Source organism: Rhineura floridana, chromosome 3 (assembly GCF_030035675.1).
Source record: "Rhineura floridana isolate rRhiFlo1 chromosome 3, rRhiFlo1.hap2, whole genome shotgun sequence".
NCBI classification, from domain to species: Eukaryota; Metazoa; Chordata; class Lepidosauria; order Squamata; family Rhineuridae; genus Rhineura; species Rhineura floridana.
The window spans coordinates 214,746,328-215,033,317 of record NC_084482.1 but is presented as its reverse complement, the minus strand read 5'-3'; the positions used below and the strand labels follow the sequence as shown (position 1 = coordinate 215,033,317).

The 286,990-nt window shown below is 45.2% G+C and overlaps 6 protein-coding genes, 1 long non-coding RNA gene, 1 other non-coding gene and 1 pseudogene across 24 annotated transcripts; 7 read left to right on the top strand and 2 right to left on the bottom strand.

Moving 5' to 3' along the window:
* Positions 1-46: 46 nt before the first annotated feature.
* Positions 47-11,115, top strand: LOC133381535 (zinc finger protein with KRAB and SCAN domains 8-like). Of its 4 annotated transcripts, none has more exons than XM_061620746.1 (10): positions 48-115; positions 1,387-1,416; positions 1,787-2,453; positions 2,976-3,047; positions 3,980-4,042; positions 4,187-4,941; positions 5,547-5,673; positions 6,206-6,288; positions 6,552-6,678; positions 9,929-11,115. In XM_061620746.1, exons 3-10 carry the CDS (start codon positions 1,913-1,915, stop codon positions 10,681-10,683), a joined length of 2,523 nt encoding a protein of 840 aa, XP_061476730.1. In that variant the 5' UTR covers positions 48-115; positions 1,387-1,416; positions 1,787-1,912; the 3' UTR covers positions 10,684-11,115. The 4 variants fall into 4 exon arrangements, with proteins under 4 accessions (XP_061476732.1, XP_061476730.1, XP_061476729.1 ...); XM_061620745.1 differs by lacking the exon at positions 48-115 and adding an exon at positions 122-226; XM_061620748.1 differs by lacking the exon at positions 1,387-1,416 and having other exon boundaries at positions 47-115.
* Positions 11,116-13,177: 2,062 nt separating this feature from the next.
* On the top strand, positions 13,178-41,194 carry LOC133381555 (zinc finger protein 420-like). The gene is made up of 8 exons (XM_061620808.1): positions 13,178-13,227; positions 14,775-14,846; positions 15,958-16,570; positions 16,763-16,889; positions 17,431-17,513; positions 17,770-17,896; positions 24,959-25,784; positions 37,062-41,194. Exons 3-8 carry the CDS (start codon positions 16,166-16,168, stop codon positions 38,260-38,262), a joined length of 2,769 nt encoding a protein of 922 aa, XP_061476792.1. The 5' UTR covers positions 13,178-13,227; positions 14,775-14,846; positions 15,958-16,165; the 3' UTR covers positions 38,263-41,194.
* Positions 15,548-15,656, top strand: LOC133382549 (5S ribosomal RNA; annotated as a pseudogene).
* A 121,195-nt stretch (positions 41,195-162,389) lies between the features above and the next one.
* Positions 162,390-171,200, top strand: LOC133381556 (zinc finger protein 436-like). The gene is made up of 7 exons (XM_061620810.1): positions 162,390-162,489; positions 164,787-165,284; positions 165,489-165,615; positions 166,073-166,155; positions 166,418-166,544; positions 169,169-170,045; positions 170,107-171,200. The coding sequence occupies exons 2-7, from the start codon at positions 164,871-164,873 to the stop codon at positions 170,552-170,554; spliced, it is 2,076 nt and encodes a 691-aa protein (XP_061476794.1). The 5' UTR covers positions 162,390-162,489; positions 164,787-164,870; the 3' UTR covers positions 170,555-171,200.
* A 2,262-nt stretch (positions 171,201-173,462) lies between these two features.
* Positions 173,463-183,978, top strand: LOC133381537 (zinc finger protein 345-like). 5 transcript variants are annotated; one of them, XM_061620754.1, is made up of 8 exons: positions 173,463-173,569; positions 173,847-173,991; positions 176,800-176,897; positions 177,065-177,562; positions 177,763-177,889; positions 178,344-178,426; positions 178,685-178,811; positions 181,815-183,978. In XM_061620754.1, the coding sequence occupies exons 4-8, from the start codon at positions 177,149-177,151 to the stop codon at positions 183,533-183,535; spliced, it is 2,472 nt and encodes an 823-aa protein (XP_061476738.1). In that variant the 5' UTR covers positions 173,463-173,569; positions 173,847-173,991; positions 176,800-176,897; positions 177,065-177,148; the 3' UTR covers positions 183,536-183,978. The 5 variants fall into 5 exon arrangements, with proteins under 5 accessions (XP_061476738.1, XP_061476735.1, XP_061476736.1 ...); XM_061620751.1 differs by lacking the exon at positions 176,800-176,897; XM_061620752.1 differs by lacking the exon at positions 176,800-176,897 and having other exon boundaries at positions 173,847-174,026.
* Positions 183,979-188,889: 4,911 nt separating this feature from the next.
* Positions 188,890-207,458, top strand: LOC133381529 (zinc finger protein 420-like). Of its 3 annotated transcripts, none has more exons than XM_061620724.1 (9): positions 188,890-189,041; positions 192,074-192,571; positions 192,768-192,894; positions 194,107-194,189; positions 197,757-198,041; positions 198,225-198,351; positions 198,700-198,782; positions 199,024-199,150; positions 201,758-207,458. In XM_061620724.1, exons 2-9 carry the CDS (start codon positions 192,158-192,160, stop codon positions 203,773-203,775), a joined length of 3,264 nt encoding a protein of 1,087 aa, XP_061476708.1. In that variant the 5' UTR covers positions 188,890-189,041; positions 192,074-192,157; the 3' UTR covers positions 203,776-207,458. The 3 variants fall into 3 exon arrangements, with proteins under 3 accessions (XP_061476708.1, XP_061476709.1, XP_061476710.1); XM_061620725.1 differs by lacking the exon at positions 188,890-189,041 and adding an exon at positions 189,238-189,313; XM_061620726.1 differs by lacking the exon at positions 188,890-189,041 and adding an exon at positions 190,286-190,358.
* Positions 207,459-214,164: 6,706 nt separating this feature from the next.
* LOC133381530 (zinc finger protein 665-like) lies at positions 214,165-276,203 on the top strand. 8 transcript variants are annotated; one of them, XM_061620733.1, is made up of 7 exons: positions 240,989-241,178; positions 250,089-250,597; positions 250,793-250,919; positions 251,105-251,181; positions 271,198-271,324; positions 271,496-271,572; positions 271,829-276,203. In XM_061620733.1, exons 2-7 carry the CDS (start codon positions 250,181-250,183, stop codon positions 273,488-273,490), a joined length of 2,487 nt encoding a protein of 828 aa, XP_061476717.1. In that variant the 5' UTR covers positions 240,989-241,178; positions 250,089-250,180; the 3' UTR covers positions 273,491-276,203. The 8 variants fall into 8 exon arrangements, with proteins under 8 accessions (XP_061476713.1, XP_061476711.1, XP_061476714.1 ...); XM_061620731.1 differs by lacking the exon at positions 240,989-241,178 and adding an exon at positions 241,616-241,702 and having other exon boundaries at positions 271,496-271,584; XM_061620729.1 differs by lacking the exons at positions 240,989-241,178; positions 250,089-250,597; positions 250,793-250,919; ... (2 more) ...; positions 271,496-271,572; positions 271,829-276,203 and adding exons at positions 214,165-214,221; positions 216,172-216,303; positions 216,451-216,645; ... (1 more) ...; positions 218,334-218,416; positions 218,674-223,522.
* Positions 251,014-255,706, bottom strand: LOC133381559 (uncharacterized). The gene is made up of 3 exons (XR_009761697.1): positions 255,622-255,706; positions 255,378-255,497; positions 251,014-251,172 (listed from the first exon to the last, which is right to left on the bottom strand). It is a non-coding gene; the product is annotated as an uncharacterized LOC133381559 (long non-coding RNA).
* On the bottom strand, positions 266,451-266,557 carry LOC133382645 (U6 spliceosomal RNA). The gene has a single exon (XR_009762031.1). It is a non-coding gene; the product is annotated as a U6 spliceosomal RNA (small nuclear RNA).
* Positions 276,204-286,990: the final 10,787 nt, after the last annotated feature.

The following is a 286,990-nucleotide window of genomic DNA, read 5'->3' as shown; positions in this document are numbered from 1 at the left end:
TGGTGGTGGTGGGGAAGCCCGGGAAAAGTGAACCAATCATAGCAATGGGTTGTACTGCGCAGATGCAAAAATGCGCATTTTGTGCGGAAGCAGCTGTTACCCAGACACGTTGTAGGTAAGGTAGAAAGAAGTGATTGCCAGCCGATTGCATCTTTCTAGTGAATAGTCTCAACGGTGATAGTGGAGGCTAGATCCTGGCGGGTATTGTTGTGTGGCTCCCTATACGGTAAGATGAGTTTTGAAAGCGCCAATAGGATAGACCGTGCAGCCCTCCTCTGTGCTGTGGGCTGGAGAACTCCTTGGCCGAGCGGTGTGACTGGCACCTGGACAGGGCCACGGGCCACCGCGGAGCCAAGGAACAGCAGTTGCCCCGGCAGCCCCATGCTATGTCCAGCTTCCTCGGCTCTGGCGGCGGCGGTGGGGGAGCCTGCTTCGCAGCAGCTGCACTTGGGGAGTTTCGGGATAGGAAGCGCCAGATGTAGCCAGCTCAGCAAGGTGGGAGGTGGTGGTGTCAGCGGCTACATTTCCCCCCATTCTGGAAACACTGTTAACAAGCCAGGGCTTGGTGGAGGGCGATCTCCCCCTCCCCCGTCCCACCTCTCACCAGCCTTTCCTAGCTAAGGAATCCCGCCAGGCTGCTGGATCCTTTGATTCTTTGGGGCTGCTGCTGGTGGTCCCGAGTCCAGGGCCTCGCCTCCCCCCTTTTGCATACACACACACGTTTCCCTCTCCTCCTCCCGCCGCTGCCGTTTCTGCCGCCCTGGGGCCATCCTTCCCTCCAGAATCTATTGCTCCTGCTTGGACCTTTGCGCTTGGCCGCAAGAGCGTGAAATTTGAATTTAAGGCCAGCGGCAAGGCAAGGGCAGAGATGGGAGCGTTTGCACTGGCAGGCCAGGGTGAGTACAGAGAGAGGGATGCGAAAGGGGAGGGGAATCATTGAAGCCTCCGGCCCCCCCTTTTGCACAAACGCACGTGCACACACAGGCACACACACACAGACATTTCCCTCTCCTCCCCGCCTCCGCCTTTCTGCGGTGCCCTGGTCGGATCCTTCCCTCTAGATCTACCATTTTTCCTCCTCCGTGTTCCCTCCATTTCCATTCTTTGGCAGGCTCCTGGGGATCGGGAAAGGGCTGCGAGTGGTGCTGGGGTTTGCCTTTGGGTTGCACCGGGGAGGGCAGGGCAGCATCCTAGCCTATAGGCCCACACCCTGGGGCCAAGCGCTCCCTGCTTGGCCCATCCTTTTGCATGTGGTTTGAGGCTGGATGAGAAGCGTTGAGAGTGCTTCTGTGCGGGCAATGGTTAGGGCCGCACGGACCCCATTAAAGGAGAGTGTGTAAGACACTGAGATGAACCGTTGACATGCTTTGTTATCCTTTCCTGCAGATTGGAGCAAGACAATCCGACTGCAAGGAGGTAAGACAGTCACTGAGAAGACTCTTCTCAGTAGCTAATACATTCCCTTTTCATGTGAGATGCATTCGCATGAAGAGGAGGCTCCTTTTGGTGTCCTTGTAAGCAGCCTCTTATGCAAGCTGATATATACCAGTTTCTGTTATTCTTACCTAGTCGTGTTGTGTACATACATAAATTGTTGCCTTTTTAGCTAATGCTGGTTTTTACAAGTATATGTATTTTACAAGTCTTTGCATATTGCTGGGGAAGGGGGTGGAAGGTTTTTTTTATATATATATATATATATATATATATATATATATGAAAATGGCAAGACAATCCCTTCAAGTCGATAATTTCAACCGTTTCTTTTTCCCATGCCACTTTCTAGGTAGGGGAGACAGAACACATCCAGCAGGAAAGGCTGTCCCACCCGTTGTTAACTGCATCAAAGCAGAGTGCAGAGAAAGGAAAGGAGGGGGACAGAGAGACAGGAAGTAAATTCCAGAAAAAGGGGATGGCACAGCAAGGGCTTGTCTCTCCTGATGTTGTGGCCCAGGAACGTGTCAGTGGAGCTAGAGGTCCCAGCTGGCGTTCCTGCGAGGTCTTGGATTTGTTGGACATTTGGGGGGAATCAGAGGTACAAGGACAACTCCGAAGTAGCCACCGCAATATTGACACCTTTGAAAACATCGCTAAGCAGATGGCGAGCAGAGGGCACTTCCGGACAGCCAAGGAGTGCAGAAACAAGACCAAGGTCATGAGAGGGGAGTATCGCAGGGTCGTCGCCCACAATTCAAAATCGGGAAACAGTAGAACCACTTGCCCCTATTATGAGCAACTGCACCGAATTCTGAGAGGGGATGCTAGCGTAACGCCACTACGAGTGTCCAGGAGTCTTCATGTTCGTAAGCACAATGACGCTCTGCAGCCTGCATCGTCACCCAAGAATGTAACAACAGCAACAGCTTCGCCTGCACCAGTCTGTCCAGAGTCATCGCGGCTAAATGAAATGACAACAGTCAATTTAAGTGACCTCGAGGAATGTGGTCTCTCGCGTAAGTGCTTCTCCATTGACCCCTATTTTGCAGTTAAGGGCAAAATGGTTGCTTAACATGCAGTGGAGTGCAAAGTGGTAGGGGGAGGGGCAGCCCCGGCAACAGTCAATAAGGGGGTGATCCAGCGCGTTGTCCCCCTGTTCCCTCATGGTAGCGCAGTTCAGGGGTGTTTCTTCAGCGCAAGTCTAGGGCAAGCACTGCGAATTCAGACCTGCGAGTGATGGGGGGGGTAGAAGTGTATCGAAAGCCCTTCTTGGCTTTCCCCCTGTGAAAAAGTACAGGAAGGGGGCTTATGTGTAGCGGTGTACCCATTTTTTCAATTTATGTCTTTATTTATTGATTTTATATACTGTCCCATAGCCAAACCACTCTGGGCGGTTTACAGTAAGTGCAAAGCAGAACAGAGCATCAACATGTGCATTTGGCACTGCTTTCTTTGGAATGCCACAACCGATATTAATTTGAATTAATTTTGAAATAACATGCATGGTGACAGAAGTTGATATTACTTTTGCCTTGCAGAGACAGAAACAGCACCAAATGAAGATCCTGGACATGTACATAGAGATGAAGACGTGTGCGCTCGGCAAGCAGGTAATCTTAGTTTTATCCCATCTAGGGAAATCGTTTTGGTCTGCCATTGCCTTCCTCTGCGGATGAGTGGCCTTGACTGGCAAAACGTCACACAGTGACCTTCATGGAAAGGTGGTTGTGTAACGCTGGCCACAAAACGTTACCGCTATACCGCAATGCATCTGATTTTTACCATCAATGGACAGAAAGAAGGAAATGCAATTTCTTCCCTGGCGGTGACTTGGGTAGCGGCTCTCCTTTCTGTATCTCCACATTGTTTTTCTTTCTTCTTTGCAGTGCAATTAACGAGGAGGTCATTGGTATACACATACACAGTCTTCTCTGCTACTCCTGCCTCTTACACAAACACCACTGTGTTTCCATAGCTTTCGAAAGCAACTTTTAGAAGTACTACCCACATCAGCCCAATCCATTGGCCCTCCAGACTGGCACCTTGTTTGAGTTGTATTTGACAAACCACAATTCTCCACGCTCTCCCTGTTCCGAAATATGCGTACAAGTAATGGAGATCACCAGTTTTTTTCTCATTGCAAACATGTTTTGTCCTAACATTTTACCTGTTCAAGTGCTACTACTGCCAAGTCCTCTTACAAAAATTTTCCCACGCTATCCTGTCACCTGAATCATTCCTTGGGGAAGCAATGTCTAGTGGACTCCACCCCAATCACATCAAACTCTGGCAATTGACACGCAGTTACACCAACAGTGCTCTGCTAACAATGGCCATTAGTGTGTTCCAAGGTGCTGCACGTTTTTAGGAGACCCAATATTCCTCTCACCGAACCATAATTCCCTGAGCAGACTGCAAAGAGGGACTGATTGTTAAACTGCCAGGACCACTACTGCTGTATGTACCCAATCACTAATCGTATCACAGACTGTATTTTTCGTTTAACTGTTTTATCGTTCTTGTCTCGCCATGTCTCCGGAAGGTTTGGAAGCGGGTGCGGCTCAACCAGAACATGAGGATGCAGAAGACGCACGTGGAAATGTTGGTACGTGGTCTTGTGGGAATGGTTCTAACTGTAACTGACAGTTAGTCCTGCTATGTAAGAGAAATTATGGACCCTCTTGTTTGTGTCAATGCTTGCCATTATTTGTGAGAACACCGCTAACATGTAACGTTGCTCAATTCACAGACCCAGCCATACACAACCAAACAGCGACCCTGTCACCACAAGTTCGTCTTGCAGAACTAAGGCGAAGGAAGCCAAAAGGAACCCGAACAGACATGCTCCTCATGTCCATACTGGAAGAGGCAAAAGAGGACTCTCGTCGGAGAGAGAGAGCGGCAGCAACAGAATACGAGGACTTCATGATGCTAATGAGGGAAAAGAATGACCTTTTCCGTCATCGACTTTCCAATGTGGACGATAGAGCTGCTCAGAGCATGCTGGACAGAAACATGTACTTAGAGAGAATGGATGGAATCCTCTCGACAGTAAGTGCCGTTGCGTCTAGTCTGCAAACATTGACCCGCACTTACCGGGAACAAAACAATACTGTTGCAAGCGGTGGCAATGTAAGTGCGAATGCGGGGAGAAACATCACACAAACCACAAGTGGGCCACTGCAGCAGCTTACAAAGGAGGACACTCTCTGCTCAGATGTGCAGCGCCAGCATTTCAGGCAGTTCTGCTACCAGGAGGCTGAGGGCCCCCGAGAAGTTTGCAACCGACTCCACAATTTCTGCTGTCAGTGGCTGAAGCCAGAGCACCACACAAAGAATGAGATCTTGGACCTGGTGATCCTGGAGCAGTTCCTGGCTGTCCTTCCACCGGAGATGGAGAACTGGGTGAGGGAATGTGGGGCGGAGACCACTTCCCAGGCAGTGGCCCTGGCTGAAGGTTTCCTCCTGAGCCGGGCAGAGGAGAAGAAGCAGGCAGAGCAGCAGGTGAGAGAGAGTTTCATCCTGGTCCTTTCAAGGGGCTCATATGGAGGGGAAGGAGGAGACCTTGAAGCAGGGCTGTGGAGTCGGTATGCCAGACCGTCAGCTCCGACTCCTCTATTTTTCTACTGTCCGACTCAGACTCCTTCATAAGTGGCAAATGTATATTAACTAGTAATAACAAATTTACTGTAGTAAAATGGTAGCACAAGGCATTTCATCACCACCACGTGAATCCAGTGCTACAACTCCCATCAGCCCCAGGGATTGGGCTCGTGGGAGTTGTAGTTCAAAAAAGTAACTTTTCCAAGCTCTGGATTCACGTGGTGGTGATGAAATGCCTTGTGCTACCATTTTACTACAGTAAATGTGTTATTACTAGTTAATATACATTTGCCATTTATGAAGGAGTTGGAGTCGGTACTTTTCTACCAACTCCGACTCCACCCAAAATTGCTCACGACTCCGGCTCCACAGCCCTGCCTTGAAGCACTCTATACTTGTTGAACCCTTTCTGGAAAACATCCATAGAGGAATCTCCCAAACTCCCCAAGGCCTTTTGCTTCTATCAAGCCTTTTCTAATCCTTCTCTGTTACCCTTGACATTTCAGGTAAATGGTTTCTCAGCTGAAGTGGTCACTGATTTCCTGGAGTCACAGGAGGCTTTATCTGAGGCCAGAGAGACTCCCCTGCAAAAGAGGAGCATTTGGGAGAGTGATGGACTTGCCACTTTGCTGGGTAAGAATTCTTGATCTCCCTCTTACTGCTTATGCCAGAAATCCCAGGAATTCTTTTACGTCCTCCTGAACCTTGGGAATTGTGGGGAGAGGCTTCTCCCCGGCCTTTTTCACAGTTCAAAAATGATTTTATTTTCAATATTTGAGGATGTAAACCACTAGTTTACTAGGTCACTAGGCCAAACAAGAGATGGATTGATTCCATAAAGGAAGGCACAGACCTGAACTTACAAGATCTGAACAGGGTGGCTCACGACAGATGCTCTTGGAGGTCATTGATTCATAGGGTCGCCATAAGTCGTAGTCAACTTGAAGGCACATAACAACAACAATAACAAACCACTAGTTGGATTCCTGGCCAACAACACAAATTGTTCTTTCTCACATAACTGAACTGTGCAGTGTGTAGGAAGAACCAAAATATGTACGATGGATAAGATATTTTGCAATGTCAGGGCGTACTTAAACATTTGTCACTCATCCTCTGAGACAAGCACATGCTGCTAGCTTCTCACCACCTTCCTCTCTCGCAGAGGGTGAAATGATGCCGGCAAGACCTCCTCAGCCATCTGAACTTCGTGATGGAGGGGAAGCAGCTGTTGTGAATCCGGATCAGGTAGGGGGGAAGGATCAGTGGGGTGAGAGGCTGGAGGCAGCCTGAGTGCCTCTGTCCTCTGCTCACCTTCCTGGGCCTGAACAAATCTTTCTCTCTTTGCTTCTGTCAAAGCTGCCTGCTAAGGAGACTGTGATTGCCACTTGAGAAGGTCTCATTTCTGCAGGATAGTATCCAGCCTCCCTTCTTTGATGAGTGTTGTTGATTTTGGTAGTCGGTAATATTTCTGTTATCTCTAAAGTGTCAAATATTTCCTTTCCTCTCAGCGTCCCGTGCCCTTTGAGGAGGTGGCTGTGTATTTCACGGAGGAGGAGTGGGCTTTGCTGGATCCTGACCAGAGGGCGCTGCATAGGGAAGTCATGGAGGAGAATTTTCGGATCATCACCTCTCTCGGTAAGGCTCCCTGGCTGCATAGTTGATGATGATATCATTGAGTAACTATAATAGCGATCATTTTTGCACATTTCCTATAATCTAGCAAGTTAGAACTAATCTAGCAAGGTTTTTAAAAATATTTATTGATTAAAGCAGTCATGTCTTGCTTTTCCATTGAACAAAAATCTACAAGGGAGCAAAATGTTAAAAGCATAACATAATGTATGCATAGCCAGCAGCAATTCAATGAATGAACTTGGGATCATAATGCATGCCAATGACATGCTCTGAAAGATCGTCCCACTCCTTATATACCTAGTCAGTCACTCTGCAGGTGAGGGCCTTCTCACCATCTCATCCGGAACTCTGTCCGCACAACATATGAATCGGGCCTTCAGTGTCGTGCCGTCTACCCTTTGGATTCACCTCCCTAAAATATTAAGCGGGTTCCACCATTGTTCTGTTTTCAGCCTCTGCTGAAGACCTTCTCTTCCAACAAGCCTTTTAAGTAGATATCTTTATCCCAGGCTGCGTCTGTATTAGAATTGTTTTTTTTAGATTTTTTAAAAGATATTTCCTTTTAAATATATATTTTTAAGGTGATTTTAGAGTCTTATCATTTCTTGTTTGCCACACTGGGCTCCTTTTGGGAGGAAAAGAGGGATATAAATTTAAATATAAATGAATAACGTTATGTTCTGCCCCTGAATAACAAGGCCATTTCTCCAAACAGTTCAGAAGAGAATACATTGGGTTGTTCTGTAGTTTACCTGAACCCTGTGGGGTAGGCTAGTGCGTGTGAGAGAGGGGTTTGGAAAATATAGTAATGAGCACCTTTGTGTATTTCTCATATTTTAGTATTTCAAATTCCTTTTTTCTTTTTTTTTGCGTTCTAGCAGGGTTTCTCTGTTTTTAGTGATTAAAACATTTCCATTTAAGAAAAATCCACAAGGGGCAAAATGTTTAAACCACATCATAATGTGAGCAACTTAAGTCAACAGCAGGAAAAAATCAAGCGCATGTACTGAATGGAGCCATTGTAGAACCCCAGAAGCCTGACAGAATAGCCCTGTTGTAGCCATTGGCCCATCTAACCCAGTAACGTCTGTTCTGACTGGCAGCTTCTCTCCAAAGTGCGATGCTCAGCACATTCACATGATCTTTTATTTAATTTAATTGACTGCTCTGTTTTTGGTCATGTATTATTCTTTATTGTACGTCGCCTAGAGTGACAGGATTCTACCTGCCAGATAGGCGTCTTATAAATTGCAGATAATAATAATAATAATAATAATTCAAGGGCTCTTTCCAAGATCATTTAATTAGAGAATTCAGTTATTAGATGTAGGATTTTCCATATGGAAGTAGCATGCTCTGCCACTGAATGACAGGGCCTTTCCTTTTTATAATATTTCTGTCCTTCCATTGCTCCAAACAGTTCAGAAGAGAATGGATGGGGTTATTCTGTGGTTTAACTAGACCACAACCCTGTGAGTTAGGCTGGTCTGAGTGATTACTCAAGGCCACCCAGTGAGCATCATGTCTAATAATGTTTTTAACCCTTTTTAAAAAGTTTTTTTTAAAAAATGTTTTAATGCTGTCTTGTTTTAATGTATTTTAAGATCTGTTTTTATGATGTTTTAGGGTGTTTTAGTGCTTTGTTTGCCGCCCTGGGCTCCTGCTGGAGGAAGGGTGGGATACAAATTAAATAAATAAATAATCTGGAAGCTGAACTTGGGTCTTCATTGTCCTAATCCAACAGTCTGAAGAACACTGCTGTCACCTAAGGTGTAAACAGAGGCAAATAAATGGATGGTGTTAGAGTGTCGTGTGTGTGTGTGTGTGTATTGCAGCAGAGTGTGGAATTAATTGGTCTGTTAAGACTGGTTTGTTTATTATTTAATTTGTATCCCTCCCTTCCTCCCAGCAGGAGCCCAGGGCAGCAAACAAAGCACTAAAAACACTTTAAAACATCATAAAAACAGATCTTAAAATACATTAAAGCAAAACAGTGTTAAAAACATTTTTTAAAAAAAGAACTTTTAAAAAGGGTTAAAAAAAATATTAAGCAATTCTAATACAGATGCAGACTGGGATAGGTCTCAACCTAAAAGGCTTGTTGAAAGAGGAAAGTCTTCAAAAGGCGCCGAAAAGATAGCAGAGATGGCACCTGTCTAATATTCAAAGGGAGGGAATTCCACAGGGTAGGTGCTGCCACACTAAAGGTCCGTTTCCTATATTGTGCAGAACGAACCTCCTGATAAGAATCACCCTGTTCAGATCTTGTAAGTTCAGCTCTGTGGCTTCCTTTATGGAATCAATCCATCTCTTGTTTGGCCTTCCTCTTTTTCTACTCCCTTCTGTTTTTCCCAGCATACTTGTCTAAACAGTTAAGACTGGTAATTAAGACCAGTAGTTAACTAGTAGTTAAGACTGGTAGTTGGTATCAGTTAAGACTGGTAGTTGAAAGAATAAATAAACAAGGTTTATTACTACAAAGAGGTAAAGCCAGGACTGGATTATCCATTAGGCTTAGTAGGCTGAGGCCTAGGGCCCGGAGCTCTTGGGGGCCCGTGCATAAGCTAAAAAAAATTATAATATAGATTTTTCATTATGTACAAAAAGAAAATGTTTGCACTTTGCAATCGCATTCATAACGTTCTAAAAGGATGGCTTAAAAGACATAATGCACACCAGCCAAATAAAAATGGTCCATTAAACATTTTATTTTTCATAATGGGTGTGCGCCTGTGCGCTGCGCCGATATTTATTATTGATTGCTGTTTTTAATCTTCGCGGTTTGTGGCATGCATACTGTATATATAGGCAGGGTTCATTGTAAGGGGTTTGAGAAAAATATTACCTAAGAGGAGAAGGGCCCCCCAAACACCAATCAGCCTAGGGGCCCTCCTCGGCTTAATCCAGCCCTGGGTAAAGCCATACATGTTGAAGCAGCCATGCAGCCTGTATGTAGGGAGCCATTACTAACTAACTGAGAACAAAGACAGGAGCAGAAGGGAGGAAGGGAAGGAGCAAAGCCTGCAGAAACAACAAACACTAAATTTAGAGGAGGAATCAGCAGAGGGAAGAATAGAACGCCTTTCTGTCTATCACCCTGCACTGGTTCAGGTCACTTGTAACATGCGTTGATGCTTTACTCCCAACAAACATCTTCCTCCCAGCTAAGGCTTTTCAGTTCTTCCTTTATCAAAAGCATTGTGGTTGTTCAGTGGTTTCAGGTTCTTGTTTCCTGACTTCTTTGTAACAGGTCATAAATGGGAAATGGAGATTCAGGGAGAACTACACAAGCTGTTCCCAGAAAGAGCCACGTGTATAAAGAGGGAGCTGAAAAAAAGGAGAACTGAAGAAGACAACAGGAAAGAAAGAAATACATGCTGTGTGTGTCAGAGAAATTTCAGTTCTAAATCAACACTGAAAGCTCATTACAAAATCCACAAAGGAGAGAAACTATACAAATGCTTAGACTGTGGAACGAACTTTTGTCAAAATTCTGTCCTTATTTCCCATCGAAGGACCCATACGGAGAAGAAACCATATAAATGCTTGGAGCATGGAAAGAGCTTCTGTCAGAAGATACATCTCGCTACTTATCACAGAATTCACACAGGGAAGAAACCATTTAAATGCTTGGAATGTGGAAAGACTTTTACTAGAAGTACAAGTCTCACTATTCATCAAAGAATTCACAGAGGGGAGAAACCATATAAATGCTTGGAGCGTGGAAAGAGCTTCTGTCGGAAGGCACATCTCACTATTCATCAAAGAATTCACACAGGAGAGAAACCATTTAAATGTTTAGAGTGTGGAAATAGCTTTTGTCACAGTTCTAACGTAATTTCCCATCAAAAGAGCCATACAGGAGAGAAACCATATAAATGCACTGAATGCGGAAAGAGCTTTTGTCGGAAGAATAATCTCGCTGCTCATGAAAGAATACACACAGGGGAGAAACCATTTAAATGCTTGGAGTGTGGAAAGCACCTCAGTTCCAAAAAAGATTAATTTCTCATCAAAGGATTCACATACGGGTGAACTCATAAAATGCTTGGAGTATGGGAAGAGCTTCAGTAATAAGATACATCTCATCAAAGGATTCAGGGAACTGAGGAAACTAAAAGTGGTTAGAATATGGAGTGCTATTCTGTTACAGCTATTTCAGATTGGAGCTCAGATGGTGAGAGGGGGCTGCGGAGCTTCTGCTTTGGCTTTGTTGAAAGGCCAGCAATGTTTGATTCCTCCTTTCCTTAAACTGGGCTGGTTTTTCACCACCTCCCAATCGTTTTTCTTTTTGTGCTGTGTCTTTTTGATTGCAAGTCTGAGAACAGGAACGATCTTATTACTGATACAGTATTTGTAAGCCAGTCTACGAGATTTTTTTGTCTGAATAGCAGGTTAAAAATGCTTCAAGTAAATAAAATGTTTATTCTCATTCGATTACTGATCAGCTTTGCAGAATATGTTTTGTCTTTTAATCTCTACCCTAAACAAAGGATCCCTAATGATATTAGTCTTGTCATTATTTGTACCACAGTGGATTATCACCTACCATATAACCACATTATAAGACAGAACATGATTGACAAGAACAAGACTGCTTCGACATATTCAGTTCTTTCTTTATTTTCCAGAATTTGCCCAAATGTTTGCAAGGATTGATTCTGAGCCCACTGGACACAAGATTTGTTTGCAGAGGGGGGGGGCAGAACAGAATCCTTCCCTTTGCCCATGACATCCTTGCAATCCCATTCACTGCTATTGATTAATTACTCAATCAATCAATTAAATTTCTATCCTGCTTTTCCTCCTGCTAGGAGCCCAGGGCGGCAAACAAGCTAAAAATCACTCTTAGACATCTTACAAAACAGACTTTAAAATATATTAAAACAAAACATCTTTAAAAACTCTTTAAAAAGCTTTAAAAACATCTTTAAAAGCAATTCCAACACAGATACAGACTGGGATAAGGTCTCTACTTAAAAGGCTTGTTGAAAGAGGAAGTTCTCCATTAGGCGCTGAAAAGATAACAGACATGGTGCCTGTCTAATATTTAAGGGAATTCCAAAGGGTAGGTGCCACTGCACTAAAGGTCCACTTTCTATGTTGTGTGGAAGGGACCTTCTGATAAGATGGTATCTGCAGGAGGCCCTCAGCTGCAGAACGCAGTGATCAACTTAACTGAACTAGGCAAAATTCAGTGGAGTGAGTGAGTGAGCAAACACCACGTAAGAGTTCCAGGCAAGGTGCCACTGGAGAGTAATTTTCTGTGGGAGATACCCCAGGGAGAGGTGTAGGCATGGTGTGAGGCCTGGGCCTTAAGGGAGGAATTCTTCCTGAGTGAGTAGTGGAGGCCAGCAGCAGGCCAGCCCCAGAAGACCTGGCAGACTGAGTCCCAGGAAGCAGAAAGAAGCTCTGCCAGAGGGAGGTTGGAATTTGGAGGGGGGTACTCAGGAGAAGCACAACCCGATCCCTATCCCCATGTAAAAAATTGAAGCACATCTGTCCTTGATCCCAGGAGGAGCCACAGGCAGGAATTCTAATGTGGTCTGCACCTGCAATGCTTCTTGCGCGTGGCCCCCCCAGCTTTGTACCCACATGTATGGGTCCTTGTAGGGGGCAGTAGCAGGACCCCCAACACCACACCTGCACCAGGCCCCATAAATCCTCTCTGGGTGGCCCTGAAAAGCTGATTGGGAGGGAGGCAATGAGGACACCCCTCATCCAGGGAGGCTATTTTGCTTGGGGACCGTGTGGTGGTCCAGCCACACCTGGAGGGCCAAAGATCCTCCAGTCCTGTTTTACAAGATGATGATATATAAATACTTTTAGAAATAAATAAACAGGGGTGTAGTCATGCAGGGGCTCAGGGTTTTTTACAACCCCTTACATTTTTGGGAGCAGGGTCCCTATGTCTACAGCATCCTATGAGCCAATCAACAAGAAAGGAGAGTGGATTAGCCACTGAGAAGAGTCTTCTACCTTGTCCTTTCCTGCTGATTTGGAGCTAATCAAAGGAGGTGAGTCATCCACTGAGATGACTCTATTCAGCAGCTAACTCTCCCTTTCATGATTTTTGGCTCATAGGGATTCCTGCATTAACAAGGATCTCTTTCTCAGTAAACGAAGAAGAAGGATGAGGGTATGACTGTGGCTATCATGAAGGGACCCTGCACCTCTGACTTTGCCACTACTCTACTGGAAATAAAGGAGAGGGGTTTTGGCCTGGTGGAGAAAGCAATACAAACAACCCCCAGCGCCTTCCCTGCCCGGTTTCCTCCTGGGGAGAGGGGGAAAAGAGGCACGCCCGGGTGGAGGCAAAAGGCTGTTCCCTGCGCAGTGCGCGCTTCTTGGACAGAGGAGGATAGTGCTTGGCCGCGGAAGGGTTAAGGACACTGGACTGAATTCCTAGAGAGGAAGGGGATTTGGGGTGGAGGGAGGGGGGAGGCTGCGTCCTCCCGAGCGACTCTCAAGCCGCTTCCGGCCGCGCCTTCTAGGCTGGACTCTTGGAAAAGGGCAGCGTTGGGTGCGTTTCCTCCTTGAGTGGATCGGGTGAGGTCTGGGTTGCGCCGTGGGGTGCAAGGGGAGTCCGGGGGGCAGCCAGTAAAGCGAAGCGAGACGGAGGGGCAGAGCTTCTGATCGGGAAGGTGGCGGGTCCCGTGGATCGGGCACTCGCCGCCCCACCCCCAGTACCAACCTGGGTCCTCCGGTGCATTTCTGCAGGAGCCCAGCTCGGAGGCGGAGGCTGTTCAAACCTCCGCAAGTGGGTGCAAAAAAGGTGGAAACAGAGGGGTAGGCGAAGCTCTTGCAAGGGCTGCCTTTGGCAGTTCCTTCCAGGGGATCGGGCGAGCTCCCCGTTGCGCTGTGGGGTGGGGGTCCAGGGGAGGATGATTGGGAAAGGTGGGGACTAGCCAGTAAAATGGGGAGAGAAGGGGGACAGGTGGTGGGTTCTCCAACACTGGAGCCATTCAAGAGGCACTTCTCGGGTCTGCTTTAATGTGGATTTCCGCACTAAGCAGGGGGCTGGACTGGATGGCCCTAGAGAACCCTTCCAACTCTACAATTCTAGGAGGAGGAGGTTAGGAGACCCCGGGGGGAGATGCCCAGATTTCAACACCAGGGAGGGAAAGGGGGACTCGTTTGACGATTTGGGATGGGGGGATGTAGGTGGAGGCTCTCACTGGTCTGGCATTGGCTTCCCTCCAGCCCTTATACCACCCTGTATTGCATTTCTTCAGGAGGCCAGATTGGAGGTGCAGACCGTTCAAACATGGGTGCGAAAAGGTGGAAATAGAGCGCGGGGGGGGGAGAGGAGGAGAGAATAAAATGCCTCAGCTTATACCAGCTGTTGACCGTAATAAAGAAAGGCTTGAGATTTTTGGGATACCTCGGGACAGCTGGTGGATCCTAGTCCAGAGCTTGTGGGCTCCTCAGAAGGGAAAGCTATGGGGTCACTGCTTGGAACAGGGGGCTGCCTCTAGTGAATCTTTGATCCGCCCCAGCAAGCCAGCCTTTGGAGGCCCCGGTCACTTCTGGCTTTTGAGGCCCTTAGGCGTATTTTAAAAAAGGGTAACGCACAAAAACAAACTAAGGTACTGAAAAAAAGTGAGCCATAATTTTTTGACTTTGCGAGCCGTTATACTTTGAGACTGGAAGGATAAACATCCACCATCTGTTATGCAAAGGACTGAACATTTCACTGCCCTGGCTACATATAAACATACTTCATATAGACATCAATTTTGAGTGGAAACTTATTTGGACATCTAGAGAGTTTATATTAATTTAGCGGCATGTACTAATGGGTACTGTATCCATAATGCAAACTTGTTAGGCATATGTGTAAAGAAAAAGGTTACGGTTTAGCTGGAAATGGAGGTTTTATACATGTGAGATGAGTAGATTAGCTCTCTACAACTCAAGTTGAGTGGCAGCTTTAATTTAAACTAAACTTCAAGGCAGTATGGTTTGGGGCTTTACTTTAGGGCTGTTTGTCTTAGAAGCCAAGGAAAGGGGGACAATATAGATACGTGTGAAATTGTGCATGATGTGAAGAAAGCGGATGGAGAAAGGTTTTTTCCCCTCTCTCATAATCCTAGAAGCCAGAGCCATCAATGGAGCATACTTGAGATTCAGGACAGGCTTCCAGAAGTACTTAACGTGGCACATAGGTAAAACGGTGGAATTCACTATTTATTTATTTATTTATTTATTTATGTTATTTCATTAAACTTATAGACCGCCCCATAGCCGAAGCTCTCTGGGCGGTTCACAAGACAAGAAACATCAAAAATACAATAAACATGTAACAATATAAAACAGAGGAAAAGTTTAAAATGTTAAAAAGTTAAAACAATGTCAAATGCATACTAAACGTATTAAAAAGCCTGGGTGAAGAGAAAAGTTTTAACCTGGCGCCGAAAAGATAGTAACGTTGGCGCCAGGCGTATCTCCTCTGGGAGATCGTTCCACAGTTTTTATTTTATTTAATTTCATTTATATACCGCCCTAAGCCTGACGGCTCTCTGGGCGGTGTACATAAGGGAGCCACCACAGAAAAAGCCCCCTTCCTCATTGCCACCCTCCGAGCCTCCCTATGAGTAGGAACTCGGAGGAGGGTCTTTGATGATGATCGTAGTGTACGGGCAGGTTCATAACGGGGAGGTGTTCCAACAGGTATTGTGGTCCTGTGCCGTGTAGGGCTTTATAGGTCAAAACCAGCACTTTGAACCGGGCCCGGAAACAAATAGGCAGCCAGTGCAGGCAGGCCAGAATCGGTGTTATATGGTCGAACCGTCTGGTCCCCCTTAGTAGTCTGGCCGCTGCATTCTGCACAAGCTTTAATTTCCGAACCGTCTGTTATTATTAGATTGCCTACGGCCATACTACCCTGAACATGCCTGATCTTGGAAGCTAAGCAGGGTCAGGTCTGATTAGTACTTGGATGGGAGACCACTTGGGAACACCGGGTGCCATAGGCGTAGAGGAAGGCAATGGTAAACCACCTCTGAATACCTCCTACCATGAAAACCCTATGAATATATATAAAACAAGATTCATAGGGTCACCATAAGTCGTAATCGACTTGAAAGCATATAACAACAAAAATTATTAGATTTATATCCTGCCCTTCCTCCCAGTAGGAGCCCCGTGAGTTGTAGGGGACAGACGACTGGGAAGGATGTTACACTTTCTAACACTCAATGAGATTGAAAGCTTTATCCACAGACCTCATGTGGAAGGAACTCTCAAACACGTCTCTCATTTTTCTTTGTGTCTTAGCTTTCGGCTGCCTTTCCTTCTCGGGAATGACCTGGTTGCTATCCAGACTCATCTGCATTTCCTCAGGGAAAGTCTTCCGCTCGCTCACCCATCATTGTTTGGGCTTTGCAGGACTCGGTAGGACCTCCAGTTAGGAGAGCCTTTGGCAGAAGTGGGAGAGAGTCTCTTGGGCCCTGTTGAAGGCTTCCTTGGTACACAAAGATCAAAGATGGAAGACCGAGACTCAACTGGCTGTGAAGCAGGAAGAGGCCTGTATATAGCCCATGGGGAATTCTGGGAAACAGCTGTGCAGAGGATCCTGGGTATGGAGGACGCCCTCAGCTCAGATGTGCAGCTCCAGCGTTTCAGGCAGTTCTGTTACCAGGAAGCCAAAGGACCCCGAGAGGTTTGCAACCGACTCCACAGTCTCTGCTGTCAATGGTTGAAACCGGAGCAACATACAAAGAATGAGATCTTGGACCTGGTGATCCTGGAGCAGTTCTTGGCTGTCCTTCCACCACAGATGGAGAGCTGGGTGAGGGAATGTGGGGCGGAGACCACTTCCCAGGCGGTGGCCCTGGCCGAAGGTTTCCTCCTGAGCCGGGCAGAGGAGAAGAAGTGGGCAAAGCAGCAGGTGAGAGAGAGTTTCATCCAGGTACTTCCAAGGGCCCCAGAATCTGAGAGGGGAGGATCTTATCATTGCCAACGGTTTTCTGGAAATCACCTACAGAGGAATCTCCCAAACTCCCCAAGGCCTTTTGCCTCTGTTATGCCTTTTCTAATTTTTTCTCCCCACTCACTGTCTTTGAAATCTTCATTGTTTCAGGTAAAGGGTTTGTTTGCAGAAGTGGCCACTTATTCCCTGGAATCACAGACGTCTTCTTCGGACACCAGACAGAGTCCCCTCCAAAGGGGGACTGCTCAAGAGAGTGACAGATGTGCCAACTCATTCAGTAAGAATTGACTTGATCTCCCTCTGTCGATTATACCTGAAATTCATAGTACCGTATTATTTTATGTTCTCCTGAATCTTTAGTGGTGGGAGATGCTTCTCTGCAGCCTTTTCTGCAGTTCAATAATGAACATATTTTCAATACTTGAGGGCTTAAAGCACTACTTGGATTTCTGGCCAGGAGCCCAAATGGGGTGGTTTGTTCTTTCACACAATTGAACTATACAGTGAGTGTATTGCCTTCAAGTCAATTCCGACTTATGGCAACCCTCTGAATAGTGTTTTCATGAGGCTGAGAGGCAGTGACTGGCCCAAAGTCACCCAGTGAGCTTCATGGCTGTGTGGGGATTCGAACCCTGGTCTCCCAGGTCCTAGTCCAACACCTTAACCACTACACCACACTGGCTCTCGTATAGTGAGTAGGAAGACCAAAAATATATATGATGAATGAGATATTTTGCAGTGTCAGTGTGAACTTAGACTTTGCCTCTGAGACAAACAAGCATGCTCTACTGGCTTCCCACCACTTTTCTGTCTCGCAGGTGATGAAATGAGGCCAGCAAAACTTCCTCAACTGTCTCTTGTTTGTGATGGAGGAGAAGCAGCTGCTATGGAAGAGGATCAGGTACGGGGAAGGATCAGTGTGGGGGAGAGAGCCTAGGGAGCAGCCTGGGTGCCTCTGTCCTCTGCTCACCTCCCTGGGCCTGGATGAATTTCTCCTTGTGCTTCTGTGAAAGTTGCCCACTAGGGAATGCCACCCGAGAAGGTTTCCTTTCTGCAGGATAGCATTCAGCCTTCATTCCTTGATTAGTCTTCCAGATAGTGGTAACTAATAATCTTTACCTTATCAATAAAGAGGCAAATATTTCATTTTCTTTCAGAGTCTCATGTCCTTTGAGGAGGTGGCTGTGTATTTCACACAGGAGGAGTGGGCTCTGCTGGATCCTGACCAGAGGGCACTGCACAGGGAAGTCATGAGGGAGAATTGTCGGATCGTCACCTCTCTCGGTAAGACAATACCTTTGAGAAAATATAATAGCCAGCATTTTTGCACATTTCCTCTAATTTAGCAACTCAGGTCTCTTTCTTCCAGTGTAGCAGAATTTTTCTGTTTTTCATTCTTTTCCATTGAACAAAAATCTGCAAGGGAGCAAAATGCTAAAACCACAACGTAATGTAAGCAACTTAAGGTACGCGGCAGGAAACCCCAAGAGCTACAGTAAATGCAGATCCAGAACAGAGCCATCCTAGAATCCCAGAAGTCCGATGGAACAGCCCTACTGTACGCATTGGCCCACCTAACTCTGTATTTATTTATTTATTGCATTTATTCCCCGCCTTTCTTTTCATGAAAGGAACCCAAGGCAGCTTACATCTGGTTCCCAGGCAGTCTCCCATCCAGGCACTGACCAGACCCGACCCTGCTTAGCTTCAGCAGGGAGCTGGCCTTATGGGCCTTCAGACCATAGCCTGGGACCATTGCCCTCTCTGACTCGCAGCATCTCTCCAGTGACTGATGCCCACCAAGGGCTGCTTCCAAAACGTAAGTGATTGATCATCTCACTGCTTACATACCCTGTCAGTCACTGCAGGTGAGGTCTCCCTACAGATCTGTTCTTAACTGGGGATCCAGTCAGGACTGATGCACCTCATGCCAGATTCTGACCTTATTGGGTCCTTCAGTCCTGGCTCAGTTTGCTCACCTGCAGCCCAGCAGAACAAGGAACACAGCACGACCACAGAAAAACCACAAGCTCAGAACTGTAACTGAAATGAGCACATCGGTGTATTAAACAAAGCTTAATGGTATAGAGCCAGTGTGGTGTAGTGGCTCAGGTGCTGGACTACGACCTGGGAGACCAGGGTTCGAATCCCCACACAGCCATGAAGCTCCCTGGGTGACCTTGGGCCAGTCACTGCCTCTTAGAGGAAGGCAATGGTAACCCCCCTCTGAATACCCCTTACCATGAAAACCCTCTTCATAGGGTCGCCGTAAGTCGGAATCGACTTGAAGGCAGCACATTGACATTACAATGGTATTATGAAATAGTGAACCGATAGATAATAATGCACAGATAATTTTTGAAATTCTAGCAACTTAAAATAACTTGGAAATTATTTTAGAGCAGCGTGATAGGTATTTGCACCAACTAACCAATGATTAACGATGTCATGAGAAGAGCAACAATAAAAATATGAACAAATAGCATTGTAAAGATAAGTATAGATATCATTGACAAGCAAAGATTCTAAATACATGATTATGTATGCAGGACACGGAAGAATGGGCTCAAGTTGCAGGAAGCCAGATTTCAACTGAACATCAGGAAAAACTTCCTAACTGTTAGAGCACACCCCCCCCCCACCCCACACACACATTGTGAGTTCCCTAGTGTTCAAGAACGGTCGTAGTTACCAATCCAGGTCAGGCCATTCTGGCATTGCGGCTTTTAGCTTAGGCATAGCACATGAAGCAGGAAGCAAGACAGACAGAGGCCAGCAAGAAAGAAGGGAAAATAAGTCCCCACCCCAAGAAGAATTAACCTAAAAAAACCCTGGAATACCCCTTTTATATTGATCAGCAACTAGACCAGGATGCAGTGAACCTTTCTGTCGCGTTTTGCATTAATGTGGGTGGATCCCCACACTACATAGACTATGAATTACAATAATCTCTTTGGGAGGGGAAGAAGAAGAGTAAACTGAGACCCTTTCATCAGTGATTTTGCCAAGCGGGCATCTTTGACACACTGTTCAGCACTGCAGTGGCCTGCAAAAGTATGTTACCTGTGTCTTCATGCAGTTGTTTACTATCACTCTTCTGAGAGTTCACATTCTTGTTGGGAGCAGTGACAATGCTTTCAGAAATCGAAGCAGCTTTGGCATGTTTCATCCATCTTGTTTCATAATGGCTGCTCTGTTCTGTGCATTGGCTTACCATGACCAGATTAACACCCTTAAATATTAGACAGGTGCCATCTCTCTTGTCTTTTTAGTACCTACTGAAGATCTTCCTCTTTCAAAAAGCCTTTTAAGTAGAGACCTTTATCCCAGTCTGCATCTGTGTTGAAATGGTTTCTTAAGATGTTTTCTTTTAATGTTTTATCATAGCTGACGAAGCGTCAAGGCGAGTTAAGCAGCAGAGCAAGTTCGGCAGCAGGGCAAGGAGGCCAGGGCCCCCCACTCTGCCCTTCTGTTCCCTGACCTCAACTAAACTGCAGTCTCCAACCCATTGACGTAATAAACCTTAAACAAAACTATGCAGGTAAGAAGCCAGCAGGCGTGTGGGGGCTTTCCAGTGTTTTGCACCGCCTGCAGCATGTACGACTATCTGCCTGTTGGACAGAAGTCGTGGGTATGCTCTCGGTGCAATGAGCTCCTGGCTCTCCGGGAACGACTTCATTTCCTTGAGGCCAAGGTGGCGGACCTGGAAAAGCTGAGAGAGGCAGAGAGGTGTGTGGAGGAGGCCTTCAGGGACGTTATAGCTGTGTCCCACTCCAACGATGATAGCTCTCCTGCTATCATGGACAACGATGGTCTCGGGGAAGGAGAGCATCCAGCTGAGGAAGAGGGAAACGATCCCTTAGGGACCCATTCCTTGGGGGATGAGCAGCTATCCTCTCGTGCCGAGGATATATCTCCAGGGGGTGGAGGGATCCTTGTAGTGGGTGATTTGATCATTAGGAACATAGAAAGTGGGGTGTGTGATGGGCGTGTAGACCGCAAGGTGTTTTGCCTGCCTGGTGCGAAGGTTGCGGATATCGCCCATCGTTTAGATAGTTTGGTAGACAGTGCTGGGAAGGAGTCAGTGGTCGTGGTGCACGTTGGCACCAACGACATGGGGAAATGCAGCCGTGAGGTCCTGGAAGCAAAATTTAGGTTGCTAGGTAGGATGCTGAAAGCCAGGACCTCCAAGGTGGCTTTCTCTGAAATGCTACCGGTTCCATGCGCAGGACCAGCCAGACAGGCCCAGCTTCGCAGTCTCAGTGCGTGGATGAGACGATGGTGTCGGGTGGAAGGGTTTGGATTTGTTAGGCACTAGGGAACATTTTGGGACAAGCCGGGCCTGTACAAAAGGGACGGGCTCCACTTGAACCAGAATGGAACCAGACTGCTGGCACTTAAAATTAAAAAGGTGGCAGAGCAGCTTTTAAACTGACTGAGGGGGGAAACCCGACAGGAGCTGAGAAAGGTCCAGTTCAGAATAAACCTCCCCCCTGGGATAAAAACCAAAGAAATGATGAAATTTTAAAAGGGGTAGGCCTAGAAGTAGGCATTGTGAGAGCAGGGGCACAGGATATAAATTCAGAAGAGCAAAATTACCACAGGCCTAACCACAAGTGCCAAAGACACTTGAAGAGAGACACTGCTTACAAGTGCCTGTACGCTAATGCTAGGAGCCTGCGAACCAAGATGGGAGAACTGGAGTGCTTGGTCTTAGAGGAGAGCATTGATATAGTGAGCATAACAGAGACCTGGTGGAATGGAGAAAACCAGTGGGATACGGTTATCCCTGGATATAAACTATATCGGAAGGACAGGGAAGGACGTATTGGTGGCGGAGTCGCTCTATACGTGAAAGAAGGCATTGAATCCAGCAAGCTCGAAACCCCAAAAGAGGCAGACTCCTCCACAGAATCGTTGTGGGTGGTGATACCATGCCCCAGGAGGGACTTAATACTGGGAACGATCTATCGTCCCCCTGATCAAAATGCTCAGGGAGACCTTGAGATGAGATATGAAATTGAGGAAGCATCCAAACTAGGAAATGTGGTAGTAATGGGTGACTTCAACTACCCGGACATAGACTGGCTGCATATGTGTTCCAGTCATGACAAAGAAGCAAAGTTTCTAGATATTCTAAATGACTATTCCCTAGACCAGTTGGTCATGGAACCGACCAGAGGGACGGCAACCCTGGACTTAAACCTCAGTGGGGACCGGGACCTGGTGCAAGATGTAAGTGTTGTTGAACCGATTGGGAGCAGTGACCACAGTGCTATTAAATTAAACATACATGTAACTGGCCAATTGCCAAGAAAATCCAACACGGTCACATTTGATTTCAAAAGAGGAAACTTCACAAAAATGAGGGGATTGGTAAAAAGAAAGCTGAAAAACAAAGTCCAGAGGGTCACATCACTCGAAAATGCTTGGAAGTTGTTTAAAAACACTATATTAGAAGCTCAACTGGAGTGCATACCGCAGATCAGAAAAGGTACCGCCAGGGCCAAGAAGATGCCAGCATGGTTAATGAGCAAAGTCAAGGAAGCTCTTAGAGGCAAAAAGTCTTCCTTCAAAAAATGGAAGTCTTGTCCAAATGAAGAAAATAAAAAAGAACACAAACTCTGGCAAAAGAAATGCAAGAAGACAATAAGGGATGCTAAAAAAGAATTTGAGGAGCACATTGCTAAGAACATAAAAACCAACAACAAAAAATTCTATAAATACATTCAAAGCAGGAGACCATCTAGGGAGACAATTGGACCCTTGGATGATAAGGGAGTCAAAGGTGTACTAAAGAACGATCAGGAGATTGCAGAGAAGCTAAATGAATTCTTTGCATCTATCTTCACAGTGGAAGATATAGGGCAGATCCCTGAACCTGAACTAACATTTGCAGGAAGGGATTCTGAGGAACTGAGACAAATAGTGGTAACGAGAGAGGAAGTTCTAGGCTTAATGGACAATATAAAAACTGACAAATCACTGGGCCCGGATGGCATCCATCCGAGAGTTCTCAAAGAACTCAAATGTGAAATTGCTGATCTGCTAACTAAAATATGTAACTTGTCCCTTGGGTCCTCCTCCGTGCCTGAGGACTGGAAAGTGGCAAATGTAACACCAATCTTCAAAAAGGGATCCAGAGGGGATCCCGGAAATTACAGGCCAGTTAGCTTAACTTCTGTCCCTGGAAAACTGGTAGAAAGTATTATTAAAGCTAGATTAACTAAGCACATAGAAGAACAAGCCTTGCTGAAGCAGAGCCAGCATGGCTTCTGCAAGGGAAAGTCCTGTTTCAGTAACCTATTAGAATTCTTTGAGAGTGTCAACAAGCATATAGATAGAGGTGATCCAGTGGACATAGTGTACTTAGACTTTCAAAAAGCGTTTGACAAGGTACCTCACCAAAGGCTTCTGAGGAAGCTTAGCAGTCATGGAATAAGAGGAGAGGTCCTCTTGTGGATAAGAAATTGGTTAAGAAGCAGAAAGCAGAGAGTAGGAATAAACGGACAGTTCTCCCAATGGAGGGCTGTAGAAAGTGGAGTCCCTCAAGGATCGGTATTGGGACCTGTACTTTTCAACTTGTTCATTAATGACCTAGAATTAGGAGTGAGCAGTGAAGTGGCCAAGTTTGCTGACGACACTAAATTGTTCAGGGTTGTTAAAACAAAAAGGGATTGCGAAGAGCTCAAAAAGACCTCTCCAAACTGAGTGAATGGGCGGAAAAATGGCAAATGCAATTCAATATAAACAAGTGTAAAATTATGCATATTGGAGCAAAAAATCTGAATTTCACATATACGCTCATGGGGTCTGAACTGGCGGTGACCGACCAGGAGAGAGACCTCGGGGTTGTAGTGGACAGCACGATGAAAATGTCGACCCAGTGTGCGGCAGCTGTGAAAAAGGCAAATTCCATGCTAGCGATAATTAGGAAAGGTATTGAAAATAAAACAGCCGATATCATCATGCCGTTGTATAAATCTATGGTGCGGCCGCATTTGGAATACTGTGTACAGTTCTGGTCGCCTCATCTCAAAAAGGATATTCTAGAGTTGGAAAAGGTTCAGAAGAGGGCAACCAGAATGATCAAGGGGATGGAGCGACTCCCTTACGAGGAAAGGTTGCAGCATTTGGGGCTTTTTAGTTTAGAGAAAAGGCGGGTCAGAGGAGACATGATAGAAGTGTATAAAATGATGCATGGCATTGAGAAAGTGGATAGAGAAAAGTTCTTCTCCCTCTCTCATAATACTAGAACTCGTGGACATTCAAAGAAGCTGAATGTTGGAAGATTCAGGACAGACAAAAGGAAGTACTTCTTTACTCAGCGCATAGTTAAACTATGGAATTTGCTCCCACAAGATGCAGTAATGGCCACCAGCTTGGACGGCTTTAAAAGGAGATTAGACAAATTCATGGAGGACAGGGCTATCAATGGCTACTAGCCATGATGGCTGTGCTCTGCCACCCTAGTCAGAGGCAGCATGCTTCTGAAAACCAGTTGCCGGAAGCCTCAGGAGGGGAGAGTGTTCTTGCCCTCGGGTCCTGCTTGCGGGCTTCCCCCAGGCACCTGGTTGGCCACTGTGAGAACAGGATGCTGGACTAGATGGGCCACTGGCCTGATCCAGCAGGCTCTTCTTATGTTCTTATGTTGTTTGCTGCCCTGGGCTGCTTTAGGGAGGAAGGGCAGGATATGCATTTAAAAGCAAACACAAAATAATGCTCTGCCCCTCAATGACTGGACCTCTCTGCATTTTTATGATATTTCTGTCAAGGCACGGGCCCAAACAGTTAAGAAGATAATGCACTGGGTTGTTCTTTGCTTTACCCACACCGCAAAATTGTGAGGTAGGCTAGTGTGTGAGAGAGCGATTGCACAAGACACACACACTCCCAGCCCCCCAGTGAGCTTCATATCTGTGTAGGAATTTAATTTTTGGAGGCTTTTAATGGGTACCAGAAGCTTAATCTGGAAGCCCTTGCAAAATTTCCTTAAGACTTCTATCTAGTCCTTGGAGTTGGTCACTTATTGGACATGATGCAATTGTAAAATCAGTGTTTTGTTCAGGCAGCATCAAAATCAAGTCCCAATGTTACACAGAAAGAAATGACAAAGAATAAATGTGTGAGTCTAAATTTCTTCTTCCACCTTGGAACTGGACTCCGTGGACCCAGTCCATTAGTCTGTAGAGCACTGGCTGTCAACAGTGGCTCATAAACAGATGGTAAGATCTGCTTCCCTGCTTTCCCATTCTATTGTCTCAAGAGGTATGTGTGCCTCTTCAGTGATTGGAGGCTCCCTTTCTCTCTCAGACTCTTAACTGTTTCCTCTCTTCTTTGCAACAGGTTGTGAACAGAAAACTGAGAATCAGGGAGAACTACGTGGGGTGTTCGCTGAAAGAGACACGTGTGTAAAGGGGGAGCAACAGAGAAGGAAAACTGAAACGCAACCTGCTTCTTCTCAGGATGGTGTCTACCATCAAGACCCCATCCAAAAAGAAATTCAAAAAAGAGAAGAAGAGAATGCACACAGTGTGTGTCAGAAAAGTTTCCGTCCTAAATTGACCTTTAACTCTCATGCCAAAATCCACACGAGAGAGAAACCTTATAAATGCTTGGAGTGTGGAAAGAGCTTTTGCCAGAAGATATATCTCACTAAACATGAAAGAATTCACAAGGGGGCGAAGCCGCATACGTGCATGGAGTGTGGCAAGAGCTTTCATGAGAAATCACATCTCACTATTCATCAAAGGATTCATACAGGGGAGAAACCATTTCAGTGTCTGGAGTGTGGGAAGAGCTTTTGTCAGAAGATAAATCTCACGACCCATCAAAGAGTTCATACGGGGGAGAAACCTTTTCTATGTTTGGAATGTGGAAAGAGCTTCTCTCGAAAGACTTATCTCGCTGCTCATCAAAGTATTCACACGGGGGACAAATCTCATGAATGCTTCAAGTGTGGAAAGAGCTTCAGTAGTAAGACAAATCTTGCTACTCATCAAATAATTCATACCGGGGAAAAACCATATAAATGCTTGGAGTGCGGAAAGCGTTTCTCTCTCAAGGGACACCTCACCACTCATCAAAGAATTCATACCGGGGAGAAACCACATAAATGCTTGGAGTGTGGAAAGAGCTTTGTTTGGAAGACACACCTCACTGCTCATCAAAGAATTCATACAGAGGAGAAACCATATAAATCGGGGATTGGCAGCCTTTTTGGACCAGAGGACACATTCCAAATTTTGAGAGACTGTTGTGGGCACCAACATAAAATGGCTGCCGTGGGGGTGTGGCATAACACAAAATTAGAGAATAGTCATGGTGAAGCTTTTTCCAACATATTTCCATGCTAGAAAAGGCCTGACCCGTTGAATTCCTGTTTGTCATACAGCTGTTAAAGGCACAAGAACCCTTTTTTCCTCCAATGTCAACCCTAAACCAAGGTCTAGGCTGCCATCTTGTACTTGCTTACCTGAAAGTAAGCTCCATTAAACACAAAGACTTGCCTCTGAGTAGAGCGTTATAGCAGTGGTTCCCAACTTTTATGAGCACAAGACCCCCTTTATAAGCTGAAAATATTTTGTGACCTCCTCCCCCCAGGAAGAAAGGGGGAAACAGCCTTTCTTTGCAGGCTTGCTTCTTTTTGCTTCACAAAAAGCCCTCTCCTCTCATTCTAAGTAAGGGCGTTGCCAGTAGCGGCAGTGCAAGGAGACGGGAATCAGTGATAGTAATCCCCTCTTCTTCCTGGTAGCTCCACCCTCAGCCTCCTTTGGCATCTGCCATGTATTTTATAGGTAGATGCCTGCCCTTAGTGCGCCTGAAAGACGCTCTGGCGCTTCAGCAGAAGGCCTCCCCTCTCGTTTGGAGCAAGGGGGAGGTGTCATCTGCAGCAGCAGTGGAGACAGTGTCTAGGGAGTGAAGACTTTTTTTAAAAATCATTTCTTTACTGTTTGCGGCCCCCTCTGGATTACTTTGTGGCCCCCCTGGGGGTCCCGGCCCCCAGGTTGGGAACCACTGCTTCATCGCATTGTATTGTAAATTAACTACACAGTAAATTCTTAATGTGTCCCTGGTTTAGCTTCTGCAAAGCAGGAGAGAGGCCTAAGCCTCTTTGCAAAGTTTTTACATTTGCCTTTTTGTGGGGAGGGGAATTCTTTAACAGTTACCCACAGTAGTAGTAGTAGTGTTTGCAGAAAATAATTTTTAGGCACTACTTGATCTCAGGTGAACCCAGCATAAGAAAGGGGCATCTTGGTTGTTAGGGAAAAGGAAAGAGAAAATGATGGAGATTTCATGAACAAGGAAGAGAAGAAGAAAAAGAGAGCAGCAGGAAAATTTAACTAAAAGGGAAGGCAAACTAGCAGCTCTTTAGGACCCCAGGAATTCGTATTACCTGATATCCAAACCGCTCACTTGTCAGTCATAGTTCTGACTTCACTCATTGGCTAATAACGACAGGCAGGAGCAACCAGTCTGGCTCGTTTCACAGAAATTTCTTAAAAGAGCACCTGCACATTTTCCTCCATAATGTTCTTTCTGGAAGGGCTAGAGATTTCCTTTTTTTTTTAAGTGAAAGCTCAGATTCCTGGCTACCTGCGGGGGAAGGCCTACTTGCCACTGAAGGCCTTTGCAGGCAACATGGTGCCAGTGGGCAATGGGTTGGCAACCCCTGATGTAGATGCTTGGAATGCAGAAAGAGCCTCTGTAATAAAAGAAATCTCTTCACATAGCAGGGAAACTATGTAAGTATTTGGAATATGGGATGAGATTCTCACACTTAACTTTTTTTTTTTTAATTTAGGCTGGGGCTGAGCTGGTGATGAATGTGGCCTGAGGGATGGAGCATAGCCTGGGTGGAGTTGCAAGCAGGGCTGTCGGAGTCGGAAGCAATTTTGGGTGGAGTTGGAGTCGGTAGAAATGTACCGACTCCGGCTTCAAAATAAATTTTGATTGACAATTTTTTTAAAATATAAATTCAAAATGTCAAAGAAGCTTCCCATGAAGTCAGCTGTAGTTGAGCATTTCACCATAACTCAAGATGGAAAACATTTTGTGCGTCAGTGTATGACACAGGACCCAGATGAAGACAAATACTGCGATGCCAAGATCAGCTCATATTCAGGCAGCGATAAAAATGCTCCTATGAGAGCTTCCAATTTAAAAAGACATTTACAGCCCTTTCCAGGGCTGTGGAGTAGGAAGCAATATTGGGTGGAGTTGGAGTTGGAGTCGGACAGTAGAAAAATAGAGGAGTCGGAGTCGAAGGTTTGGCATACCGACTCCACAGCCCTGGTTGCAAGTCTCAAATTGTGAGGCATGGGGGGACATATTCAGCTCCAAGGTCCCCCACCCCTGCTATAGACACATATGGAAAGAAGAGAAGTCGCTCCCTCATACAAACTCCCAGAAAGCCCCTGCCCCGACACTCTTCGCTTTTCCATGGTGTTTGGCTAAAGGTTGAACCCAAGAGAATTAAAATTGTTCCCCTTTGCCAGATTTTTCTTCAGCGTCCTCTGAAAAGCACCATCAAATGAAAACATTCATTGATGTCGGTTGATCTTGCTTTTGGGCCATGGTGGTGTTCTCAAGCACAGGACTGGTGATTTTTACTGTGCAGACAATAGACACCAAAGCAGGTTTGTGGAACGCGCTCTCCAGTAAGGTCCGCCTGGCGCCTTCATTGACATCTTTACGATTCCAGGCATTTGATAGAGTTTGTATAAGTGTTGCCAGAGCATTCTAGGGTGGTTTGGAGGGTGGTGGTGGTTTTATTTTGTTTTATGGTATGAGATATTATTTTGGTTTTTAACAACATTGTAAATCACTTGGAGACCTTCGGGTAACAAGCAACCAATCAATCTAATAAATAATAATTATACCATCTTTGTCTAATTTCTTTTGGGTGTCTATGTATGTTGAACCCTTCTCTAGTTGTGAATGTAATTTGTTTCAAACTTTTAAATAATGTATGATAATAATGGGACTGTCTGATGAAGGGCAGGTAATAATAATAATAGTAGTAATAATAAAGTCTGCTTATGTTTGTGTTTGAAACAGAAATATGGCCTCTGTGACAGTCAAAGTTCACGGCCATGTACTGTGAGGATGTTGTTGGCCTTATTAGCAGTAGTGCTGGGTGACAAGGCTGTGAGACGAGGGAAAGAGCCAATCACTTTGAGAAGTTCTTAGGCAGGCCTTTGAACCAGTGTAGTGTAGTGGTTAGAGTCTTCAATTATGACCTGGCAGACCAGAGTTCGAATCCCCACACAGCCATGAAGCTCACTGGGTGACCTTGGGCCAGTCACTGCCTCTCCTGCCTGCCTGCACCTGCCTGCCTTGTTACTTGCAACCAGTTCAGAGGGTGGCCTTGGCTTTCAGCTTCTTCCACCTCCTTAATCTTATTATTTATTATTACTATTTGTTGTTTGATACCCGAAGGCCTCCGAGCAGCTTACAACAATATTAAAAACAAAAATGATTGTATCATACTATAAAAATAAACGACACACACACACCCCATGCAGCCACAAGATGCTTTGTAGAATACTAATAAGAAACATCTCAGTCTATCAGATGCACTGGAGAAAATATAAGTCTTTTCCTGGTGCTGAAAAGACGTCACCGAAGTTGCCAGATGGACCTCAGTGGGGAGCGTATTCCACAGGTGGGGAGCCACAACAGAAAAGGCCCTCTCCCTTGTCACCACCCTCTGAGCCTCCTTCAAAGGTGGGACCTGGAGAAAGGGCCTCAGGAGAAGGTTGAAGAGTCCAGGGAAGTTCATGTCGCCAGAGGCGTTCCAGATGCTATTGGGGTCCTGAGCCGTAAAGAGCTTTATAGGTCAAAACAAACTCTTTGAATTGAGCTCAGAAGCGTACATTACACAATAATTCTTAGGGTTCTTACAAGCCACATCTTTCAGAAAAACTTCTTAACAAAAATTTCTCTCCCTGTAGGCTGTAATGTCTGGTTTGCTGCATCTTTGTTCTTTCCCCCCCCAGAATAAGAATTCTGCTAGAGCATGGCATATGTATAAGCAGGGCAGGGATCATAAGCAGTTTTTAATTTTAATTTGCTTTTTAATTCACGTATCAAACAAGAGATGGATTGATTCCATAAAGGAAGCCACAGACCTGATCTGAACAGGGTGGTTCACAACAGATGCTCTTAGAGGTCCCTGATTCATAGGGTCGCCATAAGTCGTAATCGATTTGAAGGCACAGAACAACAACATCTACTGGTGAGTGGGCAGGCTCACAAGAATTTTGCTGGGCTAGTAATTTGTGTAAATGCATTTGCAAGGCTGTTTGTTGTTGTTATGTGCCTCCAAGTCGACTACGACTTATGGCGACCCTATGAATCAGTGACCTCCAAGAGCATCTGTCATGAACCACCCTGTTCAGATCTTGTATGTTCAGGTCTGTGGCTAAAGTGTGAACCACTTTCGTCTCAATCCAAATGTCAGGTCTTGTACACGGTAGCGAGGCTTCCACGTGCAAGCCGTTTGAATGGACACCCAGTAACCATTTCTTTAAAAATGGCCTTGTCTTGGGGAGGGTGAAACAAAACTAAACTAAAAGCAGACCCTTCACTGCCAGCACCCTTCCATTTTCATCAGGGGAGGCAAAAAGGGCAGAGTCCCCCCCCCCATCTGTGTGTGCAAAGCGCATCTCCTTGTCCGCCTACTGCTTGGCAAGACGGCTGCTTGCCCTTCAAAGGGTTAAAATGAAGTCGGCTCAATTCCTAGAGAGGAAGGGAATTTGTGGGGCGAAGAGGTGTCTCCAGAGCAACCGCGGCTCCCACCCAAGTCCTTCCCTGGCTGGAGCTTCCCCTGGAGGAAAGTGGCCCTCGTCTCCCTCAAGAGCTGCTTCGGTGGCCCCTTCTGGGATCTGGTGAGCCCCCCCTCCTTAATTTGGGTGAATTGGAATCCCAAGGCTGTAGGGGAGGAACTGCAAGGCAGGAAATTGAGGAGACCCCTGGAAGAGATGCCCAGAGAGCTTCGGCTATGGGGCGGTGTATAAATGCAATAAATAATAACGCCAGGCAGAGAAAAAAGGGGACATTACTGGGACATTCACCCCATTTCGGCCCATAAGGGGGTGGCCTGTGTTGGATATCCATGCGAGATCCATGCACAAAGCCCACATCAGGGAGCGGAGTGGCTTTCTTCGTTCCCACCTGCAAAGCCAGGCTCCCGTGGGCATGCCACATGGGGGGGGGAGAGGCTTTAAAGCAGGTCTGCAATGCTGAGTTTAATCCGTGGAAGCGAATAGTCAACTGGACGCACCCAGAGAACGAAATTCGTCAGGCGCTGGTGTCATCATCAACCTTCCCATGCGTGATCGCTTTCAGACATGCAGGTCTCCGACACGTGTTGGGGGCCTTTCCAGTATGGCTGCAAAGCTGTACTGAAAACTACTGCCCTTTTAATCAAACGCAGGAGATGCAGGTTGTAAGGAAACACACTTGTTTTCTGAAAGACAATTTAAAATTAGCTGGATGCAGGGATTAAATGGTTTCAGGCAGCTGCAGGCTGAAAATGGAGCTTTTAGTCCGTGGAGAAGATTCCCAGTTATAATTGTGGAGGGCAGCTGGATGGTGATGTTGTGTGTGTTCATCTGGCGGATGAATCTGTGTAAGAAGATATGGCTAAAGAAGGGGGTGGGGGGAAGTGGACAAAATCCTGGTCCAGTTAGGAAAATATTGGAGCAGAGAAACTGCAAATGGGTGGCGAGTGTGCAATGTCAGTAGATGTAATAAAACCTCCATATGCATAAGCAGTCTACAGGATCTCAGGTGCCAGGAAGAAATGTCTGAAAATTAATCTACTAAGATTTCATCAGCTGAGTGACAACTTTCATTTAAAAGTATTTGTCGGCTCTTATTGTAAGTGAGGCTGAAGGAGAAGATGGTGGCAGCTGCAGCAGAACGGATTGTAGGGAAAGGCCATTATGGGGGGGTTAGGTGAAGAAGGGACGAGGGCTCAGTGGAATGCCGAGGGGGAGGAGCTGCAAGGGGCAGACCAGCAGGGAGGGATGCTGCATCTTCTGGCTCTCAACCAAACTGAATGCTTTAATACACAGTACTCACATGAAGGAACCTTCCCCACAAGCTCATTTTAAGAACCTTTCTGCCATTCACAGAATCATAGAGTTGGAAGGGGCCTACAAGGCCATCGAGTCCAGCCCCCTGCTCAATGCAGGAATCCAAGTTAAAGCATCCCCGACAAGTGCCTGTCCAGCTGCCTCTTGAATGTCTCCAGTGTTGGAGAGCCCACCACCTCCCTAGGTCATTGGTTCCATTGTCGTACCACTCTAACAGTTAGGAGGTTTTTCCTGATGTTCAGCTGAAATCTGGCTTCCTGTAACTTGAGCCCATTATTCCATGGCCTGCACTCTGGGATGATTGAGAAGAGATCCTGGCCCTCCTCTGTGTGGCAACCTTTCAAGTACTTGAAGAGTGCTATCATATCTCCCCTCAGTCTTCTCAAGCTAAACGTGCCAAGGCTAAACACCTGCCTTCTCTTCTGGAACAATACCTGGTGGTTAGTGGGACTCAACCACATTTTCTTAGGGAAAATCTTCTTGATCAAGCAGAGAATTTTATATATGTTATATTGTAGAAGTTGATATACTGAGTATGATAGCCTTGTCATATTGTTCCTGCTCCACTGTAGGCTTGGGATTAAATGTCTCTCTTAGTAATGAATGTGCTCTTTGTTTAAGAAAATTATGTGACATTTTTTTCTGGCTAGAGTCAATACCTCATGACCAGAGATTTTGCCCATGTGGCTGAGGTGCTGCCAAGACTGTAGCACAAATAATTTTGTACTGTAATTTTTACAAGGGTATGAGGGACAGACTGCTCTACCCCATTTTAGAACAGTTCTCTGGTACATCTGATGCAGCTCTGTTGAAAGGATATTTAAATAATAGTCCCTCAGGCCCTAGCCAGCTGGGGAGGACTAACCTCAGAGGGAGGCAGTGGTAAACCCCCTCTGAATACCGCTTACCATGAAATCCCTATTCGTAGGGTCGCCATAAGTCGGGATCGACTTGAAGGCAGTCCATTTCCATTTGATATCTTAAATGTTGTGCATTTTTAAATATTGTTATTGATATTAGGGCTAACGTACTTAAAGATGAACCATGGTTTGTAATAACTGTTGGATCTACCATCTTTGTTTAGAAAATCTTCCTGTCCTGAAAGTGTAATAATTCACTCAACCAACAATGTCTTGGCTTTACAGGACTTGGTAACACCTCCAATTAGACAGCATTTAGCAGAATTGGGAGGGCCTTGTTGAAGCCTTCCTTGGAGACAAGATCAAAGATGGAAGACCAAGACTCAACTGGTCCTGAAGCAGAAACAGGCGTGCATATCAACTGGGCTTGGAGCTCTGGGGAATTCTGGGAAAGGACAGTGCAGAAGATCCTGAGTAAGGAGGACACCCTCGGCTCAGATGTACAGCACCAGCATTTCAGGAAGTTCTGGTACCAGGAGGCCAAAGGGCCCCGAGAAATTTGCAACCGACTCCACAACCTCTGCTGTCAGTGGCTGAAGCCAGAGCAATACATGAAGAATGAGATCTTGGACCTGGTGATCCTGGAGCAGTTCCTGGCTGTCCTTCCACTAGAGATGGAGAGCTGGGTTAGAGAATGTGGACCACAGAGCAGTTCGCAGGCAGTGGCCCTGGCAGAAGGTTTCCTCCTGAGCCAGGCAGAGGACAAGAAGCAGGCAGAGCAGCAGGTGAGAGTGAATTTCATCCTGGTACTTCCAATGGGCCCACAATCTGAGAGGGGGGGGATCTTAAGACACTTTATAGTTGACAATCCTTTTCTGAAAAGCATTCACAGAGGAATCTCACAAACTCCCTAAGGGCTTTTGGCTTATCATGCCTTCTCTAATTGTTCACCCCATTCACTGTCTCTGAAATCTTCGTTGTTTTGGGTAAAGGGTTTGTTTGCAGGAGTAGCCACTGATTTCCATGAGGAAGAGAAGGTTTCATTGGAGTCCAGAGAGTGTACCCTGCAAAGAAGAAACATTCAGGAGTGTGACAGATGTGCCACCTCGCTCGGTAAGAATTAACTTGATCTACCTCTATTGATTATGCCAGAAATCCTAGAAATTCTTTTGTTTTCCTGAATCGTATGTGGATGGAGGGGAAGACCCTTGTCCCCAGCCTTATCCACAGGTGAAAAATGTATAATGGATGTACTGATATATTATCAGTCTTTGAGACAAGCATGTGTTACTGGCTTCTCAACACTGTTATCTCTTGCAGGTGATGACATGACGCTGGCAACGCGTCCTCAGCCGTCTCTTCTTTTTGGCAGAGAGGAAGAAGCTGCCGTGGACCGAAATCAGGTAGGAAGAAGGATCATTGGAGGGAGAGAGGTTTGGGGCAGAATGGGTGCCTCTGTCCTCTGCTCACCTCCCTGTCTAGGTTGCCCTCTAGACAGGCTGTGAATGGCACTTGAGAAACGTTAATTTCTGCAGGATGGTATCCAGCCTCCCTTCCTTCACGAGTCTCCTGGATTTTGGTAGCATTAAATTAGCTACAAAAAGGCAAATATTTCATATTCTTTCAGAATCCTGTGTCGTTTGAGGAGGTGGCTGTGTATTTCACGGAGGAGGAGTGGGCTCTGCTGGATCCTGACCAGAGGGCGCTGCACAGGGAAGTCACGGAGGAGACTTTTTGGATTGTCGCCTCTCTTGGTAAGTCTCCCTAACTGCATAGTTGACAACAGTATCACTAAGAAAATATAGCAATGAGCATTTCTGTACATTTCCTATATTTTAGCACCTCACATCCCTTTCTTCTGGTCTACCAGTTTTTTCCTCTGTTTAAGAACATAAGAACATAAGAAGAGCCTGCTGGATCAGGCCAGTGGCCCATCTAGTCCAGCATCCTGTTCTCACAGTGGCCAACCAGGTGCCTGGGGGAAGCCCGCAAGCAGGACCCGAGGGCAAGAACACTCTCCCCTCCTGAGGCTTCCGGCAACTGGTTTTCAGAAGCATGCTGCCTCTGACTAGGGTGGCAGAGCACAGCCATCACGGCTAGTAGCCATTGATAGCCCTGTCCTCCATGAATTTGTCTAATCTTCTTTTAAAGCCATCCAAGCTGGTGGCCATTACTGCATCTTGTGGGAGCAAATTCCATAGTTTAACTATGCGCTGAGTAAAGAAGTACTTCCTTTTGTCTGTCCTGAATCTTCCAACATTCAGCTTCTTTGAATGTCCACGAGTTCTAGTATTATGAGAGAGGGAGAAGAACTTTTCTCTATCCACTTTCTCAATGCCATGCATCATTTTATACACTTCTATCATGTCTCCTCTGACCCGCCTTTTCTCTAAACTAAAAAGCCCCAAATGCTGCAACCTTTCCTCGTAAGGGAGTCGCTCCATCCCCTTGATCATTCTGGTTGCCCTCTTCTGAACCTTTTCCAACTCTATAATATCCTTTCTGAGATGAGGCGACCAGAACTGTACACAGTATTCCAAATGCGGCCGCACCATAGATTTATACAACGGCATTATGATATCGGCTGTTTTATTTTCAATACCTTTCCTAATTATTGCTAGCATGGAATTTGCCTTTTTCACAGCTGCCACACACTGGGTCGACATTTTCATCGTGCTGTCCACCACAACCCCGAGGTCTCTCTCCTGGTCGGTCACCGCCAGTTCAGACCCCATGAGCATATATGTGAAATTCAGATTTTTTGCTCCCGCCTTTTCATTTAACAAATATTTTACCACCTCAAATCCTCTTTCTTCTGGTCCAGTAGGATTTCTTTGTTGTTATTGATTAAAACATTCATGCCTTGCTTTTCCATTTTAAAAAAAATCTGCAAGGGAGGAAAATGTTAAAACTACAACATATGTAAGCAGCTTGAGAGCAGAAGCCACAATAAATGCAGATAAAGACTGGAGCCATCCTAGAATCCCAGACACATGACAGAACTGCCATAGCATCTCTCCAATGTCCGATGCACAGCATGCCCAAGGGCTCCTTCCAAGAATTCATTCATTGAACTGAGGATCTTATGCATGCCAGTGACATGCGCTGCCTTTAAATGACAGGGCCTCTCCTCATTTTTATCATATTTCTATCCAACCATTTCTTCAAACAGTTCAGAAGAGAATGCACCACAACCCTGTGAGGTAGGCTAGTGTGTGTGTATGTTGGGAGAGAGATTGCACAAGACCCCTCCCCCCTGCATGAGCTTCATGTCTGAGCTGATTTTAATTTCTGGAGGCTTTCAATTTTGTACCAGAAGTCTGATCAGGAAGCTCCTACAAAACCTCTTTACCACTTTTATCTCATCCTTGGAACTGGCCACTTACTGGACATGATTGAATCATAACAAATGGCTTAAAACTAGTTTTATTTTAAAGATGTGTACACACAGCTTCACACAGCATTATTATTAATAATAATTAAATTTCAATCCCACCCTTCTTCCCAGAACATAGAAGAGGCATTTCTTACATAGTTGTCATTAAATGTAGCAGTGCTGACTTGTCAGGTCCAAAAGAACCATGCATGCCGTCAGGCTCATGTTCTTACTTCTCTTAATATAGTTCTTAGATTTTGGCTTCCGTAGAAGATAGTGTTCCTCAGATGCAGTGCCCATTGGCTCTCTGACTGTCCCCCTCTTTACATCTAATGTTGACCTACATGTCAGAAGTCAGTCGCGTGTACTGCCTTTGTGTCAAATGTTCCAGCATGTGCCTAGACATTTTACGTCTTCTGTGTCTGTTTAGATCACAAGCATGCACAGAGTGTCTGTAACTCTTGTGCTGTTTGTTCTGCTTCTTTCATTGTCTGCTAGTTCCTCTTTTCCCATTCTTGCTCAAAAGAAACCACAGGTCTAACCACATCCATACTTTTTGTTTAGACAACACTTTGCTCTAAGTGTAAAACAGGAGCCAAATCAACATTTTTTCAGGCAGCATAGAAATAAAATCCCTGTGTCACACAGAAAGGAATAAATGTGTAGGTCTCCTTTCATCTGGAAGCTGAACTTCATGGACCCAATGCAGTAGTCTATAGAACACTGACTGTTGGGGCTGATAAATGGATGGTAAAATCTGCCTCTTAGCTTTTCCATTCTTCTATTATCTCAAGCGGTATCTGTGCCTGTTAAATAATTTGAGGCTCCCATTTTACCTCAGTGTCTAAACAGTGTCTTTTTTGTGCAACAGATTGTGAATGGAAAACTGAGAATCAGGAAGAACTTCATGGGGAGTTCCCAGAAAGAGACACGTGTATAAAGTGGGAGCAGCAGGAAAGGAAAACTGGAACGCAAGCCACTTCTTCTCAGGGTATTGTCTACCATCAAATCCCAGTCCAAGAAAGAATGGAAGACAGGAAAGAAAGAAGTACATTCTGTGTGTGTCAGCAAAGTTTCCTTTCTATATCAAAACTTAAAACTCATTGCAAAATCCACACAGGAGAGAAACCATATAAATGCTTGGAATGTGGAAAGAGTTTTCGTGATCAGGCACATCTCACACGTCATCAAAGAATTCATACAGGGGAGAAACCATTTATATGCTTGGAGTGTGGAAAGAGCTTCTGCCAGAAGATACACCTTGCTACCCATCAAAGAGTACACACAGGAGAGAAACCATATAAATGTTTGGAATGTGGAAAGAGCTTCTGTCGGAAGGCAGACCTTGCTACACATCAAAGAATTCATACTGGGGAGAAACCACATACATGCTTGGAATGTGAAAGGAGCTTCAGTAGTAGGGCAAATCTCATTGCTCATCAGAGAATTCACACGGGAGAGAAACCGCATCAATGCTTGGAGTGTGGAAAGAGCTTCTGCCGGAAGACAAATCTTGCTACCCATCAAAGAATTCACACAGGGGAGAAACCATACAAATGCTTGGAGTGTGGAAAGAGCTTCAGTTCTAAGAGAAAGCTCACTACTCATCAAAGAATTCATACTGGGGAGAAACCACATACATGCTTGGAATGTGGAAAGAGCTTCAGAAGTAAGACAAATCTCACTGCTCATCAGAGAATTCACACTGGGGAGAAACCACATCAGTGCTTTGAGTGTGGAAAGAATTTTCTACATAAGATAAGTCTCACTTTGCATCAAAGAATTCACACAGGGGAGAAACCATTTAAATGCTTGGAGTGTGGAAAAAAATTTCTGTATAAAATATGTTTCACTTTACATCTAAGAATTCACACAGGGGATAAACCATTTAAATGCTTGGAGTGTAGAAAGAGCTTTTGTCGGAAGGCAGACCTCACTACTCATCAAAGAAAACACACAGGGGAGAAACCATATCAATGCTTGGAATGTGGAAAGAACTTCTGTCAGAAGGCAGACCTTGTTACTCATCAAAGAATACACACAGGGGAGGAACCATATAAATGTTTGGAATGTGGAAAGAGCTTTTCCAGGAAGGCAAATCTCACAGCTCATCACAAAATACACACAGGGGAGAAACCACATAAATGCTTAGAGTGTGGAAAGAGTTTCTGTCGGAAGTCACAAGTTATTAGTCATCAAAGAATTCATATAGGGGAGAAACCATATAAATGTTTGGAACTTGGAAAGAGCTTCTCTCAGAAGACTGATCTCACTGCTCATCAAAGGATGCACATAGGAGAAACCTCATAAATGCTTGGAGTGTGAAAAAAGCTTCTCTTGGAAGACACACCTTATTACTCATCAAAGCATTCATAGAGAAGAGAAGCTATATAAATGTTTGGAATGTGGAAAGTTTATCTCAGAAGGTGGTTCTCACTGCTCAGCAAAGGATGCACATGGGAGAAACCGCATAAATGCTTGGAATATGAAAAGAGCTTCTGTCAGAACATGCATTTTATTCCTCAAAGAATTAATACAGGGGAGAAAACGGATAAATGCTTAAGAGTGTCGAAAGAGCCGCTGTAGTAAGAGAAGTCTCACTTCTCATCAAAGAATTCATACAGTAGGGAAACTAGAAGTGCTTGGGAGATGGGATGAGATTGTCACAGTTTAACTCCTTTTTCAGATTGGAGCTGAGTTGGTGACGGATATGGCCCGGAGGATGGAGCATGGTCTGGACAAAGCTCCAAGGGCCAGATGGTGAGGCCTGTAGTGGCACATTCAGCTCCGACACTTGAAGTCCCTAATTCTTACTATACACAAAGATGGAGAGGAAGAGAAACTACCTCCCCCCCAAAAAGCCCATGCCACACACACACATTGATTTTTCACGGTGTTTGGCTAAAATTGAATAGACGAAAAAACTATTGGATCTGCCACATTTTTCTTCAGCATCCCCTGAAAAGCACCATCAGATTAAGACATGCATTGGTATCTGTGGATCAATGCTTTTGTGCCACAGTGGTGCTCTCAAGCACAAGGCTAGTGCTTTTTACTGTTCAGACAATAGACACAAAGTGGGGGGGGGTTTGGGGGGGTAGAAATGCTGTTTATATGTCTGCTCATGTTTGTGTTTGGAACAAAAAGATGTTCTGTGACCGCTGAGACTGTCAAAGTTCAATTTCATGTGCTGTTATGATGTTGCAGGCCTGGTTAGCTGTACTGCTGGGTGAAACGTTCTGGGAAGAGAGAGAAGCAATTGCTTTGAGAATTGATTAGGCAGGGCCTGAATCAGGTAAATTCATTCCAACTGGTCTGGGTGTCAATAGCTTCTGATTGGCTCAAGGTTCTAGTCTGGAGTTAACTGTCAGCAAAGGAGACAGTTGAGTTTAAGAGCTGAGATTAGTCAGTCGAGGAGTTGGAGGAAAAAGGGTGTCGATGAGGAGACTGTGAGGGAAAAGACCAGAGAGAAAAGCTGAGGAGAAGAGCTAAGGTCCAAATGTTTATACCCAGTATGTTATTAATACTGACCTGGAGAAAATCAAGAGAAGGGAGCTAGTGAATGAGTTGGTCTGAGAGGCTGTCCTGTGTACAGGTCTTACCAGAGGAAGATAACACAAGCAGCCAGATGTAGAACCAGGGGAAGTTTGAGGTACAGAAGCAGATTATCCCTGGTTGCTGGACTGGGTTGTGGGAGTATTTGGCTGTGGTGGTGGTTTAGGGAATTTGCCCAGCCTGTTAGAGACCGGGGGTCAGCAATGGCATCTCTGAAGTCTTCAGCAACTGTCAACAAGCACCATTAAGACCCCATATAACATGGTTTCCCTTAAATAAACCAACAACTTTAGTTTAACGTTCATCTTGCCTCTACTGTTGGCGACCATCTCGCACCAAAGCGTGCTTACGATGCTAGGTAGTAGAGGTTTTTGAAAGCATTTGGAGTAAATTGAGGGCAGCAGAAAATTAAGAGAAGCACAGATACCTAGGCCTGTGTTTATAGAAAGTGAGGTGGAGGGAATGGGGAGTCCCTGACCAGGTGGTACTGAGCTCATACTGTGTGCATGATCACCTCAGAAGCTGTGGAGTGGAATCAAAGAAAAACTTTGGCCAGGAAGCTTTTGCTGGTGGCTGAAGTAGGTCTGTATGTCTTGAGAGCAGAAATGTATTCTATAAGAGCAGAGACTTAAGGAGACGCCAAGTATGTCTGCACTCTGCAGAGACATGGACCCGGACAGGGCTGAGTTGGCAAACACGCAACTTTGCGGTCATCCAGCAGTTGTTATCGCTCTGAAGCAGGAAGGACAACATGAATGATGCTCAAAAGTCATTAACGAGAATGCTGAGACTCCCAAAATGAAATAGAACACAAAAGGTACTTATCTCTTAGATCAAAATCAAAGGGAATGTTCTTGGAACCCAATCTATGGGACTCCCAGCGACCTGGGCTGTGATTGCAGAGATGCTAATTAGTATGATCTAAGCTGGATGCATGCAAAGTTTGCACTTTGGGAGGGTGGATCAAGCTGCCAAAGGTCTGAAAGAAAACATATCAAAATCTCTGCCCAGAAGATCTTCTTAACACTGTTATTCACCAACCCCTTTCTCCAGAATCTCTGAGAGACGACCATGTCTGCACTATTCACCCTCTCTTGGAGGAACTGCTAGAAACTTTTCCTCTTTCTTAAAAAATAAATAAATACATGAATAAATATTCCTTCCATGAAAACCATGGATCTAGTTGAAATTTGTCATGCTTAATCCACTCTGGTCAGATGCCTATCCAATAAACAGAGTGCAATGCATAATGTTTTTTTGTTCTTTTTTATAAAAACAGTTCAAACATCTTAAATGTATCATTTTCATCATGATTTCAAATTAATGAGGGAAAACCATGGTGTTCTGACGTTTCCCCTCATATTGGAGTTTTTGAGAATGGGCTTTAAGCGCAAGATGAGATGATGGTTTGTATTATTATGATGTATTTTATTGTAATTGAGATGTACGTCGCCTAGAGTGGCCATTGGCCAGATAGGCGACATATAAATTAAATTATTATTATTATTATTATTATTATTGTTACAAACTGAACTTGGACTTTCTCATGAGCACAGCATCTGCTGCTACAGCCCTTCTCCTTCCCCTCCTCTCCGCTTGTCATTTCACTGTCAGAAGACTATCCTTGGTGGGTCTGTGTGAGTGTTGTTGTCTTTGTTGCATATGTGCATGGACAAAGTTAAAAGGGTGGGAACGCTTTCATTTCATTTCAAAAAAATCTTTCCAATAAACACGGTGTCCTTACCTCACATAAGCTTCTTTATTTGTTAAGGCTGTGATTGGTGCCCAACAAGATATACTTGAAATTCTAGAAGTTAGTACAGGCTGAGAGTTTCTTGAACCCCTGGCCCCTGGAGGCTTATGACATGCCCCAGGGCATTATACTCTTTCAAATGCTATTTCACATCTACATGAAGCTGGGAGCAATCAGGAGATTTGGAGGGAGATATGAGGAATGGGCTGTAGCTCAGTGGTACAGCAGCTGTTCTGCATGCAGAAGGTGTCACGTTCAACCCCTGGCATCTCCAGGTTGAGCTGGGACAGACCCCTGCATGAATTCCTGGAGAGCTGATGGTGCTCAGTATGGATGCACCAATGGGTCTGGCCCAGTAGAAAACATGTTTCTATCCTCCTAAGTCTGGCCACTGTGAGACAATCACATAAGGCTAAAAAAAGAGAGAGGTAGCAATGGCCAAGGGGAACACCCCCAACAATTCCTACTTTTAAAAAAGGAAATTGCAACACCCTCGCTGCCCAAGGGTGGGTGGCCAGGGCTCTGAACTTCTTAGAGGAGAAGTGAGTGGGGTGGCACAGTAACTCAAACAATAGCCCAGGTATGATTCTCCCTGCTGGTCCAAAGAGGTTCTCACCTGCTCCTCCTGATGGAAGAAACTTCTGCAGACTTCCTCCTCTAATCATGGGAGGGAAATTCACCCTGGTTGAAGGGACAGGGGTGGCATTTGCTTCCTAGCTTTGGATATGACAGCCGGTTTTAAGAGGGGGCATTAGCCTACTGGGATGGCATAACTCTTTCCCAATTATTGATTTTCATTACATACAAGTAAATTTCACAGTGTGCTCTCGTTTTACTTCCAAGAGGATACTTTTGGCAAAGAGTATGTGACAGAACAATCTGTGACATTCCTAGTTTCTTTATCACAAAGGTGAAATTACACCGCATCTTAACCCCTGGACCTATTTGTCTGCACTTTGATATATTTCTTACCCAGGGGCACCTCCCGCATGGCCCCAGTTCTCAGTCTGACTGCCTAAAAACAAACTAAGGGAGGAAAAGTAATTTCTTCTTCTGGTTTCCCTTTCCAAATATTTAAGTCTATCCTTATGAGAAAAGCCCCGATATTTCTGAAATTTGGCAGACTTCACGACCTCAGTAGGGATGGCCATGCCTGCACTTTTCATCCACTCCTGAAGGAATTGATAGAAACTTTTCCTCTTTTTTTCAAAAAAATAAATACATGAATAAATATTCCTTCCAGGAAAACCCTTGATCCTAGTTGAAATTTCTCATCATTAATTCACTCTGGTAATATACTTGAAATTTTACTTATTTATTTATTTTTTATTCATTAGTAGACTTATATCCCACCCGTCCTCCAAGTAGGAGCCCAAGGTGGCAAACAAAAGCACTAAAAACACTTTAAAACATCATAAAAACAGACTTTAAAATACATGAAAACAGAACATCTTTAAAGTTGTCATGCTCACTCCACTCTGGTCATATGCCTACAAGTTTTATCCGCTTACGTGAAAAGAAACAAAAGCTGCAGCCATTCTTTATGTTTCCCATTCCAGAGCTTCAGATTTAACTGATCAGATTAGGACCTGAATAAGAAATCAGATTAGAATGAGGCAGAATGGATTTGAAAGAGAGACTAAAGAAGGAAGTGTATCTCAACAGGACAGACATACACCTACAGCAAAGAAAGACTCACGATAACATCATGATAACAAACAAATTGCAATCAGAAAATATAATGAACTGCTGCAACACTGATATGATAAGAGAATGCAGAGCATGTCCCCTTGTCATCCCTTGATGGATCTCTGAATATTCTTCGGACCTGCAAAAGTGATGATGCTTCCACTTTCCAGAGAAGGTCTTTATCTAGTGTCATTTTAATTTACCTGTCATTAAACTCTCCTGCACAAAATGGCTTGTTGCCTTTTTTGAAGCTGCTCACCTTAGAAATGCTTTCATGCATTCCTTTCCTCCCTACAATAAATGTTCTCTATCTGCATGACGATTATCTGTTGTGGTTTAATTCAGTTATAGTTTCTTTTAGTCATTATGGGCAATCAGGGTGAGGCTCACGTTAGCTGGGGGGGTATGTGTGCTCAAGGCAGATGCAATTTTCAGATGACCCAGATGGAAGAATTATCCATTTATGCTTCCTTCCTCCTTATGTGGCCCTTACATTCTACGTTCCAGATTAAAATTCCAAATCAATGTTTATAATTATTTACTCAGGCTTTCAATTTCAAGGTCCCCCTCAGGGTTTTTTGTTGAAAACTGGATTGAGGCATAACCGTTTCTAGAAAGAGATTCCTTCTAGTAAAGCATAAACTGCCCTTCAATGGATTAATATGTGTTGGCGTTCTGTTCAAGTATTTGTTGGAATTTGGTACTAATTCCTCAAAATGCAAACAGCTTTGTGTGGTATTAGACATAACTGGAGCCAGGGCCGGCTCCAGGCATGCGGGGGCCCTTGGGCATCAGCTTGCCCTGGCCCCCGGTGGGTGGGTGTGCGCACGCACGCCCCCGTGCCCCCTACCTGTCTAGTCTTTCCCATTGCCCTTAATGAAGATGGCGGCCGCGGTTTCCCTAAGGGGAATGAAGCCTCCACCGCCATCTTTGTTGATGGCACACGTGCGTGCTATGCGTGCATATCTCTGCCATTAACTAAGATGGCGGCAGCGGCTTCAGTACCTTAGGGAAGCTGCGGCCACCATCTTTATTAAGGGCAATGCTAAAAAGCCGGATGACAGGTAAGATGGGGCGTGGGGGAGCACAAATAGCAGAAGGGGAGCGGAGGTCCCCTCAAGGGCCGCTCAGGGGCTCCTGTAGCTCCGGGGCCCTCGGGCCAGTGCCCAACCTGGCCGCCCTTTAGAACTGGCCCTAGGAGAGATGACCTATCCTAGACCCAGAATGGGCAGATGAATGCAGCTGGAGTGACGTGTAGGAGCTCTGAACCAAAAACAGGAAAGAATATCTTAGTCTCAAGGTTTGCACTGAAATCAAGACTCTCTCCCTGGTTCTCTCCCTGCACTCCTGCCTTGAGAGTGTTGTTTTAGAACGTGGCTATATGTGTTGGAGCTAGGGTTGCCAGATCTCCGGTTTTCTGCCGGAGTGTCCGGCAAAAGGGGGCCGTCTCCGGCCTCTGGCCATAGGTTCTTTTAAGATGTCATTGTCTGGCTTTTGAGCATTCCCCCAGCCACTCATGCATGATTGACATATGTGGCTGGCCGCCTTCCCGCTCTTTCTCATTGAGGCGGGGACTGTGGCTGGAGAGAGAGGAGGGGATCTTGAGGCGTTGCCAGGCAGCAGCGAGTAGAGCACCTCGTTGAATCTGCTGTGGGGTAAGAAGGCCTCTCGGTCGCAGGAGCCTTGCACAGCCCTTCATAGGCCAGAGAGTCCTTGCACAGCCCTTGGTAGCCCAGAGAGGCCTTGCACAGCCCTTGGTAGGCCAGAGAGGCTTTGCACAGCCCTTGGTAGCCCAGAGAGGCCTTGCACAGCCTTGGTAGCCCAGAGAGGCCTTGCACAGCCCTTGGTAGCCCAGAGAGGCCTTGCACAGCCCTTGGTAGCCCAGAGAGGCCTTACACAGCCCTTGGTAGCCCAGAGAGGCCTTGCACAGCCCTTGGTAGCCCAGAGAGGCCTTGCACAGCCCTTCGTAGCCCCGGCCCAACCGCTTCACCCCTCCTGCCGTGGGTGCCGCTGGGCGGCGGCGGCCACGATGGGGCTCACCAGTCTCTGGCTGGGGGGGCCCATCGCGGCCACTGCCGCCCAGCGGCGCCCACAGCATGGTGGGTGAAGCGGCCAGCCATCCTTTCTGGAGCAGGGAACTGGCTCCGGGGCTAAGAAGGAGCCGGCCCTGGCCAGCCTCCACTCCTGCTGAGGCTGGCAGGCCGCTCGGATGCCGTCTCCTAGCAACTGCAACTGTAGGCAGCTGACATAGAACAGAAAAGGCACTTTGCGTATCCTCTGCACTGAAAATGTCAAGATTTGTCTCTACGTGAACTCAATGTCTGTGCCAAAGAAATACAAATTCTGTGGTGCAATATAAATGTTGCAAATTAAATAAAATGACATATGTTTGGTTATTTAGCATATATAATTCTGCATACATAATTCTCCTTCTGTGGTCCAGGTTCTTTATTAATTAAAACATGACTAGAAGAAGAAAAAGATAGGATGGGTTCATAGATTGTAGATTGGTACATATGAAAGAAGCCACAGACCTTTTGAATGAACGTGGATCTATTCTACCCAGATTATACAGGAGGGTGTCACCCACACTACTGCTGGGTGTAGGCTCAGTGGCCCAAAGCAAGGGTGGAGAACCTGTAGCCCTCCAGATGGTGCTGGACTCTAATTCCCATCAGTTCCAGCCCATATAGCCAACTCCTGGAGGGCCACAGGTTCCCCATCTCCTGGTCCAAAGCCTGCAGCCTTTAACTTTTGATATGAGTGTTGACTTCCACATGTTAAGCTGCACATCTGTCTGCTAAGGCAGTTGTCTGAATTCCAGTATTGCATACCGCTTTTTGTGCAATGATTTTTTTTAACCCTGCATGAGTAGCATGCAAAAAGCTAATTCAAACTGGGAATATGCACAGTGCTGGCATTCATAGAACAGTCTCAGCATGTGGTAGCTGCACTGCAGTAGGAAGCTGACCCTATCTCAAAACTGTGGTTGTCAAATACCAAGGAAATACCAGAAAATGCAATTGTCCTGACAAAAAATGACCAAGAACCATCCTGGCACCAGAAAAGTAGACATATACAGGATTTCACTGTTAAAATGTTAGATCATCATCACCATCATAATCTCAACAGGAGTTTCCTTAATTGAAATGTTGTTGTTGTTATGTGCCTTCAAGTCGATTATAACTTATGGCGACCCTATGAATCAGTGACCTCCAAGAGCATCTGTCATGAGCCACCCTGTTCAGATCTTTCAAGTTCAGGTGTGTGGCTTCCTTTATGGAATCGATCCATCTCTTGTTTGGCCTTCCTCTTTTTCTATTTCCTTCTGTTTTTCGCAGCATTATTGTCTTTTCTAGTGAATCATGTCTTCTCATGATGTGTCCGAAGTATGATAACCTCAGTTTCATCATGTTAGCTTCTAGTGTTAGTTCTGGTTTAATTTGTTCTGACACCCAATTATTTGTCTGTTTTGCCTAGAATGCCCTCCCTTGTCCTTACCATGGCTGCAACCTCAGGGAGATGGCTGCATAACCTCAGAGAGGGGCTGAAGAACCTCAGGGAGAGGGCTGCATAACCTCAGAGGGGGGGCAGAGAGAGCAATGGGCTGCATAACCTCAGAGAGAGGGGGGGCTGCTGTGGGCTGAACAATTCTCAGCGCTGATGTGCCTGTCCCTCCACCTTTATCTTGCTGTAGATAGCCGGGACGAGGTCCAGAACATCCAAGAAGCACGCACAGCAGGATCTTGGTAGGCATGACTTTATGGAATCATATGGCTTCCTTTATGGAATCAATCCATGTCTTGTTTGGCCTTCCTATTTTTCTACTCCCTGCTATTTTCCCAAGCATTATAAAATATTATTTTTATTTTGTATAATATTTTATGACGTTTCATCTTGATGCAATTAAAAACCATTCAATTGCTTCAGCAGGCAAAAAAGTCATTAAGTGGTCTGCCAAGACTCTCAGTAATGTTCACGTAGTGGTTGTGAGCTTACAGGATGCATTTGACTGGCCAGGATTGGATGCTGGGTTTGAAGAACATAAGGAGAGCCCTGCTGGATCAGCCAAAGGCCCATTTAGTCCAGCGTCTTGTTTGCACAGTGACCACCTAGATGCCTGTGGGAAGCCCACAAGCAGGACCAGAGTGCAGCAGCGCTGTCCCCACTTGTGATTCCCAGCAAATGTTACACAGAGCCATGTAGCTTGTGATATGAAGGGCCTTTACTCTGATCCAACAGGGCTCCTCCAGCAGCATTGTGGCATACTTGTGTGCAGGGCTGGATTACCCACTAGGCCCCTGCATTAGTGCCTATGAAACTCCTACAGGCCTACAAGAAAGTTTGGGTTCTACAAAATAAGTTAATTAATGCAAATTATTGTCTGATGTAGCAGTTTACTCAGCCTTGACCCAATGAACAACAAACATATGTCTTAAGTAAATGTAGGTTAAAAACTCACTTTGCAGCTGTTGTTGTTAGCAAAATCAAAGATCACAATAGAGGAGCACAAGCCAAGATAGCCATGAAGCATTCTCAGTGCATGATCTCTTCTCGGTTATCCCAGAGTGCAGGACACAAAATAATGGGCTCAAGTTACAGCAACGTAGGAGACCCCTGTTCTCACAGAGCTACAGTTTGCCATAGTGATTCAACAGACAGCCTCTCTTCCCAGAGATTTCTGTGATTGTAGCTCTGTTAGGGCAACAGGAGTCCTCTAACAGCTTTCAGCACCCTTTGCAAACTACACTTTCCTGGATTTGTTGTGGGAAGCCATGGCTGTTTAAAGTGGAATAATAGTGGATTAAATGTCTGGTGTGAATGTGGCCTGAGTCTTAGCAAGTGGAGGAAAGCTGAATGACGCAGAGGAAGCCAAGGTTGGTTGATTCAGTCCCTACTTCCAGATAACATCTTTCGCCGTTCTCTTAAAATTTCCTCTTCCTCTGCGGTGCCCAAGACGGCAAGAACCCTCCATGGGCCAGGAAAGACTGAGACACTTCTTTTCTGAAGGCATCAGAACTGCACCTCCCAAGAAATGTCCCTAATGTCCTAGTAAGAGTTCTACCCACAAGTTGAAGGGTTACGCTGGCCCTTTGGTCTGTGTTGCTGTGGTTGAATTCAGGTAATAAATGTTACACTGTAGTACTGCTATGGCACCCATAACATGGAAAGCACACTTTGAACTTGGCCTGTTAGCAAATCAGCAACCAATGCAGATGTCAACGCAATACCATACCAACCACAACAAGATTCCTATGAGTAAGGCAGACAACTCAGCATCCCACAACTAGTCAGGATTCATAACCGAAAACCAAAACTAAAAAAATCCTGGAAACCTGTCAGTTAATGTAGAATGCTGCAGCACGATTTCTGACATGAGTGAGATCCTATCAGCACATGATACCTCTGCTCTGAAATCTTGTTGTGGTTGGTATGGTATTGCATTTAGGAAAGCATCACTGTCTTGTTTTTTCATTTTCTGTTTGCATTTCATGTACCTTTGACCCTCCTCCCTTACATCCATAGAAGCAACAACAGTAGTTCCATGTGGTCAGCTCAACCCCCTAAAACCCATTGATGATGTGCCTTGTTGGTTGCATGATGGTTTGTTTTTTGCCCACTAATGGTAAAAGAGAATTCACATATTTGAAAGTGTGGCTGCAGTTGTTGTTCCCAAGCTGCTGCCTGTGAAGGTAGACCAAACCATGTGTGTTTTCTCTCTGTCAATTATTACTCACTGGAATTGGATTGGGTGTCAAAGTGAGTTTATAGCACCCCACAGGGTAGACAGAAAGGGTAGAGAATCTTCTTTCTCTTACTCATTTCTCAGACCTCTTTCTGAAGTGAAGGGTCAAATCTGTAAAGAAGTTGGGAGCAGCCACGTTAAAAGATAAGGGCAGGGCATTCCATGCAGGGGGTTGCCAACCCTGCATGGATATGGATGTCTTTGCAGAAGATCCCTAGTCAAGCTTTACTAACAGCACAATCCAAACTATATCTACTCAGAAGTAAGTCCTGTTGAGTTCTATGGGGCTTAGTTCTTTAATAAGCATGTTTACAGTTGCTGCCTTCAGGGGCATCCATCTGTGCTCCCATCTAACATCTCTGCAACACTAAGCTCCTTTCTTCCAATAATGGCCTGGCCTGAGGGCACGTAAACCCTTCTTGCCAGAAGCAAGTAAGCTAGATTAAATGTTCCCTAAAGGCGTTGAACTGTGACCTGGCAGACCAGGGTTCGAATCCCCACACAGCCATGAAGCTCACTGGGTGAGCTTGGGCCAGTCACTGCCTCTCAGACTCAGAGGAAGGCAATAGTAAACCACCTCTGTCTAAATACTGCTTACCATGAAGACCCTATCTGGGATCAACTTGAAGGCAGTCCATTTCCATTTTGCATCACCCTAAGCTTGTGAGAAAGAATGACCTTGTCACTTCAGATGGACCTAGGAACACCCTATTTTAGGTAAGTTTTCTATTTTAATCTCCAGAGAATTTTTTTTGAATGGTATGCTCCAAGCAACTGTGGTTGATACAATATGGCTTACGTTAATCTGTTCAATCTTGCTCTAGAAAAAGCTCTTCAACATTTAAGTATTACTAGATTTTGTAAATACGGTCCCAGTGAATTCAGATGACTAAGTGGAAAACTTTTATACTATGGGCAGAAATTTCTTATAGCAGCCAAATTGCTTTATTGTTCAATGTCATAGAGGTGTTGCCATTCAAAAGACACCACACCCTCCACGTGAAACTTTGCAGTCATCCAGCAGTTGTTATGGCTCTGAAGCAGGAAGGACAACATGAATGATGCTCAAAAGTAATTAATGAGAACGCCAAGACTCCCAAAATGAGATGCAATTTTTGGATGACCCAGATGGAAGAATTCTCCATTTATGCTTCCTTCCTTCTTATGTGGCCCTTACTTTCTACATTCAAAATAAAAATTGCAAATCAATGTTCATAATTATTTAATCAGGGTTTGGCCACCTCCAAGTGATCAGAAAAAGGGTCTTGATGTTCAAGATAGTCTTAGCGGTTGGCCGCTATTTTAGTAAAATGGAGCAAAAGTGGTTGACATCCAAAATAGCAGGAAAAAGGGGGAGAAAAACCAGGATGTCAAGAGGCAAATGTGGGTGAATCAAAGTCTGGAGATTTATTGTAAAAATATTTTAAAAAAGTTATGTCCTATGCGTTTCAGCTGCAAAAACTCCTGCCTTCATCAGGGGATACCAAGTAATGTGGAAAGTCAGATCACGTACACCGATTTGCACAAGTTGCTAATTAGAACAATGCATAAACAATAAAGTTCTCTTGTTCTAGCCGAAAACCTTAATAACTATAGGCCAGTAACAAACGTTCCATTGCTGGGCAATGTCCTTGAAAGAGTGGTGGCAGGCCAGCTCCAGACACTCTTGGATGAGACCAATTATCTGGATCCATTTCAGTCAGGTTTCAGGCCTGGTTTTGGCATGGAAACAGCCTTGGTCACCCCGTGTGATGACCTCTGTCGGGAGAGAGACGGGGGAGTGTGACCCTCTTGATTCTCCTTGATCTCTCAGCAGCTTTCGATACCATCGACCATGGTATCCTTCTGGGAAAGCTGGCTGAATTGGGAGTGGGAAGGACTGCATGGTGGTGGTTCCGCTCCTACTTGGCGGGTCGGCTCCAAAAGGTGGTGCTTGGGGAACATTGCTTGGCAACCTGGACTCTCCAGTATGGAGTTCCACAGGAGTCAGTTCTGTCCTCCATGCTGTTCAACATCTACATGAAACCACTGGGTGTGGTCATCCAGAGCTCTGGAGTGCGTTGCCATCAGTATGCTGATAAAATGCAGCTCTATTTCTCCTTTTCACCTTCTTCTCTCTACAAAAGAGATTCCCACGGTGGGAAAGTATATATATATATATATATATATATATATATATACACTTACCTAGAGTAGGAAGAGCAGATATTCCGGAGACAAGAGTTGGTGAATGACACTGTTAAGAAGACCTTCTGGGGCAGTGACTTTTATATGTTTTCTTTCAGACCTTCGACAGCTTGATCCACCCTCCCAAAGTGCAAACATTGCACGCATCCAGCTTAGAACATACAAATTAGCGTCTCTGGAACCACAGCGCAGGTCATAGATTGGGTTCCGAGAACATTCCTTTTCATTCTGAACTAAGACAAGTACGTTTTGTATTCTATTTCATTTTGGACATCTCGGCATTCTTGTTAAATACTTTTGAGCATCATTCATGTTGTCCTTGCTGCTTCAGAGCCATAACAACTGTTGGATGACTGCAAAGTTTCGCGTGGAGGGTGTGGTGTTTGCCAACTCAGCCCTCTCCTGGTCCATGTTTCTGCAGAGTGCAGATATGCTTGGCGTCTCCTTAAGGCGCTCCTCTTATGGTTTATCACCACAGCAATCTAAGGGGCTAACAAAGAAAGAGTTCTAATTAAACTATGCCTCTACGACATTGAACAACAAAGCAATCTGGCTGCTATAAGAACATAAGAACATAAGAACATAAGAACATAAGAACATAAGAAGAGCCTGCTGGATCAGGCCAGTGGCCCATCTAGTCCAGCATCCTGTTCTCACAGTGGCCAACCAGGTGCCTGGGGGAAGCCCGCAAGCAGGACCCGAGGGCAAGAACACTCTCCCCTCCTGAGGCTTCCGGCAACTGGTTTTCAGAAGCATGCTGCCTCTGACTAGGGTGGCAGAGCACAGCCATCATGGCTAGTAGCCATTGATAGCCCTGTCCTCCATGAATTTGTCTAATCTTCTTTTAAAGCCATCCAAGCTGGTGGCCATTACTGCATCTTGTGGGAGCAAATTCCATAGTTTAACTATGCGCTGAGTAAAGAAGTACTTCCTTTTGTCTGTCCTGAATCTTCCAACATTCAGCTTCTTTGAATGTCCACGAGTTCTAGTATTATGAGAGAGGGAGAAGAACTTTTCTCTATCCGCTTTCTCAATGCCATGCATAATTTTATACACTTCTATCATGTCTCCTCTGACCCGCCTTTTCTCTAAACTAAAAAGCCCCAAATGCTGCAACCTTTCCTCGTAAGGGAGTCGCTCCATCCCCTTGATCATTCTGGTTGCCCTCTTCTGAACCTTTTCCAACTCTATAATATCCTTTTTGAGATGAGGCGACCAGAACTGTACACAGTATTCCAAATGCGGCCGCACCATAGATTTATACAACGGCATGATGATATCGGCTGTTTTATTTTCAATACCTTTCCTAATGATCGCTAGCATGGAATTTGCCTTTTTCACAGCTGCCGCACACTGGGTCGACATTTTCATCGTGCTGTCCACTACAACCCCGAGGTCTCTCTCCTGGTCGGTCACCGCCAGTTCAGACCCCATGAGCGTATATGTGAAATTAAGATTTTTTGCTCCAATATGCATAATTTTACACTTGTTTATATTGAATTGCATTTGCCATTTTTCTGCCCATTCACTCAGTTTGGAGAGGTCTTTTTGGAGCTCTTCGCAATCCCTTTTTGTTTTAACAACCCTGAACAATATAGTGTCGTCAGCAAACTTGGCCACTTCACTGCTCACTCCTAATTCTAGGTCATTAATGAACAAGTTGAAAAGTACAGGTCCCAATACCGATCCTTGAGGGACTCCACTTTCTACAGCCCTCCATTGGGAGAACTGTCCGTTTATTCCTACTCTCTGCTTTCTGCTTCTTAACCAATTCCTTATCCACAAGAGGACCTCTCCTCTTATTCCATGACTGCTAAGCTTCCTCAGAAGCCTTTGGTGAGGTACCTTGTCAAACGCTTTTTGAAAGTCTAAGTACACTATGTCCACTGGATCACCTCTATCTATATGCTTGTTGACACTCTCAAAGAATTCTAATAGGTTACTGAGACAGGACTTTCCCTTGCAGAAGCCATGCTGGCTCTGCTTCAGCAAGGCTTGTTCTTCTATGTGCTTAGTTAATGTAGCTTTAATAATACTTTCTACCAGTTTTCCAGGGACAGAAGTTAAGCTAACTGGCCTGTAATTTCCGGGATCCCCTCTGGATCCCTTTTTGAAGATTGGCGTTACATTTGCCACTTTCCAGTCCTCAGGCACGGAGGAGGACCCAAGGGACAAGTTACATATTTTAGTTAGCAGATCAGCAATTTCACCTTTGAGTTCTTTGAGAACTCTCGGGTGGATGCCATCCGGGCCCGGTGATTTGTCAGTTTTTATATTGTCCATTAAGCTTAGAACTTCCTCTCTCGTTACCACTATTTGTCTCAGTTCCTCAGAATCCCTTCCTGCAAATGTTAGTTCAGGTTCAGGGATCTGCCCTATATCTTCCACTGTGAAGACAGATGCAAAGAATTCATTTAGCTTCTCTGCAATCTCCTTATCGTTCTTTAGTACACCTTTGACTCCCTTATCATCCAAGGGTCCAATTGTCTCCCTAGATGGTCTCCTGCTTTGAATGTATTGATAGAATTTTTTGTTGTTGGTTTTTATGTTCTTAGCAATGTGCTCCTCAAATTCTTTTTTAGCATCCCTTATTGTCTTCTTGCATTTCTTTTGCCAGAGTTTGTGTTCTTTTTTATTTTCTTCATTTGGACAAGACTTCCATTTTTTGAAGGAAGACTTTTTGCCTCTAAGAGCTTCCTTGACTTTGCTCGTTAACCATGCTGGCATCTTCTTGGCCCTGACGGTACCTTTTCTGATCTGCGGTATGCACTCCAGTTGAGCTTCTAATATAGTGTTTTTAAACAACTTCCAAGCATTTTCGAGTGATGTGACCCTCTGGACTTTGTTTTTCAGCTTTCTTTTTACCAATCCCCTCATGTTTGTGAAGTTTCCTCTTTTGAAGTCAAATGTGACTGTGTTGGATTTTCTTGGCAATTGGCCAGTTACATGTATGTTTAATTTAATAGCACTGTGGTCACTGCTCCCAATCGGTTCAACAACACTTACATCTCACACCAGGTCCCGGTCCCCACTGAGGATTAAGTCCAGGGTTGCCGTCCCTCTGGTCGGTTCCATGACCAACTGGTCTAGGGAATAGTCATTTAGAATATCTAAAAACTTTGCTTCTTTGTCATATGCACATATGCAGCCAGTCTATGTCCGGGTAGTTGAAGTCACCCATTACTACCACATTTCCTAGTTTGGATGCTTCCTCAATTTCATATCTCATCTCAAGGTCTCCCTGAGCATTTTGATCAGGGGGACGATAGATCGTTCCCAGTATTAAGTCCCTCCTGGGGCATGGTATCACCACCCACAACGATTCTGTGGAGGAGTCTGCCTCTTTTGGGGTTTTGAGCTTGCTGGATTCAATGCCTTCTTTCACGTATAGAGTGACTCCGCCACCAATACGTCCTTCCCTGTCCTTCCGATATAGTTTATATCCAGGGATAACCGTATCCCACTGGTTTTCTCCATTCCACCAGGTCTCCGTTATGCTCACTATATCAATGCTCTCCTCTAAGACCATAGTGTAACAGTTTTCCGCTCCGTCATCTGAATTCACTGGCACCCTATTTACAAAATCTAATAATTCTTAAATATAGAAGAGCTTTTCTTAGAGCAAGATTGAATATACTACCGTCAGCCATAGACCCTGTGTGTTGAGGAAGAAAATGGCTGCCCCCTGGTAAGATGTCTCTCTGGAGCTCCTGCTTCTCAGTTTTTTTTTTTTTTGTAGACTCTTTTCCCTGTTTTGGGAAATTAGTGCAGTCTGCTTTTGTCAGAAGGCACTAGTATTTATTTATACTTCCTTTATTTGGGTTAGCTGCCTTGAGTTTCATTTCTGAAAGTTGAGTTTGGAGCCTTTGTGTTATGTGACTGCGTGATTCTTGGAAGATATCTCCATCTCCATCAGTGCATAGTGAAGGAATTTGTGTCTCCTTCTGTCATTTATCTTTTGCTGCTGTTATTTTAGTCTCCCTTTAGACTCCTTAGAGGTCGATGGATGTCTCTTTTGAAATTTATTTAAGAAGCGTCTCTGTTGTACTGGAAGTTTAAATTCTGATGGGTGCTGACTGTAAACCTCCGTTTCAGCGTTGCCGACTCCAGTTTCAAATTTAAAGAGACAGATTGTTTGGTGAATTTAAGACAGGCACTATGGTTCTTACGAGAGTTAGATATAAAGAACTTGGCCTGGCTCCATTGACAGATGATATATCAGCAGTCATCAAAAAGCACAATCAACTTAAAATTACTGACTTCTTTGTCCCTGATAGCACTGAGCCATCACCTTCAGATTTTCGCAATATCTCGATGCCGGCGAGTGAGGAAGTCTGTTTGGACTGGTCACTTGGTCCCCAATGTTTAATGAAACTGCTGGCAGGGGAGGATATTAGGGCTGGTGAAAGTTCACTGGCCGCAGAATTGGTGGCGGAACGAAAGTCTGTCAATACTCCTGTAATAAACAGTCCAGCCCAGTTTCCTCCAGCCGGGAGTCTTATGGGTTTCACTTCAACTGATCCTGGAACGACAATGAGGTCTGTCAGCAAGCCGCCATCTCCTCACCTTCACTCGTCTCCCTTAAACCGGTCCCCTAATGTGGAAGAAGCTTCTTTGGATGTCATGGACTTGAATATGACCACCAAACTTCTAAATATGCAGCTCGAATTAATTAAGAGCTTGTTTTTTAGGTGGACCGAAGATTTGCAATATATTAAGAATCTTCTTATGGAAAGTATGGGCCAACTCACATTGCTTACAGCCTCCCTTTTGCCCTGTCAAAGGGATCTTGCTCACTCTCAGCCGTCCCTCTCTACTTTGCCTTATCAGGAATTGGATTTGCTATCCCAGGTGGCCAGAGGTCCCAATCTTACATCTGACTGTGGCCCGTCATCCGACTTAACAATGAGAGAAACCCACCGCCCTGACGTAAGACCTTCCAACGCGATAAGCCCTAATAACAGCTGCAGTAAACATGGGAGCAATGCGGTGATGCCACCCAAAAATAATATTAAACGTAAGAATGCAAAAGCTCCAACAAATCCAAATCCAAAAAAGAAAACAAAAAATATGAAAACTGTGGGCAATTCTAAGAAGGTCTCAAAAATGAACTTTAATAGACTTTTTAATTTAATGGATAGAAAGGAGAAAGGGCAAGTCGCACTGGATACCTATGTGATCAGAGGAAACAAATCTCAGCTTAATTTGGGCCACGGTCTCAAACGATCTTTGCCTGCTCGTAGTTCTAAAATGTGTGCCCCATGCTCTACTATTACCACCTCCAAGGAACTATACAGCCGTTGCCTACAGGAGTAGTTTCTTCTCCTGGAGCTGGGACTCATATGTACCCTGTGGATCCTCAGTTTCAGTCCCTTGAAACTCGAAAGTGGCGCCTTCAGCTAGATTACATGACTCTGGTTTTTACCAATTTTCCGAAATCCCATGGCTGGATGTCGCAGAATGATCATATAGCACATCTGCAGAAGTTTCTGTTACCAGTAGTTAACTATTGGCTGGACTTCAACTCCTTCAAAAAGATCAAATATTTCTATTATAACTCAAGAACGGCCCGTGCTTTGGTTACGTTTGCCTCAGCCTCTATCGTGGACATAGTCTACTCATGCAAGGAGAAGTTTCTACTTAGAGGCGTTGAGATTAAAAGATACTTTAGAGACAACTCTTCTCCATTACCTTTGCTCAAACGTAACACGAAGTTACGATTTGCCTGTCAACTAACAAAGCCAGTGAAGCCGTCTAAAGGAGAGTATGACATTGGAGCCTGCTCCCCTTCAAACTTACCAACAGAGGAACCAGTGCCTACTAAAGCGGTGTTGTTAAATCCCACTGACAAGCATAATATAGGAAGTTATTCCAGGACTGAGAGAGACTCTGTTGTGGAGCTTCTCTACCCAGAAGAACTCCTCCTTGTTAATAGTTTTGGTGCGCTTCCTATGCAAGAGCAACATCAAATCCTGCCACGACTGTCTTCTTTAACTGCTCTTCTTACCAACAAGATTAATTGTGGTAATGTCCAGAGACAAAAAGTCACCTGTCAGACTTCGTCTGACAATAATAATAATAACAACGTTGACTTAAATCCCTCCCTTCTTATGGCCTCTTCATCGCATGAGGCCATGACTATAGATAGGAAGCTCCATACTAACTTAAGCAATGAAAACTCTTCTCTCCTGGTCCATCATAATACTACTTTGTCAGAAGGTCTTGTTTTAAGTCCCGATATAATTATTCAACGCCCATTTAAGCTGTCCTTGCATAAGGACCCCATTAGCCCAGTTAAAGGAGAGTGTTTAATGATGCCATCTCATTTAATAGCATCTAAAACAAATATGGAGCCACTTCAAATTTCCTTACATTACGATTACACAAAAAATTCAGACTCGAAACCTTTTGACTGGTTGGCCGTCCAGTTTTTGGATCCCCATGAATTGGGATCTCCGAATACTAAAAGTAGACCACTGGTATCTACTCTTCAACCTTTGATTCCCTCTGCCTCTTTTAATAACTGTTGTGTCCAGATGGCCCCCTCTGCCCAATTAGATAGTACTGAAGAGAGTGATTGACTACCTTTTCCCTCTTCCTCCCTTTCCTTGAAAATTCTATCGTGGAATATTGCTGGGTGGAATCGTAAATGTAGTGACCCAAGTCTTCTGGCTTATTTAACTAATTTTGATGTTATTTTACTTCAGGAGACTTGGTGTGAAAATCAGATCTACATTGATGGATTTGTTTCTTTTTGTACTCCTGCTCTTTCAAGCAGGAGTAAGGGGAGAGCCAGACAAGGTTTGTGTACACTGGTCTTTTCTATGTTAGATGTTAAAGTAACCGAGCTCTCAGCCCTTGAATTTATGGCTAATGGTTTTATGGTATCTACTCTGTATATGGAATTTAGGTCATCCCACATGTCTCTGTTAGTGTTTAACATCTACTTTTCTCCCACTTCAAACAGGGAGGTCATCCTGTCTAACTGGATCAGGTTTGACTCTCTGTATGTTTACTGGACGTCCCTTTATCCTCAAGCCTCTCCAGTCTTAGCTGGCGATTTCAATGCAAGGACTGGGTCTTATTTGGTGGATGCCCCCCAGCTTGGTTTCCTTTCAAATGTGGATAGAAAACATCTAAAGAGCAAAGCTCGTCATTCGAAAGATTGTCATCTAAATATAGCCGGAATTGCCCTTCTCCAGTTTGTATTTAAGCATCAATTGTACATCTTAAATGGGTCTTGTGCTGGAGATGAATGGGGGGAATGTACCTTCGTCTCTTCCTGAGGGTCGAGTGTAGTAGATTACATTATCATACCCATTGCGAAGGATTATACAGGTCATCATTGTAGAGTTGCTGTTCGTACTGACAGCGACCACTTGCCTCTCGAGTATTCTTTCACTACTCGAGGCAAAGTCCATCTATATAAACCACCTTTGTTTTTTACAAATTCACCTTCACTGGATACCTATAATAAAGTTAAGTGGTCTCCCAAATTTGGCCAGAGATTCCTCCATTTTGTTCAACTTCCTCACACAGTCCAGCTTGTAACTCAGTTGACTTTGTCAGTCTTGCCGAACGTAGGTCTGACCATCTATCAGGATCTGATTCAATCTGCTAATGCTGTATATCATAAGTCTCTATTGCCTAACCATGGCTGTTCTAAAGTCCTACGTAATCGCTGGTTTGATAAAGACTGTAGAGATTTAAAGCGTACGATTTGTTCTGTTTACCGCACTTATCGCAGTAACAATGAACGTCAACTTCCACACTCTTACTATGTATTGCGTAGAGAATATAAGAAACTTATAGCTAAAAAGAAATACGAGGCTATGCAGAAATCTTGGCACTTGCTTGAGGCCGCAATTGTTACCCGCAGCTCCAAGACTTTCTGGCAGCTAGTCTCTGGTGCCTTATCCAATTATAATGACAGCCCTGATTGTTTTATAACTGCCGATATTTGGGAGCAACATTTCCGTGCTGTATTTAATAATGAGGATTCCTTAGACCCTCCGTTTTCTTTTCCCGACTTGTCAGATACTCCTGAATGGCCCCCAGTTGAATCTGATACTATTGTTGAGCTGATTACACAACTAAAAAACGGCAAGGCAGCTGGTCCAGATGGTATTCCACCCGAATTACTTAAGTGTAAAATTAGCTGGTGGGCCCCTATGTTGGCTTCCGTTTTCACGATTATTAATAAATCTGGATTGATTCCGGTTTCTTGGCTTAAGGCATTTATCATTCCAATTTATAAGAAAGGTCCAAGAAATGACCCAAATAATTATCGACCTATTAGCCTGCTTTCGGTGGTGGGTAAGATATATGCCAGCTATTTAGGCAATAAGTTAAACCTATGGGTTAGCTCTAATAATATCTTGGGCCAAGAACAGATCGGCTTCAAATCAGGTCACTCTGCCCTAGACCACTGTCTAACCCTGGCCCAAATGGCATATAAATACTCTAAGCCAAGTGGAGGTAAACTGTTTGTTGCCTTCATTGATTTAAAGTCAGCTTTTGACTCCATCTCACGGGCCCGCCTGTGGAATAAATTAGAATCCCTACAAATTGATAGGAGACTTCTCTGTTTGATAGCAGCTTTATATCATGACACCTCGGTTCAGGTTCGGTGTAACCTCCAAGGACATCTTTCTCATGAGATACAGTCTACACAAGGAGTTAGGCAAGGATGTGTACTGGCTCCTATGTTGTTCAATTTATACTTGGCTGACCTCTCCTCAGCCTTGGATGGTATACAATCTCACTCTCTTAAACTAGGTGATGACAAAGTGCATATCCTGCTTTACACGGATGACACAAGTTCTTTTATCACGAACCCGGTTGGGTCTGAAAAGACTATTGTCTGGCTTTGTAGCTTATTGCAATGATAATACCTTAACTATTAACCATGCTAAATCTAAGGTGATAGTGTTTTCAAAGAGGAAGGTTAGATTCCCCTGGCATATAGGCTGTACTAGAATTGAGCAGGTAAATTCTTACAAATACCTTGGGATTTGGTTCCAAGAGTCGGGTAGCTGGACTTCCCAGGTTAATTACATAAAAGCAAAAGCGAGCAAAAATCTGGGAGCCATGACTCGCTTTCACTTTACCAATGGAGGAAAATATGTCCCGGCAGCCACACGTATAATCCAAGCTAAAATTATTCCGATGTTGTCATATGGGGCCCCAATTTGGATTCCTTATTTCAAAGGATGCTTAGATGGTATTCTCTACTCTTGTTTAAGATCTATTTTTGGTGTCCCCAGATGTGTCTCTGGGGCTACGCTTCTGCTGGAAGCTGGTTTAAACTCCCTACACTGTTTAACCTGGTTATATACCATTTACTTTTGGCTTCTCTGTTCTTCCATACTTACCATAGAATCCTACGCTAGGTGAGTTTTAACTGTTTCTTTTAATGCTTCATGGCCTACATTGGTCATGGAAAAACTTCTATCGGTCGGTCTCTCTCCCTCAGAGCTGATAAATATGGAATTTACTGCTGCTAAGGCAGTGGTAAAACGTAGGCTAATTGATATAGACAACCAAGAGCTACTGGCCAAGGCATCCGGCCCTTGTTCTCCTCAGGCACTAGGCCTGAGTGTTTTACCTTGTGTTGATGGCCAGCGTTACTTATATTGGCTCACCGTTCCCAAATACAGGAGGGCCTTTACTTTGGCCCGTTTTGATGCCCTTCCCTCGAGACTTCTCGAGGGCAGATTTGATAAGACTCCAAGAATCCTTAGGCACTGTCCATGTAGCACTCATGAGATAGAGACCGTCTCACATGTTTTATTTCACTGTAAATTTTATGACCGTGTTACAATTGATCTTTTATCTCCAATTCTTTTAACTTTCCCAGGTCGATCTAAAAATATACTCTTAACCCTTCTTCTACAGGGTACAGATGAATCTATTACCATCAACAAATATGCCGCCTGACTAGATCAGCCACTCAAGACCTTCTCTCGGTTCCACCAGCCAAAACAGCTAGACTGGTGCGGACCAGAGAGAGGGCATTTTCAATCGTGGCCCCCACCCTCTGGAACTCTCTCCCTTATGATCTTCGCCATGCCCCCTCCCTGCCAAGTTTTCGCCAAGCCTTGAAAACCTGGCTATTCAGGCAGGCCTACAAGATCCCTGGGGTAGCCTAATTTTATTGGTTTTAGCTATGGGTGGGTTCGGTTTCATTTTATATTGTAGTTCTTGGGTTTTTATATAGGGTTTATATAGGGTTTTTTTCTAGGCCATATAGGTGGCCTAGAAATAAATTTTATTATTATTATTTATTATGTGTAGGTAAATTTATAAATCAGGCCATGCAGATAAGGAAGAATTTGCTTAGGGTGAAGCCCTGATCTTATGTCTCTGTCTTTGTCCATGCTTGTATTTGTATTTATTTTATTTGTTCAGATGCTGAGGTCTGTTGACTATGCAATAAAGAACTGTTGTTGTTACTGTCAGCCATATTAAAAGGGCATTTAAAAAGAACAAACTGCAAAATTGTGTATGCCTATGTGGAGATGGTAAAGTAAACAGTAGCCCATGCAATGCTATTCTGCGCTTCCTATAAAGATTTGAGAAGTGAGCTGATTACACCATTGTTGTCATCTTTCCCAGGACCTTCAACTAACTTGTATGTGTCTTTTTGTGTTGCAGACCAAGAGGAGAGGTGTCAGAAGTGCCTGCAAAATGTTTAGCAGATGCCATTAGAATGACATCTACAATGGTACCTTGAGTTTTAATCTGATATAGGTTTTTTGGTTTTTTAGTTGAGGGTATTTGGATATATCAGTGGCTTGTGGCTAATGCAAATAAAGGATTTGAACTTGGTGTCTCTTGTTCCGGGGTAGTGAAGGCACAGGCCCTAGCTCGCAGTAGAGCAAGGAAAGCATGGGGTTTATCCAATTCGCCACATGGCATATTGGAGGGAAGGTGGGGACGTACAGGAGATTATTGCCAAAGTCATCCTAGATACAGGATGGCATGGGGTTCCTGTAACTTTTCCATTAGCGTGAGGGGGGAAATTGGGGAAATTGGAAGCCTTCTCTTCTTTTATTTTTGAGAGTCATTTTGATCCAAAATGTTTCGAGCAGAGACAAAGGGAAAGGACCAGACTAAGGGGAACAGGACTAGGGTTCAGTTTCACAGACAAGGTATCAGTGGAATTTCAGAAGAAGGGTGTGCTTGATGAGATCAACTATGAAATACATTGGCTCAGGAGAAGCCTGCTTCAGGAGAAGCAGATGAAGGTCCTTCCTAGGGATTGACTCTTGGAAGGCAGCTTTAGGAGACAGCTGTGATACCATCTTTGTTTGGGTTTTGGAGGTGCTGCAAGTATCCAACTTGCCTCAAATGCTATTCAATGTCTCCATGAAGCCCCTTTGTTTCTCTTTTAATATGTTGTAAAACTTGCTGCATATGTAGAGAAAAGCATACTAAAGAGTAAGCAAAAAGGAACCATCTGCTCTAAGCTTGGTCATGATTCACATAAAAAAATAATAATATAGCTCTGATAGACATTAAGAAATTCTGTGGATAATGTACAGAAGGCCAGATGTTTGCAAATACCAGAGAGCCATACAGCAATAACAAGAACAATACATAAGCAAAATGAAAGGGATTTCCCAAAAGCAATCAGGTGCTGCCCATGAGTGAACTGATCCTTCATAGGAACCTGTAGGTATAATGAAGTTTTTTTTTCTTTCCAATGAATTGTCTATCTGTCTGACTTCAATGGGCAACCAGTTCCACAAGGCAGTTTTCTCAGGTTAGGGCTGAACAAATGGCACACTGAGTTCAGGTTCACAGGCACTACATCTGTGGAAACAGATGTTGGCTGTTTCTTTTAATGGATGACATTGAACAAAGTGAAGCCTGATCCACACAGGGTAGGAGTCCTAGTGAACTAGAGGTTGGTTTCAGATCCGCTTAGGACAGAGGTAGGTGACCTGGGCTGTTTAGATGATGTTGAACCCCAGTTCTCATGATTCTCAACCATCATGCATGGGCAATGGTCAGGGATGATGGGAGTTATACCCAGCAACATCAGGAGTACCAAGGATTCCCCCCGCCACCATTTTATATATGTGTGTGTATATATATATATATATTGTATTTTATGTATTTTAATTTATTTTAATGTTTTTGTGATTTTACTGCTTACAATTTTTATTTATTTTATTTTATTTATTTATTATTTCAATTTATATACCGCCCTTAGCAGAATAGCTCTCAGGGCAGTGAACAAACAAGATAAAATACAATATATCATAGTAAAAAATCACAAAAACATGTACAAACAAACAACAGAAATTTTATTATGTACATGTCTGATTTTATTTTATTTTTTAAGCCGCCCTGAGTGCCCTATTATAGGGTAAAAGGATGGGATAGAAATATATTAAATAAATAAATAAATAAATAAATAAATAAATATCCTAACCCGTTCATAATTTTAAACTAAAGAGATCAAAGATCCCTATTACTATAAAGAGTGACAGGTAGGAGACAAAACCTATCCTAGGCTCAGAATGGGTAGATGAATGCAGCTGGAGTGAGGTGTAAGAGCTCTGAATCAAAAACAGGAAAGAATCTCTTAGTCTCAAGGTTTGCACTGAGACCCAGACTCTCTCCCCGGTTCTCTCCCTGCAGTCCTGCCTTCAGAGTGTTGTTTTAGAGCGTGGCTATATGTGTTGAAGCGCAGATCACCATTGCCCCCCCTTCTCCTCTCCTTCTCAGCTTCTTTTCCTACATTCAAGCCTTGGTTTTAGAAAGACTTTTTCTCTCTCCCCCTCCTGCCAAAGAGGGTCTGAGCATCTGGTGAGTTTGTGGGGTGTGTGTGTCTGTGTGTGTGTGTTTCTTGCTGACCCTGAAAAACTTAGGCTACTTTCTTTGGACAATAGATATATTCTACTGTGCTGGAGGAAACTCTGTGAAGGAGAAGATAACCTTTATCCAGTCGCTCTTAATTAATTTTGTTTCTTAATGCTGCCCTTGTTGTTCTTTGCACAACACCTCTGGAACTCATAACCATCCATACCATTGTGTATGTGAGAGGGGTGGGTGGGAGTTATAGTTTCTGGCCTTGTACCTCCTGGGTTCCACTTGAACCAAAATGGGCTTAGGCAAGGAAATGAAACAATAACAACAGTGGAGTAATCAGCTCCCTGCTCAAATCTCTAAAGAAAGGGCAGAATACCATTGCATGGGCTACTGTTCCGACAGTACCAATTCTACATGGGCATACACCATTTTACAGTGGAATTCTTCTACAACACCCTTTTAATATGACTGACGATAATCTGTTCAATCTTGCTCTAGGAAAAGCTCTTTTACATTTAATTCATTCATTAATTTTGTAAATATGGTGCCAGTGAATTCAGATGACTAAACGGAAAACTTTTATACTATGGGCAGAAATTTCTTATAGCAGCCAAATTGCTTTGCTGTTCAATGTCATAGAGGTGCTCTTTTATGAGAACTCTTGCTTTGTTAGCCCCTAAGCTTGCTGCGGTGTTAAACCATAAGAGCAAAGCCTTAAGGAGACGCCAAGTATGTCTGCACTCTGCAGAGACATGGACCCGGACAGGGCTGAGTTGGCAAACACCACACCCTCCATGAGAAACTTTTCTGTCATCCAGCAGTTGCTATGGCTCTGAAGCAGGAAGGACAACATGAATGATGCTCAAAAGTAATTAATGAGAACGCCAAGACTCCCAAAATGAAATAGAACACAAAAAGTACTTATCTCTTAGATCAAAATCAAAGGGAATGTTCTTGGAACCCAATCTATGGGACTCCCAGAGACCTGGGCTGTGATTGCAGAGATGCTAATTACTATGATCTACGCTGGATGCATGCAAAAGTTGCACTTTTGGAGGGTGGATCAAGCTGTCGAAGGTCTGGAAGAAAACATATAAAAAATTCTGCCCCAGAAGGTCTTCTTAACACTGTTATTCACCAACTCTTCTCTCCAGAATCTCGGAGAGACGACCATGCCTGCACTTTTCACCCTCTCCTGGAGGAACTGCTAGAAACTTTTCCTCTTTTCAAATAAATAAATAAATACATGAATAAATATTCCTTCCATGAAAACCATGGATCTAGTTGAAATTTGTCGTGCTTAATCCACTCTGGTCAGATGCCTGATTATTTTTTTATTTATTCATTTATTATGATTTATTATTAGATGTATATCCCATCCTTCCTCCCAGTAGCAGTCAAAAGTGGCAAACAGAAGCTCTAAAAACAGTTTAGAATATCATAAAAAAGAAGTGAAAATATATGAAAAGAAAACATCTTTAAACTTGTCATGATTAATCCTCTCTGGTCATACGCCTGCAAATTTTATCCACTTATGTGAAGAAGAACAAACCTGTAGCCATTCTTTGTTTCCTATTATAGAGCTTGAGATTTAACTGATCAGATGAGGAGCCAAATGACGAATGGGATTGGAATGAGACAGAATGGTTTTGAAAGAGAGACTAAAAAAGGAAGAGTATCCCGAGACAGTACACATACACATACAGCGAAGAAAGATTCACACACATTTTTTTAATATATATATTGTATTTATATTGTGTACGTCGCCCAGAGTGTCCGCTTAGGCGGACAGATGAGCGACTAATTAAATAAAATTTTATTATTTATTATTATTATTATACAATGATAACAAACAAATTGAATCAGAAAAAAATAATGAATTGCTGCAACATTGATATGATACGAAAATGCAGAGAATGTCCCCTTGTCATCCCTTCATAGATCTCTGAATATTCTTCAGGTCTGCAAAAGTGATGATGCTTCCAGTTTCCAGAAAAGGACTTACTTGCTTGCATACAACTGTTTAAACTTCAACCAATTCAACCAATTAACCAAATAGAAACTTCTTTGGGCAGGTGAGGATAAACTTGATAAGTTGATTTGCTTTTTTGTAAACTTCACAAGTCGTAGTGGTTAAATCAGGGGTGTATTTTTCTCATTGTCTATGAACAGCTTTTCCCAAAAAAAGCTTTTTCCTCTTTTATAGTGACCGATGGGCCAACCCTTCTGCCCGCCCCCGTTTTTTTGTCTCTGCTCACGCAATGAAAATGGTCTTGCTACACTCCTGGAAAAGGTGCAGGTCTAAGAAAGATGGAAGGGAAACTATAAGGAGCCTTGAGCAGGTAGGTCTTGGCATGACTGTCAGAGGTGCTGAGAAATCATTGATCCAGTCAGTTCTGGCTTGTCTGGATAGAGAGGCATTTCTGATCTTTGGGTCCATACATTAATCAGCCATTAATCCATTTTATGCATTTTAAGTACAATCCCCCCCTTTCCTGTGAGGATTGTGCTGCTATTCAAAAGAGAGACCAGATCATCCTGCTCTTATTACAGGAGCAGTCGACAAAGGAGAAGAGTGCTGAACCATGCCTGATCTAGTCCACTTCTAGTTCTAATTTGAATCCATGTTGCGACTTTTTCTGTGATTGTCCGCATGGTTGCCACGCAACATTGGAAACAGGTACAAACCACTTATGGAAGAATGTTCCCAACAAATGTGCAACTTGGCTTTAATGGGAAAAAACTTACATAGCAAACATGTCTGAGGCATGATCTTAATAGAAAAAAACACACATTTCACATCAAATGCTTCATCATCACATAGGAATACTGTTGTACAGACTCGCAAAGTGTTACATTTTTCCATCCAGGAGTATCAGTGGAGGTCTCAAACTGAAATTTCACCAGATTCCACTCCTGTGATACTTTGCACCGCACCCTTGCACAGGAAGGAAAAGAGAGGCTCCAGTGCTTTACCAGTCTACCTCCTTGCTCCCCACCACACCACACCCCCATCCAGTGAATGCCAAAGAGCTCCTTCATCCTTTATAATCTTGCCTTGCCCCTTGCTGCTGTCTGTTCCGCACAACATAGGGAGCTGACTTTTAGTGTGGTGGCACCGACCCTCCCCTTAAATGTTAGACAGATGCCATGTCTGTTATCTTTTTGGTGCCTACTGAAGACCTTCCTATTTTAACAAGCCTCTTCCGTAGACACGTTATCCTAGGCTGCTTTCACACATGAGGCTGATTGCGTTAGTTTAACGGATTTAAAAGGTAGCGCTTCTGTCCCAATTTCTAAAATCCCTTTCACGCTGCACTACCCGTTGCGTTAAGGAACAGCAGCTTTTTCAGCTGATATACCGGCATTTTGCACAACTGTCTTTCACACATCTTATTTTTGTCCCTCATCTATGCACACTGTTCCGCACTGTGTAGGTGGTCTAAGATCTCGTCCCGTCACCATGAAAGCCCTCTCCCTTTAGGAACTGACTTTTTACATTGTTTCAAGACAGGGGTATGTGTGGGAAATGTTGCTGGTATCTGCACCAATGCCGGAATACCGGTACAACATTCATCAGGCAAAAAAACCAAAACCCACTCGACTAAAGGGCAGGGATGCACTGCATGTTGGGATGCCTGTTACATGAGCGGCTGCAGCTACGGATAAACTCCTGCAATCTACCAAGTTCCCAGCCTTGCTGACAGATTATTTCTGGTATCATTTATCAGGGAAATTAGCGCTAAACTCCCACTACATTCCACTAGAATTCTGGACCTAGCTTGTGCGTCGTGTGAAAGATTGTTGGAGAATTCTTTCTCCTTTGGGATCTTTTGCTGGGGGGTCCTTAAAAAAAAATTGAGGACACAGGCAAGGTGCAGTCTCTCCTGGATGTTTCTGGAGGACCTGTTCCTGTTTGCTGAGAAGCTCTGTTATTCTCTGTGTACTTATGCCTTCTCTCATTTTACTCTTCTGCACAAAATGTATTGTTCACCTTTCTGAAGCTCCTCAACATGGAAAGGCTTCCCTGCACTCCTCTGTCCCCTACAATAAACCTCATCTATCTGCATCCATATGATCTGTTGTGATCCTGCTATGCTTTTACTCATTTGGAGCAATCAGATTTAGATTCCAGTTGGGTGAAGATTGCTCAAGATAGAAGTAATCTGAGGAAAGATAGAGTGTTGAGAGTTCAACATTAAAAGGGCAGTCTTAGTGTTTGGTTACTGTTTGAGTAAGGTCCCAAAGTTCAATTCCAGCATCCTTTTCAAAAGGATTAAAAATCTGGGTGGAACTCTCCCAGTTCAGATATTAAGAGCTGAGCTGAGTCCAATTATTTCCCCTCAGTGTCAAGGTAACTGTCAGGATTGTTGGTGAAATTGGATCGAGGCATCACCATTTCTAGAGATTCCCACTGGTATTTTGTAAGATGGCCCTCAATGGATGAATGTGCTTTGGCATTCTGTTCTAGTATACAATCCAATTTCATCTGGAACATTCTGCATCTAGGGATCCCACACAAAGAATAAAAGATTCGTCAAATGGAACAATGTGTCCCAAGGCTGACTTGTGTTTGCCAAAGTGTTTGTGAGGTATACGCATTGTGCTGCCCTCTGGGGGGCAGTTTTGGGATATAGCAGACCCAAAGACAGGTGTGGGTTGAAACAGGACACAATACCACAACTGATTGATGTTGGCATGGCACTGGAGATAGGGTCGAAGTCTCCTCAAACCACCTGCCTGTTGTTTGACAACTGCCTCAGAACAACTATCGAGGAAACCCGGGGAGTTGGCAAGGGTAAAATGGATCCAGTCTGGTGCTTTCCTGGTATCTGGGGCACCACTAGCAGGGAAGCTGACCTGCCCCTCCTTCCTTTGACTTCTTCTTCCACCGTCCAAAGAGAGAGGAGACATCTCTGACTTTGTTCTCTCCCCTGTATAATGTGTTGTGTTTCACAATAAACACATCTAGTTTCTTGATCAATAAGAATTGTATACTTTAATCACCATTCCATAGGGCACAGTCTTTACATCTGCTTATGCTGTGCTTCACTCCTCTCAGCTGAACTCTAACTGCCCTTAACTGACAATTCCAAGACCTTAAAGTGATATTACAGCACATCTCTGTTCTGTAACAATAAAACAAATAAACCAAATACAGAGATATTAATACAAAGATATTACAGCACAAACAATAACAATAACATTAACACACATAATCTTCATATTTCAATGGAGGACTAATAGTCCTACCTTTAGATGTTACATATACATCAGGTTTATTTTCAGAATTAGAAACACTGACTTCTTTATTTATTATATCATCATTGACAGCAACAGTGTCATTATCACAGAACTGATCTATTTGCCCTCCAGATTCATTTTGCCCTACATCATCGATCTTATTATAAGTGTCAGGCAGTTGTAGCTGAAATCTCAAATGGCGCCTATTGCGACGATACTGCTGACCATTTGATACTACTACTTGATATGAGCGTGGCTGTGTACACTTTTCCATAACTGTAGCAGGAAGCCAGCCTTCCTTAGACTGAATAAATACTGAATCACCTTTGTGTAAATCCTTTAGTGGTTTCGCTGTACGATCATAAAAATATTTTTGCTTATTTTGTATTTCTTGCAGATCTCTGTGCACACCAGTGGGTATTTTAGGATATGCTGTAATATCACTTTAAGGTCTTGGAATTGTCAGTTAAGGGCAGTTAGAGTTCAGTTGAGAGGAGTGAAGCACAGCATAAGCAGATGTAAAGACTGTGCCCTATGGAATGGTGATTAAAGTATACAATTCTTATCGATCAAGAAACTAGATGTGTTTATTGTGAAACACAACACATTATACCCTGAGCCATGAGGGCAATGTCCATGTGTGGGTACTGCATCTCCAACTTAGTCAGGTACTTAGAACTAGGTATGTCTTTCCTCTCTGCTGTGTATTTCTATAAATAAAGTAGCTTTTCTTATTTTACTAACTCTTAAGTCTCAGTGATCTGAATGCAGGGTCAAACCTGCTTCTAAGGTAAATACAAACACTGGCATATGCAGAGATACTCAGACTCTGAGTATCTCTGCAGGTTTCCATAACACGTCAATCTCTTTCATAGCTTAAATTGGCAGAATGTTGGCCCTGAACACATTATTATTATTATTTACAATAATTTTTATTCAAATTTTCATAAAACATACAAAACAAAATCATAAAACATTCAAAGACAAAAAACAAAACAAAACAAAAATGATTAAACAAAAAAATAAAATGTTGACTTCCCATTTGTCGCAGATCAAATCAGTTGTAGGTCTACAATATATAACAATCCTGTCTCTTAAATTATATTATAAAATCACTTTCCTCCAGTAGTTATCTTAATTAATCATCAAATCTCATAAACATTACTTTATTCTTTCCACAAAAAGTCAAAGAGAGGTTTCAATTCTTTAAGAAATATATCTATCAATTTTTCTCCAAATAAACATGTCGATTAATCCATCTCGTTAATAATAATAATAATCTTATTGTCATAACCATAGTCCAAATAAACATATCGATTAATCCATCTCATCAAAATCTGTTAGGTCCAATAATTTCAATAGCCATTATTCCATTATCCCTATTAATGCCATCTTCCATCTTCAATAGTCCTGTTAAGTCCAGTAATTTCAGTGTCCAATCTTCCATTATCAGTATTCCATAATAATCTTGCTGTCATAGCCATAGTCATATAATAAGAGTCTGATGGGAATTTCCTCTATCCCAAATATTTTCTTGCCATCAATTCTGAATAAGTTGCTGAAATATTGTTGTAAAGTCATATCTGTGTTCTTCTTTTTTACAAAATGCACTGGCTCATCTCTTGAGAGTTTTTCCATTGTCACATGGCTGCAGTTAATTCCATAGATTTTCTCTATATCAAGCTCCATCACGTCATTCCAGTCCAGAAGATTATCCAAGCCATTGATAACTTTATCTCTAATATCTTCATTAATTTCTTCAGAGATAACGTTAAATTCCAAACAGTAGATTTTATTTCTAATATCCATAAACTCCAGATCTTTTTCCAATTCCACATTTGTTCCAATCTCCAGGGCTTGTATCTTCCCTTTATTTTTTCTTTTCTCATCTCTGATCTCATTCTCCTCTCTCACAGGATCCCCTATTTCTTTAAGCTCCTGCGTCATTTTGCTCAGTTCAATTTTCAGCTCCTTACTGCCCTGTCGCAGGGTTTGTTTCGTTATCTCAATCTCATCCATTATTTTCTGAAACATAATTACTTCCAGATTCTCAGCCACTTTCTTGATTGCCATTTTTAAAACCACGAAAACAAAACAAAACAAAAATAAAGAAGAACCACTTCTTATTTCAGCAACAATTGGGTTAATATTCCAGGCTTGATGACATCACAGTATAAACAGAGCAGCCTGCCTTATCTCTCTATGTTCAAGAACACAAAACAAATTTAGTTCCCAGCATCAAAACAGTTAGTGGCGTCGTGAAGAAGCAGATTCGTCAAAATGAAATAGACCAAAAAGAGAATAGTCCCAGACAATATAATGTTCCTCGGAATAGAAATCCCTCTTCTGTTTATATCTTTAGAATGCACTTCCAGGACAGCTTTTTGCAATAGAAACAGAGATAAGCTGTTAATTTCGTGAATAACAGAGAAGAGTTATAGCTCACCCAGGAGTTCTTTAAAGCTGATTCATTTGACAAATCTCTTTTTGCTGCAACAATTTAAACCAAGTAAAAAAAATAATAGAAAGAAGGGTGCTTGCCTGTTAGTCCGTTTTCTCTTTGAAGAAAAGATAAACGTATCGCATTAATCAGATAGAGCTTGTTCGGAAGTCCGTCCGGCATTGCTGGCTGGACCTTTTCTCATAAATTAATGAAATCCAGTCCTCCCAACAAAAACAGGCTTTTGAGGTTGATCTCTACATTTCTCCCTGCCCGGGAGAAATTTCATCAGTCAAAAAAAAATGTTCTGACTGATTTATATCTGAATAAGCTTCTTTTGAGGCGGGAGCCCATCTCAAAAGCAGGCACAAGCGAAGTCACCCTTCCCGGAAGTCCGGCCCTGAACACATTATTAAGGTTGCGTATGCACTAACCCATCTGCAATACAAAAATATAGTTTTTCTCAATCCAGAATTGCACATAGTCTTCCTCAACATGTGACTTTCCATCTAGATTGATTCTAGATCCTGCCGTCCACAAGGGTGAACATGATTATTTGATCCACACATTGAAAACCTTCCCCTTAATTAGGTTTTCCATGCCTTTCCCTCCATGTGCATGTCTCAGTGGAATTAAAAAACAAGTGATGATTGTGATCTTGCAATAGGCCCACACACAACATCATTGGGAAGGTATGAGTAAACCCTGCATGCCAGTTCAGGGACTGCCATGTCCACACACATCCCTATCCAAAAAGCTTCAGAAATATTGTGAAGTCCTAGGAATCTGCAGAAGATCCCTGAGAAATGTTGTCAATCTTCTTAAAGCTGACCTTATTAATACAATATTGGTTTCCCTTGTCAATCCCACAGATACAATACCCTTGGCATTTCCCAGCAGAGAAAACACAGATCTACTCCCAAGTTAAGAGCCATTTGGGTGCTCAGTTTTTTTAAAAAAGGTGTGGTGGCAGGGAGCCTGTGGGCGGGGAATATTTTGGATGACAGCTCCCATCATCCGTAACCAATGCAGGCTGGTCTAGTGGGGCAGTACCCCACCAATGTCAGTCTGGCCTCAGACAGGCCCCACTTGCCTGGCATCTCACTTAGAACCAGCCATAGCATCTCACTTTCGTCTCCTCCCCCTTAGCTCAGTGATTCAGTTGTAGAACAAAACTAGATCAAGTTGGCTCCGCCTCTCACTGGCTCTGACTCCACCCACTGTTGGGCTCCCTGCCTTCCGCCCCACCAGTTCCAAAGGGTGCCACTGCCTGTGCCCATTGGCTATTGTGGCTGGGGCTGATGAGTACAGGAGGGCAAGTGCATCCGGAGGTTCTCCACCCCAGTCTTCCAACAACAGGGATTTAGAAATCATCAGAAGACACACACACATGTGCTCTAGAATAGATTTTATTGAAAAGGAGGCAAGAGGAAATACATTTGCAGTTCCAGCGACAGGTCATGCAGAGAATGGAACAGCCTTCCTTCAAGAACTTTCAAGAAAAGAATTGAAAAAGCAGAACAAATAGTGAGCAAAAGACTATTCAAAGATATGGGAGAATGGAATGGAATTGGGGAACTAGTGTGTGTGTGTGTGTGTGTGTGTGTGTGTGTTTTAAATCTCATTTATGGAGGTCAGTCCTAAAACCTCTTCTGTCACAGCACTTCTCTTCATAGGAAGCAAAGGTTTGTGGTGGTCTTTGGGAGGACATCTTATATATATTAATATATATATATATATATATATATATATATATATATATATATATATATATATATATATATATATATATATATAAAATCATGGTTGGCCCAAGATTTTTTGCTTCCTGAAGCAAAGGGCATGATGCCCTCCTCCTTGCCATTGTATGCACAGAAGCCGGCTGGACAGGCAGTTGAATGTTGCTTCAATATTAGCAATGGGACCATGTCCTCCACTGCTCCTGACTAGAGCCCAAAATGTTTGCTTTAGGAGTGCTTGGCTGGCAGTTTGGCACATACCGCTCTCATCTCCAGGCGAGAGAATGACGAGGGAGGGATCAGGAGGATTTAAATGTCTGGAGGGGCTCCTCCCCTGCCATACACACACTCCAGCTACTGAGGTGATTGCCTCACTATACCAAATGGTAGGGCTGAACTTGAACAAGATGGCCAACCACATCCACACAAGATGTGAATGTCTGCAGTTTTGATGAGTGCATTGTACCAAATGTGATGAGTGTCAATAAGCTGTCTGAATATACCATTAGCATTGGTGTCTAGCTAATCTGAACGACATTTTTTTAAAGAAACAAAATGCACACATCTCACAAGTCCCTGATTAAGAGAATGATCATGAAAGGCAGTCAAAGAAATGGTTTGAAAATGACACACAAAGCACACACGAACAGTGGCACCAAATATCAGCAATGATGAGGGCACGTGGAACTCTGAGACTTTGTTCAGAATTGTGGACACTTCCCAGCTTTGATACTTGATGCCCATGCTCTTAGTCATTAATCTGTAGCATGGTTTTTCCATTCTTGATCGATCATGCCTTGGAGATTTAGGATGGAGAGTAAGAGGAAAGATGAAGTTCCAGGCTGTAGGGAGATGAACCCACACAGGATGGAGGAGGATGGGATGCTGCAGGGCTAGACAAGATATGGCCAGGGTACTCTGGGTCGGATGATGTCACCTGGAATTTTGATAAAAGGGATGGGCCCTGTGATATATCCTATCGGTATCATCTGCCCTGGACCGATGAAACAGGAGAGCCAGAAAGGGCTAAATGGATGGATGGGTCCAGATAGGATGTTATGCTGGCCCTGCACGTGCTGGAAACGGTGGAAGGTAGCCTGAAGGAAGATATGCAGAACAGGAATGAAGACCAGCTGCAGGCTCATGAAATAAATTCTTAAAAAATATATATCTAACAACTAAGTAACATCTTTAATACTATGTTTTCAGCACCATTGCAGACAACTTCCATCCCACAGAAGTGAAATGTTGAGTTGGACATAGGGATGGAAGAGTAATTCAGTTTGGTTCACATTGCAATCCAAACCTACCTGAAATATCTTCTCCTTTCCGACAGACCCTCTTGTGGGTTAAGATTCCTGCACTGAGCAGGGGGTTGGACTATATGGCCATGTAGGCCCCTTCCAACTCTATGATTCTATGATACTATGATTCTATGATCAGCTGATGGGGCCCTCTGGAGAGCTCCAGCATTCTCAGATGTTCAGGGTGGTAGTAGCCTGGAAGAGAGCATTCACAGAGTTGTGGAATGCCCTCCTCACAGAGGGGCACCTGCCATGTTCACATTGTAAATTCAAGGCAATGTTTAGCTTTGCACAAAATCTGTGTATCACAAAACTCCCTATTTCCTGTGAAAACGTCTACCTCCCCTACTTTTCCACAGAAACTCAAGGTGGTTAAGAAATCCAGTCGGCACAACAACATTAACATATATGCCAGCTCCCATTCCTACCCCAAACATAACATATATCCCATTCAATCTCTAATATGACCACAACAAATTTCAAGACAGACATCCCCTCACAAGATATTTAGTTGCAAAGGAGACATACCCATGGCAGAGGAATATGAAAAGCAGAAGTCCCAGGATGCCAAGAAATGGTTTTGGAAAAGATCTTTCTCCAGAGTCCTTTTATACTTTTTCCTTCGGAACCTCAGTGTCTTGAGTCAGCGTTGAAGAGCTTTGGAGGATTAGTTACAACCTGACCTTGGCAACCGTTGCAAGGGAGCGTCTGCCATTTGACAATGGCGTTCCTGCCTTTGCGGGGGCAGGGTGTGAGTTGGTGTATGTCAGTGTGGAGAAAGAGGGAGGTGGAGTTTGGATTAGTAATAAGTCAAATATCACAGTAATAGATGAAACCATAAGCTTGTAGATCATTATCAAAGTTATCTTGTTATTAATATTTTTTAATAAATACTATTTTGGTTTACCGAAGGCCTGATCCTTGGCTGGGGTTTCACAGACCAGAAGGGAGGGTAAGGTAATAACCAAGGCTGAAGGGAAACAGTAACAAATGGTGGCAGCGGTGAAGAGGAGAAGATAACATTATAAGTATCCAGAGCAACCCCGAGTTATGAGTTATCTGCATTGATACAAGGGGGTTGGGAACAGCACAGGCACGCAGTCACGAATGTAACCGGATAGAGAGACTCAGGCAAGGTCTCTGGGAACTATGGTTGTAGAACATGACTGGTGGTGCTGCCTAGCAGGGGAATCTATTGAGATCTGTGCTAGAGCGGAGAGAGAAACCATAAAAAAGGACAGTCTGGACTGGTGGAGTCCCTGGTGGTGCCTAGTGAAAGGCAGTAGCCACAAGCAGGTAGGAACCTGACAGGGAGAGCCAGGGAAGGGCACCACAGGTGTTGGCTGTAGCGGTGGGATATGAACAAAAGAGAGTCCAGATACGAATACTAGAGAATCCCTAACAGTGATGTGGCAAACAGAAATAACAAATAAAGATTACTTGTGAGAGTGACTGGCAAAGAGTGTGTGGCAAAGAGTGAGTGAACTCCAACACCATGGCTGAATATATAAAGATGAAAAGAGAGGAGCTGGTGGAGAAGTGCATAACATTCAATTTACCTCACGAGAGTAAAGGAGTAGACGAATTGAGGGTAGCACTAATAGGATTTACAACTGTCCAGCAAAAACAACCTGTCAGGGAAGAGACCCCAGAAGGATACTTAAGCAATCCCGCTTATATAGAGTATTTGAGAGAGAAGTTAAGATGGGAGGCTGATGAGAAAGAAAAGCAGAGGGAGTTGGAAATTGAGAGATTGAGGAGGGAAACGGATGAGAAAGACAAACAGAGGGAGTTGGAAATTGAGAGAATGAGAATGGGGTTTGAGGAGAGGGAGAAGCAACGAACATTGGATGCGGAGATACAGGTGGAAAAGTTAAAATTTGAAAGAGAGAAGTTTCATTCTGATGAAACAAGAAAGGACAGAAATGAAACAAAGATAAAGGTTACACCAAAAGACTTTGCAGTGTTTGAGCCTGGACAAGATCCACAGATTTACCTCAGCACTTTTGAAAAGGCAGCTCAATTGTGGGGGCTACCGGAGGATAAATACATGCAATATTTATCAAACCTGATCAAAGGGGAATTGGCTGAGGTATACCAATATTTCCCCTCAGACAGGCCCGTCACCTATGCCGAGTTTAAAGAGGCAGTGTACAAGAGATTCAGATTGGGAGCTGACTATTTTAGAAAATTATTCCGAAACTGTCAGATCCAAGCAGGGAGGTCTTTTGTTGAACTGGGAGCTAAGTTGATGGATATATTTGGAAAGTGGATGAGTAGTGCCAAAGCTCAGTCAGTGGAAGAGGTGAAAAGCCTCATGATACTGGATCAATTATTCCATCAGTTACCACCAGAAATAAGGCTCCTGGTTAAAGACCGTTCCCCTACATCGGTGCAGGAGACCACAGAGATGGCGGATCACTTTGCCTCCAACAGAACTGGCTGGGTGGGGAAAACATCAAGAGAGTTTAAACCCAGACCATATAATGGCGGCAAAAAGGATGTGGTGCCACGAGTGAGCCCTCCAATAAAATCTGAAGGGCACAGGACACCCCAGAGTGGATCTGTGTACCCTAAAATGGAGAAGTTATGCTATAAATGTGGTAGACCGGGGCACCTACATTTTCAATGTGAGGTTGCCAACCCCATTAGTAATCCTGCTCAGGCAAGGGCAGTAAAGACAAAACCAAAAGATCTAACAGCGAAAAAGGTTCAGTTCTGCCAGATAAACTGGGCAGAAGTAACAGACCTTGATTCGAGTCTGAGAGAGGAAGTGAGTGTACAAGGGGCAAATTATTGGGCATTGCTTGATACTGGTGCCGCTCAGACGTTACTGAGGCCAGATTTAATAAAATCTGAGGAAATATTACCTCAGGAAACGGTGAATATCCAAGGAGTGAGGGGTAAACCAGAAAGCTTACCCATGGCCCTAGTGAAAATGCAGTGGAGAGGCAGAGAGGGAAAATATAAAGTGGGTATTAATGCCCAACAACAAGAGCCAGTGATACTGGGAAGAGATGTAATGGGGGCACAAGGGAAAATATATGTGGTAACCAGACAACAACTTGGCAGAGAAACAGAAGCCATGTTAAAAGGGGCTGAAGGAAACAGGGTGGAACCTGTTTTCGAGCCTACGGTCACCATAGCAACCCCTGGAAGGCCTGCTGAAAGAAATAACTTTTATCAAATGGTCTCTAGTGAAGAGGCAGAGCAGTTCAGAGAAGAACTGAATAGGGATACAAGTTTGAAGCAAATAAAGGAGCAAGCCCTGACACAAAAGATTCCCTTTACTGACAAGCTGAGGAATCAAATTGTGTGTGAGAATGGGATTTTATATAGACTGTGAATGCCTGCTGAGAGAAAGGATGAATGTGAACCAGTGAAGCAATTGATAGTACCTAGCAAATACAGAACCAGATTGCTAGAGGTAGCCCACGATGTCCCATGTGCAGGACATCTGGGAATAAAAAAGACCAAGAGGAGATGGGCTGCACACTATTATTGGCCAAATATCTCCAAAGATGTAAAACAACATTGTCTATCTTGTGGTATATGCCAAAAGGTGGGAAAAAGTGGAGTAAAGACCAAGGCACCCCTAAAGGCCCTTCCTATAATTGGACAACCCTTTTATAGAGTGGGAATAGATTTGGTGGGCCCTTTTTCCAAACCCACAAGGCATGGCAAGAAATATCTATTGGTGGTGGTGGATTTTGCCACCAGGTACCCAGAAGCGGAAGCATTAAGATCCGTAGAAGCCCCTGTAGTGGCAGAGGCTTTATTAAAAATCTTTATGAGGCTGGGTTTCCCTCATGAAGTGCTGACAGATCAAGGCAGTGTATTCATGGGAGAAGTGATGCAAGTGTTGTGGTCTAAAACATCTAAAGACCACCACTTACCATCCAGCCACTAACGGATTGACTGAGAGATTTAATGGGATTCTGAAGGGCATGATGAGAAGTTATGTTCAAGATCACCCACAAGACTGGGATGAACATTTGGGGTGCTTCTTATTAGCGTATAGAGAAGTCCCTCAGGAGTCAACAGGCTTCTCACCCTTTGAACTGATGTTCGCTAGAAAAGTGAGGGGACCTTTGGAACTGTTAAAAAATTCATGGGAAGGAACCCTGGGAGAGTACAAAACATCTGTAGTTGATTTTGTATTAGACTTCCGCAGCGAATTAACATTGATGATGGAAGCTGTACAAAAGAATTTGAGTCAAGCTCAGGAGAAGCAAAGTTACTGGTATGACAGAACAGCCAGGGAACGTGTGTATGATGTGGGAGATATGGTTATGGCATTCATACCCAGGAAACATGATAAATTACAGGCTAACTGGGAGGGACCATATACCATAAGAGAAAAGCTTGACACAGCGACGTCTGTAATTACCACAGAGCAATTAAACAAAAGCAAAGTGGTTCATGTAAATATGTTGAAACCTTACCATACCAGGGATGCAAAGGTGTTGCAAGTTACCTTATTCCTTGAGGGAAGTGGGCCTGAACTTCCAGATTTGGTACAGGAAAGCAAAGACAAAGAAGGGGTAGATCAAGTGGAATGGTCGGAGGAGGTGAAAGAAGAAGTAAAGGAAGAGATTCTGAGAGTTTTGAAAAACTATGGAGATCTCTTTAGTAATAAACCTGGCTGTACCAGTATAGCCAGACATTCCATTGATACTGGAAATCATGCCCCAATCAGATCTGTTCCGTACCGTGTGAATGGGAAAGTTTTGAGTGAAATTAAAAAGGAGGTCGAAGAGATGCTGGATCTAGGAGTGATCAGGGAATCCATCAGTCCCTGGGCCTCAAGTATTGTCCTGGTTCCGAAAAAAGATGGAACTACAAGATTTTGTATTGATTGTCGTTTAATCAATAAAATTACGGTCCCAGATGCGTATCCTATGCCTAGGGTGGACGCAATGTTAGTTATTGGGGGCAGCAACCATTATCTCTACGATAGACCTCTGTAAAGGATTTTGGCAAATGGAACTAGACGAGCAATCCAGAGCCAAAACTGCCTTCAGTACACCAGATGGGTTATATGAGTTTGTGACTTTACCCATGGGACTAAGGAACTCACCAAGTTCGTTCCAGAGGCTAATTAATACTGTGTTGTGAGGCATGTCAGATTTTGCAGTGGCCTATATCGATGACGTGGCCATTTTTAGCAAGTCGGTGCCTGAGCATGTCCAACACCTGACAACAGTATTAGAGGCATTAAGAAAAGCAGGCCTCACAATAAAAGCTAAGAAATGCCAGTTTGGGCTGAAGGAAGTAATCTATTTAGGACATAAGGTGGGGAGTGGGAAAATCACCCCCTTATGGAGCAAGGTGGAGGCAATACAAGCGTGGCCTATCCCCTTAACTAAAAAACAAGTTAGGGCATTTCTAGGTGTGGCTGGCTTTTATAGAAAGTTTGTGAAAGATTTTGGGGAAATAGCAACCCCCTTGCATGAGTTGACAAAGAAAAAGTGTTCTGAGCGTGTGGTATGGACAGATGAATGTCAGAAGGCTTTTGATCTGCTGAAGCAAGCCTTGTGCCAAGGACCTATATTAATAGCACCAGACTATGAGCAACCATTCATCGTGGCTACGGATGCGTCGGACCTCGCGCTGGGAGTCGTCTTGCTGCAGGAGAGAGAAGGCACCAGACATCCAGTGGCGTATCTGAGTCGCAAGCTGACGTCGAGGGAGAAAAACTATTCGTCGGTCCAAAAGGAGTGCCTAGCGGTCGTGTGGGGACTGAACAAGTTGCACCCATATGTGTGGGGACAAAGATTTACGGTGACGACTGACCATCGGGCCTTGTTATGGTTGCAGACTTTGAAAAACCATAACACTATGCTGCAGAGGTGGTCCTGGGCCCTACAAGACTATCAAGTGGACTTCCAGTTCATAAAAGGCAAGGACAATGTATTGGCCGATGGACTGTCAAGGCAGGTGGCTGGGACTGCAGTAACGTGACGCAGACGTAGGAACAAAAAAAAAGACATTTTCCCCATAAAGACTTGGTTTTATTGTTAACGCGGCATATGAATCCTAGGGCAGGAATAATACTCTGCCGTTACCAAGGCTGAAGGGAAACAGTAACAAATGGTGGCAGTGGTGAAGAGGAGAAGATAACATTATAAGTATCCAGAGCAATGTGATGTTCCTCTATTAGTGTATATATGGTAAGTGCTGTTTGTATAGGAGATACATGGTAAGTGGAATGAAAGAGGAGGGGGGAGTGAATGGGCAGTAGAATGCTGGATGATTGGCTGAATGTTTAAAATGGCTGAGAGTATAAATGGAAGGATGTCAGGTAAATCTGGGTGGATGTGAGGTGGACGTTAGAGGGTTGTTTGGTGGGTTTATGCGAGGAGAGTGTGGAGTTCGGATTAATTCTAAGACCAGTACCTCAGGAATAGATGAAACCATATGCTTAAGTGCCTTTTAAAGTAATCTTTGTTATCTTTGTTATTTAATAAATACTTTTGGTTTACCAAAGGCCTGATCCTTGGCTGGGGTTTCACAGACCAGAAGGGAGGGTAAGGTAAATACCAAGGCTGAAGGGTAACAAATGGTGGCAGCGGGGAAGGGAAGAATAACACCACAAGTATTCAGAGCAAACCAGAAATATACGTATCTGCATTGATACAAAGGGAGTGGGACAGCTTGAGCACGCAGTCACAGAGGTAACCTGATTGAGAGAGACTCAGGCAGAGTCTCTGGGAATACTGGTTATAGAACATGACTGGTGGTGCTGCCTAGCAGGGGGATCTGGTGAGGTCTCTGCTAGAGCGGAGAGAGAAACCATAAAAAAGGACGGTCTGGACTGGTGGAGTCCCTGGTGGTGCCTAGTGACAGGCAGTAGCCACAAGCAGGTTGGAACCTGACAGGGAGAGCCAGGGAAGGACCGCCACATGTGGTAGTAGCGGTGGGATACAAACAAAGGAGAATACGTCACATGTGGTGGCAGTAGCGGTGGGATACGAACAAAGGAGAATACGTCACATGTGTTGACTGTAGCGGTGGTACGAATACTAGAGAATCCCTAACAGTGGTGTGGCAAGCAGAAATAATGAAACAAGATTACTTGTGAGAGTGACTGGCAAAGAGTGTGTGGCAAAGAGTGAGTGACCATGGCTGAATATATAAAAATGAAAAGAGAGGAGCTGGTGGAGAAGTGCATAACATTCAATTTACCTCACGAGGATAAAGGGGTAGATGAAGTGAGGGTAGCACTTATAGGATTTGCAACTGCCCAGCAAAAACAACCTGTCAGGGAAGAGACCCCAGAAGGATACTCAAGCAATCCATTGGATGCGGAGATACAGGTGGAAAAGTTAAAATTTGAAAGAGAGAAGTTTCATTCTGATGAATCAAGAAAGGACAGAAATGAAACAAAAAAAAAGTTACACCAAAAGACTTTGCAGTGTTTGAGCCTGGACAAGATCCACAGATTTACTTCAGCACTTTTGAAAAGGCAGCTCAATTGTGGGGGCTACCAGAGGATAAATACATGCAATATTTATCAAACCTGATCAAAGGGGAATTGGCTGAGGTATACCAATATTTCCCCTCAGACAAGCCCGTCACCTAAGCTGAGTTTAAAGAGGCAGTATACAAAAGGTTCAGACTGGGACCTGACTATTTTAGAAAGTTATTCCAAAACTGTCAGATCCAAGCAGGGAGGTCTTTTGTTGAACTGGGAGCTAAGTTGATGGATATATTTGGAAAGTGGATGAGTAGTGCCAAAGCTCAGTCAGTGGAAGAGGTGAAAAGCCTCATGATACTGGATCAATTATTCCATCAGTTACCACCAGAAATAAGGCTCCTGGTCAAAGACCGTTCCCCTACATCAGTGCAGGAGGCCACAGAGATGGCGGATCACTTTGTCTCCAACAGAACTGGCTGGGTGGGGAAAACATCAAGAGAGTTTAAACCCAGACCATATAATGGTGGCAGAAAGGATGTGGTGCCGCAGCGAGTGAGTCCTCCAGTAAAATCTGAAGGGCACAGGGCACCCCAGAGTGGATCTGTGTACCCTAAAACAGAGGAGAAATTATGCTATAAATGTGGTAGACCGGGGCACCTACGTTTTCAATGTGAGGTTGCCAACCCCATTAGTAATCCTGCTCAGGCAAGGGCAGTAAAAATAGAACCAAGAGATCTAACCACAAAAAAGGTTCAGTTCTGCCAGATAAACTGGACAGAAGTAACAGACCTTGATTCAAGTCTGAGAGAGGAAGTGAGTGTACAAGGGGCAAATTATTGGGCATTGCTTGACACTGGTGCCGCTCAGACGTTACTGAGGCCAGATTTAATAAAATCTGAGGAAATATTACCTCAGGAAACGGTGAATATCCAAGGAGTGAGGGGTCAACCAGAAAGCTTGCCTGTGGCCCTAGTGAAAATGGCATGGAGAGGCCGAGAGGGCAAATATAAAGTAGGCATTAATGCCCAGCAACAAGAACCAGTGATACTGGGAAGAGATGTTATGGGGGCACAAGGGAAAATATATGTGGTGACCAGACAGCAACTTGGCAGAGAAACAGAAGCCATGTTAAGGGGGGCTGAAGGAAACAGGGTGGAATCTGTTTGCGAGCCTCAGGTCCCCATAGCAACCCTTGGCAGGCCTGCTGAAGGAGACAAACTGTATCAACTGGTCTCTGGGGAAGAGACAGAGCATTTCAGAGAAGAACTGAATAAGGATACCAGTTTGAAGCAGATAAAGGAGCAAGCCCTGACCCAACAGATTCCTTTCACTGACAAACTGAGGAATCAAGTTGTGTGTGAGAATGGGATTTTATATAGACTGTGGATGCCTGCTGAGAGAAAGGATGAATGTGAACCAGTGAAGCAATTGATAGTACCTAGCAAATACAGAACCAGATTGCTAGAGGTAGCCCACGATGTCCCATGTGCAGGACATCTGGGAATAAAAACAACCAAGAGGAGATTGGCTGCACACTATTATTGGTCAAATATCTCCAAAGATGTAAAACAATATTGTCTATCTTGTGGAATATGCCAAAAGGTGGGAAAAATTGGAGTAAAGACTAAGGCACCCTTAAAGCCCCTTCCTATAATTGGACAACCCTTTTATAGAGTGGGAATAGATTTGGTGGGCCCTTTTTCCAAACCCACAAGGCATGGCAAGAAATATCTATTGGTGGTGGTGGATTTTGCCACCAGGAACCCAGACGCAGAAGCACTAAGATCTGTAGAAGCCCCTGTAGTGGCAGAGGCTTTATTAAAAATCTTTATGAGGCTGGGTTTCCCTCATGAAGTGCTGACGGATCAAGGCAGTGTATTCATGGGAGAAGTGATGCAATGTATGTGGAAATGTTGTGGTCTGAAACATCTAAAGACCACTACTTACCATCCCGCCACTAATGGGCTAACTGAGAGATTCAATGGAGTTTTGAAGGGCATGATCAGAAGCTATGTTCAAGATCACCCACAAGACTGGGATGAACGTTTGGGATGCTTCTTATTTGCATACAGAGAAGTCCCTCAGGAGTCAACAGGCTTCTCACCCTTTGAACTGATGTTCACTAGGAAAGTGAGGGGACCTTTGGAACTGTTAAAAAATTCATGGGAAGGAACCCTGGGAGAGTACAAAACATCTGTAGTAGATTTTGTATTGGAATTCTGCAATAAATTAACATCAATGATGGAAGTAGTGAAAGAGAATTTGAGTCAAGCTCAGGAGAAGCAAAGTTACTGGTATGACAGAACAGTCAGGGAACGTGTGTATGATGTGGGAGATATGGTTATGGCATTCATACCCAGGAAACATGACAAATTACAGGCTAACTGGGAAAGACCATATACCATCAGAGAAAGGCTTGACACAGTGACATATGTAATCACCACAGACCAATTAAACAAAAGCAAAGTGGTTCATGTAAATATGTTAAAGCCTTACCATACCAGGAATGCAAAGGTGTTGCAAGTTACCTTATTCCCTGAGGGAAGTGGGCCTGAACTTCCAGATTTGGTACCGGAAAGCAAAGACAAAGGAGGGGTAGATCAATTGGAATGGTCAGAGGAGGTGAAGGAGGAAGTAAAAGAAGAGATTCTAGGAGTTTTGAAAAACTATGGGGATCTCTGTAGCAATAAACCTGGCCGAACCAGTATAGCCAGACATTCCATTGATACTGGAGAGCATGCCCCAGTCAGATCTGTACCGTGCTGTGTGAATGGGAAAGTTGTGAGTGAAGTAATCTGTGTAGGACATGGGGTGGGGAGTGGGAAAATCACCCCCTTATGGAGCAAGGTGGAGGCAATACAAGTGTGGCCTATCCCCTTAACCAAAAAACAAGTTAGGGCATTTCTAGGTGTGGCTGGTTTTTGTGGAAAGTTTGTAAAGGATTTTGGGGAAGTCGCAGCCCCCTTGCATCGATTGACGAAGAGGAAGTGTTCTGAGCATGTGGTATGGATGGATGAATGTCAGAAGGCTTTTGATCTGCTGAGGCAAGCCTTGTGCCAAGGACCCATATTGATGGCACCACTGTGAGCAGCCATTCATCGTGGCTACGGATGCGTCAGACCTCGCGCTGGGAGTCGTCTTGCTGCAGGAGAGAGAAGGCACCAGACATCCAGTGGCGTATCTGAGTCGCAAGCTGACGCCGAGGGAGAAAAACTATTCGTCGGTCCAAAAGGAGTGCCTAGCGGTCGTGTGGGGACTGAACAAGTTGCGCCCATACGTGTGGGGACGAAGATTCATGGTAGCATCAGATCATTGGGCCTTGTTATGGTTGCAGACTATGAAAAACCATAACACTATGCTGCAGAGGTGGTCCTGGGCCCTACAAGACTATCAAGTGGACTTCCAGTTCATCAAAGGCAAGGACAATGTACTGGCCGATGGAGTTTCCAGGCAAGTGGCCGGGACTGCAGTGACATGACCCAGACGGAGGAACAAAAAAGACATTTTCCCCATAGAGACTTGTTATATTGTTAACGCGACGTATAAATCCTGGAACAGAAATAATACTCTGCCGTTGTTTTAAGGGGGGGGGAAATGTGATGTTCCTCTATTAGTGTATATATGGTAAGTGCTGTTTGTATAGGATATACATGGTAAGTGGAATGAAAGAGGAGGGGGGAGTGAATGGGCAGTAGAATGCTGGATGATTGGCTGAATGTTTAAAATGGCTGAGAGTATAAATGGAAGGATGTCAGGTAAATCTGGGTGGATGTGAGGTGGACGTTAGAGGGTTGTTTGGTGGGTTTATGCGAGGAGAGTGTGGAGTTCGGATTAATACTAAGACCAGTACCTCAGGAATAGATGAAACCATATGCTTAAGTGCCTTTTAAAGTAATCTTTGTTATCTTTGTTATTTAATAAATACTTTTGGTTTACCAAAGGCCTGATCCTTGGCTGGGGTTTCACAGACCAGAAGGGAGGGTAAGGTAAATACCAAGGCTGAAGGGTAACAAATGGTGGCAGCGGGGAAGGGAAGAATAACACCACAAGTATTCAGAGCAAACCAGAAATATATGTATCTGCATTGATACAAAGGGAGTGGGACAGCTTGAGCACGCAGTCACAGAGGTAACCTGATTGAGAGAGACTCAGGCAGAGTCTCTGGGGATACTGGTTATAGAACGTGACTGGTGGTGCTGCCTAGCAGGGGGATCTGGTGAGGTCTCTGCTAGAGCGGAGAGAGAAACCATAAAAAAGGACGGTCTGGACTGGTGGAGTCCCTGGTGGTGCCTAGTGACAGGCAGTAGCCACGCGCAGGTAGGAACCTGACAGGGAGAGCCAGGGAAGGACCGCCACAAGCAACCCCGAGTTATGAGTTATCTGCATTGATACAAGGGAGTTGGGAACAGCATAGGCACGCAGTCACGAATGTAACCGGATAGAGAGACTCAGGCAAGGTCTCTGGGAACATTGGTTGTAGAACGTGACTGGTGGTGCTGCCTAGCAGGGGGATCTATTGAGATCTCTGCTAGAGCGGAGAGAGAAACCATAAAAAAGGACAGTCCGGACTGGTGGAGTCCCTGGTGGTGCCTAGTGAAAGGCAGTAGCCACGAGCAGGTAGGAACCTGACAGGGAGAGCCAGGGAAGGGCGCCACAGTCCCCTCATATAGATATTTGGGAATCACCTTTCATTCCTCTGGTCTTTGGCACCATCAGGCAGAAAAGGCCAGCACGACTGCCAACAGGACTTCCAAGGCCCTCTTATCATTTTTTTTTATTCGAATGGGGGCCAATACGTGCCTTCTGCTCTTCAAGTGTTCACTGCCAAGGTGATTTCCCAATTATTATATGGCGCACAGGTCAGCACTTATGGCTTCTATGCTCCCCTAGAAACCGTGCAGTCTAAATTTCTTAGGAGCATTTTTGGTACTCCCCCATGTGTTTCTAATGTGAAGTTCCATTTAGAGGCTGGCCTCCCTTCTATTGAGGCTCATATCTGGATACTTAAATTTAGGTACTGGTTTAAATTGGTTTATGCTCCAGTAGGATTGGCCCCCCTTGTGTTACTGGATTCTCACCAATCAAAATGGAAGAAATCTCTATTTTATAAACTGGCACGCCTAGGGTTTTCCCCTCCATCTATCCTAGCCTCGGGTCCAACAAAGGCCATGACAGATATCAAGCAGAGAATCCTTGATATGGAATCCCAACAACATTTATCTCTTGCTGATAATAACTCTGTTTGCACTTTAAGTTTAAACCCTTTTTCCTTAGCGCAGTATTTAATCTCTCTCCAATATCCAAGATTGAGAAAGGCATTTACACGGGCTAAATACAACGTTCTTCCATCTTCCCTTTTGGAGGGTAGATATCATAAAATTCCACGATCTGATCGTTATTGCCCTTGTGACTTGGGTGCCATTGAGATAGCAATCCATGTATTGTTAGACTGCATATTTTACAATGAGCTCTGCAGCCGCTTTATTTACCCTTTGCTCCAGAAATTGCCAGGTAGGGATGTCACCTCCTCTATGCGTTTTTTATTTGCAGACTTAGATCTTTCTATCACATACAGAGTTGCACAATTTTTTGCCGCTGCTATGGATCTCCGTAAAATATTTGTAAATTAGGGATGGTCACATTTTATGATATTTGTTAAATCATTTTATATTTGCCCCTTTTAAATATTGTCTGTTTAGCCAACTATACATTTTAGATATGTAATTTACATGCTACTTCTATGTTTTTTCTTCTGGTCACTGACCACACTAAACCATTGTTGTTGTTGTTGTTGTTGTCATGATTAATCCACTCTGGTCATACGCCTGCAAATTTTATCCGCTTATGTGAAGAAGAACAAATCTGTAGCCATTCTTTGATTCCTATTATAGAGCTTGAGATTTAACTGATCAGATGAGGACCCAAATAACCAATGGGATTGGAATGAGACAGAATGGTTTTGAAAGAGAGAGTAAGAAAGGAAGAGTATCCCGAGACAGTACACATACACGTACAGCAAAGAAAGATTCACACACAATGATAACAAACAAATTCAATCAGAAAAAAACAATGAATTGCTGCGACACTGATATGACACGAAAATGCAGAGAATGTCCCTGTGTCATCCCTTCATAGATCTCTGAATATTCTTCAGCCCTGTAAAAGTGATGATGCTTCCAGTTTCCAGGGAAGGACTTACTTGCTTGCATATCTTTGCCTTATGTCACCTGCCATTTCACTCTCCTGCACAAAATGTCTGGTTGACTTTTTGAAGGTGGTCTTCTCAAATGCGTTCATGCATTCCTTTCCACACTACAATAAATCCTATCTATCAGCATGACTATTATCTGTTGTGGTTCTATTCGGTTTTAATTTCTTTTAGTCATTTGGGGCAATCAGGCTAAGACTCAGGTTGGCAGGGGAGTTGCTCAAGGCAGATGCAATTTTTGGATGACCCTGATGGAAGAATTCTCCATTTATGCTTCCTTCCTTCTTATGTGGCCCTTACGTTCTACATTCAAAATCAAAATTGTAAATCAATGTTTATAATTATTTAATCAGGCTTTGGCCACCTCCAAGTGATCAGAAAAAGGGTCTTGATGTTCAAGATAGTCTTAGCGGTTGGCCGCTATTTTAGTAAAATGGAGCAAAAGTGGTTGACATCCAAAATAGCAGGAAAAAGGGGGAGAAAAACCAGGATGTCAAGAGGCAAACGTGGGTGAATCAAAGTCTGGAGATTTATTGTAAAAATATTTTTTTAAAGTTATGCCCAATGCGTTTCGGCTGCAAAAACTCCTGCCTTCATCAGGGGATACCAAATAATGTGGAAAGTCAGATCACGTACACCAATTTGCACAAGTTGCTAATTAGAACAATGCATAAACAATAAAGTTCTCTTGTTCTAATTAGCAACTTGTGCAAATCGGTGTGCATGATCTGACTTTCCACATTATTTGGTATCCCCTGCTGAAGGCAGGAGTTTTTCCAGCCGAAAACCTTAATAACTATAGGCCAGTAGCAAATGTTCCATTCCTGGGCAATGTCCTTGAATGAGTGGTGGCAGGCCAGCTCCAGACACTCTTGGATGAGACCAATTATCTGGATCCATTTTAGTCGGGTTTCAGGCCTGGTTTTGGCATGGAAACAGCCTTGGTCACCCCGTGTGATGACCTCTGTCAGGAGAGAAACGGGGGAGTGTGACCCTCTTGATTCTCCTTGATCTCTCAGCAGCTTTTGATACCATCAACCATGGTATCCTTCTGGGAAGGCTGGTTGAATTGGGAGTGGAAAGGACTGCATGGCGGTGGTTCCGCTCCTACTTGCATGAATGAATGAATGAATCTTTCATTTTACCCCGCCCTCTTTCCAAAACTGGAACTCAGGGCGGCATACAAATAAAAACTTCACAAAGGTAAAAAAACATACAAAAATATACAATTACAATAGAATTAAACTATTCGTAACATTAAAACCATGAAACATACACTTAAGATACTAAGACAATTTAAAACATTAATAGGACCACAGAACAATACAACAGACGTTATGAGGCCCTATCTTAAACACCTTCTAGTTCAAAAGCCTGTCGGAATAAAAAAGTCTTTGCATGCCGAGGGAAGGATAGCAAGGAAGGGTCGCCTCCAGAAGGTGGTGCTTGGGGAACATTGCTCAGCAACCTGGACTCTCCAGTATGGAGTTCCACAGGGGTCAGTTCTGTCCCCCATGCTGTTCAACATCTACATGAATCCATTGGGTGTGGTCATCCAGAGCTCTGGAGTGCATTGCCATCAGTATGCTGATAAAATGCAGCTCTATTTCTCCTTTTCCCCTTCTTCAGGTGAGGCTGTCAATGTGCTGAACTGGTGCCTGGCTGCAACAATGGACTGGATGAGGGCTAATAAACTGAGGCTCAATCCAGACAAGACTGAGATGCTGCTAGTGGGTGGTTCTTCTGACCGGATGGTGGATGTCCAACCCGTCCTGAATGGGGTTGTACTCCCCCTGAAAGAACAGGTTCATAGCTTGTGGGTTCTCGTAAAATCAACTCTGTCACTTGAGGCTCAGGTAGCCTCGGTGGCACGGAGTGCCTTCTACCAACTTCGGTTGGTGGCCCAACTACGTCCCTATCTGGACAGGGATAACTTGGCTTCAGTTGTCCATGCTCTGGTAACCTCCAAATTAGATTACTGCAATGCACTCTACGTGGGGCTGCCTTTGAAGACGGTTCAGAAACTGCAGCTTGTGCAAAATGCAGTGGCCAGATTGGTAACAGGGGCCAGACAGTCCAAACATATAAAACCGATTCTGGCCCGCTTGCATTGGCTGCCTGTGTGTTTCCAATCTCGATTAAGGTGCTGGTTTTAACCTATAAAGCGTTACCTGGCTTAGGATCACAATACCTGATGGAACGACTCTCCCGTACACTATGCTCAACATCTAAGGCCCTCCTCTGGGTGCCTACTCCGAGGTAAGCTTGGAGGGTGACAAGGGCCTTCTCATTGGTGGCCCCCAAATTATGGAATGATCTCCCTGACAAGGTGCGCCTGGCACCAACTTTCGCATTTAAGCATGTGTTTTTAAATTGCTTTTTAAAAATGTGTTTTAAATTTGAATATTTGTTTTTAATTGTTGTAAACCGCCCAGAGGGCTTCAACTATGGGGTGGTATACAAATGAGATAGATAGATAGATAGATAGATAGATAGATAGATAGATAGATAGATAGATAGATAGATAGATAGATAGATAGATAGATAGATAGATAGATGATTGATTGATTGATTGATTGATTGATTGTTGGTTGACCCTACCACGAGTACTGTCACCAACATCAATGGCTTTTAATAATAATAATTGAGCTGTAACAAACATAAATCATAAGCACTGGCATAGCATAGACACCCTATCATTTTCTGGGGGGTCTGATTTGTCTTGCCCAAGAGAAGATTTTGTGGTGCAAACCCCCGGATATTTATTCTTTCCTTTGCTTTTTGTCTCTTTGGTTGTGCATAGATGCCCTTCTACATGCCCTCAATCCAACAGAAACTCTGGGCCAGGTGGAAGCATTGGCATCTTGTAGAAGATACCCTCCCCTTTCCTTGGGTGTATGATTTGCCCCAGCCCAGAGCAGATTTTAGAGTGGGCTGTGAGGTGCGTCCTTCCCTGGCTCTCCCTGTCAGGTTCCTACCTGCTTGTGGTTACTGCCTGTCTCTAGGCACCACTAGGGACTCCACCAGTCTGGACCGCACTCTCTTATGGTTTACCTATCCGCTCTACAGATCTCAACAGATCCCCCTGCTAGGCAACCACCAGTAACGTCCCAATACTAGTATTCCCAGAGACTCTGAATACTGGTATTGTTATTCTCTTCACCGCTGCCACCATTTGTCACAGTTCCCCTTCAGCCTTGGTCATTACCTTACCCTCCCTTCTGGTCTGTGAAACCCCAGCCAAGGATCAGGCCTTTGGTAAACCAAATTAAGTATTTATTAAAGATAACAAAGCTAACAAGATTAACAAGATTTCTTCTTAAGGCACATAAGCATATGGTTTTACTCAAAACTAATCTGAACTCCACCTCCCTCCTGGTAAACAACTCTCTAAACCCCACCAAGCAACCCACTCAGTTCTCTTCTCCCCCCCAGATTCCACTCTCACTCTTACTTTTATACATTCAGCCATTTTAAACACTCAGCCAATCATCTCGCATTCTACTGCCCATTCACTCCCCCTCTTTCACTCCACTTACCATGTATCTTCTAAACAACTAACACTTACCATATATACATTAATATAGGAACATCACATTTCCCCCCCCTAAACAACAGCAGAGTATTATTCCTGTTCCAGGATTTATACGTCGCATTAACAAATAAAAGTCTCTATGGGAAAAATGTCTTTTTTTTGTTCCTTCGTCTGGTCACGTCACTGCAGTCCCAGCCACTTGCCTGGAAAGTCCATCGGCCAGTACATTGTCCTTGCCTTTTATGAACTGGAAGTCCACTTCATAGTCCTGTAGGGCCCAGGACCACCTCTGCAGCATAGTGTTATGGTTTTTCATAGTCTGCAACCATAACAAGGCCCGATGATCCGTAGTCACTGTGAATCTTCGTCCCCACACATATGGGCGCAACTTGTTCAGTCCCCACACGACCGCTAGGCACTCCTTCTGGACCGACGAATAGTTTTTCTCCCTCGGCGTCAGCTTGCGACTCAGGTACACCACTGGATGTCTGGTGCCTTCTCTCTCCTGCAGCAAGACGACTCCCAGCGCCAGGTCCAACGCATCTGTAGCCACGATGAATGGTTTCTCATAGTCTGGTGCTATTAATATGGGTCCTTGGCACAAGGCTTGCTTCAGTAGATCAAAAGCCTTCTGACATTCATCCGTCCATACCACATGCTCAGAACACTTCTTCTTTGTTAATTCATGCAAGGGGGTTGCTATTTCCCCAAAATTTCTCACAAACTTCCTATAAAATCCAGCCACACCCAGAAATGCCCTTACTTGTTTTTTGGTTAAGGGGATCGGCCACGCTTGTATTGCCTCCACCTACGCCATAACCATATCTCCCACATCATACACACGTTCCCTGGCTGTTCTGTCATACCAGTAAGGTTGCTTCTCCTGTGCTTGACTCAAATTCTTTTTCACCATCTCCATCATTGATGTTAATTTATTGCGGAATTCCAATACAAAATCTACTACAGATGTTTTGTACTCTCCCAGGGTTCCTTCCCATGAATTTTTTAATAGTTCCAAAGGTCCCCTCACTTTTCTAGTGAACATCAGTTCAAAGGGTGAGAAGCCTGTTGACTCCTGAGGGACTTCTCTGTATGCAAACAAGAAGCATCCCAACCGTTCATCCCAGTCTTGTGGGTGATCTTGAACATAGCTTCTGATCATGCCCTTCAAAACGCCATTGAATCTCTCTGTTAACCCATTAGTGGCGGGATGGTAAGTAGTGGTCTTTAGATGTTTTAGACCACAACATTTCCACATACATTGCATCACTTCTCCCATGAATACACTGCCTTGATCCGTCAGCACTTCATGAGGGAAACCCAGCCTCATAAAGATTTTTAATAAAGCCTCTGCCACTACAGGGGCTTCCACGGATCTTAGTGCTTCTGCGTCTGGGTACCTGGTGGCAAAATCCACCACCACCAATAGATATTTCTTGCCATGCCTTGTGGGTTTGGAAAAAGGGCCCACCAAATCTATTCCCACTCTATAAAAGGCGTGTCCAATTATAGGAAGGGGCTTTAAGGGTGCCTTAGTCTTTACTCCACTTTTCCCCACCTTTTGGCATATTCCACAAGATAGACAATGTTGTTTTACATCTTTGGAGATGTTTGGCCAATAATAGTGTGCTGCCAATCTCCTCTTGGTCTTTTTTATTCCCAGATGTCCTGCACATGGGACATCGTGGGCTACCTCTAGCAATCTGGTTCTGTATTTGCTAGGTACTATCAATTGCTTCACTGGTTCACATTCATCCTTTCTCTCAGCAGGCATCCACAGTCTATATAAAATCCCATTCTCACACACAACTTGATTCCTCAGTTTGTCAGTGAAAGGAATCTGTTGGGTCAGAGCTTGTTCCTTTATTTGATTCAAACTGATATCTTTATGCAGCTCTTCCCTGAATTGCTCTGCCTCTTCTCCAGAGACCACTTGATACAGTTTGTCTCCTTCAGCAGGCCTGCTAGTGGTTGCTATGGTGACCTGAGGCTGGTTAACAGATTCCACCCTGTTTGTTTCAGCCCCCCCTTAATATGGCTTCTTTTTCTCTGCCAATTTGCTGTCTGGTCACTACATAGATCTTTTCTTGGGCGCCCATTACATCTGTTCCCAGTATTACTGGTTCTTGTTGCTGGGCATTAATGCCTACTTTATATCGGCCCTCTCGGCCTCTCCAAGTCATATCCACCAGGGCCACAGGCAAACTTTCTGGTTGACCCCTCACTCCTTGGATAGTCACAGTTTCCTGAGGTAATATTACCTCAGATTTTATTAAATCTGGCCTCAGTAATGTCTGAGCGGCACCAGTATCAAGCAATGCCCAATAATTTGCCCCTTGTACACTCACTTCCTCTCTCAGACTTGAATCAAGGTCTGTTACTTCTGTCCAGTTTATCTGGCAGAACTGAACCTTTTTCGCTGTTTCTAAAGCCTTGGGCTCTGTTTTCACTGTCCTTGTCTGAGCAGGATTACTAATGGGGTTGGCAACCTCACATTGAAAACGTAGGTGCCCCGGTCTACCACATTTGTAGCATAATTTCTCCTCACTTTTAGGGTACACAGATCCACTCTGGGGTGTCCTGTGCCCTTCAGATTTTACTGGAGGACTCACTCGCTCTGGTACCACATCCCTTCTGCCAGCATTATATGGTCTGGGTTTAAAATCTCTTGATGTTTTCCCCACCCAGCCAGTTCTGTTGGAGGCGAAGTGATCCGCCATCTCTGCGGCCTCCTGCACCGATGTAGGGGAACGGTCTTTGACCAGGAGCCTTATTTCTGGTGGTAACTGATGGTATAATTGATCTAATATCATGAGGTTTTTCACCTCCTCCACAGACTGAGCTTTGTCTTTCCCATCAGCTTCCATCCTCAATCTCTCAGCTTCCAACTCCCTCTGCTTGTCTTTTTCCTCAGCCTCCCATCTTAACTTCTCTCTCAAATACTCTATATAAGCGGGATTGCTTAAGTATCCTTCTGGGGTCTCTTCCCTGACAGGTTGTTTTTGCTGGGCAGTTGCAAATCCTATAAGTGCTACCCTCAATTCATCTACCCCTTTACCCTCGTGAGGTAAATTGAATGTTATGCACTTCTCCACCAGCTCCTCTCTTTTCATTTTTATGTATTCAGCCATGGTGTTTGAGTTCACTCACTCTTTGCCACACACTCTTTGCCAGTCACTCTCACAAGGTTCGTATCTGGATTCTCTGTTGTTCGTATCCCACCGCTACTGCCACCACGTGTGAGGTGCGTCCTTCCCTGGCTCTCCCTGTCAGGTTCCTACCTGCTCGTGGTTACTGCCTGTCTCTAGGCACCACTAGGGACTCCACCAGTCTGGACCGCACTCTCTTATGGTTTACCTATCCGCTCTAGCACAGATCTCAACAGATCCCCCTGCTAGGCAACCACCAGTAACGTCCCAATACTAGTATTCCCAGAGACTCTGAATACTGGTATTGTTGTTCTCTTCACCGCTGCCACCATTTGTCACAGTTCCCCTTCAGCCTTGGTCATTACCTTACCCTCCCTTCTGGTCTGTGAAACCCCAGCCAAGGATCAGGCCTTTGGTAAACCAAATTAAGTATTTATTACAGATAACAAAGCTAACAAGATTAACAAGATTTCTTCTTAAAGCACATAAGCATATGGTTTTACTCAATACTAATCCGAACTCCACCTCCCTCCTGGTAAACAACTCTCTAATCCCCACCAAGCAACCCACTCAGTTCTCTTCTCCCCCCCAGATTCCACTCTCACTCTTATTTATTATTTATTTATTTTATTTCATTTTTAAACCGCCCATAGCGAATAGCTCTCTGGGCGGTGTACAAAAGATTAAAAGTACAGAAATACAAAACATCACAATAAATAAACTGAAACAAAGAGATTTAAAATTGTAACATTAAACGCTTTAAAATGCCTGGGAGCATAGCCAGGTCTTAACCTGGCGCCGAAAAGATAGAAGCGTCGGCGCCAGGCGTATTTCTTCGGGGAGGCTATTCCACTCTTCCTTTTATACATTCAGCCATTTTAAACGCTCAGCCAATCATCTCGCATTCTACTGCCCATTCACTCCCCCTCTTTCACTCCACTTACCATGTATCTTCTAAACAACTAACACTTACCATATATACATTAATATAGGAACATCACATGGGCACCCTCAGGTGCTTTTTTATGATTTTATGACATCATTATGCATTTATGAGCATTTCAGAAGCCTGATCATTTTGACTGAATAAATTAGTTATTTTTGATGGGGAGAGTCCCCAGATCACAGTGATATATGCTAATCTGACTGGTGAAATATGAAGCTTGATAATGGGAAATATAAACAACGCCTATAGGTTTTCTTCCTTTTCACATAAGTGGATATAATTTGCAGGTGTATGATCATCTCCTGAGTGGATTAATCATCCCATATTTGAAGCAGACCCAGCAGTTTACATGGAAGGGATATTTATTTGTTTATTCCTTTTTGTTTTTTGTTTAAGATGAACATTACCTCGCATTTTTTACAGGAGTGGATGCAAATTGTAAGCATGTTTGTCCCTACTGAGGGGATGAAGCCTGGCAGATTTCAGAAACATAGGTGCTTTTTCTCATGACAATCTTTTAATATTTGCAGGTGGGAAAGTAGAAATTGCTTTTCCTTTCCTAATTTGCTTTTGGGCTGTCAGCCTGAGAACTGGGCCATGAGGGAGGTGCCTCTCACTTGTGGTTAGGGTTGCATCCCAGGGTCAAGGGTAGCTCAGGTGAATGGTCTTCCATCATTATAATGAGAAATTTGGGTGGGGTGGGGCTTCTACGGCTTATCATTAGAAAATGCTTCAATGGACTGATTTAAAACCTAGCAGTGTAAGAGAGGTAGGTGTGGGGATGATCTGTGCCACATTTGGGGAGGAAAAGAGAAGGAATGGCTCATTTTGAATGCATGAAAACATTTGATGTGACTCTGGTAAGTTTTTACTTTCTATTTAAGAGAATCTGTTTCCCTATGAATGATATGAAGGAGGGAAATCCGTCTAAATGTTTTACAACGAATATAAAATATACATTGAAATTCTCAATCAAAGTCAACATTTTTGAATGGATAGTGTGTTAGGGTTTGCGGCCTATTGCCGAAATAAAACACAGACACCATTGCTTGGGTAAATAATGGGCCACTTTATTTAAACAGAATCAATTGAATAATGAACCTGCAGAAGGGAGATTAAGGGCGGGGCATTCTGGTGATCCAGGCAAAGCCTGTTAGCAGCTATCGGGCGACCATGCCCTGCCTGAGCCTGGGGCTGCCCTGTGCCAGCCCTCCAGCTCCAGCCACACCCTGAAGATGTGTAGGGGGTCCAACCCGCATCACCGCCCCTCGGAGCCCTGAAACTCCGAGCGGATGAGGCACGTTGGCCCCAAAGGCGGCCCGTACCCTGTCCCCGGGCCGTGTAGCCCTGAGCTGCAGGCCTCCGGACCGCCTGTCACCCCCAAAGGTGCCTAAAGGTGTCACCTAGCTGCCCTTTCCCTTTAACCTTTCCCCGCACTTCTTCGCCACAGAAGGGGGACAAGCCTCTGCTTAGTCCCCCTTTACCCCACACCCGATAAGAATCTGGTGTAAACCCTTCTGCAGGTCCCTTAGAAAGATGTCGTTGCCCGTGTCCGTCAAATGGACGCCGTCAGGCCGAAACAGCTCAAGCTTGTTGTGGCCCACCTCAGGGTGGTGGATGACAGAACCTCCCAAGTCCCTAAGGGCCCTCTGAATTTGCCTGTTCACCTTTTTCCGTGCCCTGTCCATCCCTCGTGGGTCACCGGCACAATTCCACCTCCTGCGCGGCAGGATGTCTGACCACACTAAGTGCACCCCTGGCCAGCGACGTGCAATGGCCCGGAGGTCACCGCATGCCTGTTCAATTAGGGCCTTGCCCTTTAACAGACCCAAGTCGTTGCCCCCGAGGTGGATGACCAGCACCTGGGGCACTGCCACTTCCACAGCCGGTTGAAACAAGGCTGGCAGGAGCCCGTCCCAACGCATCCCCCGACGTCCCAGCCACCGCACTGCGGCCCATTGACTGAGCCCCAGCTGCGTGCCAAAGCGAGACTTCGCCGCCCTGCGGCCCGCCCAGAACATCATACTGTGGCCACATAGGAGGATGCGTGGCTGCTCCGATCTTGTCCAGCGATCTGTTGAAACAACAACGACATTGGGTAACAATGGGGGGGCCCTGGGGGGGCCAACATCTAGCCGCTGGCATCGTGTGTGTCAGCAAGTGGTCTAACGTAGGCCTTGTACGCGTCCGAGGACCACCCGCCCACAGCCTGAAGCCTGTCTTTAGAGAAGCCCAATAGGGCCGCCGTGGAGGCCGCGCCTATCCGGAAGGAGTGTGTCCCGAACTTACTGGGGTCCACGCCTAAATTCCCCAGTGCGGCCTTCGCCATGGACCAGAACTGGTATCTGGTAAGGGGCTGGGAGTTCCTATGTATGAATAGGTACCCTGACTGCGACCCCCTCGCTGCCACAAAACCGCGCAGGGCTGTTACTGGGCAGAGTTCTTGCTGCCGGCATGGGGCTAATACCACCAGGCGCCCCTTACCATGCTGGTCCGTTTTAGACCGCCTGAGCCGCAGGAGGGCCCGCTCTGCCCTCCAGCTGAGGTCGGAGACTAGCAGAGCTCGGAGGGAGTTATCCATCTTAGAAGCCGCCACCACCTCCCCAATTCGGAAGGCCCCAAAAAACAGAGTGAGGGCCGCAGCATGATATAGCAGGGCCTCGAAAGGGGAAGAACACAAGTGCTTCCACTGTCCCTGCAGGCCAAACAATAGCTCCGGGGAAAAGGGGAGGCGTGCATCCGGGGGGCAAGGGCGCTCGTGGGACCAACCCTCCAGCATCCGGCGCACCCTAAAGTCACCCGTGTAGTCCTGAAAGCCCCGTGCCTTCGCTAGGAAAGCGAGGCCTGAGAGCTTACCTTTGATGGTCCTGACTGAAAGGCCTCTCCGTTTCCCCTCCACGCAGAACTCCATAAGCTGCTCGACCGGGATGGGCCACTCCTGGGCGTAACCCCTGGACTCTCTGAAGTTTGATAGATCCCTACCTGCCCCCTGGTAGCTGGCCAAAGTGCTGGGCGCCACAGAAAGGCTTATGGCCCTTTCTGATTCAATCCTCCAATCTCCCATAGCGCTGGGGGGAACGCCTCCGGCAGAGCCCTTGCCCACGGTGCCAGCTGGCGAAACTTCTCCATCTGGTTCCGTGATAGAGCATCAGCAATACTATTGTCAATACCCGGAACGTGGCGCGCCAGGAACTGAATATTATAGCGAAGACATTGGAGCACGAATGCTCGCACCAGAAGCATAACGTTGGGGTTTCTAGAGGACAGGGTGTTAATAACGTGCACTGTGGGGAGGTTGTCGCACCAAAAGTGGACTGAGGAATTACACAACTTGTCGGGCCAGAGGTGTACGGCCACGACAATGGGGAAGAACTCCAAGAACGTCAGGTCTCTGGTCAGGCCAGCCAGTGTCCAGCCCTGCGGCCAGCTGCCGTGGCACCATGAGTCATGAAGAATGACCCCAAAACCGAAGGCACCCGAGGCATTGGAGTGCACCTGTAGCTCAGCCTCCAACAGGCGATCCCTTCTCCATAGGGAGACCCCATTAAATTCCCGCAAGAAGGTGGACCACGCTGTCAGGTCAGCCCTAAGAGCGGCTGTCACCCGTGTGCGGTGGTAGGATCGTGATAGGCCAGCCATGGCGTCATATACGCACTGCAGGAAGGCACGGCCGGGCGCTACAACCCTGCAGGCAAAGTTCAGATGGCCTGCCAGCCGTTGGAGAGTGGCTAATGTCACCTTATTAGAACTGACCACTTCTGAGATCTTCTCCCTGAGGGCCCCCAACTTGTCATGAGGGAGCCTGCAGCATTGGGCCACCGTATCTATCTCGATGCCCAGAAACGTGATAGCGGTGGATGGGCCCTCAGTTTTCTCGGCCGCGAGGGGGACGCCCAGCTCCCCCGCCAGCCCCGCGAAATGTGCCATGAACGCCCTACAGGTGCCTGAGTCCGCAGGGCCCGCAAACAGGTAGTCATCCAAATAGTGTACCACTGATTGCAAGCCTGCGCGCCTCTTGACCGCCCACTCCAAGAAGGAGCTGAAGCGCTCGAAAACAGAGCATGATATAGAGCAGCCCATAGGCAATGCCCTGTCCACGTAATATTCACCCTCAAAAGCCAAGCCCAACAGCTCGAAGTCCTGTGGGTGGACCGGGAGGAGGCGGAAAGCAGACTTGATGTCACACTTTCCCATAAGGGCCCCAACCCCGCAGTCCCTGACCATTCGCACAGCACAGTCGAATGATGTGTAGCGGACTGAGCACAGCTCCGCTGGGATGAAGTCATTGACTGACTCACCCTGTGGAAAGGACAGGTGGTGTATCAGGCGAAATTCGCCTGGTGCCCTCTTGGGGACGAGGCCCAACGGGGAAACTCTGAGTGAGGGCATGGGTGGTGCAGCAAAGGGGCCCAAAACCCGGCCGGCTACTACTTCCTTCCTAATTTTTTCTCTCAGAACTGATTCCATGCCTTCCACTGACTTAAGGTTGCGAGACATGAAAGGTCGCCTGGGACCCAAATAGGGGATCCGAAAACCCACTGTGAAGCCTTCGAGTAAAAACTGGGCATCTTGGACTAGGGGGTAAAGGTGGAGTAAGTGTTGGAGCTCGGCAATTTTAATTGGGCTGGGGCCCCTTTCCCTGAGCTGCGCCTGCAGCCCCTGTCTTCCTTGCGCCAGCCGAATCCCTGTTTCCACCCCTGAAGGGGCGGCCCCTGGGGCAGCTAGTGCAGGCGTGGGGGCCCCCACATATGGCACATTCATGTCTGAACCTGCACGGGCTCCGACCGCAAAGGCCACGCGAGCTGAACTCCCAGCAAAGCAGGCGGGGTTGAACCCCCTGCCCCGCAGGCCCACGGGAAGCAGTTGCTGATGCCTGGCGCGCCAAGAGATGGCCGCTGTCCGCCCTATCACCTGCCATGGGTCTAGAATGTGCCATAAATTGCAGCCACAGGTCAGCCTCCTTTTATCCTGGAGGGGAGCCTAATTGCCCTGCACGTGGCAAGGATTGATGGTTGGGGTCGTGCCCCACCTACCCCCGCGTTAATTAAAATTAATAATTAAATTTAAAAGTTGCCGGCCAAAGGCCGCCTAGCCTGTGGTCCTCGCCGCTGCTGGATCCGATCCTGCGCTGCCGCCTCGTAGTGACTGCCCCAGGATCCTCGCCGCATAGGCCTTGGTGCCAGCCGCCGCTGCCTCCCTGTCTCCCAATGAGGCTGGGGGGGGGCTTGCTGCCGCCCAGCCACCCTGGCCTCAGGAAGCCTCCGGAGGCCCACATGCGCCGGCAAAGAAGCCGCACCGCACCGAAGCTGCTGCTGACCAAAAGGAGCCGCGCCGAAGCTGCCGCCGAAAAAAAAAAAAAAAAAAAAAAGCCGCGCCGAGCCGAAGCTGCTGCTGCTGCGGCCGCCGAAATTTGAATTGGATGGCGGGAAGCAGGCGGGGCGGCCTTAAATAGCCTTCAGCCGCCCCGCCTCCCTGCCGCGTCACACGACGGCGCGCCAGCGCGCCGTGTGTGCACGCATCCCTTCCAAGATGGCGGCCGGGACATCGACAGCGGCCGCAAGCTCGTCCCTCTGCCCGGTAGGTCCCGGGCACGGAACGGGATTCACATCATTAAAACTACACAGTGCCTTAGCCCTCCCCCAGCACGCTCCTACCACCTTTTGCCCTCATGCCCCACTTTTTTTTGAGGGGAAGGGATGTTTACAACAATTTCATTTCTGACGCTCAGTCGTTTGGCATGCTGTGCACTGTTAGGGTTCCTTTGCTCAGATAAGCATTAAGGTGAATGATTGTCAATATTCTCCTGAGGCCCCAGATTCATCACCGTTGAACTGGAGAAGATTCCATCCCTATATTGCATTAAATTGTGCATCCCAATTCTTCCTAGTTGTGCGTGTTACTTAATGAAAGATTCCAGAAATGGGCTCCAAATCTCTTGGAAGTTTGATTATATTTGTGCAGCTTATAGAGCCGAATTTCCTGGTGGTCTGCTAGGTGCAGAAGGTCTTGACTACCCAGTTTTCAGTGCTTGGTGTGACTTGGGCTTTCTGATGCTGATGGACTTTTAGAGCATAAGAAGATAAGAAGAGCCTAGCTGCTGGATGAGGCCTGTAGCTCTTCCAGTCCAGTATCCTGTTCTCACAGTGCTCCAAAGGGAAGCCTGCAAGCAGGATCCGAGCACAACAGCACTCTCCTCTCCTGTGGCATTGCAGCAACTATTCCAGCAACATGGCCCAGTGGAACCATCCTTCCCGTCCTTTGGATGGTCCCCCAACTGGCAGGTATGCAGCAGATTACGACATTGGTGTCTCCTGTTAATGAGGATTGGTCAAAAACCAAGTTAATGCTAGCTTGTACTTTGTTCCAGAAGGGTTTGATTACTGATCAGTAGGATAGTAGGTAAGTGAGGTTGGTTTGTGGATGTTTGCATCTGTAGCAGGGGAATGTCCCTGCGCTTAAGGCGTCCTGGTGTCCAGTAGGCCCGGAGGATGATTTTCTGTTGGGTTAGGCTCAGCCTAATGGCACGAGTGGCTAATTTAATACCACATAGGGCTTCTTCCCCATTGTGCAGGCGTTAGGTGAGCTTCCAGCTCATTGCTCCATTCATTAATTCCATTTGATGTTTGCATGTTGAGGAATTAGTACAAAAATGCTGACTAATACTAGAACACAACATCAACAAACATTCATTCATTGAAGGGCAGTTTACACTTTACTTGAGGGAATCTCTTTCTAGAAAGAGTTATGCCTCAATCCAGTTTCAACAACAGCCATGAGAGGTATCTTGAAATGAGGGGAAATAACTGGACTCAGCTCACCTCAGGTCTTAATATCTAGGGAGGGAGAGCTCAATCCAGATTTGTAATCCTTTTGAAAAGGATGCTGATATTGAACTTCTGTGCCTTACTAATATAGCGGCCAACCGCTAAGACTATCTTGAACATCAAGACCCTTTTTCTGCTCACTTGGAGATGGCTAAAACCTGATTAAATAGTTATGAACACTGATATGCAATTTTGATTTTGAATGTAGAAAGTAAGGGCCACATAAGAAGGAAGGAAGCATAAATGGAGAATTCTTCCATCTGGGTCATCCAAAAATTGCATGTGCCTTGAGCAACTCCCCTGCCAACCTGAGTCTTAGCCTGATTGCCCCAAATGACTAAAAGAAATTAAAACTGAATAGAACCACAACAGATAATAGTCATGCTGATAGATAGGATTTATTGTAGTGTGGAAAGGAATGCATGAACGCATTTGAGAAGACCACCTTCAAAAAGTCAACCAGACATTTTGTGCAGGAGAGTGAAATGAGAAGTGAATTAAAATGACATAAGGCAAAGATATGCAAGCAAGTAAGTCCTTCCCTGGAAACTGGAAGCATCATCACTTTTGCAGACCTGAAGAATATTCAGAGATCTATGAAGGGATGACAAGGGGACATTCTCTGCATTTTCGTATCATATCAGTGTTGCAGCAATTCATTATTTTTTTCTGATTGAATTTGTTTGTTATCGTTGTGTGTGAATCTTTCTTCGCTGTACGTGTATGTGTACTGTCTTGGGATACTCTTCCTTTCTTACTCTCTCTTTCAAAACCATTCTGTCTCATTCCAATCCCATTGGTTATTTGGCTCCTCATCTGATCAGTTAAATCTCAAGCTCTATAATAGGAATCAAAGAATGGCTACAGGTTTGTTCTTCTTCACATAAGTGGATAAAATTTGCAGGCGTATGACCAGAGAGGATTAATCATGACAAGTTTAAAGATGTTTTCTTTTCACATATTTTTACTTCTTTTTTTATGATATTCTAAATTGTTTTTAGAGCTTCTGTTTGCCACTTTCGGCTGCTACTGGGAGGAAGGATGGGATATACATCTAATAATAAATCATAATAAATGAATAAATAAAAATATATCAGGCATCTGACCAGAGTGGATTAAGCACGACAAATTTCAACTAGATCCATGGTTTTCATGGAAGGAATATTTATTCATGTATTTGTTTATTTTTTAAAAAAAGAGGAAAAGTTTCTAGCAGTTCCTCCAAGAGAGGGTGAATAGTGCAGACATGGTCGTCTCTCAGAGATTCTGGAGAAAAGGGTTGGTGAATAACAGTGTTAAGAAGATCTTCTGGGGCAGAGATTTTGATATGTTTTCTTTCAGACCTTCGGCAGCTTGATCCACCCTCCCAAAGTGCAAACTTTGCATGCATCCAGCTTAGATCATACTAATTAGAGTCTCTGTAATCACAGCCCAGGTCGCTGGGAGTCCCATAGATTGGGTTCCAAGAACATTCCCTTTGATTTTGAATTAAGAGATAAGTACCTCTTGTGTTCTATTTCATTTTGGGAGTCTCGGCATTCTCGTTAATGACTTTTGAGCATCATTCATGTTGTCCTTCCTGCTTCAGAGCCATAACAACTGCTGGATGACTGCAAAGTTTCGTGTGGAGGGTGTGGTGTTTGCCAACTCAGCCCTGTCCGGGTCCATGTCTCTGCAGAGTGCAGACATACTTGGCGTCTCCTTAAGGCTTTGCTCTTATGGTTTAACACCGCAGCAACCTTAGGGGCTAACAAAGCAAGAGTTCTCATAAAAGAGTACTGTGATGTTCCTCTATATTAGTGTATATATGGTAAGTGCTGTTTGTATAGGAGATACATGGTAAGTGGAATGAAAGGAAGGGGGAGTGAATGGGCAGTAGAATGCTGTATGATTGGCTGAATGTTTAAAATGGCTGAGAGTATAAATGCAAGGATGTCAGGTAAATCTGTGTGGAAGTTGGTGGATGTGTGGAGAGTTGGTGGAAGGTGTGGGTAGTGGACGTTGTGTGGAAGTGAGAGGGTTGTTTTGGAGGGTTTTTTGGAGAGGAGATTGTGTGGGGAGTTGGGAGTTCGGATTAATACTAAGACCAGTACCTCAGGAATAGATGTAACCATATGCTTAAGTGCCTTTTAAAGAAATCTTGTTATCTTTGTTATTAATAAATACTTTTGGTCTACCAAAGGCCTGATCCTTGGCTGGGGTTTCATAGACCAGAAGGGAGGGTAAGGTAAATACGAAGGCTGAAGAGTGACATATGGTGGCAGCGGGGAAGGGAAGAATAACACCACAAGTATTCAGAGCAAACCAGAAATATATGTATCTGCATTGATACAAAGGGAGTGGGACAGCTTGAGCACGCAGTCACAGAGGTAACCTGATTGAGAGAGACTCAGGCAGAGTCTTTAGGGATACTGGTTATAGAACGTGACTGGTGGTGCTGCCTAGCAGGGGGATCTGGTGAGGTCTATGCTAGAGCGGAGAGAGAAACGATAAGAGAGGGTGGTCCGGACTGGTGGAGTCCCTGGTGGTGCCTAGTGACAGGCAGTAGCCACGAGCAGGTTGGAACCTGACAGGGAGAGCCAGGGAAGGACGCCTCAAGCACCTCTATGACATTGAACAATAAAGCAATTTGGCTGCTATAAGAAATTTCTGCCGATAGTATAAAAGTTTTCCGCTTAGTCATCTGAACTCACTGGCACCATATTTACAAAATTAATGAATGAATTAAATGTAGAAGAGCTTTTCCTAGAGCAAGATTGAACAGATTACCATCAGCAATATTAAAAGGGCGTTGTAGAAGAATTCCACTGTAAAATGGTGTATGCCCATGTAGAGTTGGTAGTGTTGGAACAGTAGCCCATGCAATGGTATTCTGCCCTTTCTTTAGAGATTTGAGAAGTGAGCTGATTACTCCACTGTTATTATTGTTACTTTTGACCTCCGGCAGCTTGATCCACCCTCCCAAAGTGCAAACTTTGCATGCATCCAGCTTAAATCATACTAATTAGCGTCTCTGCAATTACAGCCCGGGTCGCTGGGAGTCCCATAGATTGGGTTCCAAGAACATTCCCTTTGATTTTGATCTAAGAGATAAGTACCTTTTGTGTTCTATTTCATTTTGGGAGTCTCGGCATTCTCGTTAATGACTTTTGAGCATCATTCATGTTGTCCTTCCTGCTTCAGAGGCATAACAACTGCTGGATGACCGCAAAGTTTTGCGTGGAGGGTGTGGGGTTTGCCAACTCAGCCCTGTCCGGGTCCATGTCTCTGGAGAATGCAGACATACTTGGCGTCTCCTTAAGAACATAAGAACATAAGAAGAGCCTGCTGGATCAGGCCAGTGGCCCATCTAGTCCAGCATCCTGTTCTCACAGTGGCCAACCAGGTGCCTGGGGGAAGCCCGCAAGCAGGACCCGAGGGCAAGAACACTCTCCCCTCCTGAGGCTTCCGGCAACTGGTTTTCAGAAGCATGCTACCTCTGACTAGGGTGGCAGAGCACAGCCATCACGGCTAGTAGCCATTGATAGCCCTGTCCTCCATGAATTTGTCTAATCTTCTTTTAAAGTCGTCCAAGCTGGTGGCCATTACTGCATCTTGTGGGAGCAAATTCCATAGTTTAACTTCCAACATTCAGCTTCTTTGAATGTCCACGAGTTCTAGTATTATGAGAGAGGGAGAAGAACTTTTCTCTATCCACTTTCTCAATGCCATGCATAATTTTATACACTTCTATCATGTCTCCTCTGACCCGCCTTTTCTCTAAACTAAAAAGCCCCAAATGCTGCAACCTTTCCTCGTAAGGGAGTCGGTCCATCCCCTTGATCATTCTGGTTGCCCTCTTCTGAACCTTTTCCAACTCTATAATATCCTTTTTGAGATGAGGCGACCAGAACTGTACACAGTATTCCAAATGCAGCCGCACCATAGATTTATACAACGGCATTATGATATTGGCTGTTTTATTTTCAATACCTTTCCTAATGATCGCTAGCATGGAATTTGCCTTTTTCACAGCTGCCGCACACTGGGTCGACATTTTCATCGTGCTGTCCACTACAACCCCGAGGTCTCTCTCCTGGTCGGTCACCGCCAGTTCAGACCCCATGAGCGTATATGTGAAATTCAGAGTTTTTGCTCCAATATGCATAATTTTACACTTGTTTATATTGAATTGCATTTACCATTTTTCCGCCCATTCACTCAGTTTGGAGAGGTCTTTTTGGAGCTCTTCGCAATCCCTTTTTGTTTTAACAACCCTGAACAATTTAGTGTCGTCAGCAAACTTGGCCACTTCACTGCTCACTCCTAATTCTAGGTCATTAATGAACAAGTTGAAAAGTACAGGTCCCAATACCGATCCTTGAGGGACTCCACTTTCTACAGCCCTCCATTGGGAGAACTGTCCGTTTATTCCTACTCTCTGCTTTCTGCTTCTTAACCAATTCCTTATCCACAAGAGGACCTCTCCTCTTATTCCATGACTGCGAAGCTTCCTCAGAAGCCTTTGGTGAGGTACCTTGTCAAACGCTTTTTGAAAGTCTAAGTACACTATGTCCACTGGATCACCTCTATCTATATGCTTGTTGACACTCTCAAAGAATTCTAATAGGTTACTGAGACAGGACTTTCCCTTGCAGAAGCCATGCTGGCTCTGCTTCAGCAAGGCTTGTTCTTCTATGTGCTTAGTTAATGTAGCTTTAATAATATTTTCTACCAGTTTTCCAGGGACAGAAGTTAAGCTAACTGGCCTGTAATTTCCGGGATCCCCTCTGGATCCCTTTTTGAAGATTGGCGTTACATTTGCCACTTTCCAGTCCTCAGGCACGGAGAAGGACCCAAGGGACAAGTTACATATTTTAGTTAGCAGATCAGCAATTTCACCTTTGAGTTCTTTGAGAACTCTTGGGTGGATGCCATCCAGGCCCGGTGATTTGTCAGTTTTTATATTGTCCATTAAGCTTAGAACTTCCTCTCTCGTTACCACTATTTGTCTCAGTTCCTCAGAATCCCTTCCTGCAAATGTTAGTTCAGGTTCAGGGATCTGCCCTATATCTTCCACTGTGAAGACAGATGCAAAGAATTCATTTAGCTTCTCTGCAATCTCCTTTGACTCCCTTATCATCCAAGGGTCCAATCGTCTCCCTAGATGGTCTCCTGCTTTGAATGTATTTATAGAATTTTTTGTTGTTGGTTTTTATGTTCTTAGCAATGTGCTCCTCAAATTCTTTTTTAGCATCCCTTATTGTCTTCTTGCATTTCTTTTGCCAGAGTTTGTGTTCTTTTTTATTTTCTTCATTTGGACAAGACTTCCATTTTTTGAAGGAAGACTTTTTGCCTCTAAGAGCTTCCTTGACTTTGCTCGTTAACCATGCTGGCATCTTCTTGGCCCTGGTGGTACCTTTTCTGATCTGCGGTATGCACTCCAGTTGAGCTTCTAATAGAGTGTTTTTAAACAACTTCCAAGCATTTTCGAGTGATGTGACCCTCTGGACTTTGTTTTTCAGCTTTCTTTTTACCAATCCCCTCATTTTTGTGAAGTTTCCTCTTTTGAAGTCAAATGTGACCGTGTTGGATTTTCTTGGCAATTGGCCAGTTACATGTATGTTTAATTTAATAGCACTGTGGTCACTGCTCCCAATCTGTCAGGCCCAGGATGAGACTCAGGAACCAGGCCAGAGGTTGTAAGTAATTCGTGTTTTATTAGAATAATGTGCAAGCAAAAACTGGGTCTTCTCATGAAGCAATACAGGGATACAGGTCCTGCGGCATTGGGAGAAAGTTGACAGAGCAAGGGGCTGCTTCCCGCCTGTTCTTTAAGAAGGGGCCAAATGGGCGCGCAATCTTTCGCTCCTCCTTAACTGCCCCTCAGGTACTGCCCACCTTCCCCCCTTCTCTCCTGTCTTCTCAGCTGTCTGCGTGTGCGCGGTGAGGGGGAAAGCATGGGCCCCTCCTCTTCTGAAGTTTCCGATTCCAGTATGGGGGATAGGGGAGGGGCTGATGGTAAACTGCCTCGCCGCTTCTCTGCTGGGGGCAGCCCTCCCTCTTCTCTCTCTTGCTCTGAGCTTCGAAGAAGGGGGGGCGTGAGAATGTCTAGGGAGGATTCTGAAACTTCACAGCTCTCAGGCTCCCCATTGCTAGGCGACCCTATCACTGGCATTTCCTCTGTTTCGTCTTCACTCCAAAGGGGGGAAGTTCCTCCCCCTCCCCTCTGCCATCCATAGGAATCCTCTTCTGCCAACTTCCCGGGACCCCAGCTCTGCCTCCAGACACCATACCCCTCCCAAGCTGTGCCTCCCTCCCCCTGTTTGGCTTGGGGCGGTGGGGAAAACGTTGATGGATAACTTTTACCAAATCTGGAGCATGCACATCAGCTGCATCTTCCCATGATCTGTCAGCCACTCCATAGCCTTTCCAGTGAATTAAGTACTGCAGCTTGTGGCATCTGATCCTGGAATCTAAGATTTCCTCAACTTCACACTCAAGCTGCTCATTTACCAGGAGTGGAGCTCCGGGAGGCTCCTCTGGCCGCAACTGACTGGGAGGGGCGGCTTTCGTTAAGAGGGATCGATGAAACACAGGATGTATTTTAAACGTGTCGGGAAGCTTCAGTCGGTACGCCACAGGATTAATTTGAGTTTCTATTTTGAAAGGACCCACCCTCTTGTCTTGTAATTTTCTACATTTGCCCGGCATCTGGAGGAAGCGGGTGGACAGCCATACCTGGTCTCCCGGTTGAAGGGGGGGGCCCTCCTTCCTGTGCAGGTCAGCAACTTGCTTGTACTCCGTTTTGGCTTCGTTTAACTGCTGTTTCAGTGTCTGTTGTGCCGCTTGTAATTCTTTAAGGAAGTCCTCAGCTGCCGGTACCAGCATTCCTTCTGAGCTGCTTGGGAAGACTTTAGGATGGAATCCATAGTTAGCAAAGAACGGGGTTTGTTGAGTGCTGGAGTGCAGAGAATTGTTGTAGGCGAACTCTGCAAAATGCAAATATGATACCCAGTCAGTCTGTTGATAGGACACATAACTTCGTAAATGTCTTTCCAAAACGGCGTTCAAGCGTTCCGTCTGCCCATCTGTCTGGGGGTGATGGGCGGAGGAGAGTTTTAGTTCCGTCTGCAACTGTTTCCACATTGCTCTCCAAAATTTGGCTGTGAACTGAGTTCCTCGGTCTGAGACTACGCTGTTTGGCAATCCATGCAGCCAGTAGACTTCTTTTATGAATAACTTGGCCGTTTCTTTAGCCTCTAAGGCCCCTGCACAAGGAAGAAAATGCGCCATTTTGGTAAGTAGATCTACCACTACTAAGATGGCTGTCATTCCTTGGGACTTGGGTAGATCAGTTATAAAATCCATGGAGAGGTCCTTCCAGGGTTCGTGTGGGACAGGCAACGGTTGTAACAGTCCTGCTGGTTTTCCTGTTTGTGTTTTTGTCCGCAGACAGACAGAGCAGGACTTCACATAGCTCTCAATATCCCGACGCATTTTAGGCCACCAGAAGTCCTTGGGCACGTTCTGAATGGTCTTGTAAATCCCAAAGTGTCCCACTGTGATGGAATCATGGCACTGGCATAGGATTCTGAGTCTTAATTCCCCTTCTGGCACATATCTGGCTGTTTTGAACCATAACAGTCCATTTCTCCAGTGAAAGGTTACTGCTGAGTCTTGACCTTGTCCCGTCTCCTGCCGATATTTTAGCATGTCTGCATCTTCTTGTTGTGCCTTTTTGAGTTCCTCTTCCCATGACGGCTGGCATGATCCCAACATCAATTTCTCTGGCGGGATCACGTACTGAGGCTGGTCCTCAGATTCACTTTCTTTGTATTGTGGCTGTCTGGATAAGGCATCCGCTCTCTGGTTTTTGGCTTGGGCATGGTAAGTAATCTTGAAGTTAAACCTAGTGAAGAACTGGGACCATCTTATCTGTCTCTGGTTCAGCTTTCTGGCTGTTTGGAGGCTTTCAAGATTCTTGTGGTCGGAGCGCACTTCAATCTGATGAGAGGCCCCCTCTAGGTATTGTCTCCAGTTTTCAAAAGAATCCTTGATGGCCAGCAGTTCCTTCTCCCATACCGTGTAGTTCTTCTCTGCAGGCTTTAACTTCCGAGAGAAGTACGCGCAGGGGTGCAGCTCCTTCCCTTCTTGGTCTAATTGCAGAAGGACCCCCCCGATGGCAAAATCCAAAGCGTCTGCTTCCACGACGAAAGGGCGGTTCGGATCAGCAAAGCGCAGAATGGGCTCGGTAGCAAACCTTCTCTTCAGCTCCTCAAAGGCCTCGGTGGCGTTCTCTGTCCATTGAAACTTCTTCTTCCCCCTTAAACAGTCAGTCAGAGGAGCTGTTAATTTGGAAAACCCTGGAATGAACTTTCTGTAATAATTGGCAAACCCTAAAAACCGTTGTGCATCCTTTTTGGTGACAGGTTGGCCCCAGTCCAATATACAGCTTACTTTCCCTGGGTCCATCTCCACGCCTTCCACCGAGATTCGATACCCAAGGAAGTCTAGAGACTTGAGGTCAAATCCACATTTCTCTAACTTAGCATACAGGTGATTTTCTCTCAGTCTCTTCAACACCGTTTTCACATGCTGGTCATGGTCTTCCTGGTTCTTTGAGAACACCAGGATATCATCTAAGTAACAAATTACATACGCGTCCAACAAGTCTCTAAACACATCGTTCATGAACTTTTGAAACACTCCTGGGCTCCCACAAAGCCCGAACGGCATGACCAGGTATTCATACTGTCCGTAAGCGGTCAAGAATCCTGTTTTCCATTCATCTCCCTCCTTCATTCTGATCAGATTGTACGCTCCTCTCAAATCCAGCTTCGTGAAGATTTTTGCAGAGCGCAGTCGATCCAGCAACTCTGAGATCAGGGGCAGCGGGTAGCTGTTAGGGATGGTGATCTGGTTCAATGTGCGATAGTCATTACAAGGTCTGAGTTCCCCCCCTTCTTTTTCACAAACAATAGTGGCACTCCGGCAGGGGACTGTGAGGGGCGTATGAATCCTCACCTCAGGTTTTTATCCAGGAATTCCTTCAGGGCCTCCCTCTCAATCTCTGTGAGAGAGTAGATTCTCCCCGATGGGATGCTGGCTCCTGGCACGAGATCAATCGCACAGTCGTAAGGGCGGTGGGGGGGTAAAGTCTCTGCCTCTTTTTCATCAAACACATCTTTGAATTCTTCATACTTCGGCGGCAGGGTCACTTGCTCGATCTCTTGCACTGCCCCCGCTAAGGTGTTCTTGATTCCTTCAGGTTGACAGTTCTCCTGGCAATACTGTGAGGTGAACCACACCACCGCCTCCTTCCAACTTATTTTGGGTTCATGCTTTGCTAGCCAGGGCATTCCCAGAATCACCTCAAAGTTCGAGAGATCTGACACGTATAGCGAAATGAACTCTTCCTGCCCAGGGATTTGAAGTTTCACTTCCTCCGTGGCTTGTGTCACCCCTCCTGACTTCAGGGGTCTCGCATCGATGGTCTCCACAGCTAGGGGAGCGTCCAGTTTCCACCGGGAAATTCCATGACGCTTGACTAGCTTTGCATCAATAAAATTTGTGGAGGCTCCACTGTCAATTAAGGCAGTGGAATTAAACACCACTCCTCTGGAAGTTGTAATCCGAATAGGCAAGACCAACACCCCCTTTGAGGGAGGTTGGATCGTTGGGGGCCTTTATACAACGCTGCCCCCAGTCCACCGGCCTGCACATGGACTGGGTGTTCTAGTTTCCCGACGGCTCGGCTTTCCCCCCTTTCAGTCCACAGTCTCTGGCCACATGGCCCAGCTTTGAACAATAAAAGCATAAACGTTCCTGGCGTCGTCTTTCCTTTTCTTCTTCCGACAGTCTTGGTCTAGCCCCTCCCTGTCCCTCAGTTGCATTACCTGTCATCCCTGCAGTGGGAAGGGTCTTGTTGCGGGATGCCGAGGCTGAGTATCTCAGGACCTCCTGCTTCCTTTCCAGGCGCCTTCCTTCCATCCGGTGATCTATCTGTAGACATAGCCGGATGAGCCCTGGTAGGTCAGCGGGGGGGAGGTCCTGGCCAGTTCATCCAGGATTTCAGCATTTAATCCACTCCGGTACATAAACATCAGGGCGGCATCATTGTAGCCTGTTTCCTGGGACAGAATTTTAAAAGCATTAGTGTATTCGGAAACTGTCCCTTTAGCTTGCTTAAGAGCGCCTAGCTGCCGCGCTACTGTTTCAGCTCTTTGCAGGTCTTGAAACATCTCGGTCATCTCTTGTATAAATCCTCTGTACCTTCTTAAGACAGTATCCTTTCTCACGAGATACGGAGTCACCCATTTTGCAGCTTCTCCCTCCAGGAGGCTAATCACGAAAGCTACTTTAGCCCCATCGTCTGGGAATTCTGTGTGCCTGACATCCAGATATAACTCACATTGAGCCACGAAGGTTGCCAACTGATCACTTTGTCCCGCGTATTTTGGGGGCAGTCCAATGGGAACCTTTACAGCGGCAGCTGGAGGGGCTGTTCGCATCTGGTCTATCGTGGCCTTCAAGGTTTGATTATCCGTCTTCAGCGCCTTGACTGCTGCTAGCAGGGCTTGAACATCCGTCTGCAAATCAGCTACCTTAGTCCTCAAGAGTTTCACTTCTTCCGTCTCAGAAGTGGGGTTCGTCCCCCCCGCTGCTCCCTTTGACATCTTGTCCCTGTCAAGTGAAGAGAGCGTTGAGGGCGATTTAGGTTGCTCTGTCAAGCTGTCAGGCCCAGGATGAGACTCAGGAACCAGGCCAGAGGTTGTAAGTAATTCGTGTTTTATTAGAGTAATGTCCAAGCAAAAACTGCGTCTTCTCATGAAGCAATACAGGGATACAGGTCCTGCGGCATTGGGAGAAAGTTGACAGAGCAAGGGGCTGCTTCCCGCCTGTTCTTTAAGAAGGGGCCAAACGGGCGCGCAACCTTTTGCTCCTCCTTAACTGCCCCTCAGGTACTGCCCGCCTTCCCCCCCTTCTCTCCTGTCTTTTCAGCTATCTGCGTGTGCACGGTGAGGGGAGAAGCGTGGGCCCCTCCTCTTCTGAAGTTTCCGATTCCAGTATGGGGGATAGGGGAGGAGCTGATGGTAAACTGCCTCGCCGCTTCTCTGCTGGGGGCAGCCCTCCCTCTTCTCTCTCTTGCTCTGAGCTTCGAAGAAGGGGGGGTGTGAGAATGTCTAGGGAGGATTCTGAAACTTCACAGCTCTCAGGCTCCCCGTTGCTAGGCGACCCTATCACTGGCATTTCCTCTGTTTCATCTTCACTCCAAAGGGGGGAAGTTCCTCCTCCTCCCCTCTGCCATCCATAGGAATCCTCTTCTGCCAACTCCCCGGGACCCCAGCTCTGCCTCCGGACACAATCGGTTCAACAACACTTATATCTTGCACCAGGTCCCGGTCCCCACTGAGGATTAAGTCCAGGGTTGCCGTCCCTCTGGTCGGTTCCATGACCAACTGGTCTAGGGAATAGTCATTTAGAATATCTAGAAACTTTGCTTCTTTGTTATGACTGGAGCACATATGCAGCCAGTCTATGTCTGGGTAGTTGAAGTCACCCATTACTACCACATTTCCTAGTTTGGATGCTTCCTCAATTTCATATCTCATCTCAAGGTCTCCCTGAGCATTTTGATCAGGGGGACGATAGATCGTTCCCAGTATTAAGTCCCTCCTGGGGCATGGTATCACCACCCACAACGATTCTGTGGAGGAGTCTGCCTCTTTTGGGGTTTCGAGCTTGCTGGATTCAATGCCTTCTTTCACATATAGAGTGACTCCGCCACCAATACGTCCTTCCCTGTCCTTCCGATATAGTTTATATCCAGGGATAACCGTATCCCACTGGTTTTCTCCATTCCACCAGGTCTCCATTATGCTCACTATATCAATGCTGTCCTCTAAGACCAAGCACTCCAGTTCTCCCATCTTGGTTCGCAGGCTCCTAGCATTAGCGTACAGGCACTTGTAAGCAGTGTCTCTCTTCAAGTGTCTTTGGCACTTGTGGTTTGGCCTGTGGTAATTTTGGTCTTCTGAATTGATATCCTGTGCCCCTGCTCTCACAATGCCTACTTCTAGGCCTACCCCTTTTAAAATTTCATCATTTCTTTGGTTTTTATCCCAGGGGGGAGGTTTATTCCGAACCGGACCTTTCTCAGCTCCTGTCGGGTTTCCCCCCTCAGTCAGTTTAAAAGCTGCTCTGCCACCTTTTTAATTTTAAGTGCCAGCAGTCTGGTTCCATTCTGGTTCAAGTGGAGCCCGTCCCTTTTGTACAGGCCCGGCTTGTCCCAAAATGTTCCCCAGTGCCTAACAAATCTGAACCCTTCCACCCGACACCATCGTCTCATCCACACATTGAGACTGCGAAGCTGTGCCTGGCTGGCTGCTCCTGCGCGTGGAACTGGTAGCATTTCAGAGAAAGCCTCCTTGGAGGTCCTGGCTTTCAGCATCCTACCTAGCAACCTAAATTTTGCTTCCAGGACCTCACGGCTGCATTTCCCCATGTCGTTGGTGCCAACGTGCACCACGACCACTGACTCCTTCCGAGCACTGTCTACCAAACTATCTAAACGACGGGCGATATCCGCAACCTTCGCACCAGGAAGGCAAAACACCTTGCGGTCTACACGCCCATCACACACCCCACTGTCTATGTTCCTAATGATCGAATCACCCACTACAAGGATCCCTCCACCCCCTGGAGATATATCCTCGGCACGAGAGGATAGCTGCTCATCCCCCAAGGAATGGGTCCCTTCTAAGGGATCGTTTTCCTCTTCCTCAGCTGGATGTTCTCCTTCCCCGAGACCATCATTCTCCATGATAGCAGGAGAGCTATCATCGTTGGAGTGGGACACAACTATAACGTCCCTGAAGGCCTCCTCCACACACCTCTCTGCCTCTCTCAGCTTTTCCAGGTCCGCCACCTTGGCCTCAAGGAAATGAAGTCGTTAAGAACATAAGAACATAAGAAGAGCCTGCTGGATCAGGCCAGTGGCCCATCTAGTCCAGCATCCTGTTCTCACAGTGGCCAACCAGGTGCCTGGGGGAAGCCCGCAAGCAGGACCCGAGGGCAAGAACACTCTCCCCTCCTGAGGCTTCCGGCAACTGGTTTTCAGAAGCATGCTGCCTCTGACTAGGGTGGCAGAGCACAGCCATCATGGCTAGTAGCCATTGATAGCCCTGTCCTCCATGAATTTGTCTAATCTTTTTTTAAAGCCATCCAAGCTGGTGGCCATTACTGCATCTTGTGGGAGCAAATTCCATAGTTTAACTATGCGCTGAGTAAAGAAGTACTTCCTTTTGTCTGTCCTGAATCTTCCAACATTCAGCTTCTTTGAATGTCCACGAGTTCTAGTATTATGAGAGAGGGAGAAGAACTTTTCTCTATCCACTTTCTTAATGCCATGCATAATTTTATACACTTCTATCATGTCTCCTCTGACCCGCCTTTTCTCTAAACTAAAAAGCCCCAAATGCTGCAACCTTTCCTCATAAGGGAGTCGCTCCATCCCCTTGATCATTCTGGTTGCCCTCTTCTGAACCTATTCCAACTCTATAATATCCTTTTTGAGATGAGGCGACCAGAACTGTACACAGTATTCCAAATGCGGCCGCACCATAGATTTATACAACGGCATTATGATATCGGCTGTTTTATTTTCAATACCTTTCCTAATTATTGCTAGCATGGAATTTGCCTTTTTCACAGCTGCCGCACACTGGGTCGACATTTTCATCATGCTGTCCACTACAACCCCGAGGTCTCTCTCGTGGTCGGTCACCGCCAGTTCAGACCCCATGAGCGTATATGTGAAATTAAGAGTTTTTGCTCCAATATGCATAATTTTACACTTGTTTATATTGAACTGCATTTGCCATTTTTCCGCCCATTCACTCAGTTTGGAGAGGTCTTTTTGGAGCTCTTCGCAATCCCTTTTTGTTTTAACAACCCTGAACAATTTAGTGTCGTCAGCAAACTTGGCCACTTCACTGCTCACTCCTAATTCTAGGTCATTAATGAACAAGTTGAAAAGTACAGGTCCCAATACCGATCCTTGAGGGACTCCACTTTCTACAGCCCTCCATTGGGAGAACTGTCCGTTTATTCCTACTCTCTGCTTTCTGCTTCTTAACCAATTCCTTATCCACAAGAGGACCTCTCCTCTTATTCCATGACTGCGAAGCTTCCTCAGAAGCCTTTGGTGAGGTACCTTGTCAAACGCTTTTTGAAAGTCTAAGTACACTATGTCCACTGGATCACCTCTATCTATATGCTTGTTGACACTCTCAAAGAATTCTATTAGGTTACTGAGGACTTTCCCTTGCAGAAGCCATGCTGGCTCTGCTTCAGCAAGGCTTGTTCTTCTATGTGCTTAGTTAATCTAGCTTTAATCATACTTTCTACCAGTTTTCCAGGGACAGAAGTTAAGCTAACTGGCCTGTAATTTCCGGGATCCCCTCTGGATCCCTTTTTGAAGATTGGCGTTACATTTGCCACTTTCCAGTCCTCAGGCACGGAGGAGGACCCGAGGGACAAGTTACATATTTTAGTTAGCAGATCAGCAATTTCACCTTTGAGTTCTTTGAGAACTCTCGGGTGGATGCCATCCAGGCCCGGTGATTTGTCAGTTTTTATATTGTCCATTAAGCTTAGAACTTCCTCTCTCGTTACCATTATTTGTCTTAGTTCCTCAGAATCCCTTCCTGCAAATGTTAGTTCAGGTTCAGGGATCTGCCCTATATCTTCCACTGTGAAGACAGATGCAAAGAATTCATTTAGCTTCTCTGCAATCTCCTTATCGTTCTTTAGTACACCTTTGACTCCCTTATCATCCAAGGGTCCAATTGTCTCCCTAGATGGTCTCCTGCTTTGAATGTATTTATAGAATTTTTTGTTGTTGGTTTTTATGTTCTTAGCAATGTGCTCCTCAAATTCTTTTTTAGCATCCCTTATTGTCTTCTTGCATTTCTTTTGCCAGAGTTTGTGTTCTTTTTTATTTTCTTCATTCGGACAAGACTTCCATTTTCTGAAGGAAGACTTTTTGCCTCTAAGAGCTTCCTTGACTTTGCTCGTTAACCATGCTGGCATCTTCTTGGCCCTGGTGGTACCTTTTCTGATCTGCGGTATGCACTCCAGTTGAGCTTCTAATAGAGTGTTTTTAAACAACTTCCAAGCATTTTCGAGTGATGTGACCCTCTGGACTTTGTTTTTCAGCTTTCTTTTTACCAATCCCCTCATTTTTGTGAAGTTTCCTCTTTTGAAGTCAAATGTGACCGTGTTGGATTTTCTTGGCAATTGGCCAGTTACACGTATGTTTAATTTAATAGCACTGTGGTCACTGCTCCCAATCGGTTCAACAACACTTACATCTCGCACCAGGTCCCGGTCCCCAGTGAGGATTAAGTCCAGGGTTGCCGTCCCTCTGGTCGATTCCATGACCAACTGATCTAGGGAATAGTCATTTAGAATATCTAGAAACTTTGATTCTTTGTCATGACTAGAACACATATGCAGCCAGTCTATGTCCGGGTAGTTGAAGTCACCCATTACTACCACCTTTCCTAGTTTGGATGCTTCCTCAATTTCATATCTCATCTCAAGGTCTCCCTGAGCATTTTGATCAGGGGGACGATAGATCGTTCCCAGTATTAAGTCCCTCCTGGGGCATGGTATCACCACCCACAACGATTCTGTGGAGGAGTCTGCCTCTTTTGGGGTTTCGAGCTTGCTGGATTTAATGCCTTCTTTCACGTATAGAGCGACTCCGCCACCAATACGTCCTTCCCTGTCCTTCCGATATAGTTTATATCCAGGGATAACCGTATCCCACTGGTTTTCTCCATTCCACCAGGTCTCCGTTATGCTCACTATATCAATGCTCTTCTCTAAGACCAAGCACTCCAGTTCTCCCATCTTGGTTCGGAGGCTCCTAGCATTAGCGTACAGGCACTTGTAAGCAGTGTCTCTCTTCAAGTGTCTTTGGCATTTGTGGTTAGGCCTGTGGTAATTTTGCTCTTCTGAATTTATATCCTGTGCCCCTGCTCTCACAATGCCTACTTCTAGGCCTACCCCTTTTAAAATTTCATCATTTCTTTGGTTTTTATCCCAGGGGGGAGGTTTATTCCAAATCGGACCTTTCTCAGCTCCTGTCGGGTTTCCCCCCTCAGTCAGTTTAAAAGCTGCTCTGCTACCTTTTTAATTTTAAGTGCCAGCAGTCTGGTTCCATTCTGGTTCAAGTGGAGCCCGTCCCTTTTGTACAGGCCCGGCTTGTCCCAAAATGTTCCCCAGTGCCTAACAAATCCAAAACCTTCCACCTGACACCATCGTCTCATCCACGCATTGAGACTGCGAAGCTGGGCCTGTCTGCCTGGTCCTGCGTGTGGAACTGGTAGCATTTCAGAGAAAGCCACCTTGGAGGTCCTGGCTTTCAGCATCCTACCTAGCAACCTAAATTTTGCTTCCAGGACCTCACGGCTGCATTTCCCCATGTCGTTGGTGCCAACGTGCACCACGACCACTGACTCCTTCCCAGCACTGTCTACCAAACTATCTAAACGACGGGCGATATCCGCAACCTTCACACCAGGCAGGCAAAACACCTTGCGGTCTACACTCCCATCACACACCCCACTGTCTATGTTCCTAATGATCGAATCACTCACTACAAGGATCCCTCCACCCCCTGGAGATATATCCTCGGCACGAGAGGATAGCTGCTCATCCCCCAAGGAATGGGTCCCTTCTAAGGGATCGTTTCCCTCTTCCTCAGCTGGATGCTCTCCTTCCCCGAGACCATCATTCTCCATGATAGCAGGAGAGCTATCATCGTTGGAGTGGGACACAGCTATAACGTCCCTGAAGGCCTCCTCCACACATCTCTCTGCCTCTCTCAGCTTTTCCTGGTCCGCCACTTTGGCCTCAAGGAAATGAAGTCGTTCCCGGAGAGCCAGGAGCTCATTGCACCGAGAGCACACCCACGACTTCTGTCCAACAGGCAGATAGTCGTACATGCTGCAGGCGGTGCAAAACACTGGAAAGCCCCCACACCCCTGCTGGCTTCTTACCTGCATAGTTTTGTTTAAGGTTTATTACGTCAATGGGTTGGAGACTGCGGTTTAGTTGAGGTCAGGGAACAGACGGGCAGAGTGGGGGACCCTGGCCTCCTCGCCCTGCTGCCGAACTCGCTCTGCTGCTTAACTCGCCTTGGCGCTTTGTCAGCTGGGGCCTTGGCGCTTTGTCAGCTGGGGCCTTGGCGCTTTGTCAGCTGGGGCCTTGGCGCTTTGTCAGCTGGGGCCTTGGCGCTTTGTCAGCTGGGGCCTTGGCGCTTTGTCAGCTGGGGCCTTGGCGCTTTGTCAGCTGGGGCCTTGGCGCTTTGTCAGCTGGGGCCTTGGCGCTTTGTCAGCTGGGGCCTTGGCGCTTTGTCAGCTGGGGCCTTGGCGCTTTGTCAGCTGGGGCCTTGGCGCTTTGTCAGCTGGGGCCTTGGCGCTTTGTCAGCTGGGGCCTTGGCGCTTTGTCAGCTGGGGCCTTGGCGCTTTGTCAGCTGGGGCCTTGGCGCTTTGTCAGCTGGGGCCTTGGCGCTTTGTCAGCTGGGGCCTTGACGCTTTGTCAGCTGGGGCCTTGACGCTTTGTCAGCTGGGGCCTTGACGCTTTGTCAGCTGGGGCCTTGACGCTTTGTCAGCTGGGGCCTTGACGCTTTGTCAGCTGGGGCCTTGACGCTTTGTCAGCTGGGGCCTTGACGCTTTGTCAGCTGGGGCTCCCTCTAGCTCGTGGAGCAGGCTCCCTCGCTAGGGTGCTCTGACTTTATATGTGTGGCTGGTTCCTCCCAGCTACTGTTGCCAGCCAATGATGTGTTACTTGAGGCTGATGGCTATCAGCTGGGGCTTAACTCTTTAGTATTCTCTCAGGCTTCCTTCCTGAGCAACGGGCGGGGCTGTTTAAGCTTTTGGCTGCTTTTAATCTCCAGCAAGGGGCTGCGCCTTCCAGGCAAGTCTTTTGTGTTTGTTGTTTTCCCACCTAGAACAGCCTGACCTTTCTTTAACCTAGGGAAACAGAGCTTGTGGTTGTGTTTCAGGAAGGCTGAAGCTGCCCTTTTTAGCAAGGACTGAGCTGACTCTCTCCCTGTATGTATCGGTGGAGTTTCCTTTTCCCCCTTCTCTCTGACTGGAATTTAGCCTTGTTTACAGTGTCCCCTGAAGCTTTCCTGCTAGGATGGTGTTGAAAACTAGCTTTCTATAGGCTTCCTTCTCCTAGGATCTGTCTCCTAAGATATAGGTTCTTTCAGGATTTGGCTCCTAGCTCAGGGTGACCTTGGGCTGCCCTTATTAGTTATTGCTCTGAGCTGTTTTACTTCAATTAAATAATGGAATAAATGGGAGCTACTTACCCTCTTTTCGCTCTGCTGCTTAACTCGCCTTGACGCTTTGTCAGCTGGGGCCTTGACGCTTCATCAGCTGGGGCTCCCTCTAGCTCGTGGAGCTTTGCTCTTATGGTTTAACACCGCAGCAATCTTAGGGGCTAACAAAGCAAGAGTTCTCATAAAAGAGCACCTCTATGACATTGAACAATAAAGCAATTTGGGTGCTATAAGAAATTTCTGCCCATAGTATAAAAGTTTTCCACTTAGTCATCTGAATTCACTGGGACCGTATTTACAAAATCAAGTAATACTTAAATGTAGAAGAGCTTTTTCTAGAGCAAGATTGAACAGATTAACGTAAGCCATAGTAAAAGGGCAGTTTAAAAGAATTCCACTGTAAAATGGTGTATGCCCATGTAGAGTTGGTAGTGTTGGAACAGTAGAATATATCTATTGTCCAAAGAAAGTAGCCTAAGTTTTTCAGGGTCAGCAAGAGACATACACACAGACACACACCACAAACTCACCAGATGCTCAGAACCCTCCATGGCAGGAGGGGGAGAGAGAAAACGTCTTTTTAAAACCGAGGCTTGAATCTAGGAAAAGAAGCTGAGAAGGAGAGGAGAAGGGGGGCCAATGGTGATCTGCGCTCCAACACATATAGCCACTTTCTAAAACAACACTCTCAAGGCAGGACTGCAGGGAGAGAACCAGGGAGAGAGTCTTGGTTTCGGTGCAAACCTTGAGACTAAGATATTCTTTCCTGTTTTTGGTTCAGAGCTCCTACATGTCACTCCAGCTGCATTCATCTGCCCATTCCGGGTCTAGGATAGGTCACCCCTCCTAGGGCCAGTTCTAAAGGGCGGCCAGGTTGGGCACTGGCCCGAGGGCCCCGGAGCTACAGGAGCTCATTGCGTGAGCAGAGATAAAAGCAAAAGCGAGCAAAAATAAAGAAAGAATCTTGCAGATGGAAGGCAGGGAAAACCAGGCCAGGTTCCCCAGGAACAATGTCTGTTTCCTAATCCCTGTCCCTGATAAATCACAGTTTCCATTTTAAGCATCACTTGTGTTGGAATTGTGGAAATGCAACTCGATTTGGGTGTTTCCACGTCTGGAGGGAGACAGAGAGGAGACCTCCAGGTTGCTAGGCTGTGCCTTTCCTTTGGTCATATGCTCATCTTCCTTCCTGAAAACTGATACCTCTTAGGAATGCTGACCACACCTTCCAACTCTCTCCTTCCTGCTTCTTCTCTGTCTCTTGAAGAGAAGAGATGTGTTTGCTTTGTCTCTCTCACCTGCAGCATGAGGGCAAAGGCCATGTCAGGTCCATGAACCTCCAATGCAGGTAGTTTACTAGAACTAGAATCCCTTTCCTATCTATTGTGTATTTCCTTCAATGAAGCAAGCTGTTCCTTATTTTACTAAGTCTGAATCCTCAGTTATTGCTGCAGCGTAAAAGTCTGCTACTTCACAGGGAAAGTCTCTCTCTCTCTCTCTCTCTCTCTCTCTCTCTCTCTCTCTCTCTCTCTCTCTCTCACACACACACACACACACACACACACACACACACACACACACATCAGCGCTGGGTCTGCTCTTGATCCCAACCTAACTCTGCTAACAAGTTTCTAGTCTTTTTTCAGCATTGAGTTGCCTCCACTCAAGACTCTGGAAGTTAAACCTCTCAGTGTGCGTGCAAAGCCCCCCGCAGCAGAGTAGGAAGCCTCTTTTTGTCTGTCAAGAGCCATTGACCACCAGCAGCCAAATCAACCTGAGGCCCCAGCTGGCTTTGTCTGTGGGTCAGTGGCCTGAGGAGATGCCTTGGGTCAGCTGCCAGCCTGCCCAATGTGCACTTTCAAAATTCTCCTCAAGCAGAGACTGCCCAGTACTGAACACCCTCCCGCCTGAGAAGAGCCTGTGGAGCAGGTGATATTGGGGGACCTGCAAGCCAGAGCCCGTCCCCCCCTTTTAAATCAAGGGAAGATGGCCGTAACTCAGTGGTAGAGAACATGGACAGTCGCTGCCAGTCGCTGTAGACAGTGCTGATGCTGAACCAGATGGACCAATGGCCTAACTCAGTATAAAGCAGCTCCCTGTTTAAATCACCCTTCATTCAGAACCATAAGGACTAGAATCTTACTTTATTTTTAGGGAAACTGTTGCGCATGCAGAAGGGCCCAGGTTCAGTCCTCAGTGGCATCTCCAGGTAGGGCTGAGAGACACCCCTGCCTGAAGCTCTGAGAGCCGCTGCCAGTGCAGACAGCACTGGGCTAGAGAGCACCCATGGGTCTGCATCCAACATTCCTGGGTAAATGAAGCGGATCCTCGCATCTGGTCCAATCCTGCCTCAGGCCAGGGCTCGGAGTCTTAGTTTGCCTTGGCCACCCTGCTTCATCCACCCGTGCTGGGAGCTGCACAGCAGGAGTTGGGCCCATCTGTTCTCCTGGTACCTTTCAGTAGTTTTCAGGTTCCCTTAAGGACATAAGAACATCTAGTTCCTCACCCCAACCGTAATAGGAAGCCTGCAAGCAGGACCCTTCTCGGAGGAAGGGCGGGATATCAGTTTAATAGATAAATAAAATAAATAAGCGCAACTGGCCTTCGGAGGCATATTGCCTCCAAATGTTAATGCAGCTTCAAATAGCATTTGCCTTTTTTGCAGCCACATCACACTGTTGGCTCATATTCAGTTTGTGATCAACAACAATCCCAAGATCCTTCTTGCATGTAGTATTGCTGAGCCAAGTATCCCACATCTTAATAACTGCATTTGGTTTCTTTTTCCTAGGTGTAGAACTTTACACTTATCCCTGTTAAATTTCATTCTGCTGTTTTTAGCCCAATGCTCCAGCCTATTAAGATCCCTTTGAATTTTGTTTCTGTCTTCCAGGGAATTAGGTATTCCTCCCAATTTTGCATCATTTACAAGTTTGATAAGGATTCCCTGCCCCTCCTCATCCAAGTCATTAATAAAAATGTTGAAGAGCACTGGGTCCAAGACCAAGCCCTATAGTAGCCCGCTAGTTACACCCCCCAGGTTGAGAAGAAACCATTGATTAGCACTCTGAATATGATTGTGTAGCCAACTGTGGATCCACCCAATAGCTGTTCCATCCAGTTCACATTCAGCTAGCTTGCTAATCAGAATATCATGTGGCATTTTGTCAAAAGCTTTGCTAAAGTTGAAATATATTGTGTCCACAGCATTCCCACAGTCTATCAGGGAGGTTTGTTGTTGTTGTTATGTGCCTTCAAGTCGATTATAACTTATAGCGACCCTATGAATCAGTGACCTCCAAGAGCATCTGTCATGAACCACCCTGTTCAGATCTTGTAAGTTCAGGTGTGTGGCTTCCTGTATGGAATCAATCCATCTCTTGTTTGGCCTTCCTCTTTTTCTATTCCCTTCTGTTTTTCGCAGCATTATTGTCTTTTCTAGTGAATCATGTCTTCTCATGATGTGTGCAAAGTATGATAACCTCAGTTTCATCATTTTAGCTTCTAGTGATAGTTCTGGTTTAATTTGTTCTGACACCCAATTATTTGTCTGTTTTGCCTAGAGTGCTCTCCCTTGTCCTTAACATGGCTGCAACCATATCTACTCAGAAGTAAGTCCTATTGAGTTCTATGGGGCTTAGTTCCTTAATAAGCATGCTTACAGTTGCTGCCTTCAGGGGCATCTATCTGTGCTCCCATCTAACGTCTCTGCAACACTAAGCTCCTTTCTTCCAATAATGGCCTGGCCTGAGGGCACGTAAACCCTTCTTGCCAGAAGCAAGTAAGCTAGATTAAATGTTCCCTAAAGGTGTTGAACTGTGACCTGGCAGACCAGGGTTTGAATCCCCACACAGCCATGAAGCTCCCTGGGTGACCTTGGGCCAGTCACTGCCTCTCAGACTCAGAGGAAGGCAATAGTAAACCACCTCTGTCTGAGTACTGCTTACCATGAAGACCCTATCTGGGATCAACTTGAAGGCAGTCCATTTCCATTTTGCATCACCCTAAGCTTGTGAGAAAGAATGACCTTGTCACTTCAGATGGACCTAGGAACACCCTATTTTAGGTAAGATTTCTATTTTAATCTCCAGATAATTTTTTTGGAATGGTATGCTCCAAGCAACTGTGGTTGATACAATGTATCATGTTTAATGATATCACTAGGGCCCGCCCTGTGACATCACTAGGGCCCACCCAGTGATGTCACTAGGGCCCACCCCCTGACGTCACTAGGGCCCGCCCCCATTTTCTCAGGTTTTTGGATGGTTCCGACCTGGCAACCCTACCTAGGACAGAGGAACGGAGGCGCGCCGACTAAAAAGGTAAGGGCAGCCAATGTTGTAAATTCCCCCTTAGCCGTCTCTCCCTCCTTTGCTTTCTCTGGGTGGGGTGGGGAATGGTAAAAGGCCTGTTACTAAATTTAATGCAGCCCTTATTCTAGGGCCGAGTTGTTTCTTTGATTAGCATAGTGCCAGTGCTGGAGGTGGAACGTAGTGTTAGGTTGGGTTTTTGTGAGGGTATATGTGTGGACCGTGAATGTGCAAAAGGTGAGTGTTGATACCTGGAAGACGAGCCATCTGCAGGGCAAGGTCTTGTGACTGTTAACCCCCGCAGGAAATGCCACACCCAGGTTGGCTGCTTTCCAAGAAGTGGGTCCTCGGACCGGTCTTCTGAGTAACGAGTGCATGTTGTATATGCTTGAAAGGTCCAAAATAGTGTGAAAAAGTAGTAACATTTGTAAAGCCTGCAAAAGGCAGCAAAAGAGAGTACTCTATTAAAAGTGAGGGGTAAGCTGGCCAAGGTTGGCCACTCCAAGTAAGCCCACCAGAGGTTTGGTGGCACCATGGAAATTGTTTTAAGAATTTCCTGGACATAAGAGTCGGAGTAAGCCTGCAGCATGCTAAAAGCAGTTACAGTATAACACTATAGTGGGTATGTTTGAAATGTTTGTATGAAACCTTCCCTCCCTTTTTCACCCCGAGAAAATAACGGGGCCATGAGCCAGATCTGATTGTGGGTAAAAGTTTACTGTGGCTTTGTCATGACTTCAGATGTGTGACTTATGTGCTGATAGACTAAGAAACCCCATTCTGCACTGGACTTCCTCAATAAGCTTTACCTTCTGAGTGATGTGTGCTTGTAAGTCTCTCTCTGAATAGAACATATTAGTGAAAGAAAGCAGAGAGACGGAGTGTTTGATTATTTCCCCTCCCCATAGAGTGTGTGAAGCAGAGAATTTTGATATGGGACCAAAACCAACTAAAATTGACCCCAACAGTCCATTGGGCCAAATTGTAGAAAAAATTGGACAAAAAGGGAAAGAAAAGTTGTCAGCTGGGTTGAGATTGGGACAGCTCATCTGGTTGTGCCAGAAAAGATGGCCATTGTTTACTTATAATCTCCCTCCAGAACAGCAGTGGCCAGGAAACGGTTCCTTTGATTTTGGACGGCTAATACCACTTAGGCTGTACTTGGCACAAAATAAACCAGGCCAATTGGACTACTATTCTGTATGGGATGACGAAGCTTTGTGAAGGAAAGAACAACAGAGTTTGCAAATATGCGGGGAAGCTTTAAATAGTATTGGCAGTACGCTAGCTCCACGTCCGTATGCTCCTATATATCCATCATTGACATGGCTGGCTTCGGCCACTGAAAAGAAAACCGAAGGAATTGTGCCAGGACTTGCTCATTCGCAAGGGCCAACACAGTTGCAATATCAGACAGAGCAGGAGATTGCCAGACCTCATGCTTAGATATCAGGAGGGATAAGTTTACCCACATACTTTGCTAGGGAGTCATGCTCTGAAGAGACTGACATGCCCAGTAAACAGGAGGAATAAATCCCTCTCAGATAGGTATCCTCACCTGCCCAAAGTTGCTTTAATTTGGTAATTGGCAGCAATTGGATTTAATATAATTGTTATATATTAAATAAATATAACATCCCATAACTGTGTCACGAGTCTTCTTCGGTGTGGTGGCAAAAACAGATCTTCTCACCAAAGTGGAAGCACCATAAACCATGCAGATCTGAGGAATATTCAGAGATCCATCAAAGAATGATAAATGAATTTGGGATCCCTTGAATTTTGGTGAATGTGTTCAGGTTGCTTTGAAAGAAAAGAAGAAAAAAGCTCCATATCTAAGAGAATTGGAAGGAAACCTGAAAGGAGCCTTGAGCAGGCAGATGTAGGTATGAGCGTCCGGTGTGATGAGCAATCATAGATCCAGTCTGCTGTTGTTTGTCTGGATGGGGAGGCTCAACATTTCTGGCATCAAACCCATACAATCATCAGCTGTGAATCCATTTTGTGCAATTCAAGTGCCATTTTGTACCATTCCTGTGATGATCATGTTCCCATTCTATGAAGGGGCCAGCTCGTCCTGCACACGCTCCAGAGGAGATGTGAGCTTCTTCTGGGATTGAAAAGTAATGCGTTTGGTTGTATCAGTGGTGGGAAATGAATTTCAGATAAAGGACGAGGAAAGCTTGGGCCAGAGAACCCTCCATATCTCTGGGCAAGGTTGTTTCTCAGGAGGATTGGGTATGTGCCAACTTCCAAAATTGATATGGGGACTCCATCAGACAGGGGAGGATGCCGGTGTGGTGTGTAGATAGGAGAATTAGATTTAGGAATAGGAATAGGAATGGGCTGTGGCCATGGCAGTAACAGGAGCACTTCCATCTCTCCAAAGTTGATAGATGACATTCTATTCCAGAAAGAATCTGGGGGGAGAAGGAGTGGAATCATTTAGGCTGGTGAATGTTGCTGTGCACTTGAATACTAGTTTACCTATTTAAGCAGGTAAAGAGCATAGATAAATGTACTCAAGCCTAGCCATCTGGAGGACCCCAAATCTATGTTCCTTCTGGAATACAAATGAAAGAACCCGAACAGGAGGTGCTCTTGCCCCACTTCTAACAACTCCTCTTTTTTTGAAGAAGAGAAACAGTTTCTGCAGATACGCCACTCTTTTACCATCAAAGATTTTCCTTTGCTTGTTGTTTGGAAGATGTAAAAGGGACCGCCTGCACCCACATCAGAGAAACTTGCACATCACTTGCAAATTTTCCTAGACTGACAGTGATATCCTATCTAAGCCTACTCAGAAGCAAACCCCATTGAGTTCAATGGAGCCAATGTGTCCAGAGAATAAATGCAAACGTTCTCCCTTTTAGTCAATGCTGCTGCATCTGTTGGCATCTCTATCGCTGTTATAGAAAAGTCCAACAGGCTGTGACCCTCAATGTTGAAATGTTTTGCAACTGGTTGCTCCACTTTTTTCATTAAGATTGCCCATTTGTGGTTTCTGAAGCATGTGCATAGGTCAGTTGTGTTTTTTCCGACCTATTGGATATGACATCCTGGTCTTTTGCATTCAATGAGATAAATTATATTGCAGGACCTGCCGGTGATGTTCTGTTTGATGTAATAGGTCCTGCCTGTCCTAGTGCTTGTAAAAGTAGCTGTCGCCCTGAGGTACACAAAGGTGATACAGCATTTGGAGTGACATGGATGAGACCCAGGATTGGTGATAGGTGGCTTAAGCACAACTCTCACCAACAGTCTGCTCAAATTAGGAGGCTGGCAAAATGCTACAACAGGAGGCCTGCTGATGGCTCTAGCAAGATGTTCAGAGTTTGCCAGCAATGGGTAGCTCTCCCTGATTGTTCCTTCAACATCAACTTCACTGGACTGGCCATGTTGTTTGAATACCTGATCACCGTCTTCCAAAGCAGTTACTTTTACTCCCAACTTAAGGATGGAAAATGGAATATTGGTGGACAGCAAAAGAGGTTTAAAGACGTTCTTAAAGCAAATCTAAAAAAAGTAACATGAGCATTGAGAACTGGGAAGTCTTGGCCCATGAACGGCCCAAATGGAGGTCGGCTATTATCAAAGGTGCTGTGGACTTCGAAGAAGCACAAACGCAGGGCGAACGGGACAAACAAGCTAAGTGGAATGCACATCAAACAAATCCTCATTGCAACCATCTGCCATCAGGAAACCTATGGCCTCACTGTGGGAGGCTGTGTGGATCCAGAATTGGCCTCCACAGTCACTTATGGACCCACTCTCACCCTTGGGCAGTGAGGGCTTTGCTATATATATATACATATATATATATATATAAGTAGGAGTTGTTGGGCATGTTTCTCTTGGCCCTGGCTGGTTTTTTTTTTTAGCTTTATGTGATTGGCTCACAGTGGCCAGACTCAGGAAGATAGAAAATGTCTTATACTGAGCCAGACACATTGGTGCATCTACACTGAGCAGCAGCAGCTCTCCAGGGATTCATGCAGGGGTCTCTCCCAGCCCAACCTGGAGATGCCAGGGGTTGCACATGGCACTTTCTCCATGCTTTTCTACTGAGCTACGGCCCATTCCTCATATCTTCCTCCAAATCTCCTAACGATATCTCCCAGCTTCCTATAGATGTAAAATAGTGCTTGAGGCAGTATAGTGCCCTGTGGCACCCCATAAGCCTCCAAGGGAAATGGGGTCAAGAAACACGAAGCCAATGCTGCATTCTCTTGTGCATCAAGCCCAACCTAAAAAAAAAAAAACTTTTATAAGTGGAAAGGTAATTCACTTGAAATCAAATTGCAGAAGCCATCTTGAGCTTTGCTCACCACACACACACACAAGTCATCATCGTCATCTCTCATCTCCGCAGCCAGTTCTTCGTGTCTGTTTTTTCTGCTGCCTCCTTGCCCTCCAGCTCTTTTCTCCCTCCACACCTGTCCATTTTTAAACAATTGTTTTCTCCACCCATTCAGCTCTCCCTTGTCGCCTCCTAAGCATCCATAGAGCACGAGGGAAGAGCGATGCTGCACAGAAGCTCAATTTGAAGCACAAGCTTTTATCCACAAATTAGAGAAGCAGAAGACTTCCCCTGCTCTCCCCCAAGTAACGCCCAAAAGTAACTCTGGAAACGTTACAGCTGAAAAGTAATGAAGGTACTAGTCATTCTATTACCAGCAAAATGTAATGACGTTACCAACTCGTTATTCAAAAAAATAATAAATTACAAGTAACTCGTTATTTGTAACTATTTACTGCCAAGCTCTGCTAAAACATAAGAGGACCACAACAGATCATTTGGATGCAGATAGATGAGGTTTATTAAAGGGGAAAGAGGAGTGCAGGGAAGCCTTTCCATGTTGAGCAGCTTCAGAAAGGTGAACAATACATTTTGTGCAGAAGAGTGAAATGACAGATTATGAAATGAAATGACAGAAATGAAACCTAACTGAAGCTTTGAGCAGGCAGGTGTAGGTATGAGCAGAGCTTGGAAAAGTTACTTTTTTGAACTACAACTCCCATCAACCCAATCCAGTGGCCATGCTGGCTGGGGCTGATGGGAGTTGTAGTTCAAAAAAGTAACTTTTCCAAGCTCTGGGTATGAGTGTCAGAGGTGATGAGCAATCATGGATCCAGTCTGCTCTTGTTTGTTTGACCCATACAATCATCTGCTGTGAATACATTTTGTGCAATTCGAGTGCCATTTTGTTCCATTCCTGTGATGATCATGTTCCCATTCAATGAAGGGGCCATCTCATCCTGCATGCAGCACAGGGCCTGTCACCAGGGGAGATGTGAGCTTGTTCCGGGATTGTAAAGAAATGAGTTTGGTTGGATCAGCGCTGGCAAATGAATTTCAGATAAATGACGAGGAAAGCCAGAGGCTGAGAACCCTCCATATCTCTGGTCAGGGTTTCTGCTCAGGAGGAATGGGGATCTCCCAACATCCAAAATTGATATGGGGACTTCAACAGACAGGGGAGGATGTGGGAATGTTGGGTAGTGATGATGAAGAACAAACAGCTCAATTGTGTCGGCAAATGCTAATCCCTAAAGAGCACTGAGGCAAGGGTCTCAAAGCATGTTTTGCTTTTGCAGAGATTAGAGCTGCCTCTCCATGACAGGTTCCTTTCAAAATGCCTCCTGTATTTTTGGTTGACTCTGTGATGGAAATATGTATATATATGCAGAGATCCTCAGTGGTCTGAGCTGCATCTGTGCCCGTTTGTGTATTTATGAAAGTAGCAGACTTTTACCTTGCATTTAGATCACTCAGACTTAAGACTTAGCACAATAAGAAAAGCTACTTTATTTATAGAAATACAGAGTAGATAGGAAAAGCATACCTAGTTCTAACTAACTAAGTTGGAGGCCCAATGCCCAAACTTGGCTATTGCCCTTGTGGCTCAGGAGAGAGAGCAAAGTCAAAGATGTCTCCTCTGTCCTCGGACAGTTGAAGAAGAAGACAAAGGAAGGAGGGGCAGGTCAGCTTCCCTGAGTATATCAGTTTACAATGGAAGGAAGTTCGGTAGAGAAGAGCATGGGTAAAGGTAGGCAAGCCTAGCCAGCTGGAGGACCCTAACTCTATCTTCTTTCTGGAACACAAACAAAAGAACCCAAACAGGAGTTGCTCTTGCCCCACTTCCAGGAACTCCTTTTTTTTTTTTTTTGTAGAGCAGAAGCAGCCTCCTAATACACCACTCTTTTACCATCAAAGATTTTCCTTTGCTTGTTGTTTGGAAGATGCAATCTGGACTGCTTTGTGCCCGCATAAGGGAAGATTGCATATCCCTTGCAAATATTCCTAGACTACCTATGCCTACTCAGAAGCAAACCCCATTGAGTTGAATGGAGCTTGATCTAAGTAGGGATGCCTATTGCTAATAATGAGATTGATGCCACTGAATGAGGTCACCCACCCAGGCTAAAACAAACTTATCACACTGTTCCAGTGATCATCATTTTCTCGGCTAGTCACACCAAGTCTGTGAGATGAATCTGAAAATACCCTACTTTTCTCATTTGCCTCTTCCCAAATTCAGTTTCAAATACCAAAATCCCAAGCAAATATACTCCAGAGTGCCTTAACACTCTCTTCTTAGAAATGATTTTCTTAAGATAAGTTACCAACAGCAGGAAAAGGTGAGCCCCAGAAATCGAGGAAAGCCAAAAGATACTGGCGGAAATGAATGAAATGGTGAGAGCATTTATACTGTTTCCCGACTTCCAAATATTGATTCAGCACTCTTCTGGGCAAACATTCAGATCATTAAGGTATTAAAATCTTAAGAGCACATAGTAAATCCAGCCCATGATGAGATTGGGACAAGATACTGCATCAGCCTGTCTGCTGTAATTAATAACCTAAAGGTGACTATCTTAATTGGAAAATGTGACATTCTTTTCTTTGAAGATATGCCATTGTTGGTGTACCATTTCAAGATGCTGAATCACATTCCAAAGCACTTTAGCTATACAGTTTCATAAAAAGTAAATGTGCATCTAGGAAGACCTTAATATGCCAACTCTGGTTTGTGTAAAATGAGTGCTAGAAAATCCTCAAGTGGGGGAGGAATCCTTGGTACTCCTGATGTTGCTGGGTATAATTCTCATCATCCCTGACCATTGCCCATGCGTGATGGTTGAGAATCATGAGAACTGGGGTTCAACATCATCTAAACAGTCCAGGTCACGGACTTCCGGGAAGGGTGACTTAGCCTGTGCCTGCTTTTGAGACGGGCTCCTGCCTCAAAAGAAGCTTATTCAGATATATCAGTCAGTTTTTTCTTTTTTTTTGACTGATTAAACTTCTCCCGGGTAGGGAGAAACGAAGAGATTAACCTCAAAGCCTATTTTTGTTGGGACGACCAGATCTCATTAATTTATGGGACGAGGTCCAGCCGACGAAGGTGGGACGGATTTTCAACAGCAAGCTCTATCTGTTAAAGCGAACGTTCATCTTATCTTCTAAGAGAGAACGCATTAACAGGCAAGCACCCTTCTTTCTATATTTTTCTTTTACTTGACTTAAATTGTTGCTGTTTAAAAGAGATTTGCCAGATTGATCGGTTTTTGACATCTCACTGGGGAGCCGTAACTTCTCTCTGCTACGCACTAATTAATAGCTTATCTCTGTTTTTGTTGCAAAAAGCTGTCCTGGATTTGCATTCTAAAGATACACACAGAAGAGGGATTTCTATTCCAGATTTTTATTTTGAAAAATATTATACTGTTTTGAGACTACTCTCTTTTTGGTCTATTTTATTTTGACGAATCTGTTTCTTGACGATTGCCATTAATTGTTTCGATCCTGGGAACTGCATTTTGTTTACTTAACTATTGGAGAGATAAGGCTGTCTGCTCTGTTTATACTGTGATGTCACCAAGTCTGGAGTATTAACCCAATTGTTGCTGAAATAAGAAGTGGTTTTCCTATATTTTTCTTTTAAAATGGCAATTAAGAAAGTGGCTGAGAATCTGGAAATAACTATGTTTCAGAAAATAATGGATGAGATTGAGATAACGAAAATTGAATTGAGTAAAATGAAGCAGGAGATTAAAGATATAAGGGTCCCTGTGAGAGAGGTGACCCTGGAAGGGGTCCCTGTGAGAGAGGAGACCCCGGAGATTGGAACAGGGGTCCCTGTGAGAGAGGAGACCCTGGAGACTGGAATAGGGGTCCCTGTGAGAGAGGAGATCCCGGAGATTGGAACAAACGTGGAACAGGAACAAGATTTGGAGTCTATGGACTTTAGAAATAAAATCTATTGTTTGGAACTCAATGTTATCTCTGAAGAAATTAATGAAGATTCTAGAGATAAAGTTATCAATGGCATGGATTATCTTTTGGACTGGAATGATGTGATGGAGCCCAATATAGAGAAAATCTATGGAATTAACTGCAGCCATGTGACAATGGAAAAACTTTTAAGAGATGACCCAGTGTATTTTGAAAAAAAGAACAGAGATATGATTTTACAGCAGTATTTCAGCAACCCATTCAGAATGGATGGCAAGAAAATATTTGGGATAGAGGTAATTCCCATCAGACTCTTACTATATGACTATGGCTTTGACAGCAAGATTATTATGGAATACTGATAATGGAAGATTGGATATTGAAATTACTGGACTTAACAAGACTACTGAAGATGGAAGATGGAAAATGGAACTAATAGAGATAATAGAACAATGGCTACTGAAATTACTGAACCTAACAGATTCTGATGTGATGGATTAATTGAAATGTTTATTTTGACTATGGTTATGACAATAAGATTATCATAATTAGTAATGAGATGGATTAATCGATATGCTTATCTGGAAAAAAAAAATTGATAGATATATTTCTTAAAGAATTGAAATCTCTCTTTGACTTTTTGTGGAAAGAATAAAGTAATGTTTATGAGATTTGATGATTAAGTAAGATAACTACTGGAGGAAAGTGATTTTATAATATGACTTAAGAGACAGGATTGCTATATATTATAGACTTATAACTGATTTGATCTTTGACAAATGGGAAGTCAATATTTTACTCTTTATTTTTTATTTTTTTTTTCTTTTTGTTTAACTATTTTTGATTTTGTTTTTTGTCTTTGAATGTTTTATGATTTTGTCTTGTATGTTTTATGAAAATTTGAATAAAAATTATTGAAAAAAAAAAATAAACAGTCCAGGTCACCTACCTCTGTCCTAAGTGGATCTGAAAACAACCTCTAGTTCACTAGGACTCCTACCCTATGTGGATCAAGCTTCACTTTGTTCAATGTCATCCATTAAAAGAAACAGCCAACATCTGTTTCCACAGATGTAGTGCCTGTGAACCTGAACTCAGTGTGCCATTTGTTCAGCCCTAAGCTGAGAAAACTGCCTTGTGGAACTGGTTGCCCATTGAAGTCAGACAGATAGACAATTCATTGGAAAGAAAAAAAAACTTCATTATACCTACAGGTTCCTATGAAGGATCAGTTCACTCATGGGCAGCACCTGATTGCTTTTGGGAAATCCCTTTCATTTTGCTTATGTATTGTTCTTGTTATTGCTGTATGGCTCTCTGGTATTTGCAAACATCTGGCCTTCTGTACATTATCCACAGAATTTCTTAATGTCTATCAGAGCTATATTATTATTTTTTTATGTGAATCATGACCAAGCTTAGAGCAGATGGTTCCTTTTTGCTTACTCTTTAGTATGCTTTTCTCTACATATGCAGCAAGTTTTACAACATATTAAAAGAGAAACAAAGGGGCTTCATGGAGACATTGAATAGCATTTGAGGCAAGTTGGATACTTGCAGCACCTCCAAAACCCAAACAAAGATGGTATCACAGCTGTCTCCTAAAGCTGCCTTCCAAGAGTCAATCCCTAGGAAGGACCTTCATCTGCTTCTCCTGAAGCAGGCTTCTCCTGAGTCAATGTATTTCATAGTTGATCTCATCAAGCACACCCTTCTTCTGAAATTCCACTGATACCTTGTCTGTGAAACTGAACCCTAGTCCTGTTCCCCTTAGTCTGGTCCTTTCCCTTTGTCTCTGCTCGAAACATTTTGGATCAAAATGACTCTCAAAAATAAAGGAAGAGAAGGCTTCCAATTTCCCCCCTCACACTAATGGAAAAGTTACAGGAACCCCATGCCATCCTGTATCTAGGATGACTTCGGCAATAATCTCCTGTACATCCCCACCTTCCCTCCAATATGCCATGTGGCGAATTGGATAAACCCCATGCTTTCCTTGCTCTACTGCGAGCTAGGGCCTGTGCCTTCACTACCCCGGAACAAGAGACACCAAGTTCAAATCCTTTATTTGCATTAGCCACAAGCCACTGATATATCCAAATACCCTCAACTAAAAAACCAAAAAACCTATATCAGATTAAAACTCAAGGTACCATTGTAGAAGTCATTCTAATGGCATCTGCTAAACATTTTGCAGGCACTTCTGACACCTCTGCTCTTGGTCTGCAACACAAAAAGACACATACAAGTTAGTTGAAGGCCCTGGGAAAGATGACAACAGTGGAGTAATCAGCTCACTTCTCAAATCTTTATAGGAAGAGCAGAATAGCATTGCATGGGCTACTGTTTCAACACTACCATCTCCACATAGGCATACACAGTTTTGCAGTGAAATTCTTTTAAAATGCCCTTTTACTATGGCTGATGGTAGTATATTCAATCTTGCTCTAGGAAAAGCTCTTCTATATTTAAGAATTATTAGATTTTGTAAATAGGGTGCCAGTGAATTCAGATGACTGAGCGGAAAACTGTTGCACTATGGGCAGAATTTTCTTGTAGCAGCCAAATTGCTTTGTTGTTCAATGTCGTAGAGGCGCTGTTTAATTAGAACTCTTGCTTTGTTAGCTCCTTAGATTGCTGTGGTGATAAACCATAAGACCAGCGCCTTAAGTAGACGCCAAGCATATCTGCACTCTGCAGAAACATGGACCAGGAGAGGGCTGAGTTGGCAAACACCACACCCTCCACGTGAAACTTTGCTGTCATCCAGCAGTTGTTATGGCTCTGAAGCAGCAAGGACAACATGAATGATGCTCAAAAGTCATTAACGAGAATGCCGAGACTCCCAAAATGAAACAGAACACAAAAGGTACTTATCTCTTAGATCAAAATCAAAGGGAATGTTCTTGGAGCCCAATCTATGGGACTCCCAGCGGCCTGGGCTGTGGTTCCAGAGACGCTAATTAGTATGATCTAAGCTGGATGCGTGCAAAGTTTGCACTTTCGGAGGGTGGATCAAGCTGTCGAAGGTCTGAAAGAAAACATATAAAAGTCACTGCCACAGAAGGTCTTCTTAACAGTGTCATTCACCAACTCTTGTCTCCGGAATATCTGCTCTTCCTACTCTAGGTAAGTGTATGTATATATACACTTACTGTGTATGTATATATACACATTCCCACCGTGGGAATCTCTTTTGTAGAGAGATGCCTATTATTCTGCTGATTCTTAGAGGACAGGAAGGTCATCTGCAAATGAAATTGAAAATATTTGAAAGATTCACAGGTCAAGGATTCAATGGTTTTGATGTTGTAGTTGCCAGGATACATGAAGGAATAACAAACAAGGTGCTGGTGTTGGTGTGCAAAGCCCTACACAGCTTGGGACCAGGTAACTTGAGACCATTTAGATGAACTGGAATTCTCCCCATTCGCTGACAAAAATCATGGACGAATGCAAACGGATTGTCCGCATGCAAAATACAGCGTTTCTGTTAACATAGGGCGAGTATAACATGGTATGTGCAGTAGTGGTGGTGTGGTTGCTCTTTCAGAAACCTAAGGCAGGACCTTATACCATGACCTGCATGTAGGTGGTGGTGGAATTCAGAGGAGTGATGTTCTAGGGTATGGATGCTCAGCCAGCTTAATGGGGTGCTTAATGGGGTGAGATTACTCCTGAAGGACCAGGTCCGCAGCCTCGGGGTCATTCTTGACTCCAGGCTGTCCATGGAGGCTCAGGTTTTGGCGGTGAGTCGGGCAGCTTGGTATCAGTTACATCTGATACGGAGGCTGCGACCCTACCTTCCTGTTCATCTGCTCCCACGGGTGATACATGCCCTGGTCTCCTCTCGCTTAGACTACTGTAATGCGCTCTACGTGGGGTTACGATTGAACACGGTCCAGAAGTTACAGCTGGTACAGAATGCGGCAGCACGCTTGATTAAGCACAGCCATCGCCGTGACCATATCACGCCAGTGTTAATAGATCTTCACTGGTTACCAGTTGTTTACCGGGCCCAATTCAAGGTGTTGGTGCTGACCTTTAAAACCCTATACGGTTTCGGCCCAGTCTATCTGAAGGAGCGCCTACAGAATCACCAATTATGCCGCCTGACAAGATCAGCCTCACAAAACCTTCTTTTGGTCCCACCGGTTAAAACAGCTAGGCTGGTGCGGACCAGAGAGAGGGCCTTTTTGATTGTGGCCCCCACCCTCTGGAATTCCCTTCCTTTTGATCTCCGACATGGTCCCTCCCTGATGGGTTTTCACCAAGCCTTAAAAACCTGGCTATTCAGGTGGGCCTATGGGATTGGGGAGGATTAATTTTATAAGGTTTTAAATAGAAATTGGTTTTAAATTGATTATGATTGTGTTTGCTTGTATTTTATTTTGTATTATGTACTGCTCTCTATTATTGTAAGTCGCCTAGAGTGTCCACTAACCTGGACAGATAGGCGACCAACAAATAAAATTTATTATTATTATTATTATTATTATTATTATTATTATTGGAGGGAGATATGAGGAATGGTCCGTAGCTCAGCTGTTCTGCATGCAGAAGGTGTCACGTTCAACCCCTGGCATCTCCAGGTTGAGCTGGGACAGACCCCTGCATGAATTCCTGGAGAGCTGATGGTGCTCAGTATGGATGCACCAATGGGTCTGGCCCAGTAGAAAACATGTTTCTATCCTCCTAAGTCTGGCCACTGTGAGACAATCCCATAAGGCTAAAAAAGAGAGAGAGGCAGCAATGGCCAAGGGGAGCACCCCCAACAATTCCTATTTTTAAAAAAGAAAATTGCAACGCCCTCGCTGCCCAAGGGTGGGTGGCCAGGACTCTGAACTTCTTAGAGAAGAAGTGAGTGGGGTGGCACAGTAACTCAAACAATAGCCCAGTTATGATTCTCCCTGCTGGTCCAAAGAGTTTCTCACCGGCTCCTCCTGATGGAAGAAACTTCTGCAGACTTCCTCCTCTAATCATGGGAGGGAAATTCACCCTGGTTGAAGGGACAGGGGTGGCATTTGCTTCCTAGCTTTGGATATGACAGCCGGTTTTAAGAGGGGGCATTAGCCTACTGGGATGGCATAACTCTTTCCCAATTATTGATTTTCATTACATACAAGTAAATTTCACAGTGTGCTCTTGTTTTACTTCCAAGAGGATACTTTTGGCAAAGAGCATGTGACAGAACAATCTGTGACATTCCTAATTTCTTTATCACAAAGGTGAAATTGCACCGCATCTTAACCCCTGGACCTATTTGTCTGCACTTTGATATATTTCTTACCCTGGGGCACCTCCCGCATGGCCCCAGTTCTCAGTCTGACTGCCTAAAAACAAACTAAGGGAGGAAAAGTAATTTCTTCTTCTGGTTTCCCTTTCCAAATATTTAAGTCTATCCTTATGAGAAAAGCCCCGATATTTCTGAAATTTGGCAGACTTCACGACCTCAGTAGGGATGGCCATGCCTGCACTTTTCATCCACTCCTGAAGGAATTGATAGAAACTTTTCCTCTTTTTTTCAAAAAAATAAATACACGAATAAATATTCCTTCCAGGAAAACCCTTGATCCTAGTTGAAATTTCTCATCATTAATTCACTCTGGTAATATACTTTAAATTTCATTTATTTATTTATTTTTATTCATTATTAGACTTATATCCCACCCATCCTCCAAGTAGGAGCCCAAGGTGGCAAACAAAAGCACTAAAAACACTTTAAAACATCATGAAAACAGACTTTAAAATACATGAAAACAGAACATCTTTAAAGTTGTCATGCTCACTCCACTCTGGTCATATGCCTGCAAGTTTTGTCCGCTTATGTGAAAAGAAACAAAAGCTGCAGCCATTCTTTAAGAACATAAGAACATAAGAAGAGCCTGCTGGATCAGGCCAGTGGCCCATCTAGTCCAGCATCCTGTTCTCACAGTGGCCAACCAGGTGCCTGGGGGAAGCCCGCAAGCAGGACCCGAGGGCAAGAACACTGTCCCCTCCTGAGGCTTCCGGCAACTGGTTTTCAGAAGCATGCTGCCTCTGACTAGGGTGGCAGAACACAGCCATCATGGCTAGTAGCCATTGATAGCCCTGTCCTCCATGAATTTGTCTAATCTTCTTTTAAAGCCATCCAAGCTGGTGGCCATTACTGCACCTTGTGGGAGCAAATTCCATAGTTTAACTATGCGCTGAGTAAAGAAGTACTTCCTTTTGTCTGTCCTGAATCTTCCAACATTCAGCTTCTTTGAATGTCCACGAGTTCTAGTATTATGAGAGAGGGAGAAGAACTTTTCTCTATCCACTTTCTCAATGCCATGCATCATTTTATACACTTCTATCATGTCTCCTCTGACCCGCCTTTTCTCCAAACTCCAAAAGCCCCAAATGCTGCAACCTTTCCTTGTAAGGGAGTCGCTCCATCCCCTTGATCATTTAAAAAAGTGTCAGGCTGGATTTTCGTATCCTAAAGAGACTGATTCCTTGCAGTGGTTCTAACAGCAGGATGTGGCCCTGCCTTCAAGACAAGCCCCCTTCCCTGCTCTCAACATCATCTCCTCCTCTGAGGGGCCTCCAGAGAGGCACCCTCCAAGTTTGCCCTGCAACTATGGCTCTTCAATCCCTGAGGAAGCCACAGAGTCAGAGGAGCCCAGGCCGGCCCTGTCCTTGGGGGGAGTGTGGCAGTCGCCTCAGGTAGGGTTGCCATATTGCCTGGTTATCTGGGTTTTACTTGGATTCCAGCCACGCTACCCTGTGTCCACTTAACCCATTAGATGGCCCAGATTCCCAGCTTTCTTTCTTTTTTCAAAAAGCAAGTCTCTAGCCCTCATGGATCCAGAGACAGAAGGCAAAATATGGAGGCAGTTTTCTGCCCATTTTGTGAGAAATCAGACTATTCTGTCTTCCATTGTTCTTAGCCAATGAGGGGCACTAAAGCTGTCCTGCGAAAATCAAGAATTTTAGTCTGCCTGACTGCTGCATATGCAGAATCTAACAGTTTGGAAAATTGCACATGCTCATTTGATCAACACATGCAGCTCCACCCCTTCTCCATGGACTTTCTGGCTGAATCAGCAAGGAGAAGCAGCCTTCGTCTCAATTGCCTCTGTGTCTCATGGTATGTATCCTAAGTGGGGAATGCAGTGGGAGTGCCTGCCTGCCATCATGGAGGATGGTGGAATAAAGGGGTTTGAATCCACCAAACGCTCACTCCTTTGAACAAATGCAAGATATAAAAGCAAACACCTCTGTGGAAAAGGCTCAGAGTTCAGTATTTGCATTTTTCAGCCCTGCCCCACACCCTGTTATTTGGGGCTTAAGTTGCATTCGAGTGCAGCCTCATTCACCCTGCTGCCCAGCAGAGCGTTCAGCAATTCAGAAAAGGTTAACAAGTATTTATATATATCTATATCCTTCTTCAAAATGACTGGCAGATCAAAAAGGTCACCCTACTTAATTTCCTCCCCAGGGATGGATGGGTGTGTCTGCGTTCGAGTACATACACATGCACATAATATATATATAAATATCTACATATTCAACACAGTGGGAGGTGTAAACTTTTCACCTCTTAAAATCTGTTGTGCTGTGTGTAGTTGTGTTGCTTAATTTCATTTAAAAGCAGCACCACAGCAGCAGAGAGGAACAGCAGATGTTGAAATGCGAGTGTGCCAGCGTGTGCGTGCGTTTGCCTAAGAAAGCAGCCTTTTACCCTGCATCAGCATCACTGAGACTGGAGACTTAGTAAAATAAGAAAAGCTACTTTATTTATAGAAATACATAGTAGATAGAAAAGGCATCCCTAGTTCTAACTAACTAGCTAAGTTGGAGGCGCAACGCCCAGGTGCGGGGGTTAGCTTCATGCTTGGAGAGAGCAGAGACAAAGGGATGTCTCCTCTCTCACGGACAGCCAGAGAAGAGTGGAATGGAAAGGGCGGAAGGTGGAGGGTAAGCTTCCCTAAAGGCGTCACAGTCTAGCGACAGAAGGAAGTCAGTCAGAGCATCACAGGTAAAGGTAAACAAGCTATCTCCCTTCTGGAGGACCCTAACTCTATCTTCCTTCTGGAGCACAAACAAAAGAACAAAACAGGAGTTACTCTTGCCCCACTTCCAACACCCCTTCTCAACGAGTGTTTGGTTCAGCCCATGAGATTCATCTTGTCTCGCAGCTTGCAATGTCTGACTTTGCCCAACGCCTTCGTGAGAGCGTCTGCAGTCATGTCTTCTGTTGGACAATACTCCATCTTGAGTAGTCCTTTGCGGTAGGTGAGTGCTTCATGTCTATGTACTTGGTGCGTGAACTCACCCCTTCTGACTCCAAGAGTCTGTTGCATCCTTGCTTGCTTCCCAGTCCCTTTTGGTTGGCGAGCTGGTTCTTCAGCACAGGTATCCCACAGCTACCACCACATCTGGCTTGGTAACAGTACTCATATGCAGGCTTTTCTTTAGCATTTGGCTTCTTCTTGAATTTCCTCTTGTAGCCTGCAGCTTTCCTTCCTTGAGGAAGCTTGGTTGGTGTCAAAGTTTTACTTTGGTGTAGAGATTCCAGCTCTTCCTTGGCTGGCTGCCTCCACCTCTCAGCTTCACCTTTGGGTAAGGCATCAATCTCTTTCCAAGTCTCTGGTTCTGGAAGTTCATCTCTCACAAGGTAAGCGAGTCTCTCAGGTGGTGCACCTCTGTTGGTGTGCTCAGAGTGTCTGGGTGCTGGTGCTGTGGCTGCCCCTTCTGGCTCTGTTGCCTGTTGTGGCTCAGTTGCCCCTTCTGGCTCAGACTCCTCACCTTCCTCTGCAGGTATATTGTTATACCTTCTGTGGTGGAAGAATAACTCAGCTTCTTCTTCCTTTTCGCTGTCATCCGTTTGGTGTGACGCCCCTTCTGGTCGGTGTGCGCACTTTCCTTCATCAAAGTGGACAGCTCTGCATACTTCAACTTTGCCAGTTTGGGGATCTATTACTCTGTATCCCTTTTTCACTGGAGAATATCCAAAAAAATTCACTTCCCTGGCAGTGTTGTCAAGTTTGGATCTCTTTTCCTTTGGGATGTGCACAAAGGCCTTGCACCCAAATACACAAAGGTGTGACATACTTGGTATCCTGTCATGCCACAGTTCAAATGGTTTTTTGTTGGTTGCAGATGCAGGAAGTCGGTTCTGCAGGTAAATGGCAGTAAATGCAGCTTCTCCCCAGTACTCCTTTGGTAACTGTGCATCATCCAACAGGGAACGAATCATTTGTTCAAGGGTCCTGTTCATTCTCTCCGAGACCCCGTTCTGCTCTGGGACTGTAGTCTGGTGCTCTATGCCTTCCTCACAGAGAAAGTCTTGCATAGCTCTAGACACATACTCCCCTCCATTGTCAGATCTTATGATCTGTGGCTTTCTGCCAAATTTGTGGGACACAATCCTAATATAGTCCTTCAGTTTTTGAAGTACTTGACTTTTCTCCCTTATCAGATACATGGTAGTGTACCTGGAGTAGTCATCTATAAAGGTCAGCATGTATAAATTTCCACCTTGGAAGGGCACTTTCATTGGCCCACAAAGATCTGTGTGAATTAACTCTAGAGGCCTTTTGGTTTTCCTCTCACTTTTCTTTGGAAATTTTGGCTTCACACTTTTAGTTTTAATACAGGACTCGCAAGTCTGTGTACAATTGCACTGTCTCATTTTAATGCCTCTTGCCAAATTCTCTTTTTCAAGAGCAGCAACTCTTGTGAAGCTGGCATGACCCATCCTTCTATGCCAAGTATGAACCCATTGAGAATCACTGGTTTCCTTGACCACATTTGCATGCATAGGTTCCAAGCAATCAAGAACTGAAAGTCCATTTTCCACCTTTGCAGTGAAACCTATTACTTCTTTACTTAGAACATGACAAAATTCTCCACTAATATGAAATTCTACTCCAAATTGTAATATCCTGGTAACACTGATTAGATTGTCTCTAAAGTTTGGAAGATATAAACAGCTTTTAAATTCCACCAATTTCTGTCCATCTGGCACTTTACACAATAACTGGACATTTCCTCTTCCTTCAGAGAAAATTTCCTCTCCAGACGCTGTCAATATCTTTTGCTTGTGACTTTCAAAACTTATAAACAGACTTCTATCATTTATTACATGTGAGGTCGATCCTGAGTCAATTAAAAATCTGCCTTTAGGATCATCCCTTCCTTCAGGAGGCACATAGAAGCTAAATTCTTCTTTTTCCGCCTTTCTCTGCCTTTGTTTAAAAGTTTGCCTGGAGGCATCTCTCACTTCGGCTGGCCTGTGTTTAAAGTCAGCCTTTGCTCTCGTCTGCCCTCTATTGCAATCCCTTTGGAAATGATTTGGAGAGCCACACTTGAAGCACAGATCCCGTCTGTCTTGACTCTTTTGTGGATTGGGGCAGAGATGAATTATTTTGTCCCTTTCATGTCTGCTTCTAGCAAGGTTTGCTTGCTCAGAGACAGCCTGCATTTCCTTCTTTTCCCTCAAGTCCTGATCCTTTAAATACGACATGATCTGATTCAGGCTTTGTTCAGAATTCTCTAGTACACAGCAAATTAATTTATGATCCTGATTAAGAGAGCTTAAAAGCAATCCTTTCTTTAATTCTTCATCAAGTACTCTGCCACATCTTTCCAATCTTGCTAAAAGTTCTGAAAACTTTTCTATGTATTTACTCAGGCTTCCTCTTTCATTAGTTTCTTTCAGAGAAAACAACTCTTTGTACACATATAAAATATGGCTCTTTGTTTTCTTGGTACAGACTCCCTGCAGCTTCTCATAAAATTCTTTAACACTTCTGCAGCCTGTACAGGCATTCAAAGCTTGGTCTGATAGAGCAGAAATAAGAAGAGCTTTTACTTTTGCGTGCTTACGTGTCCATGCAGCCCTTGCGTTTGCATCCTCAGCCGAGGGTTTTCTCTCAGTCAGGATTCCTTCCAGCCCTTCTCCTTCCAGGAGCGCTTTGAACCTTAAATCCCATAGTTTGAAGTTATCCTTTTCAAGCCTTGGAACACGTTACTTCAGCCATCTTTTCTATCTCTGTTCCGCTTTTCTTTCTAACTCAAAGTCTCCCTTCTAAATTACACACAAGCACTTTTCGCTTCAGCTGCTACTTGCATTCAACTTAGTTTGCTGGGCCCATAACCCTTGTTGCGCTGTGTGTAGTTGTGTTGCTTAATTTCATTTAAAAGCAGCACCACAGCAGCAGAGAGGAACAGCAGATGTGTGCCAGCGTGTGCGTGCATTTGCCTAAGAAAGCAGCCTTTTACCCTGCATCAGGATCACTGAGACTGGAGACTTAGTAAAATAAGAAAAGCTACTTTATTTATAGAAATACATAGTAGATAGAAAAGGCATCCCTAGTTCTAACTAACTAGCTAAGTTGGAGGCGCAACGCCCAGGTGCGGGGGTTAGCCTCATGCTTGGAGAGAGAGAGACAAAGGGATGTCTCATCTCTCCCAGACAGCCAGAGAAGAGTGGAATGGAAAGGGCGGAAGGAGGAGGGGTAGGTAAGCTTCCCTAAAGGCGTCACAGTCTAGCAACAGAAGGAAGTCAGTCAGAGCATCACAGGTAAAGGTAAACAAGCCTATCCATCTGGAGGACCCTAGCTCTATCTTCCTTCTGGAGCACAAACAAAAGAACAAAACAGGAGTTGCTCTTGCCCCACTTCCAACAAAATCAACAGATATGGCTCCCCCCCCCCTTAAGACCAATAGGAATAGAACAGCTGCCCTGTCTAATGCTAGGATAACTTGCCAGGTCTCCAAAATTCACTGCATTTTTTATTTTATTTTTTAAAAAAGAGGTGCCAGCAGTCAAGTCTGCAACAGGTTCCAGCTTTTATCATAGAAGGCTGCATTTCCCCTCTTCCTGATCTGATATGTGAGAAACAATGTACTAAAGACACTTCTTACATGCTCACACTACTCTCTTTAGGTAAGATGATTGATTGAACTGATAATATTCAAATCTTTATTTCCATCTGTGTTACAAGTTGTAGCAGTGTATTCATTTCACATTTCCTGGTTATCGGTACGGACAATCTCTCGGTCACACTATTGTTTTTAATTGATGCTTTGCTGGCTTCTTGTTTTACGCTGGATTTTTATACTGCTGCATTGACTTGTTTTATGTTTGTTTCTGTTTTGTGCTTTATTATGTTTTTATATTGATTGTGTGTTTTTATTGTTCTTATTATGTTTGTAACCTGCCATGAGGTCTGTTTTTAACTGTGGAAGGGCAGGATAGAAATCCTCTTAATAAATATATATTCCATACTGTTGGAAACTAGAGTCTAGGCATTTAAGACTGAAAATGTAAGGTGTTTTTTTTTTTAAAAAAGATTCCTCACCTCTCAGTTTTTGGTGGTAGTTATTAGGCACAAAAACAAAACAACTGACCAATGCAACCATTAATATGCTTAATTTGCATAATTAGCAAATAATTTGCATAATATGCACATTAGCCTGCCAGGATTTGTGGAACTGGAATATGGCAACCCTAGCCTCAGGTGCTGAGGGGCTTGGCGGGAATCCATCTCTGGAAAGAGTCAGCATCTCTCCTGTGGAAAGGCCCCTCCTTGCCTGTGCCTGGGGGAGGGCAGGCATTGGCATGGAAAGAAGGACTCAGCACTGGGCTGGGGTGGTGGTCGCCCAAGGAGCTGGAGCAGGCAGAGATAATCCAGGTGGTCCCGCATCATCAACTCCCTCCTTTGCCCATGAGGTTCCCAAAGGGCATATAGCGGCCCCTGGGCAAAAAGGCCTCCCCATAGTTGTGGAGGGAGTAGCCCTTTTGGCTTCTCTTTCTCCAAGTCTCAGGGGGAAAGTGGCCGCTTCTGCCTGTCTCATGCTTGGCTTGGGTTTCAAACTCAGCTGTGGACCCTGGGCCAAAATCTCTGCAGGCAAAAAGCATCTGGACTTTGTTTCGGGGAAGTCTTCTTCAAGCAAACAGAGAGAGAGAGATGTGGAGCTGCAGGTTGGCAGCCTGTAGGCCTTGCCGACATTACAAACTGCTTCTCCTCTCCCCACAAGAAAGGAATGGGGGATTTAGGGGACCCTTCTTGCAGGGGTTGTCCTTTAGTCAGTATAAACAATGCCTCACTAGTAAGAAGCAAACTCTAGACTTCCACTCTGCACATGCTCAGGCCAATGTCAGAGCCTAGAAGGGTGGAGAGTTGGAGAGGGAAACAGGAAGCCATTTGCAGTGCAGTAGCGTGTACATGTGTGTGGGGGTCAGTCTTGAAGCTCAGCTGCTCTTCATGACAAGCCCCATGGCAACACCCCCTCTGAGACTACGCAACAAAAAGGAACGTTTGACCACCATTGCCTTAATACCAAGCCAGCTTTTCTCTCACCCCCCCTTTGCTTAATATCCAGCCTGATGAAGAGCTCTGGTGGACTCAAAAGCTTGCACACTATTTTGTGACAGTTTAGCAGGTCATCATAAAGATTTTTTTTCCAAAATAGAAGTAGTTTAACCCTAGGCCTGTGCATCTTAAGGGAACCTTCCTCTATGGTGAGTTTCTCTGGGCTCCTGCTGGGAGGAAAGGCGGGATATAAATCAAATAATAAAAATAAATAAATAAAAACCTTATTGATTTGCCCTGCAGAGGGCTGGCAAATAGCGCCCCAGGAGACGTGACCACATCCTCCCTGCCGTGAAGCAAGTGGCGCACTTTGTCCATGCTCCAAGGCACCGTTGCTGTTGCTCCTCTCATTGCGGGGTAGATTTGGCCTTGCTGAAAACACAGTACAAAGAAATGGTGTCGATTATTCTGCAACTTTTTCCTTCTGCTGACTGTGTGAGACATGGCAGATCTACCCAGAAGCAGAGTCTGGAAGTAACTCGTTAGAAATAACGAGTTACTTGTAATTCATTACTATTTTAAGTAACGAGTGGGTAATTCTATTATATTTGGCAAGTAATAGAACAACTAGTAATTTCCCTACTTTTTAGCTGCGACTTTAACGTTTCCACGTTAGGTTGGACGTTACTTGGGGGTGGGAACAAGAGGAAGTCTTCAGCTCCTGGCTGTGACTGGTGGACACAAGACATGTGCCTCACACAGGACTTCTGTGCAGACTCTCTCTTCCCTCGTGATCTGTGTTAGGAGGCACGAGGGAAGAGGTGAATAGGCACGGGATCGTGGAGCACGAGCATCTGAGAGAGAAAAAATGGACGCTGAAGGAAAAAGCCAGGGCAAGGACAACGGAGAAAGCAGCAGCAGAATGGCAAAGAGCTGTGGAGGTGAGTGACGATGATTGGTGTGTGTGTGTGCTCCCTCGCGCATCCTGCTGTCCTCCTCGTGTGCCCTGCTGCTCCCCCACCGCTTGTGCCCCCTGCCATCCCCACAGTGTGTTCTGCTGGCCCCTGCCGCCCCCAACCCCTCCTCTCATTCCACTGCCCCTTGTTCCACCACCGCTGCACCTCCTGCTGCCCCACCACCACCCCGCTTCACCTTGCCTCTCGTTCCGCCTCCACCGCCACATACCTCCTGCCGCCTCACCCCACCTTGCCTCGCCTAACCTCTTGTTTCCTGGCCACCACTGCCACTGCCACACCTTCTGCCACCCCCCACCCTGCCTCACCTCACCTCTCATTCTGCCACCACACACCTCCTGCTACCTCACCCCGCCTCACCTCACCTCTTGTTTCCCTGCCAAGCCTGCCGCCGCTGCCCCACCTGCTGCCCCCCCTGCCTCACCTCACCTCACCTTGCCTCTCGTTCCACTGCCGCCCCTCCTGCTGCCCCCACCCTGCCTCACCTTGCCTCACCTTGCCTCTCGTTCTGCCACCGCACACCTCCTGCCACCTCACCCCGCCTCACCTTGCCTTGCCTCACCTCTTGTTTTCCTGCCGCCGCCACCGCACCTCCTGCCACCCCCTCACCTTGCCTCACCTCGCCTCTCGTTCCGCCGCCACATTTCCTTAGCTTAACCTACTGTATCCTCCCCCCCTCCCAGATTTGGACTCTGAAGAACCTAGAAATCCCTCCCCTCTCTCACACACTGTCTCTCTCACACATAGTCTTTCTGCTCTCTCTCTTTTCTCTTTCTCAGCCACACACACACACACACACACACACACACACTGTCTCTCTCTTACACATACTCTCACTCAGTCTCTCACACAGTCTGTCTGTGCTCTCTCTAACACACTCACACACACACACATACACACACATTGTGTCTGTCTTACAGTCTCTCTCTCACACACACTCACACACTGTCTCTTTCACACACACCGTGGCTCTCACTCACTCAGTCTCACTCACACACACCTCATCCATCTTTAGCTTCAGCACAGGCAACAAGTTCTGAGCAGCATTATTAACAGCCGTTTGTTTTGCACTAGCCGCTGCCCCCGAAGCCTCTTCTCAGATCGGGAAGCAATTAACAATATTAAAGGCTTTATTAATGCTACTAGAAGCCCACAAGGCAGTGGCATCACTAGGGAGGTGCGGGGGGTGCAGACCGCACCAGGTGACACCACCAGAGGGGGGTGATTCTCAGCTTTAATTTTTTAAAAAATAGTTTCTAGGTGGTCCGGTTCTCGAGATATACATAAAAACATCAGCCCCCCATTAAATCTTTTTTTAAACTACTGTATAGCACTTCGTAGCTTTAACCCCGCCCGTTCAGGATTGCAGCCAATCAGTGAAGTGCTTGGTTGACCTGTGGCAGTGTCTAGAAAACCTTATTGCAAGGCCAGAAAATGGTGGTTCCCCCCCCCCCCCGTTTATCTGAAAATCTCATACATTGGGTAAGTATATACAGGACGGTGTAAAAGCCGGAATGCAACAGGCCGGAACGGGCCCTTTATAAAAGAAATTGATGCCAAAAACAATGGAATGTGTTAGAGACACTTGAGAACAACATTTAGGAACAAAAACCATTCCGATAGAATTTTATTAACCCTTTAACAACCAAAATGCCCTCCGGAATGGAATGAAACAGCCTGGAACGGTATTTTCCCAGTGAGCCAGACCTCCGAAATTCACCAGTCCCACATGACTACAATTGATTCATGCAATAAGACACAAAACATCCACAAAAACCACGTTCCGATACCCATTCCAGGTTATAATACGCTTTTAGATAAAACAGCCCGGAACGGCAACTTCCCAGCAAGCTAGACCTCCCAAATTCACCAGTCCCACATGACTACATGGGATGCATGCAATAAGACACAAAACTCCCACAAAAACCACATTCCGATACCCTTTCCGGGTTAGAATACACTTTTACGTAAAACATCCCGGAACGGCGACTTCCCAATCAGTCAGACCTCCCAAATTCACCAGTCCCACATGACTCCATGGGATTCATGCAATAAGACACAAAACATCCACGAAAACTGGAACGGGTATCGGAATGTGGTTTTTGTGGAAGCTTTGTGTCTTATTGCATGAATGGTTCTCCATTGTTTTCATCCTGAGGGGAGGATAGGCTGAGAGATGGTGAGTAGCACATTTAAGGTCTCTTCACCTCCCCCCTTTTTTATTTGTATTTATTTTATATTTCTCCAATATCTTCCCCTGGCTGTTTTTATGGATTTTAAATATTTTTAGATTAAATCAATAGGAACTCATAATTGTGAACCTCCCTAAAAGCAATTTACCTATCCTTATGTTTTGGCAAAGTGATGGTGTGAAGGCATGCTGGTAGAACAAGAGACCATGTTTGATGCATGTTATAAGGTGTTTGAGGACTTTGTCACACATTACTTTTTGAGACCTGTAGATTCATGTTGGAAAGAACACGTGCATGTATTGAATGGTGGCTTGGGTGCTGTTTTTTCAGTCTACGCTGCATGCGTAGGGAAGGTGATACATCATCTGGCAGCTAGCTTCATAACGTGAGAATGAAAAACATTTGGATCACCGTTCACTTGTTTACTTTTCTCACTATTGAGACCACTTCATATATTACTTTTTCATACACAGAAATTTAATCTTTGTATAGGAAAAAGTATTTTGTAAAATATGAAGGACAGTGGCTGCCCAGTCAGTATAACCACTGTACAAGATCTACTCAGCCACTGTAATTATCTTTTTGTTTTGAGTGCCCTTTTGTCTGGGTCTTGGTTCAGGTGTGTATCCACCTTTGATGTGCTTATGGAAGAGGTGTGCAAGTAGTGCCCCCCCAAGTGTGGAGGCTTGGACAAACATTGTGTTATGGAAAACCAAAGTCTGTGTGAAAGTACATATTTGGGAATGCCATCAGTGTAATCCTAAACACATTTAATAAATAATATCGAACTTGCACGTTACAAAATATATTACGGTCATGTCCATAAGCACCAGGAGGGTAGTCGCCCAGGGGATCTTAGTGTTGATGTGTGTGCGTTGTTGCGTGAAACACCATACGTTACGTTGGAGTTAAGTTGCTCAAGAAACTTCTCAGATGCATTAGATCAGGTTAAGAGTCTTTTATTAAGACATTATGGCTTAAGGCTTTAAGATTCCCCCCTCTAGGAGAGAAGTTCTCAGTTCAAAAACATTACACAGAAGACTCAGCTCAACACAGATAACTGCTAGAACTCTCCCAGTCTATCTTGATGCTGCCATGACAACGGCCTTGGCTATCCATTCCCAGACTGCGCAAAGACATAACTTCTCTTAGCTACAGATTTCCACACTTTCAGACTTGATGGAAAAACACTCAGTGACAGTGTGGTTCAATGGTCAACAATCCCACCTTTTCCCCATCATGTCTGTAATTCATTACAACAATTACAATAATACATTTCTACAATACATCTTGCAATACAGCTTACATTTCAGTACAGTTCAGAACATCTCTGCACATTTAGCTAAAACTTTATTCAATCAAACTTTGGCTGTACACATGTCAAATACAAAGTGTCAGGATCCATGTCCACCAGTTTATGCATTCCAGGACTGGTAATTACCCCCACAGTATATCTTTCTGGCGGTTTCCCTATGTTTACTCTTGTAGAACGTCTTAATGGCACTAGGGCTTCTGCTCTCTCTGGCCCCCCATCTGTGCTTGTGCTTGGCACAGCCTGCGCAGGAGATTCCATTTCCTCAACCTTATGTTTCTTTGATCTTCGTTTCCCACAAATGAGCTCATTTAACGCATCTCTGAGAGGAATATGTGTGCCCTCCACCTTTATGTCTGGATTTGGCTTAAATGTTTGTGATTGTGTGTCATCTGACCCTGTAAGAATGACTGTTTCCCTTTGATCCCAAGGTTTTTCTGAGACTTTAATGCTTCTGCTCAGAATTAACTGCTGTGTTTCTGGACACCAAACTCTGAAATATGCATTCTGAAATCCCAAAACAAAACCTTGCAGTGCTCTGGGCGCAAGCTTGCCCCTCCTTTTTCCCTGTGGAATGTGGATCCAGCATCTTGCCCCGAATTTTTGAATGTGTTGTATTTTTGGTTTTCTGCCAGTGATTTTCTCATAAGGAGACATTCCAAGTGCACTGTGTAATACCCTGTTGTGAATATAATTCGCATAAAGAATTGCTTCTGCCCAGAAAGAATTCCCTAAACTGCAATCCATTAACATGGCTCTCATTGCTTCCTGCAGCACCCTGTTTTTTTCTCTCTGCAGTTCCATTGGAAAATGGGCTGTATGGAGCAGTAAAATTCTGTTTTATTCCCTTACTCTCAAGGAAGTCACTCAATGCTTTACTCGTGAATTCCCCCCCCCCGGTCCGAGTGTATCGCTTTCACAGTGACGCCATGTTGAGTTTCAATTCTCTTAATGAACAGCTTCAGCTTCTGTTCAGCTTCACTTTTATGCTTGAGCAAATAAAGATTCGTGTATCTAGAGAAATCATCTACCAGTACCATAAAGAATTTCGCACCTCCACGTGAAGCATTTATTGGCCCTGATAAATCAACATGAACTAGCTGGTAGGGAGCTGTTGTGGTTCTTTCAGCCTCCCGGTTAATTGGTGCAATAGTCATTTTAGCTTTATGACAAGAATCACAATCCATTAACTGTCCACAATCTCTTAAACGCATGTCTTCACTATGCATTGGGGTTTTCTTAATCGTGTCAAGGTTTGCATGCCCCAGACTTTGATGCCATTCATGGACGCAGCCCTGATGTACCTGTGCCTCAGCATTTAACACAGCACACCCTGCTTGACTGCTCTTTATTACAAACTGTGAATCATTAAGGCTTCCCTGCAAACACACTTGATCTCCCCTCATTTGTCTTTGTGGAACAATACAGAAAAATCACAACTCACCAGTTTTCTGACTGACAAAATGTTATGAGCTAATTCTGGAACAAACAAACATTCTGAAAGTATTCCCAGTTTATCAAATCTCACCAGTCGTCGGGCTTCCACGCTCTTTTGCGATCCATCCGCAAGTAAAACAAAGTCCTGCTCATTTGTAGACGTGTAAAACAAACTCCTGTCTTTAATTAATATATGGCTTGCCCCGCTGTCAACAATCCAGTTAACAGGTGCTAAATCTTGAGACTTCTGTTTACAAACAAAGTTCACATTTCCCTGCTTCAAGCCTCCGTCCCTGGAGTTTCGCTTGACTGCACAGTCTTTCTGGAGATGCCCACGAGCCCCACAGGCATAATAAGATTTCAGCCGTTGCTGTTCTTGCTTGTTTTCCTGTCTGCTGCTGCTTTCCTCTTTCAGCTTGGCTCTTTGCTTTTCCTCAGCACTTTTTGCCTCTTGTCTCCGCTGCCATTCCTGGGTCAGCTTTTCCTTAATAAATGCAACGTTCAGACCTCCGTCAGGTATGACTTCGAAAGCCATGACCATATTATTCCAAGTCCCATTGAGTGAAGCCAGGATCAGATAGGTCTTCTGAAGTTCAGAGTGCTCGACGCCTCGGTCCGTCAGCTCAGCAAAATAACTTCTGAATTCCGTGAGATGCTCACTCATTTCGCACTCACCCGTGAAGCGCATCTGGTAAAGCTTCTGTGCCAAACACAATCTAGATCCCGCAGTCTGTTGCACATGTATGCCTTCCAACACGTCCCACATCTGTTTGGCGTTTGTAACATCTCTCACATGTAGCAGTTGAGAGTCAGATAGAGCCAGAAGTATAAAAGCTTGCGCCTTCTGATCTCTACGCGTCCAGGCCGCGGTCAGTACCGCCGGAGGGGGTCCATCTATAATGTCCCATAAATCCTCTTTTATCAGCAAAGCCCGCATCCTCGGCTTCCAGCTGGCAAAATTCTTTTCCGTCAATCTTTCCATTGGCAAGCCTCCCCCAGACAGGTTTACAGCCATGTTGCTCACCTCTGTCTGGTACAATCAATCAAGCTGCCCTCTGGAACTCCGTCTGCCGTTCAGACCAGCAACTTACTCCCGTGTAATGCGCTGTGGATCTGGGCCCATAACCCCTGTTGATGTGTGTGCGTTGTTGCGTGAAACACCATACGTTACGTTGGAGTTAAGTTGCTCAAGAAACTTCTCAGATGCATTAGATCAGGTTAAGAGTCTTTTATTAAGACATTATGGCTTAAGGCTTTAAGATTCCCCCCTCTAGGAGAGAAGTTCTCAGTTCAAAAACATTACACAGAAGACTCAGCTCAACACAGATAACTGCTAGAACTCTCCCAGTCTATCTTGATGCTGCCATGACAACGGCCTTGGCTATCCGTTCCCAGACTGGGCAAAGGCATAACTTCTCTTAGCTACAGATTTCCACACTTTCAGACTTGATGGAAAAACACTCAGTGACAGTGTGGTTCAATGGTCAACACTTAGTCCCTCTGCTTTTTTGGGAGCAGGGTCCCTATGTCTCCAAGCATCCTACAGTCAGCATGAAAAGTGTGTTAGTCACTGAGAAGAGTCTTCTAATAGGCTTCCTTGCCTTTCCTGCTGATTAGAGCCAATCAGAGTGAAAGGAGGTGAGTCAGCCACTGAGAAGACTCTTCTCAGTTGCTAACGCTCTCCACTTACATGCTGATTGGCTCCTAGAGATGTTTGTTGTTGTGAGAGAATGCATTAACAAAGATCTCATTCTTAATCCAGAAGCAAAAAAGGGTGTATGTGGCTGCAACTATCATGAAGGGACTCTGCACTTCTGAATTTTCTACTAAACAACTGATAAATACTGATGTAACTTTGTGTCTGGAGACTTATTAAGAATCACTTTCCATAATTGTAAGGAGGTATGTCCACATGCATGCATCCCAGGCACCTAAATGAGGGGTGAGAGCAGCACAGGGACATAAGCAGATGTCTTAGACCAGGGGTTCCCAAACTTTCCTTCTACATAGACCACTTGAAAATTGCTGAGGGTCTGAAAGAATCTGAAAATTTACTATGGGCATATGCAAGATAATTAACTCCCATTAGTGATAAGAGCAAGAATTTGGGCTGTGCGTATGTTATTGTAATTTAAAGGTGTAATTTTAATTTTGCTAGTTGTTTATGTCACTACTATTGCCATTACATTCAGTGATATATGGGAATTACGATTTACGAGTAACATTAGTACAAAAAACATTACTAAGGATTCTGTATGGTCTGGTACAGGAGGAGGTCCATGGGGGTGACACCATGAGTTACCGCACCAGGTGACACCAACCCTAGTGATGCCGCTGAATGCATGTATAGGCATCCAAAGTTTTTTTTAAAATCCCTACTAATACCAGTGCCCATTCCCATAGACTGATTAGATGTATGTGTGGCCGAGGGAAATAGTGGCTTACAATAGCCCTGCAATGTAGTTCACTCTGTTGACATTGCAGGTTAGAGGCTGGGCTGAGGCTGCTTTGGATTTGCAGCCCCAAATTCCCCATTTCGGGTTGCACCAAAGGTCGTTAAATTGCCCCTCAAGCCTTCCAGCCCACATCCACTTCTCGGCTGCATACAGCAGCGATGCTCCAGTGGCTTGCATGCCGAAGTGCTGAGGCTTTAAACTGATTTCAATTCTCGCCCCCAAAATGCCTGAGTTAAAACAGAAGGTGAACACACGTCGGGAGGGCATGAAACTTGAAACGTTTTCCTTGCCAATTGCGCCCCCCCATGGTCTCCAGGATTAGTGTGCAATCAGAGAAAAGAAACAGCAATACTAACCTTTCAAGAGGAATGAAGTAAAAAAAAATATTGGAAGCTGGGGAGTGTGCATCTAGCTAATCTATCGCGATAGCAAAAAGTATGTGTTTACTTTGAAGTTAAGCTCCCATGTGAACAGGCCCTTGGTTTGCAAAAAACAACCCAGAGAAGACAGAGCAGTAAGAAAGTCTCTTTTAAAACTAGTGTGGTAGTAGTAATTTTATTAACGACCCAAAGATCCATAACATACTTTAAACAAATTAATTTACAATTCCATGTATAGCACTTATAATAAAATTTCACAACTTTAAAATTTCATACATTAAAATATCTTAACTATTTCTATTTAAATGAAATTACAATGATTATAAACTCTGAATATATATACTTAAGAACATAAGAAGAGCCTGCTGGATCAGGCCAGTGGCCCATCTAGTCCAGCATCCTGTTCTCACAGTGGCCAACCAGGTGCCTGGGGGAAGCCCGCAAGCAGGACCCGAGGGCAAGAACACTCTCCCCTCCTGAGGCTTCCGGCAACTGGTTTTCAGAAGCATGCTGCCTCTGACTAGGGTGGCAGAGCACAGCCATCACGGCTAGTAGCCATTGATAGCCCTGTCCTCCATGAAGTTGTCTAATCTTCTTTTAAAGCCATCCAAGCTGGTGGCCATTACTGCATCTTGTGGGAGCAAATTCCATAGTTTAACTATGCGCTGAGTAAAGAAGTACTTCCTTTTGTCTGTCCTGAATCTTCCAACATTCAGCTTCTTTGAATGTCCACGAGTTCTAGTATTATGAGAGAGGGAGAAGAACTTTTCTCTCTCCACTTTCTCAATGCCATGCATAATTTTATACACTTCTATCATGTCTCCTCTGACCCGCCTTTTCTCTAAACTAAAAAGCCCCAAATGCTGCAACCTTTCCTCGTAAGGGAGTCGCTCCATCCCCTTGATCATTCTGGTTGCCCTCTTCTGAACCTTTTCCAACTCTATAATATCCTTTTTGAGATGAGGCGACCAGAACTGTACACAGTATTCCAAATGCGGCCGCACCATAGATTTATACAACGGCATGATGATATCGGCTGTTTTATTTTTAATACCTTTCCTAATTATTGCTAGCATGGAATTTGCCTTTTTCACAGCTGCCGCACACTGGGTCGACATTTTCATCGTGCTGTCCACTACAACCCCGAGGTCTCTCTCCTGGTCGGTCACCGCCAGTTCAGACCCCATGAGCGTATATGTGAAATTCAGATTTTTTGCTCCAATATGCATAATTTTACACTTGTTTATATTGAATTGCATCTGCCATTTTTCTGCCCATTCACTCAGTTTGGAGAGGTCTTTTTGGAGCTCTTCGCAATCCCTTTTTGTTTTAATAACCCTGAACAATTTAGTGTCGTCAGCAAACTTGGCCACTTCACTGCTCACTCCTAATTCTAGGTCATTAATGAACAAGTTGAAAAGTACAGGTCCCAATACCGATCCTTGAGGGACTCCACTTTCTACAGCCCTCCATTGGGAGAACTGTCCGTTTATTCCTACTCTCTGCTTTCTGCTTCTTAACCAATTCCTTATCCACAAGAGGACCTCTCCTCTTATTCCATGACTGCTAAGCTTCCTCAGAAGCCTTTGGTGAGGTACCTTGTCAAACGCTTTTTGAAAGTCTAAGTACACTATCTCATCTCAAGGTCTCCCTGAGCATTTTGATCAGGGGGATGATAGATCGTTCCCAGTATTAAGTCCCTCCTGGGGCACGGTATCACCACCCACAACGATTCTGTGGAGGAGTCTGCCTCTTTTGGGGTTTCGAGCTTGCTGGATTCAATGCCTTCTTTCACGTATAGAGCGACTCTGCCACCAATACGTCCTTCCCTGTCCTTCCGATATAGTTTATATCCAGGGATAACCGTATCCCACTGGTTTTCTCCATTCCACCAGGTCTCCGTTATGCTCACTATATCAATGCTCTCCTCTAAGACCAAGCACTCCAGTTCTCCCATCTTGGTTCGCAGGCTCCTAGCATTAGCGTACAGGCACTTGTAAGCAGTGTCTCTCTTCAAGTGTCTTTGGCAGTTGTGGTTAGGCCTGTGGTAATTTTGCTCTTCTGAATTTATATCCTGTGCCCCTGCTCTCACAATGCCTACTTCTAGGCCCACCCCTTTTAAAATTTCATCATTTCTTTGGTTTTTATCCCAGGGGGCAGGTTTATTCCAAACTGGACCTTTCTCAGCTCCTGTCGGGTTTCCCTCCTCAGTCAGTTTAAAAGCTGCTCTGCCACCTTTTTAATTTTAAGTGCCAGCAGTCTGGTTCCATTCTGGTTCAAGTGGAGCCCGTCCCTTTTGTACAGGCCCGGCTTGTCCCAAAATGTTCCCCAGTGCCTAACAAATCCAAACCCTTCCACCCGACACCATCGTCTCATCCACGCATTGAGACTGCGAAGCTGGGCCTGTCTGGCTGGGCCTGCGCGTGGAACCGGTAGCATTTCAGAGAAAGCCACCTTGGAGGTCCTGGCTTTCAGCATCCTACCTAGCAACCTAAATTTTGCTTCCAGGACCTCACGGCTGCATTTCCCCATGTTGTTGGTGCCAACGTGCACCACGACCACTGACTCCTTCCCAGCACTGTCTACCAAACTATCTAAACGACGGGCGATATCCGCAACCTTCGCACCAGGCAGGCAAAACACCTTGCGGTCTACACGCCCATCACACACCCCACTGTCTATGTTCCTAATGATCGAATCACCCACTACAAGGATCCCTCCACCCCCTGGAGATATATCCTCGGCACGAGAGGATAGCTGCTCATCCCCCAAGGAATGGGTCCCTTCTAAGGGATCGTTTCCCTCTTCCTCAGCTGGATGCTCTCCTTCCCCGAGACCATCGTTCTCCATGATAGCAGGAGAGCTATCATCGTTGGAGTGGGACACAGCTATAATGTCCCTGAAGGCCTCCTCCACACACCTCTCTGCCTCTCTCAGCTTTTCCAGGTCCGCCATCTTGGCCTCAAGGAAATGAAGTCATTCCCAGAGAGCCAGGAGCTCATTGCACTGAGAGCACACCCACGACTTCTGTCCAACAGGCAGATAGTCGTACATGCTGCAGGCGGTGCAAAACACTGGAAAGCCCCCACACCCCTGCTGGCTTCTTACCTGCATAGTTTTGTTTAAGGTTTATTACGTCAATGGGTTGGAAACTGCGGTTTAGTTGAGGTCAGGAAACAGATGGGCAGAGTGGGGGGCCCTGGCCTCCTTGCCCTGCTGCCGAACTCTCTCTGCTGCTTAACCCGCCTTGACGCTTCATCAGCTGGGGCTCCCTCTAGCTCAAATTCCTTTCTGCCGGTTCAGCAGGATTTCTCTATTTTATTGATTAAAACATTTATGCCTTGCTTCTCTAATTAACAAACATTCAGAAGAGCAAAATGCTTAAACCACAACACAGTGTAAACAATTGAATGGTCAGGACCAGGAAACCTCAAGAGCCACAATAAATGAAGATACAGAATGGAGCCATCTTACAATCCCAGAACCCTGACAGAACAGTCCTGTTGCAGCCATTGGCCTGTCTAACCCAGTAATGTGTGCTCTGACCAGCAGAATCTCTCCAATGTCTGATGCCCACCACCACATCCAAGGGCCCCTTCATGGATCCTTTAACTGGAGAATTAACTGAGGATCTTCTGCATGCAAATGATGTGCTCTGCCACTAAAAGACGGGGCCTCTCCTCATTTTTATCATATTTCTATTCTGCCATTGCTGCAAATAGTTCAGAAGAGAATTCATGGGTTGTTCTTCATTTTACTTGTACCACAACCCTGTAATGTACGATAGTCTGAGAGAGAGTAACTGCTCACTCAGAGAACTTCATGTCTGAGCTGGGAGCTGAACTCGGGTCTCCAGGGACTCAAGCTAATGGTCTAGAGAACAATGGCTGTTAGTTCAAATGGAAACAGGCAGATAAATGGATGGTAAGATCTGCCTCCCAGCTAAGGCTTCTCCGTTCTTCCATCATCACAAGCGTTATGTGTGGCTGTTCAGTGATTTGAGGCTCCATAACTCTCTCAAGCCGTTAACAGTTTCCTGTCTTCTTTCTAACAGGCAATGAAAGAGAAACCAAGAATCAGGGAGAACTACATGAATAGCATGGGATGTTTCCCGAAAGAGACGTATTTATAAAGGGGGAGCAGCAGAGAAGCAAAGCTGAAGGAGAAGAGAGGAGGAGGAATAGACCCCCTACTTCTCAGGGAAGTGACCTCCATCAAATTCTGGTCCAAAACAAAATACAAAGAAGAAAAGAAATAAGTACATGCTGTGTGTGTCAAAGAAGTTTCCATTCTAAATCAAAATTCAAAGCTCATTACAAAATCCACACAGGGGAGAAACCATATCAATGCTTGGAGTGTGGAAAGAGCTTCTGTCAGAAGACAAGTCACACTTGTCATCAAATAATTCACACAGGAGAGAAACCATACACATGCTTGGAGTGTGGAAAGGACTTCTGTAATAAGAATTTGCTCACTTCACATGAAATAATTCACATGGGAGAAACCATACACATGCTTGGAGTGTGGAAAGAGCTTCTCTCATAAGACGAATCTCACAAGGCATCAAACAATTCACACAGGGGAGAAACCATACAAATGCATGGAGTGGAAAGAGCTTCTCTCAAAAGACGCATCTTGCAAGTCATCAAAGAACTCACACAGGAGAGAAACCATACAAATGCTTGGAGTGTAGAAAGAGCTTTTATCAAAAGATAAATCTTGCTTGTCATCAAATAAGTCACACGGGAGAAACCATACAAATGCTTAGATTGTGGAAAGAGCTTCTCTCATAAGACGGATCTCGCTGGGCATCAAAGAAGTCACACAGGAGAGAAACCATATAAATGCTTGGAATGTGGAAAAGATTTCTGTAATAAAAATGTGCTCACTTCACATCAAATAATTCACACAGGAGAGAAACCATATAAATGCTTGGAGTGTCAAAAGAGTTTGTTTGAGAACAGAAATCTTGCTACTCATCAAACGATTCACACCGGAAAAACCCAGTTCACTTTGCATCAAAGAATTCGTACCCAATGGAGCTTACTTCTGAGTAGACATATAATGGATTGCAGCTTTGGTCTTAGGAGATTTACTTTGGATCTCCCATCAGACTGTCAACCTTTATCAGCAGAGCTGGCACTGGAGATTTTGCTGCCTGTGGTGGAGCAGGAAATGGAGCTTCCCCTTCCTGGTTGTTATTTTTACACCTCAGGGAAGGCAGAAAATCCCACAAGTGCCTCTTCCCCCTGCTGGGCAGGAAACTACAATTATAAAAAGTGGCACAACCAAACATTTGCTGCTTTTTCTTGACTCCCCAAATCACCTGCTGTCTGCCCAATGGTAGGGCTGGCTCCTCCCCTTCCCATCAGGCTCCACCCCCAACAGCTGCCTAGCAGCAGCCATTCCATCAGGCCAATCGTAGAGGGAGAGAAGGCAGTGTAGGACTTTTCCATTGGCTCAGCTTTGGGCTCCTCAACTCTTTCCTTCCCAGGTGGTGGTTAAAAGAGCTGTGTAAGTAAGATGTGAATCCTGGATTTGCCTTCTTCCCTTGCAATCCTTTTTTGTTTTGTGCCGTCATATTACTGATAAATTTGTTGGCCATTCCAAGAGCAGGGTGAAAATGCTTTAAAGGAACTAAATAAAGACACGTGTCTCATGATCACCTATATGTACTTTACTGTTGCTTAAAAATCATTCAGTGAGAGAATGTGATTCCATCTTCAGTTTTGCAAGTTTGTCCAAATTTTGAAAGGATTGATTCTGAGCCCAATAACTGCAGTGCTTGTTGGTGGAGGAACAGAATCCTTCTCTTTGCCCAGAAAGGTCTTTGACCTCCTCTCCCTGCCTGGGATATTCACTGCTATCCAAGTGGCCACGACCAGTCCTGGAGATTTCTACTGATTGCAAGGGCACCTGGCATTGTTTATGGACATGGCAACTGAGGATTAATTAAGAAAAAAAGATTTTTTTTTGCAGATCTCTTTAATAAATGCTTCATTTTTTTAATGAGAGGGATAAAAAGCAGAAAATACATATTACAATACTGAATACAAATATGCCATAGAAAAATGATAAAGCTATGCTCTGTGGTGCATGAGCCCAAGAAAGGTAGGAAAGTACAGAAAGACATAGAATGTATAAAATCTGTGTATAAAATGCACAAAACTAGGGAGGATGAAAGGCCTTTCTACTTCTCTCCTTCTGGCTGCTTTTGTGGGCCTCTCCACAAAATACACCCCAGAGAGGCTGGAGGCTTATTGAGTGGGGTCACAGGAAGGTCTTGCAACGGAGACTGTGGAGTCTCTATCTGCAAGTCAAGGAATCTCACCAGACCAATGGCACGTTTTCACAACGGCGGAGTAAATATGAGCCAACAGAGGGATGCAGCTGCAGAAAACGCAAATGCTATCTTAGGCTGCATTAACAGAAGTGTAGCCTCCAATTAGCGTGCAGGGGGTTGGGCTCGATGGCCTTAGATGCCCCTTCCAAGTACTGTTTTATGATTCTAAAGAAGTGCATTCACGATGGACCAGAGAAAGGAAAAAGGCGTGTGGCCCTCTACTTCCAGTTCCCATTTGAACGCTACCGTCTGTAGGGAAGAAGCACCCCAGGCAAGCCGGGGGTGGGGGGCTTCTCCCCCTCCAAACCTCTCCCCCCCCCCGTCGTGAGGTGAAGGGATGGGATGTCCTGCTTCTTGGGGAGAAGGAAACGAAGCAAGAGCAGAAATAGGCCCTTCGCTACCAGTTTACTTCCATTTTCATCAGGGGCGAAAACAAGGTCAGAGCCCCCAAAACTCCCATCTGTGCAATGCACGTTTCCTCCCGGATAGACGCGAAGAGAGGGCATCCTACAGCGTGGCCTGCAAGGGTTAAAGTGAAGTCACTCCGATTCCTAGCGAGGAAGGGAAATTGGGGGAGGAGGGAGGAGTGTCCTCCAGAGCAAACGCCCCTCCCACCCAACCTCCTTCCTGGCTGGCTCTTCCCTGGGAGGAAAACGGTTTCTGTCTCTCCCAAGCGCTTCATCGGGGGCGCCTTCTGGGATCTGGTGAGCCCCCTCCTCAGTTGGTGCATTTGGGTGAAGGGGGCGCAGGAGAGGCTGCAAAGGAGGAAGTGCAAGGAGGGTGTTTAGGGGACCCCGGGGGAGGAGATGCCCGGATTCCAACGCCAGGCAGGGCAAGGAGGGTCGCTAGACGATTTGGGGGGGGGCTCATTGGGCCCTGAATCCCATTTTACCCAGAGGGAGGCGGCCTGCGCAGCAGATCTATCCGATATTCCCTCCTTGCAACATTAGGGAGCGGAACATCTTTTTTCCTTCCTGTCTGCAAGACCCCGTGGTGCCTGCAGCCCGAATCATCCATTGGACTTTGATTCGAATTAGTGCCCCTCTCCAATTAATCAGGCACTGGTGTCCTCAAGTGTCCCGAGGAAGATGATGTGCTATGTGCCTTCAGCCTGTGAATCAGTGACCTCCAAGATCTGTCATGAGCCACCCTGTTAAGATCTTGTAAGGAAGATATACAAGATCCGTTTTTAATCAAAGGCAGGAGACGCTGATCCGAAGGAAACCGACTTATTTTATGAAAGAGAATCTAAAACAAACCGTTTAAGGCGTGCATTCCTAAACTGCGGCCCATGGACCACCAGTGGTCCTCCAGCTTAATTCTGGTGGTTTGCGGCATGCTGCCCTGGGCTCCTACCAGGAGGAAGGGCGGGATATAGATTGAATAAATAAACAACAAACAATAATAATGTCCATGTTAAGTATGCATGTTGATGTTTAATAGTATTTTATTGCTTTTCTTTATTCTGTGGAATTCACATGGCAATACAATAATATGAAATGGAAATAGGCATCACGGGCCTGTGAGGTCGTAGTAGGGGTGTCTGGGAGCTCCCTCTCTCCAACCCTGCGACAAATAGCAGAAAGGAGCACTACCCACCTACCATAAGGAGGGGCCCTTCAGAGGCCCTCAGCAAGGGCCCAACCTGGCTGCCCTCTGGTGCTGGCCCTGGTCTCTTCTCCTACAGCATATTCAACTGTAGACTGCCTCCGAACCTGGAAAAAGAAAAGTGTCTGTCAATGGATATTTAAACCAATATTGCCCAATGGAGCCTCCAAGTTCAGAGGCAGTCTATCTCTGAATAAGCTGAAGTTATGGAGGCTACAAAAAAAAAGGCTTTCGATGTCAAACCCTTCAAAAGTGTGTGTTAGCCATTGGTCAACACCACATGACATCATGGGTGAAGAAGCCAATTTTCTTCTGAATTTACTGCTCCCTTTTCAATTTACTGGGGGATCCTAAATTTCAGCGTTACAGAAATCTTGAAAATCTATATGAGTGCCATGTAAACATTTGCACAAAACAATGCTTGGAAAAATCCCTGAGATGCAACCGGTCAAGTCTATTAGATGTTATTGGACTACAACTCCCATCAGCCTTGACTAGCGACCATGCTGGCTGGCATAGATGGGAGGTGTAGTGTTGTAATATGGGGGGGGGGCAAAGCTTCTCTGCCCGTTTTATATCCTCGGATCAACACCTTGTAATCCTTTGCATGTTTCTTCAGAATTAATTCCTGCTGTGTTCAACGTGGGGGTTGCTCGACAGTAGAGACAATGCTGCTTCCCACAGTCCCCTGAGCCCAGTTGCTACAAGCCCGAAATAATTCCTTAGGAATCACTAAGCTGGGAGTGAGCTCAACTTCTTACACTTCTAGAACATGCAAGAGTCAGGCCAGATTAAGATGGGTGGAAGCCCTGGGACTGTGTTAATTTGTGTGGTAGGGAGACAGACGTAGCTCTTTATAGGTCATAGATGCACTTTGTGAAACTTTATGTTTAGACCACATTCTCACCATGCATTTATTCCACTATTAAACAGTCATGGCTTCCCCCAAAGTATGCCTGCAAGTGTAGTTTGCTAAGGGTGCTAAGAGATGTTGTTGTTGTTATGTGCCTTCAAGTTGATTATGACTTATAGCAACCCTATGAATCAGCAACCTCCTATAAACCACGCTGTTCAGATCTTGTAAATTCAGATCTGTGGCTCCTCCATTAGGAGACTCCTATTCCCCTCACAGAGGTCAAATTCCCAGGGTCTAGTAACAACTCCCACAAATGACACTTCCCAGGATTCTTTGGGGGAAAGCCATGACTGTTTAAAGTGGAATAAAGGTATGAATGTGGCCTTAATGTGTTCCTTTTGGGGTGATGTGGGGGTCCTATCTTGAGGATTGCGCCAGGCCCCCCAATCACCTTAATCTGGCCTTGTTCCTCAGGGGAAATCTTCCTGTCCTGACAGTGTAATCATTCAGTCACCGGGGAATGTCTTGCCTTTTCAGAGTTGGTAGCACCTCCCGTGCGGACAGAAGAGGGAGGGAGTCTCTTGGGCCCGGTTGGAGCCTTCCTTGGAAGACAGATCGAGGATGAAGGAGGAAGACTCACCTGGCCCTGAAGCAGGAGGCGGCTCTTATATCACCCAGGCAGGGAGCAGTGGGGAATTCTGGGAAAGGGACCGAAAGGTTCCAGGCGAGGAGGAGGCCCTCAGCTCAGATGTGCAGCGCCAGCGTTTCAGGCATTTCCACTACCAAGAAGCCAAAGGGCCCCGAGAGATTTGCAGCCAACTTCACCGTCTTTGCTGTCAGTGGCTGAAGCCAGAGTGCCACACGAAGAATGAGATCTTGGACCTGGTGATCCTGGAGCAATTCCTGGCCCTCCTTCCACCAGAGGTGGAGAACTGGGTGAGGGAATGTGGAGCGGAGACCAGTTCCCAGGCTGTGGCCCTGGCCGAAGGTTTCCTCCTGAGCCGGGCAGAGGACAAGATGCAGGCAGAGCAGCAGGTGAGAGAGAGTTTCATCCTGGTCCTTTCAAGGGGCTCAGAATGTGGGTGGGAGAGGGAGATCTTCAAGCAGTCTAGAACTGTTCAACCACTTCTGGAATTAATCCACGGAGGAATGTCCCAAAGTCCACAAGGCCTTTTGCCTCTATCGTGCCTTTTCTAATGTATCTCTGCATTCTTCTTTGATGTCCTCTTGTTGTTTCAGGTCATGAGTCCATTTGCAGAAGAGGCCACTGATTTCCTAGAGTCACAGAAGGCGCCATTGGACGCCAGAGAGTGTTCCCTGCAGAGGGGAACCATTCAGGAGTGTGGCAGACATGCCACCTCACTCGGTAAGAATTGACTTGACTCCCTCTTACTGATTATGCCGGAAATTCATAGGATTCTTTGACGTTCTCCTGAATCTTGCAGAGGGAAGAGATGTTTCTCTACAGCCTTTTCCACAGTTCAACAACGAATATATTTTTAGTACTTGAGGACTTAAACCACTTCTTCATGTTCTGGCTGAGATCTTGGATCTTTGAGGAGAAGACACGTTCCTAGCCTTTTCCCAGTCCCTACAATGATGCATTTTCAGTACATGGGGACTTCAGCCAGTCCTTGAATTTCTGGCCAAGGGGCCAAATGGGGAGAATTGTAATTGCACACAACTCAAGTAGGCGATGTGTAGGAACATCCCACCTATGTACGATGGATGAGACATTTAGTAACGCCAGCATGTCCTAGCCATGTGTCAGTCTGTGAGAGAAGCACGGTCTACTGGCTTCCTACAATCTTTGTCTCTCACAGGGGATGAAATGATGCCAACAAGACCTCCTCACCCATCTCCTCTTCGCGCTTCTGGGGAAGCATCTGTTGTGAATCCAGTTCAGGTATGGGGCGAAGGATCAGTGGGGGGAGAGGCTGGGGACAGCCCAGGTGCCTCTGTCCTCTGCTCACCTCCTGGCCCTGGATGAATTTCTCTCCTTTGCTTCTGTCAAAGCTGACTGCTAGGAAGGCTGTAAATGCCACTCGAGGAGGTCTCATTTCTGCAGGATATTACTCGGCCTCTCTTCCTTGATGAGTCTTTTGGACATTGGTGGCTAATAATATTTACATTATCTATAAAGAAGCAACTATTTCCTTTCCTTTCAGGGACCCACGACCTTTGAAGGGGTGGCTGTGTATTTCACCGAAGAGGAGTGGGCTTTGCTGGATCCTGACCAGAGGGTGCTGCACAGGGAAGTCATGGAGGAGAATTGTGGGATCATCATCTCTCTTGGTAAGGCTCCCTGTTTGCATAGTTGATGATAATATCATAAAGATGAGCATTTCTATTTTAGTACCTCAAATCCCTTTTTGCCGTTGAGTAAAACATTCAATTTTATGAAATGAAGATACAGAACGGAGCCATCTTAGAATCCCAGAAGCCTGACAGAACAGCCCTGCTGTAGCCATTGGTCCATCTCACTCACTAATGTGCGCTCTGACCGGCAGAATCTATCCAGTGTTCACCGCATCCAAGGGCCCCTTTAACTGGAGAATTAACTCAGGATCATCTTTATGCAAATGATGTGCTCTGCTACTAAAAGACGGGGCCTCTCCTCATTTTTATCATATTTCTATTCTGCCATTGCTGCAAATAGTTCAGAAGATAACTTATTATTTATTTATTTCATTTGTATACTGCCCCATAGCCGAAGCTCTCTGGGCGCTTTACAACAATTAAAAACGTTAAAAATAAATATACAAATTTAAAAAAACATTTTTAAAAACAATTTAAAAACACATGCTAAAATGCCTGGGAGAAGAGGAAAGTCTTAACCTGGTGCCAAAAAGATAACAGTGTTGGTGCCAGGTGCACCTCGTCAGGAAACATCATTCCATTGTTTGGGAGCCACCACTGAGAAGGCCCTCTCCCTTGTTGCCAGACTCCCAGCTTCCCTCGGAGTAGGCAACCGCAGGGGGCATTTGATTTGAGTGTAGTGTACGGGTTGGTTCGTGTCGGGAGAGGCGTTCCATCAGGTATTGCTGTCCCAAGCCATGTAAGGCTTTATAGGTTAAAACCAGCACCTAGTATCGAGCTCAGAAACATACAGGCAGCCAATACAAGTGGGCCAGAATCTGTTTTATATGTTCAAACCATCTGGTCCCTGTTACCAATCTGGCTGCTGCATTTTGCACGAGCCTCAGTTTCCGAACCATCTTCAAAGGCAGCCCCACGTAGAGTGCGTTGCAGTAATCTAACTTGGAGGTTACCAGAGCATGGACAACTGAAGCCAGGTTATCCCTGTCCAGATCGGGGCGTAGCTGGGCCACCAACCGATGTTGGTAGAAGGCACTCCATGCCACCGAGGTTACTTGAGCCTCAAGTGACAGATGATTCTAGGAGAACCCCCAAGCTACAAACCTGCTCCTTCAGTGGGAGTGCCACCCTATCCAGGACAGGTTGGATATTCACCATCCGGTCAGAAGAACCACCCACTAGCAGCATCTCAGTCTTGTCTGGATTGAGCCTCAGTTTATTAGCCCTCATCCAGTCCATTGTCGCAGCCAGGCACCGGTTCAGCACATTGACAGCCTCACCTGAAGAAGATGAAAAGGAGAAATAGAGCTGGGTGTCTTCAGCATACTGATGGCAACACACTCCAAAGTTCCAGATGACCGGACCCAACGGTTTCACGTAGATGTTGAACAGCATGGGGGACAGAACTGACCCCTGCAGAACCCCATACTGGAGAGTCCAGGGTGCCAAGCAATGTTCCCCAAGCACCACCTTCTGGAGCCAACCCGCCAAGTACGAGTGGAACCACCACCATGCAGTCCCTCCCACTCCCAACTCAGCCAGTCTTCCCAGAAGCATACCATGGTCGATGGTATCGAAAGCCTGTGAGAGATCAAGGAGAATCAACAGAGTCACACTCCCTCTGTCTCTCTCCCGATGGAGAGAAAGGCGACCAAGGCTGTTTCCGTGCCAAAACCAGGCCTGAAACCCGACTGAAATGGATCCAGATAATTGGCCTCATCCAAGAGTGCCTGGAGCTGGCCTGCAACCACTCATTCAAGGACCTTGCCCAGGAATGGAACATTTGCTACCGGCCTATAGTTATTAAGATTTTCTGGGTCCAGGGAGGGTCTCTTCAGGAGTGGTCTCACTACCGCCTCTTTCAGGCAGCCAGGGACCACCCCCTCTCGCAGAGAGGCATTAATCACCTCCCTGGCCCAGCCGGCTGTTCCATCCCTACTAGCTTTTATTAGCCAAGAAGGGCAAGGATCCAGCACAGAAGTGGTTGCACGAACCTGTCCAAGCACCAAAGTCATCAAGCTGTATCTACTGAAACTCATCCAAGAAATCAGGATAAGGCTGTGCTCTGGATACCTCGCTTGATTCATCTGCTATAACACTGGAGCCTAATTCCTGCTGGATGCTAAAGATTGTATCCTGGAAGTGCCTAGGAAATTCGTAACAGTGGGCCTCAGATGGTTCTACCATGTCCTTGGGGCCAGTGTGCAATAGACCCTGGACAATTCTGAAGAGCTCCACTGGGCAGCAGATTGATGATTTGATAGTGGCAACAAAATATTGTTCATGGGTTGTTCTTCATTTTCCTTGCACCACAACCCTGTAATGTACGATAGTCTGAGAGAGAGTAACTGCTCACTCAGGGAACTTCATGTCTGAACTGGGAGCTGAACTCGGGTCTCCAGGGACCCAGTCTAATGGTCTACAGAACAGTGGGTGTTAGTTCAAATGGAAACAGGCAGATAAATGGATGGTAAGATCTGCCGCCCAGCTAAGACTTCTCCATTCTTCCATCATCACAAGCAGTCTGTGTGGCTGTTCAGTGATTTGAGGCTCCATAACTCTCTCAAGCCGTTAACAGTTTCCTGTCTTCTTTCTAACAGGCAATGAAAGAGAAACCAAGAATCAGGGAGAACTACATGAATGGTATGGGATGTTTCCCGAAAGAGACGTATTTATAAAGGGGGAGCAGCAGAGAAGCAAAGCTGAAGGAGAAGAGAAGAAGAGGAATAAACCCCCTACTTCTCAGGGAAGTGACCTCCATCAAATTCTGGTCCAAAACAAAATACAAAGAAGAAAAGAAATAAGTACATGCTGTGTGTGTCAGAGAAGTTTCCATTCTAAATCAAAATTAAAAGCTCATTACAAAATCCACGCAGGAGAAAAACCATATCAGTGCTTGGAGTGTGGAAAGAGCTTCTGTCAGAAGACAAGTCACGCCCATCATCAAAGAATTCACACAGGAGAGAAACCATACAAATGCTTGGAGTGTGGAAAGAGCTTCTGTCAGAAGAGAACTCTTGCTAGGCATCAAAGAATTCACACAGGAGAGAAACCACATAAATGCTTGGAGTGTGGAAAGAGCTTCTCTCAGAAGACACAGCTCGCCGGGCATCAGAGAACTCACACAGGAGAGAAACCATATCAATGCTTGGAGTGTGGAAAGAGCTTTTCTCAAAAGATAAATCTCACTATTCATCAAAGAAGTCACACAGGGGAGAAACCATATAAATGCTTGGAATGTGGAAAGGACTTCGGTAGTAAAAAGTTGCTCATTCCGCATCAAAGAATTCACACAGGGGAGAAACCATACAAATGCTTGGAGTGCGGAAAGCGCTTCTGTCATAAGACAAATCTCACTAGGCATCAAAGAATTCACACAGGAGAGAAACCACATAAATGCTTGGCGTGTGGAAAGAACTTCACTCAGAAGACACAGCTCGCTAGGCATCAAAGAACTCAACACAGGAGAGAAACCATGTAAATGCTTGGAGTGTGGAAAGAGCTTCTGTGAGAAGAGAAATCTTGCTACTCATCAAAGAATTCACACAGGAGATAAACCATATCAATGCTTGGAGTGTGGAAAGAGCTTCTACCATAAGACACATCTCACTAGGCATCAAAGAACTCACACAGGAGAGAAACCATATAAATGTCTGGCATGTGGAAAGAACTTTTCTCAGAAGAGAAATCTTACTAGTCATCAAAGCACTCACACAGGAGAGAAGCCACATAAATGCTTGGAGTGTGGAAAGAGCTTCTGTGAGAAGAGAAATCTTGCTATTCATCAAAGAATTCACATAGGAGAGAAACCATTTAAATGCTCTGACTGTGGAAAGACATTTCGTCACAGTTCTTCCTTTATTATTCATCAAAGGATCCATACAGGGAAGAAACCATATATATGTTTTGAGTGTGGAAAGAGCTTCAGTGAGAAGACACATCTTACTACTCATCCAAGAATTCATACAGGGGAGGAACCATTGTAGGGACTGGAGTGTGGCAAGAGCTTTGAATTCACCCTGGGGAGAAACTTTAAAAGTGCCTGGAATAATGAATTTGATTCAGTTTAACTCTGTTTCAGATTGGAACTGAGTTGGTGAGGGATATGGCCTGGCAGATGGAGAATAGACTCAGCAGAGTTCGGAAGGCCAGATGGTGAGGCCTTGAGGTTCCCCACCCGTCTATCCACAGAGATGAACAGGAAAAGAAACTACTGTCATCCACACATGCACCTGGAAAGCCCCTGCACAGATGCACACGTTTGGCTTTTCCATGGCGTTTGGCTAAAGGTTGAATCCAATAGAATGTTGATTACTCCTCCTGAATGTGCAAGATTTTTCTTTGTCACCCCCTGAAAAGCATCATCAGATTAAAGCATACATTGTGGGCTTGGATCTGCTGATTATGAGGGCACCTGGCTTTGTTTATGGACATGGCAATTGAGGATTAATAAAGAAAAAAAGATTTTGAGATGGATGATGAAAATGTTTTTCCAGGGCTCATCATCAAACTTTATTTCACGTCAAGCCCTCCAACATTCAGTTTGGTGGAGTAGGGGGAGAGGAGGTTTGGGACCCCTCGGAGATCAGTGAAGGCGTGCCAGCAAAGAGTGGTGGGAGGAGCGTGGTGGGTTTTCTCACCTAGGTGTTTCTGGCTTGCAGATCTCTTTAATAAATGCTTCATTTATTGTTATGAGAGGGCTAAAAAGCAGAAAATACTTACTACAATACTGAATACAAATATGCCATAGGAAAACGATAAAGCTATACTCTGTGTGGTGCATGAGCCCGAGAAAGGTAGGAAAACTGTTTTTACAGAAAGAAACAGAATGTATAAAATTTGTGTATAAAATGCACAAAACTAGGGAGGATAACTGTGACGTCCTTCTCCGGCACCACCTGTGAAGCTCTCACCTGTGGCTACCAGCAGACAGGAACGTCAGGTTTTCTTTTTACCCTTTACAGCTCTAGCAGTTCTCAGAAGATCCCCCTGCTAGGCATTACTACCCAACACTCTGTATCCCTTATAGCCTATAGACTGTGCCTTAGTCTCTGCCAGGCTATCTCGATAACTTGTGTCTATGGGTATAGGTAATTCCCAACCCCCCCCCCTGCAGCCTCTTGCACTGAAGCTTACAGCCCTGGGTTTCTCTGTGGTTCTGGATACAATATCTTTTCCTCCGCATCCGCAGCTGCCACCATTTGATACAACTGTTCAACCTTGGTTACTTGCTATCCCCACCAAGAAATATTTATTGAACAGTAAAAATAACTGTTCGATTACTTAATTACTTTGTTGACAAGCTTATGGTTTCATATTATGTTCTGACATGTACTTTACTTCTCATTAATTGCTCAGAACTCCGACTCACTCTCAACAACACCACTAACCTCCAAAAACCATCAAAACCTCTCTTTCACCTCTTTAAACCTCCAACATCCACCTCCCTGATTCAACCCTCATTCTTCCATTTATACTCCCAGCCATTCAAACGCTCAGCCAATCATCCAGCATTCTACTGCTCATGTACTCCCCCTCCTCTTTCACTCCACTTACCATATGTCTTCTATATAACCAGCACTTACCATATTTACAATATAAGCAGGAACATCACAATGACCCCCTCTAGGATGCACACCTTAACATGGTGAGGGAGTTTGAGAGTGTTGAAGAAGCTGAGAGCAGTGCCGTCAGGAGTCTAGACCAAGAGGCTAGACTCCTAGCAGGGGCACCCAAGGAGGAATGGTCAAAGCTGAGACACCAGACTAAGATGCATCCAAACTCAGAGGAAGGCAATGGTAAACCACCTCTGAATACCTCTTACCACAAAAACGCTATAACAGAGTATCCAAAATGCAACACGAGATAGTGCTGGAAGATGAGATCCCCAGGTCAGAAGGCACTCACTGAGCTAATGGGGAAGAACAAAGGACAAGTACGAGTAGCGCTGTGACTGATGATGCAGCTGGGTCAAAGCCAAAAGGAAGCCCAGAGGCTGATGCGCACAGATGCGAAAGGAGAGTCCGAAGTTGTACGATGCACACAATAGGACAGGGTGGTTCATGACAGATGCTTTTGGAGGTCACATTCATAGGGTTGCCATAAGTCATAATCGACTTGAAGGCACATAACAACAAAGGGAGGATGAAAGGCCTTTCTATTTCTCTCTGGCTGCTTTTGTGGGCCTCTCCACAAAATACACCCCAGAGAGGCTGGAGGCTTATTGAGTGGGGTCACAGGAAGGTCTTGCAATGGAGACTGTGGAGTCTCTATCTGCAAGTCAAGGAACCTCACCAAACCAATGGCACTTTTTCACAAGGGCGGACTAAATATGAGCCAAGAGGGTGATGCAGCTGCAGAAAAGGCAAATGTTATTTTAGGCTGCATTAACAGAAGTGTAGTCAAATCGCGTGCAGGGGGTTGGGCTCCATGGCCTTATAGAGGCCCCTTCCAACTCTACTGTTTTATGATTCTAAAGAGGTGCATTCACGATGGACCAGAGAAAGGAAAGAGGCGTGTGGCCCTCTATTTCCAGTTCCCATTGGAACGCTACCATCTGTAGGGGAGAACCCCCCCAGGCAAGCCAGGGGTGGGGGGCTTCTCCCCCTCCAAACCTCTCCCCCCCCGTCGTGAGGTGAAGGGATGGGATGTCCTGCTTCTTGGGGAGAAAAAAACAAAGCAAGAGCAGAAATGGGCCCTTTGCTACCAGTTTACTTCCACTCTCATCGGGCGAAAACAAGGTCAGAGCCCCCAAAACTCCCATCTGTGCAATGCGCGTTTATGGACCCGAAGAGAGGGGATCCTGCAGCGTGGCCTTGCAAGGGTTAAAGTGAAGTCACTCCCGATTCCTAGAGAGGAAGGGAAAGTGAGGGAGGAGGGAGGGGTGTCCTCCAGAGCAAACGCCCCTCCCACCCAACTTCCTTCCTGGCTGGCTCTTCCCTGGGAGGAAAACGGCTTCTGTCTCTCCCAAGCGCTGCATCGGGGGCGCCTTCTGGGATCTGGTGAGCCCCCTCCCCAGTTGGTGCATTTGGGTGAAGGGGGCGCAGGAGAAGCTGCAAAGGAGGAAGTGCAAGGAGGGTGTTTAGGGGACCCCGGGGGAGGAGATGCCCGGATTCCAACGCCAGGAAGGGCGAGGAGGGTCGCTAGACGATTTGGGGGGGACTCATTGGGCCTTGAACCCCATTTTACCCAGAGGGAGGCGGCCTGCGCAGCAGATTTATCCGAAATCCCCCCCTTAACATTAGGGAGCAGAACATCTTTTTTTCCTTCTGTCTGCAGGACCCCCTTGGTGCCTGCAGCCCGAATCATCCATTGGCCTTCGATTCGAATTAGTGCCCCCCCCAATTAATCAGGCACTGGTGTTCTCAAGCGTCCCGAGGAAGATGATGATGTTATGTGCCTTCAACCTATGAATCAGTGACCTGTAAGATCTGTCATGAACCACCCTGTTCAGATCTTGTAAGGGAGATGTGCAAGATCCGTTTTTAATCAAAGGCAGGAGACGCTGATCCAAAGGAAACTGACTTATTTTATGAAAGAGATTCTAAAACAAACCGTTTAAGGCGTGCATTCCTAAACTGCGGCCCATGGACCACCAGTGGTCCTCCAGCTTAATTCTGGTGGTCTGTGGCATGCCGCCCTGGGCTCCTGCCAGGAGGAAGGGCGGGATATAAATTGAATAAATAAATAACAATAATAATGTCCATGTTAAGTATGCATGTTGATGTTTAATTGTATTTTATTGCTTTTCTTTATTCTGTGGAATTCACATGGTAATACAATAATATGAAATGGAATTGCGCTACCTTCAGGTCGATCCCAACTAATGTTGAGCCTATGAATTGGTTTTTCACAGGTGGGTTATCATTGCCTCCCTCCGAGGCTGAGAAGCAGTGACTGGCCCAAGGTCACCCAGTGAGCTTCATGGCTGTGTGGGGATTCGAACCCTGGTCTCCCAGGTCGTAGTCCAACACCTTAACTGCTACACCACACAGGCTCTCTATACAATAATATATAATATAAGAAATAAAAGAAGCAACAAAAATGCAATTAAAATTCATACAGCATCTAGCACAGTGCATTATAATTGCCAGAAGACGCAGAAAAATCATTAAGCCATCTGCCCAGACCCTCAGCACTTTTCAGATTGAAAACTAAAGGAAAGCAATGCCCTTTAAGTGAACCAAAATAAGATGGTTTGAATCCCCTCTGAGCACTCTCCCAGAGCCATTCCCTGGACGCGACCCTGCAGGTAGAAATGGAACCGCTGTTGCACAGTGGCCTGTATATCCATCCCGCAGAGCCGGTCCAGCAGGATACCGTAGCCAATGGTATTAAAAGCCACCGATATACCAAGTAAGAGAAGCAGACTCACACTTCTCTCTCTTTCCCGATAAAGGGCACCCTTAACGGCAACCAAGGCTGATTCATTCCCAAGCCCAGGCCTGAACCCAAATTGAAATGGATCTAGGTAATCTGAGAATACATGTAGTTGCTCTGCCATGAACGAGTGTTTCAACCACCTTAGCCAAAAATGGAGTGCCAGCAGTGGTCTCGCCCAGGGCCAGCGCCAGGCATGCCGGGGCCCTTGGGCACCAGCCTGCCCTGGGTCCCCAGCACCCACCTGCATGTCCCACCTACCTTTCACTTGAAGTGAATGCTTGCAGCGCGGCCAGCATTTACTTCAAGGGAAAAGTAGGTGGGGTGTGCAGGTGAGTCTGTGGGGTAGTAGGGGGGGTGTCTCGGAGCTGCCTCTCTACAACACGCAGCAGGGTCAGGAGGCGACGCCATGAATAGCAGAAGGGAGCACTACCCACCTACCATAAGGAGGGGCCCTTCAGAGGTCCTCGGCCATGGCCCAAACTGGCCGACCTCTGCCCCCAGCCCTGGTCTCTTCTCCTACAGCATGTTCAACTGTAGACTGTCTCTGAACCTGGAGAAGGAAAAGTGTCCATCAATGGATATTTAACCAAGATTGTCTTATGGAGCCTCCACGTTCAGAGGCAGTCTACCTCTGAATAAGCTGAAGTTGTGGAGGCTACCAAAAAAAGGCTTTTGATGTCAAACCCTTTAAAAGGGTGTGCAAGCCATTGGTCAACACCACATGATATCATGGGTGAGAAGCCAGTTTTCTTATGAATTTACTGCTCCCTTTGCAATTTCACTGGGGGGGGGGAGGGATCCAAAGTTCCAGCATTACAGAAGTTATGAAAGCCTATGAGTGCTATGTGAACATTTGCACAAAACGATGCTTGGAAAAATACCTAAAATGCAACCTGCCAAATCCAAGTACTCTTGGATGAAACAGATTATCTTGACCCATCCCAGTCTGGGTTCAGGCCTTGTTATGGGACTGAATCGGCCTTGGTCTCCCTGATGGATGACCTTTATCAGGAGAAGGACAGGGGGAGTGTGACCCTGTTGTTCTTACTTTTCAATTTCACTGGGGGGGATCTTAAGTTCCAGCATTACAGAAGTTATGAAAAGCTATGAGTGCCATGTGAACAGTTGCACAAAACAATGCTTGGAAAAATCCCAAAATGCAAACTGGTGAAGTCCACTAGATGTTATTGGACTACAACTCCCATCAGCCTTGACTAGCGGCCATGATGGCTGGCATTGATGGGAGGTGTAGTCTTGTAATATGGAGGGGGCAAAGCTTCTGTGCCCGTTTTCTATACTTGGATCAGTGCCACGTAATCCTTTGCATGTGTTCAACGTGGGGGTTGCTTGACAGTAGAGACAATGCTGTTTCCCACAGTCCCCTGAGCCCAGTTGCTACAAGCCCAATATAATTCCTTAGGAATCACTAAGCTGGGAGTGAGCTCAACGTCTTACACTTCTAGAACATGCAAGAGTCAGGCCAGATTAAGATGGGTGGAAGCCCTGGGGCTGTGTTAATTTGGGTGGTAGGGAGACAGACGTAGCTCTTTATAGGACAAAGATGCACTTTGTGGAACCTTATGTTTAGACCACATTCACACCATGCATTTATTCCGCTATTAAACAGTCATGGCTTCCCCCAAAGAATGCCTGCAAGTGTAGTTTGCTAAAGGCACTAAGAGATGTTGTTGTTATGTGCCTTCAAGTCGATTATGCTTTATGGCAACCCTATGAATCAGCAACCTCCAATAGCATTTGTTATGAACCACGCTGTTCAGTTCTTGTAAATTCAGGTCTGTGGCTTTCTTTATAGAACCAATCCATCTCTTGTTTGGCCTTCCTCTGTTAGGAGACTCCTGTTCCCCTTACAGAGGTCAAACTCCTCCAACAAACTACACTTCCCAGGATTCTTTGGGGGAAGCCATGACTGTTTAAAGTGGAATAAAGGTATGAATGTGGCCTTAATGTGTTCCTTTTGGGGTGATGTGGGGGTCCTGTCTTGAGGATTGCACCAGGCCCCCCAATCACCTTAATCTGGCCTTGTTCCTCAGGGGAAATTTTCCTGACCTGACAGTATAATCATTCAGTCACCTGGGAATGTCTTGCCTTTTCAGAGTTGGTAGCACCTCCCGTGCGGACAGAAGAGGGAGGGAGTCTCTTGGGCCCGGTTGGAGCCTTCCTTGGAAGACAGATCGAGGATGAAGAAGGAAGACTCACCTGGCCCTGAAGCAGGAGGCGGCTCTTATATCACCCAGGCAGGGAGCAGTGGGGAGTTCTGGGAAAGGGACCGAAAGGTTCCAGGCGAGGAGGAGGCCCTCAGCTCAGATGCGCAACGCCAGCGTTTCAGGCATTTCCACTACCAAGAAGCCAAAGGGCCCCGAGAGATTTGCAGCCAACTTCACCGTCTTTGCTGTCAGTGGCTGAAGCCAGAGTGCCACACGAAGAATGAGATCTTGGACCTGGTGATCCTGGAGCAATTCCTGGCCCTCCTTCCACCAGAGGTGGAGAACTGGGTGAGGGAATGTGGAGCGGAGACCAGTTCCCAGGCTGTGGCCCTGGCCGAAGGTTTCCTCCTGAGCCGGGCAGAGGACAAGATGCAGGCAGAGCAGCAGGTGAGAGAGGTGCATCCTGGTCCTTTCAAGGGGCTCAGAATGTGGGTGGGGGAGGGAGATCTTCAAGCAGTCTAGAACTGTTCAACCATTTCTGGAATTAATCCACGGAGGAATGTCCCAAACTCCGCAAGGCCTTTTGTCTCTAATGCCTTTTCTAATGCATCTCTGCATTCTTCTTTGATGCCCTCTTGTTGTTTCAGGTCAAGGGTCTGTTTGCAGAAGAGGCCACTGATATCCTGAAGTCACAGGAGGTGCTGCCAGACCCCAGAGAGTGTTCCCTGCAAAGGGGAAACATTCAGGAGAGTGACCGATGTGCCACCTCACTCGGTAAGAATTGACTTGATCTCCCTCTTACTGATTATGCCAGAGATTCATAGGATTCCTTTATGTTCTCCTGAATCTTGCAGAGGGATGTTTCTCTGCAGCCTTTTCCACAGTTCAACAATGAATACATTTTTAATACTTGAGGACTTAAACAACTATACTTTATTTTCTGGCCGAGCTCCTGGATCTTTGAGGAGAAGACACATCCCCAGCCTTTTCCCAGTCCTGTAATGATGCCTTTTCAGTGCATGGGGACTTCAGCCAGTCCTTGAATTTCTGGCCAAGGGGCCAAATGGGGAGAATTGTAATTGCACACAACTCAAGTAGGCGATGTGTAGGAACATCCCACCTATGTACGATGGATGAGACATTTAGTAACGCCAGCATGTCCTAGCCATGTGTCAGTCTGTGAGAGAAGCACGGTCTACTGGCTTCCTACAATCTTTGTCTCTCACAGGGGATGAAATGATGCCAGCCAGACCTCCTCAGCCATTTCCTCTTCACGGTTCTGGGGAAGCATCTGTTGTGAATCCAGTTCAGGTATGGGGGGAAGGATCAGTGGGGGGAGAGGCTGGGGGCAGCCTAGGTGCCTCTGTCCTCTGCTCACCTCCTGGGCCTGGATGAATTTCTCTCCTCTTTGCTTCTGTCAGAGCTGCCCACTCGGGAGGCTTTAAATGCCACTTGAGAAGGTCTCATTTCTGCAGGATATTACTCGGCCTCTCTTCCTTGATGAGTCTTTTGGACATTGGTGGCTAATCATGTTAGCTATAAAGAGGCAACTATTTCCTTTTTTTTTAGGGCCACGTGTCCTTTGAGGAGGTGGCTGTGTATTTCACGGAGGAGGAGTGGGCTTTGCTGGATCCTGACCAGAGGGCGCTGCACAGGAAAGTCATGGAGGAGAATTGTTGGATCATCACCTCTCTCGGTAAGGCTCCTTGTTTTTATAGTTAAGCATTTCTTCTATTTTACTACCTCAAATCCCTTTTTGCCTGTCTAGCAGGATTTTTCAGTTTTATTGAGTAAAACATTTATAGCTTCTCTGTGTAAACAATTGAATGGTCAGGACCAGGAAACCTCAAGAGCCACAATAAACGAAGATACAGAATGGAGCCATCTTACAATCCCAGAAGCCTGACAGAACAGCCCTGCCATAGCCATTGGCCTGTCTCACCCACTAATGTGTGCTCTGACCGGCAGAATCTCTCCATTGTCTGATGCCCACCACATCCAAGGGCCCCTTTAACTGGAGAATTAACTCAGGACCATCTAAGAACATAAGAAGAGCCTGTTGGATCAGGCCAGTGGCCCATCTAGTCCAGCATCCTGTTCTCACAGTGGCCAACCAGTTGCCTGGGGGAAGCCCGCAAGCAGGACCCGAGTGCAGGAACACTCTCCCCTCCTGAGGCTTCTGGCAACTGGTTTTCAGAAGCATGCTGCCTCTGACTAGGGTGGCAGAGCACAGCCATCATGGCTAGTAGCCATTGATAGCCCTGTCCTCCATGAATTTGTCTAATCTTCTTTTAAAGCCATCCAAGCTGGTGGCCATTACTGCGTCTTGTGGGAGCAAATTCCATAGTTTAACTATGCGCTGAGTAAAGAAGTACTTCCTTTTGTCTGTCCTGAATCTTCCAACATTCAGCTTCTTTGAATGTCCACGAGTTCTAGTATTATGAGAGAGGGAGAAGAACCTTTCTCTATCCACTTTCTCAACACCATGCATAATTTTATACACTTCTATCATGTCTCCTCTGACCCGCCTTTTCTCTAAACTAAAAAGCCCCAAATGCTGCAACCTTTCCTCGTAAGGGAGTCGCTCCATCCCCTTGATCATTCTGGTTGCCCTCTTCTGAACCTTTTCCAACTCTATAATATCCTTTTTGAGATGAGGCGACCAGAACCGTTCACAGTATTCCAAATGCAGCCGCACCATAGATTTATACAACGGCATTATGATATCGGCTGTTTTATTTTCAATTCCTTTCCTAATTATCCCTAGCATGGAATTTGCCTTTTTCACAGCTGCCACACACTGGGTCGACATGTTTATCATGCCGTCCACTACAACCCCGAGGTCTCTCTCCTGGTCGGTCACTGCCAGTTCAGACCCCATGAGCGTGTATGTGAAATTAAGATTTTTTGCTCCAATATGCATACTTTTACACTTGTTTATATTGAATTGCATTTGCCATTTTCCCACCCATTCACTCAGTTTGGAGAGGTCTTTTAGGAGCTCTTCGCAATCCCTTTTTGTTTAGTATCGTCAGCAAACTTGGCCACTTCACCGCTCACTCCTAACTCTAGGTCATTAATGACCAAGTTGAAAAGTACAGGACCCAATACCGATCCTTGAGGGACTCCACTTTCTACAGCCCTCCATTGGGAGAACTGTCCGTTTATTCCTACTCTCTGCTTTCTGCTTCTTATCCAATTCCTTATCCACAAGAGGATCTCTCCTCTTATTCCATGACTGCTAAGCTTCCTTAGAAGTATTTGGTGAGGTACCTTGTCAAACGCTTGTTGAAAGTCTAAGTACACTATGTCCACTGGATCACCTCTATCTACATGCTTTTTGACACTCTCAAAGAATTCTAATAGGTTACTGAGACAGGGCTTTCCCTTGCAGAAGCCATGCTGGCTCTGCTTCAGCAAGGCTTGTTCTTCTATGTGCTTAGTTAATCTAGGTTTAATAATACTTTCTACCAATTTTCCAGGACAGAAGTTAAGCTAACTGGTCTGTAATTGCCGGGATCCCCTCTGGATCCCTTTTTGAATATTGGTGTTACAATTGCCACATTCCAGTCCTCAGGCACGGAGGAGGACCTGAGGGACAAGTTACATATTTTAGTTAGCAGATCAGCAATTTCACCTTTGAGTTCTTTGAGAACTCTCGGGTGGATGCCATCCGGGCCCGGTGATTTGTCAGTTTTTATATTGTCCATTAAGCCTAGAACTTCCTCTCTCGTTACCACAATTTATCTCAGTTCCTCAGAATCCCTTCCTGCAAATGTTAGTTCAGGGTCAGGGATCTGCCCTATATCTTCCACTGTGAAGACAGATGCAAAAAATTCATTTAGCTTCTCTGCAATCTCCTTATCGTTCTTTAGTACACCTTTGACTCCCTTATCATCCAAGGGTCCAATGGCCTCCCTAGATGGTCTCCTACTTTGAATGTATTTATAGAATTTTTTGTTGTTGGTTTTTATGTTCTTAGCAATGTGCTCCTCAAATTCTTTTTTAGCATCCCTTATTGTCTTCTTGCATTTCTTTTGCCAGAGTTTGTGTTCCTTTTTATTTTCTTCATTCGGACAAGACTTCCATTTTCTGAAGGAAGACTTTTTGCCTCTAAGAGCTTCCTTGACTTTGCTCATTAACCATGCTGGCATCTTCTTGGCCCTGGTGGTACCTTTTCTGATCTGCAGTATGAACTTCAGTTGCGCTTCTAATATAGTGTTTTTAAACAACTTCCAAACATTTTCGAGTGATGTGACCCTCTGGACTTTGTTTTTCAGCTTTGCATGCAAATATTGTGCTCTCACTAAAAGACAGGACCTCTCCTCATTTTTATCATATTTCTATTCTGCCATAGCTGCAATTAGTTCAGAAGAGAATTCATGGGTTGTTCTTCATTTTCCTTGCACCACAACCCTGTAATGTACGATAGTCTGAGAGAGAGTAACTGCTCACTCAGAGAACTTCATGTCTGAGCTGGGAGCTGAACTTGGGTCTCCACGGACCTAATCTAATGATCTACAGAACAGTGGCTGTTACTTCTAATGGAAACAGGCAGATAAATGGATGGTAAGATCTGCCGCCCAGCTAAGACTTCTCCATTCTTCCATTATCACAAGCAGTCTGTGTGGCTGTTCAGTGATTTGAGGCTCCATATCTCTCTCAAGCTGTTAACAGTTTCCTGTCTTCTTTCTAACAGGCAATGAAAGAGAAACCAAGAATCAGGGAGAACTACATGAATGGTATGGGATGTTTCCCGAAAGAGACGTATTTATAAAGGGGGAGCAGCAGAGAAGCAAAGCTGAAGGAGAAGAGAGGAGGAGGAATAGACCACCTACTTCTCAGGGAAGTGACCTCCATCAAATTCTGGTCCAAAACAAAATACAAAGAAGAAAAGAAATAAGTACATGTTGTGTGTGTCAGAAAAGTTTCCATTCTAAATCAAAATTAAAAGCTCATTACAAAATCCACACAGGGGAAAAACCATATCAATGCTTGGAGTGTGGAAAGAGCTTCTGTCAGAAGACAAGTCATGCTCGTCATCAAAGAATTCACACAGGAGAGAAACCATTTAAATGCTTGGAGTGTGGAAAGAGCTTCTGTCAGAATACACATCTTGCTAGTCATCAAAGAACTCACACAGGAGAGAAACCTTACAAATGCTTGGAGTGTAGAAAGAGCTTTTCTCAAAAGATAAATCTCACTATTCATCAAAGAAGTCACACAGGGGAGAAACCATATAAATGTTTGGTATGTGGAAAGGACTTCTGTAATAAGAATTTGCTCAATTCGCATCATATAATTCACACAGGGGAGAAACCATACAAATGCTCGGAGTGTGGAAAGAGCTTCTGTCATAAGACAAATCTCGGTAGGCATCAAAGAATTCACACAGGAGAGAAACCACATAAATGCTCGGAGTGTGGAAAAAGCTTCTCTCAGAAGACACAGCTCGCCAGGCATCAAAGAACTCACACAGGAGAGAAACCATGTAAATGCTTGGAGTGTGGAAAGAGCTTCTGTGAGAAGAGAAATCTTGCTACTCATCAAAGAATTCACACAGGAGAGAAACCATATCAATGCTTGGAGTGTGGAAAGAGCTTCTACCATAAGACACATCTCACTAGGCATCAAAGAACTCACACAGGAGAGAAACCATATAAATGTCTGGCATGTGGAAAGAACTTTTCTCAGAAGAGAAATCTTACTAGTCATCAAAGCACTCACACAGGAGAGAAACCATATAAATGCTTGGAGTGTGGAAAAAGCTTCTGTGAGAAGAGAAATCTTGCTATTCATCAAACAATTCACACAGGGGAAAAACCATACAAATGCTTGGACTGTGGAAAGGGTTTCTGTAGTAAGAAACAGTTCACTTCGCATCAAAGAATTCACACAGGGGAGAAACCATACAAATGCCTGGAGTGTGGGAAGAGCTTCTGTCAGAAGACACAGCTTGTTAGTCATCAAAGAACTCACACAGGAGAGAAGCCACATAAGTGCTTGGAGTGTGGAAAGAACTTCTCTCAGAAGAGAAATCTTGCTATTCATCAAAGAATTCACACAGGAGAGAAACCATTTAAATGCTCTGACTGTGGAAAGACCTTTCGTCACAGTTCTTCCTTTATTATTCATCAAAGGATCCATACAGGGAAGAAACCATATATATGTTTTGAGTGTGGAAAGAGCTTCAGTCAGAAGACACATCTCGCTAGTCATCAAAGAATTCACACAGGAGAGAAACCATTTAAATGTTCTGACTGTGGAAAGAGCTTTAATCATAGTTCTTCCTTTATTATTCATCAAAGGATCCATACAGGGAAGAAACCATATATATGCTTCGAATGTGGAAAGTGCTTCTGTCAGAAGACACATCTCACTACTCATCAAAGAATTCATACAGGGGAGAAACCATTGTAGGGACTGGAGTGTGGCAAGAGCTTTTGTCAGAATATATGTCTTACTTCTCATCAAAGAATTCACCCTAGGGAGAAACTATAGAAGTGCTTGGAATAATGAATTTGATTCAGTTACAGTTTAACTCTGTTTCAGTTTGGAACAGAGTTGGTGAGGGATATGGCCTGGCAGATGGAGAATAGACTCAGCAGAGTTCGGAAGGCCAGATGGTGAGGCCTTGAGGTTCCCCACCCATCTGTCCACAGAGATGAACAGGAAAAGAAACCACTCACATCCACACATGCACCTGGAAGGCCCCTGCACAGATGCACACGTTTGGCTTTTCCATGGTGTTTGGGTAAAGGTTGAATCCAATAGAATGTTGATTACTCCTCCTGAATGTGCAAGATTTTTCTTTGTCACCCCCTGAAAAGCATCATCAAATTAAAGCATACATTGTGGGCTTGGATCTGTATTTTTATGACACAATGGCACTCTTAAGCACTGGATTGGCAATTATTGCTCTGCAGACAATGGACACCAAAGATGTTTTGTTTATACTTTTCTCCTTACTTAGCATAACTGAGCTCAGATCTGTTAGCAGCAGAAATGCTGACAAGGGCTTAGTCGAGCTGAGATAGAAAATGGGGTTCTTAAATTGCCCCAAGGGGTGAAAGGGTAGTAAGTAGACAAGGCTTAAGAAGCTAAGATCTTTTTGGAAAGATTTATTTTAAATAGATCAACAGGGGATCAGTGAACGCATTTCAATTTATGAAAGACATGAGCATCATAATATCAAACAAATCAACAGCACATTATACATAATTGAATATTGGGGAAGGGAAAAATAAGGAACCATGCTCATCGTGACTGTATGAAAGAAGAAAACAATATGAATGTGCAACTTAAACGTAACTCAGAAGAACAATATTCTGGTCCAACACAACTGTTGCTGAATCCCACACTGGCCCACCTAAACACCACTAGCCCTCTAGTTAAAGCTTACTACATTATGCCAGCTGTCCTAACTACATGGCCTTCAGTTTAAGTGAAGGGCATGGCTGCCAGTCCAGAGTGACAGTCCAGGAGTCAGGCTCCTGTGGTTTTAGACGTATGTTAGTCAAGATCAATCCAGGGAACAAAACAATCAGAACTGTGAAATTATTACAAGCAGCAAGAATGGAATCCAGAAACGTTCTCTGTGCATGTGTTACAGCGCAAAAAGACATCAGAAAAACCGCTTGTGGAGAAAAGGTACAAAGCTAAGATGGAGTCCGGAGAAGAAAGTGACCCTTCCCTCTCCCCCTTGCTCACAACTAAGATCGGTTCTGTATTGGTAAAAGACAGGTCATGGAACACACACCTGATGAAAGTTTTCCGTAGTTCTAGGGGTTGATGAGATTCCAAGCCTTATCAGGGTACAGGGAGTCTCAGGAAGGTCACCCAGCACAGCTGGCTGCATAGAGTAACAAATCTTGTGCCTTCGCAGAAAGACCACATTCACACCCTACATTTATTCCACTATTATTCCAATTTAAACAGTCATGGCTCCCCCCCCAAAGAATGCTGGGAAATGTAGTTTGCTAAGGGTGGTGAAAGTTGTTAGGAGACCCCCATTCCCCTCACAGAGCTACAACTGTTAGAGTTCTCTGGAAGGAGGAACTGGCTGTTAAACCACTCAATAATTGGTCCAAGTGCATTGTCTTGACTCAGCTCGGGCCTTGTCAGCAATTCCTCATGCACTCCAGACAGAAAACCGTTTCTGCCCTCCAAACAGGCATTCAAGGCCTATTTCCATCATGCGCTAGGGTCTCTTGAACAAAGCTTTCTTCCCTTCCATTCCACATCGATGACCTTCACCATATACATGGATGTGTCCCCAAAACTGAAGTCATTGATAAAGACAATGTCCCACTGTAAACGAGGGACATGATTTGTTGCTTCATGTGACTAGCAGTGCTGGGTAACCTTTGTGAATCCCCCTGTACCCCAATAAGAGTGGGGATCACATCATCCCCTAAAACAATAGAAGTCTGTTTCTGCTGGTGTTTGGCTCATAAGCTATTTACAAAAACAACTGAATTTTTAGTGCTATCTCTGAGCCAGCCTTTTTGCACCAGGATATTTGGTTCATGAACAGTTTTGAATGGATGCAGTTTTTATTTTCTTTAAAATCCTTTTTATCTTGACTTTCCTTTTTGTTGATTGCCTTCTGAGGTTCAGACTTCACTATTCCGGTTTTGAACATTTCCTCCGTTTTTACTTGAACGTATTTCCCATTTGAGCCATTCGGTATCGTGGATTCTCGGCTTTCCCCGATTCCCCAGAAGCCACTTCCTTGGTTGGATCCCTCCTTGGATTGGGAGCTGTAATTCTCTCCCACCCCATTTAATCTTTAGGGTTACACTGCTAAAAGGCCAGGGGATTTAGAAAGCTTAACTAGGTGGTGTTGGTTTTAGAAGGATAAAATTTAGGGCTTGGTAACATTCATTTTTATTGGTATCTGGTTAATTATTTTTATTTGCCAATCTAACATTTTCCCATTTATGAATTGTTCTCTAATATTTCATTCATATGTTCTTTCAATTCTTACATTTCCGTTATCGCTGCATATGTATATTTTCATCCGTTCTGTGTTTTGAAATAAATACAGAAACCTTTCCAGTTTATATTAATTTTGGTCTGGTCCATTTCTGATTACCACAAGCTTGCTGGAGCAAGCTCAAAATAGAACCTGTTTTGGGGGAGGCAGGGAGGGTTCCCACGTAATGATAATGCAAATTCATGGTGGTTCATTTTATTGCATGTCATTATAATGTTCTCCGGTTTCACGCCTTAGGCTGCAATCCAATACACACTTACCTGGGACTAAGTCCCAATAAACTCAGTGGCGCTTACTTGAGTAAACTATTGGATGGCAGCCTTAGCAGACGCTTATTTACTTTGGATCTCCCATCAGACCGACAACCTCCATCAGCAGAGCCAGCACTGGAGATTTTGCTGCCTGCGGTGGAGCAGGAAATGGAGCTTCCCCTCCCTGGTGCAGAGTATCCAAGGCTTAACAAATTATTTTGACACCTCACGGAAGGTAGAAAATCCCACAAGTGCCTCTTCTGTCTGCTGAGCAGGAAAACTATTATTATAATAAGTGGTATGGCCAAACATTTGCTTTTACTTGACACCCCAAATCAACTGCTGTCTGCCCAATGGTAGGGCTGGCTCCTCCCCTGCCTGTCAGGCTCCACCCCCAACAGCTGCCTAGCAGCAGCCATTCCATCAGGCCAATCGTAGAGGGAGAGAAGGCAGTGCAGGACTTTTCCATTGGCTCAGCTTTGGGCTCCTCAACTCCTTCCTTCCCAGGTGGTTGTTAAAAGAGCTGTGTAAGTAAGATACGAATCCTGGATTTGCTTTCTTCCCTTGCAATCCCTTTTTTCTTATTACTGATAAATTTGTTGGCCATTCCTAGAGCAGGGTGAAAATGCTTTAAAGTAACTGAGTAAATAAAGACACGTATATGTACTTCCCTGTTGCCTAAAAATCATCCAGTGAGAGAATGTGATTATTGACAATACAATACTGCATCTTCAGTTTTGCAAGATTGTCCAAATTTTGAAAGGATTGATTCTGAGCCCAATAACTGCAGCACTTGTTGGTAGAGGAACAGAATCCTTCTCTTTGCCCAGAAAGGTCTTTGACCTCCTCTCTGTGCCTGGGATATTCACTGCGATCCAAGTGGCCACGACCAGTCCTGGAGATTTCTGCTGATTGCAAGGGCCCCTGGCATTGTTTATGGACATGGCAACTGATGATTAATAAAGAAAAAAAGATTTTGAGACGGATGTTTTTCTAGGAGTCATCATCGAACTTTATTTTATGTTAAACCCTCCAATGTTCAGTTTGGTGGAATAGGGGGAGAGGAGGTTTGGGACCCCCTTGGATATCAGTGAAGATGTGCCAGCAAAGAGTGGTGGAAGAGCGAGGTGGATATTCTCACCTAAGTGTTTCTAACCTGCAGATCTCTTTAACAAATGCTTCATTTATTTATTATTATTTATTATTTTATTATTTCAATTTATATACCGCCCTTAGCAGAATAGCTCTCAGGGCGGTGAACAAACAAGATAAAATACAATATATCACAAAAACATGTACAAACAAACAACAGAAAGCACAACAAAAACGAAATACAACACAAATTAAGAAGGATACATGTTAAAAGTAGAAAGATTAAGAAAATTAAAAGATTAAAATGCCTGGGAGCATAAAAAGGTCTTTACCTGGCGCCGGAAAGATAGAAGTGTAGGTGCCAGGCGTACCTCTTTGGGGAGGCTGTTCCACAACTCAGGGGCCACCACAGAAAAGGCCCTAGATCTAGTAACCACCCTCCGGGCTTCCCGATGAGCTGGTACCCGGAGGAGGGCCTTAGATTCTGAATGAAGTGAACAGGTAGGTTCATAGCGAGAGAGGCGTTCCACAAGGTATTGAGGTCCCACGCCGTGTAAGGCTTTATAGGTCAAAACCAGCACCTTGAATCTCACCCGGAAGCAAATAGGGAGCCAGTGCAGATGCGCCAGAATAGGTGTTATATGCGAAGACCGACTGGTCCTCGTCAATAGTCTGGCAGCTGCGTTCTGCACCAGCTGAAGCTTCCAAACTGTCTTCAAGGGCAGCCCTACGTAGAGCGCATTACAGTAATCCAATCTTGAAGTTACCAGAGCATGAACAACGGAGGCGAGGTCGTCCCTGTCCAGATAGCCCTGAAAGGGCTGAAAAGCACAAAAAAGCATATTACAATACTGAATACAAATGAACGATAACAATAAAGCTTTGCTCCACATGGTGCGTGAGCCCTAGAAAGGGAGCAAAGATGTTTTTACAGGAAAAAATAAAATGTATAAAATTGTGTATAAAATGCACAAAACTAGGAAGAAAAGGCCATTCTAATACTCTGTAGCTGCTTTTGTGTGCCTCTCCACAGATGTACACCCCAGAGAGGCTGGAGGCTTACTGGGGGGGAGGGTCAGAAGAATGTCCTGCAGTGGAGACTGTGGAGTCTCCATCTGCAAGTTAAGTAACCTCACGAGACCAATGGCACTTTTTCACAAGGGTGGACTAAATATGAGCCAACAGGGTGATGCAGCTGCAGAAAAGGCAAATGCTATTTTAGGCTGCATTAACATAAGTGTAGTCACCAAATCACGTGCAGGGGGTTGGGCTCGATGGCCTTAGAGGCCTCTTCCAACTCTACTGTTTTATTATTGTAACGAGGTGCATTCACGATGGACCAGAGAAAGGAAAGAGGCGTGCGGCCGTCTACTTCCGGTTCCCATTTGAACGCTACCGTCTGTAGGGGAGAAGCCCCCCAGGCAAGCCGGGGGTGGGGGGCTTCTCCCCCTCCAAACCTCTCCCCCCCGTCGTGAGGTGAAGGGATGGGATGTCCTGCTTCTTGGGGAGAAGAAAACAAAGCAAGAGCAGAAATGGGCCCTTCGCTACCAGTTTACTTCCATTTTCATCAGGAGGAGAAAACGAGGTCAGAGCCCCCAAAAGCTCCCGTCTGCGTGTGCAATGCACGTTTCCTCCCAGATAGACGCGAAGAGAGGGGATTCTGCAGCGTGGCCTGCAAGGGTTAAAGTGAAGTCACTCCGATTCCTAGCGAGGAAGGGAAATTGGGGAAGGAGGGAGGGGTGTCCTCCAGAGCAAACGCCCCTCCCACCCAACTTCCTTCCTGGCTGGCTCTTCCTTGGGAGGAAAACGGCTTCTGTCTCTCCCAAGCGCTGCATCGGGGGCGCCTTCTGGGATCTGGTGAGCCCCCTCCCCAGTTGGTGCATTTGGGTGAAGGGGGCGCAGGAGAGGCTGCAAAGGAGGAAGTGCAAGGAGGGTGTTTAGGGGACCCCGGGGGAGGAGATGCCCGGATTCCAACGCCAGGAAGGGCGAGGAGGGTCGCTAGACGATTTGGGGGGGACTCATTGGGCCTTGAACCCCATTTTACCCAGAGGGAGGCGGCTTGCGCAGCAGATTTATCCGAAATCCCCCCCTTAACATTAGGGAGCGGAGCGGCTTTTTCCCCTCTTGTCTGCCAACCAGGAGACCCCCTTGGTGCCTGCAGCCCGAATCATCCGTTGGCCTTCGATTCGAATTAGTGCCTCCCCCAATTAATCAGGCACTGGTGTTCTCAAGCGTCCCCAGGAAGATGTACGAGATTCGGTTTTAAGCAAAGGCAGGAGACGCCGATCCAAAGGAAACAATAATGTCCACGTTAAATATGCACGTTGACGTTTAGTTGCATTTTCTTGTTGTTTTTTTATTCTGTGAAATTCACATTGTAATACAATAATATGAAATGGAAATGGGCTGCCTTCAAGTCGATTCTGACTTATGGCGACCCTATGAATTGGTTTTTCATGGTAAGCGGTATTCAGAGGGGGTTTACCATTGCCTTCCTCTGAGGCTGAGAGGCAGTGACTGGTCCAAGGTCACCCAGTGAGCTTCATGGCTGTGTGGGGATTCGGACCCTGGTCTCCCAGGTCGTAGTCTGACACCTTAATGCCCATTAAGTGAAGCAAAATAAGACAATTTGAATCCCCTCTGAGCACTCTCCCAGAGCCATTCCCTGGACGCGACCCTGCAGGTAGGAATGGAACCGCTGTTGCACAGTGGCCTGTATATCCATCCCGCAGAGCCGGTCCAGCAGGATACCGTATCCAATGGTATTAAAAGCCACCGATATACCAAGTAAGAGAAGCAGACTCACACTTCTCTCTCTTTCCCGATAAAGGGCACCCTTAACGGCAACCAAGGCTGATTCATTCCCAAGCCCAGGCCTGAACCCAAATTGAAATGGATCTAGGTAATCTGAGAATACATGTAGTTGCTCTGCCATGAACGAGTGTTTCAACCACCTTAGCCAAAAATGGAGTGCCAGCAATGGCCTCTCCCAGGCCCGGTGCCAGGCATGCCGTGCACCAGCGCACACCCGCCTGCCTCACCCGCCCTTTCCCTTGAAGTGAATGCTGGCTTTACTGTGCGTGCATGCTTGCCATCAACCAAGATGGTGGCAGGGGCACCAGCTCCTTAGGGAAGCCTTGGTTGCCATCTTGGTTGATGGCAGGCATGTGCCTGCAGCGCAGCCAGCATTTATTTCAAGGAAAACATAGGTGGGGCGCACAGGTGGGCGTTGCAGGCCTGCGCAGTAGTAGGGGCAGTGCCTGGGAGCTCCCTCTCTATGATCTGTGGCAGGGTCAGGACCTGATGCTGCTGCAGATCGCAGAAGCAACCGCTACTCATCCTCCATAAGGAGGGGCCCTTTAGGGGCCCTCAGCCAGGGCCCGACCTGGCCGCCCTCTGGCACCGACCCTGGTCTCTCCTCCAGCAAATTCAAATGTAGACTGCCTTTGAACCTGGAGAAGGAAAAGTGTCAGTCAATGGATATTTAGCCAGGATTGTCCTATGGAGCCTCCAAGTTCAGAGGCAGTCTACCTCTGAATAAGCTGAAGTTGTGGAGGCTACCAAAAAAAGGCTTTTGATGTCAAATCCTTTAAAAGGGTGTGCAAGCCACTGTTCAACACCAAATGACATCATGGGTGAGAAGCCAGTTTTCTTCTACATTTACTGCTCCCTTTTCAGTTTCACTGGGGCGGATCCTAAGTTCCAGCATTACAGAAGTTATGAAAAGCTATGAGTGCCATGTGAACAGTTGCACAAAACAATGCTTGGAAAAATCCCAAAATGCAAACTGGTGAAGTCCACTAGATGTTATTGGACTACAACTCCCATCAGCCTTAACTAGCGGCCATGCTGGCTGGCATTGATGGGAGGTGTAGTCTTGTAATATGGAGGGGGCAAAGCTTCTCTGCCCATTTTGAAAACTTGGATCAGCGCCACGTAATCCTTTGCATGTTTCTTCAGAATTAATTCCTGCTGTGTTCAACGTGGGGGTTGCTCAACAGTAGAGACAATGCTGCTTCCCACAGTCCCCCGAGCCCAGTTGCTACAAGCCCAAAATAATTCCTTAGGAATCACTAAGGTGGGAGTGAGCTCAACGTCTTACACTTCTAGAACATGCAAGAGTCAGGCCAGGTTAAGACTGGTGGAAGCCCTGGGGCTGCATTTATTTGGATGGTAGGGAAACAGACGTAGCTCTTTATAGGACGTAGATGCACTTTGTGGAACCTTATGTTTAGACCACATTCACACCATGCATTTATTCTACTGCTAAACAGTCATTACTTCCCCCAAAGAATCCCAGAAAGTGTAGTTTGTTAAAGGAGCTAGGAGATGTTAGGAGACTCCTATTTCTCTCACAGAGATCAAATTCCCAGAGTCTCCTAACAACTGTCACAAACTACACTTTCCAGGATTCTTTGGGGGAAGCCATGACTGTTTAAAGTGGAATAAAAGTATGAATGTGGCCATAATGTGTTCCTTTTGGGGTGATGTGGGGGTCCTGTCTTCAGGATTGCACCAACCCCCCCATCACCTTAATCTGGCCTTGTTCCTCAGGGGAAATCTTCCTGTCCTGACAGTGTAATCATTCAGTCACCGGGGAATGTCTTGCCTTTTCAGAGTTGGTAGCACCTCCCGTGCGGACAGAAGAGGGAGGGAGTCTCTTGGGCCCGGTTGGAGCCTTCCTTGGAAGACAGATCGAGGATGAAGGAGGAAGACTCACCTGGCCCTGAAGCAGGAGGCGGCTCTTATATCACCCAGGCAGGGAGCAGTGGGGAGTTCTGGGAAAGGGACCGAAAGGTTCCAGGCGAGGAGGAGGCCCTCAGCTCAGATGCGCAGCGCCAGCGTTTCAGGCATTTCCACTACCAAGAAGCCAAAGGGCCCCGAGAGATTTGCAGCCAACTTCACCGTCTTTGCTGTCAGTGGCTGAAGCCAGAGTGCCACACGAAGAATGAGATCTTGGACCTGGTGATCCTGGAGCAATTCCTGGCCCTCCTTCCACCAGAGGTGGAGAACTGGGTGAGGGAATGTGGAGCGGAGACCAGTTCCCAGGCTGTGGCCCTGGCCGAAGGTTTCCTCCTGAGCCGGGCAGAGGACAAGATGCAGGCAGAGCAGCAGGTGAGAGAGGTGCATCCTGGTCCTTTCAAGGGGCTCAGAATTGGAGGGAGGGGATCCTAACATTCTCTACAATTATCAAACCTTTTCTGAAAATCATCCATGGATTTCCACAGTCCCCAACGCCTTGTGCGTCTATCATGTTTCTTTCTGTCCTTGTCCTTATACACTGCCCTGAATATCCTTATTGTTGTTTCAGGTCAAGCTTCAGTTGACAGAAGCGGCCATTGATTTCTCTGTAACAGGAAAGGCTTCATTGGACGCAAGAGAGAGTCTGCTGCAAAGGGGGAGCGTTCAGGAGAGTTATGGATGTGCCACCTCATTGGGTAAAGGTTAACTCCATCTCTATCCATAGATATGCAAGAAATTCATGGGATCCTTCTGGTTTTCCTGAATCTTGGAGGAAAGATGCTTTTCCCAATTCTAAAATGATGTGTTTTAAGGACTTGAGGACTTTAAAACCAGTATTTGGATTTCTGGCCAAGAGGCCAAATGGGGAGAATTGTATCTGTATACAACTCAAGTAGGCAATGTGTAGGAACATCCAAAATATAAAAACATGATTTTGTTGTTGTTGATCAACCTTTATTAATTTTACACTATTATTAAACATAATCAAACATCATCAAAACATCATATAAAAATCATGCAACATTTGTTATTGTTATGTGCCTTCAAGTCGATTACGACTTATGGCGACCCTATGAATCAGCTACCTCAGGGAGCATCTGTCATGAACCACCCTGTTCAGATCTTGTAAGTTCAGGTCTGTGGCTTCCTTTATGGAATCAATCCATCTCTTGTTTGGCCTTCCTCTTTTTCTACTCCCTGCTGTTTTTCCCAGCATTATTGTCTTTTCTAGTGAATCATGTCTTCTCATGATGTGTCCAAAATATGATAACCTCAGTTTCATCATTTTAGCTTCTAGCGATAGTTCTTGTTAATTAGTTCTCACAAGCAATTATTTGTCTTTTTTGCGGTCTATGGTACTGGCTTTTCCGCTTTTTTAACTGTCAGACTTTCACATCCATACATAGAGATTGGGAATACCATGGTCTGAATGATCCTGACTTTAGTGTTCACTGAGACATCTTTGCAGTTGAGGACCTTTTCTAGTTCTCTCATAGCTGCCCTCCTCAGTCCTAGCCTTCTTCTGATTTCTTGACTATTGTCTCCATTTTGATTAGTGACTGTGTCGAGGTATTGATAATCCTTGACAAGTTCAATGTCCTCGTTGTCAACTTCAAAGTTACATAAATCTGCTGTTGTCTTTACTTTAGACTTCTTGACGTTCAGCTGCAATCCTGCTTTTGTGCTTTCCTCTTTAACAAAGTAAAATACTCAAATTTTTAAGATATATTAGTTGGTATTACAGCACATTTATGGCATTTAACTTTTCAAGCCAGGATTTTTCCATTTACAAATAGATAAGATGAATGAGGTATTTTGCAAATGTCAGCAGGAATTTAGATGTGCATCACTTAATTTCTGAGACAAATGAGCCCCACTGGCTTCTGACCGTCTTTTGTCTCTCACAGGTGGTGGACTGGTGCCGGCAAGGCCGCCTCAGCTGTCTCTTCTTCATGGTGGAGAGGAAGCAGCTAATGTGAATCTGAACCAGGTAGGGTGACTGATCAGTGGGGAGAGAGGTTGGGGGGCAGCCTGGGTGCCTCCATCCTCTGCTCATCTCCCTGGACCTGAACAAATTTCTCTTTGCTTCTGTCAAAGCTGCCCACAAGGGAGGTTGTGAATGCCGCTCGAGAAGTTTTCATTTCTGTACGATGACAGTCCTCTTTCCTTGATGACTCTTCTTGATTTGGGTAGCCAATAAGAACATAAAAACATAAGAAGAGCCTGCTGGATCAGGCCAGTGGCCCATCTAGTCCAGCATCCTGTTCTCACAGTGGCCAACCAGGTGCCTGGGGGAAGCCCGCAAACAGGACCCAAGTGCAAGAACACTCTCCCCTCCTGAGGCTTCCGGCAACTGGTTTTCAGAAGCATGCTGCCTCTGACTAGGGTGGCAGAGCACAGCCATCATGGCTAGTAGCCATTGATAGCCCTGTCCTCCATGAATTTGTCTAATCTTCTTTTAAAGCCATCCAAGCTGGTGGCCATTACTGCATCTTGTGGGAGCAAATTCCATAGTTTAACTATGCGCTGAGTAAAGAAGTACTTCCTTTTGTCTGCCATGAATCTTCCAACATTCAGCTTCTTTGAATGTCCACGAGTTCTAGCATTATGAGAGAGGGAGAAGAACTTTTCTCTATCCACTTTCTCAATGCCATGCATAATTTTATACATTCTATCATATCTCCTCTGACCCGCCTTTTCTCCAAACTAAAAAGCCCCAAATGCTGCAACCTTTCCTTGTAAGGGAGTCGCTCCATCCCCCTGATCATTCTGGTTGCCCTCCTCTGAACCTTTTCCAACTCTATAATATCCTTTTTGAGATGAGGCGACCAGAACTGTACACAGTATTCCAAATGTAGCCGCACCATAGATTTATACAACGGCATGATGATATCGGCTGTTTTATTTTCAATACCTTTCCTAATTATTGCTAGCATGGAATTTGCCTTTTTCACAGCTGCTGCACGCTGGGTCGACATTTTCATCGTGCTGTCCACTACAACCCCGAGGTCTCTCTCCTGGTCGGTCACCGCCAGTTCAGACCCCATGAGCGTATATGTGAAATTAAGATTTTTTGCTCCAATATGCATAATTTTACACTTGTTTATATTGAATTGCATTTGCCATTTTTCCGCCCATTCACTCAGTTTGGAGAGGTCTTTTTGGAGCTCTTCGCAATCCCTTTTTGTTTTAACAACCCTGAACAATTTAGTGTCGTCAGCAAACTTGGCCACTTCACTGCTCACTCCTAATTCTAGGTCATTAATGAACAAGTTGAAAAGTACAGGTCCCAATACCGATCCTTGAGGGACTCCACTTTCTACAGCCCTCCATTGGGAGAACTGTCCGTTTATTCCTACTCTCTGCTTTCTGCTTCTTAACCAATTCCTTATCCACAAGAGGACCTCTCCTCTTATTCCATGACTGCGAAGCTTCCTCAGAAGCCTTTGGTGAGGTACCTTGTCAAACGCTTTTTGAAAGTCTAAGTACACTATGTCCACTGGATCACCTCTATCTATATGCTTGTTGACACTCTCAAAGAATTCTAATAGGTTACTGAGACAGAACTTTCCCTTGCAGAAGCCATGCTGGCTCTGCTTCAGCAAGGCTTGTTCTTCTATGTGCTTAGTTAATCTAGCTTTAATCATACTTTCTACCAGTTTTCCAGGGACAGAAGTTAAGCTAACTGGCCTGTAATTTCCGGGATCCCCTCTGGATCCCTTTTTGAAGATTGGCGTTACATTTGCCACTTTCCAGTCCTCAGGCACGGAGGAGGACCCGAGGGACAAGTTACATATTTTAGTTAGCAGATCAGCAATTTCACCTTTGAGTTCTTTGAGAACTCTCGGGTGGATGCCATCCGGGCCCGGTGATTTGTCAGTTTTTATATTGTCCATTAAGCCTAGAACTTCCTCTCTCGTTACCACTATTTGTCTCAGTTCCTCAGAATCCCTTCCTGCAAATGTTAGTTCAGGTTCAGGGATCTGCCCTATATCTTCCACTGTGAAGACAGATGCAAAGAATTCATTTAGCTTCTCTGCAATCTCCTTATCGTTCTTTAGTACACCTTTGACTCCCTTATCATCCAAGGGTCCAATTGTCTCCCTAGATGGTCTCCTGCTTTGAATGTATTTATAGAATTTTTTATTGTTGGTTTTTATGTTCTTAGCAATGTGCTCCTCAAATTCTTTTTTAGCATCCCTTATTGTCTTCTTGCATTTCTTTTGCCAGAGTTTGTGTTCTTTTTTATTTTCTTCATTCGGACAAGACTTCCATTTTCTGAAGGAAGACTTTTTGCCTCTAAGAGCTTCCTTGACTTTGCTCGTTAACCATGCTGGCATCTTCTTGGCCTGGCGGTACCTTTTCTGATCTGCGGTATGCACTCCAGTTGAGCTTCTAATAGAGTGTTTTTAAACAACTTACAAGCATTTTCGAGTGATGTGACCCTCTGGACTTTGTTTTTCAGCTTTCTTTTTACCAATCCCCTCATTTTTGTGAAGTTTCCTCTTTTGAAGTCAAATGTGACCGTGTTGGATTTTCTTGGCAATTGGCCAGTTACATGTATGTTTAATTTAATAGCACTGTGGTCACTGCTCCCAATCGGTTCAACAACACTTACATCTCGCACCAGGTCCCGGTCCCCACTGAGGATTAAGTCCAGGGTTGCCGTCCCTCTGGTCGGTTCCATGACCAACTGATCTAGGGAATAGTCATTTAGAATATCTAGAAACTTTGCTTCTTTGTCATGACTGGAACACATATGCAGCCAGTCTATGTCCGGGTAGTTGAAGTCACACATTACTACCACCTTTCCTAGTTTGGATGCTTCCTCAATTTCATATCTCATCTCAAGGTCTCCCTGAGCATTTTGATCAGGGGGACGATAGATCGTTCCCAGTATTAAGTCCCTCCTGGGGCACGGTATCACCACCCACAACGATTCTGTGGAGGAGTCTGCCTCTTTTGGGGTTTCGAGCTTGCTGGATTCAATGCCTTCTTTCACGTATAGAGCGACTCCGCCACCAATACGTCCTTCCCTGTCCTTCCGATATAGTTTATATCCAGGGATAACCGTATCCCACTGGTTTTCTCCATTCCACCAGGTCTCCGTTATGCTCACTATATCAATGCTCTCCTCTAAGACCAAGCACTCCAGTTCTCCCATCTTGGTTCGGAGGCTCCTAGCATTAGCGTACAGGCACTTGTAAGCAGTGTCTCTCTTCAAGTGTCTTTGGCACTTGTGGTTAGGCCTGTGGTAATTTTGCTCTTCTGAATTTATATCCTGTGCCCCTGCTCTCACAATGCCTACTTCTAGGCCTACCCCTTTTAAAATTTCATCATTTCTTTGGTTTTTATCCCAGGGGGGAGGTTTATTCCGAACCGGACCTTTCTCAGCTCCTGTCGGGTTTCCCCCCTCAGTCAGTTTAAAAGCTGCTCTGCTACCTTTTTAATTTTAAGTGCCAGCAGTCTGGTTCCATTCTGGTTCAGTGGAGCCCGTCCCTTTACGTTATCATCTTTACGTTATCTATCAAGGGGCAAATATATCCTTCTCTCTCAGGGTCCAGGGTCCTTTGAGAAGGTCGCTGTGTATCTCACAGAGGAGGGCCCTCAAGAGGTTTGCAACCGATTCTACCACTTTTGCCATCAGTGGCTGAAGCCAGAGCGACACACAAAGAACCAGATCCTGGACCTGGTGATCCTGGAGCAGTTCCTGGCTGTCCTTCCACCGGAGATGGAGAACTGGGTGAGGGAATGTGGAGCAGAGACCAGTTCCCAGGCAGTGGCCCTGGCAGAAGGTTTCCTCCTGAGCCGGGAAGAGGAGAAAAAGCAAGCAGAGCAGCAGGTGAGAGAGAACCTTATCCTGGCATTTCCAAGGGGTTTAGAGTGTGAGGGACTCTCTCTACAATTGTCAAACCTTTTCTGGAAATCACTGATGGAGGAATCTCCCAAACTCACCAAGGCCTTTTCCCTCTATTACGCCTTTTCTAATCTTTCTCCCCATTCACTGTTTTCATTGTCGCTTCAGGTAAAGGATTTGTTTACAGAAGTGGCCACTGATTCCCTCGAGTCACAGAAGGCTCAGCTGGATGCGAAGGACAGCCTGCTGCGAAGGGGGAACATTCAAGGGAGTGACAGACTTGCCAACTTTTTGGGTAAATGTTAACTTGACCGCCCTCCGTTGATTACGCATGAGATTCGTGGCATCGCTTTATGTTATCTTGAAATGGCGGGGCGGGGGGAGATGTTTCTCTTCAGCCTTTTCCACAGTTCAATAACAAACATAATTTCAGTACTCAAGGCCTTAAACCACAACGTGGATTTCCGGTTAAGAGTCCAAGCGGGGAGAATTGTGTTTTCACACACCTGAAACATACATTGTGTAGGAACATCCAGATTATATTTGATGAATAAAAAAAAATTAATATCAACATAGACATGTAACACTTAACCTCTGAGACGAGCATATGCTATTACCTTCCCGCCATCTTTGTCTCTCACAGGGGACAAGATTAGGCTGAGAAAACCAATTTGGCCATTTCCTCTTCACGACGGAGGGGGAGCAGCTGCTGTGAATCCGAATCAGGTATGGGGGGAAGGAACAGTCTGAGGAGAGAGGCTGGGGACAACCTGGGTTCCTTTGTCTTCTACACACTTCCCTGGGCCTGAACAAATTTCCTGCTTTCTTTTTGCTTACGTCAAAGCTGACAGCTCGGGAAGCTATGAATGTTATTTGAGAAGGTTTAATTTCTACAGGATAGTATCTGCTTTACTGTCCCAGTAGAGTCTAGCGGAAATACCTAAGCAAATATTTCCTTTCCTCTCAGGGTCGTGTGTCATTTGAGGAGGTGGCTGTGTATTTCACAGAGGAGGAGTGGGCTCTCCTAGATCCTGGCCAGAGGGCGCTGCACAGGGAAGTCATGGAGGAGAATTGTCGGATTGTCGCCTCCCTCGGTAAGGCTCCCTGTCTGCGTAGTTGACAAGAATATCATTTAAACCTTTTTTTAAAAAAAAACAAACGTATTTTAAAACAATATGTTTTTTAACCTTTTTCTGTTAAGATGTCTTCAAAGCTTTTTTTAAAAAAAATGTTTTTAAAGTTGTTTTGTTTTAATATATTTTAAAGTTTGTTCTTATGATGTTTTACAGTGTTTTTAGTGCTTTTGTTCGCCGCCCTGAGCTCCTGCTGGGGTTCAGAGGAGGGCAACAAAGATGATCAGGGGACTAGAAACAAAGCCCTATGAGGAGAGGTTGAAAGAACTGGGCATGTTTAGCCTGGGGAAGAGAAGACTGAGGGGAGATATGATAGCACTCTTCACGTACATGAAAGGTTGCCACATAGAGGAGGGCGGGATCTCTTCTCGATCATCCCAGAGTGCAGGACACAGAATAATGGGCTCAAGTTGCAGGAAGCCACATTTCAACTGGACATCAGGAAAAACTTCCTAACTGTTAGAGCCATAAGGCAATGGAACCAATGACTTAGAGAGGTAGTGGGCTCTCCGACACTGGAGGCATTCAAGAGGCAGCTGGACAGCCATCTGTGGGGAATGCTTTGATGTGGATTCCTGCATTGAGCAGGGGGTTGGACTCGATGGCAGGCCCTTTCCAACTGTACTATTCTATGATTTTATGATATAAATCAAATAATAAATAAATAAATTTAGAAAATTCCATGCTAGGGATCATTAGGAATGCTGAGCCTGAAACTGATTTTAGTTCCTCTCCCTTTTTGAATGAGTGAATGAATTTATTCATACGGTCAGAGACCAATACAAAGACATCAAAAGTACAGTATACAGTATTAATATAACCAATACAATATAACCTCTCCCTTTTTTTTTTTAGTTTTACCTCTTTAGTCCCCTTTTAATATCACTCCCCTAGGTTGCTTAATTGTATTTTACATATTTTTATCTATATTAATGTTTTTTCTGGGGAGGGGGGGTTGTGTGTGATTTTGATTGTGAGCCGCCCTGAGTGCCCTATTTTAGGGTGGAAGGGCTGGATAGAAATGTTTTAAATAAATAGCTGATTCATAGGGTTGCCATAAGTCATAATCAACTTGAAGGCACAACAACAACAAATGTTGAAGATAAAACTGCCACTACCATAATGCCGTTATACAAATCTTTGGTGCGGCCACATTTGGAATATTTTGTACAGTTCTGGGTGTCTCACCTCAAAAAGGATATTGTAGAGTTGGAAAAGGCTCAGAAAAGGGCAACCAGAATGATCAAAGGGATGGAGTGACTCCCCTATGAGGAAAGGTTGCAGCATTTTGGGGCTTTTTAGTTTAGAGAAAAGGCAAGTCAGAGGCGACATGATAGAAGTGTATAAAATTATGCATGGCACTGAGAAAGTGGATGGAGAAAAGGTTTTCTCTCTCTATCATAACACTAGAACTCGTGGACATCCAATGAAGCTGAATGCTGGAAGGTTCAGGACAGACTAAAGAAAGTCCTTCTTCACACAGCACTCCCACTAGAGGTAGTGATGGCCACCAACTTGGCTGGCTTTAAAAGAGGATCAGACAAATTCATGGAGGAAAAGGCTCTCAGTAGCTACAAGCCATGATGGTTGTGCTCTGCCGCCGACATAGTCAGATGCAGTATGCTTCTGAAAATAGTTGCTAGTAGCTGCAGGAAGGGAAAGTGCTCTGGCACTCAGGTCCTGCTCGCGGGGTTCCATGGGCACCTGGTTGGCCGCTGTGTGAACAGGATGCTGGACGAGATCGGCCACTGGCCTGACCCAGCAGGCTCTTCTTATGTTCTCATTAGTGCACATTTCCTGTATTTTAGCATCTCAAACCTCTTCAGTCTAGCAGGATTTCTCTAATTTTATTGATTAAAACATTTATGTCTTGCTTTTCCATTTAAAAAAAAAATCCACAAGGGGGCAAAATTTAAAACCACAACGTAATGTAAACAATTGAACAGTCAGGACCAGGAAACCTCAAGAGCTTCAACAAATGCAAATGCAGAATGGAGCCATCCTAGAATCCCAGAAGCCTGACAGAATAGCCCTGTTGTCCCATTTGCCCATTTAACCCAGTATTGCCTGCTCTGACTGGCAGTGTCTGATGCCCTGCACTTGCAAGGGCTTCTTTACGGAACTTTTAACTGGAGAATTCAGGGACTGAACTGAGATCTTTTGCATGCCAGTGTCATGTTCTGCCACTGAATGATGGAGCCTCTCCTCATCTTCATCATATTCTATCCTGCCTTTGCTCCACACCGCTCATAAGAGACTGCACAGGGTTGTTCTGTTGTTTATCTGCACCACAACCCTGTGAGGTAGGCTAGTCTTAAGAGAGTCGTTACCCAAGACCACTCAATGAGCTTCATGTCTGTGCTGGGAGCTCAACTTTGGTTTCCTGGGACCCACTCTAACCGTCTATAAAACCCTGGCCATTAGTTACAGTGTAAATAGAGGCAGATAAATGGATGCTAAGATATACCTCACAGCTAAGGCTTTCCAGATCTTCCATGATCACAAGCATATTGTGTGTTTGTTCAGTGATTTGAGGCTCTTAACAGTTTCCTCTCTTCTTTGCAACAGGTCATGAATGGGAAACCAAGAATCAGAGAAAACTGCATGATGTATTTCCAGAAAGAGAAACATATATCAAGAGAGAAGTAGAAGAGAAGACCCATATTTCTCAGGGCAGTGATTACCATCAAATCCTGATACAAGAAAAAATGCAAAAAGGAAAAGAAAGAAACACATGCTGTGTATGCTGGAGAAGTTTCCAATCCAAAACAACACTTAAAAGTCATTACATAATCCACACAGGAGAGAAACCATACAAATGTCTGGAGTGCGGAAAGAGCTTCTCTCAGAAGAGAAATCTCACTAATCATCAGAGAATTCACACAGGGGAGAAACCATTTAAATGCTTGGAATGTGGAAAGACCTTTAACAGAAACGCAAACCTCACTATTCATCAAAGAATTCACACAGGAGAGAAGCCATTTAAATGCTTGGATTGTGGGAAGAGCTTCAGTCGGAAGACACATCTAAATACTCATCAAAGAATTCACGCAGGGGACCAACCCTATAAATGTTTGGGATGTGGAAAGGCCTTTAATAAAAGCAGAAGCCTCACTAGTCATGAAAAAATTCACACAGGGGAGAAATCATATAAATGTTTGGAGTGCGGAAAGAGCTTCTATTGGAAGATGCAACTCACTTATCACCAAAGAATTCACAGAAGGGAAACACCACATAAATGCTTGGAGTGTGGAAAGACCTTTTTTCGTAAGACACATCTCACTACTCATCGGAAAATTCACATAGGGGAGAAACCATATAAATGTTTGGAGTGTGGAAAGAGCTTCTATTTGAAGATCTATCTCACTTTTCATGAAAGAATTCACACAAGCAAAACACCACATATATGCTTGGAGTGTGGAAAGAGCTTTTGTCAAAATTCTGTCCTTATGACCCATAAAAGGATCCATACAGGGGAGAAACCATATAAATGCTTGGAGTGTGGAAAGAGCTTTTCTCAGAAGACAAATCTTTCTAGTCATCACAGAATTCACACAGGGGAGAAACCATTTAAATGCTTGGAATGTGGAAAGAGCTTCAGTCGGAAGACACATTTAACTACTCATCAAAGAATTCACACAGGGGAGAAACCATATAAATGCATGGAATGTGGAAAGACCTTTAATAGAAGCAGAAGCCTCACGACTCATCAAATGAAGCATACAGGGGAGAAACCATACAAATGTTTGGAGTGTGGAAAGAGCTTCTATTGGAAGGTGCATCTCACTTACCATCAAAGAATTCACACGATGGAAACACTATATAAATGCTTGGAATGTGGAAAGAGGTTTTGTCAAAATTCTGATCTTATTACCCATAAAAGGATCCATTCAGGAGAGAAACCATATAAATGCTTAGAATGTGGAAAAAGCTTCTGTCAGAAGATAAATCTCGCTAACCATCAAAGAATTCACACAGGAGAGAAACCATTTAAATGCTTTGAATGTGGAAAGACCTTCAACAGAAGCACAAACCTCACTACTCATCAAAGAATTCACACAGGGGAGAAACCATTTAAATGCTTGGAATGTGGAAAGGCCTTTAATAGAAGCAGGAGCCTCACTACTCATCAAAGGATCCATACAGGAGAGAAACCACATAAATGTTTGGAGTGTGGAAAGACCTTTCGTCAGGATTCTGCCCTTATTACTCATCAAAGGATTCATACAGGGAAGAAACCATATATATGCTTTGAGTGTGGAAAGAGCTTCTGTCAGAAGACACAGCTTTCTAGTCATCAAAGAACTCATACAGGAGAAAAACCACATAAATGCTTGGAATGTGGAAAGAGTTTCAGTCAGAAGGCACAGCTTTCTACTCATCAAAGAATTCACACAGGGGAAAAACCATTTAAATGCTTGGAGTGTGGAAAGAGCTTCACGCAAAAGATTACTCTCACTTCCCATCAAAGAATTCACACAGGGGAGAAACCGCTTAGATGCTTGGAGTGTGGAAAGAGCTTTCGACACAATTCTGATTTTATTACTCATCAAAGGTTCCATACAGGGGAGAAACCATTTAAATGATTGAAATGCGGAAAGAGCTTCTGTCAGAAGACAATACTTGGTAATCATGAAAGAATTTACACAAGGGGGGAAACCGCAAAATGTTTGGAACGTGGAAAGCCCTTTAATAAAAGCACAAGCTTCACTCTTCACCAAAGACATTGCACAGGAGAGAAACTACATAAATGCTTGGAGTGTGAAAAGAGGTTCAATAACAAGAGTTATCTCACTTCTTGTCAAAGAATTCACACAGGAGAGAAACTAGAGAAGTGGTCGGATTAACTTAACTCCTATTTCAGATTGGAGCTGAGATGATGGGGAATGGGGCATGACCTGGGCAGAATTTCAAGGGCCAGATGGAGATAAATATAAATACAGACTAAATCCATTGTAGAATCCCAGAATGGAGCAGTCTGCTGTAGCAATTTGACCATCTGTTAGTAGCAGGTGTAGTCGTCTGGTGTCCTGGGGGATCTTAGAGCCCTTACTTTTGTCGGGTGCCAGGTCCCAGCTGGTTCCCTATGTCTCCAGTGTCCTACCAGCCAACCAGCATGAAAGAGCAATGTGTTGGCCACTGTGAAGAGTCCCAATAAGTGTCAATTCCACGCAAGCTATGATGAATTCCTACTTTAAAAAGCCAAAACTAATTTTGGAGTGTGAAAATTCCATAATTGCTGAAGAGACAGTGAGTCCGGATGATAGCATCCCATCTACATCGTTATTCAGTTTGCTAGCAGTGGGAGATAAAACGTGTAGACATTGAATTCAGTGATTGCAGCAATATCTCTTGACAGTGAGAAAGGACAGTCAAGTGGTGACAGCGATGGAGAAGCAGAAAGCAATAGTCAAGCCTAGCCAGATTATTCTACAGTCTTGAAAATGAAATGAACTGCCTTCAAGTCGATGCCAACTTATGGTGACTCTACAAATAGGGTTATCATGGTAAGCGGTATTCAGAGGGGGTTTTACATTGCCTTCCTCTGAGGCTGAGAGGCAGTGACTGGCCCAAGATCACCCAGTGAGCTTCATGGTTGTGTGGTGATTCGAACCCTGGTCTCCCAGGTTGTAGCCCAACATGCTAACCACTACACCACACTGGTTCTGTATCTACAATCTTATCAGGTTGTCTTAATTTTAGAAGGTTGTATAGTCTTAGAAAGCAGCGTGGCTGTGACTATCATGAAGGGATCCTGCACTTCTGAATTTGCGACTACACTACTGGGTAGTAGTAGTTTACAAATGTGTAAACCAGAATTTGAAGCCATCAAAGCAGTGAACAAGGTCAAATAAAATAGAAAAAAAATACAAATGGTAAAAACAATTAAAGCCATTTCTGCAAAGTCTAAAAACACTGAAAGCATTCCTAAAGGTATACAGTCAATCTTTCATAAGTGACTGGGTCACACCTCAGGGAAAGCCTTCTAAAACAAAAACATCTTCAATAGCCACCTAAACATTATGATCCCAGACACCTATCTAATTTTGGCAGGTGAGTCACTCAAGAAAGCCGGAGCTGCAATGCTAAGGCTTGTGTCCGACGTAGCACTAAGCCCATTGGTCCATTAGTACAAGGATTTGCGCTTGCACAACGGAACTTCCCCCTTGTACACCCCCTAAATCTGCTCTGGGGGTTTCTCTAGCCAGAGCAGATTTGGGCAGTGTGTGCTTGTGGGAATCTTTTTGGCTCCATGGGCCAGATCAGGATCATCCTCGTGGGCCCTATTTCACGGGTGGGCAGGACCACCTATCTGACAATCACGCAAGATATCATTATGACATCAAAATGAATGACATTTGTAGTTCCCCTCTATTCAGCACTGGTTAGGCCCCATCTTGAGTACTGCGTCCAGTTCTGGTCTCCACACTTCAAGAAGGACGCGGACAAACTGGAACAGGTTTGGAGGAGGGCAACAAGGATGATCAGGGGACTGGAAACAAAGCCCTATGAGGAGAGACTGAAAGAACTGGGCATGTTTAGCCTGGAGAAGAGAAGACTGAGGGGAGATATGATAATGATCTTCAAGTACATGAAAGGTTGCCACACACAGGAGGGCCGGGATCTCTTCTCGATCATCCCAGAGTGTAGGACACTGAATAATGGGCTCAAGTTGCAGTAAGCCAGATTTCGACTGAACATCGGGAAAAACTTCCTGTTAGAGCCATACGACAATGGAACCAATTACCTAAAGAGGTAGTGGGCTCTCCGACACTGGAGGCATTCAAGAGGCAGCTGGACAGCCATCTGTCGGGAATGCTTTGATTTGGATTCCTGAATTGAGCAGGGGGTTGGACTTGATAGCCTTACAGGCCCCTTCCAACACTACTATTCTATGATTCTATGACAGGTGGATTGTTCTGCCCACCTGTCAAAATCCATTTTATGGGGTTCCCTAGTGCCTCCCCATGCCCAACTGAGGTAGTCTAGCCTGACAGAGAGAGAGATTACCCATGGCCACCCATTGAGCTTCATGTCTGAGCTGAGAGCTGAACTCGGGTCTCTAGGCATTCAATCCAATGTTTGGCTTGGTAGCTACAGTTCCTACCCCCTTTAATTTTCAGGTTAAATTGTTAAAGGGCTGGGAACGTAGAAACCTTTTCACTAGTCTGGAGGAATTTTTAGGAGCATGCAATTTAAGACTAAGGTATAAAATCGTAGAATAGTAGAGTTGGAAGGGGCCTGTAAGGCCATCAAGTCCAACCCCAGGAATATACATACTTTGTTGGTGGATGTTTGGTTAATTACTTTCATGTGCCAGTCTCACATTGTTTTCCGCTTATACACTGCTGTCTGATATTTCATTTTGGCATCCTATTTCAGCAGTTGCTGCGTTTGTACATTTTCTTCTTTGTAATTATCACCACAAGCTCACTGGAGAGAAATTTAACAACCTTCTTGGGGGTGGGGAGGGTCCCTGTGTAATGATCATGCAAATCCATGCAAATCCGTTGCTGATTCACTATTTCTATGTTTTACCTTCTCCCCCCCCCCAACCTATGATGATGGCTCCTTCCCCCTCCACCTGCATCCGGTCTTTTTTAGTGGCACTTGTGACACTTTTCTCTAAATTCCAAATGTGCTTACAGATCCCGAAGGTTTGGAGACCTCCTGTCGTAAATATTCCCAGCCTGCAAAACGGACTGGAATATTTTGATTCTCTGCCTGTTCCTTCGGAGAGATAATGTTCTACAGTTTTGTGGCCCAACAACCTCCCTCAGCAGAGCCAGGACTGGACATGTGGTCTGAGGCAGAGGAGGAAATGGAGCTTCCCCTCCCTGGTGCAGAGTATCCCCAGGCCAGACAAAATAACTTGGCGCCGCACCTAAGGCAGAAAATCCCACAAGTGCCTCTTCTCTCTCCTTGGGAGTTAAAAAAAATGCAATTATAATAAGTGACATGACCAAACATTTGCTGCCCCTCCAAATCAGCTGCCATTTGCCCAATGGTAGGGCTGGCCCTGTCCACCTGGCTTCTCCCCCAAGGGCCAGCAGCCGTTCCATCAGGCCATTGTGACTATTGGGCTTCTCCTTCGGGTCAGGTTTTTGCTCCTCTGTCATTGTTTCCATTCTAGCTGATTGTCATGTGAACCCCGTAGCTAAGATTTGATGCTTCCATTTGCATTTTTCCTCTTCCCTCCACAATCCCTTTTCTTTTTGTGCCATGTCTTTTAGATTGGCAAAAGTGGTGCGTGAGCACTAATAAGGAGAGACATTATTAAAGAAAAAAAAAACATACAGAAAAGCTGTAGAAAAGTGTCTTGTCTCCCAGCCCTGCACATCAACAGTAGGTGAGGCTCGAGGTGCTTCAAGGGACACCTGACTAATCTGTCTACTCATCTCCATCTGTTTCTGCTGCTTTTGTGGATTTCTCCCTTCAGGGCCAAAATGGATATTGGAGGCTCCTCAGGAGAGAGACCTGTCCTGTAGCATTGCTGGCACTTCTGTGTGCCAAAGCAACTCTGCTTCCTTTGCACCGGAGAGGCTGGAGGTTTATTGGAAGGGGGTTGCAGGAAGGTCCTGCAACGGAGACTGGAGTTTGGGCTCCGCTTTGCATTTGGACCTTCAGGGAGAAGATTCCGAAAGAGGGTCTGGGGTGGGTTCTCCCCTCTTCTCCCCCCCCCAATGCTTTCATTCCTCCCACCCCCAGTCCTTTCCCAGTGTTAACCCTTTGCTCTCTCCATCTGCAAGTCACCAGACCAAGGGCACTTTTTTAGAAGGGTGGACTAGGGAGGTAAAAGAGGCACAGAGGAAGGAAAGAGGTGTGCACCCGGGACTTCAGGTTCCCATTTGAAGTAGGACAGGAGCATCCTATGCAAGCTGGGAGTTGGGGGGCTGCTCCAGCTCCACGCCTCTTTGGTCCCCCCGTCCTGAGTCTTGCGAACCTGAACTGACCCTGAGTCTAAGGCCCCCTGGGGCTCTTGATCCTTGGATCTGCTTTGACCTTGACTCATTTGCCATGAGCAGAAGCATTTCCATGGCACGTTCATTACTCAGTTGAGAGGAATCCCAGCTGGGTAGGTGACGGGATGTCCTTCTTGGGAAGGGGGAAGCCAGACCAACAAACCATGCCACGCTCATCAGGGGAGGGAAACCATGTCAGAGTCCCCCCCCAAACTCCCTTCTGTGTATGCAATCTGCCTCTGATTGCAGAGAGACTCCTGCTTGGAGAGACATGGGCCGGGATGTAATCATCCAGGGTATGGGTGTGTGGGTCATAGACCTCTTCCTTTTTTGGGAGCAGGGTCCATATGTCTCCAGCATCCTGTGAGCTGATCAGCCTGTAAGGGGAGTGTGTTAGCTACTGAGAAGAGTCTTCTCACATGCTTGTCCTTTCCTGCTGATTGGAGCCAGAGTGCAAGGAGGCAAGTCAGCCACTGAGAAGATACTTCTCAGAAGCTAACACTCCCCTGTCATGCTGATTGGCTCCTTGGGACATCTGTTGTGGTGGGAGAAGGCATTAACAAGGATCTCATTCTCAACTCAGCAGCAAAAAAAGGGGGTCGAGGAAGGGGCATAGCTGTGACTATGATGAAGCGACCCTGCACTTGAATTTGCCACTGGAGGTGGAGGGAGGTGATCCTGCTTTTTGTGGCCTTCTAAGGGTTAAAGTGACCTCATCACTCCTAGAGAGGGAGGGAATTTGGGGAGTCCTCCAGGGTTAGGGCCAAGAGGAGTCTTGGGGGTGCATCAGATAAATCGCAAGGCAGGAAAGCGTGGGTGCAAGGGGAGTCCCAGGGGGGCAGCCAGTAAAGTGAAACAAGAAGGGGGGCAGAGCTTCTGATCAGGAAGGTGGTGGGTCCTGTGGATCGGGCACTTGCCGCCCCACTCCCAGTACCAACCTGGGTCTTCCGGTGCATTTCTGTGGGAGCCCAGCTTGGAGGAAGAGGCTGTTCAGACCTCCGAAAGTGGGTGCAAAACTGCTGGAAATGGAGGGGTGGGTGAAGCTCTTCTGCAAGGGCTGCCTTTGGTAGTTCCTTCCAGGGGATCGGGTGAGCTCCCCGTTGCGCTGTGGGGTGGAGGTCCAGGGGAGGATGATTGGGAAAGGTGGGGACCAGCCAGTAAAATGGGGAGAGAAGGGGGCCAGGTGGTGGGTTCTCCAACACGGCAGCCATTCAAGAGGCACCTCATGGGTCTGCTTTAATGTGGATTCCATTGAGCAGGGGGCTGGACTGGATGGCCTTAGAGGACCCTTCCAATTCTAGGAGGAGGGTTAGGAGACCCCTGGGGGGAGATGCCCAGATTTCAATGCCAGGCAGGGAAAGGGAGGTCATTAGATTTGGGATGGCGGGACGTATTGAGACCTGAACCCCATTTCATCCCATCGGGAGGCAGCCTGTGTGGCAGATAATGCCGGGCTGCCCCACGACACCCACATCAGGGATCGGAGCCTCTTTATTTCCCTCCTTCAGGCTAAACCAGGAGGCCCCTTTGATAAGGCAGGAGAGACAAGGCCTTTTTAAGGTAACAGTTGTGCGACCAAATGGACACCCAGTGCTAGCCGGTGGACACACATAAAATCTAATCGATGAACCAAGAACACAATTCAGATTGGAAGCCGCCGAAACATCGACCAGAGGTATGAAATTTTAGTGGAATTGAATAGGAACAGTAGGACATAGGGTCACATCACACAATAATTTTTAGTCTTAGGACTCTTACAAACCACGTTTTTCGGGGGGGGGGACACAACAAAATCCCTTTTTGCAGGCTAGTAAGGATTTTGCTGAGCTAGTAACTTGTGTAAATGCATTTGCAAGGCTGTTTATTCACCGCCTTTTTAAAGTCTGAACCACTTTCGCCTCAATCCAAATGTCAGGGTTTCCATGTGCAAGCCATTTCAATGACAAAATGGGCACAATTTCTTTAAGAATGCCTCTCGGGAGAGGGGGTGTAGAGGATTTAAAGTAGATCTGCAATGCTGTGGAAAGAGGTAAGTTTTTACCTGGTGCCAAAAATATCTTATTGATGGCACTAGGCAGATCTCACTGGGGGAAGGGGTGTAGTTGTGTAGGATTTTGGGGAGGTCTTAGACCCTTTTTGTGGAGCAGGGTGCCTCTGTCTCCAGCATCCTACAAGCCAATCAGCACGAATGGGGAGTGTGTTAGTCCTTGAGAAGAGTCTTCTAACATGCTTCCTTGTCCTTTCCTGTTGATGGGAGCAAATCAGAGCAAAAGGAGGTGAGTCAAACACTGAGAAGACTGCTCAGTGCTAACACTCTCCTCTTTTGTTGTTATTTATTTATTTATTAAACTTGTGTACTGCCCCATAGCCAAAGATCTCTGGGCAGTTTACAATAACTAAAAACAAATACAATTTAAAATACATCTGTTATGTTGTGTGGTGTTTAGCTCTGAAGGACTGAGGCCTTAGTCCTGGATTGTTCCAACAATTCCCCCCTTTCAGCGCTATTAGACGTCCTGCATCTAATAGATAGCTGCCTCATCCTCCACTGGCCATTGTGCCTCGTACATCAGGCTAAAAGTCATATCCTGTAAAGCCAGCTGTTACCGTGAGGGGCTTTTTGAGACAGGCCGAGGTACATTGCGCACAACAGGCAGAGAATGTGGATAACAGGTTAGGCAAACATTGGATACAACAGCAAACAGCTAGGGCACATAACCCAAACATGATGTAAGTCACTATCTTGTGCCAGCACACAATTTAAAAATTTAAAACAATATAGAACACATGCTAAAATGCCTGGGAGAAGAGGAAAGCCTTAACCTGGCGCCGAAAAGATACCAGTGTTGGCGGCAGGTGCACCTCGTCAGAGAGATCATTCCATAATTTGGGGGCCACCACTGAGAAGGCCCTCTCCCTTGTTGCCATTCTCTGAGCTTCCCTCAGAGTAGGCACCCGGAGGAGGGCCTTTGATCTTGAACGTAGTGTATGGGTGCGTTGGTATCGGGAGAGGCGTTCCATCAGGTATTGTGGTCCCAAGCAGTGTAAGGCTTTATAGGTCAATACCAGCACCTTGAATCAAGCTCGGAAACATAAAGGCAGCCAGTGCAAGCGGGCTAGAATCGGTTTTATATGTTCAGACCGTCTGGTCCCTGTTACCAATCTGGCCGCTGCATTTTGCACAAGCTGCAGTTTCCAAACCATCTTCAAAGGCAGCCCCACATAGAGTTCATTGCAGTAATCTAATTTAGAGGTTACCAGAGCATGGACAACTGAAGCCAGGTTATCCCTGTCCAGATAGGGACGTAGTTGGGCCACCAACCGAAGTTGGTAGAAGGCACTCTGTGCCACTGAGGCTACCTGAGTCTCAAGTGACAGATGATTCTAGGAGAACCCCCAAGCTATGAACCTGCTCCTTCAGGGGGAGTGCAACCCCATCCAGGACAGGTTGGACATCCACCATCCGGTCAGAAGAACCACCCACTAGCAGCATCTCAGTCTTGTCTGGATTGAGCCTCAGTTTATTAGCCCTCATCCAGCCCATTGTTGCAGCCAGGCACCGGTTCAGCACATTGACAGCCTCACCTGAAGAAGATGAAAAGGAGAAATAGAGCTGTGTGTCATCAGTGTACTGATGGCAACGCACTCCAAAGCTCCAGATGACCACACCCAACGGTTTCATGTAGATGTTGAACAGCATGGGGGACAGAACTGACCCCTGCGGAACCCCATACTGGAGAGTCCAGGGTGCCGAGCAATGTTCCCCAAGCACCACCTTCTGGAGGCGACCCACCAAGTAGGAGCAAAACCACCGCCATGCAGTCCCTCCCACTCCCAACTCAGCCAGTCTCCCCAGAAGGATACCATCGTTGATGGTATCGAAAGCCTGTGAGAGATCAAGGAGAATCAACAGAGTCACACTCCCTCTGTCTCTCTCCCGACAGAGGTCATCATACAGGGCGACCAAGGCTGTTTCCGTGCCAAAACCAGGCCTGAAACCCGACTGAAATGGATCCAGATATTCGGTCTCATCCAAGAGTGTCTGGAGCTGGCCCGCAACCACTCGTTCAAGGACCTTGCCCTTGGCTCCGAGGCATTAACAAGGATCTCATTATCAACCCCACAGCAAAAAAAAAAAAGGTGGGTGGGGGCATGGCTGTGATTAAAATGTAGGGACCCTGCTCTTCTGAAGTTGCCACTACCCTACTGCTGGGGAGCGCCTTCACAAATGGAGAGCCACAACTAAAAAGGCCCTTTTCCTTCTCATCACTCACCGCTCCTACATGCGATCCCTGGAGTGGAGGCTTGGGAATCATCAGATAGTGAACAACTGCCAGTTAATCAACGGGATGTGAAATGAGATGGTGGATTTCCTCACTTAACTGTTTCTGCATTAAGAATCTCTGTAGCTTAATAATTCATTTATTTTTGAGAAAAATGTAAAAAAATCCCACCCATACTGCAAAATTGAATACATCTGTGCCATTAAGAAGCCAAGACCAATATTCAATTATCGGGTCAGTCTGTATCTTACAAAATGGAAAGACAGTTGAAATGTTGCAATTGAGCTTTTGTTTGTCTCCAGTCTGTTGTCTTAGGTCTCTCCAAAAGCATCTTTTGTTTGCGTTCTTTGGTACCCTCCAGGTGCTTTATAGATGATAGACAAACAATAACAACAATAACAGTTTGCTCTTTGCTAGTTGTACTTAATTTTCACAAAGCATACGGGAGAATGTCTTCCCAGAGAATAGCTGATGTTCTCCTTTTCATTTGAGTGTTGGAGGATCCCCTGCTGTGGAAGCCTCCCCAGGAAGAGATTCCGCAGCCACCCTTCCTCTCGACTTAGTGACAGCGATAGAGGAACAGATAGCAGGAGCCAAACCTGGCCAGATTATTCTTATAATCTTAGAAGGTGACTACCATAAAGGCACCCAGTGGCACTTCTGAATTTGCCACTACACTGCTGGCCCCCTGCTGTGGAAGACTCTCATCAGGGATTCTGCAGGCACCCTCCCTCTTGACCCCCCCTTGTTACTGTTGTTATGTGCCTTCAACTACGACTTATGGCGACCCTATGCATCAGCTACCTCCAACAGCATCTGTTGTGAGCCACCCTGTTCAGATCTTGTAAGTTCAGGTCTGCAGCTTCCTTTATGGAATCAATCCATCTCTTGTTTGGCCTTCCTCTTTTTCTACTCCCTGCTGTTTTTTCCAGCATTATTGTCTTTTCTAGTGAATCATGCCTTCTCATTATGTATCCAAGCTATGATTTTAGCTTCTAATGATAGTTCTGGTTTAGTTTGTAGCATTAAATATCCCACTTAACAGTAATGAAATGGACTGCCTTCAAGTCGATTCTAACTTAGGTGACCCTATGAATAGGGTTCTTATGGTAAGCGGTATTCAAAGAAGGTTTGCCATTGCCTCTGAGGCTGAGAGGCAGTGACTGGCCCAGGGTCACCCAGTGAGCATCAAGGCTGTGTGGGGATTCAAACCCTGGTCTCCCAGGTCATAGTCCAACACCTTAAGCACTACGCCACACTGGCTCACTTAATAGTAAAAAGTAATAACAATTTATAATTATAATAGTTAACAATAACGGTGACGCGTCCTTACGCAGTGGTCTCGCTCATCTTCTCTGCAACTTTTCAGTCTCAGCATAGGTGCACCTGAATGGAGCACAAGTAGCCGGTCGTTTTAATGATGATTTTTGCGCTGTTTTTTAGGGAGTTTTATCCCGGATTGCATTTCTGTTGTTGTACACTGCCCTGATGCGAAATGCTGGTGTGTAAATACTTTTATAAATACATAATCTGGAGGAGAGTAGGCCTGACGGAAAAGGAGGGGGGCGGGAGAATGCAAAACACGATCGTCCTCAGGCGAAAGGCGCACCCTGCGCGTTGTAATGCGTGTGTCTTTAAGAAAGGCAGCCAGGCAGAGGGCGCTTGGCAGTGAACGGGTTTAGGAGAATGAAGTAAATTCCTAGAGTGGAAAGCAATTTGGGGAGGGGGGAGGAGGGAGGCTGGGTCCTCCAGAGCCGCTTGCCTGGTGCTTCCCTCCCGGGATCCGGTGAGCTCCCCGTTGCGCGGTGGGGTGCAAAGGCAGTCCCAGAGCCGCAGGGGAGGCTGCCTGGGGACGGGAGTCTGATTGGGAAGGCGGTGGGCCCCACTGATCGGACACCGGCTCGCCCCATCTGGCGCATCTTTGCGCGGGGCCGAGCCCTGATCGGAGGGGCAGACTCCTCGAGCAGGACGTGGACGCCTTAGAAAGTGGGCGCAAGAAGGTGGAAAGGGAGTGGGGGCTCTCTGGAGGAGGGGAGGGCGGGATATACACTTACACAATTATAATAGTAGGGAGCAAATGCCTCCGCAGAGCAGAGCTGCTGGATCCTAGGTCCTGACTCGGGTGCAGAGCCTGTGGGATCCTCGGAAGGAACGGCCAATCTCTGCTGGGGGCAGGGGGCAGCCCCTGGGGAATTTTTGACCTGTTCCCCAGCAAAGGAGCTCTCAGTTGTCAGAGGAGTGAAACCTCCACGTGTTGGCGAAGTGTACTGGATATTAGACCCTGCAAAGCAGTGTTACTTTGTTTGTATAGTAAACAGTTAAAATTTTGCCTAAAAGCAAAATAAAGGTGATGGCTTAGCCGGAAAGGTGGGTTTCCTGCATAAGTGAGTTCAGTAGGTGAATAAACTTTCTACAAAGTTGAAAATTAATTGCCTAGCATTTCTTCAGTTGAGTGGCAGGTTGAACTTAAGTTAAACTTCAAGACAGTTTAGTTTGGGGTCTTACTTTGGGGCTGTTTATTTTAGAGGGAAGCCAAGGCAAGGGGGGCATTATAGAGATGTGTAAAATTGTGCATAACGTGGAGGAAGTGGATAGAGAAGTCTCCCTCTCTCATAATCCTGAAACCTGGGGCTATCCAATGAACCTGAAGGGGGGGGGGGAGGCTCAGGACAGGCTTCAAGAAGTACTTCCTGACATGGCACATCGTTAAAACTGTGGCATTTACATGCACAACATGAAGTGATGGCAACCAAATTGGCCAATTCTAAATCGCAATTACACAGATTTGTGAATGGTAATGCCATCAAAGGTTTCTAGGGATTACATCTGTTTTATCTCCAGCACTAGTGACTAAATACCTCTGAATACCGGTTGCCGGGAATCACAAACTTGCAAGGGGGGTTGTGGACTCATTGTTCTGCTTGCAGACTTCCCATTGCGGCGTCTGGTTGGCCACTGTGAGAACACGGATACTGAACTGGATATCTCATTGGCATGATCCAGTAGGGCTTTTGCGGGCTACAACTTCCACAGAGAAGACTGGTTTAGGACATAGGAAGCTGCCTTGAAAAAATGAAATGGACTGCCTTCAAGTCAATCCTGACTTATGGCAACCCTATAATAGGGTTTTCATGGTAACCGGTATTCGGAGGTGGTTTACCATTGCCTTTCTCTGAGGCTGAGAGGCAGTGACTGGCCCAAGGTCACCCAGTGAGCTTCATGGCTGTGTGGGGATTTGAACCCTGGTCTCCCAGGTTGTAGTCCATCACCTGAACCACTACACTACACTGACTAGGCTGAATCAAACCATCTGTTTGTCTAGCTGAGGATTGCCTCTGAATACCAGCTGCTGGACATCACAAGTGGGGAGAGTTGCTGTTGTGCTCAAGTCCTGCTTTTGGACATACTGTTGGGTCATCTGGTTGGCCGCTGTGAGAACAGGATGCTGCACTAGACAGGCCTTTGGAGCCAGGCTCTTCTTACTCTGCCATGAGTTGCAGGGAGGGATGTTGCTCCTTCTGATTTTCAATCAGACTGAAGGCTTTAATCCATGGACCTCACACAAAGGAAACTCCCAAACAAATCTTCCATTTTGCTTTGTGTCTTAGCATTCAGCTGCCTTTCCTTTGAGGGATGATCTGGATGCCATCCAGACTCATCTGCATTTCCTCAGAGAAAGTCTTCCTCTCCTGAAAGTGTAATAATTCACTCATCCACCAATGCTTTGTCTTTGCAGGAGTTGATAGCACCTCCAACTTCAACAGCATTTGGCAGAAGTCTTGTTGAGGCTTCCTTGGAGAACAGATCAAAGATGGAAGACCAAGACTCAGATGGCCCCGAAGCAGGAAGAAGTCCGTATATCATCCAGGTGGGGAGTAGTGGGGAATTCTGGGAAAGGAAGCAGAAGATTCTGGTTACGAAGGACACCCTCAGCCAGTGTTTCAGGCAGTTCTGCTACCAGGAGGCCAAAGGGCCCCGAGAGGTTTGCAACCGACTCCATAATCTCTGCTTTCAGTGGCTGAAGCCAGATCAACATACCAAAAATGAGATCTTGGACCTAGTGATCCTGGAGCAGTTCCTGATCATCCTTCCACAAGAAATTGAGAGTTGGGTGAGGGAATGTGGAGCGGAGACCAGTTCCCAGGCGGTGGCCCTGGCTGAAGGCTTCCTCCTGAGTCGAGCAGAGGACAAGAAGCAGGCAGAGCAGCAGGTGAGAAAAAGTTTCATCTTGATCCTTTCAGTGGACTCAGGATGTGAGGGGGCAGATCTTGAAGCACTCTATAATTGTCAACTCTTTTATGGAAATCGTTCACAGAGGACTGCCCCATACTCCCCAAGGCCTTATGCCACTATCGTGCCTTTTGTAATCCTGCACCCCATTCATTTTTTTGGATATCCTCGTTGCTGTTTCAGGTCAAGGGTTTGTTTACAGAAGCTGCCACTGATTCCCTGGAGTTACAGAAGCCTTTGTTGGATGCCAGAGAGCGTCCCCTGCATAGGCGGGATGGAAAGGAGAGTGACGGACATGCTACCTCACTGGGTAAAGATTAGATCGATCTCCCTCTTTTTATTATGAAAGAAATCCTTGGCATGCCATTATGGCCTCCTGAATCTTGGGTTAGGGGGAAAATACTTCTCAATAGCCCTTTTATATAACACAACAAGTAAAATATGAACAATAAAATCAAAACAATAATAGTCAAGGGAAACAATGTAGAGTGCCTACGTTTTCTGCTGTTAGAAAAATTATTCTATGTAACCTGTTTAGTGTCAATTGCCATTTCATCGTAACTGGGCTTTCCATAATTCACTGTGTGTCTGTGGTGTCCTGTCATCAGGTCCTGCGCATCAGGTCTTATAAACCCACACCAATGGGCAGCAAAGTCATCTTCTTTGTTTACATTTCTCATTGGTATGACTCATTTAGTCAGCTTTTCAAGTAACTGTGGGTGCCAAGCGATGTTATGCCATTCATTTAGGTTACCCCCTTCCTCAGATTTCCAGTTTTTTTACAATTACCAAGCAAGATGCTACGAGAAGGAAGGATATTTCTTATACAGTATTCCAATGTGTTTGCCATCATATATATTTAATAAAGCTAATGTTGGTCTTTGAGCCAAAAGTCTGCCTATTATTTTCCTACTATCCATGGAAACTTTGCTCCAAAACCACAGCATGTGCCCACATTTCCACCACATGTGGACAAAGGTTCCCATTTCTTCGCAGTCTTTCCTCCAACATCTAGGACTTATTGTGCCATATATCATGTCTCATTTTGGTGGCGTATCATCTATGATACACTTTCAGTGTATTTTCCTTTATTCTGGCTGATTTGAAAGATCTACTGTGGTGCACCATATTCCAGTCTTTATCTTGAGGTTTACATTTCAGATCAGCCTCCCAGCATGCTTTTAGTCCTGTAATGTATTTGTTTTTTTCCATCAATTTAAAAATTGCTGATACTAGCCCTTTACTACAGGAGCCATGGTTCTCAATTAGTGATTTAATATCTGTGAAGGGCCTAGTGGCTCATGTTTTTATAATGGTTTCCCCCCCCCCCAAAGTGGAGCACTTGACATATGTTAAGCCAAAAGTGCTTAACCTCCATAAGTTGCTGTTTAATTTGCTGCCCAGTTTTCAACCTTGTATTGATACATGCATGTTTCGAATTATATTGCCCCTTCTTCTCCCACTCTTCAAATTGCTTTTGTTTATCCTGATGGTAGAATAAGGGATGCTATATAATTGGGGTTAAAGGAGATATGTCTGGAGGCCATGTTTTCCTGTTTCATAACCAGATACTGAAGTCCTTTTCACAACACAGAAATGAATTTACTTTCAATACTTGAGGATTTAAACCAGTACTATGGGCTTCCCACTTATCTTTGTCTCTCACAGGGAACAGCATGATGTCAGCAGGACCTCCTCAGCCATTTCTTCTTTGTGACAGAGGGGAAGCAGCTACTGTGGAACTGGGTCAGGTAGGGGGACTGATCAGTGGGGAGAGAGTTGTTGGGGACAGCTTGGATGCCTCTGTCTTCTGCTCACCTCCCTGGGCCTGAACAAATTCCTCTCCTTCACTTACTTTCTGTCAAATATGCCTACTAGGAGGCTGTTAATAGCACTTCAGAAGGTTTAATATCTGCAGGATAATAGTCATCTTTCCTTGATGAGTCTTGTGGAGTTTGGTAGTTGAGTACCTTATCTATAAAGAGACAACTATTTATCTTCCTTTCAGGGTCCAGGGTCCTTTGAGGAGTTTTCTGTGAATTTCACCGAAGAGGAATGGGCTCTGCTGAATCCTGACCAGAGAGCACTGTATAAAGAAGTCATGGAGGAGAATTGTTTTAAAATCCATTACAAAATCCATACCGGAGAGAAGCCATACAAATGCTTGGAGTGTGGAAAAAGCTTCTGTCAAAGTTCTACCCTTATTACTCATCAAAGGATTCATACAGGGGAGAAACCATATAAATGCTTGGAATGTGGAAAGAGCTTCTGTCAGAAGACAAATCTTGCCACCCATAAAAAAAATCACATGAGAGAGAGCCCGCATAAATGCTTCGAGTGTGGAAAGAGCTTCATGCAGAAGACAAGTCTTATTTCTCATCAAAGAATTCACACAGGTGAGAAACCGCATAAGTGCTTGGAGTGTGGAAAGAGTTTCTGTCAGAAGATAAGTCTAGTTACTCATCAAAGAATTCACACAAAAGAAAAACTGTATAAATGTTTCGAATGTGAAAAGAGCTTTCGTCACAGTTCTGCCCTTATTATTCATCAAAGGATCCATACAGGGGAGAAGCCGTATAAATGCTTGGAATGTGGAAAGACCTTTCGCCACAGTTCTGCCCTTGTTACTCATCAAAGGATTCATTCAGGGAAGAAACCATATAAATGTTGTGAATGTGGAAAGAGCTTCTGTCAGAAGATAAATCTCACTAGTCATCAAAGAATTCACACAGGGGGGAAACCACATAAATGCTTTGAGTGTGGAAAGAGCTTCATTCAGAGGGCTTACCTTACTTTCCATCAAAGATTCCACACAGGGGAGAAACCACATAAATGCTTTCAATGCGGAAAGGGCTTCTGTCAGAAAAGAGATCTCACCATTCATCAAAGAATTCACACAGGGGAGAAACCATATAAGTGTTTGCAGTGTGAAAAGACCTTCTGTCGCAAGACAACTCTGACTATTCATCAAAGAATTCACACAGGGGAGAAGCCACATAAATGTTTGGAATGTGGAAAGAGCTTTGGTCAGAAGACACATCTCACTACTCATCAAAGAATTCATACTGGGGAGAAACCGCATAAATGTTTGGAATGTGGAAAGAGCTTTGCAGAGAAGAGAAATCTCGCTACTCATCAAAGAATTCACACAGGGGAGAAGCCGCATCAATGCTTGCAATGTGGAAGGAGCTTCTCTCAGAAAACCGATCTCACTAGTCATCAAAGAATTCACACAGGGGAGAAACCGTATAAGTGCTTGAAGTGCGGAAAAAGCTTCTGTCGCAAGACAAATCTCACTACTCATCAAAGAATTCACACTGGGGAAAAACCACATAAATGCTCGGAGTGTGGAAAGAGCTTTACGGAGAAAAAAAGTCTCATTTCTCATCAAAGAATTCACACGGGGGAGAAACCACACAAATGCTTGGACTGTGGAAAATGTTTCTCTGAGAAGGGAAGTCTCACTACTCATCAAAGAATTCACACTGGTGAGAAACTGCATAAATGCTTGGAGTGTGGAAAGAGCTTCATAGAGAAGGGAAGTCTCACCTCTCATCAACTAGTTCACACAGGAGAGAAACCACATAAATGCTTGGAATGTGGCAAGACCTTCCGTCGCAAGACAAATCTCACCACTCATCAACGAATTCACACCGGGGAGAAACCACATAAATGCTTGGAGTGTGGAAAAAGTTTCAGGGAGAAGAGAAGTCTCATTTCTCATCAACAAATCCACACAGGGGGGAAACCACATAAATGTTTGGTGGGGGGGGAAAGCTCTTGTGACTGTTGTGGCCTTATTCCTAGGCCTGTGCGAGATAGAGGTGTGGGTAGTATTCACAGCATCACCGCCGCTGGCGAGACTGGCTCTCCCCCAGTCAGGCTAGTCTGCCGTCCAGCTAGTCATGCTGGTGGTGGTGGTGAGCAGAAGCCTCTCGTGCAGTTTCCTCCCTGTTCTGAGTCTGCTGGTAGTGGAAGCAAGCCTGCTTTGACTGCTAGGGGATTGTTTGATGATTCAGTATGCATTGTCAGCAACCTGGCAGAGGCATCCCCTTTGGTGGGAGAGGGGAGGGAACCAAGCCCGCTGATGGACATTGACCTAACTGGGGATATGTCTGTGTCAGATGTCCTCAGCTGGGTCAAGGAGAAGGATCTGTTAAGCTGCTTTCCCCTAGACAGGAGTGCGTCACTCCAGCCCAGAACAGTGGAGAACAGCAGCAGCAGCAGGCGCAGTCTGCCAGGAGCAGATACCTTCTCTGATGCCCTCACTTCTCCTGGCAGACGGTATGATTCACCCCAGAAGCGACACAGCATTGTGTGGGATCACTTTGAGATGGGAGTGGATCCCAGCACTGCTGTCTGCCGTTACTGCAGGCGGGTAATGAGCAGAGGGAGGGATGCAGCCCATTACAGTACCAGCAGCATGCTCCTGCACTTAAAGAGGCAGCACCAGTCTGTTTTACTCGGGGCAGAGGCTGCCAAGTCCCAGCAGTCAGGCAGGAAGGGCCACAAAGCAGCATGTAGTGCAGAAGCAAGGACCAAGGCGCCTGCTAACTCTCAGTTTCCTCCCAGGAGTGGAGGACATGGGGTGGGGCCCTGAGATGGAGGCATCCAATGCCAGACCAAATCACCTGATGCATCAGTGAGATAGTATTTTTGGATTCTTCAGTGGTCCTAATTTCATATGTGTATCTATATCCACAGTTTTACATGAATATCAGATGTTGGAAAACCATGTAGAAACAATCAGTCCAATTTTTTAAAAATAGAAATGGCAAAACATTCCATCTAAATGATCCTTAATTTATTACCATCCACTTCACTTCCTCATTGAATCCCAAAGGTGATTCAGGCTGCATACACACCATTTAAAACAAATTCCACCCCCCAATGAATCCTGAGAACTGTAGTTTGTTATGGATGCTGGGAATTTTAAATTCCTGTGCACTGTATTTTTTTTTTATGTTAATTTTGTATTTGTGTTTATTTTTATTTTTTTTGTGAGGCACTTTGAGGGCCTTTTGGCCAAAAGGCGGCATAGAAATAGAATTAATAAATAATAAATTGTACCTCTGTGTGTGTGTAAACTATAGTTCCCAGCACTCTTGTGGGGCGGGTCTGCTTTAAATGTATGCTGTGTACGCAGCCTCAGTCTTTAGGATATAAATACAGAATCGTTCCCTCTGTAGTAATCTCTGATGTAGTTGTGGTTCTTGGGTCTTAGTCCTTTTCACGCAGCAGTATTTGACTTTTGTCTGTGTTGAACAAAATGCTGAACCAGAGGTGCTTGCAATTGTTGGTGGAAGGCAGAGAGACCAACAATGAGTGGAGCCAGAGCGAATGAATGGTAGAGCCCCTCCTCCTTGCTAAATTCTACAGGCATGTGTTAAGTTAGAAGGCAAACAGGTGGAAGCTGCCTGAGGACGAACTGCCTCATTTGCCCTGATGGAGCAGTCTCCACTGCCTGTAGTGTTTCAACTAAAGAAACCACAATAGAAATATTTAGAATTATCCACAGGTTTGGGGGGGAAATCACTAGAACAATTACCACGTACACTGCAGTGCCCACATGGGAAATTGCCCCTGAATTCCCTGCCATCTAGATTGATCTGATAGTGTCAGCCTAAATCTGCATGCTGGCACCCAGGTATGTCTTTAATTAAATACCAGTGTTTCCAAATTATAGCTCTGATTTTACTATCAAATATCAGGGGAACAACCATCATACCTGACTGTTGTTAATAATAATCATACCTGACTTGATGTTAATAATTCTGCTCGGTTCCTGTTTAGGGCCTAATATTTGCCCTTTCTCAAACGTTTTGATGGGGGCCTTCGCTGATGAAGTTGCTCTGTAAGTATACTAGCTTGGTACATTAAATTATTCAGAAGACAGAGGGGCCAACAGGAGGTAGAAACAGAGCCAATGACAGGAACAGCCAACTAATTCTAGTTTTGTTCCCATCCTCCTCCCTGCTGAGCTCTACAAGGGCAACACTGAGATTAAGGAGGAGGAAGCTGACAGGCACGGGTGTACCCCAGGACTGGATGTAAATAAGAAGGCAGGTGGATGGGGTGCTGGCTGGGTCAGACTGAGATTGGTGGGCAATGCGGGCAGTGCCCCATTTGCCCTAATGGACCAGCCTCCACTAGTTATGTGTATATGATATTAGGTTTCATCCCAACCTGTTGTTCCATAATTGTCTGTTGGGGTATAATTCCTTTTTGCTTAGTTTGGTGTTGCACAACCAGTCATTCAGCCTCGTGGAAAACACAAGCTTCAAGAGGTTGATGGCTCTCGTCCCATATTTTACTATGCCTTGTTGTACCATGGAGAATGATTCCCTTCCCTGTACAGGCATGCGGGAAGAAAGGGCTGGAGCATTTCTGCATTCCTTGTGGGTAACCGCCCAGGGGCTGCATGCCAGTGGTGGGTGTGGCCAAAGGCAAAAGTGGGTGGGGCAATGGAAGTGACTTGTATTCCAGCCACACACATCAGAGGAACAAACTCGTGGTCCACCCAGGCATGCAGTAGGATGCATTATCACAGTTCAGAGACACCTTCCAGCCAGGCAAAAACTCTTGCTGGGCTGGCAAGGGATGTGGCCTCTGCAGAGTCTCGAGGGCCAGATGGAGAAGCCTGAAATCCACATTTGTCTGCAAAGCCTGAAATTCTCCACCCTTGCTATACACAGAAATAGAGAGGAAGAGAAGCCATTCCACCCACACACACACTTCCAGAAAGTGCACACCCAGCCACGTACTCTTAGCTTTTTCCATGGTGTTTGGTTAAAAGTTGTATTCAGCCAAATCAGAATTGTTCCCCTGGAATTCAGAAGGTTTTTTCCATTCTGTAAAAGAACCATTTAATTAAAATTGGTATCTTTAGATGGATTTTTTTTTTTTTGCTTCATGGTGCTGCTGGCAAGTACTGCATTGGTGATTTTTACTGTAAAAGGTAAAGGTGTCCCCGCACTTGTAGTGCGAGTCGTTTCCGACTCTTAGGGTGACGTCTTGCAACATTTACTAGGCAGACCGTATATATGGGGTGGGATTGCCAGTTCCTTCCCCGCCCTTTCTTTACCCCCCAGCGTATGCCGGGTACTCATTTTACCGACCAAGTATGGATGGAAGGCTGAGTGGACCTCGACCCCTTTTACCGGAGATTCGGCTTCCTCCTTCTGTTGGAATTGAACTCCGGCCGTGAGCAGAGCTTCGGCTGTGTTACCGCCGCTTACCACTCTGCGCCACGGAGGATCCTTGATTTTTACTGACCAGTCTATAAACACCTAAGCTAGCTTTAATTTTATTATTTGGGACAGGAGAGAGCATCCCTGTTTAAAAGCCATGCAAATTCATGATCTGTTTTTAAAATTTATTTTAAATCCAGCTTTTGCCTCCTTGTCATTTTGTGACTGGCCAGCATCCCTGCAGGAAGTTCATAATCGGCCACACTCTCCACAAGCAGTTTCTCTCGATTCCACAATGTGCTCACAGGACCCCCAAAGGCTGGAGATCCCTGCCATAGGTATTCTCAGCTAGCAAAAAGGGACAGGAATCTTCAGATCACCGACCGAATTTATCATATAGGTTTTAATGCACTCCAATTCACTTCTCTGTCTTAGCAGAAACTTATTTAGTTTCCACCAGATGAGCTGTTTTCTCAAGTGCCACAGCAGTAGCTATAGGACATGGGGAGAAGGGGGACTGTGAGATCTCCATCGGATCTGCTGGAAGTGCAGCAACTTTGTCTCTCCTTGAACCTGCGCATCACAAAGATTCTATAATTAAGAAATAACGCCTGGGTTGTTTTTCCCTCCTGACAGCCTCTCCTTTTGTGTTGGGTTTTTTAGACTCTAAGCCTAAGAACAGAGACTGACTTTATTAATGATACTTGTGAGCCACTCTAGGAGTTCTTGTTTGTTTGCTTGCTTGGAACAGGTGGCAACATTTGACTACCATGGTAAGGAATGGCAGATTGTTCGATCTTCCTCATAAAGTCAGAATAAATTCTCCAAAATAGAGTGGCATCCTGTCCAGCTCCCTGTTGTGGGCTCCGCTGTCCATTTGTATGCAGGGAACCAACGTTCTAAAAACTCCATGCCTCCTTCAGCAAAACACACAATGCTTCTGGGGTGGTCCAAATCAGGTCAAAAGCACACAGTCCTGAACTACACAGATGGGACCCTTCCAGCTATCATAACTCATAAGGAGAGGAGCAGGGCTGGATGAGATCCAGGAGATCCATATGGTCTAGCATCTTATCCCTACCAGGAGCCCAATCAGGTGCTTCTCAGAAACCCATAAGCGAGGCATGAAGGCAACACTCTGCTGTCCCCCCCCTCCATAATAAGCATTCAGAGGTACACTGCCTCTTATCATGGAGGTTCCATTAGACATCACAACTAGCCCCTCTTGCTGGACCCCCTCCTTGAATTGTCTAGACCAGGGGTGGGGAACCTGTGGCCCTCCAGAGGGTTTTGGGCTCCCATCACCCTCAGGCAGCATGGCCAATGGTCAGGGATGGTGGTAGTTATGTTTGTTTATTTATTTATTAAATTTATATCCCGCCCGCCCTCCTAGAAGGAGGTTGTAGTCCAACCATCCCTGGTCTAGATCCACTTGGAAGTCATTGAGGCAGCTCTCTATTGCTACGTTTTGCAGCTGTTAATTCTGTGATATAGTGGTTAGAGTGTTGGACTAGGATCTGGGAGCTCAGGGTTCAAATTCCTGCTCAACCATGAAGCTCATTGGGTGACCTTGGGCCAGTCACTGTCTCTCAGTTTAACGTACCTCGCAGGGTTGTTGTGTGGATAAAATCAGAACCGTGTTTGCACACCGCCTTGAGATCCTTGGAGGAAAGGGGGGATATAAATGTGATGATGATAGCAGTGCGTGGTGTGAAGAAGCCTTTATACGTTGATTTACTGCTTCCTTCTGTTTCAGAGACGTGGTACCTGTGGCCTTCCAGACGTTGGATGGCAACTCCCATCATCCCTGATCATTGGCCATGCTGCCCGGTGCTGATGGGAGCTGGAGTCCAAGAACATATGGAAGGCTGCAGATCCTTTACCCCTGCTCTACCTGAACTGTCTCTCCCTCCTCTTTTATTTATTTATTTATTATTTAATTTATATCCCGCTGTTCCTCCCAGAAGGAGCCCAATCATCTCCCTCCCCTCTCTGGACTCTCCCTTCAAAGGTGAGCTCCGCAAAGCCTTCCCTTGCCCACAAAAAGCTCCACCTTTCCTCCTGCAGCATTATCACAATGCACTCTGCATGGGGCTGCCCTTGAAGACGACTCGGAAACCTCAGCTGGTCCAAACTGCAGCAGCTAGATTATTGACCGTGGTTCCTTTTACAACTCATATAACCCTGTTTCAAAACAGCTCCATTGGCTGCCAGTTCATTTCTGGGCCCAGTTCAAGGCGTTCACGTTAGTGCTTAAAGCCTTAAATGACTTAGGTCCTCACTGAGAGATGGCCTCCTTCCCTACAGAGCCTCTCAGGTGCTGAGATTAGCACAGGGGGCCCTTTTGGTAGTTATGCCCCCCTCAGAAGTCTGGGGGGGGCTGGCCCAGGAGAGGACCTTCTCTGTGGCAGCCCCTAAACTGTGGAACTCCCTCCTCAGCAAGGTGTGTCTGTTAACTTCATTGAACAACTGTCAGCAAATGCTGAAGACACACCTCTTTACCCTGGCCTTTGACATGTGACATATGTATTTTTAGGACCCACACTATTTTCTGTCATTTTGTTCAGGTTGTTTTAAACTGTTTAAAGTGTTTTTAAATTGTTATAACCTGCCTGGGACCTCTCAGTGAAGGGCAGGTAAAAAATTCTAACAACAATTTTCTGCCTCAAAGGTCACTAGCTAGGATGGCTATTTTCTCCCCTCGCTGTTGGAACACTGAATCTCATGGGGAGAGAGTGCTGCTCTTCCCTTTCATGTTAGAAGACTCTTCTCAGTGGCTAACACACTACACCTTTCATGCGGATTGGTTCGTAGGATGCTGGAGGCAGGGGGACCCTGCTCTCACAAAAGAAAGGGGTCTAAGACCCACGACACCGTGTGGACAACTACACCCCTGAGGTTCGTGAGTGACTGTCCGCAGCCTGTGGAGCTCTCAGTCGGCGGGACGGGCAAAACGCAGTTACTGCGGAAAGAGGGAACAGAAGATTCTACGGGGAAAACGAAAAAGGAGGAAAGCTAAGACAGGGAGGCGCCTTTAAGGGGAAGGGAATTGAATTGAACTGGATTCTTGGACGGGGAGGATCTGGTCTCCAGAGTAAGGACACCCCTCTCGCGCCCCCCCCCAAGTTCCTCCCTGCCTTGTTTCTGCCCTGGACGAAAGTGATGCCCCAGCGCCGCTGTTCTTGGGGAGTGTGGGAATCCCCCATTGGGCTTTGGGGTGGAAAGGGAGGAGTGGGGGTGCCTGAGCCAGGCAGGACTGAAAGAGAAGATGCGTGGGAAAGTTTGTGGGGGGGAGCTAGGACCCCATCTGGAAATACCTAAAGACCCTGAATGGGAATGGGGGGAGGAAGAGGAGGAGCAGCAGCAGGTGGGGAGGGGCGAGCGACAGCTCCCCCCCCCCCACATACGCAGAGTCCACTTCAGGGAGCGCCTTTGTTCCCCCTTCTTTGGTCGCTTGGGAACCTGAAGTGTCGTGAATCACCCAGGATCTGCAGAAACATTTCCCTCTCCTCACCGCTCAGTGGAGAGGAGCTCCTGTCTGAATGGAGAGAGGTGATCCTGCAGCGTGGCCTGCGAAGAGTTAACATGAGCTCAGCTCCTAGAGAGGAAGGGAATTGGGGGAGGGGGCTGAGTCCTCCGGAGCAAAAGCTGCTCCCACCCAAGTCCCTCCCTGGAGGAAAGTGGCCCCCGCCTCCCTCAAGAGCTGCTTCGGTGGCCCCTTCTGGAATCTGGTGAGCCCCCCCCCCCAATTTGGGTGAATTGGAGTCCCAGGGCTGTAGGGGAGGAACTGCAAGTCAGGCAAGTGAGGAGGGGGTTAGGAGACTCGGGGGGGGAGATGCCCTCCTTTGATGCCAGACAAAGGAGGATCGTTAGCCGATGTGGCCCCCTATTAGGGCCTTAACCCCATTTCAACCCATAGAGTGGCGGACTGTGCTGCAGATTCGGCCAGGGTCCCCCACATAAAGCAGCGAACCATCTTTCTATCATCCTCTCTGCAAAACTAGCCTCCCCCTTTGATATGTGGGGTGGAGCGAGGGGGTTTGAAGCAGGTTTGCAGTGCTGAGTGGATCCGTGAAAAGCAATCTTTGATTGTTGGGCTTTGATTCGAATTAAAGCCCCTCCCCCCAGCCTCCTCCCAAAATCGGGCACTGGTTTTGTCAGACAATATACGAGATCCCTTTCAGACGTGCAAGACCCGACCACGTGCAAGGGGCTTTTTTGACAATGAACACAAAGCTCTACTGTGAATTGGCGCCTTCTTAATCAAAGGCAGGAGTCGCTGCGTGTAAGGAGACAAACTGCTTTTAATAAAGGTAATTTCAAGCAATGGGTTATGGCGTGAAAGGGTTGCAGGCCAAAAACGGAGGTTACAAACCATGGATGTGAACAGCCATAATTAGGAATATGTGAATACAATATTTTGGAGCGCAGCTGGATGGGGATGTGGCATGTTTTTCTCTGGCAGATATGGGCGAAGAAAGGAAGGGGAGAGGAAGAGATAGACAAGGGCCTGGTCCAGTTAGGAAAAGATTGGGGCAGAGGAGTGCTCTGAGTGCAAAGTGAGTTGCTGTAAGAGGAACAGAGCCTCCATGTGCAGAAGCAGTTTTCCAGATCTCAGCTGCAGGGAAGATATGCTGGTTTGCTTTACAGTAAATAATTTAAAAATGTTTTCCAGTAAATATTAAAATTAACTCGTTTTTTGCCTTTAAAATATTTTTAGGTAAAGTAGAATATAGCAAAGAAAACATGCTTAGGGAATAAAAACAAGCAAAAAACAATAAAACAACAGAGACCCCCCCCCAAATATTAAAATCCCAAACAAGATATGCTTCGGACTATCTGTCCAACAAATGTTCCTCAAGGGAAGGCCGAGGAAAGCACATATGGCTTCTGAGTGGGGAGGGGCCATAGCTCAGTGACACAGCACCTGCCTTGCATGTAGAAGGTCCCAGGTTCAATCCCTGGTGTCTCCACGTAGAGCTGGACAATGCTTCTTTCAGAAATTCTGGAGAGAGCCGCTGCTAGTCACAGTAGATAATAGCAAGCAAAATAGATGAGTGGTCTGACTCGGTGCAAGGCAACTTCCTGGTAAGCTCAGATTTCTTCAGCCGTTTAAAACTATTTCTCGGTAGTTTGACTGTAAGCGAGGCTGAAGGTGAACATGGTCGTTAGAAATACAAGTTCAGGGTTCTAGTTTTGGTGTGCAAAGCACTATACAGCTTGAGACCAGCATACCTGAAAGACCATCTTACCCCTTATATACCCAGTCGATCACCACACTCTGCAGGTGAGGGCCTCCTGCAGATACCATCTTATCAGAAAGTCCCTTCTGCATAACATAGGAAGCGGACGTTTAGTGTGGCGGCACCTACCCTGTGGAATTCCCTCCCCTTAAATATTAAACAGGCGCCACCTCTGTTATCTTTTCGGCACCCATTGAACACCTTCCTCTTTCAACAAGCCTTTTAAGTTGAGACCTTATCCCAGTCTGCATCTGTGTTGGAATTGCTTTTTAATATGTTCTTAAACTTTCTTTTTAAAAATGTTTTTAATCTTGAAGACATGATTCACTAGAGAAGACAATAATGCTGGGGAAAACAGAAGGGAGTAGAAAAAGAGGAAGGCCAAACAAGAGATGGATTGATTCCATAAAGGAAGCCACAGACCTGAACTTACAAGATCTGAACAGGGTGGTTCATGACAGATGCTGTTGAAGGTCACTGATTCATAGGGTCGCCACAAGTCGTAATCGACTTGAAGGCACATAACAACAAGAGCTGGAAAAGATTTTTTCTCATCTAAAAGGCCCCACATGTAACTTTTCCTCATTGGTAAGTGTCTCCTCTCTCTTGAATATTTTGTTTGCCCTTTTCTGAATCTTTTCCACCCTCATAATGTCCTTTTTGAGGCGATCACATTACTTTAGAAGTACATAAGTGCAATCCCATACATGCCTCTTCAGAAGTGAATTGCATTAAGTTCAATGGGGCTTACTCCCAGGTAAGTGAGCACAGGATTGCAGCCTACCCAAATTTAGAAGAAGCGACAAAAAGGAACAACACATATATTTCTTTTGCCTGTTGGGAAAACCTGCAGGGTGGGAGTGGGGGCGAGAGAGTTTGAAACAGAAACCATCATTGCAATAGCCAACAAAATAAAGCTTTTGTCATTTGAGCTTAGAAAATGTCTGTTATCACAGTCTGCCTTAGGCAGAAACAGATGCTAACCTAATGCTTGGAAAAACAGAAGGGAGCAGAAAAAGAGGAAGGCCAAACAAGAGATGGATCGATTCCATAAAGGAAGCCACAGACCTGAACTTACAAGATCTGAACAGGGCGGTTCATGACAGATGCTCTTGGAGGTCATTGATTCATAGGGTCGCCACAAGTCGTAATCGACTTGAAGGCACATAACAACAAATGTTTTGATAGCTTTTTTTAAGTAACGTTTTTGAAGATGTTGTAATATGTTTTAAAGTTTGTTTTTATGATGCTTCAATGTTTTTCGTGCTTTTGTTTGCCGCCCCGGGCTCCTGCTGGGAGGAAGGGCGGGATATAAATCTAATAATAATAATAAATACAGGAAGCTCCCTTACATACCGAGTCCCTTATATTGAGTCAGTCTATCTCAGTATTGTCTGCACTGATTGGCAGTGCCTCTGCAGAGTTCCAGGCAGGAGCCTCCCCCAGCCCTATCTGGAGATTGAATCTGGGGCCTTTTCCTTCTGCATGCAAAGCAGATGCTCCGTTACTGAACGACGGCCTTTCCTCATTGGGGGCTTTGGGTGAAGAAGGGACGAGGGCTCAGTGGAAGGCCAAGAGAGGGAGGGTGCCCAGAGGGGACATACCAGGGTGACGGAGGGTGACCTTCTGACCCTCAACCAAACTAAAGCCTTTAATCCACGGCCGTCCCATAAAGGAGCTTCTCCAAAGGTCATCTTGGTGTCGTGGTCCCATCACCAGTCTAGCCCCAGCATTCTGCACCAGACCAAGGGGCAGCCCTACATAGGCAGCCCTGTTGTTCCGAGGAGGGCAACAAGGATGATCAGGGGACTGGAAACAAAGCCCTATGAGGAGAGACTGAAAGAACTGGGCATGTTTGGCTTGCAGAAGAGAAGACTGAGGGGAGATATGATAATGATCTTCAAGTACGTGGAAGGTTATCACACAGAGGAGGGCCGGGATCTCTTCTTGATCATCCCAGAGTGCAGGCCACGGAATAATGGGCTCAAGTTACAGGAAGTCAGATTTCGACTGGCCATCAGAAAAACTTCCTAACTGTTAGAGCCATACGACCATGGAACCAATGACCTAGAGAGGTAGTGGGCTCACTGGAGGCCTTCAAGAGGCAGCTGGACAGCCATCTGTGGGGAATGTTTTGATTTGGATTCCTGCATTGAGCAGGGGGTTGGACTGGATGGCCTTCTAGGCCCCTTCCAACTCTACTATTCTATGATTCTATAACTCATTAACTATCAATCTCCCATGCACACTAACCCGGGAGTGAACTCAACTGAACATAGGTGGGACTTCTAAAACATGTAGCAAATGCCAAGTTAAGATTGGTTAAAGCCTTGGTGCTGTTCTAATTTGGGTGGTAGGCAGAAAAATATAGCTCTTTATAGTACAAATATGCATTTTGCAGTACTTTATTTAGTGCATTCCTTTGGGGGAATGTGGGGGTCCTGTCTTCAGGATTGCACCAACCCCCCCATCACCTTAATCTGGCCTTGTTCCTCAGGGGAAATCTTCCTGTCCTGACAGTATAATCATTCAGTCACCGGGGAATGTCTTGCCTTTTCAGCCTTGGTAGCACCTCCCGTGCGGACAGAAGAGGGAGGGAGTCTCTTGGGCCCGGTTGGAGCCTTCCTTGGAAGACAGATCGAGGATGAAGGAGGAAGACTCACCTGGCCCTGAAGCAGGAGGCGGCTCTTATATCACCCAGGCAGGGAGCAGTGGGGAGTTCTGGGAAAGGGACCGAAAGGTTCCAGGCGAGGAGGAGGCCCTCAGCTCAGATGCGCAGCGCCAGCGTTTCAGGCATTTCCACTACCAAGAAGCCAAAGGGCCCCGAGAGATTTGCAGCCAACTTCACCGACTTTGCTGTCAGTGGCTGAAGCCAGAGTGCCACACGAAGAATGAGATCTTGGACCTGGTGATCCTGGAGCAATTCCTGGCCCTCCTTCCACCAGAGGTGGAGAACTGGGTGAGGGAATGCGGGGCGGAGACCACTTCCCAGGTGGTGGCCCTGGCTGAAGGTTTCCTCCTGAGCCGGGCAGAGGACAAGAAGGAGGCGGAGCAGCAGGTGAGAGAGTTTCATCCTGGTCCTTTCAAGGGACTCAGAATGGGAGGGAGAAGATCTTGAAACACTCTGAAATTGTCAGAGCTTTTCTGGAAAACATCCATGGAGAAATCTCCCAAACTCCCCAAAGCCTTTTGCTTCTATCATATGCCTTTTCTAATCCTTTCCCCCCCATTCTATGTCTTACATATTTTCATTGTTGTTTCAGGTCAAGGGTCTGCTTTCAGAAGTGGCCACTGATTTCTTGGAGTCACAGGAGGCACCGTCAGATACCAGAGAGAGTTCCCTGCAAAGGGGGAATGTTCAAGAGAGCAACGAACGTGCCGCCTTGTTGGGTAATGATTAACTCCATCTCTCTCTACAGTTTATGCAAGAATTCATGGGATCCTTTTATGTGCTCCTGAATCTTGGAAGGGAAATCCTTTTCTCCCAGCCTTTTCCCAGTTCTAAAATGAAAGTATATTCAGTGCTTGAAGACTTTAAAACCAGTTTGGATTCCTGGCCAAGAGCCCCAATGGAGAGAATAGTATTTGCACACAACTCGAGTAGACAATGTGTAGTAACATCCAAAATATTTGAGATTATATTTTGCAGTGTCAACATGTACTTAGATATGCATCGCTTAACCTCTGAGACATGCATAGGCTACCAGCTTCTGACCATCTTTGTCTCTCACAGGTGGCAGAACTGCGCCTGCAAGACCTCCTCAGTCGTCTCTTCTTCATGCCGGAGGGGAGGCAGCCACTGTGAATCTGAATGAGGTAGGGGGACTGATCAGTGGGGACAGAGAGTCTGGGGGCAGCCTGGGTGCCTGTGCTATCTGCTCACCTCCCTGGGCCTGAACAAATCTCTCTCCTTCTCTTTGCTCCTGTCTCTCGGGAGGCTGTGAATGCCGCTCGAGAAGGTTTTGTTTCTTCAGGGTAGTACTCAGTCTCCCTTCCTTGATTAGCTCTGGAGTTTGGTAGTGGGTCGTCTTTATGTTATTTATGAAGAGGCAACTGTTTCTTTTTCCCTGCAGGGTCCCATGTCCTTTGAGGAGGTGGCTGTGTACTTCACGGAGGAGGAGTGGGCTCTGCTGGATCCTGACCAGAGGGCGCTGCACAGGGAGGTCATGGGGGAGAATTGTCAGATTCTCACCTCTCTTGGTAAGGCTCCCTCTTTGCCTAGTTGACGATCTTATCATTTAGAAAAATATAATGATGGGCACTTCTGAACATTCCTATATTTTAGCACCCCTTTCTCCTGATCTAGCGGGATTTCTGTATTCTTATTTATTAAAAAGTTTATGTCTTCCTTTTGCATTTAACAAAAAACCACGAGGTGGCAAAACTTAAAAGGACAACATAATGTTAACAGTTGAATAGACAGCAGCAGGAAACCTCAAGAGCCGCAGTAAAAGCCCGACAGAACAGCCCTGCTGTAGCCAGAGCTTGGAAAAGTTACTTTTTAAAACTACAAATCCCATCAGACCCAGCCAGCATGGCCACTGGATTGGGCTGATGGGAGCTGTAATTCAAAAAAGTAACTTTTCCAAGCCTTGGCTGTAGCCATTGGCCCACCTTACCCAGTACTGTCTGCTCTGACTAGCAGCATCTCTCCAGTGTCTGATGCCCTGCATATCCAAGGGCTCCTTCACAGATCCTTTAACTGGAGAGTTCAGGGACTGAACTAGAAATCTTCTGCGTGCTACTGACATGCTCTGCCACGGAATGACAGGGGCTGTCCTCATTTTGATTATGCTTCTGTCCTTCCATTGCTCCAAACAGTTTAGAAAAGAATGTGTGGGGGTTTTGTACACCACAACCCTGTGAGGTAGACTAATCTGAGATAGAGGGTGACTGCCCAAGACCACTCAGTGAGCTTCATGTCTGAGCTGGAAGCTGAACTCCATGGACCCAATCCAACAGTCTACAGAACACCAGCTGTTGGCTAAGGTGTAAGGTATGATTCTGGCCCCCCAGAATCATAGAATAGTAGAGCTGGAAGGGGCCTATAAGGCCATCAAGCCAACCATCTGCTCAATGCAGGAATGCAAATTAAAGCATACCCAACCGATGGCTGTCCAGCAGCCTCTTGAATGCCTCCAGTGTTGGAGAGCCCACCACCTCCCTAGGTCATTGGTTCCTTTGTTGTACCACTGTAACAGTTAGGAAGTTTTTTCTGATGTTCAGCTGAAATCTGGCTTCCTGCAACTTGAGCCCATTTTTCTGTGTCTGGCACTCTGGGACGATCGAGAAGAGATCCTGGTCCTCCTCTGTGTGACAACCTTTCAAGTACTTGAAGAGTGCTATCATATCTCCCCTCAGTCTTCTCTTCTCCAGGCTAAACATGCCCAGTTCTTTCAGTCTCTCCTCATAGGGCTTTGTTTCCAGTCCCCTGACCGTCTTTGTTGCCCTCCTCTGAACCCGTTCCAGTTTGTCTGCATCCTTCTTAAAGTGCAGAGACCAGAACTGGACGCAGTATTCAAGATGAGGTCTAACCAGTGCTGAAGAGAGGGGAACTAGTTCTTCTAACCAGTGCCCAATAGAGAGGAACAAGTACCTGCTGAACTACAACTCCCATTAGCCCTAGCAAGCAGGAACCCAATCCAACACTGGACATTAGTTTTGGTGTAAACAAAGGTTGATAAATGGATCGTAAGATCTACCTCCAGGCAAAGGCTTTTCAGATCTTCCATGATCACAAGCATGTTGCGTTTGTTCAATGATTTGAAGCTCTTAATAGTTTTCCTCTCTTTTTTGCAACAGGTCATGAATGGGAAACCAAGAATCAGGGAGAACTACATGGGGTGCTCCCAGAAAGAAACACATATATCAAGAGGGAAGGAGAAAAAGAGAGGAAGTCCCCCACTTCTCGGGGCAGTAACTATAATCAAATTCCAGCCAAAGAAAAAATGCAAAAAGGAAAAGGAATAAACACATGCTGTATATGTTGGAGAAGTTTCCAATCCAAAACAACACTTAAAAGTCATTACAAAATCCACACAGAAGAAAAGGCATATAAATGTCTGGAGTGCGGAAAGAGCTTCTCTCAGAAGAGAAATCTCACTACTCATCAGAGAATTCACACAGGGGAGAAGCCGTTTAAATGCTTGGAATGTGGAAAGACCTTTAATAGAAGCACATACCTCACTACTCATCAAAGAATTCACACGGGGGAGAAACCATATAAATGCTTGCAATGTGGAAAGAGCTTTGGTCAGAAGACACATCTAACTACTCATCAAAGAATTCATACAGGAGAGAAACCATACAAATGCTTGGATTGTGGAGAGACCTTTAATAGAAGCAGAAGCCTCGCTACTCATCAAATAATTCACACAGGGGAGAAACCATACAGATGTTTGGAGTGTGGAAAGAGTTTCTATTGGAAGATGCAACTCACTTACCATAAAAAAATTCACAGAAGGAAAACATCGCATAAATGCTTGGAGTGTGGAAAGAGTTTTTTTCGTAAGACCCATCTCACTACTCATCAAAAAATTCACACAGGGGAAAAACCATATAAATGTTTGGAGTGCGGAAAGAGCTTCTATTTGAAGATCTATCTCACTTATCATGAAAGAATTCACACAAGGGAAACACCACATAAATGCTTGGAGTGCGGAAAGAGCTTTTCTCAGAATTCTGTCCTTATGACCCATAAAAGAATCCATACAGGGGAGAAACCATATAAATGCTTGGAATGTGGAAAGAGCTTTTCTCAGAAGACAAATCTCATCAGTCATCACAGAAATCACACAGGGGAGAAACCATTTAAATGCTTGGAATGTGGGAAGAGCTTCTGCTGGAAGTCACATCTCACTACTCATCAAAGAATTCATACAGGGGAGAAACCATATAAATGTTTGGAATGTGGAAAGACCTTTAATAGAAGTACTTATCTCACTACTCATCAAAGAATTCACACAGGGGAGAAACCATATAAATGCTTGCAATGTGGAAAGAGCTTTGGTCAGAAGACACATCTAACTACTCATCAAAGAATTCACACAGAGAAGAATCCATATAAATGTTTTGAATGTGGAAAGACCTTTAATAGAAGCAGAAGCCTTGCTTGTCATCAAATAAGTCACTCAGGGGAGAAACCGTACAAATGCTTGGAGTGTGGAAAGAGCTTCTGTTGGAAGATGCATCTCACTTATCATCAAAGAAGTCACACAATGGGAACATCACATAAATGCATGGAGTGTGGGAAGAGGTTTTGTCAAAATTCTGATATTACCCATAAAAGGATCCATACAAGGGAGAAACCCTATAAATGCTTGGAATGTGGAAAGAAAAATTTAAAGCCTCTGCTCCCATTGACAGCTCACTAAAACTAATTTAAAATAAGAATGAGCCAGGGCACTTTGGGAACAAAAGAAAAGCTTCTCATAACTAACTTTAGCAGCGGCCTGGAGGAACACGAGCTCTTGCAACCAGCCAAACGCTCTGAAGCTTAAGACCTGGAGCCTATGGCTGACTTCCTGCAGCAATTATGAATGGCCTTAAAGAGAAGTGGGTGTCTGCCCTCTTCTTCATTACAGATGGAGATAAAAGGCTTAGCAGACAAGCTGGGGGACATAGCTGAAACCGCTGACAAGGCACTAGAGTTGGGCTTGAAACTTGCCTTTAAAAAACAACACACCCCACATTAGTTTTGCAGTCTTGAATGCCTGAGCAGGAGGACAGAAGGTCACAGAAACAACTTGAGGGCGAAGGGGGCTCCTGAGTTGATGGCAGGACAAAACCTTCTTGCTTTCTTATAACCTGAATAAAGGTGATCTTTAAGAACTTTCTGTTGGAAAAACGAGGCATAGAATGCAGCCATGGGACACTGGCCCCCAGACCATCTCAGGACCAGCATTCCAGAGACATTATTATGAAATGTTATCACTGTGAAAGAAGAATTAATGCACAGAGCATGCTCAGAGCCCAGTCTTGAGTATGAGGGAAATATAATCTCCTTTTTCCAGGAAAAGGCGCAGCTTCAAACAACATAGCTTAGAAATACTGACATTCGGTATCTGTGAGGATACCCATTTAAACAAATTGTAACCCATGAAGGCCACCCCTCTGAGAGCAGCAGGAGACGATGATGGGGCCACGAAATGTCTCTCAGCTGCATCAGAGAGTTGGGGTATCGGAAAACGACAGACTCGGGTGAGGAAGAGCACCCCCAGGACTCATCATGGCTGCAATAAGCAAGGAAAGAGAACGAAGGAGAACAAGCCACAGAAAGATACAGCCGCTTGGAAAAGTCTGTCTCTGGCCAAAATTGAGCAGCGTTCAGTTCACACAAAACAGCCCAGACAGATAAGTTTACTTTATTTGCACACTTAGATGCTGCAGGACTCGGATTACGCAGCATGATAGGTGAGACTCCCAGACATTAATCTTTTAGGCTTATATCTGCCATCCTGCCCTGTCCATAGATATGTCACCTAATGTGTTTATTCAACAAAACTGTTTGCATTTGAAATGAGACAAAAATGGCAAGGGTCATATTTCAATAAATGCATGGCAGTGTTGAAAAGAGCACGGGTCATCTAGTCCTCTTAGGTTCCTTTGGTGAAAGGAATGGGCAGAATCTGTCTGATGGCTGGTTCTGTGGGGAGGATTTCACTGTATATTTGGTTATTGTTGGGGTGGGGGGAAGTTTCAGAGGTTTAAGTGGCAAGGAGTTCCACAGATCTCATATAGCTTAATATTTATTATGTCTATCACATCAACCAACATATCCTAGAATCCTAGAATTGGAAGGGGCCTATAAAGCCATCGAGTCCTGCAGCTCAATGCAGGAGTCCAAATTAAAACATCCCCGACAGGTGGCTGTCCAGCTGCCTCTTGAATGCCTCCAGTGTTGGAGAGCCTACCACCTCCCTAGGTTATTGGCTCCACTGTTGTACGCTCTAACAGTTAGATTTTCTTGATGTTCAGCTGAAATCTGGCTTCCTGTGATTTGAGCCTATTATTCCATGTCCTGCAGTCTGGGATGATCAAGAAGAGATCCTGGTCCTCCTCTGTGTGACAAGCCTTCAAGTCCTTGAAGAGTGCTATTATATCTCCCCTCAGTCTTCTTTCTCAAGGCCAGTTCTTTCAGTCTTTCCCCACAGAACTTTGTTTCCAATCCCCTGATCATCCTTGTTGCCCTCCTCTGAACCTGTTCCAGTTTGTCTGCATCCTTCTTAAAGTGTGGTGTCCAGAACTGGACACAGTACTCAAGATGAGGCCTAAGCAATGCCGAATAGAGGGGAACTAGTACTTCATACGATTTGAAAATGATACTTCTGTTAATGCAGCGATACTTACCGAGACCTACGAAAGACTTAAGATTTACCCTTTTATTGAAAATTTGGACAAATGTGGAACTCCGGGGGAGGGGGGACTAAAAGGAAAGTTGCTAAGTTAATTATGCTACGTTTAACATGGCAATAGTAATTGCTATGTTAATTACTTGTCTACAATGTGGAAAAATATGTGTATGTATTGTATTGAACCCCCCCCCCCAAAATAAAATGTTTTTAAAATAACAGATGTGTTGCCATAGGAACAACTGCCTGGTGATGCTTTTTCAAGAGGGGGAAGGCCTCCCTGCTACTTCCTGGTTGGAGACCACAGTCATTCGTAGGCAGGAGAAGAATAGCCTGGGAGCTAGCTTTGGCTAGGCTGATCTGGAAAAGTAGGGGTATTAATACTGTGAGCCCTTCCATCTTATGTTCATACTGTACATATGTGTACATAAAACCATATATCCTAAAGACACCACAGTCTCCAGTGGCCTTTATTTTAAGGAAACCAAACAGCACTGGAACCCCTTAAAATCAGCGCTTGAAAATTGGGTTGCAGGCAACAAACAGTGTAAATACAGCCTGGATCCATTGTAGAATCCCAGAAGGCTGACGCAACAGGCTGCCACAGCAATTCGACTGTCTGCTAAGCAGTGGTATTTTACAAATGTATAAAACTACTTTACAGTTTGAAGCCATCAAAGCGGTGTGCAAGATAAAATGGGATAGAAAAAAAATACACATTGTAAAAAAAATAAAGCTATTTTGAACAAAGTCTAAAAACACCGAAACCATTCCTACAGGTATTCAATTAATTTTTCATAAATGACTGAAACACTTCTTAAACAAAAACATACTCAATAGGTGCCTAAACATCATAGTCCTAAGTGTCTGTCTAACTTTGGCTGGTAAGTCATTCCAGAGGGCTGGAGCTGCAACATTAAGGCTTGTACCCGACATAACACTGAGTCTCTTGCAGAGCCTGGAAAAGTTACTTTTTTTGAACTACAACTCCCATCAGCCCCAGCCAGCATGGCCACTGGATTGGGCTGATGGGAGTTGTAGTTCAAAAAAGTAACTTTTCCAAGCTCTGGTCTCTTGTTCCATTAACACATGGATTTAATAGAATCATAGAATGGTAGAGTTGGAAGGGGCCTATAAGGCCATCAAGTCCAACCCCCTGCTCAATGCAGGAATCCATATCAAAGCATTCCCAACAGATGGCTGTCCAGCTTCCTCTTGAATGCCTCCAGTGTCGGAGAGCCCACTACCTCTCTAGGTAATTGGTTCCATTGTCGTATGGCTCTAATAGGAAGTTTTCCTGATGGTCAGTCGAAATCTGGCTTCCTCAGTTGAAATTTACACTCTCCCCTTCTCGTGCATCCCCTAAATCTGCTTTGGGAGTGCCCCCAGTCCTCCAGAACAAATTTGGTAAGTGGTGTGTGTGTGTGGGGGGGAACCTTTTTAGTTCCATGGGCCAGATCTTTATCAGGATGGCCTCACAGGCCAGATTTCACATGTGGGCAGGACTGCCCACCTGGCAATCATGCAAGATGAGATTATCGCATTACATGGTTGACACCCACATGTCAAAATCCCTTTTATGGGGTTCCCCAGTGCCCACCAGCCAGTTTAGGTAGCCTAGAGAGAGTGATTGCCCGAGTCCACCCAAGTGAGCTTCATGTCTTGAGCTGAGAGGTGAACTCAGGTCTCCAGAGACTCAACGCAACACTCTATGGTAGGGCTTCTTCAATGTTCTATCCCCAGGGCCCACTTGAGATGGCTGAAAATTACTAAGGGCCTACCAGAGTCCATCACAAAGTACTCGGTCACCTCCTGGCTGATCAATGTCCACCTTTAACTCTGCTCCCTTCCTCTGCTCCCTCCTGGCCAGTTTCCCCTTTTGAAATGGGGCAGAATAGGGGGCTGCGCTGTGTCTAGACCAGAGAGAGTCACAGCAAGCCTTGGCGAAGCCTTTTCTCCTCACGCATCGCCCAGTTGCATTTGAGTGAGGAACAGTCCCCTGCTGTGGAAGCTTCTCCCGGGAACAGATTCTCCTGCTGTGGAAACCTCTCCTGGGAACAGATTCCACAGGTCAAGCCTGGCCAGATTATTCTATAATCTTAGAAAGTTGTATAGTGTTTGAAGGGGCTGCACCTGTGACTACCATAAAGGCACCCAGTGGCACTTCTGAATTTGCCACTACACTGCTGGCCCCCTGCTGTGGAATTAGGGTTGCCAGGATCAGGGCCTGAGACTAATCCTGTATCTTTAGGAGACGAGCAAGTCAGCCAAGTGCAGGTGTTCTTGCAACTCTTTAATGGGAAAAACCACAAGGTGGAATTCTCCCTTCCCCGATGCACAACTTTTAAAGATACAGAAGACCTCTTGGTTGCCAGGCCAGGCTTCCAAGAGGTGGAAGACTCTCTCGGCAGGGATTCCGTAGGCACCCTCCCTCTTGACTTTCAGGCATCTGTCGATGACCTTTTTCCTCCTCCCCTCCTTGTGCAGATATTTAAAACTTTCTGGAGTAGCCTTTATTTTTTTAATGGACCACTTCCCAAATTTGTGAGTCGTCTGTTCGCAGGGGGCTCGAGTCATCTTCTTGGTATCTCTTCATTCCTAGCACAGGTGCCGAGCAGCCAGTCGTTTTAATGGTTATTTTGCATTGTTTTTGTCCCTGTTTTATGTTGGATTGTATTTATACGGTGCGGTGCCCTGATGTGAGACGCTGGTACAGAAATACTTTTACAGGTAAATCATTTGGAGGAGTTTAGGCCTGGCAGAAAAGGCGGGGTGCAGGTGGAGAAAGCCAAAAAAGCTGAGGGGAGGCATAGCTCAGTGGGTAGAGCACCTGGTTTGCCTGCAGAAGCCCCCACGTTGAGTTCCCAGTGGCATCTCCAGGTAGGGTCGGGAGAGACCCCTGCTGGAAACCCTGGAGAGCTGCTGCCAGTCCGTGCAGGCAATACTGAACTAGACGGACTCGGTAGAAGGCAGCTTCCCACGTTTCTAAAACATAATCAACCCTCGCGCGCCTTTCCGGCCAGGTCCCATCCTCAGGCAAAGGCACGGTGCAAGGCAGGTTTCTTTGGGAGAGACAGAGAGGAGGGGACTGCTTGGCCCTGAAAGAGTTAAGGACACTGAACTGGGTTCCTAGAGAGGGAGGGAATTTGGGACGGAGGGAGGGGGCGGCTGCGTCCTCCCGAGCCACTTGCTAGCCGCTTCCCGCCCCGCCTTCTCCGCCGGACTCTTTCGCAAAGGGCTGCGTCTGGGATCGGGTGAGCTCCCCGCGGTGCTGTGGGGCGCAGGGGAGGTTCCCCGGGGAAGGGAGAACAGGACTCAGAGCTTCCGACTGGGAAGGCGGAGGGTCCCATTGATCGGGCGCTCCCCGCCCCATACCAGCCTGTTTTCTCTGGGGCATTTTTGCACGTGGCCGAGCGCTGATCAGAGGAGAAGGCTCTGCAAGGAAGACTTGAAAGCCTCCGAAATTGGGCCCGAAAAGCGAGGGGGGGGAGAGTTCGCAGAGCAGAGCGGGTGGATCCCCGGTCCTGTTGGGTGCAAAGCGTGCGGGCTCCTCGGGAGGAGAGGCTGGTCACTCCTGGGAACAGGACGCTGCTGCCCCGTGTGAATCTGTCACCTGCCCCAGCAAGGCAGCTCATTAACTGAGAGGAGTGGAACCTCCATGTGTCGAGGAAGTATAGCGGACATCAGGCGCTGTAGGGAGAGGTTACTTTGTTTTTACTTAAACAATTAAAAATAAGTCTAACTCAAGAAAACAAGTTGTGGTTTACCTGGAAATGTAGGGTTTATGCATAACTAAGAAGAGTCTGCTGGATCAGGCCAGTGGCCCCTCTAGGCCAGCCTCCTGTTCTCACAGGAGCCAACCAGCAGGAACGGAGCACAAGAGCAGCACGCTCCCCTCCTGCCCTTTCCAGCAACTGGTATTCAAAAGCATACAACCTCCATATGTGGAGGCAGAGCATAGCCAATGAGGCTAGTAGCCACCAGCCTTTTCCTCCATGAATTTGTCAAATCCGCTTTTAAAGCCATCCAAGTTGTCAGTCAGCACTGCCTCCTCTGGAAGTGAGTTCTGGTGCTTAACTGCAAGTGAGAGGTAGAAAAACTTTTTGTGGTCCGCTTCCTCCACGTCATGTCATGTCTGACTCCACGTCAGGCCTGGAGTCAGTGGCACACCAGCAGACCGTTCAGGTACAGAGATGGCGTAGAGACATTCTTCCAGCCTAGCTGTAGGGTTTTTGGGCTGGAGCTGCTGGAAATGGAAATAGGCTGCCTTCAAGTCGATCCCGACTTATGGTGACCTTATGAATAGGGTTTTCATGGTAAGTGGTATTCAGAGGGGGGTTACCATTGCCTTCCTCTGAGGCTGAGAGGCAGTGACTGGCCCAAGGTCACCCAGTGAGCTTCATGGCTGTGTGGGGATTCGAACCCTGGTCTCCCAGGTCGTAGTCCGACACCTTAACTACTACACCACACTGGCTCTCAGGGAGCTGCTGGAACCACACCCTAAACCTCAGCTGACTCCTGCTTCATCGCCTGCAGCCGGTCCTTTACTCCTGAGGAGCCCAGGCCTGCAACTGATCACTTCTCTGAATGGGCCAGGTCTGCAGCTGGCACTTGAGATGATGCCACTTCCTTGGGCTTGGGACCCATTCAGCCCCAATGTCGGAGGTCAAATTTGCCCTGGGTGCAGACTGCCCATCCTTGGCCTTGTCACAGGACCCTGGTTCCTTGGTCCCAGATGGAGCCTGCCTGACCCAGGGATGGGCCCAAGACCAGAGCCTCCTGGTCTTTCTCTGATGAGGACTCCCCCAGCTGGGACCTGATGTCTCATTTTGGGGAAGTTTCCTATTTTGAAGTCAAATGTGACCATGCTGGATTTTCTTCACAATTGGCCATTGACGTGTAGGTTTAATTTAACAGCGCTATGGTCACTGCTCCAAAGCGGTCTGACAACACTTACAACTCACAGCGAGTCCTGGGCACCACTTAGGGTCGCCGTTCTTCTGGTTGGAGTGCATGATCAACTGTCTAGGGCACAGTCATTTAAGGTATCTAGAAATTTTACCTCTTTGTCATGACATGGAACACATACACAGCCAGTCTGTGTAAGGGTGATTGAAGTCATCCATAACTGCAACATTTGCTCTTTTGGATGCTTCCTTGATTCCATTCTTCATCTCAAGATCTCCCTGAGCATTTTGAGCAGGGGGACAATAGCACGTCACCAGTACTAAATTGCTCTTGCGGCCCAATATCACCACTGTTATACACGTGTCAATTGGGAACCTGAGTGTGTGTGAACCTGCCTATTAAACCTCCCCATTAAACAAGCCCCCTTGAGAGGAGGGGGATATTTTGCTAGGGATTAAACCAGGCGCTTTGCCCGGAAATGTGCCTAAATAGTGTGTGCATAACCCAAGAAATGTAGGTTCAAACCAGGCTAAAGTAAAGCTTTATTTTATTGAGAGAAAACAGCAGAAGAGTGATACAAAATTACTGGGTGCATGGCAACATTGATCATTAATATCCTATCCCATTCATAACTCTAAACTAAACAGACAAGATCCCTTTAAGCAATAAGCAATGACAGGAAGCAGATATTACCTATCCTAGGCCCAAGGGAATACAACTGCAGTGATGTGAGGGAGCTCTGGCCAAAAAACAAAGAGTCTCTTTGCCTCAAGGTTTGCACCAAGACACAGACTCCCTTCCCGACTTGTGGCCTGAAGTCCTGTGTTGTTCCTTGAGAGTGTAGTCATAGAATCATAGAATCCTAGAGTTGGAAGGGACCTTGTAGGCCATCGAGTCCAACCCCCTGCTCACAGCAGGAAATCCACAGCTAGAGCATCTCCCGCAGATAGCTGTCCAGCCTCTGCTTGAAGACATCCAGCGAAGGGGATCCCACCACCTCCCTAGGCAGTCGGTTCCATTGCTGAACTGCCCTTACTGTCAAGAAGTTCCTTCTAATTTCCGATCTGAATCTACGCTCCTGCAACTTAAAACCATTAGACCTAGTCCTACCCTCTGGGGCAGCAGTGAACAAATCTGTACCCTCCTCTATGTGACAGCCCTTCAGGTACTTAAAGAGTGCAATCATGTCACCCCTCAGCCTTCTCTTCACCAGACTGAACATGCCAAGTTCCTTCAACCTTTCCTCATAAGACTTGTTCTCCATACCGGCTATCATCCTCGTCGCCCTTTTCTGAACCCGCTCTAACTTGTCTATAACTTTCTTAAAATGAGGCGCCCAGAACTGAACGCAGTATTCCAGATGAGGCCTGACCAATGCAGAATATAGTGGGACTATTACTTCCCTCGACCTGGAAACTATAGCTCTGTTTATGCAGCCCAAAACTGCGTTTGCCTTTTTTATCTTGCCTTTTTTTTAGCTTAACTTCTGTCCCTGGAAAACTGGTAGAAAGTATTATTAAAGCTAGATTAACTAAGCACATAGAAGAACAAGCCTTGCTGAGGCAGAGCCAGCATGGCTTCTGCAGGGGAAAGTCCTGTCTCAGTAACCTATTAGAATTCTTTGAGAGTGTCAACAAGCATATAGATAGAGGTGATCCAGTGGACATAGTGTACTTAGACTTTCAAAAAGCGTTTGACAAGGTACCTCACCAAAGACTTCTGAGGAAGCTTAGCAGTCATGGAATAAGAGGAGAGGTCCTCTTGTGGATAAGGAATTGGTTAAGAAGCAGAAAGCAGAGAGTAGGAATCAACGGACAGTTCTCCCAATGGAGGGCTGTAGAAAGTGGAGTCCCTCAAGGATCGGTATTGGGACCTGTACTTTTCAACTTGTTCATTAATGACCTAGAATTAGGAGTGAGCAGTGAAGTGGCCAAGTTTGCTGACGACACTAAATTGTTCAGGGTTGTTAAAACAAAAAGGGATTGCGAAGAGCTCCAAAAAGACCTCTCCAAACTGAGTGAATGGGCGGGAAAATGGCAAATGCAATTCAATATAAACAAGTGTAAAATTATGCATATTGGAGCAAAAAATCTGAATTTCACATATACGCTCATGGGGTCTGAACTGGCGGTGACCGACCAGGAGAGAGACCTCGGGGTTGTAGTGGACAGCACGATGAAAATGTCGACCCAGTGTGCGGCAGCTGTGAAAAAGGCAAATTCCATGCTAGCGATAATTAGGAAAGGTATTGAAAATAAAACAGCCGATATCATAATGCCGTTGTATAAATCTATGGTGCGGCCGCATTTGGAATACTGTGTACAGTTCTGGTCGCCTCATATCAAAAAGGATATTATAGAGTTGGAAAAGGTTCAGAAGAGGGCAACCAGAATGATCAAGGGGATGGAGAGACTCCCTTACGAGGAAAGGTTGCAGCATTTGGGGCTTTTTAGTTTAGAGAAAAGGCGGGTCAGAGGAGACATGATAGAAGTGTATAAAATTATGCATGGCATTGAGAAAGTGGATAGAGAAAAGTTCTTCTCCCTCTCTCATAATACTAGAACTCGTGGACATTCAAAGAAGCTGAATGTTGGAAGATTCAGGACAGACAAAAGGAAGTACTTCTTTACTCAGCGCATAGTTAAACTATGGAATTTGCTCCCACAAGATGCGGTAATGGCCACCCGCTTGGATGGCTTTAAAAGATTAGACAAGTTCATGGAGGACAGGGCTATCAATGGCTACTAGCCGTGATGGCTGTGCTCTGCCCCCCTAGTCAGAGGCAGCATGCTTCTGAAAACCAGTTGCCGGAAGCCTCAGGAGGGGAGAGTGTTCTTGCACTCGGGTCCTGCTTGCGGGCTTCCCCCAGGCACCTGGTTGGCCACTGTGAGAACAGGATGCTGGACTAGATGGGCCACTGGCCTGATCCAGCAGGCTCTTCTTATGTTCTTATGTTCTTACCGCAGCATCACACTGCTGGGTCATGTTCAACTTGCGATCCACTACAATTCCAAGGTCCTTCTCACACGCTCTACTGCTAAGCCGGATATTTCCCATCCTGTACCCGTGCATTTTGTTTTTGTGGCCTAAATGCAGAATCCTGCATTTGTCTTTATTGAATATCATTTTATTAACTTCAGCCCAATTTTCTAGTCTATCCAGGTCCCTTTGGATTTTATTCCTGTCTTCCATTGTGTTAGCTATCCCTCCCAGTTTCGTATCATCCGCAAACTTTATAAGGCTTCCCTCCATTCCATCATCTAAGTCATTGATAAAAATGTTGAAGAGTATCGGCCCCAGGACAGAACCCTGTGGCACTCCACTCGAAACCTACTTCCAGTCCGAAGCAGAGCCACCGACGACCACTCTTTGAGTACGGTTTTTCCAACCAGTTGTGAATCCACCTGACAGTATTTCTATGTAGTCCGCATTTGACGAGTTTGCTAATCAAAAGGTCGTGGGGGACTTTGTCAAACGCCTTGCTGAAATCTAGATAGATGACATCTACAGCATTTCCACCATCTACTAAGATAGTGACCCGATCAAAAAAAGAGATGAGATTAGTTTGACAGGATTTTTTCTTGACAAACCCATGCTGGCTCCTTCTAATCACAGCATTATCATCTAGATAGTTGCCAATGGACTCTTTTATTATCCGTTCTAATATCTTTCCCGGTATTGAAGTCAGACTGACCGGCCTGTAATTCCCCGGATCTTCTTTTTTACCCTTTTTAAAGAGCGGGACGATGTTTGCCCGTCTCCAATCCTCTGGCACCTCTCCCGTTCTCCAGGATTTCTCAAAGATGATGGCAAGAGGTTCCGAGAGTACATCCGCAAGTTCCTTCAATACTCTGGGATGCAGTTCATCAGGCCCTGGAGATTTGAACTCATTTAGGTTAACTAGGTATTTCCTGACTATCTCCTTATCAATCTCAAACTGCAATCCTGACCCCTTACTGAGATTGCTACCGATGCAAGGTTGCACACTGTTCCCTTTTTGGGAGAAAACAGAGGCAAAATAGGCGTTGAGCAGTTCTGCCTTTTCCTTGTTATCTGTCAACATTTTGCCATCTTCATTGAGCAGCAGCAGTCCCACCGTTTCCTTGGTCTTTCTCTTGCTTCGAACATATCTGAAAACCCCCTTTTTGTTGTTCCTCGCTTCCCTCGCCAGCCTCAGCTCATTCTGGTTTTTAGCTTTCCTTACGCTGTTCCTGCAAGCCTGAGCCACTCGTCGGTACTCTTCCTTGGTGATGCGTCCTTCCTTCCATTCTTTATACATGCTCTTTTTTACTTTTACCTCCTCCACCAGTCTTCCGTGTAGCCACAGTGGCTTTTTCTGATGTCTTCCATTTTTCTTCCTCTTGGGAATTGTTTGCGATTGCGCTTTTTGTAATATGTTCTTCATGAACTCCCACGCGTCTTCGGCTCCTTTTTTCTTTAGTCTATCTAGCCACGGGATCCTACCCATCATTTCCCTGAGCTTGCTAAAATCGGCTTTCCTGAAATCCAAGGTCCATGTTTGACTATATTCGTCTTTGGCTTTCCCCAGAATCCCGAATTCCAGCATTACGTGGTCACTTTCCCCCAAGGTACCGACTGCTTTAATTCCTGTGACCAATTCGTCTGTGTTAGTTAAGATCACGTCCAGGATTGCCGATCCCCTTGTTCCTTCTTCTACTTTTTGCAAGAGGAAATTATCAGCAAGGCCCATCAGGAATTTGTTGGATGGAGGCTTTGTGCTTCGCAAAGTTTGTCTCCCAGGAGATATCCGGGTAGTTGAAGTCCCCCATCACTACTACTTCTTCCTCCTTGAGATTTCAGAGATTTGAGAAAGGCCTCGTCTACCACCTCTTCTTGGCCAGGGGATCTGTAGTAGACACCTACTACCATGTCGGTTTTATTTGTTTCTCCATTTATTTTTACCCAAATGGTCTCTACCGAACCACTTTGTTCACTCTCTTGGATTTCCATAGAGGTGTATTTGTCTTTGACATATAGCGCTACTCCCCCTCCTTTTCTGTTGCTTCTATTCTTTCTGTAGAGTTTATATCCTTGAATGGCTATATTCCAATCATGGGAGTCATCCCACCAAGTCTGTGTTATCCCTATGAAGTCATATTTGCCTTGATGCACTAAGACTTCAAGCTCCTCTTGCTTGTTTCCCAAGCTCCGCGCGTTGGTATATAGACACCAGAAGTCTCTTTTGTCCTGATTGGATTCCTCCGTTAATATACCGTGAGCTTTGCCGTGCATCCCTTTCTCTCTCCCAGTGTCTGCTGTACCCTTCAAATCGTTGCGTTTACAACCCGCTGTTTTTGGATCGGTAGTTAAGCTATCATCTCCATCCCCCAGAGGCTTTAGTTACACGTGTTGGAGCTCAGATCGCCATCTTGGGTCTTAAACCCTGCTCTTAGGTACCCCTTTTCTCATACAAACCAATGTGAAAAGAAGGGGTCTAGATATGTGAATGTATTTCCAGCGGCGTCACTAGCAGGAGTGCGGGGGGGTGCGGACCTCCGTCGCATGCCCTCCCAGGGGCATGGACGAGGTGGCTGGGCCTGTGTTCGTGCACATGCGCGTGCACACTGGGAGGGCGCGCGCCGGAGGGGCACCCAGCCGGAGAAGGCCTGGGAACGCCGGCGCGCCTCCCTCGCCCCGCTGACGCTGCTCCTGATCTCGCCCGCCCGCCTCCGAGGAGGGCGCAGCCTTGCTGGGCAACGGCGGGGGCGGGGCGGCTCTGGGTGTCACCCCCCTCAGGGTGTCACCCGGGTGCGGTCCGCACCCTCCGCACCCTCCGCACCCCGGTTGTGACGCCCCTGTGTATTTCTTGCTGACATTCTGAGAAAAAAATTAGTTCTGCTGTCTAATGCTGTTCTTTAGACAATGGGTTTGTTTTGCTTGGCATGAGGGAAATCTATCAAGAAATGACATGCCATTTAATGTGGGGTCTGTGTGTTCCTTCGAAAGTGCCAAAAGATGGTCCTTGCTTCTAGTCCTCATTTCATAGTACTCAGGAAGGCACAGCAAGTCAGAAAACAGAGTATCTAGGCGAGGGGCGATGTGACATTCTCATATGTCTCTGGGATTACCCCCTCCTGATTCCCAAATGCTTGGATCAGAAAATCCCCAGGAAGCCTGCCTCAGCCTGGGCCAGATATGCCCTCTGAACCACCCACCACCTTTCTCCCAAAAAGGTGACCACTGGTGTAATCTGTCTGTCAAATTGGTATAAGCAACGGTACAGAATAGTACCTTCATTTGGTAGCATTCTTGACCAAGCTGGCACGTGGGATTTTGAACAAATGAACTTGATTATATACAAGATGATAAACGTTACAATAAATAAATAAGTTGTTATTGTCCTGCCTATCTATCCTACCCCACTAATCCCAATGAAAACCTCCCCCCAAACCCCAGCCCTTCTAACTAGATGTTCTCTTCTTGATCCCTAATCCTATCTAACACAAACTATCAAACCACAATGGTTTTCTCTTTAAAACTCCCCTCAGAATTCTCACTCACACATTCCCTCCCATCTGTCAGTAATACCAACTGCACCTGCTAACATTCTATTGACACTTTCCTACCTGAATACCATTTCAAAACAGTTTTAAACATATAAATGATTCTGATTTCATTGGTGACATCCACAACCTTCACATGTCCTCAGGGAAAGTCATCCTCTCCCGAAAGTGTTATAATCCACTCAGTGAGCAATGTTTGTCTTTGCAGGACTTGGTAGCACCTCCAATTAGAACAGCCTTTGGCAGATGAGGGAAGTCTCTTGCGCCCGGTTGGAGGCTTCCTTGCAATAGTGCTGAAAGATGGAAGACCAAGACTCAGCTGGTCCTAAAGCAGGAAAAGGTCCATATATCATCCAGGCTAGGAGCCCTGGAGAATTCTGGGAAAGAAAAGTGCAGAAGGTCCTGGGTCAGAAGGACACCCTTAGCTCAGATGTGAAGCGCCAGCATTTCAGGCAGTTCTGCTACCAGGAAGTCAAAGGGCCCCGAGAGGTTTGTAGCCAACTCCACAATCTGTGCTGTCAGTGGCTGAGGCCAGATCAACGCACAAAGAATGAGATCTTGGACCTGGTGGTCCTGGAGCAGTTCTTGGCTGTCCTTCCACCGAAGATGGAGAGCTGGGTGAGGGAATGTGGAGCAGAGACCAGTTCCCAGGCAGTGGCCCTGGCTGAAGGTTTCCTCCTGAGTCGAGCAGAGGACAAGAAGCAGGCAGAGCAGCAGGTGAGAGAGCTTCATCCTTGTACTCAGGAGGAGCTCAGAATGTGAGTAGAAAGAACTTAAAGGACTCTGTAATTGCCAATGCTTTTCTGGAAATCATTCAAGGAGGAATGAGCCACACTCACCAAGGCCTTTTGCCTCTGTTGTGCTTTTTTTAATCCTTCCCATTCACTGTCTTGGATATCCTCATTGTTTCAGGGAAAAGGTCTATGTGCAGAAGCGGCCCCTGATTTCCTAGAGTCACAGGAAGCTCCGTTGGACGCCAGAGAGAGTCCCCCGGGGAGGGGGAACGTTCAGGAGAGTGATGGACAGGCCACCTCACAGGGTAAAGATCAACTTGACCTCCCTCTGTTGGTTATGCAAGAAATCCTTGGCATGCCTTTAAAGCCTCCTGAATCTTTGGGGGTGGGGAGTCGATTCTCAGTAGCCGTTTTCACAGTTCAAAAATGAATTTCCTTTCAGTACGCGAGGACTTAACCCGTTGGTACCACTTACTTCTGTGTCCCACAGGAAAGATGTCAACAAGGTCTCCTCGGTCATCTCTTCTTTGTGCCGGCAGGGAAGCAAGTGCTGTGGAACTGGATCAGGTGAGTGGACAGGTCAGTGGAAAGAGAAGGTAGATGCCACCTGGGTGCCTCCGTCTTCTGCTCTCCTCCCTGGGCCTGAACATAAGAAGAGCCTGCTGGAACTGGCCAGTGTCTCATCTTGTCCTGCATCCTGTTCTCACAGTGGCCCAACAGATGCCCATGGGAAGCCCAGGAGCAGGACCGGAGTGCAAGAGCATTCTCCCCTCCTGAGGCTTCCGGCAACTGGTATTGAGAAGCATACTGTCTCCAACAGTGGAGGTAGAGCACAGCCACCGTGACTAGTAGCCATTGATAGCATTTTCCTCCGTGAATTTGTCCAATCCTCTTTTTAAATCCATCCAAGTTGGTGGCCATCACTGCCCCTTGTGGGAGTGAGTTCCACAGTTTAACTATGCGCTGGGTGAAGAAGTATTTTCTTTTATCTGTCCTGAATCCTCCAACGTTAATCTTCATTGGATGTCCGTGAGTTGTAGTGTCATGACAGAAGGAGAAAACCTTTTCTCTGTCCACTTTCTCCATGCCATGCATAAATTTATACACTTCTATCATGTCACCTCTTACTTGCTTTTTCTCTAAACTGAAAAGCCCCAAATGCTGCAACCTTTCCTCATAGGGGAGTTGCTCCGTCCCCTCGATCATTCTGGTTGCCCTTTTCTGAACCTTTTCCAGCTCTACAATATCCTTTTTGAGGTGAGGTGACCTGAACTGAACACAGTATTCCAAATGCGGCCTCACCATGGATTTATACAACGACATTATGATATTGGCAGTTTTATTTTCAATACAACCCTAACATGGAATTTGCCTTTTTCACATCTGCCGCACCCTGGGTTGACATCTTCAACAAGCCATCCATTACGACCCAAGGTCTCGTTCCTGGTCAGTCACCACCATTTCAGATCCCACAAGTGTATGTGTGAATTAAGATTTGTACATTGAATTGCATTTCCTATTTTACCACCCATTTACTCAGTTTGGAGAGGTCCTTTTGGAGTTCTTTGCAATCCCCTTTGTTTTAACAACCCTGTACAATTTAATACCATCAGAATCCTTGGCCACCTCGCTGCTTACCCCTAACTCTAGATTGTTTATGAACAAGTTAAAAAGCACAGGTCCCAATAATGATCCTTGGAGGACTACACTTTCTATAGCCCTCCACTGGGAGAACTGTCCATTTGTTCCTGCTCTGTACCAGAAGTGTAGTAGCAAATTCAGAAGTGCAGGGTCCCTTCATTATGTCCCGCCCCCTCACAGTCATGCTACAACATAGCCACACCCCTTTCTAAGATTATACAAGAAAATGAGCTTTCAGTCTCTTACTTTGTTTGGAGTACTTTCCCTTACCGATGCATTGCAACATTCGGTGCAGATCTCCGAGTTGCTTTTCAGCTAGATTAGCTATTTTTTGTGCACTTATATGGGCAAATGTAATAAAATGCTGTAAAGTAAGGAGCTTCCTTTGCTAAGTTTCCCTTCTTGGTTGTCAGAGTAACTGCATTTGGGCAGAGCTAATGAATTTTAGGAGGAAACGTAAGCATGGAAATTCCTGATCTTAACCTGTGGTGTTGGCTGCAACCCCCCCCCCACTCATAGGCATATTCATGTGCATTTCACCTTATCATGCACAATACTTATATATTCAACATCTTTAAAAGCTGAAACGCCATCTCATGCTCAGATACACTTCCCTCCTCCTCCTGGCTGTGGGCTGAAACAAAACCACACATCTTCCCCCTGCTCCCCATTTTAGCTGCTGGGTTGAGAATAAGATCCCTGTTAACAAACCAACTACAGTAGGGCCCCACTTATATGGCGGGTTAGGGACCAGGCCCCCACCATAAAGTGGAACCCATTGACTTTAATGGGTTGCGCTGCACGAAAATGCCACAAAACGGCAAAATTGGCTTTAAAACAGGGAATTTCCCCTGATTGAAAGCCGCCGCATCAGCGGAATGCCGGAAAGCGGAATGCCGGAAAGTGGGGGCCTACTGTAGAGGCCGTGCAGTTGACAGAGAGTTTGCCCCTCCCCTACCTCCTTTTCCACATTACCTTGCTTGCTTGTGCAAGATTCTGCATTTAGGCCACAAAAACAAAATGCACGGGTACAGGATGGGAAATACCCGGCTTAGCAGTAGTGCATGTGAGAAGTACCTTGGAATTGTAGTGGATTGCAAGTTGAACATGACCCAACAGTGTGATGCTGCGGCAAAAAAGGCAAATGCGGTTTTGGGCTGCATAAACAGAGCTATAGTTTCCAGGTCAAGGGAAGTAATAGTCCCACTATATTCTGCATTAGTCAGGCCTCATCTGGAATACTGTGTTCAGTTCTGGGCGCCTCATTTTAAGAAAGTTATAGACAAGTTGGAGCGGGTTCAGAAGAGGGCGACGAGGATGATAGCCGGTATGGAGAACAAGTCTTATGAGGAAAGGTTGAAGGAACTTGGCATGTTCAGTCTGGTGAAGAGAAGGCTGAGGGGTGACATGTTTGCACTCTTTAAGTACCTGAAGGGCTGTCTAGAGGAGGGTACAGATTTGTTCTCTGCTGCCCCAGAGGGTAGGACTAGGTCAAATGGTTTTAAGTTGCAGGAGCGTAGATTCAGATTGGGCATTAGAAGGAACTTCTTGACAGTAAGGGCAGTTCGGCAATGGAACCGACTGCCTAGGGAGGTGGTGGGATCCCCTTCGCTGGATGTCTTCAAGCAGAGGCTGGACAGCTATCTGCAGGAGATGCTCTAGCTGTGGATTTCCTGCTGTGAGCAGGGGGTTGGACTCGATGGCCTACAAGGCCCCTTCCAACTCTATGCTTCTATGATTCTTGCTCTTCATTGTCATCACACTTCTCAGTCTTTCCCATGCACACCTTTTCCCACAACAGAAGGAGGCAATCAGCATGAAAGGGGAGTGTATTTGCTATTAAGAAGAGTCTTCTCAGTGGCTGACTCATATCTTTTCACACTGATTGTCTCCAGTCACCAGGAATGTTGGAGACATACGGACCTTGCTGGGACCTGCTCCCCAAAAAGTAAGGGGTCTAAGCCCCCCCCGGAACCCTGGACAACTGTATCCCTGCTCTCTGCTTTCTATATCCTAGCCAATTTCTGATCCACAAGAGGACCTCGCCTCATATTCCACGACTGCTAAGTTTACTCAGGAGTCTTTGGTGAGGTAGCTTGTCGAAATATTTTGAAAGTCAAAGTACACTGTGTCAACCAGATCACCTCTATCTATATCAGTGGTTCTCAAACTTTTTTGGTTCGTGGTGCACTGTAAAAGATATAAAAAGTTTCTGGTGCACTTCGTGTACAAAATTAAAAATATATTAATATATTTTAAACTATGAATAAAAATAAACTATAGAAAACTATTACCCTGTACAAATGGGTTTCTTCTCATTTTTAAAATATACTTTCATAATATTTGAGGCACACCTAGCCACCTCTTAGGGCGCACCAGTGTGCCTGGGCGCACCATTTGAGAATCACTGATCTATATACTCGTATACTTCTATGTACCATTCTGGTTGCCTCACCAAAAAAAGGATGTTGTAGAGTTGGAAATGGTTCAGAAAAGGGCAAGCAGAATGATCAAGGGGATGGAGCGACTCCCCTATGAGGATAGATTGCAGCATTTGGGCCTTTTTAGTTTAGAGAAAAGACGGGTCAGAGGAGACATGATAGAAGCGTATAAAATTATGCATGGCACTGAGAAAGTGGATAGAGAAGAGTTTTTCTATCCCTCTCATTACACTAGGACTAGTGGATATCCAATGAAGCTGATTGTTGGAAGATTCAGGACAGACAAAAGAAAGTACTTCTTCAGACAGTGCATGGTTAAACTAGAATTTGCACCCACAAGAGGCAGTGATGGCCACCAACTTGGATGGATTTAAAAGAGGATGTCAAATTCATGGACAAATAGGTTATCAATGGCTGTTAGCCATGATGGCTGTACTCTGCCTCCATAGTCAGAGGCAGTATGCTTCCAAATACCAGTTGCTGGAAACTGCAAGAGAGGAGAGTGCTCTTTGCACTCAGGTCCTGCTTGTGGGTTTCCCATGGGTAACTGGTTGGCCACTGTGAGAACAGGATGCTGCACTAGATGGGCCACTGGCCTGATCCAGCAGGCTCTTCTTATGTTCTTATTTTCTTGTTGACACTCTCAAAGAACTCTTAACAGGTTAGTGGGACAGGACTTACCCTTGCAGAATCCATGTTGGTTCTCCTACAGCAAGGCTTGTTCTTCTATATGCTTGGTAATTTTCTCTTTTAACAAATTTCTCACTTCATTGCTTTTGTCAAATATGCCCAGTATGGAGGCTGTAAATGCAAATGGACAAGGTTAATATCTGCAGAATAATACTCAGTCATCTTTACTTCATGAGTCTTCTGGAATTTGGTAGTCAAGAATATTTATGTTTTCTATGAACAGGAAACAATTTACCTTCCTTTCAGGGTCCACAGTCCCTTGAGGAGTTTTTTCTGAATTTCACCGAGGAGGAGTGGGCTCTGCTGAATCCTGACCAGAGAGCGCTGTACAAAGAAGTAATGGAGGAGAATTGTTACGAAATTCATTACAAAATCCACACAAGAGAGAAGCCATACAAATGCTTAGAGTGTGGAAAGAGCTTCTATCACAATTCTACCCTCATTACCCATAAGAGGATCCATACAGGAGAGAAACCACATAAATGCCTGGAGTGTGGAAAGAGCTTCATACAGAAGACAAGTCTCACTCGTCATCAAAGAATTCACACAGGGGAGAAACCATATAAATGCTTGGAATGTGGAAAGAGCTTCTGTCGGAAGACACATCTCACTAGTCATCAAAGAATTCACACAGGAGGGAAACCACATAAATGCTTGGTGTGTGGAAAAGGTTTTCGTCACAGTTGTAACCTTATTACTCATCAAAAGATACATACAGGAAAGAAATCATATAAATGCTTTGAATGTGGAAAGAGCTTCCGTCAGAAATCAAGTCTAATTCGTCATCACAGAATTCACACTGGGGAGAAACCACATAAATGCTTGGAATGTGGAAAGAGCTTTTGTCACAGTTTTAACCTAATTACTCATCAAAGGATCCATACAGGGAGGAAACCATATAAATGTGTTGAATGTGGAAAGAGCTTCCGTCAGAAGACGTATCTCACTAGTCATCAAAGAATTCACACAGGGGAGAAGCCACATAAATGCTTGGAGTGTGGAAAGAGCTTTCGTTACAGTTCTGCCCTTATTAATCATCGAAGGATCCATACAGGGGAGAAGCCATATAAATGCTTGGAATGTGGTAAGAGCTTCACAGAGAAAGGAAGTCTCACAATTCATCAAAGAATTCACACAGGAGAGAAACCTCATAAATGCTTGGAATGTGGAAAAAGCTTCTGTCAGAAGGCAACTCTCACTACTCATCAAAGAATTCACACAGGGGAGAAACCGCATAAATGTTTGGAGTGTGGAAAGAGTTTCTTGGAGAAGAGAAGTCTTACTACTCATCAAAGAATTCACACAGGGGAGAAACCTTATAAATGCTTGCAATGTGGAAAGATCTTCCATCGCAAAGGAAATCTCACTACTCATCAAAAAATTCACATAGGGGCGAAACCGCATAAATGCTTGGAGTGTGGAAAGAGCTTCACAGAGAAGAGAAGTCTCACTACTCATCAAAGAATTCACACCAGGGAGAAACTGCATAAATGCTTGGAATGTGGAAACACCTTCTCTCAGAAAAGAGATCTCAGTAATCATGAAAGAATTCACACAGGGGAGAAACCACATACATCCTTGGAGTGTAGAAAGAGCTTCATGGAGGAAGAAAAACTCATTACTCACCAAGAAATTCATGCAGGGGAGGAACCGCATAAATGCATGGAATGTGGAAAGAGCTTCTGTCTCAAGACAAACCTCACTACTCATCAAAGAATTCATATTGGGGAGAAGCCACATAAATGCTTGGAGTGTGGATGGAGCTTCTCTCAGAAAGCAGATCTCACTGGTCATCAAAGAATTCACACAGGCGTTGGCACATGCACTCGTGCAGTGGAAGAACAGGGTAACTTCGATGCTCTGCTTCCCTTCCCTGATTTAATTACTTTTTGTTCCTCACTGAGACCCTGAATCCCCCACCTGACTAAGTATAAGTTGTTGTGAGATGCTCCCAGATACGTTGGGAGGGGAAGAATATGCAATCACAAACTTTTTCAAACCCCTGTCCACCATGACGTATGCAGGAAGGCCAAGTCTAGTACAGCCAAAATTAAATTAACTTATTCTTATCAGATATGTAGAGAGCCAGTATGGTGTAGTGGTTAAGGTGTTGGACTATGACCTGGAGACCAGGGTTTGAATCCCCACACAGGCAATAAACTCACTGGGTGACCTTGGGCCAGTCACTACCTCTCAGCCTCGGAGGAAGGCAGTGGTAAACCCCCTCTGAATACAGCTTACTATGAAAACCTATTCATTTGTTGTTGTTATGTGCCTTCAAGTCGATTATGACTTATGGCGACCCTATGAATCAGCGACCTCCAAGAGTATCTGTCATGAACCACCCTGTTCAGATCTTGTAAGTTCAGGTCTGTGGCTTCCTTTATGGAATGAATCCATCTCTTGTTTGGCCTTCCTCTTTTTCTACTCCCTGCTGTTTTTCCCAGCATTATTGTCTTTTCTAGTGAATCATGTCTTCTCATGATGTGTCCAAAGTATGATAACCTCAGTTTCATCATTTTAGCTTCAAGTGACAGTTCTGGTTTAATTTGTTCTAACACCCAATTATTTGTCTTTATTCGCAGTCCATGGTATGCACAAAGCTCTCCTCCAACACCACATTTCAAATGAGTTGATTTTTCTCTTATCCGCCTTTTTCACTGTCCAACTTTCACATCCATACATAGAGATCGGGAATACCATGGTCTGAATGATCCTGACTGTAGTGTTCAGTGATACATCTTTGCATTTGAGGACCTTTTCTAGTTCTTTCACAGCTGCCCTCCTCAGTCCTAGCCTTCTTCTGATTTCTTGACTATTGTCTCCATTTTGGTTAATGACTGTGCCGAGGTATTGATAATTCTTGACAAGTTCAGTGTCCTCATTGTCAACTCTAAAGTTGCATAAATCTTCTGTTGTCATTACTTTAGTATTTTTGACCTTCAGCTGTAGTCCTGCTTTTGTGCTTTCCTCTTTAACTTTCATCAGCATTCATTTCAAATCATTACTGGTTTCTGCTAAGAGTATGGTATCGTCTGCATATCTTATATTATTGATGTTTCTCCCTCCAATTTTCACACCTCCTTCATCTTGGTCCAATCCTGCTTTTCATATGATATGTTCTGTGTACAGATTAAACAAATAGGGTGATACACCCCTGTCTCACACCCTTTCCGATGGGGAACCAATCCTTACAGTAGCCTCTTGTCCAGAGTATAGGCTGCGCATCAGGACAATCAGATGCTGTTGGCCCCCCATTTCTTTTAAAGCATTCCATAGTTTTTTATGATCTACACAGTCAAAGGCTTTGCTGTAGTCTATAAAGCACAGGGTGATTTTCTTCTGAAATTCCTTGCTCCGTTCTATTATCCAACGTATGTTTGTGATATGATCTCTGGTGTCTCTTCCCTTTCTAAATCCAGCTTGGACATCTGGCATTTCTCGCTCCATATACAGTAAGAGCCTTTGTTGTAGAATCTTGAGCATTACTTTACTTGCATGGGATATTAAGGCAATAGTTTGATAATTACTGCATTCTCTGGGATCCCCTTTCTTTGGAAGTGGGATGTATATTGAACGCTTCCAGTCTTTGGGCCATTGTTTAGTTTTCCATATTTCTTGACAAATTTTTGTCAAAATTTGGACAGATTCAGTCTCCGTAGCCTGTAGCAACTCTATTGGTATGCCATCTATTCCTGGTGATTTGTTTCTTCCAAGTATTTTAAGAGCAGCTTTCACCTCGCATTCTAAAATTTCTGGTTCTTCATCATATGGTTCCTCCATGAATGATTCTGTAATCTTTGCATCTCTTTTGTAGAGTTCTTCAGTGTATTGCTTCCATCTTCCTTTTATTTCATCTTGGTCAGTCAGTGTGTTCCTCTGTTGATTATTCAACATCCCTACTCGTGGTTTAAATTTCCCTTTCATTTCTCTAATCTTTTGGAATAGGGCTCTTGTTCTTCCCATTTTGTTGTCCTTTTCTATTTCTATACAATAACTATTGTAATAGTTTTCTTTGTCCCTACGTACTAGTCGTATTGTTGCATTTAGGGTTCTGACTGTGTTTCCATCTCCTTTTGCTTTTGCTTTCCTTCTCTCTTTAACCATTTTAAGAGTTTCTTCAGTCATCCATTGAGATCTTTCTCTCTTTTTAACCAGAGGTATTGTCTTTTTGCATTCTTCCCTGATAATGTCCCTGACTTCAGTCCATAGTTTTTCTGGTTCTCTGTGAAATCTATTCATAGGGTCGCCATAAGTCGGAATTGACTTGAAGGCAATCCATTTCCATTTTTATCAGATATGTGGTTACCTGTATATGGTAGTAGGTTTGTTCGCAAACTGTTTCATAATATCCTGTTGGTGTATTTTTTTTGCTCAGTTTGGCATTGCACAACCAGTCATTCGGCCTCATGGAGAACACAGGCTTCAAGAGGTTGATGGCTGTCATTGTCACATATTTTACTGTGCCTTGTTGCGCAGGAGGGCGATTCCCCTCCCTGTACTAGGCATGCAGGAAGAAAGTGCTTGACCATCTCTGCATTCTCTTGCAGGCAACTGCCCAGGGTCTGCATGCCAGTGGTGGGTGTGGCCAGAGGCAAAAGTGGGTGGGGCAATGGATGTGACTCTTCCTTTCCAGCCTTATGCAAGTCAGAGGATTCTACAAACTCATGCCCAAACAGGCGTGCAACGAGAATTATCACTGTTCAGAGACACCTTCCAGCCGGGTAAAAACACTTGAGAATGCAGAGCTTGGCTGGCAAGGGTTGTGGCCTGGGGGATGGGACATAGCCTCTGCAGAGTCTGAAGGGTGGATGGAAAGTCCCGGAGGCCACATTCGTCTCCTAAGGCTGACGTTTTCCATCCTTGCTATACATAGAAATAGAGAGGAACCATTTCTCCCCCCGCATGCGTCTAGAAAGTCCAGGCCCAGACAGATACTCTTTGCTTTTTCCATGGTGTTTGGTTAAAAGTTGTATTCAGCAAAATTAAAATTGTTCCCCTGGAATTCGGAAGGTTTTTTTCCCCCCTCAGCATTCCATAAAAAGAATCATTGAATTAAAATTGATGTCTTTGGATTGATTTTTGTGTGTGTGCCCTGGTGGTGCCGGCAAGCACTGGACTGGGGATATTTATACTGTGCAGTCAGTACACACCGAATCAAGCTTATCATTTGATTATTTGGGATGGGAGAGTGTATCCTTCTTTAAAAATCATGCAAATTCATAATGTTCCATTTAAAAAAATGTAGTTACTCAATCCAGCTTTGCCTCTTTGCCATTTTGTGACTGGCCAGCTCCCTGAAGAAAGTTTGTGAATGGCCGCACTGTCCACAGGCACTTTCTCTAAATTCTGCAATGTGCTCATAGACCCCCAAAGGCTAGAGACCCTTATTGTATACCCAGCTGGCAAAAAGGAACAGGAATCTTCAGATCCTCTGCCTAACTTATCATATAGGTTTTAATGTGCTCCAATGTGCTTCATAGTCTTAGCAGAAACTTGTTTACCTTCCATCAGATGAGCTCCACCAGGCTCCTTTGTTAAGTGCCACTTGGCAATAGCCATTTCATCAGATCATATGAGAGGGGGCACAGTGGGGCCTCTCCATCTGCTCTGCTGAAAGAGCAGCAATGCTTGATTCCTTCTCCCTCTTCCTCTTGAGCTCCTTCCATTTGAGATGGTCATCACAAGAACTCTCTAATAAAATTTTATTCCCAGATATATTGATAATCAGTACCTCTGAACCTGTTTTGTCTCGTAACCTCTTACATAAACATCTAAAGAATCTCTGAAGATATATTCCTTGTCAATATCATATTGGAGTGGACTATCACCTACCATTTTACATTTAACCATGTTCTATGATAGAACATGATTATCGACAAGAAGGTCACCTCAATGTGGTCCACTTTTTCCTTTGAACATTGCTCAAATGTTGGAAAGGATTGATCCTGAGCCCAGTGACTGTAGCCCTTGATTTCAGAGTGTAGTGGAGGGTGGATGGAATCCCTTATTTTGCCTGTAATTACTTCTCTCCCTTTCCCTCTATGGGGTATTTGGTGCAATTCCACTTGCCACAACCAGTCCCGGAGATGTCTGCCGAGTACGAAGCCTGGCAGTTTTTAATATTCCAATGAAATAACAAGGTGGATGACCCAGATGGTTTTATCAAGAGGACAAAATCTTTATTTCACCCCAAGCCTCCTAGTATTATTAGAACTCATTAGTCGCTTTCTATGCTAAAAACATCTCCAAGTGACTTACAACCATTTCTTAAGAATGCAAAGCAACACTGATTAGTGTTGATCATTTGTTCTGTATTTTTTAGATTTTAAAGTTTGTGATGGTTTAATGATTTTACCGTACTTTTTGTATGATTTGGCAGTTTATAAATATTCTTGTGAATAAGCAAAAGCATAAATAAAAGCAGTACATTATGAAAAAAACCTTCAGCATTCATAAAAAAAACATAGCCAGCTCCCAATTAAAGCAGCAGTAAATAAACAATTAAGAACAGTCAACAACAATTATCATAGTCCAACAAATGCATGGGGAAAGAAGTACATTTTCCCCCTGTGCTGGAAAGGTCTTAGTGATTGTGCCAGGCTGACCTCACTGGGGAGAGACTTCACAAACGAGGAGCCACAACTGAAAAAACCCCTTTCCCTAGTCATCACTCACCACTCCCACACTGGATCATCAGAGGGAGGTTTGGGAATTGTCAGATATTGGTGAACAACCACCACTCAAATGTGAAATGGTATGGGGGGGTGGATTTTCTCACTTATTTCTGCATTGCGAATCTCTAAACAGATGTTTCTATCAAAACCAGAATATTTTTCTATTCTGTTTTCTATTTAAAAAGGGAAATTGAGGAGCAGGAGACCTGACCTCCTCTCTGAGATATTGGACTGCCCTACAAATTTGTAAAAATACAAACACAATTTGGGTTGGTCTTTCATAGTCCAATCCACTTCCTGTGCAGCTTGGAAGAATTCGGTAACGTGTGCCTCTGACCATATGGTGAGTGGTGGCAACATCTGCCATCTCCAAAGATGGAGAATTACATTTTTGTGTGTTTGCTGGTGTTCTTACTTTGCTTCTTTTCTGCATTTCTACTGTTTCTGCAGAGAATTTAACCTAGAAAGTTATATTTGTGTCCTTATTCATCTTAGAAATTTGTGTCAAATTTATTGTTATTAATTTCAAAGCCTTTTTATTGGTTAATGTCATATGATGCTGAAGACAGCCTATTGTGTTTCATAGTGCAGGTTAAATTCTATTTCGAATGCATTAACAATTGAATCTGAAGCTGCAGTTTGATGTAAAATCAGACTGATTACCATATGTTGCTACTTAAGCAATGACTCTAGCTGTTGGAAAAAACAAACTAGGCCTGTCCAAGATGCACATGTTCAGCCTGCTATGCTTGAACTACCCCACTTAAGGAAGGGTGGGCATGGTCAATTAAAAACATAGAGCACACCTAGAAATTTGCTAGAATATATTTCACCTCCCACTGTTTTATCTTGTGCAAACTGAGACACTCCCTGTGTCCACTGGAGACTATACTGCAAAATAGTCAGTGCCATTACTCCACAGTTGTTTTTTCAGTTTTTCTAGTGTAAATTATGCAAAGTGTTGCTGTGCTTCACATATTCACAGAAAGAGAAGCAAAAGAAAATCTTACTATAGGAAACTTCCTTAAAATTGCAAATCAAATATTTAAAGTGACTGAACTATATCAACTGTATTGATATTGTTGCTTCCTTCCTGCTAAAACAAGATCAGCATAGCACATGTCTTGTTTCTGTTATTTGGGCTGATTGCAGGTGTTGCCACCACTCACCATATGTTCAGAAGCACATGTTAGCAAATTCTTCCAAGCTACACAGGAAGTGGATTGGACTGTCTCCTGCTCCCCTGGTACAATCACTATAGCTACCCAATTTCCCTGATTTTAAAAGTTTGATAGAAATATCTGTTGGCTATAGGTACGTTCTTAAACCACAAGGTTTTTCTTTTGCCTATTAGTGAATTTCTCTGCTTTTTAATCTGGGAGGTAAGAAATGGGATCTTGTGCAAGTTTGCTGAGAATGGATTGATTACTTGCATGCTTAGTGAGTTCATTGGGATTTCATTTACTCCTGTGCTTAAGATAGGTGAAATTGACCATGGGGGGGTAGGAGAAGAGGGAGGGAGGGCTGGAGTGGGCAGGGGAGGAGGAAGAAGGAAGGGGAGGAGAGGAAGAAGGAAGGGGAGGAGAGAAAGAAGGGAGGAGGAGGAGGGGGAAGGATTGAAAGGGCAAGAGGGGAGAGGAGGGGAGGGCAGTTTTGATCATTTGCATGCTTTTAAATTCAGTGGGATTTACTCCTGTACAATCATGCTTAGGATAGGTGAAACTGACCTGGGGAAGGGGGAAGGAAGGGGAGGGGGTGAGATTGGGTGGGTAGGCACTGGGCAGAGGGAAAGCCCCTTTCCAAAAGAAAAACATTGTGAACAATATTATTGTTTTTCAGGGTTTCACCCACTTTTTTATTCTACAGCAGGCATATGTAGTCTCTCACCCAAATTTAAACCAAAACTGTCACTGGCCACATCCACACCAGGCCTTTGTTTCACTTCAGACAGTCATGGCTTCCCCCAAAGAATCCTGGGAAGTGTAGTTTGTGAAGGGTGCTGAGAGTTGCTAAGAGATGCCGTGTTCCCCTCACAGAGCTACAATCCCCAGAAGAGGGGCTGACTGTTAAACCACTCTGGCCGCTGGAGATCTGTCAGGGGAATAGGAGTCTCCTAACAACTCTCAGCCACCCTTCACAAACTACACTTCCCAGGATTCCCATAACTGTCTAAAGTAGAATCAATGTCTGGCATGGGTGTGCCAACCTGATAAAGCCAAACAGCTATGCGTCTAGCTTTTAGAACACTGTCAGTTGGTTCTTACTGAGCATGCCTGCGCTTATAATTGCCTCCAATGTTAAATTTCTTAAATTAATTAAAAATCAGCCAGGCTTTTTTTTTTTTACTTTTAAACTGCAGAAGATGAAGGTCAGAGTATGGGGTAAGGTCAGTAATAGGATTACAGGTACTCTGTGAACATGGCTGATTTTTTAATTAATTTCAACAAATTATGAGACCACTGACAGAAAAAAAGTCCAATGGGCCTGGATTTTTTTCTCTTGTTTTACACTTTGAACTCTTGATTCTCTCTGAGTGTTTTGTGTATCGCCAAAGGGGTTGTTAAGCAACCAGTTGTGTGTTCAGGACTGTAAGTTTTGTAAGGTTTTGTTTTGAGATGAGTTTATGGGAAGCAGCAGAATGCTATGGGTGGGATATTTTCAATTTAACATTGTGGAATGCAAAAAATCCATGCTAGCTATAGTAGACAAACCACTCCCATGGCTGTATAATCATTTGCACTGTCTCCATTCTGATTTGAGGCCTGAGGTTCTCTTGGGACCCAACTGTAGGTTTGTTCCTCATAACATCTCCCTTACAAAAGACATGGATTCTCCCTGGCCATTTCTTACCTTTCTACAAAGGGTGACAATATTTGACAATCAAGGCAAGGAATAACACTTTCTTTCCCAAAGAGTCCAGCTCTCACTTAGAGGCAGCTCTCATTTGCCGCCATTTCTCTCCACAAAATCGTGTTGTCAGAGCCCAGCGATCTCTCCAGGGCAATTCCCCTGTAGTAATGGGTCATGATAGAGTTAAACATGTTGTTCTTATGTGCCTCCAAGTCGACTACGACTTATGGTGACCCTATGAATTAGCAACCTTCAAGAGCATCTGTCGTGAACCACCCTGTTCAGATCTTGTAATGGGTTGGAGCCAAGACACCACCGGTTAGATTTTTCTTGTGTTACTTTCAGTTTCCATGTGGTTGTGTGTTAGCCTGTATGTCAACAAACAGTCTCTTGTTCTGGGCTTACAAAGCGAGTAACTTTGTTGAATAAGAACTTAGTGGTGACAACAATCATGTAAGCCTATGGGAAAATTGGGGAATTTAGGTCCCTACCATATCTTTAAAGCACACCCATCACACATTCAAAGCACATGATTTCCCCCAAAGAATCCTGGGAACTGGTTCATTATGGGTGACGGGAATTTGTAGCTCTGTGAAGGGAAAACCACAGTTCCCAGGATTCTTTGGGGGGAGTTGTGCTCTTTAAATGTATAATGTGGAATATGCACCAGAAACGAGTGACAGCAGCAGCTGATGGAATCACTGAGGGTGACAAACAAAACACAGTATTTCTTAGGGTTTGTGAAAGTAAAAAATTATTAAATAATTTTCTATACTGCCCTTCGTCCTAGGAGCCCAGAGCAGCAAACGAGGGACAAACCTTACTCCCTTTTAAATGGCTTAGTGCAACTGCAAAAGCCCAGGGATAAACGAAAAGGCAAGTCAGAGAGAGGACATGATTTGTTGTTATGTGCTTTCAAGTCGACTACGACTTATGGCGACCCTATGAATCAGCAACCTTCAAGAGCATCTGTCATGAACCACCCTGCTCACAGCTTGTAAGTTCAGGTCTGTGGCTTCCTCTATGGAATCAATCCATCTCTTGTTTGGCCTTCCTCTTTTTCCACTCCCTTCTGTTTTTCCCAGCATTATTATCTTTTCTAACGAATCATGTCTTCTCATTATGTGTCCAAAGTATGATAACCTCAGTTTCATCATTTTGAGGACATGATAAAGTGTATAAAATTATGCATGGATGGAGAAAGGAGGAATGTCCCACACTCACCAAGGCCTTTTGCCTTTTCTATTGTGCTTTTTCGGTTACAGAATTTGAAAGATTCCACATTGATACTTGGCCTTGGATTATAGCAGTCAGGCAAGATTGGCCACTCCACCAAACTTTTATCCCCTGGCTTTTGGCGTGGCACTAAGCTTCTTCAAATACTGCTGCTACTCTTCTGACAGCTTCTCAACCACACCTTAAAAACATGAAAGATACAACAAAATAAAACAGCTCAACTCCTTATAAAGCAACTGTACAGTTCAATGATCAACCAAGAGACATGGAAATAGCTCCAAGGGCTTCTGATACAGTAATCAGTGAAGAGACCCCCTTCTTGAATCTGACAGTCATCTTTCAGCAGAGGCCTTGCTAGTCATCTCTGTACTTTTTAACTCCTAGCATAGGTGCTGCTGAACAGAGCACAAGCAGCCAGGCGTTTTAGTGATGAATTCACACTGGTTTTAAAGGTGTTTTATGTTGGCTTGTGTTTATTTTGTTGGACACTGCCCTGATGAGAGATGCTGGTACAGAAATACTTTTACAGGTAAATCATTTGGAGGAGTTTAGGCCTGACCGAAAAGGCGGGATGCGGGGTGGAGAAAGTCAAAAACACTAGGGGGGGCATAGCTCAGTGGCAGAGCTTGGAAAAGTTACTTTTTTGAACTACAACTCCCATCAGCCCAATCCAGTGGCCATGCTGGCTGGGGCTGATGGGAGATGTAGTTCAAAAAAAGTAACTTTTCCAAGCTCTGCTCAGTGGGTAGAGCACCTGTTTGCCTGCAGAAGGCCCCACGTTCAGTTACCAGTGGCATCTCCAGGTAGGGCCGGGAGAGACCCCTGATGGAAACCCTGGAGAGCTGCTGCCAGTCCGTGTTGGCAATACTGAACTAGATGGACTCGGTAGAAGGCAGCTCCCCACGTTCCTAAAACATAACCAACTCCCGCGCGCCTTCCCGACCAACTTCCATCCTCAGGGGAAAGGTGCCCGGTGCGTTGCAAGGCAGGTTTCTTTGAGAGAGGCAGAGAGGAGAGCTACTTGGCCCTGAAGGGGTTAAGGACACTGAGCTGGATTCCTAGAGAGGGATTTGGAGGGGGTGCGTCTCCTAGAGCCGCTTCCCACCCAGCCTGGACTCTTTTGCCAAGGGCTGCGTTTGGTGCTTCCCTTCTGGGATCGGGTGAGCTCCCCGGGTGCTGTGGGGGTGCAGGGGAGGGTGCCAGGAGGGAGACCTGCCATTGAAATGGGAACAAGGGGGGGCTTCTGATTGGGAAGTTGGGGAGACCACCACCACATTTTGTCTCTGGGGCATTTTTGCACGTGGCCGAGCGCTGATCAGAGGAGAAGGCTCTGCAAGGAAGACCTGAAAGCCTCCGAAATTGGGCCCGAAAAGCGAGGGGGGGGAGAGTTCGCAGAGCAGAGCGGGTGGATCCCCGGTCCTGTTGGGTGCAAAGCGTGCGGGCTCCTCGGGAGGAGAGGCTGGTCACTCCTGGGAACAGGACGCTGCTGCCCCGTGTGAATCTGTCACCTGCCCCAGCAAGGCAGCTCATTAACTGAGAGGAGTGGAACCTCCATGTGTCGAGGAAGTATAGCGGACATCAGGCGCTGTGGAGAATTGTTACTTTGTTTTTACATTAAACAGTGAGAAATATGGCTACAGAGAGAAAACCAAAGTTGTGGTTTAGCCGGAAAGGCAGGTTTAACTGAGTTCAGAAACTGTCTACAAGTCTGACAATCAACTAGGTTTTCTTCAGTGAAGCGGCACCTTTCATTTACGCTAAACTTCAAGACGCTTTAGTTTGGTTTTTTGACTTAGAAGCAAAGGAAAGGGGGAGATGATAGACGTGGGTAGAATGGTGCATGATGTGAAGAAAGCGAATATTATTTCTTTCATTTATTTATTTATTAAATTTATATCCTGCCCATCCTCCCAGAAGGAGCCCAGGGCGGCAAACAAAAACACTAAAAGCACTCTCAAACATCTTAAAGACAGACTTTAAAATATATTAAAACATATTTTTAAATATTTTTAAATACTTTTAAAACATATTTAAAAGCAATTCTAAAACAGACACAGACAGGGATAAGGTCTCTACTTAAAAGGCTTGGTGAAAAGACAACAGAGATGGTGCCTGTCATATATTTAAGGGGAGGGAATTCCAAAGTGTAGATGCCACAGTACTAAAGGTCTGCATCCTATGTTGTGCGGAAGGGACTTCCTGATAAGATGGTATCTGCAGGAGGCCCTCACCTGCAGAGTGTGGTGATCGACTGGGTATATAAGGGGTAAGACGGTCTTTCAGGTATCCTGGTCTCAAGCTGTATAGTGCTTTGCACACCAAAACTAGAACCTTGAACTTGGCCTGGTAGCTAATGGACAGCCAGTGCAATTCTTTCAGCAGTGGGGTGATATGTTGGTGATACCCTGCCCCAGTGAGCAGTCACACTGCTGCATTTTGCACCAGCTGCAGCTTCTCGACCAGCCTCAAGGGCAGCCCCACATAGAGCACATTACAGTAATCCAGACTGGAGATTACCAGTGCGTGGACAACAATGGTCAGGCTATCCCAGTCCAGAAACGGCCACAGCTGTCTTACCAGCCAAAGCTGGTAAAAGGCACACCTAGCCACTGAGGCCACCTGGGCCTTTAGCGACAAAGATGGATCCAGAAGAACCTCCAGACTACGGACCTGCTTCTTCAGAGGGAATATGACCCCATCCAAAGCAGGCAACTGATCAATTATCCAAACTCAGGAGCATCAACCCACAGTCCCTCCATCTTGCTAGGATTCAGTTTATTGGCCTTAATCCAGTCCACCACCGAGTCCAGGCACTGGTCCAGGGCTTGCATAGCCTCTCCCGATTCAGATGTTAGACAGAAATAGAGCTGGGTATCATCAGTGTACTGCTGACACCTCGCCCCAAATCTCCTGATGACTGCTCCCAAGGGCTTCCTATAGATGTTAAACAGCATGGGGGACAAGATGGTACCCTGTGGCATCCCACAGCACAATTGCCAGGGGGCTGAAAGACAATCACCCAATGCTATTTTCTGAAAATGACAATGGAGGTAGAATCAGAACCACTGTAAAACAGTGCCTCTGATACCCATCTCACCAAGTCGGCTTAGAAGGATACCATGGTCAATGGTATCAAAAGCTGCCGAGAGATCAAGTAAGAATAACAGGGTCATGCTCCCCCTGTCCTTCTCCTGATAAAGGTCACCATCCATCCGGGTGACCAAGGCTGATTCAGTTCCATAACAGGTCTAAATGGATAGAGAAGTCTTTCTGTCTGTTCCCATAATGGTAGATCTCAGGGCCATCCAATGGAACAGAATGGGGGTGGAGATTCAGAATAGGCCTCAAGAAGTGCTTCTTGACATGGCACGTTGTCAAAACTATGGAAATAACTCCAACATGGAGGGACAGCAACCAACTTTGGAGAGCTCCATATGGGGATTAAACAACAAATCCATAAAGGATGAACTATAAAAGGCTACTAGCCAAGATGACTATTGCTTTTCACATCAGGGTTTGAATGCCCCTTGAGTACCAGTTTCTGGAAATAACAAGTGGGGAGAGTGCTGTTGTGCTTATGTTCTGCTTGCAGGCTACCCATAAGCATTTGGTTGGCCACTGTAAGGATAGGATGCTGGACTAGATGGGCATTTGGTCTAATCCAGCAGCCAGGCTTTTCTTGTTCTTCCATGAGTTCTAGCAGAATGACTAGCAGCAGGGATGTTGCATCTCTTGATTCTCAACCAGATTGAAGGCTTTAATCCATGGGCCTCACGTGAAGGAAACTCCCTAACAGATACCTCATTTTTCTTTGTGTCTTAGCATTCAGCTACCTTTCTTCTGGGGGATGACCTGGTTGCTATCCAAACTCTTCTGTATTTCCTTAGGGAAAGTCTTCCTCTCCTGAAAGTCTTATAATCCACTCAGTGAACAATGTTTTGGCTTTGCAGGTCTTCACAGCACCTCCAATTAGAGCAGCCTTTGGTGGACAAGGGACGAGTCTCTTGCTCCTGGTTGGAGGCTTCTTTGCGATAGTAATGAAATAGTAATGAATAGTAATGAATAGTAATGAAAGATGGAAGACCAAGACTCAGCGGGTCCTGAAGCAGAAAGAGGTGTGTATATCATCCAAGCTAGCAGCCCTGGAGACCTCTGGGAGGGATGTTGCATCTTCTGATTCTCAACTAGAGTGAAGGCTTTAATTCGTGACCCTCACATAAAGGAAACTCCCCGACAGCACTCTCATTTTTCTTTATGTCTGAGCATTCAGTTGCATTTCCTTCGAAGGGATGAAAGACTTCCTCTCCTGAAAGTGTTGTAATCCACTCAGTGAACAATGTTTTGTCTTTGCAGGTCTTCGTAGCACCTCCAATTAGAACAGCCTTTGGCAGACAAGGGAGGAGTGTCTTGCACCCAGTTGGAGACTTCCTTGAAACAGTGATGAAAGATGGAAGACCAAGAGTCAGCTGGTCATGAAGCAGAAAGAGGTCTGGATATCGTTCGGGTTGGCAGCCCTGGAGAATTCTGGGAAAGAACAGTGCAGAAGATCCTGGATAAGGAGGAGATAGTTAGCTCAGATGTACAGCGCCAGTGTTTCAGGCAGTTCTGCTACCAGGCGGCCAAAGGGCCCCGAGAAGCTTGCAACCGACTCCACAGTCTCTGCTGTCAGTGGCTGAGACCAGATCAACATACAAAAAATGAGATCTTGGACCTGGTGATCCTGGAGCAGTTCCTGATTATCCTCCCGGAAGAAATGGAGAGGTGGGTGAGGGAATGTGGAGTGGAGACCAGTTCCCAGGCAGTGGCCCTGGCAGAAGGTTTCCTCCTGAGCCAGGCAGAGGACGAGAAGCAGGCAGGTCAGCAGGTGAGAGAGAGTTTCATCCTAGTAATTCCAAGGGTTTCAGAATGTGAGCAGGGAGATCTTAAAGCACTCTATAATTGCTGAAGCTTTTGTAGGAATCACTCATAGAGGAATAATTCACACTGGATTGTGCCTTTTCTTACCCTTTTTCCATTCATTGTCTTGGATATCCTCATTGTTTTTTCAGGTAAAATGTCTATTTGTGGAAGCGGGCACTGATTTCCTAGAGTCGGAGAAGGCTGTCGTGGATGCCAGAAAGAGTCCCCTGCAAAGTGGGAGCATTCAGGAGAGTGACGCATGTGCCACCTCACTGGGTAAAGATTGATCTTTCTCTATTGATTATGCAATAAATCCTTAGGATGCTTTTATGGTCTCCTGAATCTTTGTTAGTGGTGGGGAGTAGCTTCTCAGTAGCCCTTTTCACAGCTCAAAAATAAATTTACTTGAGGACTTAACCTGGTATCACTTACTTCTGTTTCTCACAGGAAAGATGTCAACAAGACCTCCTCGGTCATCTCTTCTTTGTGCAGGAGGAGAAGCAAGTGCTATGGAACTGGATCAGGTAGGGGGACAGGTCAGTTGAAAGAGAGGGTAGATGCCACCTGGGTGCCTCTGTCTTCTGCTCACCTCTCTGGGCCTGAACAAATTTCTCTCCACTTCTTTTGTCAAATATTTCCACTAGAGAGGCTGTGAATGCCACTTGAGAAGGTTTAATAACTGCAGAATAATAATCATTTTTCCTTGATGAGTTTTCTGGAATTTGTAGTTGAGAATATTTGTGTTATCTATAAAGAGGCAATTATTTTCCTTCCTTTCAGGATCCAGGGTCCCTTGAGGAGTTTTCTGTGAATTTCACAGAAGAGGAGTGGGCTCTGTTGGATCCTGACCAGAGAGCTCTGTATAAAGAAGTCATGGAGGAGAATTGTTACAAAGTTCATTACAAACGCCACACAAGAGAGAAATCATACAAATGCTCGGAGTGTGGAAAGAGCTTCTCTCGTAGTTCTACCCTTATTACCCATAAAAGAATCCATACCGGGAAGAAACCGTATAAATGCATTGAATGTGGAAAGAACTTCTGCCAGAAATCACATCTCACTGCTCACCAAAGAATTCACACAGGGGAGCAACCTCATAAATGTTTGGAGTGTGGAAAGAGCTTTTATCAGAAGACAACTCTCACTACACATCAAAGAATTCACACAGGGGAGAAACCGCATAAATGCTTGGAGTGTGGAAAGCGCTTCACGGAGAAGGGAAGTCTCACCCATCATGAAAGAATTCACACAGGGGAGAAACCTTATAAATGCTTGCAGTGTGGAAAGAGCTTCATACAGAAGTCAAAGCTCACTCGTCATCAAAGAATTCATACAGGGGAGAAACCTCATAAATGCTTGGAGTGTGGAAAGAGCTTCTGTCAGAAGACAACTCTCACTACTCATCAAAGAATTCACACAGGAGGGAAACCACTAAAATGCTTGGAGTGTGGCAAGAGCTTTCGTCAGAGTTCTGCCCTAATTAATCATCGAAGGATCCATACAGGGCAGAAGCCTTATAAATGCTTGGAATGTGGAAAAACCTTTTGTCAGAAATCACATCTCACTATTCACCAAAGAATTCACACTGGAGAGAAACCTCATAAATGCTTGGTGTGTGGAAAGAGCTTCATGGAGAAGAGAAGTGTCACTACTCATCAAAGAATTCACATACGGGAGAAACGATATAAATGCTTCCAGTGTGGAAAGAGCTTCCATCGTAAGGGAATTCTCTCCGCTCATCAAAGAATTCACACAGGGGAGAAACCACATAAATGCTTGGAGTGTGGAAAGAGCTTTTGTCACAGTTCTCCCCTTATTATTCATCGAAGGATCCATACAGGGGAGAATCCATATAAATGCTTAGAATGTGGAAAGAGCTTCATACAGAAGACAAGTCTCACTCGTCAAAGAATTCACACAGGGAAGAAAACACATAAATGCTTGGAGCGTGGAATGAGTTTCACTGAGAAGACAAATCTCACTACTTGTCAACAAATTCACACTGGGAAAAAACCATATAAATGCTTGCAATGTGGAAGGGGTTTCTCTCAGAAACCAGATCTCACTAGTCATGAAAGAATTCACACAGGGGATATACTACATGAATGCTTGGAGTGTGGAAAGAGCTTCATGGAGGAGGAAAAACTCACTACTCATCAACCAATTCACACAGGGGGGGAACCGCATAAATGTTTGCAGTGTGGAAAAAGCTTCTGTCTCAAGTCAAATCTCACTACTCATCAAAGAATTCACATGGGGGAGGAACTGCATAAATGCTCAGAGTGTGGAAGGAGCTTCTCTCAGAAAACAGATCTCACTAGTCATCAAAGAATTCACACGATGGGGGGCACGTGCACTCGAGGGGAGGAAGAACAGGGTAGCTTCGATGCTCTGCTCCCCTTCCCTGATTTAATCACGTTTTGTACCTCACTGAGACCTTGAATCACCCACCTGACTAAGTATAAGTTGTTGTGAGATGCTCCCAGATACATTGGGAGGGGAAGAACATGCAATCACAAACTCTTTAAAGACCCTGTCCTCCATGACCCATGCAGGGAGGCTGAGTCTAGTACAGTCAAAATTAAATTATTAAGTTATTTTTGTCAGATATGTGGTAACCTGTATATGCTATTAGGTTTGATCCCAACCTGTTGTTTCATAGTTTTCTGTTGGCATATAATTCAGTTTTGCTCAGTTTAGCGTTGCACAACCACTCATTTAGCCACATGGAGAATGCAGGCTTCAAGAGGCTGATGGCTTTGTTGCACCATCTTAGGCAGAAAGGTGATTCCCCTCCCTATACTAGGCATGCAGGAAGAAAGTGCTGGACCATCTCTACATTCCCTTGTGGGCAACCATCCAGGGTCTGCATGCCAATGGTGGGTGTGGCCAAAGGCAAAAGTGGGTGGGGCAATAGATATGACTCTTACATTCCAGTCACACACAAGTCAGAGGATTCCACCAATGTCCATCCAGGCATGCAGTGGGAATTATCACCGTTCGGAGACACCACCTAGCCAGGCAAAAGCACTTGGGGAGAGTGCGGAGCTCGGCTGTCAAGGGTTGTGGCCTGGGGGATGGGACATGGCCTATGAAAAGTCTCAAGGGCCAGATGGAGAGCCCTGGAGGCCACATTTGTCTCCCAAGGCTGAAATTCTCCACCCTTGCTGTACACAGAAATAGAGAGGAAGAGAAACTATTTCTCCCACACACACGTGTCCAGAAAATCCACATCCAGACACTGCATTCTGTAAAAGGCACAATTTAATTAAATGTGATGTCTTTGGATGGATGTTTTTATGCCATGGTGGTGCTGGCAAACCTTGGATTGGGGATTTTGATTTGGGAGTGGAGAGGATATCCTTGTTTAAAAATCATGCAAATTTATGATGTTCCTTTTTTAAATTTAGTTTCTCGATCCAGCTTTCCCTTCCTTGCCATTTTGTGACTGGCAACTCCCTGCAGAAAGTTCATGATTGCCACATTCTCCACAGGCCCCCAAAGACTGCAAACCCCTGCCATAGATACTCCCACTTGGCAAAAAGCAACAGGAATCTTCAGATCCTCTGCCTACCTTGTCATTTAGGTTTAATGTGCTCCAATATGCTTCTCCGTCTTAGCAGAAACTTATTTAACTTCCATCAGATGAGCTACACCAGGCTCCTTCATTGAGTGCCACCTAGCAGTAGCCATTTCACCGGGATATATGAGGATATACAAGAACTCTCTAATAAGAAACCAGTGTCCCTCCTCTCTTCTAATTGCCATTCTTTTTGTGTCGTGTCTTTTAAACTCTACACCTGAAAACAGGGAATGCGTTTATTAATGATATTTGTAAGCCACTGAGGGAGCATTAAGTACATAAATAAAATTTTATTCCCAGTTAATAATCAGTATCTCTGAGCCTGTTTTGCCTCTTATCCTCTTCTGTAAACATCTAAAGAATCCCTGAAGATGGTCAATATCATATTGAAGTGGACCATCACCTATCATGTTACGTTTAACCATATTCTATGACAGAACGTGATTATCGACAAGAAGAAGGTCAACTCCATGTGTTCAACTTTTTCCTTTGAACACTGCTCAGATGTTGGAAAGGGTTGATCCTGAGCCTAGGGACTGCAGCCCTTGATTTCAGAGTGTGGTGGAGGGTGGATGGAATCCCTTATTTTGCCTGTAATTCCCTTCCAACTCCTCTCCCATTCCCTCTGTGGGGTATTTGGTGCAATTCTGCTTGCCACAACCAGTCCTGGAGATGTCTGCTGAGTACGAAGCCTGGCAGTTTTTAAAGTTACAATGAGATTATAAGGTTGATGACCCAGATGGGTGTATCAAGAGGACTAAACCTTTATTTCACTCCAAGCCTCCTAGTATTATTAGAATCTGTTAGTCACTTTCTAGCTAAAAAAGGTCTCCAAGTGACACAACCATTTTTAATAACAAAACAGCACTAATTAGTGTTAATCATTCTGTATTTTTTTAAAAAAAAATATAGATTTTAAGGATTGTGATGTTTTAGTGATTTTACCGTACTTTTGTATGATTTGGCACTTTATAAATATTCTTATGAATAAGCAAAACCATGAATAAAAGCAGTTATTATGAAATAACTTTGAACATTTCATAAAAAACTATAGCCAGCTCCCAATAAAAACAGCAGCAAATAAATCATCAAGAAAAGCCAACAACAATTATATTCGTAGTTCAACAAACGCATGGTGAAAGAAGTAATTTTTTTCCTGGCGACAGAAAGATCTTAGTGATTGTGCCAGGCAGACTTCACTCTGGAGAGACTTCACAAACGAGGAGTCACAACTGAAAAGTCCCTTTCCATAGTCAAAGTAGTTCAATTCTGATTTTTGGTGTACAAAGCCCTATACAGCTTGGGACCAGGATACCTGAAAGATCTTCTTACCCCTTATATACCCAGTCGATCACTATGCTCTCCAGGTGGGGGCCTCCTGCAGATACCATCTTATCAGGAGGCCCGTTCCACACAACATAGGAAGCAGACCTTTAGTGTGGTGGCACCGACCCTTTGGAATTCCCTCCCCTTAATTATTAGACACTTGCTGTCTCTGTGTTTGGCACCTAATGAAGACCTTCCTCTTTCAATAAGCCTTTTAAGTAGAGACCTTATCCCAGTTTGTGTCTGTGTTGGAATTGCTTTTTAAGATGTTTTTAAAACTTTCTTAAAAAACATTTTTAAAGATGTTTTGTTTAAGATATATTAAAATATGTCTGTTTTTATGTTCTTTTATAGTGTTTTTGGTGTTTTTGTTTGCTGCCCTGGACTCCTACTGGGTGGAAGGGCAGAATATAAATTTATTAAATAATAATAACAACAACAACAACAATAGTCATCACTCACCACTCCCACATTGGATCATTGGAGGGAACGTTTGGAAATCATTAGATACTGGTGAACAACCAGAAGATAAATGTGATGTGGTATGGCGGGAAAGAATGAATTTTCTCACTGGTTTCTGCATTGAAAATCTCTGTAATTTAATAGTACATTCATTTCTGAGAATATTGTAAAAAAAAAAAAAAACATATTGCAGTACTGAACACTTCCGTGCAATTAAGAGGTCAAGACCAATATTCAAGTATCTGGTCTGTATCTTACAAAATGGAAAGCGTTGAAATATTTCATGTTGGATTTGGTTTTTCTTTTCTTTTTCTCTAGTCTGCCATACGCATCTTCTGCTTGTACATTTCTTTAGTACAGTTTAGCTGCTTTATATAAGATAAATTAATAATAAATAATGTTTTGGTGTTTTTAATTTAAGTGATTTTCACTAAACCTTTTGGGAAAATGTGTTCCCTGAGTTGCAGGTAACCAGGCCTGTCTGAAAAGCTAAACAATATTTTGCATCTCTTCTCCCTTCTGAACAAAAAGCTACATTCCTTTATATGGGGAACATTTTGGTTATTTTGTCTTGTTTTGCAAATCTGTGGGAGGGACAAGGAACTCTAGGGGGCTCCGAAGCCGCCACCCCCCAATCTCAGGGGGCTGGGGCTCTAATCCATTAACCTTAGGGTTGCCATATTCCAGTTCCACAAATCTGGGCAGGTTAATTTGCATATTATGCAAATTATTTGCATATTATACAAATATTTGCATATTAATACTTGGATTGTCCAGTTGTTTTGTTTTTGTGCCTAGGAATTACCACCAAAAACTGGGGAAAGATGTGAGAAATCTTTTTTTTAAAAGCAACATTTTCAGCCTTAAATGCCTAGACTCTAGTTTCCAACACTATGGAGTATTTATTGATTAAGAGAATTTGTATCCTGCCCTTCTGCTGTTAAAAACAGAGCTCAGCACAGCTTACAAATATAATAAAAACAATAAAAATACACAATCAATATAAAAACATAATAAAAACACAAAATAGCAACAAACATAAAGTAGGTCAGGGCAACAGTACGGTTAACCATATACGATATATTTCAAAGATGTGGTAGGTGGAGAAAAACAAGAAGCCAAAATGTTAGGAAAAGGAGTCTTTCACACCACATGCTCAGTTGTAAATACTGTTGCAGCAAGCTTTACAAGTTTCTCCAGTATTCCACTGGTGCAGGCACTCAGACATTCAAAGTATCTGTATGTTTCTTAGGTTTCATAAAAGCAGAGCTTTGCTTAACTCAAAATTTCTCAACCACATCTACACAGGTTCCACCTCCATACTCAAAATGAAACTGGGCCTGGAAGTGTGCAACAACCCCACACATACCTTGCTAATTAGATTACCAATGCCAGGATGTCTGTCTTATCGACTACTCTCCTGCTCCCTCCCCCCCCGGGCATCATGAAAGACCCAGTCCTGGGCTCAGAAAGAAAATAAATATCTGGTCCTCTCAAAGTATTGATAAGCCTCTTGTTTTAATTGAAATCATAATTATAAATTCTTGTTCTTATCACTAATGGGAGCTAATTATCTTGCATATGCTGCTGTTGCTTCTATGGCTGTAACAGAGTGAGGTTAAAGATAAGTGAAATGCAAATAGGAAAAAAACAACACAAAAGGCAGTAACACTTTCCTAAATGTAATACCATACCAACCGCAACAAGATTCCTATGAGTAAGGCAGAAAACTAAGCATCTCACAACCAAAAATATGATAAATGAAGAAATATTTATATAAAAGCATGACTATCAAATATATTTATTATTTACACAAACTGTAAAGATATTTATAGTGCAATCCTAGGTTTATTTATTCAGAAGCAACTCTCAGCGTATTCAGTGGGGCTTACTCAAACAGGGACAGAAATGCAACTTCAAGTGATAAGCAACTTCATTCACACAACCCAAAATTCCGAATCATGCCACTTTACGCTGTTTTGCAACTGTTTATACTTGTTTTTATGGTTATTGGATTTTAAATGGCTTTATTTCTTGTTGTGAGCTGCATTGGTTTTCAACCCTACCTCACAGGGGTGTTGGAAAGATTCCATACGCGCACACGCACACACTGCAGATGTATAAATACATACAGCCCATATAATAGTTTATTGTCAAACCAGTTGGTCATTGCAGAAAAATCAGTATTAGTTTAAAAAAAATCAGTATTACTTTCCTAAAGAATAAAAACTGTAATACCTAAGTAAGCCCTGCCTATTTGCTTTAAAATAGGACTGGAGGGCACAAACACAATTCTTTTTTACATTCACTCCAAAGTCCCATTGATTTTCAGCACATTCATAACCATGTCTACTCAAAAGTAAGTCCTATTGAATTCAATGGGATTTACTCTGGGCATATGGGATTAGCATTGCTTTTACAAAAAGCAAGCATTGGGAAGGTTTTCAAAACACTGCCCAAGATCTGACTCCTGCACACAAGAGGAAAAAAAACTGAAATGTATATACTTACCCAATTTATGAGATTTTCAGATAAACGGGGTGAAACCACCATTTTGTTTTCTAGACACTGCCTAAGGTCAATGAAACTGAAACACAATTCCTGATTGGCTGCAATCCTGAACGGGCGGGCTTAAAGCTACGAAGTGCTATACAGTACTGTTTAAAGAAAGATTTAACAGTTGGGGGGGCGGCTGATGTTTTTATGTATATCTCGAGAACCGGACCACCTAGAAACTTAATTTTTTTTTTAAATTAAAGCTGAGAATCCGGGCCACCTAAAGGGCTAGACGGGCGCCGGGTGGCATGCATAGAATCCGGGTAAAACCCGGCTAACCGGGCAATATGGCAACCCTAATTAACCTCCCTCTCAGATTTCATAGCCATTGTCCACCCCCTTTCCAGCGCTGCTCTGCCTCAAGAGTTAGGAACTTGTTCCTTTTGAAAAAGGAAAGCTGAGACTCCCAGGAAGGTCTGTGTTTTCACCCAGGACCCCAGTATCTGCTTCTGGTGCGCTGCCTTGGGATTGCAGCGTCTGCACAGCCCCTGGCCATATGTGGCACTGAGTGAGCTGAAGTGCCATCTGCTCTCTGTGGCTGCTTCATTTTATAGTGGCTGAACCTTGTGGACTATCTTTACAGGCACCACTATATCAAATCCCCCCCCCACTTTTCACTTGGCCAGAGGTTTAAAGGGGAGATGGACAGAACGCTGCCTACCTTTGGAACTTCCGGCCCATTGACATTAAGCAGGCACCTTCACTGTACTGTTTTATTTTATATCTCTTATAAAGTTACATTTTGTAAATATATACAGTGCCTTGCAAAAGTAATCTGACCCCTGACCAATGCTCTCATATTACTGAATTACAAATGGTACATTGTAATTTTGTTCTGTATGATATTTCATTTTGAAACACTGAAACTCAACATCAATTATTGTAAGGTGACATTGGTTTTAAGTTGGGAAATGTTTGTAAGAAACATAAAAAACTGAAACATATTGCTTGCATAAGTATTCCAACCTACACACATTAATATTTGGTAGAGCCACCTTTAGCTGCAATAACAGCTTTAAGTCTTTTGGAGTTGGTATGCACCACCTTTGCACACAGTGTCGGAGAGAATTTGGCCCATTCTTCTTGGCAGATTCGCTCCAGGTTGGTTGGACGTCACTTGTGGACTGCAATTTTCAAAGAGCGCCACAGATTCTCAATGGGATTGAGATCAGGACTTTGACTGGGCCACTATAGGACATTTACATTTTGTTCTTGAGTCACTCCAATGTTGGCCTTGTGCTTGGGATCATTGTCCTGCTGAAAAGTGAATTTCCTCCCAAGCTTCAGATTTTTTGTGGACTGAAGCAGGTTCTCTTGCAATATTTCCCTGTATTTTGCTACATCCATTCTTCCTTCAATTTTACCAAGATGCCCAGTCCCTGCTGATGAGACCTATACTTCACTGCAGGGATGGTGTGTCTTGAGGCATGGACAGTGTTAGGTTTGCGCCACACACAGTGCTTGGAGTTTTGGCCAAAAAGCTGTATCTTGGTCTCGTGGGACCACAAAACCTTTTCCCGCATCACAGCTGGGGTGCTCTCATGCTTTCCGGCAAACTCCAGACGTGCTTTCAGATGGTACTTTTTGAATAACAGCTTCTTTCTTGCCACCCTCCCATACAGGCCAGTGTTATGCAGAGCTCTTGATAGGGTTGACTGGTGCACCATTACTCCACTCCCAGCCACTGAACTCTAGCTCCTTCAAAGTGATTGTTGGCCTCTCTGTGGCTTCTCCCACAAGTCTCCTCCTTGTTCGAGCGCTGAGTTTTGAGGGACTGCCTTTTCTTGGCAGTGCCTGGGTGGTGTGATGCAGCTTCCACTTCCTGATTATTGATCCATCTTTTCTCATTGGGCTATCCAGACACTTGGAAATTATTTTGTACCCTTTTCCTAATCTATGCAGCATTTGTATTATTTATTTCTTATTTATTACTTGAATTTATATGCCACTGTTCCATACAAATATGCCCAAAGTGGCTTACAAAAATTACTAGTTTTAACATCTATGAAAAATTGTATTTCATAGCCAGTGTCTCAGATTATCACTAGTAAGGACAGTAGCCTCAATGCTGCTAATTCTAATAATTCAATTACTAAATTACTTCTCAGGATGCATGGCCCCTGAAGAAATAATGTTAAGTGCTAATAGCTATACCATGTGTATATTATTTATTACATTATTACATAATCTCTCACTTCTGTAGAATGCTCTTTGGTCTTCATTTTCCTTCAGATCCACAGCCTGACCAGTGATCCTTCAGTAGTGGGGTTTTTATCCTGACAATGTGACAGCAACTTTAATGGTTCACAGGTGGAGGCCAATAGTAAGGTAATTGTGTCCTTGATAGGGCAATTTCTTTCATCTGTGTAAACTGGGAGCTTCCACCACACTGAGCTTGAATACTTATGCAAGCAACATGTTTCATTTTTTTTATGCTTCTTACAAACATTTCCCAACATAAAACCAATGTCACCTTACAATAATTGATTTTGAGTTTCAGTGTTTCAAAATAAAGTATCATACAGAACGAAATTACAATGTACCATTTGTAATTCAGTAATATGAGAGCATTAGTCAGGGGTCAGATTACTTTTCCATGGCACTGTATTTTAACTGCTGATTTCATTTATCTTTTGATTATTTTAAGTACAATTTGATTATTGATAAAATAATTTTAATGACTTATATTTTATGTAAACCATGTAAAGCTTTTTACGGTTAAGCAGTATAAACATTTCAGTTAAATCAATGACAATAATAGAAAGAGCTGCACAGCCCAAGTCTTTCGGGGTGTGAATTCGATGCTTCATGTGTCCTACAGGAAGGCAGTGTAGGGGTGGGGGCAGGGCTTGGAAAAGTTACTTTTTTGAACTACAACTCTCATCAGCCTAATCCAGTGGCCATGCTGGCTGGGGCTGATGGGAGTTGTAGTTCAGAAAAGTAACTTTTCCAAGCTCTGGGGGAGCCGTGATTCCTTGCCTGTCAACACCCAGGATAATGTTGTGTTTATATCATTTGCTCTGTCTCAAATCTGATTAAGTCTGAGGCTCTCTTTGCACCCAACTGCAGTGTAGTTTTGTTCCTCAGTATAATGTCTCCCTTACAAAAAATATGGATTCTCCCTGGCCATTTCTTACCTTTCTACAAAGGGTGGCAACATGTTATCTTTTTGGCGCCAGGTCAAGACTTTCCTCTTCTCCCAGGCATTTTAGCATGTGTTTTTAAATGGTTTTTAATTTTTTTTAATAGTGTTTTTAAATTGTTTTTTGTGTTTTAAAATTTGTATATTTGTTTTTATTGTTTTTAATTGCTGTAAACCGCCCAGAGAGCTTCGGCTATGGGGCGGTATATAAATGTAATAAATAAATAAATAATAAATAAGGTGAGGAACAACAATTCTCTTCCGCAAAGAGTCCAGCTCTCACTTAGAGGCGGCTCTCATTTGCCACCATCCACAAAACCACGTTGTCGGAGCCAAGGGATTTCTCCAACAGTGACAAAGCCAATTCCCCCTGTCGTAATGGGTCATGATAAGAGTTAAATGTGATCTTTGGTTGCTTTGGATTGAAGCCAAGACACCACCCTTTAGATTTTTCTTGTGCTGCTTTCAGTTTCTTGAACAAACAGCCTCTTGTTCTGGGCCTACAAAGTGAGTACCATTGCTTATATTAAATAAGAACTTAACAGTGATAATTTTTTTAAAAAACCCTCAGATCGTGTCAGCTCGGGAAAATTGGGGAATTTAGGTCCATACGCAGCACAGCCAACACACATTCAAAGGACAAATCATGGGAACCGTAGTTTGTTAAGGGTGCTGGGAATTTGTAGTTCTGTGAGGGGAAAACCACAATTCCCAGAATTCTTTGGGGGGAGTCATGTGCTTTTAATGTACAGTGTGCAATATGCCTCAGAATCAGAAGAGTGACAGCAGTATTTGGAAAGACGGCCATTATTTCCTTGCTAATGGAGTCTCCAAAGGTGACAAACAAAAGGCAGTATTTCTCAGTTGTTATGGCATGAAAACGTATTATTTATAAAATTTCTGTCCTGCCCTTCATCCCAGAAGGAGCCGAAAGCAGGAGACAAGGGACAGACCCTACTCCCTTTTAAGAAGCTTGGTGCAGTTTCAAAAGCCAAGGATAAAAGTCCAGCAGAGCTGCAAAATATCTCTGACCACTATAATCTAAGGAAGAAATGTCAATCTATATCAGAGTATATTGCTTATATAGATCTCAAAAAGCTTAGTGTTCTTTGGAAATGTTCTGGTGCAGATGCTGAGAGATAGATTTGTAGGTGGTGATATTAAAATCCATACTCAACTGCTGATGGGGAGCTGACCTGGGAGAAGGTGGCAACTGCCATGGAGGCAGCGGCAAAAAACTGACAGGATTTGCATCTTGACGATAAGGACACTCAAAATGAATCAATAAACCAAGCGCCCAGCCCACAACAGGCGTTTAGAGATCTGGAGAAGTGTTTTCGTTGTGGAGGAATGATCCGCAGAATGTCCCAATGCTATCAATGCAGAAAAACTGGACATTTAGCAAGACATTGCACCAGTGCTTGGACATCCAAGTCAGGCTGAGGAACAGAAAGTATCATTTGCAGGAGGAAAGGGGAGAGGGAGCAGATGAGGAAGTCCACACTCTTTACCGTGTAATGGGGGGAAATTAAAATATGGAGTTTTTATTATTTATTTATAAATATATTTGTATACCACTATTTTGTTAAAAACATCAGAGCAGTTTACACGTTCAAACAACCACAAACATACAATAAAATCATTAAAAATACAATTAAAAAAAAGGTAACTACTTATAGAGTAACTGTACAGTTCAAAAATCATCCAGGAGGCATGAAGAAGCTACAGAGGAGAGACTGAAAGACCTGGGCATGTTTAGCCTTGAGAAGACTGAGGAGAGAGAGACGATTGCACTTGTCCAGTACTTGAAAAGTTGGCCACACAGAGGAGGGCCGGGATCTCTTCTCGATCGTCCCAGAGTGCAGGACATGGAATAATGGGTTCAAGTTGCAGGAAGCCAGATTTTGACTGAACATCAGGAAAAACTTCCTGTTAGAGCGGAACAACAGTGGAACCAATGACCTAGGGAGGTTGTGGGCTGGCCAACCCTGGAGGCAGCGTTCAAGAGGCAGCTGGACAGCCACCTGTCAGGTATACCCTAAATTGGATTGCTGCACTGTGCAGGGAGTTGGACTCGATGGCCTTATAGGTAGGTGCCTTCCAACTCTAGGATGCTGTGATTCTACAGGGGCTTCTGGTCCTATAATCAATGAAGAGACCCCCTTCTTGAATGGGTGTGTTCTCCTTCCGCAAAGGCTTTGCTAATGCTCTCTGTACCTCCTCAGTCTTCGCAGAGGTGCTGCTGAACCGAGCACAGGTAATCTGCCAGTCGTTTTAATCATGATTTTTGTGCTGGTTTTAAGGGAATTTTCTGTTGGATTGCATTTCTATTCTTGTGCGTTGCCCTGATGTGAGAGGCTGGTTTACAAAAACTTAATTAATAAATAATCTGGAGAAGTTTAGGCCTAACGGAAAAGGCGGAGGCGGGGTGGAGAAAGCCAAAAACGCGAGCAGCCTTCCCCGCCCCGCTCTCATCCTCAGGCGGAAGGCGCCCTGCGCACTGAAAGGCGCTTTTCTTTGAGAGGCGGAGAGGAGGGGATTGGCCCTGAAAGAGTTAAGGACAGTGAACTGGATTCCTAGAGAGGAAGGGGGCGGCTGCGTCCTCCCAAGCCCCGTGCAAGCCGCTTCCCGCCCCGCCTTCTCCTCTGGATTCTTGCAAAGGGCTGCGTCTGGTGCTTCCCTCCCGGGATCGGGTGAGCTCCCCGCGGTGCTGTGGGGCGCAGGGGAGGGTGCCTGGGAAAGGGGGGAGAACAGGGCTCAGAGCTCCTGACTGGGAAAGCGGAGGGACCCATTGATCGGGCGCTGCCCTCCCCATAGCAGCCTGTTTTCTCTGGGGCATTTTTGCACGTGGCCGAGCCCTGATCTGAGGTAGAAACTGGGCCTGAAAAGCGCGCGGGGGGGGGGGAGTTCGCAGAGCGGGTGGATCCCAGGTGCTGTCGGGTGCAAAGTGTGCGGGCTCCTCGGGAGGAGAGGGGGGGTCATTCCTGGGAACAGGACGCTGCTGCCCCGTGTGAATCTGTCACCTGCCCCAGCAAGACATTACCTCCATGTGTATTGGAAGTATAGCGGACATCAGACGCTGCAGAGAATTGTTGCTTTGTTGTTACATTAAACCAGCCTTTCCCAACCAGTGTGCCTCCAGATGTTGTTGGACCACAATTCCCATCTTTCCTGACCATTGGCAATGCTGGCTGAGGCTGATGGGAGTTGTGGTCCAACAACATCTGGAGGCACACTGGTTGGGAAAGGCTGCATTAAACAGTGAGAAATATATCCATATAAAGAAAACAAAAGTTGTGATTTACGAATTGTAGGTTTAACTGACTTCGATGGATTAAGAAAGTGTCTACAAGTCGGACAATTAATCAACTAGCTTTTCTTCAGTGAAGCGGCAGCTTTCATTTACGCTAAAATTCAAGACGCTTTAGTTTGGGGTTTTGACATAGACACAAGCCAGGGAAAGGGGGAGATTATAGATGTGGGTGAAATGGTGCATGGTGTGCAGAAAGCAGATAGAGAAGTCTTTCTCCCTCTCTCATATTGCTAGAACCCAGGGCCCTCCAGTGAAGCTAAATGGCAGGAGATTCAGGACAGACTTCCAGGAGTACTTCTTGACATGATTACTCTCTTGACGTGGAGGGATGGCAGCGAAATTGTTTCCAGAGGGGGATTAAAAAGAAATCCATGAAGGATAAAACTAACAAAGGCCAAGATGACTGTATTACTTTTCGCATCAGGGTTTGTATGCCTCTTGAGTACCAGTTTCTGGAACTCACAAGTGGGGAGAGTGCTGTTGCGCTTGTGTTCTGCCTACTGAATACAAGTTTGCTGGACAGCAGGAGGAGGAGAGGGCATGTGGATGGCCACTGTGAGAGCAGGATGGTGGACTAGGTTTGCTGTGGAGTGATTCAGCAGGGCTATTATCATTATTGTTGTTGTTCTCACTCTTCCTCCCATATGGACTTGTGAACTATAAGAACTCCCATGGACAAGGCTTATTTAGGAAGTAGGAGGCTGCCTTCAGCTGAATTGCACCATCTTTCTGTCTAGCTGAGGATTACCTCTGAATACAAGTTGCTATGGATCACCAGTAGGGATGATTGCTGTTGTGCTCATCTCCTGCTTCTAGCCTTCCCAGTGAGGAATCTGTTTGGCCACTAGGAAAACAGCATGCTGGACTAGATGGGCTTTGTTCTGAACCAGCAGCCACATTCTTCTGATGCTCCCACAAGTTGTAGGGAATAGACCACTGGGAAGGATGTTGCATCTTCTCCTGAAAGTGTTATAATCCACTCACTGAACAATGTTTTGTCTTTGTAGGTCTTTGTAGCACCTCCAATTAGAACAGCCTTTGGCAGACAAGGGAGGCATGTCTTGCTCCTGGTTGGAGGCTTCCTTGAAACAGTGATGAAAGATGGAAGACCAAGACTCAGCTGGTCCTGAAGCAGAAAGAAGTCTGTGTATCATCCAGGCTGGCAGCCGTGGAGAATTCTGGGAAAGAACAGTGCAGAAGATCCTGGATAAGGAGGACACAGTCAGCTCAGATGTACAGCGCCAGTGTTTCAGGCAGTTCTGCTATCAGGAGGCCAAAGGGCCCCGAGAAGTTTGCAACCGACTCCACAATCTGTGCTGTCAGTGGCTGAGACCAGATCAACATACAAAAAATGGGATCTTGGACCTGGTGATCCTGGAGCAGTTCCTGATCATCCTCCCAGAAGAAATGGAGAGCTGGGTGAGGGAATGTGGAGCAGAGACCAGTTCCCAGGCAGTGGCCCTGGCTGAAGGTTTCCTCCTGAGTCAGGCAGAGGACGAGAAGCAGGAAGAGCAGCAGGTGAGAGAGAGTTTCATCCTAGTATTTCTAAGGGTCTCAGAA

Coding starts and splice junctions, on each gene's coding strand:
- LOC133381535 (XM_061620748.1), top strand. CDS start 1,913: ATGGCACAGCAAGGGCTTGTCTCTCCTGATGTTGTGGCCCAGGAACGT. Junction 5,674..6,205: donor TGGACTTGCCACTTTGCTGG/GTAAGAATTCTT, acceptor CCTCTCTCGCAG/AGGGTGAAATGATGCCGGCA. Junction 6,289..6,551: donor CTGTTGTGAATCCGGATCAG/GTAGGGGGGAAG, acceptor CTTTCCTCTCAG/CGTCCCGTGCCCTTTGAGGA.
- LOC133381555 (XM_061620808.1), top strand. CDS start 16,166: ATGGAAGACCGAGACTCAACTGGCTGTGAAGCAGGAAGAGGCCTGTAT. Junction 16,890..17,430: donor CAGATGTGCCAACTCATTCA/GTAAGAATTGAC, acceptor TCTGTCTCGCAG/GTGATGAAATGAGGCCAGCA. Junction 17,897..24,958: donor TCGGATCGTCACCTCTCTCG/GTAAGACAATAC, acceptor TCTTTGCAACAG/GTTGTGAACAGAAAACTGAG.
- LOC133381556 (XM_061620810.1), top strand. CDS start 164,871: ATGAAGGAGGAAGACTCACCTGGCCCTGAAGCAGGAGGCGGCTCTTAT. Junction 166,156..166,417: donor CTGTTGTGAATCCAGTTCAG/GTATGGGGCGAA, acceptor CTTTCCTTTCAG/GGACCCACGACCTTTGAAGG. Junction 170,046..170,106: donor CAACACAGGAGAGAAACCAT/GTAAATGCTTGG, acceptor TACTCATCAAAG/AATTCACACAGGAGATAAAC.
- LOC133381537 (XM_061620753.1), top strand. CDS start 177,149: ATGAAGAAGGAAGACTCACCTGGCCCTGAAGCAGGAGGCGGCTCTTAT. Junction 177,563..177,762: donor AGATGCAGGCAGAGCAGCAG/GTGAGAGAGGTG, acceptor TTGTTGTTTCAG/GTCAAGGGTCTGTTTGCAGA. Junction 177,890..178,343: donor CCGATGTGCCACCTCACTCG/GTAAGAATTGAC, acceptor TGTCTCTCACAG/GGGATGAAATGATGCCAGCC.
- LOC133381529 (XM_061620724.1), top strand. CDS start 192,158: ATGAAGGAGGAAGACTCACCTGGCCCTGAAGCAGGAGGCGGCTCTTAT. Junction 192,895..194,106: donor TGGATGTGCCACCTCATTGG/GTAAAGGTTAAC, acceptor TGTCTCTCACAG/GTGGTGGACTGGTGCCGGCA. Junction 198,352..198,699: donor CAGACTTGCCAACTTTTTGG/GTAAATGTTAAC, acceptor TGTCTCTCACAG/GGGACAAGATTAGGCTGAGA.
- LOC133381530 (XM_061620735.1), top strand. CDS start 250,181: ATGGAAGACCAAGACTCAGCTGGTCCTAAAGCAGGAAAAGGTCCATAT. Junction 250,598..250,792: donor AGAAGCAGGCAGAGCAGCAG/GTGAGAGAGCTT, acceptor TCATTGTTTCAG/GGAAAAGGTCTATGTGCAGA. Junction 257,215..271,967: donor AGGCGTTGGCACATGCACTC/GTGCAGTGGAAG, acceptor GCCACACAAGAG/AGAAATCATACAAATGCTCG.